Source organism: Ochotona princeps, chromosome X (genome assembly GCF_030435755.1).
Source record: "Ochotona princeps isolate mOchPri1 chromosome X, mOchPri1.hap1, whole genome shotgun sequence".
In the NCBI taxonomy this organism is placed as follows: Eukaryota; Metazoa; Chordata; class Mammalia; order Lagomorpha; family Ochotonidae; genus Ochotona; species Ochotona princeps.
This window is the reverse complement of record NC_080865.1, coordinates 43,187,626-43,475,983: the sequence shown is the minus strand read 5'-3', so window position 1 is coordinate 43,475,983 and position 288,358 is coordinate 43,187,626. Positions and strand designations below refer to the sequence as shown.

General features: G+C 43.5%; 3 protein-coding genes and 1 long non-coding RNA gene across 7 annotated transcripts; 2 read left to right on the top strand and 2 right to left on the bottom strand.

The window, feature by feature from the left end:
- Positions 1-456: 456 nt before the first annotated feature.
- On the bottom strand, positions 457-11,216 carry LOC131478569 (synaptonemal complex protein 3-like). The gene is made up of 8 exons (XM_058658842.1): positions 11,072-11,216; positions 10,453-10,519; positions 10,237-10,271; positions 8,681-8,798; positions 5,737-5,836; positions 3,974-4,072; positions 723-824; positions 457-595 (listed from the first exon to the last, which is right to left on the bottom strand). Exons 1-8 carry the CDS (start codon positions 11,163-11,165, stop codon positions 470-472), a joined length of 741 nt encoding a protein of 246 aa, XP_058514825.1. The 5' UTR covers positions 11,166-11,216; the 3' UTR covers positions 457-469.
- Positions 11,217-26,586: 15,370 nt separating this feature from the next.
- Positions 26,587-37,326, top strand: LOC105942213 (synaptonemal complex protein 3-like). Its single transcript, XM_058658833.1, has 8 exons — positions 26,587-26,731; positions 27,284-27,350; positions 27,532-27,566; positions 29,003-29,120; positions 31,949-32,048; positions 33,707-33,805; positions 36,959-37,060; positions 37,188-37,326. Exons 1-8 carry the CDS (start codon positions 26,638-26,640, stop codon positions 37,311-37,313), a joined length of 741 nt encoding a protein of 246 aa, XP_058514816.1. The 5' UTR covers positions 26,587-26,637; the 3' UTR covers positions 37,314-37,326.
- Positions 37,327-106,022: 68,696 nt separating this feature from the next.
- On the top strand, positions 106,023-123,405 carry LOC105942218 (uncharacterized). 4 transcript variants are annotated; one of them, XR_009244589.1, is made up of 7 exons: positions 106,023-107,815; positions 111,402-111,493; positions 113,627-113,771; positions 114,042-114,213; positions 115,160-115,321; positions 116,290-117,552; positions 123,101-123,405. It is a non-coding gene; the product is annotated as an uncharacterized LOC105942218 (long non-coding RNA). The 4 variants fall into 4 exon arrangements; XR_009244587.1 differs by having other exon boundaries at positions 113,560-113,771; XR_009244588.1 differs by having other exon boundaries at positions 111,402-111,540.
- On the bottom strand, positions 123,158-250,929 carry LOC131478620 (uncharacterized). The gene is made up of 9 exons (XM_058659073.1): positions 250,802-250,929; positions 249,822-249,936; positions 248,409-248,448; positions 245,989-246,070; positions 221,115-221,218; positions 219,184-219,242; positions 177,367-177,500; positions 169,391-169,503; positions 123,158-123,928 (listed from the first exon to the last, which is right to left on the bottom strand). The coding sequence occupies exons 2-9, from the start codon at positions 249,916-249,918 to the stop codon at positions 123,838-123,840; spliced, it is 720 nt and encodes a 239-aa protein (XP_058515056.1). The 5' UTR covers positions 249,919-249,936; positions 250,802-250,929; the 3' UTR covers positions 123,158-123,837.
- Positions 250,930-288,358: the final 37,429 nt, after the last annotated feature.

Below are 288,358 nucleotides of genomic sequence, written 5' to 3'. Positions count from 1 at the left end.
TCTTATACCATTGTCACCATGACACTTCTGCAGTTTATTTGGGGACAGAATCTTATTTTAATCAATTCTCTCAGGCCACAGAATGCTTTGTATTACCCTGGAAATCTTATTTTCATTGGAACAGATTCTCTAATAGTTCAAATAAAAGTACTACCCAAAGTGAAATCTGTCCTCTTGAGTTCTTTTCCTCAAAGAAGGAGAATGTAGCTTTCAAACCTCCTGTTGCCTACATGTTGGAACTGTCACAGCGCCACTGAGGCCAAACTTCAACGTAATCACCTTTATTGCGGAAAGCTAGCTGACAGGGTCAAGGAGCCACAGTCACTACAAACACAGACCTGGAATCCTGACACACAGACCTCGGGAACTGCTGCTAGCCTCATCACTCTTTACGTTTCTAAAATGTTTTTTAACAGAATGGAGATTGCACACTTAACAAACAAGCAAACTGAACAAGGAAGGTGGCATTTTAAAGTCTTGTTGACTCCGTGTGCTGGTCGTGCAACTCTGCTATGCCACCGCAGTTGGGCTTCTTCTTCAAAACGACACCAAGGCGGGGTTGGAAACGCTTCAGAATCGAGGCTAAATCTTGATGCTGTTATGAGGAAAGAAATGTTAAACACATGTTCAGTGTTTAGGTGACTCTTACAGACATTTCAGCAAATACAACACTGTCACATTGAAGCCCACTCCTATGCTCATGTTTAAACTGTGCAACTTACAGCTTGCTTCATGCTTTCTTGCTGTAGCATGGCCATTTCTTTCGTAAATCCACCTTGTTCCTCGGCCAGCTTTCTTTGTTCCTCCTTTAGGGAACTCATACTCTGAAACAAAAACCCAGGCCAGTTGCAAACCACCTCTATTCATCTCACATCACAAGTGTGTGCAAACTACATTCACAAAGCAGTAAGCTTTAACATGAAAATCCTGCCCAAATACAGAGTACTCATAAGCATTAAGAGGAGGCACAAAAACTCACTGAAGAAAAACAGAAATGTGCAATTGCGCAGGAGCCAAAACATTTTCCTGGAAATAATAAGACAATGAACGTACAAGGTCAAGATGGATAAAACACACACACACACACACACACACACACACACACAAAATCCCAGGTAATGTGTGTCCACCTGCAATAAAAGCCATTTTGGAACACACTGATAAGCCTGCAAAATAATAGGATTTTGTGTGATTCCGGGCTCTCCACAACTTCCTCTGCAGGCATGTGCTCTGACAACTGCTGGCCCTCTTCATATGCCACGTTTGCAAACTTCCAAAACAGTCAAAACAGTATTATTAGTTTCCTTCATGACAGCAGAAGCTGGGCACGCACTGTGGTGTTCCAGGTTAACCCAATGCCAACATTCCCAGATGGGCACCAGTCTGAATCCTGCATACTCCACATCCTATCCAGCTCCCTGCTAAAGCACCTGGGAGAACAGTGGAGGACCACCCCAGTGCTTGGGCCTCTGCACCCATGCGGGAGACCCGGGAGAAACTCTGGGCTCCTGGCTCCTGGCTTTGGCCTAGCCCAGCCCCAGCCTTTGCAGTCAGTTGGGGTGTCCCACCCCCTTCTCCATAGGTAACTTTCAGATAATCAAACCTTTAAAACAAAAGGATAAAAGCTAAGACAGCATTCACACACACACAAAAACAAGCACAAATCTGATATCATGCTCAGTGATGAAAGAATGTATGCACACTAAGATTAGGAACTAGACACCTGCTTAATACCATTGCTATTTAACACAGCACAGCAACTTCTGCCTGCAGTCATTAGTAAAGAAAAAAATACAAAAAGGTTGAAAAAAGAAATCACAGTTACCAACCCATTTAAAAGAAATCACATGGGCTCGGCAGCGTGGCCTAGTGGGTAAGGTCCTCGCCTTGATCCCATATGGCCGCTGGTTCTAATCCCGGCAGCTCCACTTCCTCTCTATCTCTCCTCCTCTCAGTATATCTGACTCTGTAATAAAAATAAAATAAATCTTTAAAAAAAATCACAATTGACAAGCCATTTATTAGTATTAATCAAAGAACATGAGCTCCTAGAGGGAATATAAGGATCTGTGATGTAACATCTGTGAGGTATGAAAAACTATTGTGATCTAAAGCGTCAGCATTTCTCCAGCAAACAAGAAAGCTGTGCGTGCTGTGTAAATATTGTTGTATAAAGTGCTATGGAGGGACAGCAAATGAATGCAGTGTGTGTCCCATATTACCAGGACATGAGCAAACGTAAGGAGAGATAACACAGAACACGTACTGTAGGAATGGAGGACAACTTGTGGGGTATGGAGCCGAAAACGCAGATTAATGCCTATTTCGCCTGCAAAACTAGGTTTCAGTAGGTAAAATGAGGAACAGCTGAAAGGATTCTAGGGGCGAGCATAACAAAGCATGGAGAGGGTGGAAGCAAAGAATGCACGCCACAAAGGAAGTCCGCAGGGCCACTGGGCTGCACTGACGACGGCAGAAACTTTAAGTATCCAAAATTTTAGAGGGGTTGGCTGACAATCTTAGAACAGTGAAGGGTAATGCGTGAGGACAATAATACTGCAGACATATACGATGCTTGGAAATCAGAGAAAATAAGGAACACTGAAACAACATAGGGAAAATACGGTGAGAGCCTAAGGGCAGCAGCAAGGGAAACTGGAACGAAAGTACCATGGCTGAGGTTAAAAAAAAAAAATTGGAATCTCTAATTAAAAGCATCCAGACAGTAAACGAAACGCCAGAAGCAAATCAGTAGCAGAGTTCCTACTCCAAGCAGTCCCATTTAGCAATAGGTGTTTAGCAGAACTACAACCACGTCAATTAGTGAGGGGCACGTTAGAGCAACATGTTTTCTATTAAGAAACACATAAAGCAAGACAGTCTAGGTCCAGTTCCTCTGCTTCTGATCCCACTTCCTGTTAGTTCGACTGGCAAGACAGCAGAAGGTGGCCCCAGTACTTGGGCCGCAGCCTTCCCATGGAAACCAGCAGGTCCTGCCTCCTGCCTTCAGCTTGGAACACTCCTGACTGCTGAGGCCATCAGGGGAGCGAGCAAGCCTTTGGGGAGCTCTCTTTGTCTCTCTCACTCTCTCCACATCCCCATCTGTGTATGTGTCCTGCCCCGCACACTGCCTCTCAATAAGAAATCTTCAAAAGGAATGTGTTGTGCATAAACGTAAATTCTTTTAGGGCTATTTAGAGATGGACTTTAAACAGTTTTTACCTGAGAGCACTCCTATCCACCAGTTCACTCTCCAAAATCCCAGAACAGAATGAATACTTGAAACTGCTTTTTGTGCCTCCTACTTATCCCAGTTAGTTTCAAAGAGTGAAATTGTAAGTCATTGGAAGAAGACTGCTTTAGAACACACCCAGCAAAACAAACAAGTGGGGCCGGCATTGTGGCATAGCAAGTTAAGCTGGCATTACGTATCAGCACCCTGGAAAGCAGCAGGAGACAGTTCCTGCAGGACAGGGCCCTTTACAGCAGCTTGGGACACCAGGAAGAAGCTCCTGGCTCCAGGCTCCGGCCTCACCCAGTTCTGCCAATACACCAGGAACCACTCAGAAATCTGACGATGAAAGAAATCCCCATAAAGAACCTTCTCTTTGGAATCACTGACATTAGAAAGCAAGGTGATTCAACCTGCATAAGTGATGACAGACTTGCTACTTTCATCACCAATAACCCAAGATGCTGAGGTAGGCAAATCGTTACTTGTCACAAAGTGTTGGTGTCACAGGAATATTGCCACTTGATATTTTCCTGCTGTCAACAGCACCCATAACCACATGTGAATCCTCAAAGTCATAACACATTTAGCACTAATGTCTTAGAAGGACCAATGATACCAAAATAGAAACGGCATCAGGACCTGAAAGACAGATTTATTTTAACAGAAGTCTTGAGATAAAAACGGGATCTTCATCTCCCAATCACATATTGAAATGGACAGATACCAAATACCACAGACCTTTAAGAAAGCCTCATACAATGTTCGTAGTTGTTTCATTTTCTCAGTCCTCAGCATCTCCACATACTGACCAAGCTGCTTTTGCATTTGGGACAGTGTCTGAAAACAGAAAAACAAAAGTGCTGTGAGAATATCAGCACAACATTTTCAATTTAGCACCAAGTCATGTACACTCAAAGGGCCTTCTTTGAAAGTAAATATGGAAGAGTATTTTCTCCCTTAACACACACTCTGGGGAACCGTGCAAGGGCTCAGCAACTAAACCCTCGCCTTGTCCCAGGATCCCATATGGGCACTGGTTCTTGTCCCAGCCGCTCCACTTCCCATCCAGCTAGCTCCCTGTTTCTGGCCTGGGAAAGCAGGAGAGAATGGCCCAAAGCCTAGGGACCCTGCAGCCGCATGGGAGACCTGGAAGAGGCTCCTGGCTTCAGATCAGCTCAGCTCTGGCCTTTGTGGCCACTTGCGGAGTGAATTAGCGGATGAAAGATCTTCCTCTCTGTCTCTCTGTCTCTCCTCCTCCGTATATCTCATATTCCAATAGAAATCAATCAATCTTTCAAAACAAAACAACACAACACAACAGGAGCCAGGATCAGAAACCCACCCATGGAACACTTCTCACTGCCCAGCATTCCCACTCACATCCATACTTTCTTCGAAAAACGTTTCATTTCCATCATCATTCATCATACTTCCACCATGGCTAAATGCCCGGCCTCTTTTCCTGTCCACGTGCTTTGTGAAACCCCAGTCCTGGAAAATCCAGCTCTCCAGCTTCCCTGCCACAACCAGGCTCACTAGTCTCACGGAAGTCCACAATGGCTATGTCACAGACCTACACTCGGCCCCAGCGTGCTGCTTGGCATTCAGAGTCCCTCGTCTTTTACTGTCTCACTCTCAGTAAGGAATCCACTGCCAACAGACAACCAAGCTTCTCTGCATACTTATTCCTACCTTTGGCCCCGTCTTGCTCACTAAGGAAACGGGAGCAATCCAAGGAGGACATCCAGTCTCCCACTGCTGCCTCTACGCTTGCCTTTATCCGTCTCGACTCATGCACTCTACCTCTTCTCTTCTGATGCACTAACTGTTGCGGATCCCTACTCTCTCAACGTGTGCCCTACCTACCGGCTATCCTCAGCAACACTGTTCCACGCTTTCCTCCCTTTCCCCACATCCAGCTTTTGCTTTGACATTTTCAAGTCAACTCAGACGCAGGCTGGCAATCTCCTACTCTAAATCCACATTCACACACAGGCCACACACACACACACACACACACACACTACTGCAAGCATTCCTTTTCCTTTCACACCACTCCTCTTTCGTTACTGCCTACTGACCCATGGACTCATCCCAAAGTCTGGTGAATGTGCCATTCCGCCGAGCCGCACTTCCTGAGGACGCAAATGGCCTCGGATGCCAAATCATCCTTGCTGTGGCCATCCTTACCAACAGGCAGCAGAACTGGCCCTCTTTCCTTGTAAAAGCCGTTCACTGCTTGCTTTCACCTGGGTTTCCTTCGCCCTATTTTGCCACCCACTCTCAGGTTCCTTAATTCATCCCCTAACTCTGCAGGAGCTCAATGGACCCTGTGTGCCTTACTCCTGGTGGAGATAGTCGTCAGGCCCAAACCGGACACCACTGATGGCAACACAAGTGAGATCCATTGTCAAGGCTATGTACGACACGTGATCAGGCACTCCCCGCCTGCTCAAGACCTGACTGCATCAATTCCCGCTAGAGCCAAACAAGATACCAACAGCAATAGTCTTTTCACATTTCTTCAGTTTCTGTAAATGATGCTCCCACTTCTGAAACACAACCAGAGACTTCTGATAATAATTGAGATAGAATGCCTGCCTGTAAAACAGAAGAATAAACATCATTACATGTCACAGCAATAACACAAGCTAAACATTCTCAAGCAAAACTGAGTTGTTGTGATTGATACTACCAAAAGGAAGACAGGATAGTAGCAGCTACAATCTTCTCACAGGAAACAGAAAAGTAAAACGATGATTCATTCTCAGTCTAAGCATATCTGTTGCTCTTTGAAAAAGATTTTTATTAGAAAAGCAGAGTTGGGCCCGGCACAATAGCATAGTGGTTAAAGTCCTTGCCTTGAATGCACGAGGATCCCAAATGGGCGCCGGCAGCCCTGCCTCCCATCCAGCTCCCTGCTTGTGGCCTGGGAAAACAGTCTAGGATGGCCCAAAGCCTTGGGACTCTGCACCCATGTGGGAGACCTGGAGGAGGTTCCTGGCTCCTGGCTTCAAATTGACTCAGCTCCAGCCATTGCGGCCCCTTGGGGAGTGAATCATTGGACACATGATCTTCCTCTCTGTCTCTCCTCCTCTCTGTATATCTGCCTTTCCAATAAAAATACATAAATCTTTTTAAAAAATCGAAAAGTAGAGTTGAGAAAGAGAAGAAATATTTTTCCTACTTGGCTGAGAGAAGCTATCACACATGCATTAGCACTTGAAAGAAAAAAGAACCACAAAACAGTCAAAGATTCATCAATGGGAAAACTTTATCTGCAAAAAGATTTGATTCTTTAAAATTTATGAGTGAGTGCAGTATTGTATAGGATTTAATTGCTAAGTTTTGCAATAGGATATTATATCCACTCATCATCTAAGACTACCAAACAGGAATACTTGAAACTTCTTTTCCCTTGGCACATGCACGCGCACACACACACACATGCGTGTTAAAGAATGGAACTCCAACCCCCCCACACACAGGCTGCAGCTCCTGCTGGTGAGCACAAGAACCAGGGCTGGGGCAGACCACGCTGGACAAGGCAGCAGCAGCACCTCTCTGCCTCTGTGTAGGCCGTGTCAGGGGCAGGTCAGGATGAGCTAAGCTTCAGCACCATGCGTGCACACAAGAGCCAGATGCGATGAGGACTGGGCCAGTCTAGGCCACAACAAAGGCTGCTGTGCACGAGGGCCAGGCCTGTGGCGGGCTGGGCAGGACTAAGCCACAATACCTGTCACTTTGCAAGAGATATATGTGGCTAAGGGCACAACTACCAGGCCATCGCACCCACGGGTATGTGCGCTGGCTGATGCAGTTGATGGACCAAAGCTGACACTGTACTAGCTGATGCATGCAAAAGTCTGAGGTCACCAGGTGAGGTTTCTTGGGGGACTGCTCAACAAGATCACTGGACTCAAACCCTGGCAACAGGGAAAATAACAAGATACATGGTCCGATTTGGGGGTGCATGTGTCAGCACCGGGCCTCCTCAGTTGCTGAGGTCTGTGCAATGGAGAGTACCCCCAGATGTTTAAGGGGCACACGCCCAGCTCATCTGGGCCAGCAGAGGACCTCCAGTGTCTCCTTAGAGGGTGGAAAGCAAAACAGGTTAGACAGGTCTCCTGGCAAGGCCCAGCAGCAGGTTCCTGGGTCTGTGAATACCCTAAGCTGGACTTGGTCCGCTAACAGACCTTGGAAAGATTTTCTCAGTCCTCGTGCAACGAAGCTGACAATATCTTAGACCTATCAAAACCCCTTAAGTAACACCCTCGGAACATTCTTCCCATCGGGGTCTCAGAGGCATCGCCAATTCACTGTCGCTGGTCCCATCCTCGCGTGCTGATGCAGTCTGACATCAAGGAGCAACCTCCTCCTCTTTCCCCCACTGAGGACACAGGAGAAACAAACAAACAAACAAAACTGAAACACTTGTCCCACCCACCTCTTCCCACTCCTCGACCCTCCCTCCACCCTAATCAGAGGCCTACATGGGATAGCATCCCTTTCAGCTACGTCAACGTTCTTAAAAATAAAATGTAAAACATTTAACAGGGAATGGTGAGACGTAGTCAAGTAAATATACAGATCCTTTTCAATACGAATGTCATGTTTTCTATGCAACTGAATGCAGGTAGCTACCAGAAGTCTAACACCTTAAAACATTCATCTTTGAGGCTGGCATGGTGGCCTAGGACTTAAGCCTCTGCCTGCGATGCCAGCATCCCATACCGACACCAGTTCGAGATCTGGCTGCTCCATCTTCCAGTCCAGCTCCCTGTCCACCAGCCAGGGAGAGCGGGACAAGACAGACCAAGTACCTGGGACCCTGCCACCATGTCTGAGAACTGGAAGCTACTCCGGGCTCCTGGCTTTGACCTGCCACTGCCCTAGCTGTCACCGCCACATGGGGAGTGAACCAACACATGAAAAATCGGTCTCTCTTCCCAAATAAATTAAGAGATCTTGAAAAGGAAATACATCCAAAAGTAACAAGAGAACAGAAAAGGTCATCTTGAATGACCTCTAGGAAATGTGTGTCTACTCATTTACAGTCTCTGGCTGCAGGATTAAAGGAAGTGTGGGATTATTTTGAGAAGTTCATGGAAAATGGAATTAAAATCTGTTTATTCTGCTACAGAAACTTTTACAAATATGTGCACCGCTTTTTCCGAGTGGGCATTTACCAGGAACATGTAGAAGCCTCCTTGCGCACACAGATTTGGAGCTTTTCCACCAGAAGATATTGATCTTTAGAATTTCATTGTCCAGTAACTTTTCAAAGCCCCGTGCATATTTATTTCCTTGGAGGAAAATCAAGCCAAATTGCTTTTCCATTCTACCTCCAATAAACACACGACTGTTTCTTCTGCGGTGATTTGTAGCCGCGAGCATTAACAAAATGACACAAAGGACCAGGGTTCGAAATATCCACGTGCTTACCTTTGCTCTCTCCCGGTTTTCAGAGATTTTTCAATAATCTGCTGCATGGCTTTGAAAGAAGCCATGACACTCTTCTTGAAACTCAGTTTCTTCTTATGAATTAGCATGTTAATTCTCCCTAGAGTGAAACCATAGCTCATTACAATTGATCATTAAAGATTACTGTGTTCCAACGTGATTCAAGAGCACTGGAAAGACACTGGGCATGAACAAGGAGGTATCATTGTAAAAATCAAGTTCCTGTGCTTGGTTGGTTGGTTTGCTTTTTTCCTGTGAAAACTCTCAGTCACCAGTACTTCACTTCAAAATTTCCCATCTACACAGCATTTCTTCATGGAGGAGGAAAACACGCCTGGAAACTAACGTTTCCATTTTCCGAATAACATATGAAAGCTGTCAAAAGCAACCTTTAATTTCCTCATGAGGACACAGCTACAAAAGCCACTTTCCAATCAATTTGTACACTAATCCCTAACTGAAAGGACACCTTTAGAGGGATTGCCGCTAGCAACAGAACTCATCTGCGTGCAAAACGGGAATTTCTTCCTTTCTTTAGCGTCCAAAAGACAGGAATGCTTTTGTCAAAGATGGAACAATTTTCAACGCAGTCCGTGAGCTTTTCAAAAGGTGAAGACCACAGGTACATTGTGAAAATAAGTGAATTCACCCAGGGACACCTCTACAGATACACGTGTGGCCGACTGTAGGCTCGTATCATTTTCACCAAAAGGATGCCTTTGATCAGGTTTGGAGCATCCTAAATAACGCTGGGATGAGGATAAGATTCTACAGGCATTTTCCAATCACCACGAGGCAGCTGCTGCACTATTTATTGTATTGACAGATGTTTTGCAAATCCACTTCACTAGAATAATGCATTTCTAAGACAGCTCAGCAATCAAGCACAGTGTCACCACCAAACAGAGCAAAGCTGCCAAAACATAGCTGCCTGTATGAACTTTAGAGAAATCCCACCCCCGTCTGGTGAGAGTTTACCCCTTAACAAAGTTCACTTTACTGAGGCCTGACCTACCCATCCCCGTCTCCCGTACGCCAGCAAGGCTGTGTTTAGTGCTCCACTACAGTTTGTCAATTTAACCAGATGACTAAGAAGGGGCGGTGTTAGAGGCTTCAATTTGCACTACCCACTTGAAATACGACAAATAGCAAAGTCAAAGGAAGTGATGAAACTGCTGAAAGAGAAAAGTGACATGACAAGCCGATCTGATACTCGGGGACCCTGGAGCAGCTACTCCTACTAGCTGACTGCTGCCCACTCCTAATACACCGTGGTCTCTGGAATGCACACAAGGATAAAATGAAAGCACCATCCTTATCCCACCGCTGCTAGTGCCGTGCCCAAGCCACAAGTCTAGCAATTGCACTAGCAAGAAACATGAAGCAAACACGTGCCGCACACTTACATTCCATCCTGTGTGTTAGAACAAAGCACAGATTACTGCACCATGGCCCGGTGATGAACGGTCCTTGTTAGAAAAGTTACACAGTTGAAAAGGTCGCCCGTGGACTACAGCTATCTCCCAAAACATACATACCTTGACATCTTTCCAACCTATTGTAGAACGTGTTCCTGGGAAGAAATTGCAGTACAATTTAGTAAAATGTGCAATAAAAAAGCATCACACTTGTGTTTTCAAGAAACACATCTCGGGCTCAGTGCCTAAAGCACCTAAAATGCACGTCACGCGAGCCCAATTCTGTTTTTGAGCACTCTGCCCATCCACCAAACAGCACTCCTTTACAAACAATACCTCGTGTCCTCATCAAAGAGTCCCGCAAAGGGGTGATGCGCAGGATTATACAGTCTTGGGTTGTCTTCTGCATTGAAAACAAAAATGGAAAAGGTGGCTTACAAGGGAAACTTCTGATCATTTCTCCTGAAGAAACAGCTTTGGCATGGACTTACTCAGGCTCTTGGAAAATAAGCTTGTTTTGTTTTGTTTTGTTTTTTTTCAAGGCTGTATTTCACCGGTTTGAAAGGCAGAGTCAGCGAGAGGGAGACACACAGAGAGACGTCTTCCACCTGCCGCCTCCCTCCCCAAATGACCACAAGTGCTGCTGCTGGGCCAAGCCGAAGCCAAGGAGCCCAGAGCCTCCGGGTGCAGCGATTCAGCACTTGGGCCATCTTCCACGGCTTCCCAACCACACTAGAAGGTAGCGAGGAAGAACGAAAGAAGGAAGGAAGGGAAGAGAGAAGGCAAGGCAGACAGACAGACAGACGAGTACTTTCGTCATCCGCAGCATCACAAACCCGAAGCAGTAAAGCAAAGACTGACGCTGCCCAGGTGCTCCAGCTGCCCAGACCTGAGCCAGCCCTTCCTTCCCCAGGGCAGACACAGCCGGCCACACCCCACCGACCAGCCCGGTTACCTGGGCGGCCCAGGTCAGGGGGCGCTTCCATTTCCTGACTCTCTGGCGGGACCTTGGCGCCCGTCTTCACGCGCCTCGCCTTCGCAGGCGCCATGTTCTCCCTCGCCGCGGCCTACTCCTGAACCGAGGAGCACAAGGACGCTCTGCCAGAAAGGAGGCGTGTTGGGGAAGAGCTGCCGGGCCCGGCCCTGCCACGCGTGCAAGATGGCGGCCCGCGAGCCCGCCCGCAGCAGGAGACACGGCGGCCCGGGCGGGTGTCCCGCGCTCCACCCCCGCCGCCCGGCCCCGCGCAGGCCCCACACTCCCCGCACTCCTGCCCTTGCTCGGCTCCGCCCGCGGCCTGCGCCCCTGGGCGGCAAGGCTCGGCCGTGCCCTCACCGCCCTCCCCCACGCCCCCAAATGGCGGCCCGCCGCTCCGGCGGATCCCGCTGCAGATCCACGCGAGAACTTCGCAGACAACTTCATGGCGAACCACAAGCCCGTGCCCGGCCTGCGCAGTCTAGTCAGGGCGCCGGCCCCCACCGTCCTGCACGCTCCCAAGCACCTCAGGGGGCTGACCGGAGGGATGCTCGCGGACAGCCCCCGACGCCCCCGGAGCCCTCCCAGGCCCTGGGTACCCCCACACCTGCTTCCCACTACCCGCAGGCCCCGGCTTCACGGCTCTCCCCTCAACTCGGCGTCTCCTCTGTCCCGCTCCTCACTCGACGCCTCACAAGCTTTACCTCCCACGTGGCTCCGACCCTCCCCGCCTTCTCCGCCCGCACAGCAAACCAAAGGCTGCCCCGGCCTCGAGGGACAGCGAGCCCCGCTTCGGCACTCCGGGCGCCTCACCCGAGGAGCCCCTCACGCCGACCCGCCTCAGGCCTTCTGCGCCCCGGCACCAGCAGGGCCTGGGAGGCCTCGCGCGTGCCCGCCAACAGCTCCGGGAGCGGGAGGAGCTCTTTGCTGATTGGCTCACACGCTGCACGTGTGTGGGTGGGGCGCACGGGGACGTGGCTCGGCACCCACCTTGCTAGGATTCCCCCGGCTGCTACCAGTGGTGCCGTGACCGAGGCTTAATAGTTCCACCTCCAGGAGGACGACGACAGGGTACCTGCCTCAGGGCAGAAGCAGCTGAGAACCCGGCGCCTAATGGGTGAAGGACAAGTTGCCGGCCCTCGCACCGGAACTTCCAGATTCCTGCCATGCGCCCTTCTCCCAGCACAGGACTGATCTCTCCCGACGTGCCGTCTCCTTCTCCTCGTCCTTTCTGTGCGCTGGCAGCACGGGTCCTGTGTGCTTGCAACATGGCTCCTGAGCACTTCCCGAGGTTACCTGGTGCCGCCGCGTGACTCCAGGAGTCACGACAATTGCCAACATACCCTACATACCATTGTAGCACCTCCACTGTAGGTCAGCATGGTTTCACCAACAGATGACCTACACCGCTTGCATCAACCCGGTCCTCGCCTCTGTATGCTAACGTGGCGCCACTCCACCGCGCGTTCGTCTAATTTCTCCTCCAAGAACCCCTGGGCCGGGCTCTTCTTGCACAGCAGCGGCCATGCTTGTTGACACTGAAGTTTCAGGGACACTCTGAACGGCTCACCTGAGAAGCCCAGCCTTCAGCTCCTCCTCCAGGGAGAAGGCCCGAGTCAGCTACCCCTTGAGCTGAGTGCTCCAGGAGGAGCACCTGCACGCAGAAGGGGAGCAGGAGAAACCCACTCGCCCAAAGACACCAGGCTTAGAGCAGGAAGAGAGGGCAAAATCAAGCGGCCCCTGTACTCCCGACCCCATGGCCAAGGTCGTGCCCTGCTGCTAAGATAGCTCCCCTAGAGCTCACGTGCAGGAATGCCTTGTGCCACATGCACTCCCCACAGAGGCCTCCGGCTACCACAAAGCAGAGGCTCAGGGAAGAGAGAACGTCCTGGAAAAGCATCAGTGTTCTGCTTCAGAAACGCATGGGCGGCATCCCCTCCTCCCCACCCTCCCCCCTCAGCGCACAGGCCCCAGCTGTGGGGCACCGCCCTGACAGAGTTGGCCCTGTCAGGAGCCATACTGCACTAGCTGAAAGCAAGCACTGCCTTTCTGCTTTCCAGCAGCAGCCCCACGGAAGGTCCTGCCCCACCAGCAGGGACGGCCCAGGCCTAGAGCTTCACGGGGGCGCGGGGGAGGGGGGCAGCAGAGCAAAGGCACCCATAGCCCAGCACCAAAGCCCGCGCCCGCATAGCTCTCTGCACCTTGGGGGGCAGTGGGAGCAGGTCAGCTGGGATATCAGACCCCCAGGAGCACAGGCGTAGGGATGCCTGCCTGCCTGCCTGCTTCCTGGCCCTTGGGGAATCGTCCTCCTCCGGGTCGGGAAGGGGTTCCCTCATCCACTCCGAACAGCCATGGCTGCAGCTGGAACCCGTGTGCGTCCCTGCGATGCCACCCTGTGCGCCCACCGAGGCTCACAGTCCCCTGCACACCCTCGCAGTAGGCTCTGAGCGCGCAACACCGAGTTCGTCCACGCTCTGCGCCAGGGAACGCACTGCTGAGGGTGAATGTGCTGGGCACGTGGGCTCAGTCTCAGCAGTGACTCACTGCTGCTTTCCTAGCCCACAAGCAGGGAGCTGGTGTGGATGTGGAGCAGCTGGGACACGAACCGGTTTCCATACGCGATGCTGGTACTTGCACGTGGAACCATCGCCCCTCCCAGGACTCCCCTCCCACACTAACCCCTCCCCCTCGCCTCCCCCACCTGCTTTTTTTTTATGCTTAATGGTTTGCAGATGTTTGGGGAGGCAGTGGAAGACTCCGGAGAAGCAGAGGCTGGGTGGGCCAGGCATAAATTGCTCTAGACTTTGCTCCCTCGGGGGCAAGGTAGTTTGAAAGAAATGTACAAGGTGAAGAGGTGAGGTGGGAGGTGGTACAACGCAACAGTTAGACCTATCTCTTGGATGCAGAAGAAAATCGTGGCACAGAATTCAAAGGTCCTGTAGTTGAAGCCTGCGTTAGGCCACTTCAGTAAGCCCCCAGACCAACTGGAGCCCTACTTCTTGCCTATCGCTTCTGAGTCAGTGCCTCTCAGAGAAGGAGGCAGGGTGGCTCTCCTAGACAATCCCGACAGTCCTGGAATGGCCATGGGTGGTGCCTCTCCAGAACAACCCAGATGAGTTGAGAACCACCTTGGTCTCTCACCTCCTCACCCTTCCACTTTTTCACTCTGTGACGAATTCAAAGCCAGAGCCTTTGCCAGATGTCATTGCTGCATGCAATACCAGACTGGTTTCCAACCCACTGAATCATTCAGGCAAGTCACGTTGCCCAAGAATGCTGAGGCCAAAGCTCCGCGAACAGTTCACCTCCCCCACGTCGGGTTTGGGGGCTTTCAGGCGGACTGCTTCACCTCCCTTTGCTGACGCCTGTAGGGTTCAGTACATCTCCCTACTTTCCCTCTTTTCTGTTCTTTTTTCTTTTAAGATGTATTCATTTTACTGGAAAGTCGGATTTACAGAGAGAAGGAGAGACAGAAAAATCTTCCGTCCACTGACCCACCCCCTAAGCAGCCGCAACGGCCGGGGCTGAGCTAATAATACCAAGCCAGGAGCACAGAAGCTCTTCCGGGTCTCCCACATGGGTGTGTGAGGCTGTGAAACTGAAGTAGGAGCTGAGCAGTGCTGAAGTGTGCTGAGTGACAGGTGAACCCAGGGAGTAGTGTGTTAAGGAATAGATAAGCAGCACTAGGATAATAGTAATAAGGAATAGTATTAGGGAGTAGTACTAAGAATTAGCTCAATAGTAAGTGAATGTCTAGCTGCAAAGAAAATAAAGCTAGTGACAAAATATATGTAAATATTAAGATTAGGTGATTATAGAGATTGAGGTCAGGGGGTAGCATTAAATGAGGAACTAGTAATAAGGTAATTACAACAAACATATAGGTGTTAAGGGAGCAATTAGTAGAGAGTTGTATAAGTAATGGTAATGAGGATATAGGATAAATGGTGCTAGAGCGATGCTGATTGCTCAATTGCTAAGCTGACCGCTAAGTTTGGCTTCTGTAATGAGTGCTTCGCTTGCTGCAAAGGGAACCAAGGTAAAGCCATGACAGGCCTCGGACAGGCCTCAGACAGACTAAGCCTAAGTTTCAGGCCCAAGAATTGAGGCACTCACTTCCCCGAAGTGGGCCGCCACACACCCTAGGGCAGAGCCGACCAATCAGAGGAGTCTTGAAATGTCCCCAGTCTTCAGATGGTCATGGTGATAGAGGCTGACCACCGGGGTGGTCGCAGATAACAGAGACCGACCACCACAGTGGTCATGAGCAATAGAAACTGACCAATCACAACCTTACCTGTGTTTGTTCATGGAATCGAAGGCCCCTTCCTGGAATTGTAGCCAAAATCCTATATGAGCTATGCGCATTGCATGGTCGGGGTCCTTGTCAAGACTCCACTGCACTGGATGAGACTTGGACCCTAGCGCGCTAGCAATAAACTTCCTTTGCTTTTGCATTATCTTGTGTGGAACACCTCTGTACTAGGCAGTGGGATAAATTCCAGACCCAACAGGCGCAGGGTCCCAAGGCCCTAGGCCGTCCTCGACCGCTTTCCCAGGCCACAAGCAGAGAGCTGGATGGGAAGCAGGGTCACTGGGACACAAGCTGGTGCTCATATGGGATCCTGACACAGGAATTTAGCCACTAGGCTACCATGCCAGGTCCCATTTCCCCACTTTGTTACCTACCCGAGGTGTGGGAAACTCTCCTCTGCCATGAGTTAAAACTGAGATGCTGGTGCCCGGCAGCGTGGCCTAGCGGCTAAAGTCCTCACCTTGAACGCCCCGGGATCCCATTTGGGCACCAGCTCTAATCCTGGCAGCTCCACTTCCCACTCAGCCCCCTGCTTGTGGCCTGGGAAAGCAGTCGAGGACGGCCCAAAGCCTTGGACCCTGCACCCGTGTGGGAGACCTGGAAGAGGTTCCTGGCTCCTGGCTTCGGATCGGCGCAGCACCGGCCGTTGGGCTCACTTGGGGAGTGAATCATCAGATGGAAGATCTTCCTCTCTGTCTCTCCTCCTCTCTGTATATCTGACTTTGTAATAAAAATTTAAAAAAATGAAAAATAAATCTTTAGAAAAAAACTGAGATGCTGGTCTCAGCACAGCGATGCTATCTGTCCTGTTTTTAGAGCTTAGCTTTCTGACTCTTGAGGTGACTCTTGGGGTGACTCTTTCTCAAGAGACCTCTGGGAAAGGAGCCCTCATTCCTCAGGCCACATTTTCATTAATCCACAGGTTCAACATCTTACATTTCACCCGACTCTCCTCTGACCTGTCACAGAAAAATTGGGCAAGTTGAGCCTCAGTGGAGATATGAAGACACAGCAATTGATAATTTTTTAAAAAGATATATATTTATTTATTTTTAACTTAGGTGTTTTAAAAAAGATTTATTTATTTTTCTTCGAAAGTTACCTATACAGGAGGAGAAGGACACACACACACACACACACACACACGGGAGCTATGGAGGGGCCATGGGAGATAGAGAGGGGTTTCATTTGCTGGTTCACTCCCCAATGGCCACAATGGCCAAGGTCCAAAGCCAGCAGATAGGAGTTTCTTTGGAGTCTCCAGCCGAATAGAGCAGACCAAGTACCTGGCCATCTTCGGCTGCCTTCCCACGCACACCAGCTAAATCCAAAGTGGAACTGCCCTGACATTGATCCACGCTCGCACCGCCCCCCCCCCACTTTTTAAGAGTCTTATTATTTATTTTTATTGGAAAGTCAGATACAGAGAGGAGGAGAGACCCAGAGGCAGATCCTCCATCTGCAGTCAGTCCCCAAGTGGTCTCAAAGGCCAGATTTGAGCCGATCTGAAGCCAGGAGCCTCTTCTGGGTCTCTCGTGCAGGTGCAGGGTCCCAAGGCCTTGGGCCGTCCTCCACTGCCTTCCCAGGCCACAGGCAGGGAGCTAGGTGGGAAGCGGGGCTACCGGGATTAGAACAGGCACCCATTATGGAATCCCGGGGTGTGTAGGTCCAGGACTCTAGCCACTAGGCTACTGCACCGGGCCCACATTGATCCCTTTTAAATTTATTTTTCTTAGGATGCGGTTTCTACCTTCCTTGAACCACCCAGATGGCCTTTCTAAGGAAAACCTGTTTCCCTACCCGGCTGGTGGGGGGCGGGTACTGCTTGATGGTTGTTAAGTTCAGAGGTGACTGAGGGAGAGTAAACAGACTTTCAGTTCAGGCAAAGAGTGCTCCCTGGCGAGAGATGGCCCAGGACCACTTCCACATGGCAGGGTGACCTTGTGAGGCATTTGGCTTTCAAGTGTTTTAGGCATGGGCGGGGCAGGGTGGGGGAAGGTGGAAGCTGCTGCGTGTGGGCATGCGCGTGTCCTATAGCGTTGGGTACTCATCATGGCGCTTGCTGACCTTCTGGGCAGACAAGGTCAGGGTGATTTGGCATTCCAAACATTCCTGGGTGGGAGTGTCGGCTTGTCGGCTTGACTTCAGTAGGATGTTGGAGTCGCTTCTGCACTGCCCAACCTAACAAGGGCAATACTGTGCTGTTACATCACTGGGTGTGCAGTGCCTGAGGCAGGATCTAGTTCAGGGGAGATTCTCAATAAATAGTTGTTCAAGAGTAAGAACACCAGTTTGGGCCAGCCTGATGCCCCCTGGATAATAAAGAGAGACTCTCCTACCAGGGAGCCTTGCAATTGCATTTCAAAAGACCAGTCTAACCTGTCCCTACATTTTCTTGCCCCCAGGGATCAAGACCTACCAAGGTTGAACTCCCCTCCAAAAAACTGGTTCTGGTCCCCCACCCACTTCTCCATCTTCTTGGAATTCCCCCACCCCTAGGAACACCACCCAAGACCCCAAAGGTAAAGGGCCCAGCCTGCTGAAGGACTGGGCCTGTGCCATGAAGTCACTCCATCTGTGCCCGGGCAGGTGGCCAGCTCTTTGTATTTATTCTTGGAACTTATCGCTAATAAATGCAACTTGTCCGTGAGTTTGCTCCCCGTTTCTTCTCTCTGTTTGTGCTCCTTTCCCCTAACATCTGGTGCCCTGCTTTCTGTGCCATTTCCCTAACACCTAGGAACCGCGAGGGCACAGAGGCCCAAGAGAAGGGCAAATACTTTGCTTCCCTTCACAGTCTAAAACACTGATGGCTCCACTGGCACCGTTACCGCTCCTGTTGCTGTGCTACTCATGCTCTTGGTGTAGCTAGGCGTGATTTGCCTTCTCTAGGATCACACGATTTTATTTTTGTGCCCTTCTTATCATCCTTAATTCTACAGATTTGTCTGTGAGCCGCAGAAGTTGACTTGTATCTAAAGTGAGCAATTTTGCTGTAATCACTTGCTGAGTCATTTGCTGGGCATGGTGCTCTCTGCCTCAACAGTGACTCATCTCCCGCAGTGAAGGCCTGCAGGCCAGGCTCCGCCCCACCAGCCTCCACAGAAAACAGGATTTTGACCAAAGCCAACCCAGAAGTGTGTATTTTCTCCACTGAATTGCCTTTCCAAGTTTGCCGAAAGTCAGTTGGTCATTTCTCTTTGGACGTTTTATGGTGTTTCAGTGGTCCACGTTTGCATAGCTGCAGCATTTCTGCACTACTTTCAGTAGAGTTAGTTTTGTAGTTAAATCTCCAGTTCACGCAATCTGTGTCCTCTAAGTTGGGTCTTGTGTTTGAACATTGGTTTTGATTGTTTTCACTCGCCTGCCCAATCATCGGAGCTGGACGGTTCCATATGATGAATACACAGTGTAAGCAAGCAGGAGCGCGACTAACAGACATAGTGAAACAGGGCAGTGAAAAGTCTTGAAATGTTTCACCACACACCACACCACACCACACCACACCACACCACATCTAGGTAGAGATGGCTACCTAGAGTTCTACAGAAAACTTGGGTCAGCAGCCTTTCCTGCACTTGGACTCTAGTGAGACAATTTAAAAGTGCAGGTCTCTTCCCATTTCCATTTAATGCTGGCTTTGAGTAGAGCCATTCAGAGAAATATGCCTGGAATCTCAGTCACAACGCCTCTGGCCGAGAGGGCTGCAGCGGTGGGGGTGGGGCGGTGGCAATAAGCCTGCCTGCTGCCTGGGCCAGTGACACCCGCCTGCTGTGGCACTGGCTTTGCCCTTGTGACCGATGCCCGCTGGCATTGCCTAGCACCCTGCACCTAACCGTGGTCGCTGCTCTGCTCTCTCCTGGACCGATGACCGCTCGCACACAGCTCACCCCGCCACGTCTCCGGTGGCAACTTGCTGCGTGGCCCGCCTGAACATGCAGCCCAGCCAGAGGCCCGAAGGAGCGACGGAGTTAGACTGCGTCCCTGGCCTTCCACGGGATTGCGTAGTTCCCTCTACTTCAGGAGACCACCTCGACACACGAGTCTTCCATTTCCAGCTTCTACGATATCCAAGTATTTACTGTTGTATCACGATGCTGTTTAATCTGTGCCATTCTCGGGCATCGACGTGCAACAGGTTTTTTGTTCACGGACACTTTTCTTCTGCCATTTTGTCAAATTCTTTAATTTTCATGCGTGATTCAAATGCGCTGCTTGGGAACCTTCACCGTCATTGAGTCAGCTAGGCAATGCCAGTTCCCTGGCAATAAGGGAAATCCAAATTAAAACAGTAAGACTGGCCCACATGAATAAAAGCACCAACAACACTTGTTGGCGAGGTTGTGGGGAAAAGGGAACCCTACGCCACTGCTGGTGGGGCTGCAGGCTGGTACAGCCTCTATGGAAATCAGTATGGAGAATATTCAAACAACTCAAATTCAACATACCGTATTATCCAGGAATAGCACTCCTAGGAATATATTCAAAACACCTGTTACACTAGAAACCAACATGCACTCCTATGTTCATAGCAGCACAATCAGTAATTGCAAAAACATGGAAGCAGCCAAAATGCCCATCAGCAGAGGATTAGATAAGAAAGTTATGATTCATCTACTCCATGGAATACTACTCAGCTATTAAAAAAAACAAAATGCAGTTCTTTGTGGCCAAATGGGCCAAACTGGAAACCATAATGATAAGGGAAATGAGCCAATCCCAAAAGGTTAAATATCACATGTTTGCCTTAATTTAAGATGATATGATGTTATGTATAACATGTTATGTTATATGTTGTGTATAAACTAAAATTGAAATGTCAATGAGGTGGTCACAGAAGGTGGCTGGGAACTCGCATTTATTTTTAACATGTTGGTTACTCATTACTATGTCAATTAATTCCATAATGATGTAAATTTTTGCTGATGGTATGTTGGAGCTTTTAATTGATCGGGATGATACTCTACTGGCTCTGTCTTCAGACCAGAGAGGGTATACCTAAGAAGGCGTTGAACTTGGCTGGACAATAAGATGATGGACTCTATGTTTGGTATATGCTTGCAATGGGGGAATCTCAACTGAACTTGAACTGTGGTTATGCAACAAGGTGGAGGAATCCACCATGGTGGGAGGGTTTGGGGAGGGGTGGGGAGAATCCAAGTACCTATGAAACTGTGTCACATAATACAATGCAATTAATTAATTAAAAATAATAAATTAATAAATTAAAAAAAATAAGAAAAATAAATTTAAAAGGGATCAATGTGGGCCCGGTGCAGTAGCCTAGTGGCTAGAGTCCTGGACCTACACACCCGGGGATTCCATAATGGGTGCCTGTTCTAATCCCGGTAGTCCCGTTTCCCACCTAGCTCCCTGCCTGTGGCCTGGGAAGGCAGTGGAGGACGGCCCAAGGCCTTGGGACCCTGCACCTGCACGAGAGACTCAGTAGAAGCTCCTGGCTTCAGATCGGCTCAAATCTGGCCTTTGAGACCACTTGGGGACTGACTGCAGATGGAGGATCTGCCTCTGGGTCTCTCCTCCTCTCTGTATCTGACTTTCCAATAAAAATAAATAATAAGACTCTTAAAAAGTGGGGGGGGGGGCGGTGCGAGCGTGGATCAATGTCAGGGCAGTTCCACTTTGGATTTAGCTGGTGTGCGTGGGAAGGCAGCCGAAGATGGCCAGGTACTTGGTCTGCTCTATTCGGCTGGAGACTCCAAAGAAACTCCTATCTGCTGGCTTTGGACCTTGGCCATTGTGGCCATTGGGGAGTGAACCAGCAAATGAAACCCCTCTCTATCTCCCATGGCCCCTCCATAGCTCCCGTGTGTGTGTGTGTGTGTGTGTGTGTGTGTCCTTCTCCTCCTGTATAGGTAACTTTCGAAGAAAAATAAATAAATCTTTTTTAAAACACCTAAGTTAAAAATAAATAAATATATATCTTTTTAAAAAATTATCAATTGCTGTGTCTTCATATCTCCACTGAGGCTCAACTTGCCCAATTTTTCTGTGACAGGTCAGAGGAGAGTCGGGTGAAATGTAAGATGTTGAACCTGTGGATTAATGAAAATGTGGCCTGAGGAATGAGGGCTCCTTTCCCAGAGGTCTCTTGAGAAAGAGTCACCCCAAGAGTCACCTCAAGAGTCAGAAAGCTAAGCTCTAAAAACAGGACAGATAGCATCGCTGTGCTGAGACCAGCATCTCAGTTTTTTTCTAAAGATTTATTTTTCATTTTTTTAAATTTTTATTACAAAGTCAGATATACAGAGAGGAGGAGAGACAGAGAGGAAGATCTTCCATCTGATGATTCACTCCCCAAGTGAGCCGCAATGGGCCGGTGCTGCGCCGATCCGAAGCCAGGAGCCAGGAACCTCTTCCAGGTCTCCCACGCGGGTGCAGGGTCCAAGGCTTTGGGCCGTCCTCCACTGCTTTCCCAGGCCACAAGCAGGGGGCTGAATGGGAAGTGGAGCTGCCAGGATTAGAGCTGGTGCCCAAATGGGATCCCGGGGCGTTCAAGGTGAGGACTTTAGCCGCTAGGCCACGCTGCCGGGCACCAGCATCTCAGTTTTAACTCATGGCAGAGGAGAGTTTCCCACACCTCGGGTAGGTAACAAAGTGGGGAAATGGGACCTGGCATGGTAGCCTAGTGGCTAAATTCCTGTGTCAGGATCCCATATGAGCACCAGCTTGTGTCCCAGTGACCCTGCTTCCCATCCAGCTCTCTGCTTGTGGCCTGGGAAAGCGGTCGAGGACGGCCTAGGGCCTTGGGACCCTCCCTGCGCCTGTTGGGTCCGGAATTTATCCCACTGCCTAGTACAGAGGTGTTCCACACAAGATAATGCAAAAGCAAAGGAAGTTTATTGCTAGCGCGCTAGGGTCCAAGTCTCATCCAGTGCAGTGGAGTCTTGACAAGGACCCCGACCATGCAATGCGCATAGCTCATATAGGATTTTGGCTACAATTCCAGGAAGGGGCCTTCGATTCCATGAACAAACACAGGTAAGGTTGTGATTGGTCAGTTTCTATTGCTCATGACCACTGTGGTGGTCGGTCTCTGTTATCTGCGACCACCCCGGTGGTCAGCCTCTATCACCATGACCATCTGAAGACTGGGGACATTTCAAGACTCCTCTGATTGGTCGGCTCTGCCCTAGGGTGCGTGGCGGCCCACTTCGGGGAAGTGAGTGCCTCAATTCTTGGGCCTGAAACTTAGGCTTAGTCTGTCTGAGGCCTGTCCGAGGCCTGTCATGGCTTTACCTTGGTTCCCTTTGCAGCAAGCGAAGCACTCATTACAGAAGCCAAACTTAGCGGTCAGCTTAGCAAGTGAGCAATCAGCATCGCTCTAGCACCATTTATCCTATATCCTCATTACCATTACTTATACAACTCTCTACTAATTGCTCCCTTAACACCTATATGTTTGTTGTAATTACCTTATTACTAGTTCCTCATTTAATGCTACCCCCTGACCTCAATCTCTATAATCACCTAATCTTAATATTTACATATATTTTGTCATTAGCTTTATTTTCTTTGCAGCTAGACATTCACTTACTATTGAGCTAATTCTTAGTACTACTCCCTAATACTATTCCTTATTACTATTATCCTAGTGCTGCTTATCTATTCCTTAACACACTACTCCCTGGGTTCACCTGTCACTCAGCACACTTCAGCACTGCTCAGCTCCTACTTCAGTTTCACAGCCTCACACACCCATGTGGGAGACCCGGAAGAGCTTCTGTGCTCCTGGCTTGGTATTATTAGCTCAGCCCCGGCCGTTGCGGCTGCTTAGGGGGTGGGTCAGTGGACGGAAGATTTTTCTGTCTCTCCTTCTCTCTGTAAATCCGACTTTCCAGTAAAATGAATACATCTTAAAAGAAAAAAGAACAGAAAAGAGGGAAAGTAGGGAGATGTACTGAACCCTACAGGCGCCAGCAAAGGGAGGTGAAGCAGTCCGCCTGAAAGCCCCCAAACCCGACGTGGGGGAGGTGAACTGTTCGCGGAGCTTTGGCCTCAGCATTCTTGGGCAACGTGACTTGCCTGAATGATTCAGTGGGTTGGAAACCAGTCTGGTATTGCATGCAGCAATGACATCTGGCAAAGGCTCTGGCTTTGAATTCGTCACAGAGTGAAAAAGTGGAAGGGTGAGGAGGTGAGAGACCAAGGTGGTTCTCAACTCATCTGGGTTGTTCTGGAGAGGCGCCACCCATGGCCATTCCAGGACTGTCGGGATTGTCTAGGAGAGCCACCCTGCCTCCTTCTCTGAGAGGCACTGACTCAGAAGCGATAGGCAAGAAGTAGGGCTCCAGTTGGTCTGGGGGCTTACTGAAGTGGCCTAACGCAGGCTTCAACTACAGGACCTTTGAATTCTGTGCCACGATTTTCTTCTGCATCCAAAAGAGATAGGTCTAACTGTTGCGTTGTACCACCTCCCACCTCACCTCTTCACCTTGTACATTTCTTTCAAACTACCTTGCCCCCGAGGGAGCAAAGTCTAGAGCAATTTATGCCTGGCCCACCCAGCCTCTGCTTCTCCGGAGTCTTCCACTGCCTCCCCAAACATCTGCAAACCATTAAGCATAAAAAAAAAAGCAGGTGGGGGAGGCGAGGGGAGGGGTTAGTGTGGGAGGGGAGTCCTGGGAGGGGTGATGGTTCCACGTGCAAGTACCAGCATCGCGTATGGAAACCGGTTCGTGTCCCAGCTGCTCCACATCCACACCAGCTCCCTGCTTGTGGGCTAGGAAAGCAGCAGTGAGTCACTGCTGAGACTGAGCCCACGTGCCCAGCACATTCACCCTCAGCAGTGCGTTCCCTGGCGCAGAGCGTGGACGAACTCGGTGTTGCGCGCTCAGAGCCTACTGCGAGGGTGTGCAGGGGACTGTGAGCCTCGGTGGGCGCACAGGGTGGCATCGCAGGGACGCACACGGGTTCCAGCTGCAGCCATGGCTGTTCGGAGTGGATGAGGGAACCCCTTCCCGACCCGGAGGAGGACGATTCCCCAAGGGCCAGGAAGCAGGCAGGCAGGCAGGCATCCCTACGCCTGTGCTCCTGGGGGTCTGATATCCCAGCTGACCTGCTCCCACTGCCCCCCAAGGTGCAGAGAGCTATGCGGGCGCGGGCTTTGGTGCTGGGCTATGGGTGCCTTTGCTCTGCTGCCCCCCTCCCCCGCGCCCCCGTGAAGCTCTAGGCCTGGGCCGTCCCTGCTGGTGGGGCAGGACCTTCCGTGGGGCTGCTGCTGGAAAGCAGAAAGGCAGTGCTTGCTTTCAGCTAGTGCAGTATGGCTCCTGACAGGGCCAACTCTGTCAGGGCGGTGCCCCACAGCTGGGGCCTGTGCGCTGAGGGGGGAGGGTGGGGAGGAGGGGATGCCGCCCATGCGTTTCTGAAGCAGAACACTGATGCTTTTCCAGGACGTTCTCTCTTCCCTGAGCCTCTGCTTTGTGGTAGCCGGAGGCCTCTGTGGGGAGTGCATGTGGCACAAGGCATTCCTGCACGTGAGCTCTAGGGGAGCTATCTTAGCAGCCTCTCCTCTGCAGTAGGGCACGACCTTGGCCATGGGGTCGGGAGTACAGGGGCCGCTTGATTTTGCCCTCTCTTCCTGCTCTAAGCCTGGTGTCTTTGGGCGAGTGGGTTTCTCCTGCTCCCCTTCTACGTGCAGGTGCTCCTCCTGGAGCACTCAGCTCAAGGGGTAGCTGACTCGGGCCTTCTCCCTGGAGGAGGAGCTGAAGGCTGGGCTTCTCAGGTGAGCCGTTCAGAGTGTCCCTGAAACTTCAGTGTCAACAAGCATGGCCGCTGCTGTGCAAGAAGAGCCCGGCCCAGGGGTTCTTGGAGGAGAAATTAGACGAACGCGCGGTGGAGTGGCGCCACGTTAGCATACAGAGGCGAGGACCGGGTTGATGCAAGCGGTGTAGGTCATCTGTTGATGAAACCATGCTGACCTACAGTGGAGGTGCTACAATGGTATGCAGGGTATGTTGGCAATTGTCGTGACTCCTGGAGTCACGCGGCGGCACCAGGTAACCTCGGGAAGTGCTCAGGAGCCATGTTGCAAGCACACAGGACCCGTGCTGCCAGCGCACAGAAAGGACGAGGAGAAGGAGACGGCACGTCGGGAGAGATCAGTCCTGTGCTGGGAGAAGGGCGCATGGCAGGAATCTGGAAGTTCCGGTGCGAGGGCCGGCAACTTGTCCTTCACCCATTAGGCGCCGGGTTCTCAGCTGCTTCTGCCCTGAGGCAGGTACCCTGTCGTCGTCCTCCTGGAGGTGGAACTATTAAGCCTCGGTCACGGCACCACTGGTAGCAGCCGGGGGAATCCTAGCAAGGTGGGTGCCGAGCCACGTCCCCGTGCGCCCCACCCACACACGTGCAGCGTGTGAGCCAATCAGCAAAGAGCTCCTCCCGCTCCCGGAGCTGTTGGCGGGCACGCGCGAGGCCTCCCAGGCCCTGCTGGTGCCGGGGCGCAGAAGGCCTGAGGCGGGTCGGCGTGAGGGGCTCCTCGGGTGAGGCGCCCGGAGTGCCGAAGCGGGGCTCGCTGTCCCTCGAGGCCGGGGCAGCCTTTGGTTTGCTGTGCGGGCGGAGAAGGCGGGGAGGGTCGGAGCCACGTGGGAGGTAAAGCTTGTGAGGCGTCGAGTGAGGAGCGGGACAGAGGAGACGCCGAGTTGAGGGGAGAGCCGTGAAGCCGGGGCCTGCGGGTAGTGGGAAGCAGGTGTGGGGGTACCCAGGGCCTGGGAGGGCTCCGGGGGCGTCGGGGGCTGTCCGCGAGCATCCCTCCGGTCAGCCCCCTGAGGTGCTTGGGAGCGTGCAGGACGGTGGGGGCCGGCGCCCTGACTAGACTGCGCAGGCCGGGCACGGGCTTGTGGTTCGCCATGAAGTTGTCTGCGAAGTTCTCGCGTGGATCTGCAGCGGGATCCGCCGGAGCGGCGGGCCGCCATTTGGGGGCGTGGGGGAGGGCGGTGAGGGCACGGCCGAGCCTTGCCGCCCAGGGGCGCAGGCCGCGGGCGGAGCCGAGCAAGGGCAGGAGTGCGGGGAGTGTGGGGCCTGCGCGGGGCCGGGCGGCGGGGGTGGAGCGCGGGACACCCGCCCGGGCCGCCGTGTCTCCTGCTGCGGGCGGGCTCGCGGGCCGCCATCTTGCACGCGTGGCAGGGCCGGGCCCGGCAGCTCTTCCCCAACACGCCTCCTTTCTGGCAGAGCGTCCTTGTGCTCCTCGGTTCAGGAGTAGGCCGCGGCGAGGGAGAACATGGCGCCTGCGAAGGCGAGGCGCGTGAAGACGGGCGCCAAGGTCCCGCCAGAGAGTCAGGAAATGGAAGCGCCCCCTGACCTGGGCCGCCCAGGTAACCGGGCTGGTCGGTGGGGTGTGGCCGGCTGTGTCTGCCCTGGGGAAGGAAGGGCTGGCTCAGGTCTGGGCAGCTGGAGCACCTGGGCAGCGTCAGTCTTTGCTTTACTGCTTCGGGTTTGTGATGCTGCGGATGACGAAAGTACTCGTCTGTCTGTCTGTCTGCCTTGCCTTCTCTCTTCCCTTCCTTCCTTCTTTCGTTCTTCCTCGCTACCTTCTAGTGTGGTTGGGAAGCCGTGGAAGATGGCCCAAGTGCTGAATCGCTGCACCCGGAGGCTCTGGGCTCCTTGGCTTCGGCTTGGCCCAGCAGCAGCACTTGTGGTCATTTGGGGAGGGAGGCGGCAGGTGGAAGACGTCTCTCTGTGTGTCTCCCTCTCGCTGACTCTGCCTTTCAAACCGGTGAAATACAGCCTTGAAAAAAAACAAAACAAAACAAAACAAGCTTATTTTCCAAGAGCCTGAGTAAGTCCATGCCAAAGCTGTTTCTTCAGGAGAAATGATCAGAAGTTTCCCTTGTAAGCCACCTTTTCCATTTTTGTTTTCAATGCAGAAGACAACCCAAGACTGTATAATCCTGCGCATCACCCCTTTGCGGGACTCTTTGATGAGGACACGAGGTATTGTTTGTAAAGGAGTGCTGTTTGGTGGATGGGCAGAGTGCTCAAAAACAGAATTGGGCTCGCGTGACGTGCATTTTAGGTGCTTTAGGCACTGAGCCCGAGATGTGTTTCTTGAAAACACAAGTGTGATGCTTTTTTATTGCACATTTTACTAAATTGTACTGCAATTTCTTCCCAGGAACACGTTCTACAATAGGTTGGAAAGATGTCAAGGTATGTATGTTTTGGGAGATAGCTGTAGTCCACGGGCGACCTTTTCAACTGTGTAACTTTTCTAACAAGGACCGTTCATCACCGGGCCATGGTGCAGTAATCTGTGCTTTGTTCTAACACACAGGATGGAATGTAAGTGTGCGGCACGTGTTTGCTTCATGTTTCTTGCTAGTTCAATTGCTAGACTTGTGGCTTGGGCACGGCACTAGCAGCGGTGGGATAAGGATGGTGCTTTCATTTTATCCTTGTGTGCATTCCAGAGACCACGGTGTATTAGGAGTGGGCAGCAGTCAGCTAGTAGGAGTAGCTGCTCCAGGGTCCCCGAGTATCAGATCGGCTTGTCATGTCACTTTTCTCTTTCAGCAGTTTCATCACTTCCTTTGACTTTGCTATTTGTCGTATTTCAAGTGGGTAGTGCAAATTGAAGCCTCTAACACCGCCCCTTCTTAGTCATCTGGTTAAATTGACAAACTGTAGTGGAGCACTAAACACAGCCTTGCTGGCGTACGGGAGACGGGGATGGGTAGGTCAGGCCTCAGTAAAGTGAACTTTGTTAAGGGGTGAACTCTCACCAGACGGGGGTGGGGTTTCTCTAAAGTTCATACAGGCAGCTATGTTTTGGCAGCTTTGCTCTGTTTGGTGGTGACACTGCTTGATTGCTGAGCTGTCTTAGAAATGCATTATTCTAGTGAAGTGGATTTGCAAAACATCTGTCAATACAATAAATAGTGCAGCAGCTGCCTCGTGGTGATTGGAAAATGCCTGTAGAATCTTATCCTCATCCCAGCGTTATTTAGGATGCTCCAAGCCTGATCAAAGGCATCCTTTTGGTGAAAATGATACGAGCCTACAGTCGGCCACACGTGTATCTGTAGAGGTGTCCCTGGGTGAATTCACTTATTTTCACAATGTACCTGTGGTCTTCACCTTTTGAAAAGCTCACGGACTGCGTTGAAAATTGTTCCATCTTTGACAAAAGCATTCCTGTCTTTTGGACGCTAAAGAAAGGAAGAAATTCCCGTTTTGCACGCAGATGAGTTCTGTTGCTAGCGGCAATCCCTCTGAAGGTGTCCTTTCAGTTAGGGATTAGTGTACAAATTGATTGGAAAGTGGCTTTTGTAGCTGTGTCCTCATGAGGAAATTAAAGGTTGCTTTTGACAGCTTTCGTATGTTATTCGGAAAATGGAAACGTTAGTTTCCAGGCGTGTTTTCCTCCTCCATGAAGAAATGCTGTGTAGATGGGAAATTTTGAAGTGAAGTACTGGTAACTGAGAGTTTTCACAGGAAAAAAGCAAACCAACCAACCAAGCATAGGAACTTGATTTTTACAATGATACCTCCTTGTTCATGCCCAGTGTCTTTCCAGTGCTCTTGAATCACGTTGGAACACAGTAATCTTTAATGATCAATTGTAATGAGCTATGGTTTCACTCTAGGGAGAATTAACATGCTAATTCATAAGAAGAAACTGAGTTTCAAGAAGAGTGTCATGGCTTCTTTCAAAGCCATGCAGCAGATTATTGAAAAATCTCTGAAAACCGGGAGAGAGCAAAGGTAAGCACGTGGGTATTTCGAACCCTGGTCCTTTGTGTCATTTTGTTAATGCTCGCGGCTACAAATCACCGCAGAAGAAACAGTCGTGTGTTTATTGGAGGTAGAATGGAAAAGCAATTTGGCTTGATTTTCCTCCAAGGAAATAAATATGCACGGGGCTTTGAAAAGTTACTGGACAATGAAATTCTAAAGATCAATATCTTCTGGTGGAAAAGCTCCAAATCTGTGTGCGCAAGGAGGCTTCTACATGTTCCTGGTAAATGCCCACTCGGAAAAAGCAGTGCACATATTTGTAAAAGTTTCTGTAGCAGAATAAACAGATTTTAATTCCATTTTCCATGAACTTCTCAAAATAATCCCACACTTCCTTTAATCCTGCAGCCAGAGACTGTAAATGAGTAGACACACATTTCCTAGAGGTCATTCAAGATGACCCTTTCTGTTCTCTTGTTACCTTTGGATGTTTTTCCTTTTCAAAATCTCTTAATTTATTTGGGAAGAGAGACCGATTTTTCATGTGTCGGTTCCTCCCCATGTGGCGGTGACAGCTAGGGCAGTGGCAGGTCAAAGCCAGGAGCCCGGAGTAGCTTCCAGTTCTCAGACATGGTGGCAGGGTCCCAGGTACTTGGTCTGTCTTGTCCCGCTCTCCCTGGCTGATGGACAGGGAGCTGGACTGGAAGATGGAGCAGCCAGATCTCGAACTGGTGTTGGTATGGGATGCTGGCATCGCAGGCAGAGGCTTAAGTCCTAGGCCACCATGCCAGCCTCAAAGATGAATGTTTTAAGGTGTTAGGCTTCTGGTAGCTACCTGCATTCAGTTGCATAGAAAACATGACATTCGTATTGTAAAGGATCTGTATATTTACTTGACTATGTCTCACCATTCCCTGTTAAATGTTTTACATTTTATTTTTAAGAACGTTGACGTAGCTGAAAGGGATGCTATCCCATGTAGGCCTCTGATTAGGGCAGGGGGAGGGTCGAGGAGTGGGAAGAGGTGGGTGGGACAAGTGTTTCAGTTTTGTTTGTTTGTTTCTCCTGTGTCCTCAGTGGGGGAAAGAGGAGGAGGTTGCTCCTTGATGTCAGACTGCATCAGCACGCGAGGATGGGACCAGCGACAGTGAATTGGCGATGCCTCTGAGACCCCGATGGGAAGAATGTTCCGAGGGTGTTACTTAAGGGGTTTTGATAGGTCTAAGATATTGTCAGCTTCATTGCACGAGGACTGAGAAAATCTTTCCAAGGTCTGTTAGCGGACCAAGTCCAGCTTAGGGTATTCACAGACCCAGGAACCTGCTGCTGGGCCTTGCCAGGAGACCTGTCTAACCTGTTTTGCTTTCCACCCTCTAAGGAGACACTGGAGGTCCTCTGCTGGCCCAGATGAGCTGGGCGTGTGCCCCTTAAACATCTGGGGGTACTCTCCATTGCACAGACCTCAGCAACTGAGGAGGCCCGGTGCTGACACATGCACCCCCAAATCGGACCATGTATCTTGTTATTTTCCCTGTTGCCAGGGTTTGAGTCCAGTGGTCTTGTTGAGCAGTCCCCCAAGAAACCTCACCTGGTGACCTCAGACTTTTGCATGCATCAGCTAGTACAGTGTCAGCTTTGGTCCATCAACTGCATCAGCCAGCGCACATACCCGTGGGGTCAGTTGTGCCCTTAGCCACATATCTCTCTTGCAAAGTGACAGGTATTGTGGCTTAGTCCTGCCCAGCCCGCCACAGGCCTGGCCCTCGTGCACAGCAGCCTTTGTTGTGGCCTAGACTGGCCCAGTCCTCATCGCATCTGGCTCTTGTGTGCACGCATGGTGCTGAAGCATAGCTCGTCCTGACCTGCCCCTGACACGGCCTACACAGAGGCAGAGAGGTGCTGCTGCCTTGTCCAGCCTGGTCTGCCCCAGCCCTGGCTCTTGTGCTCACCAGCAGGAGCTGCAGCCTGTGTGTGGGGGGGTTGGAGTTCCATTCTTTAACACGCGTGTGTGTGTGTGCGCGTGCATGTGCCAAGGGAAAAGAAGTTTCAAGTATTCCTGTTTGGTAGTCTTAGATGATGAGTGGATATAATATCCTATTGCAAAACTTAGCAATTAAATCCTATACAATACTGCACTCACTCATAAATTTTAAAGAATCAAATCTTTTTGCAGATAAAGTTTTCCCATTGATGAATCTTTGACTGTTTTGTGGTTCTTTTTTCTTTCAAGTGCTAATGCATGTGTGATAGCTTCTCTCAGCCAAGTAGGAAAAATATTTCTTCTCTTTCTCAACTCTACTTTTCGATTTTTTTAAAAGATTTATGTATTTTTATTGGAAATGCAGATATACAGAGAGGAGGAGAGACAGAGAGGAAGATCATGTGTCCAATGATTCACTCCCCAAGGGGCCGCAATGGCTGGAGCTGAGTCAATTTGAATCCAGGAGCCAGGAACCTCCTCCAGGTCTCCCACATGGGTGCAGAGTCCCAAGGCTTTGGGCCATCCTAGACTGTTTTCCCAGGCCACAAGCAGTGAGCTGGATGGGAAGCAGGGCTGCCGGCGCCCATTTGGGATCCTCGTGCGTTCAAGGCAAGGACTTTAACCACTATGCTATCGTGCCGGGCCCAACTCTGCTTTTCTAATAAAAAAAAAATCTTTTTCAAAGAGCAACAGATATGCTTAGACTGAGAATGAATCATCGTTTTACTTTTCTGTTTCCTGTGAGAAGATTGTAGCTGCTACTATCCTGTCTTCCTTTTGGTAGTATCAATCACAACAACTCAGTTTTGCTTGAGAATGTTTAGCTTGTGTTATTGCTGTGACATGTAATGATGTTTATTCTTCTGTTTTACAGGCAGGCATTCTATCTCAATTATTATCAGAAGTCTCTGGTTGTGTTTCAGAAGTGGGAGCATCATTTACAGAAACTGAAGAAATGTGAAAAGACTATTGCTGTTGGTATCTTGTTTGGCTCTAGCGGGAATTGATGCAGTCAGGTCTTGAGCAGGCGGGGAGTGCCTGATCACGTGTCGTACATAGCCTTGACAATGGATCTCACTTGTGTTGCCATCAGTGGTGTCCGGTTTGGGCCTGACGACTATCTCCACCAGGAGTAAGGCACACAGGGTCCATTGAGCTCCTGCAGAGTTAGGGGATGAATTAAGGAACCTGAGAGTGGGTGGCAAAATAGGGCGAAGGAAACCCAGGTGAAAGCAAGCAGTGAACGGCTTTTACAAGGAAAGAGGGCCAGTTCTGCTGCCTGTTGGTAAGGATGGCCACAGCAAGGATGATTTGGCATCCGAGGCCATTTGCGTCCTCAGGAAGTGCGGCTCGGCGGAATGGCACATTCACCAGACTTTGGAATGAGTCCATGGGTCAGTAGGCAGTAACGAAAGAGGAGTGGTGTGAAGGGAAAAGGAATGCTTGCAGTAGTGTGTGTGTGTGTGTGTGTGGCCTGTGTGTGAATGTGGATTTAGAGTAGGAGATTGCCAGCCTGCGTCTGAGTTGACTTGAAAATGTCAAAGCAAAAGCTGGATGTGGGGAAAGGGAGGAAAGCGTGGAACAGTGTTGCTGAGGATAGCCGGTAGGTAGGGCACACGTTGAGAGAGTAGGGATCCGCAACAGTTAGTGCATCAGAAGAGAAGAGGTAGAGTGCATGAGTCGAGATGGATAAAGGCAAGTGTAGAGGCAGCAGTGGGAGACTGGATGTCCTCCTTGGATTGCTCCCGTTTCCTTAGTGAGCAAGACGGGGCCAAAGGTAGGAATAAGTGTGCAGAGAAGCTTGGTTGTCTGTTGGCAGTGGACTCCTTACTGAGAGTGAGACAGTAAAAGACGAGGGACTCTGAATGCCAAGCAGCACGCTGGGGCCGAGTGTAGGTCTGTGACATAGCCATTGTGGACTTCCGTGAGACTAGTGAGCCTGGTTGTGGCAGGGAAGCTGGAGAGCTGGATTTTCCAGGACTGGGGTTTCACAAAGCACGTGGACAGGAAAAGAGGCCGGGCATTTAGCCATGGTGGAAGTATGATGAATGATGATGGAAATGAAACGTTTTTCGAAGAAAGTATGGATGTGAGTGGGAATGCTGGGCAGTGAGAAGTGTTCCATGGGTGGGTTTCTGATCCTGGCTCCTGTTGTGTTGTGTTGTTTTGTTTTGAAAGATTGATTGATTTCTATTGGAATATGAGATATACGGAGGAGGAGAGACAGAGAGACAGAGAGGAAGATCTTTCATCCGCTAATTCACTCCGCAAGTGGCCACAAAGGCCAGAGCTGAGCTGATCTGAAGCCAGGAGCCTCTTCCAGGTCTCCCATGCGGCTGCAGGGTCCCTAGGCTTTGGGCCATTCTCTCCTGCTTTCCCAGGCCAGAAACAGGGAGCTAGCTGGATGGGAAGTGGAGCGGCTGGGACAAGAACTAGTGCCCATATGGGATCCCGGGACAAGGCGAGGGTTTAGTTGCTGAGCCCTTGCATGGTTCCCCAGAGTGTGTGTTAAGGGAGAAAATATTCTTCCATATTTACTTTCAAAGAAGGCCCTTTGAGTGTACATGACTTGGTGCTAAATTGAAAATGTTGTGCTGATATTCTCACAGCACTTTTGTTTTTCTGTTTTCAGACACTGTCCCAAATGCAAAAGCAGCTTGGTCAGTATGTGGAGATGCTGAGGACTGAGAAAATGAAACAACTACGAACATTGTATGAGGCTTTCTTAAAGGTCTGTGGTATTTGGTATCTGTCCATTTCAATATGTGATTGGGAGATGAAGATCCCGTTTTTATCTCCAAGACTTCTGTTAAAATAAATCTGTCTTTCAGGTCCTGATGCCGTTTCTATTTTGGTATCATTGGTCCTTCTAAGACATTAGTGCTAAATGTGTTATGACTTTGAGGATTCACATGTGGTTATGGGTGCTGTTGACAGCAGGAAAATATCAAGTGGCAATATTCCTGTGACACCAACACTTTGTGACAAGTAACGATTTGCCTACCTCAGCATCTTGGGTTATTGGTGATGAAAGTAGAAAGTCTGTCATCACTTATGCAGGTTGAATCACCTTGCTTTCTAATGTCAGTGGTTCCAAAGAGAAGGTTCTTTATGGGGATTTCTTTCATCGTCAGATTTCTGAGTGGTTCCTGGTGTATTGGCAGAACTGGGTGAGGCTGGAGCCTGGAGCCAGGAGCTTCTTCCTGGTGTCCCAAGCTGCTGTAAAGGGCCCTGTCCTGCAGAACTGTCTCCTGCTGCTTTCCAGGGTGCTGATACATAATGCCAGCTTAACTTGCTATGCCACAATGCCGGTCCCACTTGTTTGTTTTGCTGGGTGTGTTCTAAAGCAGTCTTCTTCCAATGACTTACAATTTCACTCTTTGAAACTAACTGGGATAAGTAGGAGGCACAAAAAGCAGTTTCAAGTATTCATTCTGTTCTGGGATTTTGGAGAGTGAACTGGTGGATAGGAGTGCTCTCAGGTAAAAACTGTTTAAAGTCCATCTCTAAATAGCCCTAAAAGAATTTACGTTTATGCACAACACATTCCTTTTGAAGATTTCTTATTGAGAGGCAGTGTGCGGGGCAGGACACATACACAGATGGGGATGTGGAGAGAGTGAGAGAGACAAAGAGAGAGCTCCCCAAAGGCTTGCTCGCTCCCCTGATGGCCTCAGCAGCCAGGAGTGTTCCAAGCTGAAGGCAGGAGGCAGGACCTGCTGGTTTCCATGGGAAGGCTGCGGCCCAAGTACTGGGGCCACCTTCTGCTGCCTTGCCAGGCGAACTAACAGGAAGTGGGATCAGAAGCAGAGGAACTGGACCTAGACTGTCTTGCTTTATGTGTTTCTTAATAGAAAACATGTTGCTCTAACGTGCCCCTCACTAATTGACGTGGTTGTAGTTCTGCTAAACACCTATTGCTAAATGGGACTGCTTGGAGTAGGAACTCTGCTACTGATTTGCTTCTGGCGTTTCGTTTACTGTCTGGATGCTTTTAATTAGAGATTCCAATTTTTTTTTTTTAACCTCAGCCATGGTACTTTCGTTCCAGTTTCCCTTGCTGCTGCCCTTAGGCTCTCACCGTATTTTCCCTATGTTGTTTCAGTGTTCCTTATTTTCTCTGATTTCCAAGCATCGTATATGTCTGCAGTATTATTGTCCTCACGCATTACCCTTCACTGTTCTAAGATTGTCAGCCAACCCCTCTAAAATTTTGGATACTTAAAGTTTCTGCCGTCGTCAGTGCAGCCCAGTGGCCCTGCGGACTTCCTTTGTGGCGTGCATTCTTTGCTTCCACCCTCTCCATGCTTTGTTATGCTCGCCCCTAGAATCCTTTCAGCTGTTCCTCATTTTACCTACTGAAACCTAGTTTTGCAGGCGAAATAGGCATTAATCTGCGTTTTCGGCTCCATACCCCACAAGTTGTCCTCCATTCCTACAGTACGTGTTCTGTGTTATCTCTCCTTACGTTTGCTCATGTCCTGGTAATATGGGACACACACTGCATTCATTTGCTCTCCCTCCATAGCACTTTATACAACAGTATTTACACAGCACGCACAGCTTTCTTGTTTGCTGGAGAAATGCTGACGCTTTAGATCACAATAGTTTTTCATACCTCACAGATGTTACATCACAGATCCTTATATTCCCTCTAGGAGCTCATGTTCTTTGATTAATACTAATAAATGGCTTGTCAATTGTGATTTTTTTTAAAGATTTATTTTATTTTTATTACAGAGTCAGATATACTGAGAGGAGGAGAGATAGAGAGGAAGTGGAGCTGCCGGGATTAGAACCAGCGGCCATATGGGATCAAGGCGAGGACCTTACCCACTAGGCCACGCTGCCGAGCCCATGTGATTTCTTTTAAATGGGTTGGTAACTGTGATTTCTTTTTTCAACCTTTTTGTATTTTTTTCTTTACTAATGACTGCAGGCAGAAGTTGCTGTGCTGTGTTAAATAGCAATGGTATTAAGCAGGTGTCTAGTTCCTAATCTTAGTGTGCATACATTCTTTCATCACTGAGCATGATATCAGATTTGTGCTTGTTTTTGTGTGTGTGTGAATGCTGTCTTAGCTTTTATCCTTTTGTTTTAAAGGTTTGATTATCTGAAAGTTACCTATGGAGAAGGGGGTGGGACACCCCAACTGACTGCAAAGGCTGGGGCTGGGCTAGGCCAAAGCCAGGAGCCAGGAGCCCAGAGTTTCTCCCGGGTCTCCCGCATGGGTGCAGAGGCCCAAGCACTGGGGTGGTCCTCCACTGTTCTCCCAGGTGCTTTAGCAGGGAGCTGGATAGGATGTGGAGTATGCAGGATTCAAACTGGTGCCCATCTGGGAATGTTGGCATTGGGTTAACCTGGAACACCACAGTGCGTGCCCAGCTTCTGCTGTCATGAAGGAAACTGATAATACTGTTTTGACTGTTTTGGAAGTTTGCAAACGTGGCATATGAAGAGGGCCAGCAGTTGTCAGAGCACATGCCTGCAGAGGAAGTTGTGGAGAGCCCGGAATCACACAAAATCCTATTATTTTGCAGGCTTATCAGTGTGTTCCAAAATGGCTTTTATTGCAGGTGGACACACATTACCTGGGATTTTGTGTGTGTGTGTGTGTGTGTGTGTGTGTGTGTGTGTTTTATCCATCTTGACCTTGTACGTTCATTGTCTTATTATTTCCAGGAAAATGTTTTGGCTCCTGCGCAATTGCACATTTCTGTTTTTCTGCAGTGAGTTTTTGTGCCTCCTCTTAATGCTTATGAGTACTCTGTATTTGGGCAGGATTTTCATGTTAAAGCTTACTGCTTTGTGAATGTAGTTTGCACACACTTGTGATGTGAGATGAATAGAGGTGGTTTGCAACTGGCCTGGGTTTTTGTTTCAGAGTATGAGTTCCCTAAAGGAGGAACAAAGAAAGCTGGCCGAGGAACAAGGTGGATTTACGAAAGAAATGGCCATGCTACAGCAAGAAAGCATGAAGCAAGCTGTAAGTTGCACAGTTTAAACATGAGCATAGGAGTGGGCTTCAATGTGACAGTGTTGTATTTGCTGAAATGTCTGTAAGAGTCACCTAAACACTGAACATGTGTTTAACATTTCTTTCCTCATAACAGCATCAAGATTTAGCCTCGATTCTGAAGCGTTTCCAACCCCGCCTTGGTGTCGTTTTGAAGAAGAAGCCCAACTGCGGTGGCATAGCAGAGTTGCACGACCAGCACACGGAGTCAACAAGACTTTAAAATGCCACCTTCCTTGTTCAGTTTGCTTGTTTGTTAAGTGTGCAATCTCCATTCTGTTAAAAAACATTTTAGAAACGTAAAGAGTGATGAGGCTAGCAGCAGTTCCCGAGGTCTGTGTGTCAGGATTCCAGGTCTGTGTTTGTAGTGACTGTGGCTCCTTGACCCTGTCAGCTAGCTTTCCGCAATAAAGGTGATTACGTTGAAGTTTGGCCTCAGTGGCGCTGTGACAGTTCCAACATGTAGGCAACAGGAGGTTTGAAAGCTACATTCTCCTTCTTTGAGGAAAAGAACTCAAGAGGACAGATTTCACTTTGGGTAGTACTTTTATTTGAACTATTAGAGAATCTGTTCCAATGAAAATAAGATTTCCAGGGTAATACAAAGCATTCTGTGGCCTGAGAGAATTGATTAAAATAAGATTCTGTCCCCAAATAAACTGCAGAAGTGTCATGGTGACAATGGTATAAGATACGGACGTCTGTCGTGACAATGGGATGCTAGACAGTGGCATTGTCTGTACCAGCAGTGTCAGGATACACTTAAACAACAGGCTGATGTACTTATGACTGTTTATGAAGGACTGTACTATTGCAGGATTACAGGGAAAATCAGGTGGTGGAAATTTGGGAATGGTGTAGGGAAATCCCAGACCCTATGATCTACCCTATGGTAGCATAAAATTCAACATAAAATTATATATATATATATAAACAAAAATATCCAGGTGTAAGTTGTAAAGCATCAGTTTTTTCATGTGCTGCTTTTAGACACAAATGTCAGCTAATTGATTTTTAATCACTTTAAGCAACACCTGCTGTTAGTGTGCATTAAAAGCATCTTAACACATTTGATTTAAACATTTGCCGTGTTTATGTGAATTCCCTACAAAGTTATTTCTACAGAGACAGTGTCAAGGCATAGCTGCTTTCAGCTGTGCCAGTAGTGCCAGTCACTGCTGGTGTGAGTCCAGGTTGTTCTGCTTCCAATTCATCTCTGTTAGATCAGCCTGAGAAGACAAATGAGGATGGTCCCTGTCAGCTATGTGGGAGATGAGGACACCTTCCTAGATCCTGGCTTTAGACTGGCCTTGCTCCAAATGTTTTGGCCATTTGAGAATCTCTGGATGGAAGCGCTCTGTGCGCATGTGTGTGTGTCACTCTGCTTTTTAAATAAATAAACATTTAAGAAGTTAAAGCTGTGATCCATGCTGTGGCAACTCCATTGCCTGCTCAACATTTCTCCCATTCTTCGTTCAAGCAGTGCACTAGGTTGTTAGTGCTAGTCTTGCTGTAACCTGTTGACATGTATGGGGCCACTCAGATACCAAGGTGGTACTCTTTTCCATGTGGGACCAGTGCAATGCATTGAGCCAATACCAAGTTAACCCCTGGCTTAGTGTGTCTACAGCTGTTTTCCGTTCAGCCCCACAGCCTTTTCCTCAGTACACAAAATATGTCCTGCTGTGGCACTGGTGCTGGTGGTTGGGTTCATGGCCGTGAAAATCCTCCCTGTTGCTGCAGCTGACTGCTTGAGCTCTGGCATTCTGCTACTGTTTGTAGTTAGATTAAACAAAGCAGCAGGATTAGCAATTCTATGTTTAAGTTCCCTTACCGAGTTTGTGGTGAACCTCCTTCCCATGTGGCTGCTTGTGGAGCTCAGATCACTAGTCATCGCTGGTTTATCTAGTCACTATAATGCCGCTATGCTGCGACTGGGTTTCATTTCAAATTCCTGCCTGTCCTAAATTGAAATAGGATCAGCATTCAACTATTGCACAGCTCTGCTTGATTTCAACTAATTTGTCACTTACCTACTTGTATTTGAAAGGAAATTCTCATGTTTGAAATTGCTACAGGTAACACCCACACTGAGGCTTGGAGCCATGAACTTGCACATGGTGTGCCGCGTGGACTCAGAGGCTCAAGCACTTAAGCACTTTCCCTGGCTCATTAGCTGGGGGGCGGGGGCGGGAGAGGAAGTTGATACGAAGCGGAACAGACAATACGGAGCGGAGACCATATAGTATTGCTGATATAAGCATCTTTGCAATACTATAATGCCAGCCTGCTCAACCAAATTTTTATCATTTACTAATGTCAAAACATGAATGAGTATGAAAATGATTTCCTCAAGCTTGAAAGGTGTTTCTTAACAAACTTTGTTGTTTACTGAATAGAAGCTTTGGTGTTTTTTTACCAAAAACCCCATACTGAACAAGTTCTGCACATAAGTTGATAAATTTATGAGTTTAATATTTCCTACCCTGACCTCCCTCCCTTTTGTCCTTTTATCGTCCATGCTTTTAATTTGTCAGAGAAAACCTTCATTGCCTACAAGCATTTCTTTAAATATTTCCACTGTTTGCTTCCATAAGTTTCAGCCTTGGTGAAAGGCAAAAGTTTAGTTTCATTATATTGCTTATGTATATCAAATTTTCCAAGCACTACTTTCCCCCAATAGTGCTTCCACGTTCTGCAACTTTACTCAATTCATTAACTCATACTTTCTTCGTGGAGTTAGTAGTTTCCAAAAGCTTACATTGCTTTAGAAAATGGGTAAATTTGACTTTCTAAATTTGAATGTTGAATAAATATAACAAAAGTTGGGATTTCTGTTTTCTTCTAAGTCTTAGAAAAATCTTCTGTGTATATTTGGTAGCTATGTGTAAGTTTAACTTGTGAGTTCACAGGGAGGAAATGTGACAGAAAAGAAATGGGGGCCAACTGCCAACGTTTATTTCCAGGGTTACAGTTCTTATACACTTAGTAAAGCAATAGTTCAAACACAACTTAGCTCATGTCCGGGAGCAGAGAGTTCAAGGAGGTTAATAAGACACCTGGTCAAAGCATTATTGAAGTTGGGAAGAGGTAAAGAATACTGTCTGCTCTTGGTTAACTGAGTGGACAGAGCACTCATGTTCCTCTATCATCAAGGAGAGCACCGAAGCACATCCCAGGACTCACTGGGGACAAGAGTGCACTCTGCGTGAGAGGCCCTCTGCCTCTTCTTTCCTGGAGTATCTTCTCAACAGGATCCCATAGGCCTCTGCTCTCCCAGCTATCCTGATGGGTGTATTCTGAAAGCTATGTAACTGTTAATGTACATTTTTTCCTACATTGAGGATTTTTTAGCTTTTGGGGGCATTCTGTTTATATGGTGTTTTTCCCCCCAAACCTTCAACTATATGTATAGCCTTGAGATGAACTCTGCTTGACAACAGTAGTCTTTTTTTTGGGTGTATGTAAACTGTTTCCAAAGAAGGGTCAGCATAAGAATTTCAAGGAACTCCATAGCAAACATAGATAAATAATACTTTTGAAAAGTGTGGAAAGCTAGCAAACACATAACAAGGTGCTAAACATCACTCATCACTGTATACAAAGATACAGTCGTGGAGACAAGAAAATCCTGTGTGTTTTCACATGAAGACAGCCATATCTCCCTCAGAAAAGAAATAAGACACATTCCCAAAATGAAAATAAAACCACCATAAGGTTCTGTACCGTTATGTGTCCACACCTACACAGGAAATTATATAGAAAATGCATCTGTAGTAATCAAGCACAGCCTTTTGGCTGGTCAACAATCCTTAGGGAAAAGAGTAAGAAAAATTTACATAGAATTTTCACTGTATTAAGTATGATAGGTAACATAAAGATGCAATCATCACATCATTGTATTTAAAGTACGTCATATCCAGACTTGAATATTTGTGTAGATTTCAATGGACTAATCCAAGGGGGTACTAAGGAATGGCCATTAATGATCAAGTTCCCCTGATTAAATTTTCTGTTACATTGTCTTGAATTTCACCTGCTTATTTGCATGTTACCTGGCAGATATTAATATATATTCAGTTTTTCATACACTACCTTTCATACATTTAAGTGTACTCAGAGATAGAAATCCACTAAAGATGGAGAAAAATAACGCTATGCCTTACCTTATTTCCTCTCATATCCTATGAAAACAGGAAGTCTCCATGCATAAGAACTCACAGCATTTTCAGAAGGATATATACATGAAATTGCGCTGTATGGGACAGTTTGAAATTGGTTTTAGGTCAGCATATAATAATAATCATAATCATGTAATATTGCATATGGAGTAAGAACACATAGCTTTCATTACTCGGTAATATTTTCTGTGTTTTGTTTCCAGATATTACCTATTACAAATTAAATTCATATCCAACATTTGAATACAGGTTTCTGAATAAATCCATATTTCATTTCTTTAACATCCCATAATTTTCTCATGTTGCTACAAATGTGCAGTGATGAAACAGCTGAATTGCTTTCCAGTGTGATATTTATTGCCATTAGCAAAAGATAGAAGCTCAATTGATTTTCTCAACTTTATCAGTATTTGCAATGGTAAATATCATTTAACAGCTGTTAAGTATGTTCTGGTAGCTTGTTATGCTATAAATTCTTCAAGTGCTATTGATGTTAAACATCATTTCATACCTGTAACCAGCATTTCTATATCCTCTTCAGTGAAAAGCTACTTTGCAAATTCTGTTCATCTTCTGATGGTTTGTACCACTGATGTTGAAGACTTTTTAAAAATTTATTTAATGTACTATTTGTGTGGCTTTTAAAAAATTTTTAGTTATCTTTTATTATACAGTTCCATAGGCTCAGGGATTACCCTTTCTGTCCTCCTCATTTTCCCCATACCCCATTGTTGATGTTGAAAATTTTTATGTTCTAGACACGACTGTCTAAATATGGGGTTTCCAAATATTTTCAGTGTGTAGTTTGTTTTGTCTTTCATGATATACAGAGTAGATGTGTAACATGTAATGTTATTTAATCTCAATATATTTATGTTAATACTTTTTGCTGATGTTATATTGAGCAGTCTACAATTTTCTTCATTTTTCCTTTCAGTCCATTATTTCCTGTTGGTTTATTTGTGAAATGTGATATTTATTCCAATAGGCATGCTAATTATTGGTTGCAAGTTGACTCAGAAGCATGTCTTAAAATCTCTGCCCACTGTCTGCGTTCACAAATAAACTCAAAGAAATTTTAGTTGGAATTGCATGAAATGTATGTTGTGATTTGGAGATGCTTGTGTCATTTAAACAACATATCTCAATGCATTTCTGTGTATTCCAATTTTCCTCATTTATGTGACAGTATTATATAACGCGCAGTATAGCATCCAATTATACATAATTAGTAGGTTTTCATCTTTTGACTATTGTACATGATACTGAGTGTAAGCATTCTTACACATAATAAGTAGAATTGTAGATTATGGGATAATTTTATATTAATGAGTGTAAGCATTCTTACACATAATAAGAATTGTGGATTGTGGAATAATTTTGTTTTAAATTTTGCAAACCATTCTCATGCTGTTATGTTTCCCATAGGTGTGTCATTTTACATTCCCAGACATATGCAAAAATGAACATGCTAATTTTCCCATTATTCTTCAATACTCACTAACATTTTTTCCATGTATGTTTTTAGAATAAAACCCTTAGTAAACTGTATGGTTTGTTACTTCATGGAGGAATTGTCATGATTTGCATTTTACTTCATGCAGGTTGAGCATCATTTCACATGTTCATTGGTCATTTGTATATTTGGGCTGGGGAAATGTTTACAGAAACCTTTTACCCACTGATACAATTATTCCCATGTTTGAACATTGAAAATTAGATTGCTATGAATATTTGTATATACACATGGTGTGAAAGTAAAATTCTAATTCACTTAGATAATACCATGGGATACAATTGCTGGATTTTGAAAAGGGTATTTGTTGTTATGAAGAAACTTCTTTTATATTGCTTTACAATGTTACTGTATCAAATTGGGTTGTAATACATTTATTGACAATGTGTTCTTAGTTTCAGGCTTAACAGTTGTTTACTAATGTAAGGTAGGACTGAAATTTGCAATACTTAGCTTTGAAGACACCAACTGTGTTATAATTACTTCCAGGATATTTAATCAGTTCTTAAGGGAATATCAATGTGTCATTTGTGATGAAGTTTTGATTTCTCTCTGCTTCAATCTTTTGTTTTGTTGCAATAATTAGGATTTTTAGGAACTGAAAAGCAGAATTTGTCCTAGACTGTTTCCTGCACTTACAAATTTCATGTGTCCCAACATTAGGCAGGCTGGGCCTGGCGGCGTGGCCTAGCGGCTAAAAGTCCTCGCCTTGAAAGCCCCGGGATCCCATATGGGCGCCGGTTCTAATCCCGGCAGCTCCACTTCCCATCCAGCTCCCTGCTTGTGGCCTGGGAAAGCAGTCGAGGACGGCCCAAAGCTTTGGGACCCTGCACCCAACATTAGGCAGGCTGCAAGTAGTAGTGGTTCACCAAAGCTCCCCTGAGTTTGTCAAGACTGTCATAATCAAGTTTCTGATTTTGTTAAAGGTTTTTTAAAGTGTTGATTTCTTATTATTCATTTGGTTAATTTGTTATGTATGTTTTGTTTTTTTTAGTCTGTGGATATGAGGTAATAGATTGCATGATTTTTTAATCACTTTTGAAATACTGTGATAATCATTACTTGGTCATGACATATAATTTTGCTGAATTCAATTTGGTGTTATCTGGTTGAGGATTTTGAGAATATATTGACAATACAGTGATCTGCAGTTACATTGTAATGTGTTTATGTTCTATTGCTGTGTTAGAACAATGCATAACTTGTGTTAATTTCTTAAAGTTGAAGAATACCTCATGAAATAATTAAATTATGAATGTGATTTCCTTAATATGTGTCTAGTTATTCAACTTACCTCTTTCAGTTTCATTAATGTACTTGGGTTTCTTTGAGGAACTAATCCATTTCATTTGGCATGCTTAATATATAATGTCAAGCTGTTCATTGACTTCAGGGTCTCATTAAAAACTGTTAACCCATTTCACATGCATTGCTGATTTGTAGATTCTCTAAAGTTTTTCCGTGTCACTATGGAAATACTTATTTATTAATATGTAACGATGCAGAGAGAAACAGAAGCAGAGATCGTTTTTTGGCTCTGTTTGCAATATAAGGTAAACATTTGGGGTTTTTCTTCATTTCTGACATAAATTCCTTCTCATACTAATTCAAAGTGTGTCACACAAATATTTATCACACTTTTCTATAATTTATTTTTATGTTAAAACATTTTAATAAACCTTTGCATTAATTGTAAGTATTATACTTTGTTCCTGAGGATTTGGAAAACTTACCTGATATTTTGTATTATGTATTTCTTTTATAGTGAAAAACACACTGTGTATGACTAGAAATATTTCAAATATGTTGAGGTTTATGATACAGAAGATGGCCTGTGAGCATTTGACAGTTCATTTGGTGTCAGATGGAATTTTCAGTGTATTTCAATTACATCCATGTGGTGGATTGTTTTGTTACTTTTATTTGTAATTTCCCATGGTTGAAAAAGGGGTGTTTTCTCCAAGTATCTTGATGTTTTTATTTTTCAACACTTATTCATATATTTTTGGCAGCTTTCATACTCCTCAGTTCATTGAATGTTATGTTTTGTCCCTCATTGTCTCCTTGATACGAAATCTACTCTATTGGATCTCCTAATTAGTCTGAATTAATATTTGAGAAATTTATACTTTTCTGCTTTCTTACATTCAATGTGATTTTATTAACAATTTGAAGGCAATTTGCTTATGCATATTTTTGTTCATGTGTACCAGCTCTGCTAATCACTGTCATATTTGGTACATATAGAACACATACATTTAAAATAATTGATGTGGGCCCGGCGGCGTGGCCTAGCGGCTAAAGTCCTCGCCTTGAAAGCCCCGGGATCCCATATGGGTGCCGGTTCTAATCCCGGCATCTCCACTTCCCATCCAGCTCCCTGCTTGTGGCCTGGGAAAGCAGTCGAGGACGGCCCAAAGCCTTGGGACTCTGCACCCGTGTGGGAGACCTGGAGGAAGTTCCTGGCTCCTGGCTTCGGATCGGCGCAGCACCGGCCGTTGCGGTCACTTGGGGAGTGAATCATCGGACGGAAGATATTCCTCTCTGTCTCTTCTCCTCTCTGTATATCTGACTTTGTAATAAAAATAAATAAATCTTTATAAAAAAATAAAATAATTGATGTTATCAGTTAAATGTTTGGTTTATATGTTACTCTCTGCTGCTTCTGTTTAACAGAATATTTTTAGTTGCTCCTGACATTACATGCACACATATACTATTGTTCTATTTTACCAATTTCAATGAAAGCATGATTGTCTTTTTCACCACCTCTATGTACCACATTTTAGTTTTCACTATGTATATTCAGTATCAAATTACACTGTACTTTTTTGACTTAACATTGGAAATAAAGTCAAGAAACATGTACTTACCTTCTACTATAATCATTTTCTAAAATTATTTATTTCAAAAACAGAGTGAGGAAGTTTGTAGGGGAGGAAGAGAGGGAGAAAGAAAAAGATAATGCGTAGGCTGGTTCACTCACCTAGTGGCCATGACAGCCAGGGCTGAGCCAGGTCAAAACAGAAGTTTCTTCAGGGTCTCCTCCATGGCTGCAGGGGCCCAAGTCACTTGGGCTAACTGCACAGCCATGTTCATCAGCTGGGAGCTTGATCATAAGTGAAGCAGATGGGACTCAAACCTGGGCCCATATGGGATGCCAGCCCCTCAGGCAGTGGCTTCCTTCACCATGCGACAACACCCTTCCAACAACTGTAGCATGAAAATGTACTAACTCTTGATCTCCTGCAGTGATTAACATTGTTTTTCCACACTCTTCAATTTTACCTTTGGTTGTATTAAAAGTGTTTGCAATTTCTCATTTAAGCTTTTCTATAACTGCTGTAAAATTCTCCTTCATCTGTGTCATCTCAATGTTACCTCAATGTTGATACATGTTGTCATTTTAAATTGAAATATACACACTTTTCAGAATGATGAATGATTTTTTTTTGTTTTATGTTATACATTTTTGTGTACAACTATGGGTCCCACAGAAACTTTTGTTTATCACTAGGGAGAATTTCACTACCATAAAGTCAGTAAGGTGTAAAATTACAAATTCTGTCTGCTTTGCCTTCTTTGAAACTCCAGGAGTGACGATAAGTTTCATTACCACTGGTTCTATGTGAGTAGGAGGAAATGACATACTGTAATAATGCTTCTCAATGCATATACATGGCCTCAAATATCAGCAGGACACAGAACTCTAACAGAAATCTTTATTACTGGAAGATGGCAAAAGTTCCAAATTCTCACTTGTGTATTTCTGACACTGTCTGCAGAGACAGGGAAAAATCCCTTTCTTTAACATAAAACCTGTTCTAGTATGTTGGAGGTTCTTATAAACATGCAGTGGTTAATTTTGGCTCTAAAATAGGCTTTGTATCTGATTTCTCGTATGCGTTTGTAGAAAGTGAAGAGAGTCAACTTCTAGCTATGTAAATGTTACGTCTGTGATCTCCTATGGATGATTTTATCCTATTGTTTGGTCACAGCAGGGCAGTATTGTCTTAATAACTGCCAATGTTGATGTGTTAATAGGTTGGTTCAAGATAAAAAGAATCTTCTTTTTCTTCTCCCTCATGCCTCCATATTTTTGGTCTGTAACTGTCACAGTACATAACTTGAAATTTGGGGATGAAGGAGCAGGCCTGGAGACTCGTGCACGTGCTTGAATCCCAGGCATGCAGGGGGAAGGAGTAAGGTCCCAGGCTGGCATGTTGGCATGGTGTGCTGGTGGATGAAGCCTGGAGACTTGCACATGTGCTGAATCCTGGGTGTTCCCAGACTAGCACGTGTGCCAGAGAAAAGGGACTGGGGACTCATGAATGTGCTGAGGTCTGGGGTGGATGGACAGGGCTCCAGGCCAGTGCGCCACCATGCCGGAGGAAGACCGGACTGGGGAACCCATGTGGTCATTGGTACAGGGGTGTAGATTAATCAGGAAGGGGGCATGAGGACGTGTGGGAGGGGAGACCACAGAGGGAGTATGTTCCAGGTGAGGAGTGTTTTCTCGGGGACCTCCACTGACCAGGCCACTATACTTGCAGGTAAGGAAGGGTGTTGAAACACAGTGGTTTCAAGGAGGGAAACCGACAGACCTTCTCGGGGCAGAATAATGGAGCCACCCATGTAGGACACCTGAGCTGGGCTAGTTAACGTTGCTTACCACCTATTGGTGCACATTAAAGGTAGGGCTGGGGAACCTACCTGACAGACTAGGCCACAGTACCTGCCAGTGTCAGAACAGGGTATGGGAAATGTTAGGCTGAGCAATGAAACTCTGTGGGGAATATGTGGGCTCACACCTATGGGACTGCAATATCTGCTGGTTTCCTCAAGAGCTGGGAGGTGGTGATGGGCCAAAATAGGCATGACCATGGAACTTACCGACACTAATGGATATTGAGTTTGATAGGTCAGGCTAGTCCAGGCTACAGCACCTGCAGATGCATCCAAGAATAGGGTGTAGGATGAGATGGGCCACAAAATCTATCAGCACACACAAAGGCCGAGACTGGGGTTGGGGTATCTGACTATGCAAAATAGGGATCTAGCAGCTGTTGGCACACGTGAGGTCTGGGTGTGGGAACAGGCCTGGAGGAGGAACTTGGGGAACTCTCCTGGTGGACTGTAGCTTCTGCTAGTGAGCACTGGAGTTAGGACTGGGTGTAGATCAGGCTGGGCAAGACTGCTCCACTTGTTGACAGGCGTATGCATTAGCTTTGGAGAGGCTGACTGGGCAGGGCAAGGCCAAACCATAGCACACTCACATGTGTAGGAGCCTGGATAGAGTACAGGTCATGCTAGGCTAGGCTATTACACCTGTAAGTTTTCATGAAAGCCAAGGATGGGGGAAAGCTGGACAGGGCTAGACTGCAGCATCCACCAGTCACAGGTGGGATGGGGATAGGCCAGGCCAGGCTAGGCTCCAGCATCTGATAGCAAAGGCCAAGCTGGGTGATGGATATGCCATTCGGAGTCGGGGTAAGTGCAAGATCTGTAGCTGGGTGGGAGTGGACCCTACTGGGGAGCTAAGAGGATGCCCCAGCTGGGCTGCAGTTCCCACTGGTAAGCACGCGAGCTGGATGGGGGCAACAAACACGGCAGGACATAGCTGCAGAATTTTTTGGCTTGGGTGTGGACTGGGTCTGGCTCTAGACTGGGCTAGGCTCCAGCACCCATTGGTGCTTGCAAGAGCCAGGGTGGGTATAGAACAGGCTGGGCTACATCTTGGCACCTGCAGAACCACATGAGAACCAGAACTTTGGGTGGGTTGGAAAGGGCTGGGTTGTAGCACCCAATGGTAAGAGCTGGAATCTGTGTGTGCCAGTTGGTCAAGGCCACTGTACCTCCTGGGACAGGAAATGGGCAAAGGCAGGCTGGGCCAAGAACCTACTGGTGTGTGCAAGATCTGGATCTGTGACTGGGAGGTGACATGATAGAGGAGCCTGGGGAACTCTTTTACCAGGACTCAATCCCTGCTGGTGAGTGTAAGAACCAAGACAGCACGCCAGTGCAGGCCAGGTTAAAGTACCCTCCGAGATACATATGGGTCAGGTCTGGGAATGGGCTGGCTTTTGCCAGTTCAGTGTCCACTGCCAGATGTGAGAATCTGCACGGGGTGTCAGAACTGAGCCTCCTCAGTTGCTGAAGCATGTGCATTAGATGGCATGTCCAGATGCACACACAGGGCATAACAGGTCATTGAGGCTTGCAAAGGATGTCTAGTACCATGGGTGGCAGAACAAATTGAGCAACTCTTCTGGCCAAGCTTTGACAGCAAGTATCTGAACAAGTTGAGACTCTAAAATGGACTATGGCAGCCAGTGGACCTTGGAAGGATTTCCTCAATGTTAGAGCAACTAAATCAACAAGCATCTCAAAACTATTTAAACCACTTAAACAGTATCCTTAGAACACGTTCCACATAGGGGACCACGGATGACATTGGGTGGCCATCCCACATCTCTGGGTACTGATGCCATCAGGCTGCTGGGAGCAGCTCTCTCCCCTTTTCTCTCCCCTTCCTCCTGATAAAGGAAGAAAAACAAATTGGAAGCAATTGTCTCATCCACTTTTCCCCAGTCCTCAACCCTTGCTATCCTAGTCCATGATCCACATGGGCATACATCCTTCTCAACATCATCGAAAACAAACCAAATTTGTTAAAACAATAACAAAGACAAAACAGCAAAATAAACCCAAGAATATAATTGGTCCCTAGTGGTTTCAGTCCAATTTATCTATTGTTCTTCTATCTCTTGGGATTATTTTGGATTTGGTATTTTTTAATTTCAATTTAATTATTTTTCATTATACCTCCTTATAGTATTTTTAGATTATTTAAAGTATTACTACATGTATGATATTATCCACTAAACATTGATACAACTACTTCAACTTCAACTAAAACCTATAAAATCCCATAGCCATTATGCTATAATTGTATAATATCTGCGATTTTTTTCTTATTTATAAGCTGTTAAGCCAGGCAAAATTTTTATAATTCTTACAGAACTTGTGAGAATCACAGGCCAGTGAGAAAACTCTGTATTTCCTAACACACTGAGTAATTGAGCAAATTCACAGTGAGTTTATTAAGTTTGTGTTGATTCCTTGAGGCCCTTCATATGCCAAGTATGCAATCAGAAATGGCCTCTGAAGATGCCACTTCCACTTGTACAGTGAATTTTACAGTAAGTTATCTGAAACATAGGAAACAAGAATGAGAAGTAGGCAAATCTGATGAACCTTTCATCCAGAAGGAAACAGTATATATTTTATTAGTTGGACAGAAAGCATATATACTTCCTGTTCTAGATGGATATATTCACTGGTTCAAGTCCTGGCCACTCCACTTCTGTTCTAACTCCCTGCTAACGTGACTGGGAAAACCAGGAGAAGATGGCTCTAGGCCTTGAGACCCTGCGACCTGTGTGGGAGCTCTGGATGAAACTCCAGGCTCACGGCTTAGGTCCAGCTTAACTCTAACCATTTTAGCAATTTGGGTAGTAAATTGGCAGATGGAAGTAAGCTCTTGCTCTCCCTCTCTCTGAAACTGCCTTTCAGATATTAAGGATTCCACAAACTCAAATGCATACTCAAACACAACACAATTCAATGGATGAAAGCCAAAGATAAAAAGATTCTTGAAAGCCCCTATCTAATGTAACCAGTTGTGCTGGGAAATAGTAGTTGGAATGGCTTTTTTTTTTTTCCTCATGGAAACAAGTGGCTGGAAGATGCCACAATATATTTAAACTGCTAGAGGCCAGAATTGAGCCCCTGCATTACAAGATAAAATATTATTTGAAATTAATTCAAGATAAAGTTATTTTCACGTTTGTGATGCTTTCCAAATACTGATACATTTGCCTCATCCTGTAGATCTTGCCATTAATGAGGATTCAGCCCTTGTTCCTGGCAATATTACAAAATCAGAACAAATTCCCCATTTTGCAGGCCACATGTAATGTCTTCCTACTATTGACTGTTTAAAACATTTTGCAAATTCAGGTCACACCATTGTAGCCCTTGAAATTGATTTGTGTGAACTTTTAAATTTTCCAGTGTGATTTTCCTGTGATATTCACACACCTTATCTGAAACATGTTGCTTGACTGTAGCCAATAATGCAATCTGTACACTTCACTTCTTAAGGGGTTCTTCTAGTCCCTTCTTAAGGCAGTTAGGTAAATGACTGAGACTCTCCTAAAATAGGTCATCTTCGCTCGACTACTTTCTGATTAACAATCAAGATAACACCTCAGAATTCATACTCTCACATACCCATTTTGAAAATTAAGGATTTTCCCCTGTGCCTCTATATAATAGCTCAGGAAACTTCAGTTAGCAGTGATTACCAATCACCCTGTTTTGTAGGCTGCCTGTGTTATAGCTCTATTAACTGCTGTAATAGGGGATTCAAGTTTGATTCAGCCAAATACTGTGTGAGTTTGGATCATCAGGATGTTTAATATTTGACAGAGTACATTGGCTTTTGCTGCCTGTAACAGCCATCCCCAAATTGGGAGACATAAGAGGAATTTTGGTAAATTTCTTACATAAATTTTTGGAGATTGTTCAAAGATTTTTATATATTTGAATGGCAGAGTTACAGAAAGAAGAAAAGACAGCGAGAAATCTTCCTTCTGCTCCCATTCCTTCCCCAAACGGCCAGAGCTGGGCAAAGCTGAGACCAGGAGCTTACTCTAGATCTCCCATGTAGGTTCAGGAGCCCAAAGACCACTGCTTAACCAGACATGTAAACAGTGAGCTGAATCAGAAGTGAGGCAGCCATGGGCCCGGCGGCGTGGCCTAGCGGCTAAAGTCCTCGCCTTGCACGCGCCAGGATCCCATATGGGTGCCGGTTCTAATCCCGGCAGCTCCACTTCCCATCCAGCTCCCTGCTTGTGGCCTGGGAAAGCAGTCGAGGACAGCCCAAAGCTTTGGGACCCTGCACCCGTGTGGGAGACCTGGAAGAGGTTCCTGGTTCCCGGCTTCGGATCAGCACAGAACCGGCCGTTGTGGTCACTTGGGGAGTGAATCATCGGAGGGAAGATCTTCCTCTCTGTCTCTCCTCCCCTCTGTATATATCTGACTTTGTAATAAAAATAAATAAATCTTAAAAAAAAAAAAAGAAGTGGGGCAGCCAGTACATAAACTGATGCCCATAAGGGCACACTGCACCACAACACCAGTCCCTAGGAAAGAGCTTTTGAAACAATATTTCTGAGCTAATCTCTTACTCCAACCCATTTATAACTCCAAGGCATGCATATTTCACATTTTTATATTGGTGATCCTTGAAACACATAATGTTTCTACAATGCGCTTCTCTCTGATAAACACATTTATTTACTCAATTTCAAAATCATTTATCCAGTGTCACTTCAGTTTCTTTTTGAACCAATTTACTTTATTTGCAATCTTTTTTTTTATGATTTATTTTATTTTCATTGCAAAGTCAGATATACAGAAAGAAGGAAAGACAGCAAGGAAGCTCTTCCAGGCTTTGGGCCATCCTCGACTGCTTTCCCAGGCCACAAGCAGGGAGCTGGATGGGAAGTGGAGCTGCCGGGATTAGAACCGGCGCCCATATGGGATCCCGGGTGCGTTCAAGGCGAGGACTTTAGCTGCTAGGCCAGTGCGCTGGACCCTTTATTTGCAATCTTACAAGCTGTATTCTTCAGCTCAGTAAATTCCACTGGATAATTTCTTAACAGTTTCTATTGTGTCAACTGGAAGTTTCCACTTCATTATTTACTTTGAGCAACAGAGTGGTTTCTTGTGGACTATCCAGTTAATGAGCAGCTTGGGAATAAGTTTAGCATTAGATTCCATCATAAAACAAATAGGAGGCTTCTTGTTAAGCTTTGTTGCTCTGAGATTACATCAATCTCCAAATTCTAGGAACTTCTTATATTACTCATCATATGTTAGACTACATACAAAATGCTCCCCAATATTATATCAACTGCCCAACCACTCGGATATAAATTAAGATAACCATCAGTGTAGAGTATCATCGAGTATAGCAGCAGGCCACAGGGTAGGGTCAGTGTAATGCAGTGGGTTAAGCTGCCATTTGTAACACTAGCATCCCATATCCCAGAAGTTCCTGGTTCCTGGCCCAAACTTGGCTGCTAAAGCCATTTGTGGATCTCTCTCTTTTCCTCCCCACTCCTGATCACTTGCTTTGCTATTCAAGTAAAATAAAATCTTTATTTAAAAAAGTATTATCGGGCCCGGCGGCGTGGCGTAGCGACTAAAGTCCTCGCCTTGAACGCGCCAGGATCCCATATGGGCGCCGGTTCTAATCCCGGCAGCTCCACTTCCCATCCAGCTCCCTGCTTGTGGCCTGGGAAGGCAGTGGAGGATGGCCCAAAGTCTTAGGACCCTGCACCCGCGTGAGCGACCCGGTAGAGGTTCCTGGTTCCCGGCTTCGGATCGGCGCAGCACTGGCCGTTGTAGTCACTTGGGGAGTGAATCATCGGACGGAAGATCTTCTTCTCTGTCTCTCCTCCTCTATGTTTATCTGACTTTGTAATAAAAATAAATAAATCTTTAAAAAAAGTATTATCAGGGATAAATACACCTTTCTGTCTACATTCTCTTACATTTGCATGTCATATTCATACATTTGCATCTTCCTTTAAAAAATGATAGCTTTAAAAAAATGATAGCTTTTAAGGCCTTTGATGCAGCACTGTAGGTTAAGCCTCAGTCTGCAGTGCCAGCATCCCATGGGGTGCCAGCTTGAGACCCAGCTGCTCTGCTTCTAGTTCAACATCCCACTTACAGAATGGGAAAGCAGCAGAAAAGGGTGCAACTCCTTGGGCCCCTACACCCACATGGGAGGCAGACAGGAAGCTCCAGGTTCCTGGCTTCAGACTGGCCCATCTCTAGCCATTGCAATCATTTGGGGAGTGAACCGGTGGATGGACGAACTCTGTCTCTCCTTCTCTGTAACTCTGATTTTTTTTTTTTTTTTTAATAAAAATGGAGGGCCCGGCGGCGTGGCCTAGCAGCTAAAGTCCTCGCCTTGAACTCCCTGGGATCCCATATGGGCACCGGTTCTAATCCCGGCAGCTCCACTTCCCATCCAGCTCCCTGCTTGTGGCCTGGGAAGGCAGTCGAGGACGGCCCAATGCATTGGGACACTGTACCTGTGTGGGAGACCCGGAAGAGGTTCCTGGTGCCCGGCTTCGGATCGGCGCGCACCGGCCCGTTGCGACTCACTTGGGGAGTGAATCATCAGATGGAAGATCTTCCTCTCTGTCTCTCCTCCTCTCTGTATATCTGACTTTGTAATAAAATAAATAAATCTTTAAAAAATAAAAAATAAAAAATAAATAAAAATGAATAAGTCTTTAAAAAGATGATCGCTTGTACTCTTGTGGGCTTCCATGCTTGTGCCAACACTACCACATAATGCCACAACTGCAGCTACACGTAAGGAAAAGCCAGCAGTGAAAACCTCTACCCTAAAATGTTCAGTTCATACATAGCTCTATTTTGATCAACTGAACAGGAACACAGGGTAACCTCCTAAGAGATTTTCATATCCAAACTCTCAACAGTATGGATGCCTCCAGATCCAGACCAGAAAATAAAGGAAAAATATTTGATAAACAACCTCCACATACATCCTACTTCACAGTATGATTTTCCATCCCAAATCTGCATGCTACAAATTTTAAAAATCTCAACTTTTATTTGCATCTGGTGCAGCATGATCACATGTAACGCCTAAGATGTTATATGCCTTAGTTCTTTTATTATATAAATTCATTTATCTGAAAGGCAAACACAGAGCGCTCCCATTTGCTGGCTCACTCCGGAAATGACTGTTAACAATCAGGACTGGGAACTCAATCAAGGTAGCCCAAGTTGGACTAAGTACTTGAGTCTATACCTTCTGCCTCCTAAGGATACAGAAGGACGCTTAAATGGAAAGAACAGCTGGGCCTTGAACAGGCATCCCAAGACGTAATTTAAGCACTGTGCCAAATGCCCACTCCCTGAAATTTTTAAACACTGACATTATAATATGAAATTATATTCAGACGTGCTGTGATAAAATTTATACTATACGCATGCATCTGTAAACTTGATAATAAATGGTGCACTAGTGTATGTACCAGTTTTTGACTAAACAAGTACTTCAAACTTAAACAATGTACATAAAAATAATCCCTCAAAAATTTTTCAAGCACCCCTGCTAAATTGTATTTTTTAAAACTTGTAAATATTCTAATGAATATACAAGATTTTCTATGTGACAAAACATACGACTCCCATGTTATAATAAACTGGGTATATATTTACCTAGACATTGAAAAATTATTCCAGAAACTGATTATACAAATTTAGGCATATCAAAACATTCTGTTGTTGCTGAATTTAATTTATACTCCAATAGTATTGTATTGACATTGGACATATTTTCATGAATATCACCCACTACTTTTGTCATGTCTTAACTAATGATTTGAAATCAACCATGTTTCTACTCAAATCTCCATTTCTTATTGCTGAACATATTAAGAAAATAATTCAACACTTCATTTCTCACGAAAGGCAAGCACATTGTCTCAATTTTTCTATTAGTCTTACATTGTTAAAATCCTCTCTATTCAGCATTAAGCTTTTTCATATTCAAATGTATTAAGATATTAAATATAGCTTATGGTTTTAAAATGTGTTACTAAATTGCCTACATGCCATAGCAATTTCATCTAAAGTTTCATAAGCTTATTAATAGTTTAATAAAATTTAAAAGTACAACAAAATTTTATGAGTTAATGAATTTACTTTAATTCACTTCCCACATATTTGTAGCAGTACCATTTGTCTATTAGCTGTATAATGCGATCTGTCATACAAACAATATCCAGAAATTTATTCAGTATTCTATATCACCAGTAAACTTTTTTCTATAGGAACAAGATAGTGCATAAATACATAATACATGACAACATAGTAGAACAAGTATAAATATATGTTGTTCTTTAAAATTATGTTGTAGCTTATCATTTTTTATTTTCTTATGGAAATCTGTCACTTTGCACTTTGGTCTAATTATTATTAATAATGACATGCAAAATTTGAAGAGTATAGGAAAACCGTAACTGCAGTGGCACGGAATGTATAGGTGAAATGTGCTGCATTTGGTAACATATTGATATGATGTTTATGAATACATTAATTTTCTCAATCAAAACATTACAGAGAGGAATAGTAACACCTTTTACTTAGGAGGTTACTATGCGACAAGTACTATACTAAATACATTATATGCGATTAATAATTTAATGCTTATGTCAACAAAACTTGAGTTCACTGTAAAAGATTTATAGACATGATTTTTATAAAAATATACTTGACCTGTTTTTATCATACTATTCAGTGGTTTTAAGCAAATTCAACTAAGTTAGAAAAAGCACAATTTTTAAAACATTTTGCCACTACACAAAGAAGCCAGGAATCCTTTAAAAGTCAGCACATATAGAAAGAAGCAATCCAGCATTAAAGAATCAATTTTCTAAGGATCTCCACATATTTACTGGTTCTAGTCATCTTACATAAGTGATATTATACAATATTACATTTTTTTCAATCATTTTTCACTAAAGATAGTGCTTACAAGGTTCATCTATCTCCCTCTCTGTTACTTTACCTGTCAAAGAAATAAATCTTTTAAAAAATGTTTTTGTGTCATCTTAAATTATTTTGGATTTATGCCTAAAAGTAGAATTGCAAGACCATATGGTTTAAATGTTTGGAACTACCACTGTTTTCCATAGCAGTTTTACCATCTGAGACTCCCATCAGGAGTGTACCAGTGGGTACAGCTGGGTCTTCAAATGGCATGAATCATATGGGATGCCAGCATAGTAAGTGATGGCTTTACCAACTATGCCACAATGAGTACCCCATAGCTATCTTTCTGATTTGCATTTATAGACAGTTAATGATGCATTTTTTTTCATGGTCTAATTGGTTATGTCTGTCTACATTTTATTTGATGAAATATCAGTTTGGATGCATTATCTATTTCATAACTGGGTTTTATCTATGTTTTAACATGTGAATATATACACCTGTATCATAACTTCTAGACAAAGTCCTTTTGTCCTCATATGAACAGCACATATGCAATAACACAACATTCTACCTTCTCAATGAATCACATTATTTTTGATTTTATATTCCATATTTAATTCTATACTAATCATTATTATATCCTTCCACTTGAATAAGTTTAATTTCCTCTTTTACTCTAAGGCAAAAATTGAGGATTAAGTTGTTAATTTGAGATCTCGCCAAAGTTGATGTAAATGTTAATACCAATTCATTTTGCCAAAAGCTGTTTGTAGGTACCACATGCTGTCTCTGTAATTTCATTCAACTCAAAGTATTAGCTAATATCCTTGGGAATTCGTCTAACTATATGTGAGGATTGAAAGTTACAAAGTTCCTGAATTGTCCTGTTAAAATTCCTAATATCATTCAACTTTCATTGAAAAAGATACATTCTATGATTTCAATCCTTTTATAATATCTTGGTTTGTTTTAAAGTTTATTTTGTGTGACTTCGCTGCATATACTCTAGCTTTTTTTTAATTCAACTTTCAATATTTCCATGTCTACTCTTTCAATTTCAATTTCTCTGTTACTTGGAATCTGAACTGTCTCTTGAAGACAGCTTATATTTTCACATTATTTTGTAAAATACATTCAAATCTTAGACACAGATTCAGATGAACAAATCCATTGATACAACCCAACTTAAATCTCCATTATAATTTTTATATTCTATGTTTAATGCATTTTCCTGTTTTCCTCCTATAATACTTCTTACTGTGTACTCTTCATTATACTCTTAATATCTTTAACAATTTTTCCCCCCATGTTTTCTGGCAATATTTTCCTGCCAGTTGCATAAAGGCATTTTAAAATTCACAAGCATGCTTACAGGTTTTGTGCACATTGTGCAATAATTAATATAACACTTTTACATATGTATTACTGGTGGTTACAATGTTTAATATTTATAGATATTTTGAAATTTAGCATAAATTTTAATTACATTTGTCCTTATGCTATGGAAAAGATCTCTTGAATGGATTCTTTTTTAAAAGATTTTCTTTCCTCCAAATTCAAAGTTTCAGAGTTAGCAGGGAGAGAGAGCTAACATCTGCCCATGCACTCACCAGGTAATCACAATGACCAGGACTGACTGAGGCCTAAGCCAGGAGCTTCTTCTGAGTCTCCCCGCATGGGTGCAGGGGCTCAAACACGTGGGTCATAGGGGAACTGGATCAAAATGGAGCATCCGGATTAGGAATTAACACCTGTATGGATTGCCTGCATTGTAGCATGTGGCAGCCCCTATAAAATTTATTCTAACAATATACTCTTTTAGCATTTAGGGGACCTACTTAGGAAATCATAATATACAATATCACACAGATGCCCCATTTTATACTACCAGTTTACAATTTCTGGTAGTAGATTTTTTTACTCCATTTTATATTTATGTACAGTGTGATATTATGGTCAAATTTCGCTCCTGTGCATGTGGATAGCAGTTGTCCCAACATGTAGCAGAGACCATTCTTTCCCTATTTTTCTCTTGGTACATTTGTTAAAAGTAAATTGGACTAAAATATGTGGTTTATTTCTTGGAAAACGGACATTTAAAATGATATGTGGTAGTAAATCTGGCTATTTAATGCCTATTATCATTCCAAAACAAGGTGTTACTGCTTGCTGTAATAATCTAGATAATTTATTGCCCTTGGAAACGTGCACAGTTAATCAGGGTTGAAAATGATTTGATTGCATCTCACTTATCATACTAAGGTGCTAGCATACAGTAATTCCTAGCTGACCTGTTTACAGAAATGCCCTGAGAGCGATAATTGCTACATAGACTCAGCTAATTTCATGGACATCCCAGTGTTACTTCCTGGAGGCAAGCGTTTTGCCTACCTCAAAAAGCTCCTTTCACAGTTTTCTGTGGCAATTTAGTGGGCCTGTGTTTTAGCAGAGTGTTTTCATAAAACCACCAGCATTGTAACTTCTTAGCATTAATATAGCTACCAATGGTTAGAGTTGTCGTTAGACTTGATCTTGCCCAATCTTTCTTTCTTTATTTATATTAATTTTTGTTGTAGTTGCTGTTATTGAAAGGCAGCGTTACACCGAGACAGAAGTATAGACACAGCAGATTTTAAACCGCGGGCTCAAGGCTGCGATGGCTGGAGCCGTTTTTGGTCCAAAATCAAAAGCTTGAAGCCTCCTCCGGGTCTCCCGTGAGGGTGCAGGAGCCCAGAGACTTGGGCCACCCTCCACTGCTTTCTAAGGTCATAAACAGGGACCTGTATCAGAAGTGAAGCAGCCGGGACGTCGCGGTGACCTAGCAGCAAAAATCCTTGCCTTGCACGCCCTGGATCCCATATGGGCACCGGTTCGTGCTCTGGTGGCCCGCTTCCCATCCAGCACCCAGCTTGTGGCCTGGGAAAGCCCTGAGACCTTGCACCCACATGGGAGAACTGGAAGAAGCTCTTGCCTCCTGGCTTTAAATCGGCTCAGCTCGGGCCTTTGCGGCCCCATGGAGAGCAAACCAGCAGACAGAAGATCTTCTCTGTACCTCGTCCTCTCTGTATATTTGCCTTTCCAATAAAAATAAATAAATCTTAAAAAAAAAAATTTTTTTTTTTTTTTAATGAAGCAGCCGAAACACAAACCCACAACCATGTGGGACACCGGTTATGCAAGGAAGAGGATTAGCGTGCTGTATCCTGGTGCCGGATACCCTTTTCTCCCAATCTTGGCTTTTTTTTTTTTTTCTCCTTTTTAGCATTTTTTTAAAAGACTGCTTTCCCAGGCCACAAGCAGGGAGCTGGATGGGGAAACGGGGCCACCGGGGCACGAACCAGAGCGCATATAGGATCCCGGCAGCGCGTGCAAGGTGAGGACTTTGGCCCCTAGATCACCGCGCCGGGTCCCCAATCTTGTTCTAAATAATCTGATTGGCGGGGGCTTCAGAGCTCTGCTCCTATGTTCATGTCTGCTCTACCTGGCAAAATATCTCAGTCACATATGTTGAATTATGCTTTCCACCCCTCAAAGAAACAAACTTTACAAACAAGAAATGAGAAACTGGATATTTTCAACTTACCACCACAACTTGCCTGTGGTAAGGAGGGCCCGGTACTCTTCTAGGTACGCCGGGTCCGAAGAAGCGCTTCTTCTGTACGTTGAGAGGTAATTCAAGGACCGTAACTGCCTTTTTCAACCCTTCCTGCGGCAGTGAGGCTGAGAATATAAAAAATGAAGGCACCATGCCAACCTGGACACCAGACTTCAGCTAAACAGAGGCAGATACAGCACGCATGAGAGCAGTGTCAAGAGACCTGCACCCTTGGCTGAAGCAAAATAAAGTGGAGTCTTAATTCTGGCAGAGTGAATTGCAGAGAAAGGGCGGATGCTGAGTTTGTGGGCTAGTCCATTAATTTGCAAAGTTTTCCATTTTCTTAAGTAAGGCTTCACTTACTTTGTACCCACAGGAGACATTCCAGAGCTGAATGGTTAAGGATTTTCTACCCTTCATCACTTCCATTTCACTGGAGGGTGGAGTCAGACCTTTCACATTACCTTTTCAAACTTCTAAGGAACTCAATTGCCCAAGACCTGTTATCGGCCTCTCACTGTCGATTTTCGGTACATTACATTTTCACTGCAACTTTTCTCTTTAGCCAAGCCATGGGTCAAACTGGAATTTATAAGTTTTGGGGAAATCATTAAATAGATATTTTAGATTCCAAAAGCAAATAAGCGGTTTTCCTTCCTCCAGGTGACCAAGCACCCAGTGCTCCATCCAACCCACCCCCTCACAGCCTTCTTTGTTTTGTTTGCTACAAATTACCCTATTGCCAAGATTCATTTTACAAACTACTGAATTCCAGTATATTGTCTTCCTAACATTTGATTTTCCCTTGCTGCTTAGTAGAGAGGGTCAATTCAACGAACGATCTGGATTATTTTACCACTTTGAAAAGAAAATAATTCCTTTATTTTAAGCTGAATAATCAAGTTATTAAAGGAATTTTTAGCAATTACAAAATACAAAGCCATGGATTTAGACCAAATTTGATGCTCTGTATTTTTTTTTCATGAAAATTAGTAACAAAGGTTTAATGATTTGCATGATTCACTGTAAGTCAATTTCAATTTCAATTTTTATTATTTATATAACATATCATATATATTTTAGTGACATTATTATCTTTAATTCACGTTTGAATCCTTTATGTAAATCTGTAGTAAGATAATATACTGACATCCATGAACTGCTTCTAAAAAAGAAAATATAAAGAATATGTCAAATAGGTAAAATACGTTTCTACCACAAAAATCATCCTAATAATACATGAATGATTGAGTGTGACTATGTTTAATAATACTTTATTTACAATAATACACACCAGTGATTATTTAAAACCATATTGTTGAATTGGTCCATTAAAAATACGACTATATATAACATTTGAGTTAAATTGAGTTATGTTGAATCTCTAAATATTTGCTGTTGTCCTTATTTTTTCTAATTTAATTTCATCGTGGTTAGAGAACATACTCTGTATGATCTCATACTTGTAGCTATACCATGATTATTTTATGGTTCAGAATATTGTACATTTGCGCGTTCCCAGGCACATTAGCAGGGAGCTGGACTAGAAGTAGAAAATTCAGAACCAGAAATGGCACCCATATGGGATGTTAACATTTCAAGTGACAGCTGTTTGAGGAGACAATGAATCCTGCTTAAATTTGATTAAAATACATTTACTCTTTATTATATCTATTTTAGCAGGTAGTCACCTAGCTTTAGTTAAATGTATAGATTCTAGCCTCTAGTGGTAGCACATGATTCTAGCAATCATTTAACTTTCAGATCCTTTGCAATTCTGTTTCTGCCTGTCTTTTTTTTTTTTTTTTAGATTCATTTTTTTTTTATTGGAAAGGCAGATATACAGAGAGGAGGAGAGACAGAGAGGAAGATCTTCCATCCAATGATTCACTCCCCAAGTGAGCACAACGGCCGGTGCTGTGCCAGTCTGGAGCCAGGATCCAGGAACCTCTTCCAGCTCTCCCACCCGGTTGCAGAGTCCCAATGCATTGGGCCGTCCTCAACTGCTCTCCCAGGCCACAAGCAGGGAGCTGGATGGGAAGTGGAGCTGCTGGGATTAGAACCGGCGCCCATATGGGATCCTGGCGCGTGCAAGGCGAGGACTTTAGCCGCTAGGCCACGCCGCCGGGCCTGCCTGTTTGTTTTCAATGTGATGCTATTGGGGTCTCCATTAACACGAACTAGTATTATCTAAACTGGAGCTAGGGAGGGCTTCTCTAGGCCAGGTTACCTGACTCATCTTAGTGGGCTTCACGTTCCACAGAGCCACACATTTTGGGACAACTGTTTATTGTGTTTATTGCGGCAAGAGCTCCCTTTGCATTGTCACCAAGAAACCTGGTGGCTCACTGTATGGGAGATGGAAATCTCAGGCCCAGTCTCAGGCCCAGTGAGGCAGGTAGCAAGCATTTCAGGTCATAGCTTATTTTTAGTAGGTCTCCTAACGGATTCCTCAGGTCAGAGCTCCTGGATTGTCTGCTTTTATTGGAGGAACTCTTGTTGGATCTAAAGGAAAACTGAGCCTCTCTGGGAAGCTCCCATGTCTCTGAGCAGTGTGTGTGTGTATGTGTGTGTATGCGCCTGGTGTGTTTGTATGTGTGTGTTGAGGGGTGAGGGAGAGGGGAAAAGGAAAGTTATAAAATACCATGTTACATTATTGCTACTCTAGATCTTGGGTCTCAATTTGCTGCCTTCCTTTTTCACTTTTGAGAGTTTTCCTTGGCTTTCCTGTTATTTCCAGGAGTGACAGAATATTGAGAGAGATGGAAAAGGGAGAAGCCTCTCTAGGCTAATTTGTCTGAAGTGAAAGTTCTGATGCCTATTATTGTAAATAAATTATTATTAAACATAGTCACAATCATTCATGTATTACTAGGATGATGTCTGTGGTACAGTGGCAGAAAGAAGTAAAATGATAAAACCCAGGACCTGAAATGCTTAAAATATTCACTATTTGATTCTTACATAAGACATAATAATAAAACCTCAAATATAGTAGCAACAAAAATAAAAGTATTAAGAATAAGCAGAATTGGGCTTGGTGCGATAGTCTAATGGCTAAATCCTCACCTGGCATGTGCCAGGATCTCATATGGGTGCCGGTTCATAGTCTTGTTGCTCCGTTTCCCATCCAGCTCCCCGCTTGTGGCCTGGGAAAGCAGTCAAGGATGACCCAAAGCCTTGGGACCCTGCACCCGTGTGGGAGACCCAGAAGAGTCTCCTGGCTCCTGGCTTCAGATCAGCTCTGGCCATCCATTAAGGGTACTTGGAGAGTGAACCAACAGATGGAAGATCATCCTCTCTGTCTCTCCTCTCTGTATATCTGTATTTCCAATAAAGATAAATAAATTTTTATATTAAAAAAGAATAAGTAGAAAAAGAAATGTTCAAAATACATATAAAATAAATGCAGAAAGGAAGGACCAGCATTGTAGTGCATGCCGGAGTCCAGCTCCAGCTGAGTTCGGAGCTCGAGAAGGTTGCGTGTAGTTGGCGATAAAAAAAGACACAGACACTGTCACTTGGTGCCTTCTTGCTACAGCTCAAGAAGAAGCTGTCCTTTTTATTTACTCAGACACATCACAGGCCTCTGCACAATCGTTTGATTGTTCTATTTTTACTTCATGACTAAGTGGGTATGCACAGATGTTTGATTATTTTATTTTTTACTTCATGATCAACCAGGTGCTCTTGAAGATAATTCTATGTTACTATGATCAGTTTCTTTAAAGCAAGCTGTTATTCATTCTTCAGAAGTAACCATTAAGTGACAGCCAGAACTCCAAGGCCAAGGCACAGATGGTTGCCTACTAATCAGTAAAACATTCCTACTACATTTTATTTTCACAACTTATCTATCACTTAGTGGAAGAAATACATCAAAAGGGAAAAAAACATAACGATCTAGGACAAAAGTTTCAAACACTAAATCCCCCTACAACTTCAGGCTCTACAACCTCATAAACAATCAAATAATAATTCAAAGTATATCTCTATGATATTAATATAATCACCCTATAATTCCTCTAGTTAAAAAATTATAGAAGTGGCTAAAACAGCTATATTTTCTATGCTCTAAAGAGTTGCCAGGACAGGCTAACCTTTAGGGTCACAGTAACTATATTTTTTGCCATAGCAGTTTCAGTTCATACTCCCATCACTTCCATTAGTTTGTAAAATTCTTATCAAGCCATTCCCCAGAAGGCATGCTATGTATCTGGGACAGATTACATGGCAATGGGTAGGCACACAATAAAGTGTCCAGAAACGGCATGGGCTTAAGTGTATTCCTGTGTGCAGTTAGAGGCCTACCCACCAAGACATTATCAATAACATTAATTCCCAAATTCATATCAATTACAAAAACCATCTCACAGGAGCAAACAGCAATGCCTCAATCGATTATAGAATTCTTAGTGGGGTGCTTGAGTGTCCATGTAAAAAGGTGGAGAGACTGTGTCAAGGTGGTCAGAAAGACAACCGCTGGGCCCTGCTAAACAGCTGGAAGCTCCCCTGGGCCCTGCCAAGCAGGGGAGCTGTTCTCTTCACACCTTCGTGTCATCCACACCTACTGTACGGACCCCAGCAAGTGCAGCTGGTTAAGCTGCCACTTGCCAAGCTAGCATCCCAAATGGGAATGGTTCAAGTCCACTTTGATCCAGCTCCCTGCTAATACTCTTAGGAAAGTACCTGGACCCCTGCAAGGATGGACATAAATAAACGTATAGAGTTCTGGCTTTGATCAGGCCCTAATCCTGGCCAATGCAGCCATTCAGTGAGTGACCCAGCTGGTGGAAAAATCTGTGTCTGCCTCTTTGTTATTCTGCCTTTCAAATAATAAATCCTGCAAAAATATTCAAAAGGAGTCTTGAAAGAATGAAAGAATGAAAAGATATTCTTTACTATTCAGTTGACATATCCTGCCATTATCCAGAGGCTATTTAAAAATTCACAGATTTTGAGAACTTTGTATTTTATCATTTTAGTGAATTTTTTGAAACAAAGTACACAAGTGGATCTTAAAATTCTTGTGGAATAATGCTCAGAAGGCTCTCTAGGAAGACACTGAAAATAACGAACTCCTGAGGTTGAGTAACCTGGCCAAATATGTATTACAAAATTCTATAAGTCTGTATAAGTGAGAGTATAACAGTGGTACCTGAAAAAAAATAGTGGTTGATGGGAAGCAGAGAAGTCCAGAATTAAAAGTAATTATATATAAATGTCTAGTACACTGCAATCTAATTGCAAATGGCAATGTTTTGCTTTGTTACCTCTTACAATCATAAACTCGTAATTCCCTTGTCTTTATTTTTTTTTAAAGATGTATTTCATTTTTATTACAAAGTCAGATATACTGAGAGGAGGAGAGATAGAGAGGAAGTGGAGCTGCCGGGATTAGAACCAGCGGCCATATGGGATCAAGACGAGGACCTTAGCCACTAGGCCACGCTGCCGAGCCCCCTTGTCTTTATTTTATTGTTCCTATCCATGATACATGTATATGCTACAGATATCATAAGGCAATGTTACAACTTTAGTTTCTTAAAAAAAAAATATATATATATATATGTATATATATATATATATAATTATATGGTAAAAGCTTATTAGGAAGGAAAAGGGGACCAGCATTGTGGTAGAGCAGGTAAAGCTGCAACCTGCAATGCCTGTATCCCATACGAATGCTGGTTCATATCCTGGCTGCTTCACTTTCAATGCAGCTCCCTACTAATGTTCTGGGACAGCAGTAGAAGATAGCGCACGGGATTAGGCTGGAGGAAGTACCCGGCTGCTGGCTTCTGCCTAGCCCAGCCAGGAAGCTCTTTCTATCTTTCCCTTTCTCCGTCCATAACTCTGACCTTCAAATAAATCTTTTTTTTTTTTTTTTTTTTGAAAGATTTATTCGTTTTATTACAGCCAGATATACACAGAGGAGGAGAGACAGAGAGGAAGATCTTCCGTCTGATGATTCACTCCCCAAGTGAGCCACAACAGGCCTGGTGCGCGCCGATCCGATGCCGGGAACCAGGAACCTCTTCCAGGTCTCCCATGCGGGTGCAGGGTCCCAATGCATTGGGCCGTCCTCTCCTGCTTTCCCAGGCCACAAGCAGGGAGCTGGATGGGAAGTGGAGCTGCCGGGATTAGAACCGGCGCCCATATGGGATCCCGGGGCTTTCAAGGCGAGGACTTTAGCCGCTAGGCCACGGCCGCCGGGCCCCAAATAAATCTTTTTAAAATAAGGAAAAGGTAACAATAATCTCTTATATTAATCCACATGTTTTTCAATGACTTCTATTGCCCTTCATTCTTTTATAAGTATTCTAGTTTCCAAGAAGTTTCATTTTCATCAATTTGAAGAATTTCCTTTATTTTTTAAAATATAGGTCCACTGGCATAAAACATTCTAAGCAACAGAAATGTGAGCCCTCATACATTGCTCGTGGGAATTTAAACCACTGCAAAACAAATTTCAAAACATTTTTTTAAGGACAAGCACTATATAATCCAGCCATTCTGGTCCAAGGAAATCTATACAACAGAAATGAAAACTTACTAGGGAACATATGTGAATGTTCATAGCAGCACTTATTCATAATGACAATTTTTTTTTAAAAAAGGAAGCAAACCAAAGTCAAGTGCTAAAGGGAAAAAAATGTACTATATCTCTAAAACTGAATAATTTTCAGCTTTAGAAAAATGAAATACTGATACATGCTACCAGATAGATAAACATCAAAAATACATTAGTAAAGACAAGGAGTTCAGACTCAGTGGAATAAATATTGTATGATTATATTTCCACTTAATATCCCAAAGACGGAAAGTTATGAACAGAGGAGTTCAGTAGTATAGTCTAGTTTGGGAATGGGAGCTGTGCTGACTGCCAATGAGTTGAGAAAACTTTTGAATATACTGGAATGACAGTTTCATGCTATAATTTTACTAAAATTACTGAATTATGCACAACTATGGACAATTTATATTATATGATATTATTCCTTAGTAACACTTATAAGAAACACATAGAGACAATTTTATGAATAAAACATACAACATCTACAATTAAGAAAAATCACCGAGATTCCAAAAATAGATGAGATACAAGGAAAAGTTGTAAAATCATCGTTAGAAATTCTCCAGACTTGGTAGAAGAGAAAACAAATAACTTGAAAAGAAACAAATAGGTCTCAGGACCTGACAATATCAAAATCTCTAGCATGTCATCAGAGTCCCAGGATGAATAATAATAATAAAAAAAAAAAAGTGTGCAGAAAAAATTGCTTATAAGAACAGCCAAAACCTTTCCAAATTTGATATATTCAAATTCTAAGAACCAGACCCATTCCAGGAGAGGCAAAACAAAGTGTCCAAATCCTATTTGTATCTGCAGAACGGAGTTCTTACTGAAGGGAAGAAGGAGGGGTCGCAAACTTCAGGACAGTTGTAAAGCCTCAGACCCAGGGCGAATGGAATGGAGGATGGGGTGGGGGTGGGGTAGACGTGGGGGGCGGGTAGAAAGAACATTTGCCCTAGGGAAAAGGCAGAATTCTTACTTGGCTCCAACTTCCAGCAGCGGGGAGGAAAAGGAGTACTGAATAGGACATGACCAGGATCCCAAAAGACATGATGCCTTAGACTAAGCCTTGATAAATAAAACCACAAATAAGGCACATTTGCATCCCAGTCGCCACTAGATGAAAGAAGTCATTATAGCACTAGCAAGTTAAAAAAAAAAAAAAAAAAAGGAGAGGAGCAACAATGTTGGAAAGAGATCTCTGAAACACGGGGAAAGATAACTACAGAGTGACATAGTCATTTAGCAAAACCATTTGGGTTCCGATTCCTTCCAGATATCCTGTTCCTGAGGTGGTCTGTCACTTTGAAAAATAAGTCACCTTCCCTGCCTAGAGTGCCAGCACCACAGCAATGCAGAGGTTTCCCCCCCGGGGGAAGGTGGATTGGACAGGCTGCAGGATGCAATGAAAAGAAAACTCTGAACCAAGTGACTTAATTTGGAACACAATGGGGGAAAGCAGGAGCTACCAATAACAATAGACATCCTGGCAGTAAGTAATTAAGAAGTAACTGGTAACTCCCAGAGGGCAACAAGCTGAAGGAACACCAGGTAGAAGTTTATCAGAGAGAGCCAGGAGAGTTAAAAAGAGCTCCCTTGGGGTGAAAAAATGATGTAAGGGGTGAAGGAAAAAAAATTTCCCTTGGCTCTCTTGAAGTTTTATTACCTGACAAAAGAAAGTTCAAATAGCCTCACAAAATGTAGTTAATTAATGATTCAGAAGCTTACACAAGAGCACTTCAAAAAGTTCATAGAAATGTATGAACTTAAAAAAAAAAAAACTGGGCAGGATGCTGAAAAAAGCTCCCTAAAGTCGGAAAAAAAAAAAAGTATGAACTTATTACTTTTCACAATCTGTGGGAAATGTGTGTTATGAAAACATCAAGCATGGATTTCCCAACAAATTGTTCCAAAAGAAACACATGCTTACAACTGATTTTTTTTTTCTATGCAACTAAGGGATATCATTCTCTATGGCAAGGAACAGAATGGAGAATGTAGATAAGTTTTAGGGAAGTAATAAATATTTAGGGGAGTTTAAGGGGCTTTGAAGACCATACAATGATCTGGGACACTGTCTTGTAGAACAACGGGTTCTAAATGCTTTTCTCTGAATCAGACAGAGGCAGGCCTGTCCAGGTGCCATGACAGACTTCAGTCTCAGTAAAGCCTCCTTCAGCATCCGTTACTCTCTAAATTCTTTCAGTTTAAATGATCAGCATACCAGGGTAGCATATTTGGGAGTGGCAAACCCTGGATGCCTTCACTGGCTTCAAATACTACCTTTCAAAGGGGCCCAGTTTTGTTTGGATCATACTGTGAAGCAATGTTATGATTAGGACATGGTCAAAAACAATGGAGCAGGGCTTGGCAGCGTGGCCTAGTGGCTAAGGTCCTCGCCTTGATCCCATATGGCCGCTGGTTCTAATCCCGGCAGCTCCACTTCCTCTCTATCTCTCCTCCTCTCAGTATATCTGACTTTGTAATAAAAATAAAATACATCTTAAAAAAAAAAAAAACAATGGAGCAATCAGTCTGAAATTAGTGCAAGTGAGTACACTTAGCGAATCACTTGCCCTTGTGACTCCAACAAAAGGGTGCAAATCTCAAACATATCAAATACATACAGAAAACCAACATGTACCAAAAAATGAAGAAAATGATATGTAAGGGAGTAAGACATTATGACTTATCTAATAAGACAGCTTCAGAAATGTTAAATTAAAAAGTGATACAATTATAAAACCCAACAATCCTTTCTAATTAACAGGATAAGTATAACGAGGTTAGTAAGAATGTAGTCACCTCAACAACAATATGAATGAATTTGATCTGATTCACACTATACTTTTCTACCCAAAAACAGAATGCATATTCTTTGCAAATACATAAGGAATGTTCACAAAGAAACCTACATTCTGGGCCAAATACCAATTTTAACAAATTGAGAAGAATTCGAATTATATAAACTATGTTCTCGGGGGGGAGGGTTTGGGGAGGGGTGGGGAGAATCCCAGTACCTAAGAAACTGTGTCACGTAATACAATGTAATTAATGAATAAATAAAAAAAGTGGACTCCAATTAAACTATTCAATGTATTTTGACAACAAGATTTTGGACTCCGTGCCATAGTCCATATGCAGAATATTAGGATACACTTGGAGTAATGATGGACTTATGACTGTTTATGAAAAACCATACTATTGTAATACTACAATAATAATTAGGGTGGGGTGGTGATTTGGGTAGGGGTAAGGAAAATCCCAGAACCTATGGAACTGTATCATAAAACAGCTTCCAAAAAATTAATAAAGAAGAAATTACAAAGAAAAAAAAACTGTGTTCTCTAAATTTGACAAATTAAAAATTAATAAAAGTATATCTGAAAAATCTCCAAGTATTAAACAATTATACAATATATGCATAAATGACCTATTGAACATGGAGCAAGTGTCAAAAGAAATTTAAAATAATATTTCAACTTGAATAAAAACACAATTTATCAAAGGTGGATATTCAGCATAGCAGTTAACACACCCACAACCTAAATCTGAGTACCTGGGTTCAACATCCGGCTCTGCACTTGACTGCTAATGCAGTCTTAGGAGGAAGCTGTGATGTCTCAAGTGATTAGATTCCTGTTAACCTTGTGGAATACTCTGGAGTGTTAACTGAGGTGTTACCTCCTGCGCTTATGAACATTTGGAGACTCGACCAGCAGAAAACTCTGTTTCTGCTGAACAGCTTCTCAAATTACTTTTTCAAAACACAACTTATCAAAATTTAAAGGGTAAATATAAAGCAGTTGTAAGGACATTTCAGACATTAAATAATCTAGGCTTCTAATTTAAGAAGTTAGGAAAAAAATCAAACTAAATCCAAAGCATCAGAAGAAAGGAAATATCACTGGATCAGAAATGGCAAAACTACAAAAGTTAATGAGAAATGTATATAACGAGAAAATTATGTCTGAATCTCAAACATTTCTGAACAAAAACTTTTCTTTTAATGCCATAGCCTGTAAACTTTTGGAAGTAAAATAAAGCTAGAAGCAAGTTTGCTGAAAAAGATTTAAATCAATAAAACTGATCATCTATTAGCATAATTAGTGACTATACAAAGAGAAAATAATTTATGAATGTCAACAGTGAAGAGTAGATGTTACTATATAACTCACACACATTGAAAGCGTAACAAAGGTGGGGCAGGCATTTGGCAGAGAGTTTAAGATGCCACACGAAACATCAACACACATACTGGAATGCCTGAGCTTGCTGCTAATGTGCACCCTGGGAGGCAGAAGGTGAGGATGCTTCAAAAAGAATGGTTTCGGCCTTCTACATGTGAGACCTGGATGAATTCTCAGCTCCTATCTTTGACTTGATCAAGTCCAAGTGGTTAGAGGCATCAGGTGAATGATCAAGGAGATGGGAGAGTTCAATGTATGTCTGTCCTTCTCTTTGCCTTTCATATAAATCAAATGCTTAAAAGTGTAGCAAAGGTGGGTCCGGCACAGTATCTAGCAGTTAGAGTCCTTGCCTTGAACGCGCTGGAATCCCATATGGGCTCCGGTTCGTACTCCAGCACTTGCTTCCCATCCAGCTCCCTACTTGTGGCCTGGGAAAACAATTGAGGACTGCCCAAAGCTTTGGAATGCAGCACCCACGTGGGAGACCCGGAAGATCTCCTGGCTCTTTGGCTTCAGATCAGTACAGCACTGGCCATTGCAGTCACTTGGGGAGTGAATCTTCTCTCCTCTCTCTATATATCTGCCTTTCCAATAAAAATAAATAATTAAAAAAATAAATAAATAAGTGGAGAATATGGCGACCATGGGTTGGGACACATCACCCCAGCCCCCAAGTTGTGGGAGGCTGCAGATTGCCCGGGGGAGAGGTCTGGGGACATAATGGAGTGGGAAAGGCTGAGGGCATGTTTGACAGAGAAAGAATGATTTATGCTGTCTTCCACATTTCAGGCCACCGTGCTCACAGGTAGGCAGAGGCGTTAGGATGGAGTGGTTTAGAGGAGGGAAGCCAGAGGGCATGTCTGGATCAGGCCAAGACACCCACCCAGGTGGGAGACCTGGGCTGGGCTAAGTAGTATCATCTGCTGCCTGCTTGCAATTGCACAAGCTGGGGCTGGAAGGCACGCCTGGCTAGGCTAGGCCACAGTACCCTATGAGTGTCAGAACAGGGGTAGGGCATGTCAGGCTGGGTCACAGCACCCACCAGAACGTGAGAGAACAGGATTTGGGAGCAGATTCTGTAGAGGATTTGTGGGTTCACCTCTTTAAGACCACAGCACCCACCAGTTTAAATGGAGAGTTGGGACAGTGTCAGGCTGAGCCAGGCTGGACCACAGAATTCATCTGTCAGGAACCCACCTGATACTTGCAGGGGCTAGGGCAGGAAAAACGCCATGTTGGGCTAGGCTGTAGCACCCACCAGCATATGCAAGGGCTGGGACTGACGACAGACCATGTCAGGCAAGGACATTGACCCCACAAACATTCATGAGATCTAGGGGTGGCAGCAGGCCTGATAGGGCCTCGTGGAACTCCCTTACTAGTCTGTAGCTCTGAGAAGCACAGGAGCAAGGGTTGGGAGTGGAGTGGCCAGGTCACATAAAGGCCAGGTCACATTTATCAGTGTTTGTGTACGCTGGGTCTGGGGACAGACTGAGTTGGGCCAGGATTTAGCACCTACTGGTACATAAGAGAACCAGGACAGGCGTGTGGGCCTCACCTAACTGTGCTAGACTGCAATAGCCACCAGTGATAACAGAGATTGGTGGTGGGCCATGCCAGGCTGGGTTGAAGCACCTGCCAGCACATGCAGGACCTGGGGCTGGTAATGGGCTTGGTAGGGGCAATTCGGGGAGTCCCTCGCTGGTCTGTTGCTTCCACTGGTGAGCAGAGAGCTGAGACTGGAGGTGGGCCTTCACCCATGAAGCCAGAGCCACTAGTAGCTTCACTCTTCTGTGGGCTGTGGGGTTTGGTACTGTCAGGGTGGGCCTGGGTAATCATGCACATGTTTGGGTCCCATGGGTGGGTGGAGTGGGGGAGGGAAAGGTCCCATGCTGGCATGGTGTGTTGGTGGGCTGGGTCTGGAGACTTGCACATGTGTTTAGATGCCATGTATGGGTGGGTAGGGGGAGGGAAAGACTCAATGATGGCATGAAGTGAGTGCTGGAGGGCTGGGCCTGGGGACTCACACAAATGCTTGGGTCCCAGGTAGGTGGAGGAGTAAGGTCCCAGGCCAGCACTCATGCAAAGGGATCAGGTCTGGGGATCCTGTATGAGCTTGGGTCCCTGGTGGGTGGGTGGAGCTCCAGGCCAGCACACCACAACTCTGGAAGACTGGGCCTAGGAAGATAGGACTGGGGAAACCATGTGTTCTGAGACGTGGGGACTGTTGATTGCTCAGAGAAGGGGGTATGGGGATGTGTGGGAGGAATGGGCCAATTCATAACACTCACTGGCAGATGTGAAAACCGTGATGGTGTGCAGGACAGTCTGGGTAGGCCCCAACACCAGCCAGTTCACATTAGGGCAGGGATGGGGGATTATCTGGGTTGGGTTAGGCTGCAGCACACGCTAGCAAATGCCAAGGTGTGGTGGGCCATGCCAAACTGTGCCACGGCACCCACCAGCCCATGCAAGTACCTAGGGAGGGGGCAAGCACAATAGGTTGGTTGCAGGGGCACCCATACTGGGCCACTGCTCCTACTGGTGAGTGTGGGAACTGGGACCAGGTTGGACCAGGCTGGGCAGGGCTACAACACTCACTGGCCTGCATGTGAGCAGGGTTAGGAGGAGAGCCAGGCTGGACTAAGCAACCATATCCACTGGTGTACGCAATGAGCCTGAGTTAATGCAGGCTGGATGGGCTTTGCTACAGTGCTGGGATCGTTGGGAAGGTTTTGTCAGGCTGAACTGCAGGACTACCTGGAAAGTGCAAGATCCAGGGTGGGAACGGGCCTAGTAGGGAAACCCCTGTGATGGGCTGTACCTCCCAACAGTGAGCATGAGAACTAGGGCTGGGGGTGGGCCTGGCTGGACAGGTGGTAGTATTCACTGGCATAAGTGTTGGCTAGAAAATGGGATCATCTGGGCTAAGATAGGCTGCAGCATCCATTGATGTGTACGGCAGCTGAATGGGATGTGAGACAGATCGCATCAGTACGCACAGGAACCAGGGCTGGGGATGGGGCTGCTGGGGGTTGCTTGGGGTCTCTCTGATTAGGCTGCAGTTCCCTCTGGTGAGCATGAGCACCAAGTGTCTAGTGGGCAGGTTTGGGCTGGGATGCAGCATCCATTGGTTTGCGTATGAAATGGGGCTGGGAACAGAACTGACTAAGCATCATAGAGTGACTGTCCTACCTCCTCAGTACCGTGTGCTTAGGCTCCTGGGAGCGGCCCTTCCCTCTTTCTCTCCGGTTCCCCCAGAAACAGGAAGAGCAGAAGGGAAGATTGGAAGCAGTTGTCTCATCCACTTTCCCCTGTGCCAAGGAATGGAAGCAACGTAAGGATCTATCTGCTCTGAACTGGTAAGTAAAACGTGGTACATAGCGCAGTATCATCCAGCCCAAAGAAGGGATGAGCTTTCATCATTTGTGGCAACACTGATGGCCCTAAGGTCATTATATTGAATGGAATAAGCCAAGCAAAAAGGAAAACTTCACATTGATGGAATTCAAATTTGGAAGTGAAGAAACTTGATCTCATAGAAATTAAGAGTAGAATAGTGGCTACAAGAGGCTATAGGGAATGGAGATAGGTAAAAGGTGGAAAGAATTCTGTCAATGGCTACTAAGTGACAGCTAGGAGAGTTAAATTGTCTCTGTGACACTGGAGAGTGACTATAGATAATGATAATAATCACACATTTCAAAAAATGCCAGAAGAAAAGACTAAGAATGGTTCTGACACAAAGCAACAATAACTTCCTGAAGAGATACAAATGCTTGCTCTGATTTGAACATTGCACAATGTTTACATGCATTAGAATACCACGTGATATCTCATAAATGGGTATAATTTTCAACATGTCACTTTAAGTAAAACTTGTCTCCAGATTCTCTTTCCTTACCTTTATATTTAGAAGATTAAAAAAAAAAAATGAAAAGGTAAAATGTGTGCCTTCTGGGCCCTCTTAGTGTAGGTGAGTAGGTTTTAAATAACAAATCCATTTAAGTATTATAATCTCCCTAAGACTTCAAATGGATTGTTTTGCATTCAGTCTAGGCAAGCCCAACATTTCCACTTTTTTCACTGTAGCAGTTAGTTTTTCATTGCTAAAATGAAGTATCTAAGATCAGCTACTTGTGAAATAATGAGGCTTATATTTGGTCACAGTTTTGAAGGATCAAAGTTGGGTGATCTCTATTGGTTCAACCATCTGGTGAGGTCAGAGGACAGCAATAATGGAGAGTCTGGAAGAACAGTCAAATACTTAGCCAGGAAGTAGAGAAAAAGCAACTAGGCCCAACTCTGGATTTATAATCAACTGTTTTTTAAAAAAAACATTTTTTAAGATGTGTTTATTTTTATCAGAAAGGCAAACATACAGAAAGGAGAAAAGACAGAGAGGAAGATCTTCCATCTGATGATTTACTCCCCAAGTGGCCGCAAAGGCTGGAGCTGAGTTGATCTGAAGCCAGGAGCCCAGAGCCTCTTCTGGGTCTCCCATGTGGGTGTAAGGTCTCAAGGATTTGGGCCGTCCTCAGTTGCTTTCCCAGGCCACAAGAAGGGAGCTAAATGGGAAGTAGGCTGCCGGGATTAGAACCGATGCCCATAATGGATCCTGGCACATGCAAGGCGAGGACCTTAACCACTAGGCTACTGTGCCGGGCCCATAATCAAGTGTTTTGAAAGAAGTAACCTGTAAGAGCATGCCCCAGTGACCTAAGAATCGCCCACTAAGATCTCTTAGACATCGTAATTATATCAAGGGTCCACACTTTATATAGCATGGTTGTGCAGCATGTGAAGCCGCAGACCACAATGCCAACATGCTGTATGGGGTGGGTTCATGTTTTGTTAGCTCTGTTTCCAATCCAGCTCCATGCTACTGCATCTTAAAAAGTAGTAGAGGATGGCTGAACTACGTTGGCCCTAGGCCCACATGGAAGACCTAGATGGGGGTCCTGGCTTCTGGTTTTGTCTTGGACCAGCCCCAGCTATTGCAGCCATTTAGGAATGAATCACCAAATGGTAGATCTCTCTCTGTGTTTCCTCTTCTCTTTGTAACTCTGCCTTTTAAATAAATAGATAAATCTTTATTTTAAAAATAAGCTTCACCCTTTTAGTACTATCAATGCTTGACTTTGGAATCTAACTGTATGAGTTTGGGACTTACATCCTATTCAAACCCTTGTCTTTCTCACAACAGTAATCATTCAATTCTCAATATTTTCAAGGTCTTAACTCAATCTAGTGTAATGCGAAACTCCAAAGTTCAGAACCTCATTAACAACTCAAGACCCACTCACTTAGCTCTGAGTTGCTGTAAAGCCAGGAACAAGTTGCATACTTCCAAGACACAATAGTGGAACCGGTACCACTACATTCCAATACATTCTACTAGTAATTTGGGGCTTTCAGCAGTCTCTGTGCCGTACACTGCCATGGATTTCTGTCTGGTTCCACACACTAAGACCGCCTTTGAAATATAGGGGGAAGGTGACCGGTGCAATGGCTCATGGCTAAATCCTTGCCTTGTGTGCGCTAGGATCCCATATGGGTTCCAATTCATGTCCCAGCTGCTTCACCTCCGATCCGGCTTCCTGCTGGATTTATTTGTTTATTTATTTATTTATTTATTTATATTGGAAAGGCAGATTTAGAGAGAAGAGGAGATACAGAAAGAAAGATTTTCCACGTGCTGGTTCACTTCCCAAACGGCTGCAACAGCCAGGAATGAGGAGATCCAAAGCTAGGAGTCAGCAACTTCTTCCAGGTCTCCAATGTGGGTGCAAGGTCCCAAGGCTTTGGGTCATCCTGTACTGCTTTCCCAGGCCACAAACAGGGAGCTGGAAGGGAGATGGAGCATCCAAGACGTGAACTGGTGCCCATATGGGATCCCTTTGCACTTGCAGAGGGAGGGCTAGCCAGTCGAGCCATTGCACTGGACCCTCTCTGTAGCTTTCTAAGGCTTGCACTGCATGTTGTTCGAAGCTTTCACTGGCAGGCATTTCACATTACTGGCACCTCAACCCTTCTGGGATCTCCACTCTGTGTTCTCTCCCATAACTTCGATAGGCACCATCCTAGTCTCCAGACAAAGGCTCCAACTCCATGGTGGAACTGTCTGGCCTTGTAGGCTTTCCTTTGAAAGCTTGTATAAGCCACCACACTCCATAACTCTTGAATTCACTGTGACAGCAGAAGCACCATCACCGGGGCTAATGCCAAAGTCTACAGCCAGCAAAAGCTGTGCCTGAACCCTCTTGAAATTAGATTTGTAGATGACTCAGAGCAATTTGTCAACAAGCCAGGAATAACTGGTCCAGAGATTTCATGAAACAATTCTGCTCTTTCAGGTCTCTGGGCCAGCTATGGGAGGGGCTGAGGTGTGAAGGCCAGCCTTGAAAACTGAAATGCCTGTGAGTTCTTTTGTCCCATTGTCTTGCACATGGTATCCTTTTATGTGCACTGATCATTTTAGCAAGCTGTTTCTTCATCTTATCGTTCTGTCCTGAACAAGCCTTTTCTTCCTTTCTTTTCCAGCCGGGCTGCAAATTTTTAAATCTTTGTTATGCTCGTCTTGACTCCGTATTGCCACCTTAAAACTAACAGTATCCAAAAACACCCAAGCTGTGGCCTGAATGCTTTGGTGAAATTGTGACCAAACAACTAGTCCCTTGTCTTTAAGCTCAGCTTCCCCAAAGTGCATGTCCTAATGTAACAGGTGGCAGTCTGGTGATAGCTAACACCCCTTAGAAGTCCGTTTGCTGGGTTAATGGAAGTTAATTGCATAGGAATAGGCTCCAGAGGTTCTGCATGCCCCACCCCTCCTGCCTCCTCCTACACCATTCAAATTAATTGAATGCACCCCTTGCCACTCCTTTCCTGCCTCCTCCCACTTAAGTTAATTGGCAGTTTTGTACTGCAGGCAGAAACTTTGTACTACACACCTCTCAAGATGATTGGAGGATGTGAACTTCAAAATCCCTGACTTTGTGTGGCACAGTGGCTCCTGGATTGTAGTGGGAGCTGTTGTTGCCCAGCTTGGACAATCCTACTTTTGTAAGGTGTGCTCTCTCTCTCCCTCTCTGCAACATTTTGGAGGCCCCAGCAAGACTGATCAGAGGGCAGTGACTGCTCTGTGCTCCAGAACCTGGCTCAGTAATCTGGGAAAGACAGTGTGAAGACTTAACATGGCCCCAGCAGCTGATCCAAGCTCCCTGGCTGAAGGAACTCGCACCGACCTTTAGGAGAAGTAGTATGACTGACTGGTCACAGGTGAGTTTACCCATAATCATGTTTCTCACCATCTGTTTCTGTTTTGAGTACTCATTTGGAACTCGAAGAAGGCTGCACGCAGCATAGCATCTTGAATCAGGGTCCATACATGACATCCTTTCTGGCTCATCAGGTTTGTGTTCCTTGAGTTTTGGGTTCCAGTCATGTTTCCGGATTGTGAGAGTGTGCTGACCACTTGTCTGTCCTATGTCTGTCTGTATTGCTAAAACTGTTTGGTTCAACAGGTGCCAAGATTACAACTGGCAATCAGAGCTCTATTCTAACAGTCCTCTGGGTGTATTTTGCAAAATTAAGATGCTGTTTTATAGTAACACTGCTTGGCTTTAGTGCTCCTTGAGAGTGAACGCGGAATGGCTTCGTAACAGAACTTGTTTGTTTGGTTGTTTTCAGCATCCAATGCGGAATTTATTATTTTAAGCAGACTGAAGAAGATTTGGAAGTTTTTTAATTTTTAAAATTTATTTATTTTTTAAAATTATTTTTTAATCATCTTACTTAGTTGATTAGGGAATAAAGGGTCAAGGGCTACAGGGTGAAAGTGGGTAATACCATTGTTTCCACACCAATATCATTTTTCCCTGTATCTGGGGTCAGGGGAGAAGCAAAGGGAAAAGCCCCACCCAACCTCCCACCCATCCCAGATCCCCAACGGGAGGCGCGCTCCGAGGGTCCTGCTCATACAGTTTTGATAGTTCATCAGTTCTGGATTGCTGCCAATCTCTCAGTTCCAATCGCAATGAACCCTATTCAGAGTCCACTGCTGACAGTCTCTTCATTGTTGGGGTTCTAAGATCAGCAGTTCAGTTGGAGGGATCTCAAAAGAAGGGCACCTGCCAGTAGGTGTGTGGGCTGGATAGTAGGTTGGTTGGGTTGAGCTGGGCTTCAATGCCCATCGACATGTGCAAGAGCTAAACGCGATGTGGGACAGACTTGACAAGCCTGCGGTACATACTGGCAAGCATGGGAACCAGGGTAGGGGGCAGAACTGGTGGAGGTTATGGGGAGTCGCCCCAACTAGGCTGCAGCTCCAACCGGTTTGCTTGAGGATTGAGTATGAAGCGGGCAGGATCGAACTGGACTACAACACCCGCTGGTTCATGAGGAAGACAGGACTGGAAACAGAACGAACCCAGCAATCCCAACGAACAGCATGTGCATAAGCTGATTGGTGTGACGGACGGTGTCAGACTCTGTACTAGCAAACTCGCGCAAGAATCAGGCCTGGGATCGTCTCAGATGAAGTTTCTTTCTTTTTTTTTTTTTTTAAAGATTTATTTCTTTTCATTACAAAGTCAGATATACAGAGAGGAGGAGAGACAGAGAGGAAGCTCTTCCATCTGATAATTCACTCCCCAAGTGAGCCACAATGGGCCAGAGCTGAGCTGATCTGAAGCCAGGAGCGCCCATGTGGGTGCAGGGTCCCAAGGCTTTGGGCCTTCCTCTGCTGTCCCAGGCCACAAGCAGGGAGCTGGATGGGAAGTGGAGCTGCCGAGATTAGAACCGGCGCCCATATGGGATCCCGGGTGCGTTCAAGGCCAGGACTTTAGCCGCTAGGCCACCACGCCGGGCCCAACAGAACCTAATTTTAATGCCAATCTTTTGCAGCTAGAGTTGCTTTAGGAAAATTTCAAATGTATTCATTACTGCCTGTGTTTGGTGGTCAGGAACAGCTATACCCTTTGCTTATTGCAAACTAACCTTTAGAATTTTCTGTAACAGAAATATTATTTAAAAGAGTATATATGCTTTTCTGATGCGTGTTTCCTAAGTTATCTTGGTACAGCTAAATACTATGTTATATTTGGCATACTCTATTATTTACAAGGATTGTTTCAAAATGCAAAGCAAGTACATTGGTAGATGGAATATGGTTGCAAGCCTGAAGGTGTGTCCTCAGTGAAAAAAAGGTTTGGAAAGTAGGAGAATTTTTGGATCGCTTGAACAATATTTTTCCTGAAGGAGAATGACTACATTTTCCTGCAATGGAAAAGATGGAGAAGTCACAGAAGATTTGAGAAGAATGAGTCTTATTGATATGCCAATATCTGAGTTAGTTAATGTCTGATTTTGAAATATGTTCACAAAAAAGTTTTTGAAATAGAAATATGTACGTATGCTAGTAAACATATGAACTAAAATGTCTCCTTTTGGTAGTTCCTGTAAGCTGTAAGCTGTATTCTTGTCCCTACTTTTAAATTTGTTAAATTATTATAAGTAATAAGATAGTTCTGATTGTGAAGAGCTGAGTTTTAAGAGTAAAGATTGCTTTGGGGTATATATTTACTTGAAATATTTGAGTGATTATAAGTGTGAAAATCTGATCTGTAGCTATTTAAATCACCCTGACTAAATGGGTGGATAATATTTTGTGATAATGAGGAATCTTATTTTGATTAGATTTTTTGTAATTATTTTATTTTGATAATCTACATAGTTGATTATTGCACAAAGGGTCAAGGGCTACAGAAAACTGGGTAAGACCATTGTGTCATTATTATTATTATTATTATTGTTGTTATTATTATTTTCTGTATCTGGGGTAAGGGAAGAGATAAAGAGAGAAGCCCCACCCAGCCTCCCACCCATCCCAGGTCCCCGATGTGGGGCATGCTCCGAGGGTCCTGCTCAAGTGGTTTTGATAGTTCAACAGTTCTGAATTGCTGCCAATCTTGCCGTTCCAAGAGCAATGAAATCTCTCCAGAATCCACTGGCTGACATAGTCCACCTTATAGTCTTTGTTTACCCAGATTTTCACTGCCAGAACATGGCTGGGGTAGATGATCGATTTATTATGTTCTCCGTCCTCTGTTGTGGTACCAGGTGTCCTCTGCAGGTTCCTATGGTCTGCCGTATCCTCCACGTGTATCTGGATATGTTGTCACTGCTTTGTCTGAGCCTCTGAGGCATGCATTCGGTGGTCACACCAAAGAACCTGCTCTTCTCTGCATGGTTGGGGCTCTGAGTTGATCAGATATTTTCTTTTTTTTTTTTATTTATTATTTTTAATTCATTAATTACATTGTATTATGTAACACAGTTTCATAGGTACTTGGATTCTCCCCACCCCTTCCCAAACCCTCCCGCCATGGTGGATTCCTCCACCTTGTTGTATAACCACAGTTCAAGTTCAGTTGAGATTCCCCCATTGCAAGCATATACCAAACATAGAGTCCAGCATCTTATTGTCCAGTCAAGTTCAACGGCTTCTTAGGTATATCCTCCTGGTCTGAAGACAGAGCCAGTAGAGTATCATCCCGATCAATTAAAAGCTCCAACATACCATCAGCAAAAATTTAGAGCAGCTATTTTCAAACCTAATGCTAAAATCAGCATGTAGCACTGTCAGTGAAGTGCTAAGGAAGCTCTTTGATCTCTTTAATTTTAGAAATAAGGATTAGAGCTAGGCATACTGATTCAAAATTTTGCTGTAAGATCTGGACATTGTCACCTAAGACTGGCTGATATAGCTGCGAACGGCTGTTCATTTGAAAATGAAAAATAGTTCATTTTTAGGCAGTCAATCACTGTACAGTGCTACTTCTGAATTAAAAGGCAGATAACTGGTTTGCTTCTATCTACTTGGGAGCTACTAATTCAGCCATTTTGCCCACAGATCCCTCTGGGGAAACTTCAGCAGTATGTGACTGCTTAAGTCAGCCCAGGCTAAGGCAATCACTGCACTGATGAAGCAGCCAAGGAGGCAGGCCTAGTACAGGTGGGGCCTCCCAAAGTACTAGCTACAGCCTTTCCTGGCCCAGTCCTGTCTGACAGACTGGATAGCACCAAAGGTGGATAAAATTACAACAGGGTACTCAGGACCCAACAGATCTCTTCAGGCCATAGAGCAGAGCCCCAGCTCTGACTCTCCCAGCCTGCAGTGGGCACTATGGAGCCCTCACCTCTATACCAGCTTAGAGATGTCATGTGGGTTGAAAAGACATAACCCAGAGAAGCTAGGACCTTGCTGGAAAGGAAGTGCTCACCATGGGACACATTTTTCTTCATGTTTCCACTAAACCAAATAAACAGAGCCAATCCTAACTCCCCAAACTGCGGCATTAAATATAGAATATTGCTAATGCACCTTTCACCACTATGTCACACCTTTATCATCAATTCCCAAGCAAATCCTCTGCATTAGAAAACTCAAATAGTTCTTTTGGAGAGGATTGTATCTCTTCTTGGGTCACATGTGGTCCCTGATCATTTAGAGACTGATGGGATGTAATTGTAATTATCAGTGTAAGTCTGATTATCAGCCTAAAAGCAAAGAGGGATAGCAGAGGCAGTTCTGAGGAAAATCAGCATTGCCTTACATGGCTATCCCTCAGAAAAAGCATAAATCATTAAATCATTGGATGATAGATATCTCCTCTCTCTCTTTAACTCTGTCTTTCAAATAAATATATAAAACTTTTTTTTCATTGTTCAAAAGCTACCCAGTTTGTGTTACTCTATTATATCAGCCTAACAGACTAAATATTTTACTCCTGGAAACAGCCATTTGCATGTTTAAATCTAATTACACTGCAATGGGCTGACACCCATTTTCCACATCAGTCAGAATATGCAGGAGCCGTTGGAGGAGGTTTAATTCACTATACCATGGTACCAGCTCTGAGAGCGAAGTATTTTTAAAAAGTAAGTTTATTGGGCCCGGCGGCGTGGCCTAGCGGCTAAAGTCCTCGCCTTGAAAGCCCCGGGATCCCATATGGGCGCCGGTTCTAATCCCGGCAGCTCCACTTCCCATCCAGCCCCCTGCTTGTGGCCTGGGAAAAGCAGGAGAGGACGGCCCAAAGCTTTGGGATCCTGCACCCGCGTGGGAGACCTGGAAGAGGTTCCAGGTTCCCGGCATCGGATTGGCGCAGTACCGGCCCGTTGCAGCTCACTTGGGGAGTGAAACATCGGATGGAAGATCTTCCTCTCTGTCTCTCCTCCTCTCTGTATATCTGGCTTTCCAATAACAATAAAATATTAAAAAAAAAAAAAAAAGTAAGTTTATTTTTTGTAGCCCCTTGCTTTACCGAGCCCCTCTCTCTTGACCTTCGTGTGCCAATGCCCTGAGGTTCATCCAAGTGGATCGCATTTTCACTAGTTTGTTTCTGTTGTCACTTGTAAAGTGTGCTTAGAGGATGAGGAAAGCAAAGACAAACATGAGCCACATTCAGGGACAGAGTGGGCAGCAAGGGAGAGGTGGGGCGGAGATGTCTGTCTGCATGCCAATTCCATGTCTGTAGAAGGTAGAGAGTGTCCCTCCCCACTGCCCAGCCTTTTGTGAGCCTAAAAAGGGGAGCAGCCATACCACAACACCCCAAAGTCCTGGGTAAGCAGGAGTACACCCTGGATCACTTGAAAGGTAGGAAGACAGCATTGCAAAGGGTTGAGGACGCATAGCTTCCAATTAGGGACTCTAAGCTAGCTACCTGGCTGTTCCACATCATTATCCTCACAGAGATTTCTGACCCCCATTCTCAGTGGTTGATGAGGGATGTAGACATCCTTCTGTAGCCTCTTCTCATCCTCATCTCATCCTCTACAGCCACTTCTTGCTGATTAGGGGCATAAGCTTTGCATGTCCTGGGTTCAGAAGTCTTTTTCCTATCTCATCTAATGGGCCCATTACTGGAGCCGGGGAAATTTCAGTCAATACCAATGGCTGTGTCCTCCACATCATTGTCACCACCACTCTTGTCTTTTTTTTTTTTTTTTTTTAAGATTTATTTATTTTTATTGCAAAGTCAGATATATATGTATATAGACAGGAGAGGAAGATCTTCCATCTGATGATGCATTCCCCAGGTGACCGCAATGGCCGGAGCTGCGCTGATCCAAAGCCAGGAACCAGGAACCTGCTCCAGGTCTCCCACACGGGTGCAGGCTTCCAAGGCCTTGGGCCGTCCTCGACTGCTTTCCCAGGCCACAAGCAGGGAGCTGGATGGGAAGTGGAGCTGCCAGGATTAGAACGGGCACGCATGTGGGATCCTAGCACGTTCAAGGCGAGGACTTTAGCTGCTAGGCCACTGTGCCAGGCACAACTCTATACTTTTTAAAAAAAGATTTATTTTATCTATATTTTAAAAATATTAAAATATGCTGATTAACATGTGATAGCTGTACATCTTTACGGGGTACAATGCAGTATTTCAACATATGTGTATAAGCAGTCCTGTAATTATATTTTTCAACTGCACAATTTCTGTTCCTTTTTTATGTTTTAATTTCTCTAGTTTCACATTTAGTTCCTATATTATTTTCCTGATATCATTAAATTTTTATCTGTGTTCTTTCATAATTACCTGGGTTAGCCACCTGGAGAATGCAAACTGATCAGCAACAGCAGGAATAGAGAAGGGGAAAAGACAAGTGTGGTCGCTCAATCATTTGGTGGTTGCCCAGGTTGTTGGGTTGGGTCCCCAGGCCGAGGACCAATGGTTATGGATGATTTCTAGAAATGGGGACATGGGATAACCCAGATAACTGGAAACTAAAATATAAAGAAAACAGAAACAGAAGTAGAAAGCTCTTGGTGGTGACTGCAGCTGTGCAGGCAATTTGTGTCCCAGTTGCAAATGCTCACTGGAATCCTCTGAAGAAGAAGCTACTGGACTCTGATTGTGAACAATGAGTATTTCCCAGCAGTTATGGCTGTAGGGACTTCGTAACAAAAGGTGCTAGTTCTATGCTGTGCAGGTTCCAGGGGATTCCATTGACTTCTGCATAATGACTGAGACTCAAAAATCCCATCCTTCTTTGTTGCCCACTGTTTCCAGGTGTCTTAGCTATGCTAGTTTTCCTAGTATCTGGTTGGAGTAAAACTGAAACTGGTTATCAGTCCAGAAACTTGGAATAGCTACAATGGCTGGGCACTGGGCTAACCCAAAGACAAGCGCCTGGACTTTCTTCTGGCTCTCCCACATGGATGCAGGTAACCAAGTACTTGAGCCATCTTCCACTGCTTTCTCAGGTACATAGGTAGAGATCTGGAGCAGAAGTGGAGCAGCCAGGATCCAAACCAATGTTCATATGGCATACCAGCATTGCAAAAGGCAATTAACTACCCTTTCTCCTCTGGAAATTTCTACCTGGATATCTTGCTGTTGTGGTAGTGACAGCCAAAGGATGAAGCTGTAATAGGAGACATAATGTTTGAAACATAATATGTGAAAGGCATTGACTTATGTCAAAACTTACGGGGACCTTAAGACCAAGGTAAAAACTGAAGCCAACAAAGTCACGTGGGCCAGAATTGCTACTCAGTCTGGCAGAGAGAAGGCCCAGGGCCTGAACCATGTGAGCCAGGGTGGTTGCTTATCCCCACTGGAACAGGGCCTACAGCCTTTGTCACTCTGTATAGACTGGGGTCCCTGGAGATATGGCAAGATTGGAGTTAGGTGGGCCTTGGTGGTCGCCCTGTCTTGCTGTGAGAAGACCTAAGGCCTCTACCATTGTTGTGCTATTTTGTTGCTCCTGGAGGGAGGCTGAGGCTGATGTCACATGGGCCACGGTGTTCGCCCATTGAGGCAAGGAGAAGGCTCATGGCTAGAGCCACACCATGTGCGGCTTATTGTCTCTAAGACAAGAAGGAATTAGAAATGTGTGGTTACTCAGCCTGGCACAGTGAAAGCCTAGGGCTGGATTTGTGCTGTTCACATTAGTATACCTGGGGGCGCTAAGACCAGAGTCGCTCAGGTCAGGCTGGTTAATTGGTCTGACAGGCTGATGCTCTCGGCCCTGAGCCAGTTGGGCCAAGGTGGTTGCCCTGCCCAGCTGAGAGAGCATAGGGCCCAAGTCATACTACACAGGCCATGGTCCCTAGAGGGAGGCCGAGATTGGAGTCACAAGCACCTGGGTGACAGTCCAGTCTGGCAGGAGAAGGTTTATGACTGGGGCTGCACTGCATTAGCCATGGTTTCTTAAGGGGGTCTAAAGCTAGACTGCACAGGCCAGAGTCGTTACTCGGCGAGGCAGGGAGAAGACCTAGGACCTGAGCCACACTGTAGAAGCCAGTTCCCGGCAGGGAGGTCGAAACTGGAGTCATGTGGGCCAGAGTGATCTTTGGTCCAGAAGGAAGAAATCTTATGGCTGGAGCTCTATCCAGAGGACTAGGATCTGGAATGGGGCCTGAAGCTAGACTGTGCAGCCCGTGGTGGTTACTCAGCCTGGCTGGGAGAAGGCCTAGTGCTTGAGTTGTACCGCACACACTGGGATCCCTGATGGAGGTCTGAGGCTAGAGCCACATGGTCTGGAGTAGTTGCCTGGCCTGTTCTGGAGAAGGCCTAGGGCTGGGGCTGTGCTGTGCAGGCTTGGGTCCCTGAAAGGAACCTAATTCCAGAACTACCCAAGCTGGTGTGATTATTCAGCCAAGCAGGGATAAGACCTAGGGCCTTAGCCACACTCAAGGGCCAGGGTCCATGGAGAGAGACCAAGGCTACAGATAACATGGGCCAGGAGTTTGACCATGCTGGTTGGGAGATGGCCTTGGTCTTAAGTTATACAACATGCACTGGGATCACTGGATGAGGCCTGAGGCTACAGCCCCATGGACACAAGTGGTCCCAGACCTGTCACGGAGAAGGTCCAGGGCTAAAAGCATGAGTTGTTCAGGCTGGGGTCTCTGGAGGGTGCCTGAGGCCAGAGTCGCCTGCACCAAGCTGCTTGCTTGTCTGGCAGGAAGAAGGTCTAGCACCTGAGACATTCAGTCTACCTGGGAGAGGATCTATGGACTAAGACACACGGTATGAACCAGGGTCCCTATAGGGAGCCTGAGGCTAAAGTCACATGAGCCTGGCTGGTCATCTTGCCCAGTTGAGAAAAGACCTAGGGCCTGAGCCATGATGCACAGACCAGGGTTCCTGAAGGGAAGCTGAGGCTGGAGTGAATATGGGTTGGTGTGGTGGCCAGGTCTGGTAGGGTGGCTTATATCTGGAGCCATGTTGCTAAGGCCAAGGTCCCTGGAATGAAGCCAAGGCCAGAATTACACAGGCTGGGGTGTTTACTGACATGGCTGGGAAATGGCCTAAGTCTTAAGTTGTACCACATGGACTGGATCCCTGGAGGGGCCTGAGTCACACAGGACAGATTTGTTGCTTGGTGTGACAGGGAGAAGGCCTATATCCTGACATGTGTTAGCCAGTTTGGTCGGTCCCTCGTACAGCCTGAAACACTGTGGGGACCAGGATCACTGGAGGGGGACTGAAGCTGGAGCCACGTGGACTGGAGTAGTTAGTCTGGCAAGAAGAGCTGGGGCCTGAGCCATGCCCACCAGGGTGGTCACTGGGCGCAGCTGAGAGAGGATCTATGGCCTGAACCACACTGCACAGGCCAAGATTCCTGGAGAAAGACCGAGGTTAGAACTACAGGGCATGTATGGTTACCTAATCTAGCAGGGAGAAGGTTTATGGCTGCAGCCACAGCACATGGGCCAGGGTTTTGAAGGGAGCTTGAGGCCAAAACTGCCCAGGTTGGGATGGTTACCTGGCCTAGTCAGAAGACCTAGGGTCTTGTGTGAATTAGGATCCTTGGAGTGAGGCAAAGGCTGGAACTGCATGGGCTGGAGTGGTTGCCTGGCCTGGCAGGTAGAAGACCTACGCCTAGAGCTATACCTTGTAGGTTAGGGACACTGGAGAGGGCCTGAGGCCATAGTTGCGCAGGCCAGACTTGCTGGTCTGACAGGGAGAAGGTCTAAGACCTGAGCCATACTCGCTGGGGTGGTTGTTCAGCCTAGCTAAGAGAAGATCTAGGGACTTAGCCACACTGCATGGACCGGAGTCCCTAGAGAAAGAGCAAAGCTGCAGTCACATGAGCTGGGGTGTTTGCCCGGTCTGGCAAGGCAAAGGCTTATCACTAGAGCCTCAGTGCAAGGGCCAGAGTCCCTGAAGGGGGCCTAAGGCCCAAACCATGCAGTCTGAGGTGGGAGATGGCCTGGGGCTGGAGTTAAACCTTATGGACCAGGTCCCTGGAGGGGGCCTGAGGCTGGAGCCATGTGAGTGGGCACCTGGCCTGGCGGGGAGAAAGCTTAGGGTTAGAGCCATGCTGTGCAAGCCAGGGTCCCTGTAAGGGGCCTAAAGCTAGAAGCATGCACTCTGGGATCATTACTTGGTCTGGTAGGGAAAAGGCCTAGGGCCTGAGCCACACTGTGCAGGCTGGGGGTCCCTGGAGAAAGGCTGAGGCTGGAGATTGAGGGAGTGGCCAGGTCTGGCTAAGAGATGGCCTGGGGCTTGAGTTGTACCACCTGAGTTGGAATTCCTGGAGAGGGCCTGAGGGCTGGAGTGCTTTGCCGGGTCTAGCAAGGAGTAGGCCTAGAGCTGGAGATATGCTGGAGGGTGGGGGGAGGGGGCAGGGCCTGGATCCCTAGAGGGAACCTGAGGCCAGAGTCATGCGGTCAGACTTGTTGCTTAGTCTGTTAGGGAGAAAACATAGTACCTGAGTTGTGCAGGCCAGGGTGGTCACTCAGTCCAGGTGGGAGAAGGGCCTACAGCCTTAGACACGCTGTGGGGACCAGTGACCTTGGAGGGAGGCTAAGGCTGGAGTCACATGCACCTGGGTGATGGCCCAGTCTGTCAGGGCAGGGGCTTATGGCTGGAGTCATACCACGCAGGCCAGGGTCCCTGAAGGGAGCTTGAGTCCAGAACTGCACAGGACGGAATAGTTACTGAACCAGGCTGGGAGAAGGCCCAGGGTCTGAGCCGTGTGAGCTGGGGTAATCACCAGGCCTGGCTGGGAGAGGCCCTAAGGCTTGAGCTGTGCCATGTGGGCTGGGGTTTTTAGAGGGGGACAGGGCCTGAGGCCTGAGCTATGAGAGCTGGGTGGTTACCTCACCTAGTATGGAAAAGGCCTCAGACATGAGCCACATGGCCTGGGGTGGTCACCTGCCCCATGACTTTCCTGGCTGGGAAAGTTCGTGAATCAGGGTGTTGCTGCCTGTGCCCCTTCTACATCCTGGAAACCAGTCACATGAAGCTACCAGGAACGCCAATTATCAGAATTGTTCTTGATCCCACTGATGGACATTGGCATGTGCTTTCATGCCCTGTTGACTTTGGACATCTCCAGATCCCTGATCTCAGGGACCAGAGCCCATGAATGTGTGCCCTGACTTAGCACACACATTGCATGCTGGGCAACCTCCTTTGCTGACTCTTGTGCAAAGCAGAGGAACATACCTAGGCACACAAGAAAGATAGGTCTGGCTACTCCAGTACCCCAAAGACCTCAAACACCTCTTCAAAAGGCAAAGACAGGGCCCGGCGCAGTAGCCTAGCAGCTAAAGTAATTTGCCTTGCACATGCCAGGATCCCATATGGGCACCAGTTTTTTTTTTTTTTTTTTTTTGGAAGACACAGAGATTTTTAATGCACTAGTTCACTCTCCAGATGGCCAAAATGGTTTGAACTGAGCCAGTCTCAAGTCAGAAGTCAGGAAGTTCCTACTGATGGGCACCAGTTCTAATCCCAGTGGTCCCACAGAGTTAAATTCAGAGTACTCTACTGCTGCAGTAGTCATTTACAAATCACTTAAATATTTGATATGCAGTTTAAGAGACAAAACTCCCCAAAATAACAATAGCTATTAAAGTGTACTAAAGCATACAATAGGGAAAAAAATGTAAATGTGACAGTGAAAGAGGAAATGTGAAGGTGGGGTAATAAAAGCATAGTTTTTAATGCAACAAAAAAGACATTTATTATCTGCTTAAGATGTTCAGTTTTAAGCCTAAGATGTTCTGTGTAAGCCACATGAGAACAAAAGTAACTTATGGGCTTGGCGGCGTGGCCTGGTGGCTAAGGTCCTCGCCTTGATCCCATGTGGCTGCTGGTTCTAATCCCGGCAGCTCCACTTCCTCTCTATCTCTCCTCCTCTCAGTATGTCTGACTTTGTAATTAAAATAAAATAAATCTAAAAAAAAAAAAAAGTAACTTATACTAATTACATAAGACATAAAAAGGAAGGAATCAAAACATACTACTAGGAAAACTCAAGACGAAGGGAGCTAACAGGAGAAGAAGAAAGGATCCCAACAGGAAACAATGAAAAAATGAGAATAGTAAGATTCTGGTATCAAAAATTACCTGGACTAAATGGATTAAATGATCTGATCCTGGAGTGGCTGAGTGTACAGACATTGGATGAGCAGCTATATGGTGTTTGTAAGAAATTCGCTTCGTGTTTACTGACAAAGTGAAAGTGAAGTGATAAAAAATATTCTAGGCAAACAAAAACAGAAGTGTGTTGGGGATATTTGACAAACACACATTAAGTTAGAAATGATTTGTTTCTATTTTTTCCTGTGCATGTTTCACAAATTTCATTGTGAAAACTGTGCCTATGTAATATATTGTTCTTTAAAAGACTTGTTTATGCAAGTTATTTGAAAGGCAGAGAAAAAAAAAAAAAAGAAAGGCAGAGTAATAGGGAAGGACACACACACATACAAAGAGTATCTTTCATTTGCTAATTCATTCTCTAATTGCCTGCAACAGGTGGAGCTGGGCTATGCCCAAGCCAGGAGTCAGGAACTCCATCCAGATATTTATGTGGGAGGCAGGGCCCAATCAAGCTCTTAGGCCAGCGTCAGTCACCTTCCTAGACACAGCTACAGGAAGTTGGATGGGAGCAGAGTATCCAAGAATCAAATTGGCACTTCAAAGTCAGATGCTGAGCCAAAATGTAGGTCTTTACTATGCTATTTAATGTAGATTTGTGATAACTAAATGTTATATGATTACTCTTGACATACAATTCCTCTCCCAAGCACTTGTTGCAGGTCCTTTATGTAAGTTACAGTTATTTTTCTTTGCAGATTGGCTCTGTTCTGTGATATTCCTTCAAGCCTTAGCTAAGATACTCAGAATTTTGCCTTTTGCTTACATGAGCTCAAAGATCAGTAGATCTTTAAGTGAATGACTCTTAAGTGAATGTTTAGATTCTGTTCAGGCCTTTTCGGGACATATGTATAACCTGGTCCTGCCCATGGTCTGCTTGACTCTCCACAGCTAATGCAGGTTTCCAACACCTTTATTACCTCAAAATACCTTTGTGTCCTCCTCTGCCTGGGCTTTTCAATCCCTGTGCTACTGCCCCTGACCCTTGGTCTTTCCCCGTTTATCTATGAATAGTATATCTTTAAATGCTCAAAATGGGTACCACTTTGGAAGCTGAGAGAATTCTGAGGTGTGTGCAAAAAAAGGAAGTGAGCCCTCAAATCCAAACGGAAAATCTTTGAGAACAAGATCCACATTGATCCTTCTGGCACTAGCAAGCAACTTAAAGAAACACAGGCGAATAGTTTCACAGTAGCTGCCACACTGTAAAATGCAGAATACACAGTATGAAACAACATACTGCCCTCTTTATAAATTTGAGCAGCCTTTCTTCATTAACTATTTTTTCAGTTGCTCTGTTTTTTTTTAGGGGGGGGGGATGCAGACTTCCAAAAATGTTGATTCTGATGGTTTCTTTCAGATTTAACAGCTGTTGCAATAAATGGACCCATTTCTGGTATTTTCGGGATATTGCTTCCTATTCAACAATTCATTTGTATTTATGAAATGTTTAAGCCACGCAGCAAAGATGAAAGAATACTGCATTGGGCTCTACCATTAACATGCTATTACACATGTTTTTATCATAAAGCTACTTAACTAACCCTCTATTCACACATTAATTCATGTGTGTGTATTTTTTTTTTTCCAAAGATCCATTCAGTTTATTACAAAGTCAGATATACAGAGAGGAGGAGAGACAGAGAAGAAGATCTTCCGTCCGATGATTCACTCCCCAAGTGAGCCGCAACGGGCCGGTGCGCGCTGATCCGAAGCCGGGAACCTGGAACCCCTTCCAGGTCTCCCACACGGGTGCAGTGTCCCAATGCATTGGGCCGTCCTCAACTGCTTTCCCAGGCCACAAGCAGGGAGCTGGATGGGAAGTGGAGCTGCCGGGATTAGAACCGGCGCCCATATGGGATCCCGGGGCTTTCAAGGCGAGGACTTTAGCCGCTAGGCCACGCCGCCGGGCCCATGTGTGTTTTAAGGATTTATTTATTTTTATTTGGGAGGCAGATTTTACAGAGTGTGAAGGAGGGACAGAGAGAAGTCTTACATCCTCAAGTTCACTCTCCAAATGACTGAAATGATCAGAGCTGAGCCAATCTGAAACCAGGAACCAGGAGCTTCCTCTGGGTCTCCTATGTGGTTGTCAGGCCCAAGGATTTGGGCCATCTTCTGTTGCCTTTTCAGGCCATAGACAGGGAGCTGTATTGGAAATGGAACAGCCAGGACTTGAACTGATGCCCACATGGCATGCCAACTCTGCAGGCAGAGGATTGCCTAGCTACACCACTGTGCCTGCCTCTGATGTGCTGTTTTGATGTGTTTCAAAGTAAATTTATATTTCTACATGCCTGTTAGTTAGTTTTCAATATTTCTTTACACCATATTTTTAATGTTCATATAAAGTATATGTATACAATGAATTGCATAATTGTTATATGTATGTTCACTGACCTTTGACACCTCTTTTTAGTAGCTAAACAATTTTGTTTGAAGATGGGAGATTCTGAGAGACACACACACACACACACACACACACACACACACACACACAGATCTCCCATCTACTGATCAACTCCTGCAAATGCTTGCAACAGCCAGGGTTGGGCTAGGCCAAAGCCAGGAGCTGAGAACTCAAGCCAGATTGCCCACATGGGTGGCAACGGTCTAAGCACTTGAAGCATCACCCGCTGCTTCTTAACAAGATGCTGGAATCAGGAGCGGATTTTGGACTTGGTCCCAGGCATTCCAATATGAGATGGAGACGTCCCAAACAGCACCTTTACCACTGTACCAAAGGCTCACTCTATGTTGCTTTTTGATAAGCTATAAAATCTCCCAAAATGCCAATATTCCCAAGAAGGACGAGACTGCTCCAATTATTCTGATGAGGTTGTATTGAGGCTATCTAAAGAACAATAACAGGGCATGTGGCTATATATCGATATATAAAAAAAATTTAAAAAATATATAAATAATACGATCTTACATTTTATGTCATGCTTTCTTGTGCATCACAAAGTATTTAAATTACGAGATGCAGAAACCTCTAAGTTCAAAACAATTTGATTACAGGTGCCTTGAACGCCAGCTGAATGAGAAAATGTTGGGAAAAGCTCTTGTTCCACGATTCCTTTGTCTTGTAAGCACAGGGCTCTGCTAACACAGGCACATGGTAAGTGAACATGATTTCTATGTAAGTGCCCAAGTGTTTCCCTGACAGAAAAGAGCAGTGAATACTAATTGACCTCTTACACAGCATACTTCGTATTCATATACAGGATAGGAAAAACGTATATGTAATGTGCTAGATATTCGTACAAGGATTCATTCTAAAACACTTCCAGGTAGGTAGTTAAAATTTTTCTAGTTTTAATTGATATTAACAAAACTGGACATATTTTCTTCATGTGAAACAACTGTGAATATCAAAGAAGTGGCTATGCCTAACAAAAAACTAGGTGTCAGGTAAGGTACTCTTGTACCTTACCATTTTTACCCAATTATTTATAAATACCCTTGGGTTTAAAGACTAATTAAAATCTGATTTCGACATTTTGTTGCAGATTTCAAGCCAGCACCTCCAGAATGCTGTAGTAGACTGATGACCTTATCAGAGTTTTCAGTGTTTCAGCCTCCCAGTGTTCTATTAATTTTCTTCTCATTTTCAAGAGCACAGCCAGCTACTATGCATGGAAACTTGTAATCAACTGGTGCCTGTGGTACCTCAGATGATCCCGGACTTTAAAATGACATTAAATTGTTACAGGGAATTCGTTACGAGGAAACGAACTGGTTCTTGGCTCACTTGAAACAGTTTTTATTACCAAGGAGCAAAAAGCAGGACCGATTAAATCAGAAGGACCTCTTGCATCAGTAACCTAGATGTTTTTTTTTTTTTTTAAAAGACCGGAGAACTTCGTAGAAGTGTTGTTTTTTTTTTTTTTTAACACTCCAGTGTGCAGCTAACAATGAACAAAGGGGGGTGGAAAGCCATCAGAACGCTAGAATTGTAATCCTGTCTATCCAGTTCAAAATAAAAAGCCATCAGAAGAATGTGATCAGTAAGTTCTTTCCATTCTCATGATAAGTTAAAAGCTCAGAAGGGTGGGGTCACTGCTTCTTTGTCATTCTCATGATAAAACTAGAAACTCATTTGTGGGGCTGGAATGTTGCCCTACCAAACGCAGCTTTTGGGGAGAATCTTGGCATTTCCCAAATCATCCAGAAGCGTTTCCATCATCCTGTGGTGTGCTTCAGGGATTCTTGCTGCTGAAACTTTAACACTGTCCTCTCAAGCAGTTTGTAGTCAGATTTACTTCTCTTTTTTTCCATCACTGAGGTGCCTCAGGTCTTGGCTATTAGGTACTGTGGATCTTTACCAGAGAGTCTTGTCCTTCTTTTTAAAACAACTTCTTTATTTATAGAAAGCCAACAAATTTCTCGTATTTTGCAATATGAATGCAGGAGCACAGTGATACTTTCCATTTTGCCCCCCACCCCCCGCCCCAGGTTCCCCCTCGCCGTCTTCCAAGAACGGTTTATTTCTCTTGTTCAACAGAACTGGCCTCTGCCAAAGCTTCAGCTGCTACAGACCCTGCAGCGATCGGTCATGGAAAAAGCGAGGCAGAAGAGCCCCTCGCGGGTTTTTGTCTGAGCCGAGCTTCTGAGGCCAGGCCGGGAGGCCGAAAGGTCACCAGTTCCTTCCCCAGCGACCGCGAGTGAAACGCTCTGGTACAACGTGTGTGGGGCGCTCTCCGGCGCGGCCAGTGGAGCGTTCCCCGCACTGCGTGTAAGCATGCTCCCTGAGCCGCGAGTGGAGCGCTCCCGGGCGCTTGCTGGTGGCGCGCTCTTTGGAGCGGCGGCAAATGGAGCGCTCCCCGGCACTGCGTGTGGCGGGCTCTCCAGAGCGCGCGGCGGCAAATGGAGCGCTTCCGGGCGCTTGCTGGTGGCGCGCTCTTTGGAGCGGCGGCAAATGGAGCGCTCCCCGGCACTGCGTGTGGTGCGTTCTCCCGAGCGGCGAGTGGAACGAAACCTGGGCCCTTGGCGAAAGCGGCGTGACCTACCTGTTGTTTAAATGTGGAATTTTCTCTGTAGCACCCCTGTAAATCTGTCGTTTAGTTCGCACACCTTCAGGGAAAAACGTGTCCGCTGCTCTGGAAGCAGATTTCATCTCTGTACGGCTCGGAGTGTTAAAATATCCTTATTTTTACAGTGCTACACGCCACAAGATGAGCAGCTGCCTCCTCTCAGAGCAAACAGCTCTTCTGAGTTGTGAAAAGTCCTTCCTTTGCCTTTTTTACTTTTCCACAGAATACGTCTTTGTCATTTTAATTGGAGGGTCCCACCCAGCTATTAATACGACCTTGCCCCCCTTCCTGCTCTGAAGCAAGGACAAATTTCTACTCTGGTGGACTCGTAAAAATAAAGAAGTTTGAGTATTTTTCCTAAACTTTTCCCTCCGAAATGGACTGCGTGATATAAAATCATTAGATCCTATCCAGGCTTGTCTCCTTCCGCAGCAAATCTGGCTCGGTGTTGCTTTGGCAATTTCATGCTGCCATCTGGTGACCAAAGCAGGCAACACTGTCCTTTTTCGTCTCAATCTGCTGGGGGTTGGGAATCGGTATCATCTGAATCTTTAATCAAGAGACCTTGGTTTCTTCCTGTTGTGTGGGTTTGAAATCCGAAAAATTGCAGGATTCCTATACAGCTCTCCTTAGCCACAAAACGTGCCTGGAGCATTTCCATTTCGATCTAAGTCTGAATTTGAGCGAGTTACATGTTCCGTTTCTATATCGGTTTCTACATTAGTGGTCCTAAGGGGTTTCTGTAATGGTGCCCAGGAGCTTTGAAGGTGAAGACAGGTAGGGGAGGCAGTGAAGTGGAGGACTGAAGGCTGGTGGGAGATGGAGGATCAAACTTTAAGATGAGAAATGTGAGAAGAGGTTGGGGCTGCCTCAGAATATGGAAGGCCCCAGACAAATATTTTTACAGATTATTTTTTCTATATAAACACTTTGAATATCAAAGATACATTGTAAATATAAATAAAATACAGCGATGATTGTTTGGATCTAAACAATATACATTTCTTTTTACTTCAAAAAAGTTTATTTGAAAGGCAGAGTGACACACACAGAGGAATGGTCAGGCTGGGGCAGGCTGAAGGCAGTATTTCGCCATTTCTTTAGGTTAAATGTCAACAAGCATTCCTTGGTGGCCCCACAGGTTTTAACACGGATGACTATTTCAAGAAAATACAACCAGTTATCTAAGTGAGCCTGTGGTCCTCCTCTGAGATCCTCTCATGTAACTCTTAAGGGAGAAGGTTTTGCATAGTTTGTCATTAGTACTAGGCTTGATAACAGTCTCTCTCCCCTCTAATGCTTTATATGACATTTATTTCTAAGGAAATCTTCAGGTTTCTGGGGATGTGGAGCACTTTTGCATTTATATGAACTTGATTTTCTACCAATTACTTTAATTAGCAGTCTGAAGGTAAAGTTCAGGACTGGGCAGAATCAGTTACCCAATTCAAGGAGAAAGCAGAAAAGTACGGAGGCAAAGTTTAGGGAATCTCAGTTTAAAATTCAGACTGCTCACAAACAACTTATTTAGGGACCAAGTAGCCACTGTGTGGCTGTGTGAAATCTTTTGCTTTTTTTTTTCTCTTTCTTTCTTTCTTTCTTTCTTTCTCTCTCTCTCTCTCTTTCTTTCTTTCTTTCTTTCTTTCTTTCTTTCTTTCTTTCTTTCTTTCTTTTTCACCGAATTGATTCAGAAAGCACTTTCAGTCTCACATGGCCCAGGGCTATCTGAGACAAAGTGTTAGAATAATAAACTAGATTAATAATCCTCCACTATCGGATAAGGGAGGGACAGTCTCTGGAAGAGGATTCTAACCTTAGAGTATTAATTTTTCACCCTCTTTGTTTCAAAAGTTTGTTAGGGGGAATTATATATTCTGGTTCATTTAGGCACTCAGATACTTCATCAACATTTCAAAGTGCACCTTCCTTCCCCCTCAATTTCAAAGTCAAACTAAAGCAACACCTTCATATTTACGGTGCAGTTTGTGGACAATTTCATCAGTTACGTGATTTGATTCATTCGCCGTTTCTGCTTCGCGGATGAAAACTTGAAAACCCATTCAAGTCATAGCTCTTGAACTGGAAATTATTTTTTTCTCCTCCTCAGTTTACAAATTTTTCTGAATTATAGTTATTTTCAAACTGCGGGTTTAAGTTTCTTTTGGTTAAATGAAAGAAAATGCCGGGCCTCCGGAAGCTGGGGCCACGCCCCTCTGTTTTCTCCGCCCCCACCCCCCCTCATTTCTTAAAGCCTGCACTTTGCAGCTGCAGCCATATTTCTGCCTCTCCCGGGGATGGTAGCTAGCTGGTTCTTTCTGGAACATTTTCCAGTACCCCCCCATCCCCCAACGCTTATGGCGCATTTCTTTTTGCAAAGAAATTCATCAAAATTACAAAAGATGCAAGAATTCTGCACTTTTTCCTGATATTTTTTCTTGACATCTCCACCCTTTTTTGCAAGAATTTTGAATATCGATAGACAAAATTCCATTTTAAAGGATTTTCCCACCCTTTCGAATCATTTTCGGTTGATGCCTATGATTTGGAGGGCTTAATTTTCTTTTCCCCCACTTCTGCATATATGCCCATCGGGGCTGCGGATACCTGATTTTCTTATTTTTTCTTTGCCCAACGGGGTCAAGGATACCTGTCCTACCTCTTTTTTTTTGCCCATCGGGGCATCGGATACCTGCCTTTTCTTTTTCCCTCCCATAGCCCATCGGGGCCTCGGATACCTTCAGTGGTTTACCCCGTGCCTCAAATTTGGTCCATCGGTGGAAGGGATACATTTTTTAAAACGATTCGTTTTTGGTCCATCGGGGCCTCGGATACCTGCTCGTATTTTTTTTTTTCCTTTGCCCATCGGGGCCTCGGATACCTGCTCTGATTTTTTTTTTCTTGGCCCATCGGGGCTGCGGATACCTGCTTTCATTCTTGTTTTTCATCACCCATCAGGACTTTCATGGCTGCAAATATGTTGGTTCTGTGGGTTGTTGCATTATCTGCAATATCTGCACAATTCTTGCTGCTGATCGCTTGGTGGTGTGTGAGTGATTCTTCTGCTTGCCAAGGGGAATGACTTGCAGTTCGGCTAAGTGGGTGCTTAGGCCATGGTGGAAAAGTGCCCGCCATGTTAGAGTTGCTGCAAACTCAGCTGGTGGTAGTTGGCTGTGCTAAGTTTAAATTAGGAAAGCACGACGGACAGCTGGCGAGGCAGAAGTCGTCATGTGGATTGAATGAGTTAAAGCGTTTGGATCGGATGGTTTGTGAAATTGGTAGCACCTTTGCATGTTTTGTGCCATCGGGAGGCCTGGAAGCAATACTGTGTCCTGTGGCTATGTGAGAGGCTAGGGTGAAAATGATAGAGACGGGGGTTAGGTGCAGGGCTCAAAATGGCGCTTTTTAAATTTCACAGCCTTGCCTAGCATGGCTGCAAGTGCTTTGTTAATTTCTATAAGATGGCGGACCCAAGTTTGGTTGCGACGTTTGTGTGGCGGGAAGGCCACCTCGTGATTGGTGGATCATTACTGTAACTCGTAGCATGGCGGGTGAAGGATATTTCGGTCACAGAGCATAAGATGGCGGCTGAAGCCCTTGCCGCAGTGTCAAATATGGCGGGCGTCTTTGTCTTTGCTGTGTCCATTTTGTAGCGAATTCTGTGCCAGGCCTAACATGGCTGCTGATATGTGGCTAACATGGCGATTTATCACGTGGAAGTTGTGGCGCGTTTTTTGCTCGGGATAATCTTGGCGGGCTTTGCACAGGGTGGATCTGCCGCATTGTTAAAGATGGCGGGCGTTGCCGCCCTGTGCAGTTCTGAGCGGGAGAACAGAGCGACGGGGCGGGGGCGGGGGGAGGGGGGCGCTGGAGTGCAGAATGAATCAACCAATTAAAAGTGAGAGTGGATTAGGCACAGCCTATTAGCGCGAAGCAAGGCATTTAACTGTTGAAGTCCTGTGCAGTCTCTGAACAAGACGTGGGTGAGCTAGCATGGCTCCTCAGAGCTCTTTAATCAAACAATCAGAAGAAAGAAGTGGAAAGACCACGTTGTGTGTCCCTTCCGGTGGATGGATTTCAATGTCTTTTTAAGGACATTTGACCTTTCCACTTCCATTTTCTCTTGTTCATTCTCAGCAGCCATGGTTTCTTGCTGTGCTGGATAATATGGCCACGTGCGATAACCCTCACCCCCACATTACTGTATTGTACTTGTAGCCTATGGCTAATCTAGTCTCGCCTCTGATCTTCCCTGCACCGTGGCCATGGGTAGTGCTTCAGGCCTGCCTGGTGTGGACCTGGTGGTAAGCCTGCGAGGACTAGAATGGATCACAGATGATCGGTGGCAGAAGAGTAACACCTACCCCATGGCTAATGCTGGGGTTGAATTTTGATTTATTGTTACTGTTTGACTAATCGCCACGTAGTCTTTGTGGTTTGCTGTAATTCAAATTTAAGTCTTAAGTGACTTGTATTTTGGGCTTTTTCCTTACTTGTGGAATTCAGTTGAATCACATTTAATGACTTTTCATTTTACATTCCTTGGAAATCCATAAAGTTTTCAGTCTCTCCATAAATTTGTGAACCATGTTTGGTGGTAGATATTCAAAGTCAAAATCGTCTGACATAAAAACTTTCATTTCTGAAGATGTTCTTTGAAATTGACTTAATTTTTAAATGAGTTGTGTGGTGCAGAAACATTTAATTAAAAAAATTAGCTTAATGATCAAGCATAAAGAAGTGTTTGAAGGTCTTCACACCTACCCAGGCCTTGCTATGTTCCTAACTTTGCTGCACTAATTGATTAATGGCCTACTATTTGGCAGGAAACTTAAGCTGCTATGATAGTTCTCTCTAGTCACACTCATTGTATTGGGATGTTAATGCCCACATTTGAATTTTGCATGGTTTCCTGCTTCCCTAGCCGTGTTCACAGCAACCTCCAAGCCAAGCCCTAGCCCCTGCCCCAGCCCCAGCCCCTGCCCCAGCCCCTGCCCCAGCCCCTGCCCCAGCCCCTGCCCCAGCCCCTGCCCCAGCCCCTGCCCCTGCCCCAGCCCCTGCCCCAGCCCCAGTCCCAGCCCCAGTGCCCCAGTGCCCCAGTGCCAAAGCCCCATCCCTAACCCCAGTCTGTTTCTCAGCCCACTCTAATTTTCACTGATTGAGCACTCAAGTTGTCTGTTGCTCATCTTATTAAATGGACATTGATTGATTTAAGTGCCGACCATCCCAATCACCACTGCCAGTTTATTGCGTGCAATTCCCTTTGCCCATGGTCCCATGTTCAAAGAAAGACTTCCTGAATCCTATGTTAATGTTAGGATATTATAACTGAGAGCTTCATATTAGAGAATTATTGCTCACAGTTTTAAGTTACTCATCAACTGCGCAACCCCCTGCCTTTAAGGAGGGAGAAACCATTCCTGTGCCATGCTGCTGTAGTCAAAGTCCCAATTCTCCAAACACCACTCAGTGGTCTTCTCATGTACTGTGTTGACCACTTAAAAGTTTGTACTGAGTGAAATTCTAATGGTTCATAATCCTACTCATTAATTAGATGCTGGTCCAAAACCCACTAGCCTTCAGCATTGGAGCAAATAGCCTACGTTTATGGAACAATTAATGTCCTCAGTCACAGGTGCTTTGATAATCTTGTCCCTTAAACAAAGGTACTGTACTACCCCTTTTTGCCTGGCATTTTGGAAGTCCTGCTGTTCTTGAACAATTGCCCATTAGTCATGAGGACTTCCAATGCCATTTATATTTGCTTTGAGGCAGTGTTAAACACCCGAGACCCGGGTTTTATTTATTTAAAGTACCAACGTGGTTCTCTATTCCTGCTCATTACAATACGGCATTTGTAACTTCTGCAATACAGCAGAGGTGGGTCCTTTTAAAGACCCTACTTTTGGAATATGAATGGAAACACAGAAGAGACCCACCTAACTTTTCATTGCTCCTGGGTGGGGCTAATTACCGAACCTGACTCCCTTTCATTCATATGTAAAACCCTCGTTGTCCGCAGCCCCACCCATTAGTACAGGGTGTTCTCTAGCTCTATACGTTTGTGCTGAGGAATTTTGAGTACTCTAGGACCCTTCTCTTAATTGATATGCATAATTGCTTGTATCTGATGTTATACTATAAAAATGTATTCTCACCCCATCTTACCTGCTGGGGTTGTTACTAGGGAGTTTATTCAAGAACCCAGCTCTTGGACAGTTAACTTGCAGTTGCAATTGTCCAGAGACCTGGCCACTGGGAAAAGGGCCACTATATCCTGTGTGCGCTGGTCACCCAAGGTCACTTCTGTTGAATTAATCATGTCCATAATTGTATTTGTCCATGATGTGCATTGGTCCTATCATTGCAGACCTTTACTACTTAAGAGCTCTGCTCTGGGGCGGTTGATGTGCACAATGTTAATCTAGTAGAACTGAGAGTCTAAAATTAGAATCCCTGCCACTTTCTTTGCTTTACATCGAGAGGGTGCTAGATTACTTGAAGCCCCTTGTCTTGATATTATTGAAGTGCAAATTTTCAATGGTCTCTGTCCTTGTCTCCTGGTAGTCCAGGATTCTCTGCCCCACCCACCATGCTTCCTTTGCATTGCCTCAGAGCATACTTGGGCCTGGAAATGTATATAATTGGAGTTGTGGTCCCTTGTACTTTTAATGTGCAAAATTGGGCAAGGATCTTCTATGCCTAACAGCAGGAATGGTGACTAGCTAAAGCTGCCTCTCCTAAACTGCTGAAATGTGCCTGACGAATTGGGGTCTATACACCTTTATATACGAGGAGGAAAGCATTTTATTGCCTCATTTGTATTATTGCAGGAGCTTTAAACAGATTTACTCTTGTTGGAATGTTAATGTGCGTAGTTTTATTCCTGAGCCTGCAGACCAGGTAAGGACTCTACCCATTCTAGCTTGCATTACAACAGGCGGTGCTTAAAGCAGGCCTGCACAACCTTAACTCCTCTGAACACACACTCAGCTGTCCAGAACTGTGTCTTAAGTCAGGACTCCTGTAGTTACTAAAGCAAAGAATGCTAAACAACATTAGACCTTTTCTTTGGACTGCAGCTGTATATAACTGCAGTTGTCAGTGATCCTTCAAATTAGACTTGGGACTCTGACATTTCTCATCCTCTTTGCTTTACTGCACGGGACAATGTTCACTTAAAGTTCCTTTATTAAGCTGCTAACGTGCATAATGTCAGCTACGTTGGGAGTCTTCCCATCAACATTTCCAAAAAAAAAAAAAATGCTGTAAGAATGCTAGCCTCTGAGAGCTTAATTTGTGGCCTATTAATATGAGCCGTATCTGTCCTCATGTGTTCCAATGCACTGGAGTACGAAGCCCATCCCCCACATCAATTTTATTTTCCCTTCCAGCAGGGATGCTGATTTAATAATGTTTTTATGTTTGTAAAGAAATGGGGATAAAACCGTAACGTGAGCACAGCCAAGCACTTTGAACATTAACTAACTGTACTTGGCTCATCCATTTGATTTATACTCAGTTCTTGGGCTCCCTCTACAGTACAAAAGAGGTACTGATCATTAAAGCCCTTACTGTTCTCTTTCAGTTTCATGTGTACTAGAGGAGGAAGCCTCCTTCACCTTCCCCGCTTCCAACTCTCCCCATCTTTCGTTCCTTTCCAGCACAGTTTCCTAGTCTATAAGACTGACATTGGGACAACCAGGTGCGAAACAGTAAGGAAGCACAACCACGCACCTTGGACATTAATGTGTGCTAACTGCACATGACTCATCCCATTTGAGTGAGATTCCACTTAACTTCCTCTTACAGTACAAAGGGGTGCTGATCACCAAAGATGAGTTGGCCCATTACATGAATGATTATATTTGTCAAGTTTCCTGCTTTCTACACAAGAAAGCTTCCCCTGCCCCATCCCTAACCCCCTTTCAGCAGAGGTATCCACAGCATATGGCCATTACTCTTAAGGTGCATAATTATAAGTGACCAAAGCCATGCACCTCAGACATTAATGTGCCTTAAGTGCCCAAGGGCTCATCCTCTTTTGTGGTATCATAAGAATGTTGATTACCAAGGTCCGTGTTCTTGACCTGTTATGTGGCTGATTATATTTGTCCAGTGTCCTATGTGCCAGACAAGGTAATTCCTTCTGCTTTGCCTGGTCCTTTATCTTCCCCTTCCAGCGCTGATGCCCACTTTGTAAGACATGTGGGCGTTAAGGTGAACAATTGTGACTACAACCATGTACCTCAGACATTAATATGCATAGTTACATGTGGCTTGCACCATTTGATTTAGATCCTTTCAGGCCCCCTTTACAGTACTGCAGGGGTGCTGATCACTAAAGGCCATGGTTGTGATCTGTTGTATGGCTGATTATATTTGTCCAATTTCCTGTGCACTAGTTTGTACAGTCAAGGTGCACAATTATGGCCATGGCAATGCACCTTGGATATTAATGCGCATCACCACATCAAGCTTGTCCCATTTGGATGAGCTCCTACTTCCAGACTGCTTGTACAGTATCAGTGGGCATTGATCGCCCAAGTCCATATTATTATCCTGATACATGGGCAACTATATTTGTTTAACTCATCCTATCTGAATGAGAGCCTACGCTTAGACCCTATACAGATCAGACCCCTATACAGTAGGGGTACTGATCACTAAGGCTCATATTTTAAATCTGTTATGTGGTGATTATGACTCTTCAGTTTCCTGTGTGCTTGACAAGGAAGGCTTTCCTGTCCTACTCCCAGCCCAGTCTTCCTTTTGCTTTCAGCAAAGATGCACGCTTCATAGGACCATTAAATTTGGACAGTGAAGGTGTACAATTTGAAGTGGCCACAACAATGCACTTTGGACATGGGTGTATATGACTGCAGGTGGTTCATCCCATTCTGCTGAGATACCACTTAGACCCCTTTTGCAGTATAGCAGGGGTGTTGATCACCAAGGCCCATCTTCTTGGCCTGTTATGTGGCTGATTATATTTGTTTAGTTTCCTATGCACTGCACAAGGAGCCCTCCATCCAGTCTTGCATTCCCTTCTTAAAGAGATGCCCACTCCATAAAATCATTTTGTGGACAGTCAAGATGCACAGTTTTAAAAGACCACAATCCTGCATCTTGGATAGCAATGTGCTTCACTGCACATGGATTGCCCCATTTGGATGAACTCCTCTCAAGCCCTTTTTCTGTGCCGATCATCCAGGCCCATAGTTTTGGTTCATTATGTGGGTGATTATATTTGTCTGAATTCCCATGCATTAGATAAGGAGCTTCCCGTACTCAGCACCTACACCCAGCCCGGGTTCCTTCGGCTCCATAGGACTATTATATGAGGACAGTCAACATATACAATAAGTGCCACAACCATGCACCTTGAATATTAATGTACATAACTGTACATGGCTCATCCCGTTAATTAAGATCCTATTCTTAGACCCCAAATGCAGTACAGCAGGGGTGCTTGCCACCCAGGTCCGTTTGTCCTGTTATGTGGGTGACTATATCTATCCAAGTTCCTGTGCATTAGATAAGGAAATCTTCCCTGCCCCAGCCCAATGCCATTTTCCTTTCCGATTCAACAGATATGTCCACTCCATAAGACCGTTATGTGGACAAAGTGCATAATTGTAACTGACTACAACTATGGCCTTTGGATATTTATGTGCGTAACTGCATGTGGCTTGTCCCATGTGAATAAGACTAGGCTCGCAGACTCCTGTTGCTGTACGGCAAGAGTGCCAATCATTAAAATCTCTTGGCTTGTCCATGTTCCTATACAGCAGATAATGCTAATTGCCTACTACTTTAATTTCTTATTATTTGTACAAAATACATGGTTTTACTTGATCACAGCTGGATCCCTTTGGCATTAATGTGCATAATCATGACATGGTTCAACTATTGAACCAAAATCCTGCCCTCTTTGTCTCTTACGATGCACAAGGGTTGTTGACCACTAAACTCCATTTTCTTGATTTGTTAATGCCCACAATACATTTGTCTGGGTTCTTGTTTATTAAACAGGGATATGTTCATTAAACATGGATATCCCACTTCGGAGTTCCTATGCCATCCAGTAGGCTGCTTAAGACCTATGCATTGGGACATAATTTCAGGTGTCCACGTCCTTGTCACTTCCAGGACCATGGTCCCTCCTTTGTATTACTTCAGGGGATACTCTTCCCCTACCAAGGTACATAATTGAAATTTTCTTTTGCCTTTATTAGGCACCTAGTCTTGTCCCCCTCACCTTTCCTTTGCAGTACAGTAAGGTGTACTGCTCAACCAAATCCCTCTTTCCTTGGGAGTATCAATAAGCGCACTTAATAAGGGTCCTACCAATTTCCCCAGCATTGTCAGCAGATGGAACTCACTACTCAAGACTCTGCTCAGAATGTTGACATGCATTACAGTTTCCTGAGTGTATCCTGTACCGGAACTGCTTTAGAGCAGTGTGAAGCTATTGCAATTGTGCTTCTCTTTAGGTTTAGGATTTCACTTCCTTACTCCCCTCCCCCCTTCCGATCAGGGGCATGATAACTTTGGATTGGTCCCTTTCTCATGAAAATTAATGGCATAGCTGGACTGTGGACATGGGAAATAGATAAGAACCCTGTACTCCTACCACTGCCTTTTGACTGTTGCTGAGGAGTGCTAACCATAAGCCTCAGCTCTTGGGTAGTTAATTGGGTAATAACACATATTGAGAGTACAACTCATTTAGATGGAACCCTGCATGCTCTTCATGTGCATTATGGGCACTGGTCAACTTTGACCCCTTGAAATATTACTCTGAATATTTCCGTTAGACATCACCTGTGCATTACTTAAAAGTCTGTTGACCACTCAAAACCTTACCTTCTGGGACTGTTAGTAGGCACAGTAGAAATTATCAATGGTTCCCTCCCTCTCATATTGTTAAGAAAACTCTTTCCCCACCCCCATTTCCCATTTGCCCATCAAACAATGACCTATACTTCCCTTCCCAAGTAGCCATAGTCTCACCATCTATGCAAGATTTTCCCTCTCCATGGCCCCTTGTGCGCCCTTGGACCCTTCTTATGGATTATTAATATTCACAGTCCTACCATTGGGTAAGGTTATGCTCCTTCCACCTGCCCCATGCCCAGTCCCTTTTGTCTCCTTTGCTGTGTAATGTTGACTGAGCAAGATCCTCTCTCTAGGACTAAATCCCATATGTCACTGGTTTACCCACCTTATATTGCTCTAATGGCTCAGTTGCACTTGCCTTGGTCCCACCCATCAAGCCTCAACCTCTCCACTTACCTTGCATATGCTTTTCAGCAGTGCTGACCACCCAAAGCCCTTTCTATGTTACTAATGAATACAATATTGATTGTCCCACTTTACAACCCATCACTTTAAGAACTCTCTACCACTGTGATGTGTCTGTGCGGCACTGATGAACAAAGGCAGGCCTAGAACTATGTGAATGAACCTTCATTATTTTCTTCAGTTTCCAATGATCCCAATTCTAATTATTGTCACATTCTGGGAACAGGAGTCATTCCTTCCCAGCTCTATTATTGCTTTATTGTGTAAAATAGCCACAGCACAGCAGACTCCATGAGCTGGAATGTCCCCCTTTATCTTGCGTTTTTAATTGTACAATGATTAATTGATTGGAGGAGAGTTTGGACGTTTTATCTGCATTCTTCTTCCAGAGAAGATTGCCTGGTTAAAGATCTCTGTGTATTGTTGTGGTTCAGTGCTGACTGCTAGGACGCAATGAGTAAAGTTGTCAGTTGCTTGGTTTCTGAAGAAAGATACATGGTTTGCAAGGTGGTATTGATAACCTGGTCGTAATTGTTTTTGAAGCCAGCCCATTTATGTTATGCACTTAATGACCGGTGTTTCATTTTATTGAGGATGGTGGGTCTGTGGATAGACCGCTGCTACTTTTGTGTTGTAATTATGATATTACCAAAGGGGCTCTAGAGCGGACATCTTAAGATCAGTATCTTTGTTTGGCTATATTATCATTTTAAAACCGTTTCCTGTTGGCCTTTTATCACCAATTGCTTTTAGAAAAATGATCAAAATGTTCTAATCCATCAATTTCTTCATATGAAGCCTCAGCCTCTACTTGCTTCAAGAAGGTGGCTATAAAAATGATTAAATGAGATAACATACGCTGAGATGTTTCTGAAAACCATAGGTCACCTTGTTTGATTATTCCTTTATATAAAATGGATCACTTAGTTCTGCTAATAATTTGAGTTAGATTGAAGCAAGCATCACACTGAGGTGAATTAACTATACAAATGATGGAATCAGTTTCTCCATTTGATTAAAAGAAATTAGCCGATGATTCTTAATGTAGATCTCAGCAGTGGGATAACTGCCCTGTAAGAAGGAATAATATCCTAGCATCTAGCGTACAGCGTTGCTGTGGTAAAGGTGTGTTTAACGTGGAACTGCTGAAGTTCATAGCTGGCTAGTCATCACAGCAGCCGCTCTTTAATCACTGACAAAGGATGCTATGACTCTAAGAAGGATGTCAAAAGGTTGACCCAGCTCAGCTTGCAGTTTGTACAGCTAACTCCTTGGACAACGTTAAGAAGAGTCTTTGGCCCTTAAGGATTCTGTAAGTACTATTTTGTGGCTATTAACTCATCTGTTCCCCATTCTATTCTCTCTCTTATACTCATAGAGAAGTGAGAGGGTCCTGCAAAGTCTGGTCTCTTCCCACTTTATCTGTATATGTGTGTATGTGTGTGTGTGTATATATATATATATATATGTATATATATATATATATATATATATATATAAATTAATTGAGCAGAACTATAGAATTAATACGGTGTACCCAGCCCTATGTTGGGTCACACTGAAGTGAGGGGTGACAAGTGTTATTGTGCTGCATAGTTTCACCCCTGAGATGGTTGTATTATCAATACAAACACACTGGAAACAACTATAAAAATGATAGTCAAGTTTTGTATGAATTATGAGTTTATAAAAGTGTTTTGAAGATGATAGGATAAACTTGAAGGAGATGGATTTATTTTTTCTCTGAGCCAGGATATGATGTGCAGCCATCTGTAATCTAGTTTGTATACCTAAAGATCATTTATATTTTATTTCTTGGAGCTATGGAAATAAATTAAAAGAGATAGGGTCCAGTCATCATGTTTGGCTACTTGGCAAGCCTGAACAAGTGGGATTAACAATTTCATGAACTGGAACTTTTCAAGATTCACAGTTGGGAGTCACAGGTTTAAAAACTTAGGTTCTTTGCACTATTTTACCGTATTTCTGCCTCAGATGCACTTTATTTTGGAATTCCATTGCCAAGAGCAGTGGAAAAACAAAAATTAAAAAAAACCCGATATTTGATCCTGCTCACTTTATGCTGCAGTCTATATAATCTTTTCTCTAAGCCTTTTTCAACAGATGCCTTGGTTAGCTAAAAGAAGCTTATCCTTCTTAATGTAAAGCAAACACAAAAATTGAAAAATCAGTCTGTAACAAAATTTGAGTCTTTTTCCTGCATAGCCGTGCATTTTAATTCAATAGGAGCAATCAGAACATGAATATGATCTGGGCTTCTCTTATGCATATTTCCCCACAGCTTGTTTTCCCTTCATGCCTAATGGCACTGTCTGGCTAAGTGAGGCTCTGTATGCATGATGGTACATGCCATGCTCCTGAAACAGATCTGTGACATTGTTTCTCAAACTCAAGTAATACTTCAGGATGGAACACCTTTTAAAGGAATAAAATATTCTGAAATCTTGAAAACTGTTTTGTGAAACACTGACTTAAGATTATTAGAGATGTAAGCATATTTTCTAATTTTAAGTTATTTTTGACAAACATGTGCTATACATCTCAGATCTGCAAGATTCACGAGAATATATCCACAAACCTCCAGCCTTCTTATCACTCAAATTTGAGAAACATTGGTGTGTGCTTTTAAATTCTTTTATTGCTGCTCTATCAAATCATCAATCAATAGCCACAAAACCCTGTCATAATTATTGGTGCTTGTTTTAAAGGGATGAATTTAGAATGATTTTTTTTAAAGATTTATTTATTTTATTACAAAGTCAGATATACAGAGAGGAGGAGAGACAGAGGAAGATCTTCCATCCGATGTTTCACTCCCCAAGTGAGCCGCAACGGGCCGGTGCGCGCCGATCCAAAGCCGGGAACCAGGAACCTCTTCCGGGTCTCCCACGCGGGTGCAGGGTCCCAAGGCTTTGGGCCGTCCTCGACTGCTTTCCCAGGCCACAGGCAGGGAGCTGGATGGGAAGTGGAGCTGCCGGGATTAGAACTGGCGCCCATATGGGATCCCGGTGCGTTCAAGGCGAGGACTTTAGCCACTAGGCCACGCCGCCGGGCCCGTAGAATGATTCTTGTACTCTGACTCAAGAGGATGGATTGGCATATATTTAGATAACATCCCATGGTAAATCCAGGAGTCTTAATTGATTTCTTCAGATAATCTTTGCCCTTAAGAAAAATGTGGTAATTGTAAAAAGAGATGCTCTGGAAATGTGGTTACCTTAAAAATTGAGAATCCTTTTGTTACTTCAAATGTTTGTTGTGCCCTGCACTGGAATAAATAGCAAAATCCACTGTTGACATACTGCATTTTATGGTATGCTTGGTAGTATGATTGTCATTGCTCCACAAACTATACATCATTCAATTTTTTCAACCTTACAGGTCTCCCTTGACTGAAAACTAGTTATAAATCACTGATTTCATTTTATAACAGACTGACTAGTCTTTCCAGGAAATTTGTTGATGCCTAAGAACAAAGTTTAATTTGTTCTTTTATTCTAGTGTCCTTTGAACAAAAACTCCCCCAGTGTGGCAATGAAGTCCTTCATTATGAGCTGATCCTTAGAATCTTGACAAAGAAATGAAAAGGTGGTGAAAAGTTTCATAGAAATCTCCCATACCCTTTGTGAATCCATGCACATAACCAAGGTCCAAAGACCTCTGGGATGGGAGACTGTGTGGGTTTAAGTACCACGTGGTTGACTATTAATTAGTATAATATTGAGATGATCTCATGCTCTGGGCTCCTGGTTTTGCCAAGCAATGAAAATGCTGGATAACATGGTCATTAAGAATTCTTGCTGTGATGAATATGGTCCTGGAGTTGTTCAGTCCAGCTGGCTGGCTATGTTACTTTGTTATTACACCCAAAATATGTTGATGGTTTGTTGTGTTGCAAGTCTCAAAATTCTTTCAATGAATATTGAACCTCAGTGAAATGCATGGTCTAGTTAATGTAGTCACTCTCTGGCCTTTAACTGAATTCCCTTTAACTAAAAGGGAGTATTTTATTTCATTACCATAGTTGATATAACTTAATGCTAAAGCAGACATTCTTTTCAACTATGATTCAGAAGATATGGGGAGAATAAAATAGATGTTTCCCTTAAGTAGACAGTGAAATTGAGCTTGGATCCATTAATTTAAGAATTCTTTATATAAATGTGCTTGCATAGAGTGTTATTCCCCCCCTCCATTAATAGAACTTCATGAAGGGGTAAATATATACATATACACACATACAGGCAGTGATTTTTAACTAGAAGCCTGCATTTTGGGTGAAGTATCTAATCTTAAGTAAGGATGATGATGAAGGTTGTTGCCAAGAGAATTTTTAAGCTCATTCTGCTCATTTGGGGCATTGTAGAACATTGGCTCTACTGGGTATGTTCCTTGAGGGCTTACTGTACCATACCATACCAAATCATACAAAAGGTGCTCTCCGGGTTGCAAACATGGCTTAGATTTGCTTCAGTGAGCTCTTACTATATGGTAAAAGCAGGGACCCAATTATTAAAAATGGCCAAGACAGTTGCAACCCTAGACATTAGTAGCAACTGCTTACTCTGCTGCCTTGTATGTTTACGCCTTCTCAGCAACAAGACCTTTAGCCACAAATTGACCCAGCCCTTAAGGTTTGAACCATATTTTAATGGAGTTCTTTTTGTTCATGGGCTTAATTCTCCTGTGATATTGCCGGTGTTTGTCATACCAGGACTTTAGGGAGAACGCACTGGCTGGACATCTCGAGACACCTATGTCCAATGCTTCAGGTTTTACTTCCTAGTTCCTATTGGACAGGGGGAGGGTTGGGATTTTCGGAGCAGTTTTGGTATCTACTGGTGCTTTGGTTGATTGAAGAGCTTTGTTTTTTCAAGGCCTTTCCCAACCATGTGAGACCTGAGGACGGCAAGCAGCTGCAAAAAGATTTCAAGCTCCGCAGATCTTTCCTTTTGATACTCTGGACAGGGTCCAATTATTCTACGTGCCTAACTTGCAGGCTGCCTGGAGAAGAAGGTAGTTTGGGGAATTTATCCTTGTGGGGCCTTTGTCTTTGTCTTTAAATTTCTGTTGCTCTACTTGTTTTTTTTTTTTTAAAGATTTATTTATTTTTATTACAAAGTCAGATATACAGAGAGGAGGAGAGACAGAGAGGAAGATCTTCCATCCGATGATTCACTCCCCAAGTGACCACAACGGCCGGTGCTGTGCCGATCCAAAGCCAGGAACCAGGAACCTCTTCCAGGTCTCCCACGCAGGTGCAGGGTCCCAAGGCATTGGGCCATCCTCGACTGCTTTCCCAGGCCACAAGCAAGGAGCTGGATGGGAAGTGGAGCTGCTGAGATTAGAACCGGTGTCCAGATGGGATCCGGGGTGCGTTCAAGGCGAGGACTTTAGCTGCTAGGCCACGCCGGCAGGCCCCTGCTCTACTTTTTTTTTTAAAAAAAGATTTATATGTTTGTATTGAAAAGGCAGATATGCAGAGAGGAGGAGAGACAGAGAGGAAGATCCTCCATCCGATGGTTCACTCCTCAGATGACCACAAAGGCTGGAGCTGAGCCAATCCAAAGGCAGGAGCCAGGATTTCCTCCGGGTTTCCCAGGCAGGTGCAGGGTCCCAAGGCTTTGGGCTGTGCTTGACTGCTTTCCCAGGCCACAAGCAGGGAGCTGGATGGGAAGCAGAGCCGCAGGGATTAGAACCGGTGCCCATATGGTATCCGGGGTGCGTTCAAGGCGAGGGCTTTAACCAGTTCGCTATCATGCTGGGCCCTGCTCTACTTTTAAAAGGAGAATATGAACCTGTGTTTTGGTTCAACATACACATGCATTTTAACTTGCAAGTTTGGCTTATTTCACGTGTCCCTCATTGCTAGTATCCTGAGAGGTTCTGAAAATCAGGCATACTTGATCCTCATTTCATGAATGAAAAATGAAGACAAGCAAAGCAATAATTTGTTTTTTGTCAAATAACCAGTTAGAAAGGTAGATTGCAACTAAGCCTTTAGGTTACTAGGTCTCTAAATTATTCTCCTTAATTGATATTGTTGCAGTTCTTGGATTTTTTTTTATGATTAGGACCAATTTAAGTCTGTGTCAGGTCTATTAATGACTGACCTAACTGTATTGTCACCACCATTCCCTGTATTAAGTTGAAAGTTTTCATTTGCAAAATGATGATGAAATTTTGCAATAAGAGACATAAGAGAATAAGAGAAACCTGAGGTTCTCTGTAAGCTATTTCCTGGATGCCTAGCCTTTTGTATCTAATTTTCCTCTTGCCTAGTTGTTCGCTATTGTCATGGCTGGGGTTCTATATGTTCCTGATCATTATTGGGGTTTTTTGAATATCCTAGAACTCTGAAGGCTGATGAAGCCCTATCATACAAGTCATTCAAGAAATGAATCCTAAGAATTTAGTTAGAAAACAGTTCTAGGTATTTACCTTTGCAGTGTTCCAAGATAGCACCACATAAAGTAAAAATTACAGGAGGACAGTGCTGCAAAAACTAGGTGACAGACATTTTAAAATAGTGCATTATAAAGCAAAGAAGCTTGTAATGATGTGAATTCTTAATGAGCTCATAAAGCATAAGGGAGGTTTTTTTAAAATAGCTTCATGGTCTCTTGGTTGAAAAAGCTTTACCTTCTGTTTCAATCCCTTGATTTCTTGTCTTCCACTGTATTTTCTGAAGCGAACACAAGTGTGTTAATAGTCTATAGTTTAATGGATTGCTCATTCATAGAGATGAGACGATAAAGAGCAATATGGGAATTTTGCTCATTATTCAGCTCTAAGTTGTTCTTGAACACGGAAAACTTACATGGAATGTAACTGGAATGAAGATTTGAATTCTCCTGTTGCTAGGCTGATAGCCAGAATACAGAGCTCCAGACAGCTGGACGCCCCTTAGTCCAAGTCCCCTCACTCCCCCAAAGGTAAACATGGTTTAATCAATCACTGATGATCTATTGAGATAGACTTTGCCAGGATATTTCATTTCAATAACGTGTCTTTTTCCTTTTATCTCCTCTTCAGATCTCCTTGGAAGAATGGGCTTGTTGCTTTACAGTGCTAGTGATCCATTCCCTTTGACGATCCTTAGGTGGAGCTGGGGCATGAGGATCCTCCCGGGGAAAAGCTCATTATCACTGGGCAACAACCCTAGGTGATGAGGTTCTACCAAGATGCTTTCCTGGGCCTAGAGAAGAAGATGAAACCCAAAAGACAATCACCGCTGTGAAGGTTAGGTAAGTTGTTTCTGAAAGCGTACTAAATAGTCTTGATTTTGATCTTGTTTTCTGGTATGTGTTTCATCAAGTTTTCCACTGAGAGTGCGCTCATCATCATCCTGAATGTGCTTTGGTAAAAAGACCTTCCTGACTAACCTGGGCAGCAACTTAGTGTGATTGGTGAAAGTGATGATTTGACAAATACAGCAGGCTTCATGAGTTAGGGTATTTTCAGGTGGTACCGTAAGATGTGGTGCAGGCTTATAAACCAATTATTATTTCTTTTAGGAGAACAGAGACAATAGCTGCCTCACCTTTGGATGTTGCTGTTTGAGAAGATAAACTGGGGTTGCATTGTTTTGTGCTGTGCCTGCTGATTCATAGATATCATATACCCACAAAAGAAAACCTGGATCTATGTTTGGGCAAGATTAAGCAACAATGTCCCTGAGTCCTCCAGGTAAGTAAGGGGTGAGGCTGATTAGAAGGATGAGGGTTGGAAGATAAAGGTGACCATTCCGTGCAGGAAATCCTGACCATATAGGCAGTGTCCAGCTTTGTTTATAAAGTGTGGATACTCTCTAAGTTCCATGCGATATTTTCAGAAGTAGGAATCCTTGAAATGTTATATGTTTGAAATGTTTCCTAGAAAGCTACATAGATTTAGAAACAGATTTACCAACATAGCTTGTTAGAAAGCTCAGGTGAATATTATCTAAGAAGATTTATTATAAGCAGATTCTCAGGCTAGTACTCTGTGTGGATTTTCTGATTGTGAAAATGACTTCCTCCCAGAGTGACTCACATATATCTCAGAGAGCAGCAGTATCTGGTTTGGAAATGGTGCTGTGTTTTGGTAGTCCTGAACCTGGACACTTAATGAAAGCTAACTTGGGGTAGTTGTATTCTTATACCTTTTCTTTTCCTTCACATTCATTATTTGCTTTTGTGATTTTTGTTATTATTTAACTAAGGTAGGGGTGGGAGACATCTAGCCTATGGGCAAAACCATTTAATCTGGCCCCATTAAGGTAACCATAGGTGGTACTCAAAATTCAGTAGATATTTTAAAGTTGACAATTCAGTTAATTTTTAAGCTGACAATTTTGTATGATGTGCAGATGACATGGATAGCCAGCCAAATGGCCCTTGGGATAGAAAATAGTTCCCCAACTCTGAACTAAATTTATAAGGTAGTATCTCCAGTGACCTATCCAGGTTACATTGGGCAAAACAGTTTTTCATATAAATACGTAGTTTACTGAGGACTCAGAAACTTTGATTTTATAGGTTTATAAGCTCTGTGGAAACATCTTCTATTGCTCATTACTTTGAATCGTCTGTTATATTAGCACAGCAGTCAACACTTCCTATTATTTATGTAGTTTGTTTTGTGATCTTTGTAGCTCTTGAGTGTTACTTTCATGGCTGTCAAGTCATCTATTCCAAAATCAGTGCAGAGAACTGGGGCTTCAGCTGGATCAAGAAAGTTGGACATCCTGGAAGAAGCCTTCTGACCTGAAGATCAACATGCTTGGCAATCCAATATTTTAGAGTAGCCAAATGAAGTAAGTTGTTGGTGTTAGATTGTGAAGATTGTCCAGAACTGGTAAATGTGGGAATGATGTGAAATGAATGGGGAGATTATCAGTTTTCCATATTACCAACTGGATTCACTGAATAGCTCAAAGACATAACAGTCTGCTTACCAGTCGAGTTAGGGGAATTTAGCCTTTACTTGTCTCTTTGCTGTGTACTGTCATTGCATAGTTGTGTATCAAAATTTAGGGCCCGAAACATTAAGAATCCTATAACACCTACAAGAGTTTTTGCTTTCTCCTGAAAGCCTGGGCTCTTTGCATCTCCATTTGTGAGACAATCTGAGATTAAGATTTAGTATGGAGAGAATCCTAGACTGAGGCAGTCATTTATAATTGTGAAGGATGGGAGAAAGGTGAAGCTATAAAATATGGGGACTGACTTAAATGCTAGATATATCCTTTCCTAAAATATTCATTTGTGATAGCTCATTTGACTCTTTTGGGAATTTTAGTAAATACTTGTAGTTCTGTCAAGAAGCATGCATTCTATGTTTAAATCCTCTCTGTTAGTATGTGGCCTCTGAACATTGCAGTCTCTTATGATTAGAAATGACTGCTTATTGAGGAATAAATGAAATCATGTATGTAAAATGCTTAGCACGGTGCTTGGCACATGACAGACCAAAGGTATCCCAACAAGTTTTAGAGGCTCCTTTGGCACAATAAAAGTGACCACTACTGTTATCTGAAAGCACACATAGTTTGGTTCTGCTTGGGAAAGCCCTAGTTAAAAATCTGCAAATAGGACAAGCATCTATGCTGCTTATGGTAGTTATTATTATTATTATTCTTGGTAGTAGTATAAATAGTATCAGTAGTAACAACAGTTTGTTGTAATTACTAATGACACTTTTTTTTGTTGTTGTCTTTCTGTGATGTTTGTGCCTTTTGTGCCCCTTGTTTGTCATTTCTTATGCTTCTCACCCTCTTCTCAGAATGTCTTTGCTTATTTCTGACTTCTAAGTGTGCGTGTCTTTTCATCTCTTTTCCTTCTTGAGCATCTTCGTTGTTCTCGAAAGTGTGTGTCACCCATTTCTGTGTGTCTCTTGTTAATTTCTTCTATGTGTGCTTTCGCTTCACTCTCTCTCTCTTGTCCTTCAGTGTGGAGTCGGCTTTGTCTGTGTTGTATCTCTAATGTTTTCCTTGTTGTTGCTACTACTCTGTGCTCTACTATATGTGATTCTTATTTCATCATGTCTTTGCTTTGCTTCTCTACTCTGAGTCACGTGTTGTGTGCTTTTCCATGCCACTTTCTCCTTCTGCCTACCTACCTTTGTCTTTGTCATCTCTTGTTTGTCACTCCTTTCGCTTCTTGTTGACCTGATGTTGTGCTTCATGTTTCTCTGATTCTGAGCCCTTTTCTGATGCTTCTAATCTTGCATTTCTCTTTTCTGCATTTCCTTTTGGCCGCTCTCTGGCGGTTTTCTCTCTTTTTCTTCCTTTGTGTGCCTCAGTGTCTCTTTGTAAGTTTCTACCTGAGCATCCATCTTTCTGCTTCTTTGTGTTTCTTCTCTGCCTTTCCCTCTCTGCTGACCTTTGTTTCAGCCTCTTTGTCTTTGTCTGCTCCTCTGATTGCGTGTACTCTTCTTTCTTTGGATCTTTCTTTGCCTATGTGCCATATGTGTGTGTCGTATGTGACTGAGGGTGTTCCTAGCCCTTCCTAATAGGTGCAGAATGCTAACTGCCAAAAGAAACAGTGCAGAAGCTCTTCCTTATGTCAAGCTGCCTTATGAGATAATTGATACCAAAACACGACGTGGAGGTCAGAACTGAGGTAAAACCTGAGACCTGAGATGGACAAAGACTGAAAGCACAGAATGCATAGAAGGCCCAAGTGGAAGACAGATGCTTTGACCCTTGAGGACTAAGGTGGAAAAGTCATGTCTGAAAGAGACAGAAGCCTCAGGCCTGAAACCAAATAGAACCCTTGAGAACTAACATGTATAGGAAGTAGTCTTAGTTGGACACATGGCCAAAGTCCTAGGATGGAGGCTAAAGGACTAAGAGCTGGGATGGACACATGGTAAACCTAAAAACTGAGATGTGTGATACAAAGTGCAAGACCCCAGATGAGCTCAAGGTTATAATTTGAAAATATCTACGACCCCAGGATGGAAGGCTGCAGGCACACCTCAACCAGGACTCAAGCCTCAGCAGATGGATGGAAGACTCAAGAGAAACTGATCTGCAGACCAAAGGTTGGAAGCTGGAGGCCCCTAACCAGAGCCTAGGAGGGGAGAAACCCTAATGCCAGGGGAAATCCCAAGATGAGAGCCCCAAACCCATGCTCTTTTTTATTGTTATGTACTTTATTCTTAGATATCTCAAATTTTCCTCCCAATTATCACTTTGCCATTAAGCCTGCTTCTTTTGTGGTGTTTATAAAAAAAAAGGAACATGTCTAAAGATTAGTAATATGTGTGGGCTGGTCTTGAGCCAGTTTGTAGCCATTCATTAAATGTCTACTCCTTTTGAGAGATATGAAAATTTAATCACTAGCTGGTCTGGCTTTTGTTACCACACTCAGGAGCAAGCATCCATATATACTATATTGTATTTCTGTCCTCCTTTTGAGTCTCAGAAGCTTTAGGCTGATGAGAAGAAGGAAGCTGTTGTGGAAAAAAAAGTTACAGGTTATCTAGAGAAACTCTGAGAAGAATTAGCCAAGAAATAAATAATTGTGCATTAACCTTCTGAGAAACGCCAGCCCAACAGCACCTTCCTTCTTACGTGAGCTTATGTGAGCAGGATTCCTGGGGGCTTAGAATTTCTAGTGATGGTTACAGAAAGCATGACTGGGCCTGGCTGGAGTGAGGCCTAAAATCCCTGCTTGTTGTGGAGGTCAAGTAGGTTGGTGAACCATACAAGCCTCTTTCTGGGTTTAATACCCACTTGTAGGCTTAAAGATGAGACAACATCCTCTGCTTCTGAGGGAAGGTGATTTAAATGATTGATAATATATTAGAAAATACCGTAAAATATAAGAGAACAAAGCCTGACACCCTCACTAATAGCATATTGGCAGTCACAGATCACAGACAACTAACATTTGAAAGTACAGTGTATCTTGTGAAGCATTATATAAATGCTCATCATGTGTTTTCTCGGAGAGGTCAGATCTCAAATACTTTAGACTTGTAAGCCACAAGGTCTCAGCATGTTCTGCTTTTAAGCAACCTTTTCAAGAGGTAAGAACAATTCCGGTCTTGTGAACCAAGTGGATCTGACCTGCAGTACAAAGTTTGCCAACCTCGGGTGTAAATGCGAGAGGATACTTCTGAATATTGTTTCCTTTCTGAATGTATCCTTGTGCCAGGTTCTAAGGATGTGTGGTCCTATCCAGGTGACTCGAAGAAAAACACACAAATGTTCTTTGTAAATGTGAACTTGGAAAACAATTTTAAAAACCTTAAGAGCTTCAGTGTTGAACAAATGTAGATCACCTATTCTATGCTTTCTGCGTGCTACAAAGCTTAAAAGCAGCACCAATAAAATGTGTTTTGTCAAGAATAGAGTACTATGTAGTAGTATGCAGGCATAAGAAATTAAGTTTTGGATATATGACTAATTTGTACATTTGTGTTTCTGCTGCTCTTCTGATTTTGAGCAAAGCTACGGTATTCTAAGTAGCAGAAAACACATGGATATGGCTTTTAAACTATGAAATATAAACACAAGGATTTGGTGATCAATCACAAATAACATGATGGTGGAGTATTCTCAGAACTAAAAGTTTCAGAAAGAAAGTGCCTAGTAAACTGCTTTGAAAAGTAAAGCACTAGGCACACATCAGTAAGCTTCATGCTTGTGAATGAATGAGCATTAATTACCTCTTTTCACAAATTGTTTTGGGGAATGTGACACCCAATGTAAGTTGACCCAAGTGATTCTCACATGTAGCAAAAGTTTAGGAATGAGGAATCACTTGATTTATTCAGTCAATCTGGTGAGATCAAGTTAAATAATTACTGATAATATTTTCTTTTTTTTTTTTTTAAAGATTTATTTTATTACAGAGTCAGATATACAGAGAGGAGGAGAGACAGAGAGGAATATCTTCCGTCCTATGATTCACTCCCCAAGTGAGCCGAAATGGCCGGTGCCCGCCGATCCGATGCCGGGAACCTGGAACCTCCTCCGGGTCTCTCACGCGGGTGCAGGGTCCAAAGCTTTGGGCCGTCCTCGACTGCTTTCCCAGGCCACAAGCAGGGAGCTGGATGGGAAGTGGAGCTGCCGGGATTAGAACCGGCGCCCATATGGGATCCCGGGGCTTTCAAGGCGAGGACTTTAGCCATTAGGCCACGCCGCCGGGCCCACTGATAATATTTTCTAGCCTAACAATGTAATGGCTGTGAATGTAATTTCTAAACTCCAAAGTGCTCTTTAAATGTAAGACTTCAACCTGTATGAATAAAATTTTCTGTAAGATAGGCACTATTTATACAAAATTCTCATCGTGCATGAACCACAAAAATGATGATGACATAAACTAAGGATTTAGTCACTTGTTAAAGTATTAACTTTCTATCAATGAATATCATTTGTCTACCATGTGAACTCACTGTTAACAGGCATTGAAGAGATACATAGTTGTATATCTCATTGTGCCCACAGCTGAAAATAAGACAATATATATACTAGCATATGCTAGCATATGATGCTCTAAAGCATCATAAAATGTTAACTGTAGAGTTTATTTCTCATCTAATGAGTACTAGGTTTACAAAATTAAAGCACAGTTTTTATGCTATGCAGATGAAGCAAAAAATCAGGTAACAATTGTTAACTATTGGATACACTGAATATAATATGCAAGGCACTCGATGTGTGATAAATGCAGAGTAGACAGTAATTACATACTAGTCTCCTTTGCAAGGCATTGGGATGCAAAGATAAATCACCTTTTAAAAAGGGATTTATTTATTGGAAAAATAGAGAACTAGAGATCTTCCACCCACTGGATTACTCCCCGAAATGGCCACAGTGGCTGGGGTTGGGCCCAGGCCAGGCTAAGTCCAGGAGCCAAGAACTCCATCTGGGTCTCCTATATGGGTGGTAAGGATCAAAGTTATTGAAAAATTTTCTGCTGCTTTCCCAGGTACATTAGCAGGGAGTCAAATCGGAAGTGGTACAATCTGGACTTGAACTGGCAATCATGGGATGTCTGTATTGCAGGTGGCAGCCTAACCATCTGTGCCACGATGCCAGCCCAAAAGATAACTCATCTTTATGTATCCTGGGTAGTGAAGGAAAATCTGTGTGAAACAAATTTGTAATTTATAAATGGTCATATGCATATTAGCAATATCTGCTAAATAAACATTGATTATTTATTGTTATCCCCATAGTAACTGGGGGTATATTCATTTTTATTGAACCTGTAGTGGGCATTTCTATAATCTACAAAGCCTATAGTTCTATACAGATAGGAATTAACTGTTGACTTTGTCAGTACCGATTACTTTATATGTGGTTCAGAATTGCACATCTTATTATATAACAATCAACTTATCATTGTGAGGTCTCACAGGAGCAAATAAAATAGTTGTGAGCTCCAGACCAAAAGTTATTTAACCACTAATAAACTTAATTGATGATGATGGAAACATGGGGCAAATGGATTTGTGTAAGATAAAGTACTCAATACTGAACTATGAAATGATAAAATCCTGTTTATTAGAACATTTGCTCCCTATTGAAGTTATGGAAATTAGAACAACAACAAAACAAAAAAACATGGTGATGTTTCCATGTAGTTTGAGTGCTCAGTGCTGCCAACAACGATGAATTAGATTCACCTTGGCATGGTTTAGAGACAATGAAGGAGAAAAATAAAAAGGCTTAAGTTTGCTTTCTGATGAACCTGATAAACACTGTTTATGTGGAATATACCATATCAGATTTTGAGCCTAAGACATGAGGTGAAATGTGCCTTGTTGAATTGACTTAGATCATTGGTCACAGCCATAGATAGAAAAAAATCTTTGGTTATTAAGTAAATAATACCTGAGTGTCTGTTGCATGCAACGTTACATAACTCTGGTTCAGAAACCCATTGACTTGCCTTGAATGTCTAAAGGAAAATGAAAAAGGCAAAATTCACCCAGCTGCTGTAACATGTGAAGGAATGATTAAATAACTAGATCTTCTCTTCAGCATTCTTTGTAGAGTGGGAATAAGAGAAACCTTTTTACTTTTGCATTTACACAAATATCCGTGAGCATGATGCTAAATGTCAAATGAAACAGATTTGTTTAATAGGCACTTAGCCTGATTTAGAAATGCAATAATAAAACAATGGAGTGATACTCTTTATCATACGGAAGAACTTACTATGTGAAGCTATGGTAAATCCTAGATTAAAAAAAGAAGATCTTGCCAGAAGGCACTTGATATTAATTACCTTATTGACTAGAATCTAGGAGGGAGGTTAATGCTCATTCATTTTTTTTTTCATTTACTCATTCATCGTACAAGTATATTTGGGTGTCTCATGGATAAAGGATTATCTGGCAGTCTGTCAATTGGCCGTGGAGATGTGAAAGCCTGCATGCCTTCACAGAGAATTTCTAAAACTTTGTTTTTGACTTGTTTCCTGGTTATAGGCATGAATTTGTTTCTAAACAGCATTTTGTGGTTCACTTCCTGCCCCATATCTTTTGCACCAGTCTGGCCACTACAATAAGCAGGTTGATGGGTTTTGTAGCAAACCTGCCCCTTTAGTTGCAAGAACTTTCCTTGTAATGGACAGCTCATCGTCCAAGAAAAGTGATTGTGATAACTGGCTGACAGAAGGAGGCATGTCAACTGACTAATTTCCAAACTGCAGTCTGATTGGTAGCAGCCTTGGGCTACCACCTGTCACCGAGCCACAGTTAGTAGTGAAAAATCATTTACGAGTGTGGTGTATTTTCAATCCTTTGATCCTTTACGCTCTGACACATAGACAGCTCTCTTGGCAGAAATAATCCTGACAGGTAATAGCACAGAGATGGAGACATGGTTTCTTTTGCAACAGCTTCACAATTTATACCTTAGAAATGTTGTTACCATCAAAATAGTGTCAATGGATGACAGTGGCTTACAATTTTAGGATGCTTGCTTAATTTTTCAATACAACGAAACACAAATTGGAACATTGGACAAAAATCCGTGGTAAAGCAACAGTAAACTTATGCCAGACAAGGCTTTGACCTTTTCTATTTTGAAATCACTCACAAGAGGGTGGGACAGGAGGAAGAGTGAAGCAAAGGTCAAAGCTGTTCTGGATTTTAAAAAAAAAAAGTTTAACGCGGTTCCAATAATTGATTATTGTTGATCTGAGGTCCTACGTTGCTGTATGCTTTTGGAAAAAAAAACTTTTGTCTGAATGGCTATCAACTAAGTCCTGGGTCAGAAAAGAGTGGCATCCATTAATCAATATTACCCACTTTGAAGAGCTGAAGTTAACACTTACTGGATTTACAGCATTGCATTTTGTACGTACTTTCAAATGAACTGATGGTTTTCATGGCAAAGCAACAATGACATCCATAAATGGAGAAGGAAATAAATGGCCAAGTATAATTGGTGAGTGGAAAATGTAAAAGGATTTTGGGTGATATTTTACAGTTCTCACTTTGTATGCTTTTATTAATATTGGATTTTATAATGTATCAGCCAAATGTACCCTTGCTTCAGGAGGGGTTGGGGGTCATATTTTTGGAAAGTGGTGAGGAAAAATAACTGAAAGCCTTCCTTTCACAGTTTCTGGCATCCCTGTCACTGCTGATTAAACCAGCGTAAAAGAACATGCTATCTGCGTTAGTTGCGCAAATGAAGTTATAAAGGAAATGCCTTCATCTCTTCCCTTCTGCTTCTAAGAAATCTTGCCCAAAGGCTAATATAAATACAAAAACCTAGACTTGTGAAGTCATGTAAAAAACAGACTATTTTGAAGATCCCAAAATCTTGCTCTGTGGGTGACCAACAAAAAGCAATTTGGAGCCATCACACATCATGGCAAAAACTGGGGAGTTGCATACTGTAAAATAAAAAGTGCTGCTTTGAGATTTTCTGTGTGACAGTGTCTCAATTCACTACCTTTTTCTAATCACATCGGTCATTTTTTTTTCTTTTCTACCTTAGTCATCAGCTGTCAGGTCTCAATGTTTATGGCTTCTATTGCCAAGGACACTGAGAAGCCCAAATCCAATAAGATGTAAAAAGTGAACAACTTCAAAAATCAGATGATAAGAGTATGATATGAACCGTAAGGCTTTGGGAGTTACGCCTTCGGGAAGGAATCACTAATTGAAGGAATGAAGGGTCCTGGCCCCTGAGTGGATGAGGGATATATAGACTTGTCTAATGTTTAAAGCATTTCTAGACTTTTTATTACTTGTTTGCATTTCTGTGCAATGCAAACTGGAACGGGTTCAGTGCAGGATGGGAGCAATCGGTAGAGACTTTTCCAGAAGGCATTCTTGAGTGTAATCAGTGCTTTAATTTGCCTTGGAGCTGACATCAGGATCCTGCTCATATTTGCTGTGCTTGCTGCTTTGGCTGTCCTGGTCCTCTCTTTTTTCCTGTAACCTAATGGAGAGAAAATGAATGGACAGGTGTAGGTTTCTTTTTCCAAATGGAGGCGTCAGAGCTAGGAAATGTTAACATTTGGTAGTATTTCTCAGGGTATGTATTAATGTGATCACTCAGCATGTGTAATTCTATTTCGTACCAAGGCACATCCACAAAACTTGTACCTCCTGTCAGGATTCTGTTGCACCTTTCGTCATGAAGTTATTTTTCTTCCCTTTGTGTTTCTTTTCAAGAATTAATGGCGTTTTTAAAAAAGATTTATTTATTTTTATTGCAAAGTCAGATATACAGAGAGGAGGAGAGCCAGAGAACAAGATTTTCTGTCCGTTGATTCACTCCCTAAGTGGCTGCAACAGTTGAAGCTACACTGATCTGAAGCCAGAAACCCCGAGCCTCTTCCGGGTCTCCCATGCTGGTGCAGAGTCATAAGGCGATGCCATCCTGAACTGCTTTCCCAGACCACCAGCTGGGAGCTGGATGGGAAGTTGGGCCACTCAGACCAGACCGGTGTCCATATAGGATCCTGGTGCATGCAAGGCTAGGACTTAAGCCACTAGGCTACTGCATGGGCCCAAAAAGTATTGTTACTGGGAATAATAGACATAGTAAGCTTCTATCATTTCTATTTAAAAGTTATAGTATCTGGTGGCTGGCATTTTGTCATGGCTTACTTCACCACCTGTCCCTCTGGCATCCCATACGTGCAGCAGTGTGAGTGCTAACTGCTGCACTTTGGGTCAAGCTCCCAGCTAACTTGCCTGTGAAAGCAGTGGTGGATTCACAAGTGTTAGGACCCTTGTACCCTTCTCCTGGCTCCTGGTTTCCGACTTTGGCTTGGCTCAGTGCCAGCCTTTGCAGCCAGCCTCAACTGCTTTCCCAGGCCACAAGCAGGGAGCTGGATGGGAAGTGGGGCTGCCGGGATTAGTACCGATGGGATCCCAGCACGTTTAAGGCGAGGACTTTAGCCGCTAGGCCATGCTGCCGGGCCCCACCCCTGCCTTTTAAACTAAATTTTTAAAAAGTTGTATTACTTAAATGGAGTCTAAATTGAACCAGTTACTCTGTTCATTGGGAATGGGTAAGCAGGATAAGTGCTAGGAACAGGTGTAACTTCTTTAAGAAGGTATAGGTGAGCAAAACCAACTGAATGGCCTTGAGACCATTCTTAAGGGATTATACCAAATGGAGCACCAAGACAGTTACATGGTGATTTGGGAGTTTACGTAAACAGGTCTCAAAGCTTTGACCTCACTCAGTTACATTGTTTTTTTACTCAGTAAAGGTGAACTTTTGAGGGATTCTGAATCCAGCATCTCCTGAACGTAGCACAATGTATCTTGCAGTAACAGGATTTCTGATAGAGACAGGAGACAATTTTAGTGTTTCTGTATCTAGTGATGGAAGCAGGACATCAGCAGCAGCCATTGTAATTCCCAACATAAATGCAAACTCAATTCTTCCAGAGACTCTTCTGTGTATTCCCCAAATCAGTCTAACCCAGGCCCTGCATTGTTCTCCAGTCCACCCTCTGCGTTCCTTTTCAACCACCTAGCACCTAGGGGAGAAAGGTCCACTGCACTTGGAAAGCCCAGGAAAGGCACCTTGAACCCTCCCAAGCCCATAAGTCCCCCTAAGCTATATAAGAGCTGGGCTATTGGAGGACCAGGCCTTTGTTACGGGCTTCTTCCATATGCATGGTGACAGTTGGCCACGTTTGAGAAACTAGTTTTAATAAATTCACTCTGGGGCCCGGTGCGGTGGCCTGGTGGATAAAGTCCTCACCTCGAATGTGCCAGGATCCCATATGGGCGCCGGTTCTGGAAGGATGCTGAGTGTGTGTGACAGGGGCTAATCTGCTGAGGGATTGCAAACACCTGGCCAAAGCTATTCTTTGGTTACACTCAAAACTCTCTGGGTGAATACCAGCACTGACCACCTGACAGGGTATTCAAATGTCACCTTCCCCCCTTTACTATTGTTTCTGACCAAGTAGGTCTACTCAGGGCAGGGAAGCTGAAACTACTGGGTAACTTCTGAAAGCGCTGGGTTGGACCTAGGAGATGCCTCTTCAAAAATCCTTAGATGACCTGAGATGTGCCTTGGCCTCTTAGTCTTTACTACTTAGTCTGTGGGTTCATAGTCAGAGACCGTCAGACTTCTGCTCTGTATGCAATACCGGATCAGATTGCTCAGCCTGTTGGATGGCTAAGAAGAGGGTGGCCCTGTCTCCCCTGCAGCATGCTGGGGCTGGTTAGCTATTACCCACTGCCTCTGGGAAGCCTAGGGTAGTCTTTGGCTCTGCACCTCCTTCCCTTCTGTTCCAGGAACAGGAGATCTCTGGGAGGTCAAATGTTGGGAGGTGTGTCTTGTCTTATTTTCTGGGCCTGTCTCAAAATGTTGGGATCACTTTTATTCTCTGGGAGTTGTGCGAGGCTTCTTGGTGTCTCTCACCTCTGTGTCCCTTTCTACCAGGCCCGTGCACTACAAAATTTCTCACATCCTGCCTCACTCCCTCTGGCCTAGTAAAAAAAAAAAAAAAAACCACACAAAAAAACCTGTGCTAGTTGGGCCTAAAGGAGAAAGGTAAGGCCAAGACAATTTTCTTAACTCCTGGCCTAACTAAATGTACACTGGGCAATAATTTCAAGCAGTCAAGAATATAGCATGTTTGACCTTCAAATTGTTTTTGATGTTCATAGTTTTATAGGGAGACAAATGGTAAGAGGTCCCTTATATCCAGGCTTTTTGCCTTTTCTTCTACAAGGCCCACTTTCTTTAGTTTAGGTCCTTCTAGGACCTCAGGAATCTAAGCCTCTAGAAGAGCCAGATAGGGGCTTCCCTACAACTCAGCAGAGGCCCTAACTTCCCCTCCGCCCTCTTCTCCGTCTCCCTGCAATCCTGACTCCTCATCCTGTGGTTTGCCTCCCTCTTCCCCTTTGTCCTGTATTTTATCCTGTTCTCTCCAGGGACAAAAAATTTCTGGTAAGCCCTCTGCCCCAACACTTCCTCCCCAAATCATCGTCTGTGTTATCCTAACCCAGCCTATAACCCTTCACTCTAGCCAACTCAGGGCCTTTTCTTGCCTCTATCCACACAGCAGCTGCTAAACTCCTAAGCACTAATTAAAGACACATTAAATTGAAAAGAAAAAAGATTAGTGAGGGGAAGAGCTGACAGAATGCGAACTTGGGTGACCAGGAAGACAGGCTGGCAGCAGAGATATTGTTGGGGCCCTGTGGACCATGAGAAACAGCAGAGACAGCTGAGCAGTGCAGCAGTGGCCAGTTTTCCCACAGGCAACTGGAATTCCAGGAGAAAGCCCATAACAGCAGCAAAATAACAATGACCAAAGGCACAGAGAGGCAGTTGAGCACCCTCAGTGGCAGAGACACCACCTTAATATGTGGAAACAACCTAGTAGCACATGTGTTCTAGCTAATATTACACAGCCGTAAAAAAAGATTTTCTACCTTCGCCTAGACCTACAACGATATGATACATTTAAACAGCACAGTTAAACTTGTTAATCTTACTAAGGGACCATAGTACTGTAATAATTTGGGGGGAAACAGCAGAAGGGGGAAACAGGAAAGGAGGAATCAGACAGGCAAGGAAGAATCTCTATACGTATAAAACTGTATAATGGAAAATAATACAAAATAAATAAAAGATAATTAACAAAAAGACTCAAACCCTCACCAGAGACTCTTGCCCTACATTCCAAAAAAAAAAAAAAAATGCCCAAACTCATACCCTCATTCTACCCTCTGCATTCATTTACAAGTGCCTGCCCCCCACCCCCAGAGAGAAAGGTCTACTGAGTTTGAAAAACCCACAAAAAGATATCTCATCTCTGTCCACTGCCCTCCCCTTTAAACCTCTAAACTTCCTTAACCTATCTAAGAGTTGACCTGCTGGAGGACCAGCCCTCTGCCACATCCTTGCTCCAAATGTATAGTGGCAGTTGGTCACCTCTGTGAACTTGTTTTTAATTAATTCATTCTAGCTGTGACTTTGTATCATGTATCATCTCTGTTCTATGCTTCTTTTTCTTTTTTTTTTTAAGGTTTATTTATTTTATTACAAAGTCAGATATACAGAGAGGAGGAGAGACAGAGAGGAAGATCTTCTGTCCGATGTTTCACTCCCCAAGTGAGCCGCAACAGCTGGTGCACGCCGATCCAAAGCCGGGAACCTGGAACCTCTTCCGGGTCTCCCACATGGATGCAGGGTCCCAAGGCTTTGGGCCGTCCTCGACTGCTTTCCCAGGCCACAAGCAGGGAGCTGGACGGGAAGTGGAGCTGCCGGGATTAGAACCGGCACCCATATGGGATCCCGGGGCGTTCAAGGCGAGGACTTTAGCCGCTAGGCCACACCGCCGGGCCCTGTTCTATGCTTCTTTATCAACAAATACAAAGTAGGGTGTTACAGAAAGTTGGGTTTGAGTAGCATTGCCTATAGTTAACTCACTGGTTTTGAACCCCAGTGGTGATGAGAAAAGTAATACGCAAACTTTATAAGTAATATGAAAAAGCCTGTTTTTCTGAAGGAATATGTGGAAGAAGCATGTAGAAGGACAGTGTGAGTTAGAAGGGGTTACCTATGCATGGATAATAATAATAACTTTAATAATCTCCAAGAAATCCCATATGCATTCCATATCAGAATGACAGAGTCTCAGTTATTCTGTTTTCTAATACAGCTTTTTGCTAATGTGCAGAGAAAGTCAGTGGACAATGGTCTTAAGTACTTAGGATTTATGTTACAGGTGTTAATATTATTTGGGGAGTGAAGCAGTAGATGGTACAGTTCCTTCTCTACTTAGCTCTTGACTCCGCATTTTAAATATAAAAATCAGTATTTAAGTAAATAAATAGCACAAATCTTTTTTTAAAAAAAGATTTATTATTATTGGAAAGCCGGATATACAGAGAGGAGGAGAGACAGAGAGGAAGATCCTCCATCCGATGTTTCACTCCCCAAGTGAGCCGCAACGGGCTGGTGAGCGCCGATCCAAAGCCGGGAACCTGGAACCTCCTCCGGGTCTCCCACGCGAGTGCAGGGTCCCAAGGCTTTGGGCCGTCCTCGACTGCTTTCCCAGGCCACAAGCAGGGAGCCGGATGGGAAGTGGAGCTGCCAGGATTAGAACCGGCGCCCATATGGGATCCCGGGGCGTTCAAGGCGAGGACTTTAGCTGCTAGGCCACGACGCTGGGCCCGCACAAATCTTTTTTAAAAACAGCTGGTATGAGCTTAGTTTGAGGTCAGTTGACTTTTAAAGTTTTTTAATCAATGTAGCTTGTTTTACAGAAAAAAGCAGTAAATTCTCATGAAGAAAGCGTTAAGATTATGAGTGGTTACAGTTATAAATACCTCTTCTGAATTTCCTATCCTCCAGTGAAGTAACTACTTGATTCTTTATTCTTACTAGTGAAATGAAGTGTTGAGCTACATACAAAGAGAAGGTTAAATTGGTTAAATCCTTATCTTGCAAGTGCTATAATTATATACGGCGATGATTCATGCCCTGGCTGTTCCATTTCCCTTCCAGCTCCCTGCTTGTAGCATGGGAAAGCAGTAGAGGATGATGGTTCAAGTCCTCGGGACCCTGCACCCACATGGGAGACCTGGAAGAAGCTCCTGGCTCCTGGCTTCAGATAGGCTCAGCTCTAGCCATTGTGGCCACTTGAAGAATTGATCAGAGGATGAAAATCTTTCTCTCTGTAAATCTGACTTTCCAGTAAGAATAAATAAACCTTAAAAAAGAGAAGATTCTGAACCTAAGGGCTTGGGTGCACAGACTTCCTATTTGTGTGGCAGCTGTTGCGAAGATCCGGGCCGGGTCAGGCTCAATGCTTGGGGTTCTAGCCCCAGCCACCATTGCCAGGAGGTAGGAAAATCCTGGGCTTGTCTAGGCCTGAGAAATTTCTCCCCACCCCCACAGTAATTACACTGTGACGGGATCTTGGGCAGCTCTGAGCAGGAGTGGGTCCCTGGCTCTGCCCACCATCACCATCTTGGTAGGAGGAGTCCAGGTAAGTTCAACCTAGGGGTTTGGGTGCACAGATCTCCCAGTCGCATGGCAGTGCGGGACGCCCAGCAGTGTGATCTGGGATCTTGGGGGTGTGAGTTTACAGGGAGTTTGAGAGATGGCACAGGTGGTCATTACTACGGATCTTAGGGTCAGGTCCAGGTGAGAAATGACTTCTCTGGAACTTCCATGGACAAAGCCACTTTACTTCAAGGGCTATAGCATAAAATCCAGCAGAGAGTGTTCAAAAAGGGAGCAGGTTCTATGAGGCTAGGCCATGAAATAGACAAACAACATGAGTGAATCAGGTCTAGGGGTAGAAGATGCAGGGTATTATGTGGGCTCACCCATGTGGAACAGCAATTTCCGTTGGCATGCACAAAAACTATGGCTGGGAAAAGGAGGATGCCCCAGCAGGGCTGGAATTCCCATCGGTGAACATGAGTGCCAGAATTGGTATGATCTCCTGGGCTGAACATGGCTGTAATCTCCCTCAGCATGAGTGGAGCCTAGGTCTGGGGAGTGACAGGCTGGGCTAGACTCCAGCACCTACTGGTATTCATGAGAGTCACAGTGGGTGTAGAATGGGTTTGGCTAGGTCTCGGCTCTGGCTGAACCATGTGAGAGCTGTGTCTTGCTACGGACTAGGTGTGGATGGGCTGTATCACCCAACAGTAAGAACTGGAAAAGGTATGGGTTGATTGGGCAAAGACATCATTCCTGCCAAGACAACAGGTGGACAAAGTAAACCTGGGCCAGGGACCCACTGGTGTGCGCAAGATCTGCCACTGGGAGGAGACTGGATAGAGGAGTTTGATGAACTCCTTTGTCAGGTTGCAGTCCCTGTAGGTAAGCATAGGAACCAAGGCAAGGAGCAACTCAATCCAGACCAGGTTACAGTATCCACCAGCATACATGTGGGTCAGGTCAGGGGGTGGCCATGCCAGGCCAGTCCATAATATTTACTGGCAGATCCTAGAACCAGGAGGGGTGCTGGCCTGTTCATACTCGAGCTGGGACTGAGGACTGCCTGGGCAAGGCTAGGCTGCAGCACCATCCAGCACAAGCTGGAACTGGAGGCAGGTTGGATTGAACTAGTACCCACTAGTAGATGCCAAGGAAGATGAGCCATGTCAGTCTGGAGGTGGAGGGTGCCAGCTCCGTGAGCTCCAGGGGTGGAGGGCCTGGGGTGGTCTGGGTCTCCTGGCCCAGGCCACAGAGACTGCTTGCGTGGAGTGAGTTGATCGGCAAAGGGGGGTTCAGCAGGTCCTGGATCGCATGGCTTGGAACCTTGGGCCTGCCTGCACGGTGGGTGCTAAACCTGTGAGCTTCAGGGGTTGGGGGTCTGGCCTAGCGCTGGGTCTCCTGGCCAACGTCCTAAGGACCACCTACATAGTGGATATCAGGTCCGTGAGCCCCTGGATGGAGGATCCAGTGGAACCTGGTTCTCCTGGTCCAGGTCCTTGGGTTCACCTGTATGGTGGGTGCTGGACCCAGAGCCCCAGGGGTGCAGAGCCCAGAGAGGTCTGGGTTTCCAGCTCCAGGTCGTTGAGCTGCCGGTGTGGTGGGGACCAGGTCCGTGAACTCTGGGGGCAGGGTTCTAGTGGGTCTTGGGTCACATGTCCCGGAGCCATGTGCCCACCTGCTAGGTGGCTGCTGGATCTGTGAGCCCTGGGGTGGGGGGTCCAGCATGGCCCAGGTCATCTGACTCAGGTCCATGAGCACACCTAGGAGAACTGGTCCTCCCATAGTGTAGATGATGGAGTACTGAATGGCAGACCATGGTGCACAATGGAGGACATAGTAACTCATTGGGGCCTGCAGAAGATATCTGGTACCATAGCAGAGAATGGAGAACAGAACATATGGACAACTACTCCAGCCAAATGATGACAGCAAATATCTGGGTGATTGGAGAGTATATGGTCGATGGTGTTAACCAATGGGCATTGGAAGGGATTCCTCACTCATAGGGGGAGATCAACAGCATTTTGAAACTATCATATACACCTGGGCAGAACCTTTGGAACTTGTGCCATTGTTACCTTGGGTTGATATCGGCTGGCCTTTCCCTATCTTTAGGTACTGGGATGGTAGGGAGGCTGGATATGGCCCATTCCCTTATCTCTCTCATCCCCACAAGAAATGAAAAGAAGAAATAGGAAGCTTGGAAACATTGATCACACCCACTTCTCCTTAACCCTAGATCCTTTGCACCCTGATTGACTATGTAATATCACCTAAATTAAAAATTTAAAAAAAAGAGGGGCCCGGCGGCGTGGCCTAGTGGCTAAAGTCCTCGCCTTGAACGCACCGGGATCCCATATGGGCGCCGGTTCTAATCCCGGAAGCTCCACTTCCCATCCGGCTACCTGCTTGTGGCCTGGGAAAGCAGTCGAGGACGGCCCAAGGCTTTGGGACCCTGCACCCATGTGGGAGACCTGGAAGAGGTTCCTGGTTCCCGGCTTTGGATCGGCGCGCACCGGCCGTTGCGGCTCACTTGGGGAGTGAAACATCGGATGGAAGATCTTCCTCTCTGTCTCTCCTCCTCTCTGTATATCCGGCTTTCCAATAATAATACATCTTTTAAAAAAATTAAAAAAGAGAAAACTCCAATAATTGGGATAGCAGGTTCAAGTGGTTATCTTGTCTCTATACTTTGTTGCCACTTACTGAATATAAAACTGAACACATTACTAAACCATTTTGCTTTTGTTAGTTCATCAGTAGAACAGGGACAGTGCCAGTACCCATCTGGTAGAACTGCACTGAAGTTTAAATTTCAAAATATACGTAAACACTATAATGTTTTTCACATATTATGCAAATGAATGCCAGGTGTTCTAATCATTTACTGTATGTGTAGTATATGGTTTAAATGGGTAGTACCACTTTTTATTCAAAATAGGGCAAGAACAGTTGAGGTAGGCAAAATTTGGAGGAATGGGAAGCAATCTCAGATGAAACTTTACCTGTAGTTGCTCTTGTCTGGGTTCCAGTCACCGGACTCACAGTTATTTCTGCCTGAAGAACTGGGGGCCTCAGTTGGCATAAAAGTCCATGGCTCCTCGCTAGTGGATGAAGCAGTATTGTGACTCACATTTGATTCTGCAGGCAGGGAGGCAGTAAGAGCCACAGGAGAGAGAAGTATTACAGTAGGTTGGATTATATTCTAGAACTTCAAAGCTGTTCTCTGTTCCCACTTCCTTGCTTGAATAATCATTGGAAAGACCAAGTCTTTAGTAAGGAATAAAACTACTCTTGAAAAAAGTTTTTCAAGTAAAATAAAATACTACCAAGTGAAAAAAAAAAAAACTATTCTTGAGCTACACGAAGTGGTGAAAATAAATCAATGGATTTCAGCTGTCTTCACTGTACAAAGTTGATGCCTCAAAAAGAGAGACAACAAACCAAGAACACAGCTACCACTACCTCAATCAGATTCTGACAGAAGGGACTGTCTACAAAGGTTAGCACTTAGTTGTTGATACAGCAATTGGACATGTGGTTTTGGGTTCTGTGATGGGGATTTTGGTTATAGGCAGTAGAGGACTGAGAAGAAAGATAGGATGCACTGGAATTATATGAACTATACTCCACTGGATATGACTGATGATTGCTGTCAATGACATGTGAACCTTGGAGAGAATCTGGAATGAAAAACAAGTTCACTGAAAAATGCTGATTTCAGTGGAGTGTCTGCTGGAATTCCAGCAATGTCACAGAAAACATCTCTAGTAACAAACAGCTGCAATAGGCATTAGATTTGTTACCACTTCACAAACATGTATCAGTGATTAATATTAGCTGTTCTGTAAAGGTTACGTAACAGCCAAAGATGTCCCAATTAATCATGATTTTCCTTGCAGAAGTCCCCTTTATTCATTCCTTTCCATTGCTTGCCTTTCCTTGTATCTATAAATAAGGAATTTAATGTCTAGAAGAAAGAGTGGATACTCTATCAGGAGTCCCCACGTCGAATAGTGAGTATCAGAAAATGCTCACAGGAAAAAAAAAGCATAATAGCCCCTTTTATTCACTAGCATGGTTATATTGACATGGACTTGTTCCATTATTCTTAACTAAAGCAAAAAAGAAGTGCTCAGTTCCCTCTCTCCTATGCCAATCCCCACTCATTTTTTTTTTTTGTATCTGTCCATATTTGGAATAAGAAATGCTGGAGGGATGGTCAATATTGGAGGAAATAAGCCTGGACAGGAAGTTCCATGCATATGGCAGCAGGTTTTAAAATAACAAGATACAGAAGAGGCCTTGAATTTTTAAGCCACAAGGCCCATATCTTAGAAGACTAGAACAGATGTTCATCAGTAGGGAGCAAAGTGAGAAGATTTTCTGGACAAGGTAGCTAGATGCAAATGCCACTCAGTTCCTTTTACAATCCGTGCTTAGATATTCTGATCCTCATCTTACTCTTCACAGCTTTTGATCTTTTCAACTGATATCTCTTTCAATTTTTTAAACAACATCTCTGATACAACTAAGTAACATTTTTGCAGTTTGACATAAATATAGAGTGGTCCAGTGGCTGTGTTCTCTGATTGCCAAGGTACAGGAAAGCTGTTTTTTTCTAAAGAAGAAAGCTATTTTTCCAAGCTTCTATTTGCCTAGATTGTTAGTAGATACACGAAATGCCATCATCTGGAGATGAATCTGAACTCTACAACAAATGATAAAGCAAAGAATAGCTTATTTTTGTATCTGCACAGAAAAAATGGGTACTTTTCTATAATGCTCAACAAAGGTCTTCTGAATTAGTTGTTTAAAATGATTTAAACTCCAGAACACTGGAAGATTGAACATGACCGTCACATCACGCTTAAGACAAACTCGGCATATCTATATACCTGTATCTATACCTATATACTTATAGAGATGCCAGTTTCTTTTTCTCAACCAATGGAAGACATTTTTAATCAATTGTGGCACTTTCTCCTGCCAAGCTTAATGAGGGGGAGACTGTTAGTTGTTCACCAAGATAATTCTCTGTGTTTGATGTGTGGCTCCCAAATTTGACTACATTACCCATCCACATTTGCAATTGGGTATAGCTAAGCAATTGTGACAACAAAAATGAGTGGAAACAATAAATGTCATTTCTGGAACTGGGTCTTAAGACATTGGATGTGTACTTCTTTTTACTCTTTCTGTATCACATACATTGAAACTCATCTACATTGGCTATCTGGCTTTAGTCTTACGGATGACAGTCATTCCCTATGAGATGGAAGTTCAATGACTTGCAAAGAAACCAGTTTCTGAATGGCTCCATAAAAAAGTTTCTCTTCTGATCTTAACTTGTTATATTGCGACTGTCATATAAGAAAAAAACACTATTTTTCTCTTAGTTCTTTGAATTGTTGATTCTTGTTTTTCTTCCAATGACTGATTCAACTGGATGCAGACCCACAAATCTTTATAAATCATTTTGCATACCTACTCTTAATGATTTAGAATTGGAATGCAAGAGAGAAGTTATTTACCATCCAAGCCCTAAGGAATACATTTTTGGAAGGTGACTATTTTGAAAGCAGATTTGAACAACCTGGAGAGCAAAAGGCTTCAGTCTTAAAAGAAAGGCTGTCACTGCAAATGGAACAGGGATGAAAAGAAACCTGAGCAATACAGACCAACCTTACCTTCTTTATAATCTTCCCCTAGTCCTGATATATGGTTATAACACAAATAAGAAAGATGAAATCAGAGAAAATAGAGCCTTCAGCTCCAAATTAGTGGCAAGAGGACAAAGACTATCTTACTTGTGTGGATTTCCTTGGTGGAAATTCTAAGAGATGATGGTTAATGAAGAGATAAACAAAAACAGCAATTACAACAAAAAGCATCATCCAGCGCCAGTGTAGAAAGAAAACTTAGAGAGGTCATGCAGGCAGGTCAAGTTGAGGCCTAAAGAATGCTATGTTAATCTTTTAGAATCTTTGAAAATTATGTCAATGTACTCCAATTATTTATGGAAATGATAATGTCAATATGTACAATATCAGTGAGAGGAATCTTATGATAACAAATGGTTTAAAAGAAAAAAGTCAGGATGGCCCATCAGGGCAGGAAGATGTAGCCAGGAATAGAGAGCAGGGTGAGAAAAACAGGTGCAAGGAGAAGGAAAATCAGTGTACTAGGTGAGTGAAGCTCACTGGAGGCCATGGGAGAGAAGCAGGAGCTGTGCAGACAAGGAAAAACTATTCAAAGTGCCCAGGATTGCAGCCTGTTAGGCCAACAGGAAGGTGCGCATAGATAAGCTACTAGAATGCACTCCAACCCACAAAGTGGATTTAAGAGCCAGCATAAAAGGAACAGGTGCAGGTGGACTTCCAGTGGGAGGCTCCCCAAAGAGATAGTGTGAGGCAAAAAGAAAAAAAAAAAAGAAGCCATAGGACAAAACACCAGTGAAGGGAGGTAACGCTGAATGGAATCTCATGTGCTGCTGATCAATCGCCCCAGAACAGGGAAGTCATGCCATTGGGGAGTGAGCCACTGGGGAGTGAGCCTCTGGGGATTGAACCAGACGAAATGAAAGCAGAGGATCCACACCCTAAACCATCAGAGAGATACTAGCACCACCTGAGAAGGGGATGCTGCATCCTTGAAGGGCAGAAACTGGATTGGAATAAGCAGCATGGATTTTTTTGGTAAGATTTATTTATTTTTATTACAAAGTCAGATATACAGAGAGGAGGAGAGACAGAGAGGAAGATCTTCCATCTGATGGTTTATTCCCCAAGTGACCGCAACGACTGGTACTGTGCTGATCTGGAGCCAGGAGCCAGGAACCTCCTCCAGGTCTCCCACGCAGGTGCAGAGTCCCAAGGCTTTGGTCCATCCTCGACTGCTTTCCCAGGCTACAAGCAGGGAGCTGGATGGGAAGTGGAGCTGCCGGGATTAGAACCGGCGCCCATATGGGATCGCGGCGCGTTCAAGGCGAGGACTTTTAGCCGCTAGGCCACGCCGCTGGGCCCAGCTGCATGGATCTTGGAGTAAACCACAGTGAAAGCCCAGGCACTAAGGCCTGGAGGTTTGGTTTCCAATACCTGAAGCATGAGCAAAACAGGAGAGGAGAGTGAAGAACACAAGGATGTGCACATATATGGCGGGAACTGTGCAGAGGTGCACTTGGGCAATCCTGGGAATCAGCAAAGTGTGAGGAGCTGGTGGGTGACATTTGGTGCAACCCTGCCAGGAAGGATCAAATTCACTAATCCTTTAGCTTCACAGGCTGCAAGTGTGGTAAGACAGAGAGGGGTATCACCCAACTGGGCATGCAGCTTTGTGATTCTGCACTGCAGTAACCTCCCAGACCCCAGATACCTCTGAAACCATGAGGGAGAGAGAGACTACACGGATTCAGATGAAAGCCTGGCTGTGATCTGGGAATCCACAGGGCTAAGAGATGCAGCTAGGGTGGCACTGTCTGCAGAGATTGAGGCTGTCTCCCCTGGAGTGACCAGTGTGCACGCACACACTTCAGATATCATCCCAGAACAAGAAAAAGCAGGAAACTGTTAGCACACAAGGGGAGCAGAAAAATCTACCAACAAATTTGTGAGCAACAGACACAAGGAAAGAACATAAATCTGCTTGAACAGAAAACCCATAGATCTGAAAGGAAATGGGAAAGAATAGAAAAACAGCAAGCAACATACATGAGGGAATCAATGTTTCCCTCGAAAATGAGCAAAAGGCCATCTCAATCTTTGAGTTACAGGATGAGTATATTGAGTATCTCCCAGACAAGGAATATAAAATGTCATGATAAAATTCTTTGGAGAAAGCAAGAAACAAAGGCAAGAATTCAAGATATTTAAGGGATGCATTACAATGGAGATACAAATTATAAAACAGAATCAAGTTGAAATACTTGAACTGAAGGGTACTATAGAGCAAACTAAAAAGCAACAGAAAGCCGCATGACAGAATGAGCGAGATGGAATAAAGAATTTCTGAATCAGACAGTAACTTATTCAAGGACACACAATCAGAAATATGGATGAGGAATGGAATAAAGCTAAGAACACTAGTCAAGAACTGAATGGCACCGCGAAAAACCATATATAAGAAGAATATGGGAAAGATGGAAAGATAGCCCACCGTGGTGGACTGAAGTGACTGGAGGTGCAGAAAGAAGGGAGTCAACCTAGGAAGAGCCTCTCTGGGAAAGCTGTGGTAAACCCCTGGGTGTCGTCAGGACTGAGGAAGGCAGCACGCAGCGATGAAATAGAAAGACTGTGAACTACACCCCGAGAGGGTAAAGGAGAGCTCCAGGGAAGATTCCAAAGGTGCCTGCCCATAGCAGGGGGAGACGAGGGGCAGGTGGATCCTTGGGGCAAAACACAGACGAAGGGTGGCTGAACTGAGGAAAGTGCAACAGATGCAGAGCTAGGCAACCCTGCTGGAGGAGGGAGTGCCATTGTGGAGAAGGCACAGAGAGAGTGAAACAAGGATCCAGGAGAACCTGGGGACTGAAATCCTCCCACACCCAAAAAATCCCAGGGCTACGCCACTACTTGGGCCACAAGAACTACACGAAAGGGAGACCTAATAGCTCCTGGGACAGAGGTTCCCCTTGGCTCACAGAACTGCGGTAGTAAGAAGAGGGAAAGTGAGTGAGTGGGTCTCTGAGGCATTGCCGGGCAGGACCATGCACCGGGTGTGAGGAAGTTACAAAACCAGTTCCTCAGATCCTCCTACGTCTGGGAGGGAATTAGAACATCAAGAAAAGCAATAACTCGGGTCAGCCACAGGGTGGCAGCAGAGGTCATGAAGTTCCAAGGTTAGAAGAAAATTTCCCCAGGCTAAAAATGACAACTAAATTGAAATAATAATAATTAATATAAACAATATAAATGTAATATAAATTATAAATTAATAATTACAATAATAAATTAATAAATTAAATGAATTATATAACTTTATAAATTATAAATTTATATTATAAATTTATATAATATAAATATCCAGTTGGAATCAAGATGGCGGAATAGGGTAAGGACACATTTAAACAGACAGAGAAACATTTAATCAGGATGAAGCAGAGAGGACACATTCAGGAAGTAGGAGAGGACAGAACAACAGCAGAGGGGTACCTGGAGATTGACCGACACAGGAAAGCAGCAGACACAAGGGTATGGTGATGCACTGACTGATACTCCAGCAGCATTCAGCTAACAGCGATCTGAACTCCATCAGCAGCCAGAACTCCACCAGCAACCAGGTGGGAAGGGACTTTCACTGGGAGCTTGGGAGGTGAACCCCGACAAAGAACTGTCCGTCTTGCTGGTCCGTTTGATTTGACCAGGAGCAGAGACTGAGCGGCAGATCCCAGACGGGCAGTGCAAGAACAGGGTGGATTTCACAGCCCAGTCATCCCCCTAGAGCTGAATTGGGTGCCATTTTGCCAAAGGAGGCAAAGGCAAGGGAAAGGACTGAGCACAAACTGAGCTCGGAGTGAACTCATTTTTGACTCAGTGAACTGCAGCAATGTGGCATTCTACAGGTTCCACCCAAGACAGGTCTGGGTAGCCCTCAGACCTGACAGCCAGCAGATCAAGAACTCTAGTAGGGGCATGTCAGGCGCCATTTTGTACAGTGTGGCAAAAGTTTTAGGACTGCAGGGGACAACAGTGAACTGCGCATGTGCTGAGCTCGCGAGAACTCACTGAGTTCAGTGGATTGCACTGGTCCCGTGGGAAAATAATACCGACTGTGGCATCATATGGGTCAAAATAGGTCTGTGTGGCACCCAGACCTAACGTCCAACAGGTTCTGGCCAGATCAGCACCACCAACAACCTAGCTATATAGGACACCTGGTGTCTCCCTAATCCTGGGACCTGCTCCAACCAGAAGTGGGAGAAAGGTTGTACAGACAAGAATGCAACCTCAGCACGATAGCACAGGAGGTGGAGAGTGGTGAGCCAAGAGCTGGTGGGGCTATGGAGACTATGGTGGAAATCTAACATAAGAACGCAGACCTGGAACTCGCTGGAGGGAGTGGCACAAGTGACTGCAAACAAACAGCCATGTCTCAACGGCAATAAGTAAGATCGAACTGTAGACCTGTGGGAGACACAGCTTAGAGACCTGCCCCAAGGAGAAGACTCTGCTAACTAGACGTACAATGATCAAGAGCAAAAGTAGACACAAAGGCAAAATGAATATTACTGAAAACTCCCCTGCAAAGGAGCAAAACCCTATGCCACTCTCAGAGTTAACTAAGGAAGACTTCGAGAAAATGGAGGACACAAAATTCAAAAAACTCATTATAAGCTTCTAATCAACAATGAGAAGCACATACAAGAGTTCAAAGAATTTAAGGAATCTGTTACACAAGCAATAGCAGCAATAAAGCAAATCAAAGCTGATATATCAGAAATTCAGAACACAGCAGAGCAAATTAAAAGCATATTATTTAACTTCATGGCATTGTAAATTTCTATTTTTCTTCCTATTGTTGATTTGGTACTGTGACTTTTCATTTAAGGGGATGTACAGCAACTGTGAAATGGAGACTAACATATCCAGATGTGAGGATACAATGTAGTATGCATCTCTACTTTCAGACAAAGGTGGACTTACAATGAAACTGTTTACTATATCTTGACAATATCTGCCATTGTCCATGCCCGCAATGACGGACATATGATTGTAATGATAGAGAGGAACTTGGTGGTGGTGGTGGTGGGGTAATTGGGGAGGGGATAAGGGAAATCCCAGGAGCCTATGGAACTGTATCACAAAATGATAATAAAAAAGAAAACGAATAAATATCCAAAAAACTCTGACACCCACCAGCTAGGATGGTCACAGCATGAGCAACTCTACCTGAGTACCTCCCAAGACATTGATCAACCCCAAGTACCCCCCAGAAAATCCCCAACAATGCATCAGAGACCAATACCACAAGGCGACAAGACAACAGAAAGGCATAGGGATAGGTAACAGGAAAAGAAATGTGTCAGACGAAGCAATCAGTGCCTCCCCGTAAAGTGACCAAAAGATCAGGTCATTCACAGAGATGCAAGATGAAGATATTCATGAGCTACCAGACAAGGAATTAAAAAAAATTATGAAACTCTTCCAAGACAATGGAAAACGATGGGAGGAGCTCAAGGAATTAAAAGATCACATCGTCACAGAAATAAAACAAGTTCAAAATGAAATCCTTGGCTTGCAGCACAAAGTTCAGAGTCTGACTAAAAGAATGAATACAGCAGAAGACAGAATCTCAGAAATGGAAGACAACCAGAACAAAAACATGGAATTCATCAAGCAGCTGGAGAAAATTTGAACAAAGCCAAGAAGACCATACAGGAAATGAATGACACCCTCAAAAAGTCAAATATATTAGAATTATAGGCCTTCTGGAACGAGTGGAAAGAGAGACAAGTTTGCAACAGGTACTCAATGAAATACAGGAGAACTTCCAAAATACTGGGAGCATAAAGCCAGCCCCAATCCAGGAAGGACAAAGCACCCCCAGCGGATTTGACCCAAAGAGATCTTTCCAGACATGTTGTTCTCAAGTTCCCCTCCCACGAATACAAGGAAAGAACTCTGAGACAAGCATGAAGAAAGTACAGGACTACATTTAGAGGAAAACCAAGCAGAATCACTGCTGACTTCTCAGAAGTGACCCTCCAAGCAAGGAGAGAATGGAGTAAAATCTTTCAAACTCTGAAACAAAACAATTGTCAACCAAGAATAATGTACCCAGTGAAGATCTCATTTCTATTTGAGAATGAAATTAAATACTTCTATAGCAAAGAGAAATGAAAAGAATACACCAGCATGAAGCCAGCTTTAGAAAATCTCCTTAGAAATGTGCTAAATCCAGAAAGAAAGGATGCAAATCATAATCAAAGATGACAAAGGGGAAGACCTCCCCTCTAAAGTCACATAAGGAAAGGAAATTAAACAGAGATACCCACACACACACATGCACACACACAGATGTCATGTCAAGATCGCAACCTCTCAATATTAACTCTTAACATAAATGACCTAAGCTCATCATTCAAAAGACATAGATTAACAGAATGGATGAACAAACAGCCCAATTATCTGTTGCCTACAAGAGATACATTTAACCAAAAAAGATGCTGAGGAACCGAAAGTGAAGGGATGGAAAAAGATATTTCACGCCAATGGATGAGAAAAAGGGCTGGTGTAGCTGTTCTAATTTCAGATGACATAGACTTCAACGTGACAAATATCAAAAAAGACAAAGATGGTCACTTCATAATGATAAAGGGGACCATCCACCAGGAAGAAATAACTACAATAAATGTGTATGTTCCAAACACAAGTGCACTCAGCTATGTAAAACAATTACTGACAGACTTAAGGGGAGATATAGATGCAAATACAATCATCCTAGGAGACTTTACACCCCATTAACATGAATAGACAGATCAACAAAACAGAAACTCAACAGAGAAACAATAGAGCTCAACAGACAATAGAACAAATGGACTTAGTAGACATTTACAGAACCTTCCTTCCCACGGACACAGAATATACATTTTTTTTCCTCAGCAATACATGGCACCTTTTCCAGGATCAACCACATGATAGGACACAAAGAAAGTCTCACAAAGTTCACAAAAATTGGAATCATACCATGCACCTTGTCAGACCACCATGGCGTGAAACTGGAAATCAATAGATCAAAATGTCCCAGGAAACTTGTAAATTCTTGGAGGATGAACAATATACTGGTTTTTTTTAAAGGTTTATTTATTTTTATTACAAAGTCAGATATACAGAGAGGAGGAGAGACAGAGAGGAAGATCTTCCATCTGATGATTCACTCCCCAAGTGAGCCGCAATGGCCGGTGCTGTGCCTATCCAAAGCTGGGAACCAGGAACCTCTTCCAGGTCTCCCACGCAGGCGCAGGGTCCCAAAGCCTTGGGCTGTCCTCGACTACTTTCCCAGGCCACAAGCAGGGAGCTGGATGGGAAGTGGAGTTGCCTGGATTAGAACTGGCACCCATATGGGATGCCGGTGCATTCAAGGCGAGGACTTTAGCCGCTAGGCCATGCTGCCAGGCCCACAATATACTGTTAAATGAACAATTGGTCAGAGAAGAAATTAAGGATGAGATAAAAAAATTCTGGAAACCAACGAAAACTCAAATACAACTGACCAAAACTTGTGGGACACCACCAAAGCAGTGCTACGTGGTAAGTTCGTTACAATTGGTGCTTATGTCAGGGCTCAAGAAAGACACTAAATAAAGGAATTAAGCATACACCTCCAGAAATTGGAAAAACAGCAGCAAAATTACGCCACAAACAATAGGAAACAAGAAATCATCAAAACAAGGGAAGAGATGAACCAAATAGAAATAAAAAAAATACATAAAATCAATGAATCAAACAGTTGGCTCTTTGAGAAGATAAACAAAATAGACACCCCACTGGCCCAACTGACAAAGAAAAACAAGAGAAAACAAGAATGAATAGCATCAAAGATGAAAAAGGCAACATAATGACAGACACTGCAACCATTAAGAGAATAATTAAAAATTACTACAAACAACTGTACTCTAACAAATCAGAAGACCTCCAGGAGATGGAAAGGTTTTTGGATTCCCATCACCTACCAAAACTTAGTCAAGAGGCAACAGAACACCTAAATAAACCTATAACCGAGGCAGAGATTGAATCAGTGATTAAAGATCTCCCAACAAAGAAAAGCCCAGGCCCATACGATTTCACTGCTGAATTCTACAAAACATTCCGAGCAGAGCTAACCACAATCCTCTAGAAACTCTTCAAAACAATAGAAAAGGATGCAACCCTTCCAAACTCATTCTTAACATTACCTTAATCCCCAAACTGAATAGAGAATTAACAGGGAAGGAAAACTACAGACCAATATCCCTGATGAATATAGATGCTAAGATTCTCAACAAAATCCTAGCTGATAGAATTAAAAAAAAAAAATCAGACAGATCATTCATCCAGATCAAGTAGGATTCATCCCGGGAATAAAGGTATGGTTCAACATTCATAAACCCATAAATGTAATACACCACATCCAAAAATTGAAGAACAAAAATCATATGATAGTCTCAATAGATGCAGAAAAAGCTTTTGACAAAATCCAACACCACTTCATGCTAAAAACCCTAACCAAGGTAGGCATAGAAGGAACAATCCACAACATAATCAAAGCAATATATGAAAAACCCAATGCCAGCATCACACTGAATGGAGAAAAACTGAAACCCTTCCCACTGAGATCTGGAACAAGACAAGGATGTCCACCATCACCACTGTTATTCAACACAGAATTGGAAGTACTCACAAAGGCTATAAGACAAGAAAAAGAAATCAAAGGAATTCAAATGGGAAATGAAGCAGTCAAGCTAACACTATTTGCAGATGGCATGATCCTAAACATAGAAGAACCAAGAAACTCAATACAGACACTGCTAGAACTTATACGAGAGTTTGGTAGAGTGGCAGGGTATAAAATAAATGAACAAAATCAACAGCCATAGTGTATGCAAACTGCCCCAAGATAGAAAAAGAACCAATCAGCATGATAACATTCAAAATAACAGAGAAGAAAATTTAAGTATCTTGGAATAAACCTAACTAAAAATGTAGAAGACCCCTATGAAGAAAACTACAAAAAAACTTGAAAAAGAAATTGAAGATGACTTCAAAAACTGTAGAAATACACCATGTTCCTGGATGGGTGAAATCAGTATCATCAAAATGTCCATAATACCAAAAGCAATATATACATTCAATGCAATCCCAATCAAACTACCCAAAACATTCTTGATAGAGCTGGAAAAAATGCTACAAGGGTTCATCTAGAAACACAAAAAATCATGAATAGCTAGAACCATCCTGAAGAATAGGAATTTAACAGGGCATTACAATCCCAGACCTCTGGATATACTAAAGGGCGGTGGTTTTAAAACAGCCTGGTACTGGCACAAAGAGAGGAGGATCAATGGAGCAGAACAGAAGCAGCAGAAGGGCACCTAGACAGGTTCAGCCAAATAATCTTCAACCCAAAAAGAAACCAGATGATAATCCAGGGAAAAAGGAAGGTCTCGTCAAGAAATACTGTTGGAGGAACTGCTTGATAGCTTGAAGAAACAAAAAGCTAGACCCACATCTTTCACCATACACTAAGATCAAATAAATGGATAAAAGACCTAAATCTACATCCAGAAACCTTCAAACGTTTAGAAGAAAAAGTTGGAAACACTCTACAAGAGTTAGGTGTAGGCCCTGACTTCCTAAAAAAATCACCAAAAGCAATAGCAATCAAGACCAGAATAAACAACTGGGACTACATCAAACTAAGAAGCTTCTGCACAGCAAAAGAAACAATCAACAAAGTAAGAAAACAACCCACAGAATGGGAGAAGATCTTTGCACACCTTACAGGAGACAAGGAGCTAATCTCCAGAATATACAAAGATCTCCAGAACAACCAAAACAACAAAACAAACAAATCAGTCAAGAAATGGGCACGGGAAATGGGTAGACACTTTACAAAGGAACAAATCCAAATGGGCAACACACATATGAAAAAATGCTTAAGTTCCCTGGCAATAAGGGAAATCCAAATTAAGACATCACTGAGGTACCAACTAATGCCAGTAAGTATGGCTCACATACGAAAAACCACCAACACTTGCTGGAGGGGATGTGGGGAAAAGGGAACCCTACTCCACTGCTGGTGGGGCTGCAGGTTGGTGCAACCTCCATGGAAATCAGTATGGAGAACACTCAAACAGCTGAAAATCTGCATACCATATGATCCAGCAATAGCACTCCTAGGAATATATCCAAAACATCTGTTATACAAGAAGCCAACATGCACCCCTATGTTCATAGCAGCACAATCAATAATTGCAAAAACTTGGAAGCAACCGAAATGCCATCCACAGAAGACTGGATAAGGAAACTATGGTTCATCTACTCTATGGAATACTGCTCAGCTATTGAAAAAAATGAAATGTATTTCTTCGTGGCCAAATGGGCCCAACTGGAAACCATAATGCTAAGGGAAATGAGCCAATCTGAAAAGGTCAGATAGCTTATGTTTACCTTAATATAAGATAAAATGATGTCAATCCTAAAAATAGTACGTGTAAATTGTAATATTAGTACACCCTCAAATAGTCTGTATCACACACAATAAGTTATTATGATGTAACCAATGAATCACTAATCAATGAGAGACAGACTGCATATGATGACACTGTCAAAAATTTGTCTTTTAACAACTAATTTTAAAATTGGACACAAGGAGACTCGAACACCCCTGCTGATAAACATTTTCCTGCATTCGCTGACAAGACCTTAGAACACTAATAACCCATGGCAAAAGTTACGTAGTTGTCGATAGTCTTTTATGAGGGATTCCCCTAAAAAACTGGGTTTCCCTATGACTCCTCTGACCACAGAGTTGCAACAAACACCTCAAATACAATGCTGCCCCTGGAGAAGATCGAATCTTCAGAGAATCTACCTCAAAGAACTGAAAAGCCTGATATGCTTTTAATACCCTTTGTCGTTTTGCAATTGGCAGGGAGAGCAGAGAAATCTTCCACCTTCTTACAGTGTGTGAGGAAGATATTAGGTATAATCTATCAAGACTGTAACAGGTAACTTATAGATAACAGACTCGAAACTGCATTAGACATTAGCAAAAACTACAGAGACATACAGTGGGACCCAAGAGAGATCCTGACAGCCTCTTGACAGGAGTTCATATGCACAGAGCAGGGGACCCCAGGGGGATAAGAGGAGGTCTGTATCCTAGTCCCAGAGACCCCTGGAAATTTCCCAAATGCTTTCACTACAGAAGCAGTGGATACCGCATCAAGGACTGTCAGTACGGGCACCAGGGACCACATCCCAACTGCCAAGGAGAGCACAGGGAGTTTGAGTGTCCTCGTAGGCCGAGAACTCTGAGGTCAACTATTCCCTATCGGATCTCCCACATGGGATGGAAGCAGCTCAGAACCCTCCTCACAGGGTCTAATGACATCGGAACAATAGCCAGGAGCTCTGGGGGGTGGTTCTCAGAGGCAGAAGAATAGTAAACTTCCTTCTGGACTCAGGAGAGGAGTTTTCTCTCATCCTTATTTAGTTCCAACTTTGGCTCCCCATCCTCTCTTGCACTGATCACCAGGGTCACTCTGGAGCCCCCAAAATTAGATCAGATAGACAGAGAGAGAGACTAATATGGAAATCTTAGAACAGACAAGAAAAACTCAGCTTGTATTATCATATACCTCACGAAGTAGAACGCAAAGATCAGTTATTCCTCATTAAGTAAGTTATGGGAGATTTCTCTACACATCCTCCTAAAACTGTTCTACTGCTCAATTGTTAATATATGGCTTGTTAGAGTTATAAGCCTGTTTGGATTATCCAAAAATTCACAAAGTTCAGTAAAATCTTGCTTGAATTCAATAAACTGTTAATTATGTATATATCTATATATCTGTATATCTATATCTATTTATCTTGAGACAGTCAAATAGTACCCTACAACTATTTTAAGGTTTACAGCAGTTGGTTATGTAGAAACTAAAACTGAGATGTCAATGAAGTAGTTACAGGACTCGGTTAAGAACTTGCACTTTCTGGGCCCAGTGCGATAGCGTAGTGGTTAAAGTCCTTGCCTTGCATGCGCCAGCATCCCATATGGGCATCGGTTCTAATCTGGCCGGTCCCACTTCCCATCCAGCTCCCTGCTTGTGGCCTGGGAAAACAGTCAAAGATGGTCCAAAACCTTGGGACCCTGCACCTGCGTGGGAGACCCGGAAGAGCTCCTGGCTCCTGGCTTCGGATTGGCTCAGTTCCAGCTGTTGCAGTCGCTTGGGGAGTGAACCATTGGACGGAAGATCTTCCTCTCTGTCTCTCCTCCTGTCTATATATATCTGCCTTTCCAATAAAAATAAAAAAATAAATCTTTGAAAAAAAGAACTTGCACTTTCTAATACATTGGTCATTCAGTAGTATGTTATTTAACTTCATGATATTATAAATTTCCATTTTTTTCTTCTTGTTGTTGACTTTGTATTGTGGCTTTTCATTTAAGGGGATGTATAATAAGTGTTTATTGGAGACTATCATATCTAGATGTGAGGATATTCTGCCATCTCTAATTCAGATCAAAGATGGACTCCCAATGAAACTATTAAACTTATCTTGACAATAGGATGCTGGACTCTCTGTGTGGTCCATGGCCGCAATGATGGAATTATGACTGTTTATGAACTTACTATTTTAATAATGTAGAGGAAATCAATATGGGGCGAAGGGCTTGGAGAGGGGTTTAGGGAAACCTCAGAGCCTATGGAACTGTGTCATTAAAAAAAAATTATACGGAGGTAGGGAGAGCCAGGACACTGTTTGCCTGTGGGGCTGGGGTGAAAGGAGCTTTCTACAGCATGGTGAATGCAGGGGGTGCCTGAGCCCGGCTGGACTCAATGCGTGGGACTCACTCCGTGGTCATTGCTGCCACATGATGAGTGAGTCCTAGGCATTCCCAGGCCTGAGAGATTTCTTCCCTCAGGGTAAGTACACCATGAGGGAATCTCGGGAACTGGATTAGGAACCTGGCTCCACTCTGCCGCCACCATCTTGTGGCAGGAAGAACCAGGGCAGTGTTTGGCCATGAGGCTGGGGTGAAAGGAGCCTTCTACAGCATGGCAGCTGCGGGGGGTGCCCAAGCCAGGCTGGACCCAATGCATGGGACTAAGGCCATGGCCACTACTGCCATGCGGTGAGCAAGTCCTAGGTTTTGGGCTAGGCTCTGCCTGCTGGCTGCCTGGTGGTGAGTTCTAGGGTATTTAGGGTATGTAATTGCTGTGTAGGGACATCCATTGGTAAGTCCAATGTGAATATAGGTGAGGGATGAATCCTGTGTGACTGCCAGCGATGTAGCCATGGAACTTGCTGGCAAGTGTGGGGACTGAGACCCGGTGGTTTTGAGGGGATAGACTGATGCACCAGCCCCCGTGGGAGTCCTGAGATGGACTGTTAGCATAGAGCATCGCTGACTGCCACATGCCAGTCCACACAAAACCTATGGCTGGGGCCCTGTCTGGCAGGGCTAGGCATCAGTACCTGACTGAGTATTGGAACAGGGGATGGGTCATATTAGGCAGGGTCATGACACTAACAAGCACGGGACAGAACCTGATCCGGGGGTAGATTGTGAGGGGGATGTGTGGGCCAAACCCTGTGGAAATACAAGTCCCACTGGTTAGCTCAAGAGTTGGGGTGGTGATGGGTTGAGCTAGGTGTGACCATGGAACCCTCCAGCACTCACAGGTAAAGGAACTGACAACAGTCTGGGCAGGTCAACGCAGCAGCACCCGAATGTGCCTCCTAAAATAGGGTGTAGGGTGGGCCAGGCTGCAACGTTCACCAGCTCATACAAGGCCAATATAGACTGGCAGACAATGCTGGGCACTGGCCTAACACCCACTGCCATGTGTGAGATCTGGGTCTGGGAGTGGGTCCACTGGGAGAACTTGGGAAACTCCCCTGGTGGGTCACAACTCTCACTGATGATCACATAGTCCAGGCATGGGAGTTGGGCAAGCTGAGAAAAGTAGCTCCAATGGCTGGCTAATGTGTGGATTGGTTGTGGAAGGGGGCAGACTGGGCAGGGCTGAGCAAACCTTAGTTCACAAGCAAGAACAGAAATCAGGCTGGAGCACAGGCCATGCCAAGCTAGGCTCTTACACTGGCTGGTTTGTATGAGCCAGGGATGCCAGGCCACAGCATCGAAGGCAAAGGCCAAGACAGGTGAGGGGCTATGCCAAGCTGCGTTAGAACAATCACTGGCATGCACGTGATCTATGGCTGGGAACAAACCTGGTTGGGGAGCTAAGAGAACACCCTGGCTGGGTTGGGGTTCCCACTGGTGAGTGTGGGGGCTGGAGTCAGGGCTGTGTTCTGGTCTGCATATGGCTGCAGTGTCCCTTGACACAAGTGTGGACTGGGGTTGGGCGTACCAAGCCGGCACAGACTCCAGCACAATCTGGGGCTCTGGAGGACCAGGGTAGATGTAGGATGAACTAGGCTAGGTCTCTGCCCCTACTGAGCTATGTGTGAGCTGTGTCTGGGTATGGATGAGCCTTGGCTAGACTAAAACATCCAGTAGTAATAACTGGAATGGGTTGAAGGCCAGTCAGGAAAGGCCCCTGTTCCTGCCAAGACAGGAGGTGGACTAAGTAGGGCTGGCCCATGGGCCCACTGGTATGCCCGAGATCTGGCACTGGGAAAGGTTCTGATGGAGGACCTTGGGAAACTCCTCTGGCAGGTCACAGTCCCTGCAGATGAGTGTAAGAACCATGATAGGGAGCAGCCCAGACCAGGCCAGGGAAAGGTATCCACTGGCATACATTTGGCATAGGTCAAGGAGGACCAGGCTGAACCAGTTCACACCAGCTGCTGGTGAATCCAGAATGGAGTGTGGGTTGGGCCAGTTTTGGTCGCAACACATACCATTACATAGTATGGCTGGGACTGGGTGCCTGCTGGGCTGGGCTAGACAGTAACCGTCACCAGCATCAGCTGGAATTGGGAATGGGCTGGGCCCGGCCAGGCTATAGCACCCACTGGCAAATGCCGAGGTGAGGGGGCTGTGCCAGACTGGGCCGCAGCACCCAACCAGCACACGTGGGAAGCAGGGAGGAAGGGGGCAAAGCTGGTGGGGGAATGTGGAGAGCTCCCCTGCTGGACAGCCATTCCTACTGGAAAGCGTGAGTTGGGATGGGGGCAGACCAGAGCAGGCAAGGCTACAACACCTGTGGGCCTCATGTGAGCTAGATCACGGAAAAGCCAGGCTGGGCTGACTGTTCCTACTGGTGCAAGCACAAATTAGAGTGGGTGAGGGCTGGTTGAGCTCAGCCACAGCATTAGCTTGCAGATGTGGCACTGGGAGCTAATTCTGCCAAGTTAAACTGCAGAATCACCTGGAGAGTGCATGTTCCGGGAGTGGGAGTGGCCCAGTAGGGAAATAGTGGGCACCTCCCTCTTGGGTTATCAAACCCACTGCAGAGCATGAAAACCAGGACTGGCCAGTATGTGTGTGGGCTGGATGGGGGGCGGTGGCAGTTGGGTTGAACTAGGCTTCAATGCTGATTGACATGTATGAGAGCTGAATGGGATGTGGGACAGACTGGACCAGTCTGCTGTACATACTGGCAAGCACAGAAACCAGGGCAGGTGTCAGGCCTGGTGGGGGTTACTGTAGGTTGCTCTGACTAGGCTGCAGCTCCCACTGGTTTGCGTGAGGGCCAAGTACGTACTGGGCAGAAGAAACAGGCTGGACTGCAACACCCGTTGGTTCATGTGGAAGACAGGGCTGGAAACAGAACTGACCTAGCAATTGTAAACACCAGCATGTACATAAGCTGATTGAGGCAACGGACTGTGCTGTGCCCTGTACAGGGAAGCACACACAAGAATCAGGTCTGGGGTAACTTCAGCTGAAGATTCTTTGGAGATCCCTCCAATTGAACCGCTGGACTTAGAACCCCACCCATGAGGAGAAGTGCAGGTTCCATGGTCTGACCATGGAGTGCTTGTGTCAAAGCTGAGCCTCCTCAGAGGCTCAGACAGAGCAGTGGACAGCATATATATCCAGGTGTACATGCGGGATATGGCAATCCATCGGAACCTGTAGAGGACACCTGGTACCACAACAGAAGACAGAACAGAACAAATCAACTACCCCAATCATGTGTTGGCAGGGAAAACCTGGGCAAACAGAAATTCTAAGGTGGACTATGTCAGCCAGTGGATTCTGGAGAGATTTCATTGTACTTGGAATGGTGAGATTGGCAGCAATTCATAACTGTTGAACTATCAAAACCACTTGAGCAGGACCCTCGGAGCATGCCCCACATCGGGGACCTGGGATTGGTGGGAGGCTGGGTGGGGCTTCTCCATTTATCTTTCCCCTTATCCTAAATACAGAAAAAAATAACAATGACAATAACGTGGAAACAAAGGTCTTACCCACTTTCCTGTAGCCCTTGACCCTTTGTGCCCTAATCCATTTGTAAAGACTATCAAAATAAAATAATTAGAAGAAAAAAAGAATTATACAAGTTTCTGAAGGTGTGTAAAGTGAGACAGGGCTTCAGGAAGCATTCAATGAAATAATGAAAGAGAACTTCTCAAATATTGGGAACATAAGGGGAAGCCAGATACAAGAAGGGTTGTCAACCCCAAACAAATTTTATCTGTAAATATACTCATCCAGACACATCACTGCAAAGCTCCCCTCAGATGAACACAAAGAAAGGATATTGAAACAGGCACAAAACAAGGATCAAATATAGGAGAACACTAATCAGAATCAGACTTACTGCTGGCTTCTCAGAGGATATCTTACAAGCAAGAAGAGAATGGAGTGACATTTTCCAGATTTTCAAAGAGAAAAATTGTCAACCCAGAATAATATATCCAGCAAAGCTCTCATTTATATTTGAAAATGAAATAAAATATTTCCACAGTAAAATGTTGGAAGACTTTGCCAACATTAGACCTGCTTTACAAACACCACTGAAAAGTGTGCTGAAGACAGAAGAAAGGAAGTTAGCCACTCAAATGATGGCAAAAGGGAAGGTCTTCCCATCAAAATCACAAAAGAAACCAAAGTTAATAAAAAGAAGTTCAACACAAAAATGACAGGACCAATGATCAATATTAACCCTGAGCATAAATGGCTTAAATTCATTTGTCAAAAGACAAAGTAGAATGAATCAAAAAATCAGTCCCACGTAGCTATTGCCAACAAGAGACACATCTCACCAATAAAGATACATGGAAGCTGAAAACGAAAGAATGGAAAAGGATATTTTATGCAAATGGAAAGTAAAAAGAGCTGGTGTAGCCATTCTAGTATCAAGTGACATAGCCTTCACCATGCAAAACATTAAAAGAGACAAAGAGGGTCACTACACAATGATAAAGAGATCCATTAAGCAAGAAGAAATAACTATAATAAATGTATGCACACCAAATACAAGAGCATCTAGCTACATGAAACAACTATTGACAGACCATGCTAATACAATAATAGCGGGGGAACCTTAAAACCCCACTGATATCAAGGAATAGATTGATAACACAGACACTCAGCAAGGAAGCATTAGATTTCACCCAGACAATAGAACAAAAGGAGTTAACTGATATCTACAAAATCTTTCATCCCATGGACACTAAACATACCTTTTTCTTATCTGTACATGGATCTTCCCCAGCATTAGTCATATTATGGGTCAGAAAATAAGTCTCAGCAATTTTTAAAATATAAAAATCATACCATACATCTTGTCAGACTACCATGAAGTGAAACTGGAGGCCAATAAGTCAAAATACCTCAGAAAAGTTGCAAATTCTTGGATTCTAAACAACTTGCTACCAAACAAGCAATGGATCAAAGAAGAAATTAAAGAGAAAATTAAAAAAAAAATCCTTGAAACCAATGAAGACTTCAACACAACATACCAAAATCTGTGGGATGCTGTCAAGGCATTATTATTTTAATTAGTGCCTACATTAGGAAACATGAAAGGCACCAGGTAAATAGGTAACCATACACATGAAGGAGTTAGAAAAATAACAGCAGGGCCTGGTGCAGTGGCCTAGCAGCTAAAGTCCTCATCTTGCATATGCTGGGATCCCATATGGGCGCTGGTTCTAATCCCAGCAGTCCTGCTTCCCATCCAGCTCCCTGCTTGTGTCCTCGAAAACCATCGAGGATGACCCAAAGCCTTGGGACCCTGTACCCTTGTGTGAGACCTAGAGGAAGCTCCTGGATCCTGGCTTCAGATCGGCACAGCACCAGTCGTTGCAGTCACTTTGGGGAGTGAATCATCGGGCGGAAGATCTTCCTCTCTGTCTCTCCTCCTGTCTGTATATCTGACTTTGCAATAAAAATAAATCAATCTTAAAAAAAGAATAGATACCCCACTAGCTTAACTGATAAAAAAAAAAGTTGGAGAGAAGAATCAATAGAAGCAGAGACACAAAAGGGAACAATAGATACCTCAAACATACAGAGACTAACCAGAGACTACTACAAGCAATATATACCGACAATTCAGAAGACTTTCAAGAAATCAAGATATTCCTGGACAAATACCATCTACCAAAACAGAGTCATGAGGTAATAAAAAAATGTAAATAAAACAATAATTAAATCCTACCCCAAAAGCCATAGAGTGGATGACTTCACTGCTGCATTCTCTCAAACATTCCAAGAACTGACCCCCAATTCTTCACAAACTATCCAAAACAATAGAAAGGGAGGCAATCCTTCCAAGCTTTTTATATGGAACCAACAGTGCCTTAATACCAAAACCAGACAGAGCTACAACAGGGAATGAAAACTGTAGACCGATATCCCTGATGAACAGACACAAAAATCTTTAATAGTAGCCAACAGAATGCAACAATACATCAGACAGCTCATTTACGCGTACCAGGTGGGATTATCCCTGGCATGCAGGGATGGCTTAACATACACAAATCTATAAACGTGACACACCAAATAATGAATAGAAGAATAAAAAATATGATTGTCTCAATAGATGCAAAGAAAGCAGTTGATAAGCTCCAACTGCACTCATGCTAAAAACCCTAAGCAAGATAGGCATAGAAGGAACATTCTCCAATATAATCAAAGCAATTTATGAAAAACCCAATGTGAGCATCATAGTGAAGGGGGAACAATTTGAAGCTTTTCCACTAAGATCTGGAACCAGCAAGGATGTCCGCTATCTCCACTGCTATTTGACATAGTACTAGAAGCCCCTTGGCCAGCCACGGACTTAGAGCTGGGTGGGTTGGATTGGTCTTGGGTGTGGCTTGTGTCTGGTGGGAGACCTGGGCGCATTGGCTTGCCATGTGCTCAGAACCAGGTGGGTCAGTTTTCCCCAGGGACGGGGCTTGGGTCAGGTGGGAGGCCTGGGTCAATTTGCCTGCCAACTGCTGAGAGCTGGAGGGGGTTTGCTAGCCCCAGCTCTGAGCTCCCAGGCAGCAGGCCTTGGGTTGCGAGGCCCATGAGTTTTGCCCAGTGCCTTTGGTGCCCATGATGATTCAGTGGTGGGATTTTGAGGGGGAATGCATGGACCTTTGGTTCCAGATCAACACAGCAGCCCTGGAGGGGTAGCAGATCTGGGGTGGTTGGTAAAGACCAATGCCACAGACCACTCACTGGGACACACTAAAGTCAGAGCTGGGGGCCTAACATGGCAGGGCTAGATCACAGTACTCACCAACAAGAGTTGAAACAGGGGATGGGAGATGCTAGGCTAGGCCATGACACAAAGCAGCATTCAGGAGAGCTAGGTCTGGAGACAGAATCTGTGGGGGATGTGTGGGCCCACCCCTTTGACCTGCAATTTCAGCTGGTTTGCTTGGAGCTGGGGGTGGTAACAGACTGAGTCAGGCATGATGGAAACACCAACTCTCACGGGTACTGGGGTTGGGTACAGGCTGGATTGGTCAGATGCAGATGCAGAGGTGGACTGTGACAGCCAATCAATCTCAGATTTCCTCATCTGTGGAGTGGTGATATCTGCAGCATCTCAGAACTATCAAAAACACATGAACAGAACCCTCAGAAAATGCTCCACAATAGGGACCTTGGATGACATGGAGTGGCAATTCCATGCAGTGGTTGGGAGTCTGGGCGTTGTTTCTCCTGTATCTCCCTCGCCCCCATATACAGGAAGAAGAAGAAAATATGTAAACAAGGGTTTCACCCACTAGCCCCTGATCCTTTTCCTTCCCTCCCTGAGCAACTCTGTAAGCATCATCACTAATAAAATAAAATAAAAAATAGAAAAAACATAGAGAAGACCGTTACATACCTTGGAATAAATCTAACTAAAGATGTGGAAGACCTCTGTGAGGAAAATTACAAAACACTGAAAAAAGAAATAGGAGACAACTTCAAAAATGGAAAAAATACCATATTCTTGGGTAAGCAGTGTCACTGTCACTGAAATGTCTAATATTACCAAAAGCAATATATAGATGTAATGTGATCCCAATCAAAATCCTAACAACATTCTTCATAGGGCTGAAAAGAAAAGATACAAAAATTCAGCTAGAAACACAAGAGACCACGAATAGCCAGAACTATCTTGAAGAGTAAGAATCTAGCTGGAGCAATCCAATTCCAGATCTTAAGACACATTACAGGACAGTAGTCATAAAAACGACCTGATATTGGTACAGAAAGAAAGGAAGATCAATGGAGCAGAATAGAAACCCCAGAAGCGATCCCACACATGTATAGTTAACTAATCTTTGACAAAAGAACAGAAAACAACCTAGGGAAAAACGTTAGTCCCTTCAACAAATGCTGTTGGGACAACTGGAGAGCAGCCTGCAGAAGTAAGAAACAAGACCCCCACATTTCACCATAAAAACAAAGATCAAAATTTAAATCGTCAAAGGACCTAAATCTATACCCAGAAACCACTACACTATAGAACATAGGAAGCACTCTATAAGGCGAAGCCAAGACTTCCCAGAAAAGTCATCCAAAGCCCAAGCAGTCAAGATCAAAACACACAAATGGAACTACACTGAACTGAGAAGTTTCTGTAGAGCAAAGGAAACAGCCAACGAAGTGAAGAAGAACCAACAGAATGGGAGAAAAATCTTTTCATACTACACAACTGATAGGTGGCTAATATCCAAGATAATCCAAGAGCTCCAGAACCACACAAAAATAAACAAATCAGGTGAGAAATGGGAGAAGGAAATGAGCAGACATTTCTCAAAGGAACAAATTCAAATGGTAAACAGACATATGAAAAAATTCTCAAGTTCGCTAACAATAAGGGAAATACAAATAAAAATTACATTAAAGTTTTTCCACTTAACCACAGTGAGAATGGCCTACATACAGAAAACAAGCTACGTTAATACACTGCTGGTGCAATTGTAGACTGGTGTAGCTACATGGAAGTCAGTACCTGAAAGTCAAGCACCCGAAAATTCACCTACCCTATGACCCAGAAATCCCACTCCTGGGAATACATACAAAAGAACTCTGATACGTACATATGACAAAGCAACCTGCAGCAAATCAATAATAGCAAAAACATGGAAGCAACCTAAATATCTGTTGAAATCACACTGGATAAAGAAATTGTGGTACATCTACTCTATGTAATACTACTTGGCCATTTAAAAAACTGAAATTCTACAAGTTGCTATCTGAGTCTTTCTTATGTTGCTATTCAATAGTGCTCACTATCTTCAAAGTATCCACTGAGTGCCTTGAACCTCACATATCATTATTTGTTTTACCTATTTGACTAATCATACCTCCTTGAGAAAGCCAAGAATTGTCAAGACATCACATCTTTGGGGAACCTGGGCAGGCTTTACTTCTGTCAACCTTTCCAAAAAATTAAATTTGAATTACCTTGACAATCGAAGATGGAGGGCTTTGATGAAAGTGTAAATGATGAATGAGGCAAATACGGCAGTGAAGGATCATTAGCTGGATAAATCAGTGATCCCAGTGACATTTCAGAGGATGGTCGCTGCTGAAAAGATTTTTGTGGAGAAAAAAGTGAATGGAGAAGTAAAGGTGATGGTGCTGGTATCGGCTCAGGAGGTTGCTGCTTGCTTTCCTCGTCCTCAGGACCCTTTGATGAAAGAGAGTGAGAAAATGCTTAGGAGTGGGTGGAGGTGGGGGGAGAAGAGAATGTGAGATGCAACACCGGAAGGAAAAGTGAAGAAGAAAACAGATGAACAGAAGCAAATGACAAAAATTAACTTTTTTCTGATGTTGATAATCTCATACTAAGTTATGTAGAAAATACACACTTGTTTCAACTTCTGAGCAGTAAAGTCTATACTGAATTATTATAATCACTATGATATCTGTTTTAAAGTTACTTTAAGGTCATAATGTCAGTAATGAGTTCATTCCTTTTTTTTTTTTTAAAGATTTATTCATTTTACTACAGCCAGATATACAGAGAGGAGGAGAGACAGAGAGGAAGATCTTCCGTCCAGTGTTTCACTCTCCAAGTGAGCCGCAATGGCTGGTGTGCGCCGACCGATGCCGGGAACCTGGAACCTCTTCCGGGTCTCCCATGCGGGTGCAGGGTCCCAAAGCTTTGGGCTGTCCTCGACTGCTTTCCCAGGCCACAAGCAGGGAGCTGGATGGGAAGCGGAGCTGCCGGGATTAGAACTGGCGCCCATATGGGATCCCGGCATGTTCAAGGCGAGGACCTTAGCCGCTAGGCCACGCCGCTGGGCCCAATGAGTTCATTTCTGAGTGGTGATTCTGATTGAGTTGGGCTGCTGGGGAAACATGTCTTATGACTCCAGTTTACTACCTTCTAGTACTCTCAAAAACCAAGTGATTGGAATCTCCTGAACTCCTGACATGCTACATAGCAATCAAATCACTCCTTATAGACAATGTTTTTTGCCCATCTGTAACCAACAGATTTTTATCTAAAATTTAAATTCTATTCTTCAGTTGGTTTTCATCCCTGTGAACAAAAAACCCAATTGTAGTACCAAAAAAAAGTATTTTACAGTAAGCAAATGAGTGATTGAACAAGTTGGTCTTTCCAAGACTAAAGGGTAAATGAGTTCAGAGTCCAGGTAAGTTGGAGCAGTGGCAGAGGTGTCTGGGTCCTCCAGCCATGTGGCTGTGGTTGGGGTTACCTGCACTGGCCCAGACTTCTTGCTGGGATCCTGGCTCCCCATCCTCTGCTGCTAGACGTGGGCGGGGAGTCCTGAGCTTGTGGGCTGGCCACCTGGCAGCAAACTCTAGGGTCTTGGGGGTATGGAATTCCTGCCTAGTGGAAAAGGTCACAGTACATGTAGGTGAGGAATGAATCCTGAAGGACACTCAATGACAGGGCCACTGTACTTGCAGGTAAGCAAGGGGACTGAGACCTGGTGGTTTGGAGGGGAGAGACTTGAAGATCTTTTTGGGTCAGACTGATGCACCAACCCACATGGAAGTACTGGGTTGAGCTTGTTAGCATGGAACATGGCTGACTATCACATGCCAGCACACTCGCAAGCTATTTCTGGGGGCCTGTCTGAAAGGGTTAGAACCCAGTACCTGACATTGAGTGTCAGGTCAGGGAATGGGTCACATTAGACTTGGACATGACACCAAGCAGCATGTAAGAGAACCAGGTCCGGAGTTGGATTCTGTGGGGGATATGTGGGCCCAACCCTATGGAACTACAAGTCCCGCTGGTTATCTTGAGAGTTGGGATGGTGACGGGCTGAGCTAGGCATGACCATGGAACTTACTGATGCTCACCGGTACTGTGGCTGGGAACAAGTGGGGCAGGTCCAGGCTGCAGTAACCCCATAAACACCCTGAAAAAGGGTGTGGCGTGGGTTGGGCCGCACCAGCTCATACAAAGGCCAGGACAGATAAGGCAGGCCATGTTGGGTAAGGGCCAAGCACCATGCGTGAGATCTGGGTCTGGGAGTGGCCCGAGTGGGGGAACCTGGGAAACTCCTCTAGTGGGTCATAGTTCCCGTTGATGAGCATGTGGTCCAGGCTGAGTGTTGGGCAGGCTGGGCAGGATAGCTTCATCCATCGGCAAGAGTGTGAGTTGGTTTTGGAAGGAGGTGTACTGGGTGGGGCTGAGCAAACCATAGCCCACTGGCAAGTGCAAAAACCAGGATGGAGTGCAGGTCATGCTGGGCTAGGCTGCTACACCTACTGGTTTTCTTTTTCTTTTTTTTTTTTTTAAAGATTTATTTTTTTTTTTTTTTAATTACAAAGTCAGATATACTGAGAGGAGGAGAGACAGAGAGGAAGTGGAGCTGCCAGGACTAGAACCAGCGGCCATATGGGATCAAGGCGAGGACCTTAGCCACCAGGCCACGCCGCCAAGCCCTACACCTACTGGTTTTCAAGAGCCAGGGATGAGAGCAGACTAAGCAGGGCCAGGTGGCAGCACCTGCCAATGAGAGTTGGGACTGGGGGCTGGCTGGGCCAGGCCAGGCAGCAGCATCTGAAGGTAAAGGCTAAGATAGGGAAGGGGCTATGCCAAGTTGGGTCAGAGCAACCACTGGCATGCACCAAATCTGTGGCTGGGATCAGATCTGGTTGAGGAGCAAAGGGGATATCCTGGCTTGGTTGTGGTTCCCATTGGTGAACACGGGGGCTAGAGTAGGGGATGTTGTCTGATCTGGATATGGATGCAGTCTCCCTAGGCACTGGTGTGGACTGGGACTGGAGAGTGCAAGACTGGGCTAGACTCCATCACCCATTGGAGCTCGTGAGAACTAGGATAGGTATACAATGAGCTGGGCTAGGTCTCTGTCCCTGCTGAGCTCTGTAGGAGCCGTGTCTGGGTGTAGAACAGGTTTGGCTGGGCTGTAGTACCCAACAATAAGAACCAGAATGGGTGAGGGCCAGTCAGGAAAGGCCACTGTTCTGGCTAGGACAGGAAGTAGACTAAGTAGGGCTGACCCATGGACCCACTGATGGGTACAAGATCTGACATTGGGAGAGGTTCTGATGGAGGAACATGACTCCCTCTGTCAGGACACAGTCCCCGCAGGTGAGTGCAGGAACCAAGAATGGGAGCAGCCTAGACCTGGCCAGGTAACAGTATCCATGGGCTTACCTTTGGCTCAGGTTTGGAGCAAGCCAGGCTGGACCAGTTCATATCACCCACTGGCAAATTCGAGAGCCAGTGAGACAGGTGAGGGGAACACCTGTGGGCCTCATATAAGCTAGATCGGGGAAGGGCCTGATTGGGCTGACTGTTCCGAACATGCAAGCAAAATTAGAGTGGGCAAGGGTTGGTAGGGCTTTGCCACATCATCAGATGGCAGAGACTGGCACCGGGGGAAAATTCTGTTAAGTTAAATGCCAGAACCACCTGAAGAGTGCACAATCCAGAAGTTGGAGTGGCCTAGTAGGGAGATAGTGGGCACCTCCCTCGTGGGTAACCACTCCCACTGGAGAGCACGAAAACCAGGACAGGGGCAGGGACTGCTAAACAAAAAGGCACCTGCCAGTATGTATGTTGGCTGGATAGTAGGCTGGTTGGGTCGAACTAGGCTTCAATGTCCATTGACAAATACCAGAGCTTAATGGGAGGCAGGACATACTGAACAAGCCTTTGGTACATACTCACATGCATGGGAGTTAAGGAAGGGAGCTGCAGCTCCCACTGGTTTGTGTGAGGACTGAGTATGAAGTGGGTAGGATCGAGCTGGACCATAATACCCATTAATCCAAGTGGATGACAGGGCTGGAAACAGAACTGACCCAGCGGAGACCAGTCACATTAAGTAGGGCCATGACATTAACAAACACACTAGAGAACCATATCCAGGGGAAGATTATGTGGAGGATGTGTGGGCCAAACCCTATGGAAATTCTAGTCCCACAGATTACTTCAAGAGATGGAGTAGTGGTGGACTAAGCTAGGTGTGACTGGGGAGCCTGCCGTCGATCACAGATTGGAGAACTCACGGCAATCTGGACTGGTCGGGGCAGCAGCGCTCAAGTGTGCATCCTGAGTGGGTTGTGGGGTGGGCTGGGTTGCAACATTCACCAGCTCATGCAAGACCAACGGGAGGGCTGGACTGCGCTGGGCACTGGCCTAAAGCCTAGTGGCATGTATGAGGACTGGGTCTGGGAGGGGATCAGGGGGAGAAACTTGGGAAGCTCCCCTGGCGAGTCATAGCTCCCACTGGTGAACAGGTGGTCTGGACCTGGGGGTCGGACAGTCTGGGCAAAGTAGCTCCAATGGCTCACCAATGTATGGAAAGGCGATGGAACGGGTGCACCGGGCAGTACTGAGCAAACCTTAGCCCACAAGTAAGATTGGAAACCAGGATGGAGCATAGGACATGCCCAGCTAGGTTCTTGCACCAACTGGTCTGCGTGAGCCACGGACGCCGAGCCACAGTATCTAAGGCAGGGGTCGCGACAGGTGATGGGCTGTGCCAAGCTGAGTCAGAGCAACCACTGGCATGCTGAACACTGGCTGGGAACAGGCCTGGTTGGGGAGCTAAGGGGACACCCTAGCTGGGTGGAGGTTCCCACTAAGGGGGCGCACGAGCTGGAATGGGGCTGCGTTCTGGTCAGGATATTGTTGTAGTATCCCTTGGCACAAGTGTGGACTGGGACATGACGCACCAGGCCGGGCCAGACTGCAAAACGTTCTGGACCAGGGTAGATGTGGGGCGGACTAGGTTAGGTCTCGACCCCTACTGAGCCATGTATGAGCTATATGTGGGTATGGACGAGCCATGGCTGGGCTGAAACATCCAACAGCAAGAACCAGAATGGGTTGAAGGCCAGCCAAGAAAAGCCAGTGTTCCTGCTAGGACAGGAGGTGAACTGAGTAGGGCTGGCTCATGGACCCACTGGTATGCGCGAAATCTGGCATTGGGAGGGGTTCTGATGGAGGAGCCTGGGCAACTCCTCTGGCAGGACACAGACCCTGCAGGTAAGCGCAAGAAGCATGGCGGGAAACAGCCCAGAAGAGGTCTTGGAAAGTGTCCCACTGTCATACCTTTGGCATAGGTCAGGGGCAGACCAGGCTGAATCAGTCCACGTCATTCACTGGCAAATCCGAACGTCGGTACAGAGTGTGTGGGTCGAGCCAGGTTCGGTCATGACAAAAGCAGTGCACAACACGGAATGCCAAGGTGAGGTTGCCTGTGACAGATGTGATCGCAGCACCCAACCAGCACACGTGAGAACCAGGAAGGGAGAGGGCAGAGTCGACAGGGGAATAAGGAGTAGTTCCCTTGCTGGACAGCTACTCCCATTGGAGAGCGTGAGCTGGGATGGGGGTAGACTAGACTAGGCAGGGCCACAACACCTGTGGGCCTCATGTGGCCTAGATCAGGGAAAAACCAGGTTGGGCTGATTATTCCTACTGGTGCAATCTACAATTAGAGTGGGTGAGGGTTGTTTGGGCTTAGCCACAGCATCAGCTGGCAGAAGGTGGCACCGGGGGCTAGTTCTGTCAAGTTAAACCACAGAACCACCTGGAGAGTGCATAATCTGGGAGTAGGAGTGGCCCAGCAGGGAAATAGTGGGCTCCTCCCTCTTGGGTTTCGTGCCCACGGGAGGGCACGAAAACTGGGACAGGGGCTGGGGTGGCTAGAGAGACACCCAACAATATCCGTGAAGGCTGGATAGTTGAGCTGGTTAGATGGAACAAGGTTTTAATACCCATTGACATGTATGAGAGCAGAATGGGATGTGGGACAGACTGGACTAGTCTGCCACACATACTGGCACCTGGTGGGGGTTACTGTGGGTCGCTTCGACTAGGCTGCAGCTCCCAGTGGTTTATGTGAGGGCCGAGTATGTGCTGGGCAGAACCAGGCTGGGCTGCAAACACCCATTGGTTCCAGTGGAAGACAGGGATGGAAACAGAACCAACCCAGCAATTGCAACCACCAGCTGATCAGGGCAATGGACTGTGCCGGGCTCTGTGCTTGCTAGTACATACAAGAATCTGGTCTGGGAACACCTCAGACAGTTTCTTTGGGGATCCCCCAATCGAGCTTCTGGACTCAGAACCCTAACCAAGAAAAGACAGAAGACAGAACAAGTCAATCAACCACCTCAGTATATGTTGGCAATGAAAATACTGGGCAAACGGAGACTCTAGGATGGACTGTGTCAATCAGTGGATTCTCCAACGACCTCATTGTGCTTGGAGTGGTGAGAGTGGCAGCAATTCAGAACTGTTGAACTATCAAAATCGCTTGAGCAAGACCCTCGGAGCATGCCCCACATCTGAGGCCTGGGGTGGGTGGGAGACTGGGTGAGGCTTCTTCCTTAAAATCCCCCTTTACATCAGATATATTAAGGAAACAATACGGAACTAATTGTTTTGCCCATAAAAAAAAAAATAACACATTTCACAGCAAGCTCTGTGATTCTCAAAGAAAAAAAAAATTTGAGAGCCAGAATGGTGCGTGGGTTGTGCCAAGCCAGGTTGCAATACCAGTCACACTAGGGCTGGGGCTTGGAGCTGGCTGGGCTGGCTGGGCTAGCTGGGCTGGCTGGGCTGCAGTCTTCACCAGCGCAAACTGGAACTAGGAGGCAAGCCAGGCCGGGCCAGGCTACAGCACCCACTGGCAAATGCTGAGGTGAGGCAGGCCATGCCAGACTGGGCCGTGGCACCCAACCAGCACATGTGAGATCTGGGGAGAGTGGGTGAACCCGGTAGGGGGGCTACATGGAGCTCCACTGCTGGGCCACTATTCTCACTGGTGAACACGAGAGCTGGGATTGGGGGCAGATTAGGCTGGGCAGGGATACAACACATGTAGGCCTGCATATAAGCTGACTGGGAACAAGCCAGGCTGGAGGGCTGTACCTACTGGTGCATATGTAAGCCAGAGGTGGTGAGGGTTGGTTGGGCTTTGCCACAGCATCAGGTAGTAGAGGCTGGCACGGGGGCGGGGAGGAAACTCTGTCAAGCTAAACTGCAGTACCATCCGGAGAATGCAAGATCCGGGGCTGGGAATGGACCAACCAGGGAAACAGTGGACTCCTCCTTCTTGGGTTGCCACTCCAACTGGTCAGAATAAGAACCAGGACTGAGGCAGGTATGGCTAGACAGAGAGTGGCACCCACCAGCACATGTGTGGGCTGGATAGTGGGGCTTGGGTTGAACGAGGCTTCAATGCCCATTGACACGTATGAGAACTGAATGGGATGTGGGACAGACTGGATCAGCCTGCTGTACATACTGGCAAGCATGGGAGCCAGGGCAGGAGGCAGGCCTGGTGGAGGTTATTGTAGGTCGCTCTGACTAGCCTGCAACTCTCACTGGTTTGTGCAGGGGCCAAGTGTGCAGTGGGCAGGATTGGGCTGGACTTCAACACCCATTAGTTTGCGTAAAAGACAGGGCTGGAGACAACTGACCCAGCAATTGCAACTAACAGTATGCGCGTAGGCTGATTTGGGCAACGGACTGTGCTGCACCCTGTATCGGCAAGCACACACAAGAATCAGATTTGGGATCACCTCTAATGACGTTTCTTTGGAAATCCCTCCAGATGAATTGCTGCACTCAGAATTGCAACTGTGGAGGAAACTGCAGGTTTCATGGTCTAACTGTGGAGTGCATGTGTCAGAGCTGGGCATCCTCAGTGGCTTAGTGGACAGCACATGTAGATGCACATGGAGGATATGGCAGTCCACTGGAGCCTGCAGAGGACACCTGGTACCACAACAGAAGACAGAGGACAGACAATCGATAAACTGCCTCAGCCAAGACTCTAAGGTGGACTATGTCAGCCGGCAGAGTCCGGAGAAATTTCATCATGATTGGAGTGGCAAGATCGGCACCAGTACAGAACTGTTGAACTAGCAAAACCACTTCAGCAGAACCCTCAGAGCACCACACCGAGGACCCTGGGATGGTTGGAAGGTTGGGTGTGGCTTATCCCCTTTCTTCTCCCCTCCCCGCAGATACAGGAAGGAAAGAAGAGAATGCCAAAACAATGGTCCCACCCACTTTCCTAAAGCCTTTGATCCTTCACACCCTAATTAAATATGTAAAAAGTATCAAAAATAAAATTTATATAATAAAAATACCATAAACTAGATATTAAAAGGGCACTTAAAAGTTTATAGAAAAGGTCCCAGTGCAGTGCCATATGGGCTCTCGTTCATATCCCCCCAGCCCTGCTTCCTATCCAGCTCCCTGTTTGTGGCCTGGGAAACCATCGAGGATGACCCAAAGCCTTGGGACCCTGCACCTTTGTGTGAGACCCAGAGGAAGAAGTTCCTGGCTCCTGGCTCCTGGCTTTGGATAGGCGCAGCTCTGGCCATTGCAACCACCTGGGGAGTGAATCAGCAGACAGAAGATCCTTCTCTCTGTATCTCATCCTTTCTCTCTCTCTCTGACTTTCCAATAAAAATAAACCAATGTTTAAAAAAAAGAGTAAATGAGTTCTAAATCATTCAATTCCTACAAGTGTTAAAGTTTACTTTTACGTCAGTCTCGTGTGACTGAGTCCTTGTTTATAAAAATCTATGCTTTTGGAGGCAAGTTTTGCGGTGCAGTGAGTTAAGCCACAGTCTTTGATGCTGGCATCCCAGATCGTAGAGCACTGTTTGAGTCTCTGCTGCTCCTTTTTCTGTATGGCTTCCTGCTAGCACTGCTACTCTTGTAGGAGACCTAAAGGGAGTTCTGGCTTCTGATTTCAGCTCGGCCTTACCTCACCCACTGCAGTCCTTTGGAGAGTGAATCAGTGGGTGGAAGATCTATCTATCTATCTTTTCCTCTCTCTGTCTCTGGAATTGCCTTTTAAAAGAATAATAAATCTTAAAAATAATCTAGGCTTTTTAAAAGGTAATAACTTCCGGGCCCGGCGGCGTGGACTAGCGGCTAAAGTCCTCACCTTGAAAGCCCCGGGATCCCATATGGGCGCTGGTTCTAATCCCGGCAGCTCTACTTCCCATCCAGCTCCCTGCTTGTGGCCTGGGAAAGCAGTCGAGGACGGCCCAAAGCCTTGGGACCCTGCACCCGCGTGGGAGACTTGGAAGAGGTTCCAGGTTCCCGGCATCGGATCGGTGTGCATCGGCCATTGTGGCTCACTTGGGGAGTGAATAATCAGATGGAAGATCTTCTCTGTCTCTCCTCCTCTCTCTGTATATCTGACTTTGTACTAAAAAGAAATAAATCTTTTTTTAAAAAAAAGGTAATAACTTCCATATAGTCACGTAGGTGCTATAAATTTTTTCAGCAACATAATAATCACTCCCATTCTCTGCAACATTTAAAACATTTCCCTGTTGTAAATGACCCTATTGTGCCTCTATCTCTAGAGCCCAAAATGTCTTTTATACAATATATTAGAAGGCCTAGAGAAAGAAGAGTCTGAGCAGTATAGCAGTATTATACATAAATATTTTGTTGGATGCTACTTGTCAATAACAATGAGATGCTATAGAGGGAGTGGGAGAGCAGTCCGACTGTATGATTAATAAGTGTTGTGTATGCCAGTGTTTAAACAATCAATGCATGGTACTGTCTCATGGCCCATTTCAGGGCCAGCATTGTGGTGCAGCAACCTTAAGACACTGCTTGACATCCCATAAGGGTTACAATTTGAGTCTTAGCTGCTCTACTTTGATCTGGCTCCCTGCTAATAATGTACCTGGGAAAATGATACATAAGTACTTGGGCCCTTATCACCTACAGAGGAGATCTGGCTGGAGTACCTGACTCCTGGTTCCAGGTTGGTCCAGCTCTGACTGTTGTAGTTGTTTGGGGGAGTGAACATGTGGATGGAAAATCTCTCTGTTTCTTTCTTTCTGTAACTTTGCCTTGCAAAGAAATAAAATAGTTCTTAAAAAATAAAGTGGCAACTTTGTGATAAATAGATCATCAAAGAATATGCTATACTTTTCTGTACAGTGTTCTAGTAACAGGACAGGATGTTAGCTACTAGGGACAACATGGAATCAATGTAATTTTTGTTTTTATAGTTTAGCAAGGGAAAAGCCTTAAGATATTTGGAAACACATAGTCAGGAAATTCCAACTTTGAAAATTAGTTGACACCATTAATTTTCATTTTTAAAAAGATCCATCTATTCTTTTTATTGGAAGGGCAGATTTACAGAAAAAAGGAGAGACAGATCTTCCATCCGCTGGTTCACTCTCCAAGTGGCTGCAATAGCTGATCTGAAGCCAGGAGCAAGGAGTATCTTTTTGGTCTCCCATGTGGGTGCAGGGCCCCAAGGCCTTGGGCTCTCTTCCACTGCTTTCCCAGGCCACAAACAGGGAGCTGGATGGGAAGTGGAGCAGCTGGGACACGGACTGGTGCCCATATGGGATCCCAGCAAATGCAAAGTGAGAATTTAGACATTAAGCTATCGTGCCATGCCTGACACTCTATTTTAAAGAATAGTGTCCTGGGGTCGGAAATTTTGCCTAACTCAAAATAGTAGATAATTCTTAAACAGCTAAAACTGGTAATTGGTATTCAGTAGAATACCATTCCAAGTCACATACTGCCATTCTTTTCTCTCGTCTTTCTCATTATAACTCCTAGAAATAAAATTGAAAGCCTGAAAAAAAAATCAAGGATTTTTAGTTTTGGAGTTCTTATACATGAAGATAATCATAAATGTTAAAAACAGACATTTGAGCTTTATAAAAGAAGTTCATCAGATTGTCAAAACTATGAAATGAAAACAATATAGGAAACAAAATAAAAGAGTGAAGGGAAATACTTGAAGATTGCTTTGGAGTGGACAGGAGCAAAAAAAGTATTTAAATGACACGGGTAATGTCACATGTAAAGGTCAGTCTTAGGCCCTTACCTTACTGGGGCTCTCTGTAGCTTGTTTGAGGTGATGTACTTCTCCCACTGTCTCCATAACTTCAGCTTGATCACATACCACATGCATTTTTACCTTGGATTTCCTGATGCCAAAGTAGATGGGGTTCTCAGTATGTTTGTATGATTATTTGATTACTATATGTCTTCCTCCCTCTCCAGACTTGAGGCTTTCTGAAGACAGCAGTCAAGGCCAGTTTAATGACCTTCATGTCTTCATTACCTAGCACATTCAGGCTCTCAACAAGTATTCGTAGCCTGAATGAATGCATAAGCCATTAGCTGAGCCCAATGTGATATCTCTGTTTCCACTTTAATTCATCACTATTCATAACCCACCTATTTTCCCCAATGCTTCCATCCTTAGACTAAAGCTCCCTTTTGTCAGTACCAAAGAGGCGCTCAAAGAAAGTTCTTCAGATTCCTATCTTCACTTCTTTATCACTAATTAATGCATCAATCTACCATAATTAGCCAATCACGCCTCCAACTGGCGAAAGTCACCAATAATTTCCCTTCCAATGCTTATCTGAATTGGCTTACCAGTTTCTGTTGACATACTATTCTCCCAACTGTTGTTCTATCTTTCTCCCTTGTTCCTTGTTGTGCTCCCTAAACCACTAAATTTACCCTCAGCTGCCTTGGTTATGCCTTTTGAATCTCCTTGCTTGATTTCCCAGATTAAATGTTTCAACTAAATAATCATTAAATTATTAACCTTATAATAATAGTTTTGCTTATCCTGTATTAGCAAGGATCCACATTAGCAATGAAAAATAACTTCCTCACATGTACAGAAGTTAAGACACATTGCCACAAAACTACCCAGATAAAGGTAAGTATATTTTCCTGATATAAATAAAATGCTTTTTTAGGGGGGGTGATGGTTAGATAGAGTTTTGCTTAGAAGCCTGAACTCTGAAGAAAATAATCTTTATAACGTTATTTCTGTACCTAACATTCTACCACCTATATTACATTTGATATTTAAAAAAAATTGTACAGTAGCCACTCACTTCACTTACAGTTTGGGTAAGGGTTCTGCCTTCAATTGTTCAACCAGAAAAGGACTAGAATCTGTGTTTAGCTCTGTCTCAGAGACATTTTGACATTCCTTCTTCACATTGTCTGCATGACTCTAGAAATGAACACAAGCAGAGTAGTAAAGCCATCCAATGTGGTGTATTTTGTTTTCACACTGCATGCTGACTAAATACGTCATTAGGTGATGCTGCTTTATAAAGAAGATACAGTAGATATCTTTCATAACTACAATGATTATCATATCCATGTCATTTCTAGCTGTGCTCAGAGTCTTCTTAAATAACTGCAAGAAGATATAAGAAAAAGCGCTGGAATCATAGGTGTATTATATATCTATAGCTTTCTCCTCCTGCTGTAACACATTATCACAAATCTGAGATAATGAAAACAATAAAGATCTTTTATTTTACAATTCTGGATGTCAGAAGTGTTAAGTGGGTCTCACGGTGTTAAAATAAAAATGTTGGCATGGCAGTGTTCCTTCTGGAAGATCTCAAGGATAATTAATTTCCTTGATTTTTTTCAGCATCTGGAGGCCATCCACTTCCCATGGCTCATGGTCCCCTTTCTCTGTTTTCAAAGCCAGACAGTCTTTTCCATGCTCTATAACCTGACACTGAATCCTCTGATTCTTTCAGTTATGAGGATCCTCGTGATGTCACTGGGCCCACTCACAGAATCTAGGAGAATCTCCCCTTCTCAAGGTTAATTGATAAACATAATTTTCTGTTGCAATGTACAGATTTCAGAGAATTACAATATGGACATCTTTGTGGGGCCACTATTCTGATTACAACCCAGGTTATTTATCCAAATTAATACAAGTACAAATATGTACAAGTTTTATAAAATTGATGATTCCCAAATCCTTTCTGTCTCCCACATTTAAACTAAACTTTCCTTACAAGCTGGTTCGCTTCTAAAGTTAGTCTTATTGGTGATCCATGGATCATGTGGGCATTCTGGGTATGGCAATGGAAAGCATGTGGAGTCCATCATGGACTATTAATTTGGATATAAAGCCTAATAAAATTTGGGAGGGGGAGTGGATGGAAAAGATTTGATACAAGTGGCTTTAAAAATTTATATTTCTTGGACATAGCGCAATAGCCTAGTGGCCTTGCATCTACTGGGATTCCTTATGGTCACCGGTTCATGTCCCGGCTGCTCCACTTTCTATTCAGCTCCCTATTTGTGATCTGGGAAAGCAGTACAGGATGGTCCAAAGACTTGGGACCCTGCACCTGTGTGGGAAATCCGGACAAAAACTTCTGGCTCCTGGCTTTGGATTGGCTTAGCTCTGGACATTGCAGCCACTTGGGGAGTAAATCAGTGGACACAAGATCTTTCTCTCTGTATCTCCTTCTCTCTGTATATCTGTCTTTCCCACAAAAATGAAATAAATCCTAAAAAAGAAAAATTCTATTTCCTGTGAATTTCCATTATGCCACAGTAATGTCCATCCTGTCCCTCAGAAACAAAGCACATAGAACCAAACTAGATTTAAACTTCAAGTGTCTCTTTTATGCAAATACAACCTTAGTTGTAAGACTCTGTCTGTGATTTCAAATGTTGGTAGTGCCTTTTCCTTTTAGTAAACTGTAGCTTGGTTTGGCTAATCAAGCAGCTATGCTTGAAAATCTGGGGTTGACGGCTCCCTGGCAATGGCTTGGGCAAAGCAGCAGAAGATACCCCAATTGGTTGGCATTCTGCTACCCACGTGGGAGACCTGAATGAAATTTTGGACCCTGGTTTTGGGGACTGAATCAGGGAACGAAAGATCTCTCTGTCCCTCCCTCTCTCTTTCTGTAACCCTCACTTTCAAATATATATAAAAAAGTGTTAATGAAAGGAAATTGGGAATTGAATATTTTGATGGTGGTAATTTTGAAGCTACCCCCTTGTGTGCTTGTTGTTGCTGATCCTGCCTTTTGTGGCTTTATTTTATTTGCTTAGTGACTTTTATAAATGCTATTTTGTAAAGACTACTGTTTAGTTTGTTGTCATCTGGTAATGTGGCACAGATTATCTTAAATAATGGAGCTGAAAATAAAAATTCCTCCTAGTTTTTTTTTAAAAAAAAAAAAAAGAAAATCTGGGGTTGGCAGTGTGGTATAGTGCATTAAACCTCCACCTGAAGTGTCAACCTCCTAATGGTCACCAGTTTGAGTATTGGCTGCTTCACTTCTGATCAAGTTCCCTGCTTAAGAAAGCAGTAGATGATCACCCAAGTCCTTGGGCTCCTTCACCCATGTGGGAGACCCAGAAGAAACTCTAATCTACTGGCTTTTGAGCTGTAGCCATTGTAGCTATTTAGGGAGTGAAGAAGCAGATGGAAGAGCTCTCTCTCCTATTTCACTGAGCATAATGGTCTCCCCAAAGTTAGAGAAACTGTAATTTTAAACTGTAATAATGTATGTATCTGGAGGGAAGGAAAGATGGCCAACAGTGGAGGGTTGGTGCAGTTAAGTGCGTGGAGAGATAGGGATGGAAAAATTTGGAGGAGTTCAGAACAGGAAGAGGAGAATAGCTGAAAAAGGCATCTGAAACTCCCTGGAGTTGGCGGGATCAAGGCAAGGGCTGAACAGACAAAGAGGACTGCAGGAAAACTCACGAGATAGCAAGTGGCAACTTGAACCGGTAGAAACGTGTGACATTCAGGGTAAACAGGGATGTGGACAAAAAAAAAAAAAAAAAAGAGGGAGAAACTAGTGAGTCACTATTCGGAGGCCCGTGGGCTGGGATTTAACCAAATCCCCAACTGAAAAGCTCTGGGTTCCAGGCCACCCAGAGAAACAGCGAAATATCCCATAACAGAGACTTGAGGTCTATCTCTGGGACAAAGTCTTATCTTGGTGACTCAGAGATGGGAGGGTGGACTCCAAGTAGAAATAGTAATGGTGTTGACGCAAAGACATAAGCCCAGCGGGTTGCAGCTGAATGAAGTGGCTGGAATGTGAGCGAGAACAAAAGCACGCAACCCTGCCCTCACTAGCCCCTCGCGGTTGAGAGTGGACGTGGTGCTCTGGCAGTGCAGAAAGTCTAGCTGTTGACTGCACACTGTGTGGTGACAGCTGGATCACTTTCGGTCAGGATGCCAGTACATCAGGCAGAGGCTGTGAAAGCACCAGGCGGTGGGGGAACTTCGTCAGCTGGAACACTTTGGCCCGGGTTAGCAACTCTATGGTCAGAACTAACACCAGTCCCATACCAGCCCGACTGCAAGAAAGAGTACAGAGGAGAGTGAAAGCACTGGCCAGCTACAAGGTGGCAGCAGCCAACAAACTGAGTACCTGGCTGACTGGCAGGCAAATTATGCTTGGATGACAGTAAAACTCAAGGGACAGATTACAGGAAAAGATAAGGGTCAGGCAGTTGGAAGGGGAGGACCTGGAGACCCTATTGACACAGAGAAGTGGAAGCAACAGCAGAGTGGTGTTTCAGAGAACAGAAAACCTGCCAGTGACTGGTGAGTGGTGATCCAGACCCCAGCAACAGCCAAGGATCCAGTGGCAGCCAGGGCTTAAGTCTAGTGGCAGCCAGGTCATTCATTTTAGAACTCTACACTAAGGAGAAGAATCCGCCAACCAGAATTGCAATGTCAAAAGGTAAAAGAAGAAATAGAGGTACTATGAATGTTACTGATGACTCCCCAGCAGTGCAGCAAAAGCCCTGACCACCCTCCGAGTTAACTGAGGGAGACATTGAAAAAATGGGAGACACAGAATTCAGAAAACGCATTATAAAGTTTCTGAACAACAATGAGAAGCACATAGATGAGTTCAAGGAATTCAAGGAATATGCTACACAGGAAATAGCAGCAATGAATCAAATGAAAGATGATAAATCAAAAATTAAGAACACAGTGGAGCAAATTGAAAGTTCAGTGGAGAGTCTCAAAAATAGAATGAATTAAGCAGAAGAAAGAATTTCAGAATTGGAAGATATTTCCTGTCACCAGGGCGAAGCAAACAAAAAGCTGGAAGCACAGCTGGGTCAAGCTAAAAAAAAAAAAAAAGTATTTAAGAATTAAAAGATACAATTAAGAGGCCAAATATAAGAGTTATGGGAGACCCAGAAGGTGCAGAAAGAGAAGCTGGGATAAAAGGAGTAACTAAAGAAATAATAAACCAAAACTTCCCTAGTCTGGAGAAAAAAATTGGAAAAAAATATACAGGAGGGTCACAGAACTCCCAACAGAGTTGATCAAAAGCAAACTTCACAACGACACATGATAATTAAACTCTCTTCAATTGAACAAGAGGAAAAAAAATCCTTAAATGTGCACCTGAGAAAAATCAAGTGACCTATAGAGGAATCAATCAATCAAACTCACAGCTAACCCCTCAGAAGAAACACTCACAGGCCAGAAGAGAATGGAGTGGCATATTCCAGATTGTAAAAGGGAAAGATTTTTAATCCTGAATAACATATCCTGCAAAGCTCTCCTTTGTCTTTGAAAACAAACTAAAATTCTTCCACAAAGTATCCTGGTGAGGCGTCCAGGAGCTCCTTAGCTTGTACGGAGGTGCAATGGCCCATAGCCAGGTCTCAGGGATTAAGATGTCCGTGCACCCCGACTGCCTGTGGATCTGGGACAACCACACTTACTTAGACGAGAACAGGCACACCTGGGTACCCATCATCATTAAGACAGAGGGCAAATGCCAGGTGGTCCCTGGGGGAAGCCATGACACCCTCCCAGCTGACTTCTCTTTTGAGCTGCCACTCCTGTGGCAGCTCTACCCCAGGAACAGATACCGAACATCAGACTCCAGTGTCTGGCGCATAGTGCATTATACCAAGTTCAGTGACGGAGGACATGCTCCTTGAACAGTTGCTGGATCCAGACTCTCGGTAACCCGGTCCTGCAGTCCCTGTCTCTCTGCGTTCCCCGAGGCCTGAATCTGGCTGCCTGCCAAGGGGACGACCGTGTTTGCCCTCGTCCCTGTTTCCTATCCTCACTTGTCCTCCATCAGAGAGAGCCCTCCCCAGGGCTGCCGGACCTGCCTGCAGCCTTCAGCTCCCCTCCGTCCTCAACACTGCCCCCTGCTGGAAGGAGGACACTGCGGAGGCCCCACCTGCATGGTTTCCTTCGGATGCTGCGGCTCTTTGTGCGCCTTGGATTTCCTCCGCTAGTGGGTGGCTTTTGGCATCACTCCCTCCACCCCTCACAGTGACTGGTGTTCATGCCACAGCTCCTGTCCTGGTCCCTTCATTCCGAGCACATCGGAGGACGGGGCCTCTCCATGAGCCTGGGCCAAGCCTCTGAGACCCTAGACCAGCTCTTATGAGGTGCTGAGTCTACCTGGACAGGTTCCGGCACAGCACGAGAGAAGGCCTGAAGGAACCATATCAAAAGCGTGCTGGTCAGAGATGTGGCCTGCACCCCCGGAGGACAATCCCTCAGGCTGCCCTTCCCTCTCCCCGCCCCCATAGCAGGGACAGAGGTGGGGTCTTTCCTCTGAGTGTTTATGCAATTGTATATATAATATGAGCATTTTGTAATATTGATTAAATTAAACATAAGACTATTCATTGAAAAAAAATTCTTCCACAGTAAAGAAAAACTCCAAGAATTTGCTTTCTCCAAACTTGCCATACAAATGATACTCAAAGATGTTCTTGTGAAAGAAAAAAGGAATAGCAACTACCAAAACCAAATGCAAACGTGGAGAACATCCCACTAAAAGACTAGCAGAAAACTATATCAAAGAACAACACATTGCTAAAATGACAGGTCCCAACTGCCACCTATCCATATTAACATTGAATGTACATGGCTTAAACACATCAGTCAAATGCCACAGACAAGAGGACTGGATCAAAAAACAAAATCCATCTATTTGTTGCTTACAGGAGACACATCATACAAACAAAGATCAGAGGAAACTAAAAGTGAAAGGATGGAAAAAGATATTCCAAGCAAATGGAAAGGAAAAATGTGTGGGTGTAGCTATTCTTATATCAGATGATAGAGATTTTGATGTGAAAAACATCAAAGGAGATGAAGAAGGACACCGCATAATGATCAAAGGATGCATTCAGCAAGAAGAGATCCCCATAATAAATGTATATGCACCAAATGGAAAAGCATCTAGCTATGGGAAACAAATATTAACGGACTTAAAGGGAGGAATAGATTACAATACACTCATAGTGAGTGACCTTAATATTTTATTAACATCAATGGACTGATCAAAGAGATAGAAACTCAGCAAAAAAAACAACAGAACTCACCCAAATTCTAGAACAAATAGATTTAGTGTTTAGTTGATATCAACCAAACCTTTCATTCTACAGAGAATGCACTTCTTTTTCATTAGTATGTGGAACCTTCTACAAAATTGACCATGTTATAGGCCATAAAACAAGCCTCAGCAAATTTTTAAAAAATTGAAATCATACCGTGCATCTTCTCAGACCATCATGGAGTGAAGCTAGAGACCAAGAAGTCAAAACACCAAGGAAGACTTGCAAACACATGGAGATTGAATAACATGTTACTAAATGAGCAGTGGGCTAGAAAGAAAATCAAAGGGGAAATTAAAAAATTGCTTGAGGGCCCTGTGCAATGGCCTAGTGGCTAAAGTCCTCACCTTGCACATGCCAGGATGCCATATGCTTCTAATCCCAGCGGCCCCATTTTCCATCCAGCTCCCTGCTTATGGCCTGGGAAGGCAGTCAAGGATGTCTCAAGGCCTTGGGACCCTGCATGCATGTGGGAGACCCAGAAGATGCTCTGGGCTCCTGGCTTCAGACAGGCTCAGCTCCAGCCATTGCAGCCACTTGGGGAGTGAACCATTGAATGGAAAATCTTCCTCTCTGTCTCTCCTTCTCTCAGTACATCTGCCTTTCCAAATAAAATAAATCTTAAAGAAAATTGCTTGAAACAAATGAAGGCATCAACACAACATACCAAAACTTATGGGACACAATCAAGGCAGTGCTAAGAGGAAAGTTCATCTCAACCAATGCTTATGTCAAGAAACTAGAAAAGCATTGAGTAAATCAGCTAACCTTACAATTAAAGGATCTAGAAAAGTAGCAGTAAAGCAATTCCAAGATTAGTAGGAAAAAAGAAATAATCAAAATAAGGGAGGAAATTAACCAAATAGAAACCAAAAGAACTATACATAAAATCAATACATCAAAGAGCTGATTATTTGAGAAAATCAACAAAATAGACTTCCAACTAACTCAACTAATTGAAAAAGGAGGGAGAAGATATGCAACAATGGCATCAGAGATGAGAAAGGAAATGTAAGAACAGATACCTCAGACATACAGAGAATTATTAGGAATTATTACAAGGAACTATATGTGAACAAATCGTAATACCCAGAAGAGATGGATAGATTTTTGGACACATACAATCCGCTAAAATTGAATCAAGAAGCAATTAACCTAAATATACCTATAAAATTCAAATTAGGTTTTTGTGTTTTCTTTTTGTCACCCAAGCATTGGATATTCAGTGGCACATTTTTTGACTCTGTGGTGATGTGCTTTTTTTTCCTTTTTATGTTTTGTCTTTGTTTTAACTTCATAACTGTTGTTCCCCTTATTTTGTGGCTTCTCACTTAAGGGAATGTATAGTGATGGAGTAATAGAGACTATCATATCCAGATGTGAAGATACAATGCAATATGCATAACTACTTCCAAATCAAAGATGGGCTCCCAATGAAACTGTTGGACATGTCTAGACAATGGGATGTGGGACTGTCTGACATTGTCTATAACAGCAATGCGAGGGCACACTTAAATAACATTCTCATGGAATCATGACTGCTTATGAAAGACTATATTATTGTAACAACATGGGGGAAATCAGTCTGGAGGAGGGAATTTTTGGGGGGATCTCAGACCCTACATAATTGTACCATAAAATTCAAAATAAAAAGGGAAAAATTTAAATAAATGTTTAAAAAATAATGTAAGTATCTCAGACTTACCATCAAGTTGTTATCCTTTGTTTGGACAGGAGGAGATAGAATCATGTTTGTCACACGAGAGGCATCATACTGATTGTCACAATAAGCCCTCCAGGCATCTTCAGTTAATATATAACAATCAGATGGATCAGTACCTTCAAATAAACAGAACCCACAGGGAAGAAGTAGGTCAGTCACTCTTAATCCAATGTATATGTTTAAATGCTTATTGAACACATAGTAAATGTTGGTGTTAGAAAAAAAAAACCATGTAATTGTATATCATGATCAGATCATTAAAGGGAAAGAATAGAATGCAGTGATAAAAAGTGGAGAAGTGTATACTTATGTTATGAAGGGTGGATAGAGAAGGCACATATGAAAATGTGACCTTTAAAAAGCCAGGCATGAAGGATTAAAAGAAGCTGCCATGAAGGGGATGGTTGCATTCTCTATGAATGTAAGTAACTAAACTATTGAGGCTAGATAAAAGCACACATTGTCATGGTCTAGATTAGATACGGTGAATCTTTTTAAATGTCATATAAGTTAAGTATGGTTTTTGCACTTTTAAATAATTGGAAAAAATCCATAGAAAAATATTTGATGATCAGTCAAAATTACGTGAAATTAATTTCGGTTTTCATAAATAAAACTTTCCTGGAATACAATCAAATTAATTAACTTCTGTTTTGTTGACAGCTGTCGATGGAACAAGGCCATAAGCTTCAGACATTTTAGCTCTCTGCCTGAAAGCAGATCCAGTCCCCAAGGGATCTTACTCCCACATTCTTTTTTTTTTTTAAAGATTTATTTATTTTTATTGGAAAGCCGGATATACAGAGAGGAGGAGAGACAGAGAGGAAGATCTTCCATCGACGATTCACTCCCCAAGTGACCGCAACGGCCGGTGCTGCGCCGATCCGAAGCCTGGAACCAGGAACCTCTTCCAGGTCTCCCACGCAGGTGCAGGGTCCCAATGCATTGGGCTGTCCTCAACTGCTTTCCCAGGCCACAAGCAGGGAGCTGGATGGGAAGTGGAGCTGCTGGGACTAGAACCGGCGCCCATATGGGATCCTGGGGCGTTCAAGGTGAGGACTTTAGCCGCTAGGCCACGCCGGCGGGCCCATCCCACATTCTTAAAAAAAAAAAAAAAAAGCCAAACCCCCCACAGCTGTATACCATATCTCGCATTATTTCACACACCACCCTCTGCGTTATTTTCCAAGTTTGAAAGCCTACAAAAAAATCTGTATGATCCATTCAGCTCCTCCTAAGATGCATCAGACCCAGCCTGCCAGAGGGCTGTGTTCACTGACACGTGCTCATTTTACTTGCATGCCAGCAGTTAGCCACTTGTATGAATTTGTTTCCTTTGAATAAATTCAGTTTAGCTGTGAGTTCACATCCCATATCCTCTCTGTTCTGTTCCCCTTTTTCTTACAGCTACTTTGTGTTACAATAGAGTTGAGTAGCTGCAACAGAGACCTTATGTCTGAAAGGCATAGAATAGTTATGATCTATCATTTTTCATATATTTGCAATCCCCTTGCCCAGACCATAGGTAATTAGGACAATGGCATGAGATGAGGTTGGAGGGCTAAGAAATAACAAGATCTTTCAGGGTTTTAAAAACACCAATTAAAGATATTTTTGAATTTCGATACTTCTTAAAAGCTGATACGCAATGGGAAATCACTGAAAGGTGGGAATCAAAGAAATGTCATGATCAAAATATGTCTTAAGAATTTCAATATGACATTTGTTTTTTTTAAATATTTATTCAGTTTATTACAAAGTCAGATATACAGAGAGGAGGAGAGACAGAGAGGAAGATCCTCCGTCCTACGATTCACTTCCCAAGTGAGCCTCAATGGGCCATATGGGATCCCGGGGCGTTCAAGGCGAGGACTTTAGCCGCTAGGCCACGCCGCCGGGCCTGACATTTGTTTTTAAATCATGATGTTGAAAACAGTGAAAGGATTGTTATTTTCACTGAAGCAACTAGAAAAAGACAAGTAAAATGCAAAATGGGCATCGGGGATTTCTGGTTTCTATGTAGGACATAGAAAATTGGGAAAGGTATGCTGAACCCGTAATTATAGGAAAGAATGAGGGAAACAAAAAATTATAACTTGAATTTAGTAGAATGCTGAAGGTACGGAGCAACTAGCTAACACTCTAAGAAAAGGTGGAATTTCTGAGAAAAGACAATATAAGTGTTGGCTCCCTTGTGCAATGGGAAGAACATGCATTCTCCATATAATCAGGTATGTAAAATTCAAATAAAAGTTAAAACAACTTTTTAAAATAACTGTTCATTTGAAAGTCAGAGTTACACACACACACACACACACACACACACAGGGAGTTTTTCAACTGGATTTCCACTCCACCGATGGCCCAGTGACTAGGGTTGGGCCAGAACTGAAGTCAGGAGCTAGAAGCTTCATCAGGGTCTCCCATGAAGGTGGTAGGGACCCATGTATTTGGGTCATTTGCTGCCTTTCCCAGGCCCTGAGTGGGGCATCAGTAACATGTTTTGAAGAGCTGAGCTGCTGCATGTTGGGCTAGTCTTTGATGCAGACTGGCAGGATGTGATCTGGACCTAAAAAGGAACTGGGATGCCTGGTTTGTTATGCCGGCATATTCAGTGTTTGATTTCATGCTCCATAGATAGTAGAAACCTTTTGTCTTGTGTCCACAGAAAGAGAGAGAGCATCCCTTTCCATTTCCAGGTTTCTTATGAGTCTGGAAAGGGAGTGGTTACGTGACTCCATCCCCCATCCCAGATGAGGGGAAGAACATCTTGTGGAAGGGGTCCTTCCCTTTGACAGGTAAGTGGATAGGAATACCTATGGTAGGGGTGTGTGGCTTCTGACTTGTAACCCTGTATTTTCTACCTACCTGTCCCATTTTATTTCCCCCTCTTAGATTCATACCATTTTCTGTAACTACTTCCTGCTGTTTAGGGATGTAGACTTTGTCTATCTTAGGTTTGGATATCTCTCCCTATCTCATCTATCCCTCTTACAGGCCAGAAAATTTCTAGTCAGCGTCAATGGCTGAGTATCCCTCATGGATTTCATTACTATCAGAAACTAGGATTCTTTTTATCTTTCGACAAAGTATTAGAAGTCCTCAATTGGTTCACTGAAGTAGGTAGACTTTTGTGTGCTCCTCACCTTCGCACAAAAGTCTGCGCAGGAGTTGGCTCAACATACGACATGTGTGGTGAGGTTAGGGCACATCCACAAGGACTCTGTTCTCTGAGATTTGAGATACCAAGGTGTCCTAAGCTACCCAGACATAGAAGCAAAAACCATCCACAGATGCCAAAGGACATCAGTGGGATCTAGACTGAATCTGATGAAGGCAGGTATTCCTGGAAGACATAAAGGGGACATAGGCAGCAACACTCCTGGACCAGCTGCTTGTTCCCACTGGGTCAGTGGCATGCCAGGATGCCCTCTACATGGTGGAGCTGTTGTTGCTGCAACAGTTCTTGGAGGCACTTGTTGCCACAGTTGTTACAGTTAAATAGTCCAGGTCCTAAAAGAGAGAAACTGCCAACCGAGAATACCATACCAAGCAGAGCTCTCATTTTTATATGAGGAAAAATGAAGACTTTCCAAAACATTCAGTAATTGAAAGATTTGCCACCACCCTCCCATCCTTGCAAATAATGCTTGAAGCTGTGCTATACACAGAAATAGAGAATGCCAATCACCATAAATGAAAGAATGCAAAGGTAGAAAATCTTCTAGTAAAGGCACAAAGGAATCTCAAACAAATAATGAGAACATGTATGAGAAAATGGTGGGATCTTCTTGTTAGCATTCAGCAACAACCCTGAATGCAAATGGCCTAAACTCCCCAATTAAAAGGTAAAGGCTGATTGAATGGACCAAAAAACAAGACATCTATTTGTTGCCTACAAGAAACATACCTCACCTATATAAATACACACAGACTGAAAGTGAAAGGATGAAAAAAGATATCTCATCCCAATGGAAAGGAAAAATAAGACTTTAACATGAAAACTAAAGAGACGAAGAAGGGCATTACGTATTGATCTAGGGAGCAATTCAACAATAAATTACTACAGTGAATATACGTATATGCACCTAAAGCCAGGGCACTTGACTATTTTTTTAATTGGAAAGTCAGAGGCAGAGAGGAAGATCTTCCATCCATTGATTCACTCCCCAAGCAACCACAATGGCTGGAACTGAGCCTATCTGAAGCTAGGAGCCTGAAGCCTCTTCCAGGTCTCCCATGTGGGTGCAGGGTCCCAAAGCTTTGGGTCATCCTCAACTGATTTCCCAGGCCAGAAGCAGGGAGTTGGATCAGAAGTGGGACCACCAGGATTAGAACTGGCACACATATGGGATCCCAGGACATGCAAAGTGAGGACTTTAGCCACTAGGCTACCACGCTGGGCCAGCACTTGGCTATTTAAACAATTGTTAATGGATCTAAATGGAGACAGACTCCGGCACAATAATAACAGGGGATTTCAAGACTACACTTTCATTAAAGAACAGATAAACCAGCAAAAACAAAAGACAAACAAGCAAAAACAATGGTGCTAATCAATACTATGGACCAAATGGATCTAACTGATATCTAGAAAACATTTAATCCTGTTTATACTCATTTTGGAATCTGATTTTCACAACTGAAACATGATACAGTTGTATTTTAATCTGTGCTATTTTGAAGCAATTTGTTTCCACAACAAAAAATGTTTAATGCCATATGATTGTAAGAAAACAGATTTTTCAAGTATTATTAGTATGCATTACTCTCCAGAGTATATGGGTTAAATTTATTATACTAGGAAGATCCCTTTAGCCAATCTCTGGCACTGTCAAAATCACGTAAAAGATAAGTAAAAGACTTTTGGTTTTGGTAATATGGTTATTTTGCTAATGTTCATCCTGTCGATCCAGGAACATGGCAAGGTTCTCCAATTCTCAAGGTCTTCAATTTCCTTTTTAAATAATTTATAGTTTTCATCATAGAGGTCTTTCACATACTTAGTTAGCTTAATTCCTAGCTATTTAAGATTCCTCTCCACTATTTTAAAGGGGACTGTACTTACAATTTCATTCTCATCCGTGGAATTATTTGCGTACACTAGTGCCATTGATTTGTATTCATTAATTTTGTATCCTGCTACTCTGCCAAAGTTCTTACGAGTTCCAATAGCCTCTTGACTGAGTCTTTTGGTTCTCCTATGTAGAGAATCATGTCATCTGCAAATAGTGATAATTTCAATTCCTCATTTCCAATTTGGATTCCTTTAATTGCTTTTTCTTGCCTAATAGCTCTGGCAAGGACTTCCAAAACTATATTGAAGAGTAGTGGTGAGAGTGGACATCCCTGTCTAGTTCCAGATTTTAGTGGGAAGGCTTCCAATCTTTCCCCATTTAGTATGATGCTGGCATTGGGTTTTTTGTAAGTTGCCTTGATTGTGTTGTAGAATGTTCCTTCTACACCTATCTTGTTTAGGTTTTTCAGCATGAAGTGGTGTTGGATTTTATCAAATGCCTTCTCTGCATCTATTGAGAGGATCATATGGTTTTTATTTTTCAATTTGTTGATGTGATGAATCACTTTTATTACCAAAAGCAATATACAGATTCAACGCAATTCCAATCAAAATCCCAACAACATTCATCTCAGAAATAGAAAAGATGATACAAAAGTTCATCTGGAATCACAAAAGACCATGAATAGCTAAAGCTATCCTGAAAAACAGAACTCAAGCTGGAGCAATCACAGTTCTAGACCTCAAGACTTACTACAGAGCAGTGGTTATCAAAACAGTCTGGTACTGGTACAAAAGCAGAGAAGAAGATCAGTGGAACAGAATAAAAACACCAGAAGGGAGCCCACACATGTATAGTCAACTAATCTTTGACAAGAAAACTGAAAACAATCCAGGCAAAAATCCGGGTCTATTCAACAAATGCTTTTGGGACAAGTGGATAGCAGCATGCAGAATTAAGAAGCAAGACCCACACCTGTCACATTATAAGAACCTTAGCTCTAAATGGATCAAGGACCTAAATCTACACCCAGAAACCATCAAACTATTAAAGGAAAACATAGGAAATACACTCTAAGATATAGGAACAGGGAAAGACTTCTTAGAAAAGATGCCAAAAGCACAGGCAGTCAAAAACAAAATGACCAAATAGGACTACATCAAACTACATGGGACTACATCAAAGCTTCTGTACAGCAAAGGAAACAATTAACAAAGTGAAGAAGCAACGAACAGAATAGGAGAAAATTTTTGCAACACAAGTGACAGGGGACTAATATTCAGGATTTACAAAGAACTTCAGAAACCCAGGGACAGAAAACAAACAAGCAAAAAACAACAAAAACAAAAAAACCCCATAACAAAATGGGCAAAAGAAATGAACAGACATTTCTCAGAAGAACAGATTCAAATGGCTAACAGACATATGAAAAGATGTTCAGGCTCCCTAACCATAAGAGAGATACAAATGAAAACCACCTTGAGGTACCACCTAACTCCAGTGAGACTGTCCTACATTCAGAACTCAACTAACAACACCTCCTGGCGTGGATGTGGGGAGAAAGGCACCCTCCTACATTGCTGGTGGGAGTGTAGGCTAGTACAACCACTGTGGAAATCAATATGGAGAGTGCTTGGAAAATTGCAAATAAACCTGCCATATGACCCAGCTATCTCGCCCCTAGGAATATACCCAATAGAGGTGAAATCTACATGTGAGAAGGGGATCTGTAATCCTATATTTGCAGCAGCACAATCTACAATAGCAAAGACATGGAAACAATCCAGATGTGCGTCCAAGGAAAAGTGGTTAAAGAAATGGTGGTACATTGAGGGAATCTCAACTGTACCTGATCAGTGGATATGCAACAAGGTGGAATATTCCACATGGGGGGAGGGCGGGGGGGAGGGGTGGGATGATTCCCAGTTCCAACGAAACAGTATCACATAATACAATGTAATCAATGAATAAAAAAAAAAAAAAGAAATGGTGGTACATCTACTCCATGGAATATTATTCAGCTATTAAGAAGAATGAGATTATTCTATTTACAACCAGGTGGTCCCAACTAGAGACCATTATGCTCAGTGAAATGAGTCAATCACAAAAGAACAAATACCATATATTCTCTCTTATATAAGGAAACCAACATGGAAAATGTAACTCCAATAGTCCAATCCATACTGTTTTTTTGGTTGTTTGCTTTTTTGTCTGTATCCCATGTGTTTTGATGTTTTTTTTTTTTTTATTTCAGTTTGGTTCATTCCAAATGATCTCCTTTCTCTAGTCGAATTCATCACGGGCTCATAATTATATGGTGGCATCATTTCTCCCAAGAGACTTTTGTGCTCCCTTTTTGTCACTCATGTGTTGGTTGCTGAGTGGCACTTTTTGTTTGTTTGTTTTTCATGGTACTGTAATTTGTTGTTGGTGTTGTTGTGGCTGTTCTAACTCATGCCAGTTGTTGACCTTGTTTCATGGCTTCTTACTTATGGAAATGTATAGTGATGGAGTCCTGGGGTCTATCGTATACAGACATGGTGGTATAACAGAACATGCATCCCTGCATCCAGACGAAAGACAGAATCCCAATGAAACTGTTGGAGATGTATTGACAATGGAATGCTGGACTGTCTGACATTGTCTGTGCCAACAATGTTGGGGTACACTTAAATGAGAGACTGATAGAATTATGATTCCTTATGAAGGACTACACTATTGTAACAAAATGGAAAAAACATGACGGGGGGTGGGAGTTTGGGATGGGAATCCCAGCCTACACAAAATTGTACCTCACAATTCAAAATAAAAATATATTAAAAAAAAGACTTTTGGAACATTGTAACAGCTCACAAAGCAATCTATAACAAAACCATAGCCAGCATCTTATTGAATGTGGAAATGTTGCAAGCACTTCTACTGAGATCTGAAATCGGACAAGGATCCCCACTTTCATTTCTGCTATTAATATATTCATAGAAGTTTTAGCTGGAGCCATTAGGCAGGAATAGGTCATCAAAGCGATACAAATTAGACAGGAGTGTGTCAAGCTGTCCTTGTTTGCAGATGACTTGTTTCCTTTCATAGGGGGACTAAAAGACTCTGCCAAGAGGCTATTAGAACTCATATGAGTTTGGTAAGTTGCAGGATATAAAATCAACAACAAAACAAATGATGTTTGCATACATAAACAGTCCCATGACTGAGAAAGAATTTGTAACACCAGTCTCATGAACAATAGCTGCATAAATTTTAAATACCTTGGAATAAAATTTCACCCAAGATTTGAGGGATCTCTATGATTAAAATTATGAAGCATTAAGGAAAAAATTGATGCAAATAACCAAAATTGGAAATACCTTCTATGTTCATGGATTGGTTGAATTAATATGAAAACGTCTATACTATCTAAAACAATTTATAGACTTAATGTGATCCCAATTAAAATATCTACAGCATTTTTCTCAGATCTAGAAAAAAAATGATGCAAAAATTCATACAGAAACACAGGAGGCTCCAAATAACTAAAGCAATCTTAAACAACAAAACAAGGGATGGGAAGAATCCCAGTACCTATGAAACTGTGTCACATAATACAATGTAATTAATGAATAAATTAAAAAGAAAAAGAAAAGAAATTTCAAAAAAAATTCTTAAGAACTAAATAAAACACTCAAACAGGAAAAAAAAAAAAAGCAACAAAACAATTCTGCAGGCATCACAATACTTGATTTCAAGATAGACTACAGAGCAATTGTCACCAAAACAGTCAGGTACTGACACAAAAGCAGACATGTAGATCAATGGAAAAGAAAAGAAATACTAGAAATCAACCCACATACATACCAATTAATATTTGAAAAATGAACTGAAATAAATGCACATAAAAAGAGCACTATATCTTCATCAAATGTTTCTGGGATAATTGGACCAACGTGTGCAAAAAATTAAACAAGATGTGTACCTTACACCTTATACAAAAATCAAGTTACAATGAATCATTGATCTAAATCTACAACCTATTATTATCAAATTGCTAGAAGAAACACTAGGACTACTCTGAGACATAGACAGAGGCAAGAACTTCTTGGAAAAAACTCCAGGAGCAGACAATTAAAGCAAAATTAAACAAATGGGATTACATCAAGCTAAGAAGCTTCTGCATCACAAAGTATGCTGCATCATCAACATACTGACAAGGCAACCCACAGAGTAGTAGAAAATATTTGCTAATTTTGCAACTGCATATTGATTAATATCTAGGATCTATATAAAGCTCCAGAGACACAAAAACAACAAATACTCCATTTAACGCATGGAGAAAGTATACGAATAGGTACTTTTCAAAGGATGAAATGCAAGTGACCAAGCAACACATGGAGAAGTGCTCAGGATCATTACCTATTGAGGAAATGCAAATAAAAACTATAATGAGATTTCAACTCATCCCCTTTAGAATTGTTATCATACAGAAGTCAGAAAAACAGTAAATGCTAGCAATGATATGGGAAGAAACGTATCTTAATCCATTCTTTGTTAGAATGTAAACTAGTACAACCATTATGGATAACAATTTGGAGAGCCTTCATAGATTTCAGTATATATCCGTCACATGACCCAGCCCTTCCACTCTTAGGAATTTATGGAAATGATGTGCAATTGGCATATGAGAATGTTTTTTTTTTTTTTTAAAGATTTTATTATTATTATTGGAAAGCCGGATATACAGAGAGGAGGAGAGACAGAGAGGAAGATCTTCCATCCGATGTTTCACTCCCCAAGTGAGCCACAACGGGCCGGTACGCGCCAATCCGATGCCGGGACCAGGAACCTCTTCTGGGTCTCCCACGCGGGTGCAGGGTCCCAAAGCTTTGGGCCGTCCTCAACTGCTTTCCCAGGCCACAAGCAGGGAGCTGGATGGGAAGTGGAGCTGCCGGGATTAGAACCGGCGTCCATATGGGATCCCGGGGCTTTCAAGGCGAGGACTTTAGCCGCTAGGCCACGCCGCCGGGCCCGGCATATGAGAATGTTATTTGTATTATAAAATATATGAAAACTGTTCACTGCATATATGTTAAAAATTTAAAATAATTGCATTTACAAATCACATTTAATGTTAAGTAATACTTGTAATTGATTCAATTATAAAAAAGAAAAGGCTTGGCAGGGGACAGACTGAACCACTTCGCAGGGTGGCAGCTGCAGGGAGGCGTCTCTGCTAAACGGAATCCAGCTAAGGGTTCAGGCCAAAACCACCCCACAAGGAGGTGGATGAGCCCTCGGTCTTCTCCACGCCCAGGAGCAACGATCCCTCCGGTAAGCGAACCCCCATTCGCAAGCAGGAGGGCAATTTGGGGGGTGGACTAATCTGGCTCCGTCCTGCCACCATGGAGGCGGGACAAGTTAGGGCGGATTCCATTCTTGGGGCAGGGGATGGACTGAACCACTTCGCAGGGTGGCAGCTGTGGGGAGGTGTCTCTGCTAAACGGAATCCAGCTAAGGGTTCAGGCCAAAACCACCCTGCAAGGAGGTGGATGAGCCCTTGCTTTGGGCGGCCAGTGCACCAATTGGTGCCAGGCTCTGCCTGCTGGCTGCCCAGCGGCGAGCTCTAAGGGCTTTTATGATTTGTAATAGCTGCTCAGGGACACTCATGAATTAGGCCAACTTTAGTATAGGTGAAACATGAGTTCCTGGCAATTGCCAGTGATAGGGACATGTAACTTTGCGCTTGCACCTGCAGGTCTACTTTAGTCAGGGATGCTGGGCCACGGTATCTGGGGCAGAGGCCAGGACAGGAGAGGGCCTGAGACAAGCTGAGTCAGAACAGCCACTGTCGGGTGTGTGATCTGCAGCTAGGAGCAGGCCAAGTTAGACAGCTGGGGTGACACTCTAGCTGGGTTGAGGTTCCCACCAAGGGGCACGTGTGCTGGAATGGGGGCTGCGTTCTAAGTAGGAAACAGTTGTAGTCTCCCATGGCACGAGTATGGCTGGGATTGGATACACCGGGCCGGGCCAGACCCCAGCACCACCTGGTGTCCTGGGGAACCAGGGTAGATGTGGGACTGACTAGGCTAGGTCTCAATCCCCTACTTAGCCATGTGTGAGCTGTACATGGGTATGAACAAACCATGGCTGGGCTGAAACATCCAACAACAAGAACCAGAATGGGGTAAAAGCCAGCCATGAAAAGCCACTGTTCCTGCTAGGACAGAAAGTGAACTGAGAAGGGCTGGCTCATGGACCCCCTGATATGCGCAAAATAAGCGCAAGAAGTATGATAGGAAACAGCCCAGAATAGGCCATGGAAAGTTTCCCACTGGCATACATTTGGCATGGATCAGGGGCGGGCCAGGTTGAATCAGTTCATGTCATCCAGTGGCAAACCAGAACACCAGAGGAGAGTGTGGGTCGGGCCAGGTTTGGTCGCGACAAAAACTAGTGCACAATATGGAATGCCAGGGTGAGATTACGTGTACTGGATTTGAATGCAGCACCCAACCAGCACGCGTGAGAACCAGGAAGGGAGAGGGCAGAGCCAGCAGGGGGATTAAGGGGCTGGTTCCCTTGCCGGACAGCTACTCTCACTGGATAGTGTGGGCTGGGATGGGGACGGACCAGACCGGGCAGGGCTGCAACACCTGAGTGCCGCATGTGGACTAGATCAGGGAAAAGCCAGGTTGGGCTGATTATTCCTGCCGGTTCTAGCATAAGTTGGAGCGGGTGAAAGGTGTTTGGGCATAGCCACAGACAGCTGCAGAAGCTGGCACTGGGGACTAATTCTGTCAAGTTAAACCACAGAACTACCCAAAGAGTGCATAAACCGGGACTGAGAGAGACCCAGGAGGGAAGTGGTGGGGTTCCCCCCTCTTGGGTCACTACTCCCGCAGGAGGGCATGAAAACTAGGACGGGGGCTGGGGTGGCTAGAAGGAGAGGCACTCAGCAACATCCCTGAGGGCTGGATAGTTGAGTTGACTGGAGGGAACTAGGCTTCAATGCCCATTGACAGGTACGGGAGCCAAATGGGAAGCGTGACAGACTGGACTACTCTGCTATGCATAGTGGCAGGCCAGGGTGGGGGGGTGGGCCTGGTGGGGGTTATTGTGGGTCGCCCCGACAGGGCTGCAGCCCCCACTGGTTGATGAAAGAGTCGAGTGCGTGCTGGGCAGAACCAGGCTGGACTGCAACACCCTTGGTTCCAGTGCAAGTCGGGACTGAGAGCAGAGCCAGCCCAGCGATTGCGCCGGGCCCGATGCTTACTGGAACATGCGGGAATCTGATCTGGGAATATCTCAAAGTTTCTTTGGTGATCTCCCCAATCGAACTGCTGGACTCAGAGCCCTGGCCAGGAGAGGACGGAGGACGGAACAGGTCAATCAACCACCTCAGCCAAATGTTGGGCAACTAAATACTGGGCAAATGAAGACTCTATGATGGACTGTGACAATCAGTGGATTCTTCAATGACCTAATCGAGCTGGGAGTGGTGAGATTGGCAGCGATCCATAACTGGAGGACTATTAAGACCACTTGAGCAAGTATCTCAGAGCATGCCCCACATCCGGGACTTTGGGTGGGTGGGAGACTGGGTGGGGATTTTCCCTCAATATCCCCCTTCACCTCAGATACATAAATAGTATAATAAAAAAAATTAAAAAATAAATAAATAAAATGAAGTCTGAAGGATGTTAAAAAAAGAAGTAAAAAAAAAGAAAAGGCTTATATTAAAATCATCTGTCAATTTAATGTGTAACTACAGAATTTTAGGAGTTGATTACTAATTGTAATGAATGGTTAATGCTGTATTTCATTGTTTTTCCATGTTCTTATTCCTTATTCAAAGTTAAAATTTATTGTTAGCCTTTAACCAATATGTTTCATCAAATCTAATTGTCAAGATGTGTTAATTTAATGGATTCATTTTAACTTCAAATTATAGTCAGTTCTCTGTATATGCAGGCTATGCACTCATATCTTCACTAACTGCAGATCTAAAATATTTAAAAAAATTTTGGGGCTGCTGTTGTGGCATATCAAGTTAAACTGATGCCTGCAAGGAACATTTTATATCAGAGGACTGTTTCAAGTTTTTGCTGCTCTTCTTCCAACTCAGTACTCTGATAATGTGCGTGAGAAAGCAGCAGAAGATGGTCCAAGGTCTTGGGCCTCTGCTACTTCCATGGATGATCAAAATGGAGTTCCTGGTTTCAAACTGGTTCCACCCTGGATGTTGCCATTTGAGGAGTAAAGTAACACTTGGAACTTGTTACTCTGTATCTGTCTCTATGTGTCTCTCTCTATGTATTTTCATCATTCTTCCTTTCAAGTAATAAGTAAATGTTAAAAAGTTCTGTACTATGAGCCAGACTGCACAATACGATAGTGGATGCTGAAGTGAGGCAAGCCATGTCAGCCTGGAATCAGTGGATACTGGATTCATGGGATCAGAGAATCCGGTGGGGCTCAGATCACCTGGCCTGGGTCCCGCCTGCAAGGTGGTTGCTGGGTTCATGAGCCCTGGGGATGGGGGTCCAATGGGGTTCAGGTCACCTGGCTTGGGTCCTGGAACCCACCTATGAAGGGTGTGCCAGATTGATGAGCCCCAGGGGCAGGTGATCTGGCAGGGCTTGGGTTGCTTGGTCTGTGTCCTGGGCTCCCCCTGCTGCTTGGTGGATGCTGGGTTCATGATCTCTGGGGCTGGGGGATCCAGTGGGACTCGGTTGCCTGACTCAGGTCTTTGGGTCCACCTGTGAGGGAGGCACTGGATTCGTGAGCCCTGGGCATGGGTGATCTGGCAGGTGGCTCGGTTTGCCTGGCTTGGATCCTTGGGCCAACCTGCTAGGGAGTGCTGGATTTGTGAATCCTGGGGGTAGGGAATTCAGCAGGGCTTGGGTCGCCTGACCTAGATCTTTTGGCCTGCCTGCAAAGTGGGTGTCGGGTTTGTGAACCTGGGGTTGGGGGATCAAGCGGGGTTCGGGTTGCCTGGCTTGGGTTTCTTGGGCTGCCTATAAGGTGGGTGCTGACCTCATGAGCCCTGGGGGTAGGGGATCTGGTGGGGCTCAGGTCACCTGGCTCTGGTCCTTGGTCCATCTGTGACAAGGGTGCCAGGTTGGTGAGCTCTAGGAATGGGGGATCTGGTGGGGCTTGGGTCACCTGTCCTGGGTCCTTGTACTCGCCTGCAAGAATATGCCTTCCTCAGTGAAAAAGGTGGAACAGTGGACATAGACTGTGACGCACATGGAGAACGTGGCAGCCCATTCAGTACCATAGCAGAAGGAGAACAGAGAAAACTGGACAACTACCCCAGCCAAAAAATGACAGCAAAAATCTGGCTGAATGGAGACTTGAGGTTGACCATATCAGCCAATGGACATTGGAGGGGGGGCTGCATCATCCTTAGATTGGTGAAATTGACAGCATTTCAGAACTATCCAAACCACTTGGGCACAACCCTCGGAACATGCACACACCAGGACACTGGGTTGATATCAGGCAGCGGTTCCACATCCCTGGGTATTGGGACATTTGGGAAGTCAGGTGTGGCTTCTCCCTTTATCTCTCCCCTTCCCCCCAAAACAAGAAGAAATTGCAAATTTGGAAATAATGATTTCACCCATTTATCCCTAACCCTAGCTCTTTCCCACCTTGATCAACCATGTACTTATCATGAAAAAAATTTCTGTACTGAAACGTACACTTTTCCTTGTCATTATAACATATGTAACAGGTTGTGACTAATACTTATTTATATAAATTTACATTCCACTAAGTATTAAAAGTAATCTAGAGATAATTTAATGTATGCAGAGATCACACTCGATTACTATTCTATATTATATAATGACATTCAGTATTCATGAATTGTATTCATCAGGGATCTAATCTAATAGATTAGTTCTACAGAACTAATCTACTATGGATGCCAAAGGAGGGAAAAAGAGAGTGAGGGGGAAGGAGAGCAAGCCAGAGGGAACCTATTTGGTTCTCTCCCTTTTCAAAAGCCTATAGTAGTCAGAAAGTTGATGCTGAGGGTCTGGCACTCAATCCAAGTCTCCCATGTTAGTGTTAGGAGTCTAATTAATTGGGTTTTCATTGCTGTCTCCCAGGATTTATTCTAACAGGAAAATGGGATCTGGAACAGGACCCAAGTGCTGAACCCAGGGAATTCAATGTAGAGCACAAACATCCTAGCCAGCATCTTAAGTGTTACACCAAACACCTGCTCCATCACTACTTTGTAGATGTGAGAACAGATACTGAAAATCTGTATGACATTGTGTTTGATTGACTTGTAGATTCAACAAATAATGATACATGAAGAAAATAATTTGTAATTCAAACTTGATTAAAATTAAATACTTCTCTTCAAAATGCACTGTTAAGAGAATAAGAAGTTAATTCACACACTGGGAAAAACAGGAATAAACTGTCATATATCTAGAGATTGAACTATTATTTAGCATTAAAAATAAATTATTAAGCCATGTAAATACATGAAAGAAACTGAAATACATGTTATTAAATAAAATAAATCAATCTGAAACCAGAGCACCGTATGACTAAAATTTTATGACATTCTGGAAAGATAATATAGGAGACAGTAAAAAGACAACTAGGGGGACTCAATATGGCTTAATATGATAGAAATACACCAATTTTGTCTTGCATGGGTTACTGAAAAGGAAGCGACATGTGGTGCAGATATTTGATGGCAGAGAAACTTCAGACACACAAAAAAGTGTGGGGCATGGGGACAAGGTGACAGTGAGCATGGTAGGTAGCACAGATGTGACTGCTGACTGGCTCTCTCCAGCAGAAAGGTGGGAAGAGCAACTCCCCCGTGGTATGAGATGTTCCCTGACTTGTAAAATTTCATGGATCAGTTGATCCCGGAGTCAAAAGCGAGCAAAATAAAGTATATTTCCTGATCCCCACTGCCCCCTGAAGAATAGCTAGATGAATGGGTGGTGGGGCACCATTTTGGCAGAGGTGCAGCAGGAGTAGCAGAGACTCTACACTGGCACCCCAAGGAGCCCTAAGACAACAAACTCTTAGAAGTGGACCTGGTGCAGCCTGAGAGCAGATCTGGTTCTTCATGGGACATAAGTTCATGACATCCAATGACTAAGCAGTCATTGACCTAGCAGTCTGCTGAAACCAGCAACAAAGAAGTCTGTGTTACTTATGAACCTACAGTCTCACTGATTTCATCAAGAAAATAGAAAATATGTCCATATTCTTCAAACTTAGAGACTAGATCACAGAATGAGCAGGGAGCTTTAAGCACCTCAGAAATGGAGAGGCCTACTCTCAGTCCTGTGAAATAAAGTGTCAAAATGGAGAACTTACAATCAGCAGGTCCAAGAACAAGTCTACTCTGCACAGCCAAAGCTGCCAAGTACCTGATCACTGTGTGTGTGTGTGTGTGGGGGGCGTGCATACAAATCTGTGGGAATTCTGTGACTACACAACTAAGTGTAGTGGTGGGCTGCATTCAGGGAATGCACAGATCTTATGTGTGGCACATGTGTTGGCATGGGAGGGTGTTACACCTACACTAGCATACCTTTGGGCACTAATCACATTGAAACATTTGAGGGGAGTTTGTGTTAACACTGACAGCCATGATCAATACACCTCCATAGGGTAGACATGAGACGTGATACATCACACTCAAGCTGGATATCACCCTGGACTAAAATCTCACACTTGAGTGACCAGAGTACACAGCCCGCTCACAGTACACACTAATAAATCCTCACTAAAATGAGTTACACACTTAGAATCACAGTGACAGAGCTCAAGGATAAATTATATCTGAGGAGAAAATCTGCAAATCTGTGTTGAAATGCCCAAGGGTAAAACAGATAAGCAGCAAGAGTGAGGAAGAAAATATGGTGCCCTCAAAGGAACATAAAAACGCTTCAGTCTTAGAATGTGAAGCTGAAGAGATCCAGGAATTGTCTGATAAAGAATTTCAAAAAGTCGGTTCGGGCCTTGGGATTCGGGGGCAACTGCCGCTCCTCACAGTGTGGCGGCTGTGGGGGGTGCCCCTGCCGGGTCGGACCCAATGCTGGGGGCTCACGCCAAAGACACTGCCGCAAGGCAGTGAACGAGTCCTCGGCCTCATCCAGGGCGGCCAGTGCACCATGTGGTGCCAGGCTTTGCCTGCTGGCCGCCCGGCTGGGAAGCTCTGGGGTAACGGATGTCCGAATTGCTGCTTAGATAGCTCTAGGGTGACCCCACTGTTTCTGGGTTCTGAGTCAATCCTAAAGATTCCCAACGCCAGTGGCTCTTCTTTTGGAGAACTTCTAATCACTCAATAATGCTGAGCTTTGAACACCTATAATGCAGAAGATAACCCCCAGATTGTCTAGCAGGATATTTTTTTGCCTGACATGATGTTGGTTCAGGAGACTGGTCACATTAGGCAGGTCCATAATTTTAACTAGCACTCTAGAACCTTATCCTGGGGTGGACTCTGTGCAGGATGTGTGGGCCACACCCTGTAGAAAGTTTGGCCCCACTGGTAAACCTAAATTTTAGGTGGTTATGGACTAAGCTAGGTGTGACCAAGGAGCCTGCCATCAATCACAGGTAAAGGGATCCGCCATAGACTGGACTGGGCAAGGCAGCAGCACCCAAATGTGCATCCTGAATAGGTTGTGGGGTGGGCCGGGCTGCAACATTCACCAGCTCATACAAGGCCAAATGGGAGGCCAGAGTACACCGGGTACTGGCCTAAAAACCAATGGCATGTATGTAAACTGGGTTTGGGAGTGGATCAAGTGGAGGTACTTGGGAAGCTCCCCTGGCGAGTCATAGCTATCGCTGGTGAACACGCCGTCCAGATCTGGGGGTCGGACAAGCAGGGCATAGTAGCTCCAAAATGTGTAAATTGGTAATGGAACGTAATGTACTGGGCAGGACTGAGCAAACCTTTGTTTACAAGCAAAACTAGAAACCAGCATGGAACACAGGTCATACCGAGCTAGGCTCTTGCACCTACTGGTCCTCAGAGCAACCACGGGCAGGTGCATGATTTACAGCTAGGAACAAGCCCAATCGGGGAGGTAACGGGACACCCTAAATAGGTTGAGGTTCCCACCAAGGGGCGTATGTGCTAGAATTGGGGCTGCGTTCTATCTAGGAAACAGTTGCAGTCACCCGAGGCACTAGTGTGGGCTGGGATTGGATGCACCAGGCCAGTTCAGACCCCAACACCATCTGGTGGCATGGAGAACCAGGGGGTAGATGTGGGACTGACTAGGCTGGGTCTCAACCCCCTACTGAGCCATGCGTGAGCTGTATGTGGGTATGGACGAGCCATGGCCGGGCTAAAACATCCAACAACAAGAACCAGAATGGGGTGAAAGCCAGCCAGGAAAAGCCACCGTCCCTGCTAGGACAGGAAGTGAACTGAGTTGGGTTGGCTCAAGGACCCCCTGGCATGCGCAAAACCTGCCATTGGGAGGGGTTCTGATGGAGGAGCCTGGGCAACTCCTCTGGCAGGACACAGTCCCTGCAGGTAAGCGCAAGAAGCATGATAGGAAACAGTCCAGAATAGGCCATGGAAAGTTTCCCACTGGCACACATTCAGCATGAGTCAGGAGCAGACCAGGCTCAATCAGTCCATATCACCCACTGGCAAATCCGATCACCAGATCAGAGTGTGGGATGAGCTGGGTTTGGTCGCGACAAAACCAGTACACATTATGGAATGCCAGGGCGTGGTTGCCTGTACTGGATATGAATGCAGCACCCAACCAGCACACGTGAGATCCAGGAAGGAAGGGAGGGGCAGAACTGGCAGGGGGATTAAGGGGCTGGTTCCCTCGCCGGACAGCTACTCCCACCGGAGAGCGTGGGCTGGGATAGAGACAGACTAGACTATGCAAGGCTACAACACCTGTGCGCTGCATGTGGAATAGATCAGGGAAAAGCCAGGCTGGGCTGATTATTCCTGCTGGTGCAAGCATAAACTAGAGTGGGTGAGGGATGTTTGGGCATAGCCGCAGAAGCTGGCACTGGGGACTAATTCTGTCAAGTCAAATCACAGAACCACCTAAAGAGTGCATAAACCGGGACAGAGAGACCTGGGAGGGAAAAAGTGGGTTCCCCCTTCTTGGGTCACTAGTCCCGTGGGAGGGCATGAAAACTAGGACGGGGGCTGGGATGGCTAGATAGACAGGCACTCAACAACACCCGTGAGGGCTGGATGGTTGAGTTGGTTAGATAGAACTAAGCTTTAATACCCATTGACAAGTGCCAGAGCCAAATGGGATGGGGGACAGACTGGTCTTCTGCTACACATACTGGCAAACCAGGGGCGGGCCGGGTGAGGGTTATCGTGGGTCGCCCCAACTAGGCTGCAGCTCCCACTGGTTAGTGTGAGGGCCGAGTACGTGCTGGGCAGAACCAGACTGGACTGCAACACCCATTGGATCCAGTGCAACTCGGGACTGAAAACAGAACCAACCCAGCAATTGCAACCACCAGCTGATTGGGGCGATGGACTGTGCCGGGCCCTGTGCTTGCTAGAACATGCAAGAAACTAGTCTGGGAATACCTCAAAGTTTCTTTGGAGATCTCCCTAATCGAACTGCTGGACTCAGAACTCTAATCAAGAAAAGACAGAAGACAGAGCAGATCAATCATTCATCTTAGCTACATGTTAGCAGCGATATATGGGGCAAACGGAGACTTTATGATGGACCATATCAATCAGTGGACGACCTCATCGAGCGAAACTGGCAGCGATTCACAACTGGAGAACTATTAACACCACTCGAGCACATATCTCAGAGCATGCCCCACATCCGGGACTCGGGGTGGGCGGGAAACTGGGTGGGGCTTCTCCCTCAATATCCTCCTTTACCTCAGATACAAGATGGAAACAATATGGACATAATAGTATTGCCCACTTCCCTATCCCCCTGAACCTTTTTTTTTTCTTTTTCTTTCTTTAACTGTAATTAACTATGAAAAGATTGTCAACAACAACGCAATAAAATAGATTATAAAAAAAAAAAGAATTTCAAAAAGTCATAAAGTTAATCAGAAACAGTGATAAGTAGATGCAGGAATCAAGACAATCCATACAAGAAAAAAAACCAAAAGTTCTCACATGAAATTGAAATATAGAAGTAAAAACAAACTGTAATATTAGAAACAAAGAATTTTATATACAAAAAAAAATGCAGCAGAGAGCCTTGCTAACACATTTGCTGAGAGAGAAGAAAGAATCCCTGAGCTAGAAGATAATAATTGGGAAAAAGAAAAGTCGAACAAAAAACTAGACTTGAGTAAAACCAAAAACACCATTCAAGAACTATGTAATATCGTTAAACAACCATAATTCTTGTCTTAGGAGTTACTGAATGTTTGCAAAGACAGAATGGATTGGAAGGTATATTCGATGAAATAATAATCAAAACTGCCCTAATATGGAGAAAGTTGTAACCATGTAAAGGAAAACAGAGAATCCCAAAAAGACATGACCAGAAATGATCCTTACCATGACACATTATAGTTAAGCTTTCCACAGTTAAACACAAAGAAAAGATTCTTAAATTTGCATCTGGGGCCTGGCACTGTGACCTAGCAGCTAAAGGCCTCGCCTTGAAAGTGCCAGGATCCCATATGGGCACTGGTTCTAATTCCAGTGGTCCCACTTCCCATCCAGCTCCCTGCTTGTGACCTGGGAAAGCAGTCGAGTATGGCCCAAAGCCTTGGGATCGTGCACCTGCATGGGAGACCCGGAAGAGGATCTGGGCTCCTGGCTTCAGATCGGCAGGCACATCACCAGCCATTGTGGTCACTTGGGGAGTGAATCATCAGACAGAAGATATTTCTCTCTGTCTCTCCTCCCCTCTGTATATCTGACTTTGTAATAAAAATAAATAAATCTTTAAAAAATTTGCATGTGAAAAATGAAATTATAACATATAGGTCATCTTCAATTAGACTCAGTAAATTTTCCATCAGAAACTCTATGGACTAGAAAGGAATAGGGAGATAGAATGCTGATTACTAAAAGAAAGAAACTTCTAATACAGGATTCTATATCCAGTCACGATTTTATTTTTTATGTAATGATAAAATAAGGTTTCAAAATGAACCAATTGAAAGAATTCACTTCCACTCTACAAATGGTGCTCAAAAATGTTACATACTGAAAATGAGAATAACCACCACCATAATCACAAGACAAATTTTAATGTTTTCCCAGTATAGTCACAAAGGAATACTAAAGAGTGATAAATTCTATAGTAAAGTGATTTGACGAAATAGCTACATCAATAATAACTCTGAATGAAGATGGTCAAAACTCTCCTACCAAAAGACAGCAACTAGTGGACTGATTGAAAAACTAGGATCTGACCAAGGAAAAAAGATGGCCGACCATGGAAGGTTGGTGTAGCTGAGAGTACAAAGAGAGAGGGACAGAATTAAGCAGGGGAGAGAGCAGGAATGCAGAATTGCAGGGAAAGGTGTCCGACGCTCCTTGGATTCAGCGTGACCAAAATGATTCACACAGGCAGAACAGCAACTCGGAAAAAAATCCTCAAGACAGCAACCTGCACTCAGAGCTGGTGGAGCTGGATACCATCCAGACCATACAGACTCAGTCAAAACCTGGTGAGTCACAAATCCATACAGGGAAGAAGCTGGCAGGAGCCTTAGCTGACTCATAAGGGACGGAGGAAAGCAGAAAGATCTTAGATCATGACACTGGTGGGATTAAAAAAAAAAAAACCTGCCCTAGAACTGTGGGTGCAGTTCCAAGCAACTTCTCCCAGAGGAGGGAATGCCTTTGGGGAAAGGGTAGTTGGGAAGTGAAGTGCGCAGGTCAGAGGCACTGGGAGTGAGCCCCAAGCCTACTCCTAACCAAGGGTACTCAGGCCTGACCCACCCGTAGAGATGCCTGAATCTCCCTGAAACAGAGACACAAGTGTTTTCAGGGTCAGAAGTTTGTCTCAGTGACCCAGACTCTGAAGGTGCACTTAGGTTTGGGCCATAGCAATACCTGGCAGACCACGGGGTAACCCAGTGTCACAGGTACAAATTCCGGGGCAAATAAAACCACCCAACCCTCCACCATCACTTGCCTCTTGGAGACTAGAGAAGGTGTGGTGCCCCATAGAGCACGGAGAACCACATTGCTGTCTGTACACCGTGTGGCAGTGGCTAGACCACATCCATTCTAGACAACTGCACAGCGAGCAGAAGCTGTGGAGGCACAAGGCTGACACAGAGAACCTGTGCAAAGCGCTGCACCTGCCTGAGGCTGTGACACACCAGAGACACCAACACACACACACACACACACACACACACACACACACACACACAATCATGACAGGGCTAAATCACAATCTATCAATACTGTGCTCGCTTCGGCAGCACATATACACAATCTATCAATACTAACTCTGAACACAAATGGCCTGAATTCCTCAATCAAAAGACATAGATAAGCAGAATGGATCAAAAAGCATGACCCAACTATGTGCTGCCTACATGCGACACACCTAATCAACAAAGATGCAAAGAAGCTGAAAGTGAGACATTTCACTCAAATGGAAAGGTAAAAAGAACAAGTGTAGCTGTGCTAATTTCAGATGATATAGACTTCACCATGAGACATATCAAGAGAGATAAAAACGGACACTTCATAATGATTAAGGGGACCATCCACCAAGAAGGAATAACAATAATAAATTTTTTTTAAAGATTTATTTATTTCTATTGCAAAGTCAGATATACAGAGGAGAGATAGATGGTTCACTCCCCAAGCGGCCGCAACGGCTGGAGCTAAGCCAACCCGAAGCCAGGAGCCAGGAGCTTGTTCTGGGTCTCCCATGTGGGTGCAGGGTTCCAAAGCTTTAGACCATTCTTGACTGCTTTCCCAGGCCACAAGCAGGGAGCTGGATGGGAAGTGGAGCAGCCGGGATTAGAACCGGCGCCCACATGGGATCCCGGGCATGCAAGGCGAGGACCTTAACCACTACACTGTCACACTGAGCCCCAAATAACAATGTAAATGTTTACACACCAAACAGGAGAGTATTTTATTGAGGATCTTAGCATTGAAGTTCATCGGGGATATTGGTCTGATGTTTTCTTTCTGTGTTGGATCTCTATCCAGTTTTGGTATTAAGGTAATGTTGTCTTCATAGAATGAGTTTGGAAGAATTGCTTCCCTTTCTATTGATCTGAAGAGTTTATGGAGTGTTGGGGTCAGTTCTGCTTGGAATGCTTTGTAGAATTTAGCAGTGAAACTGTCTGGGCCTGGACTTTTCTTTGTTGGTAAGGCTTTAATTACTGATTCAATCTCTGCCTCTGTTATAGGTTAGTTTGGGTTTTCCATTGCTTCATGGCTAAGTTTTGGTAGCTGGTGGGAGTCCAGGAACCTCTCCATTTCATGGAGGTCTTCTGATTTGTTGGCATATGGTTGTGTGTAGTAATTTCTAATTATTCTCTGTATGTCTGCAGTGTCCGTTGTTATGTGCCCTTTTTCATCTTTGATGCTATTAATTCTTGTTTTCTCCAGCTTTTTTTTGTCAATTGGGCCAGTGGGGTGTCTATTTTGTTTATTTTTTCATAGAACCAACTTTTTGATCCATTGACTTTTGTGTATGGATTTCTTGATCAATATTTGGTTATTTTCTTTTCTTATTTTGATAATTTCAAGTTTTGTGTGGTTTTGGGGATTGTTTTGTTGTTGAATTCCTAACTCCTTCAGCTATATACTGAGCTCAGATATCTGTTGTTGCTCCTGTTTCTTGACATGGACTCCAATTGCAATAAATTTACCTCTTAATACTGCCTTGACAGTATTCCACAAGTTTTGGTATGTTGTGCTTGAGTCTTCATTGGTTTCAAGGAATTTTTTGAATTCTTCATTAATTTCTTCTCTGACCCATTGTTTGTTTAGTAGCATGTTGTTTCAAGAGTTTACATATTTTCTGGGGTGTTTTGATTTGTTGATTTTCAGTTTTCACTCCATGATGGTCTGAAAAGATGCATGGCATGATTTTTATTTTCTTGAATTCAGTAAGACTTGTTTTGTGCCCTATCATGTGATCGATCCTGGAGAAGGTGCCATGTACAGCTAAAAAAAATGTATATTCTGTGTCCATGGAATGGAAGGCTTTATATATATAGTCCATTTGTTTTATTGTCTGTGTGAGTTCTGTTGTTTCTTTGTTGAGTTTCTGTTGTGTTGCTCTATCTAGCAGTGTTAATGGGCTGTTAAAGTCTCCTGCAATGGATGTGTTGGCATCAATATCTCTTCTTAAGTCAATCAATAATTGTTTCATATAGCTAGGTACTCTCGTGCTTGGGATTCATCCCAGGCATGCAGGGATGGTTCAACATACGTAAAGCCATAAATGTGATATGTTGCATCAAAAAACTCAAGAACAAGAATCATATGATAGTCTCAATAAATGCAGAAAAAGTTTTTGACAAAATCCAACACCACTTCATACTAAAAACACCTAAATAAGGTAGGCATAGAAGGAACAATCCATGACCCAATGCCAACATCATACTGAATGGGAAAAGGTTATAAGTCTTCCCGCTAAGATCTGGAACCAGACAAGGATATCCACTATCACCACTGCTATTTAATACAGTACTGGAAGTACTCACAAATGCTATTAGACAAGAAAAAGGAATCAAAGGAATTCAAATGGGAAAGGAGGAAATCAAATTATCTGTTTGCAAATTACATGATCCTATACATAGGAGAACCAGGAGACTCAATAAAGAGACTACTACAACTAATATGAGAGTTTGGCAAAGTGGCAGGGTATAAGATAAATGAAAAGAAATAAACAGCCATAGTATATGCAAACAATCCCAAGGCTGAAGAAGAACTAACAAGCATGGTGCCCTTCAAAATATCAGAGCAGAAAATGAAGTACCTAAGAATAAACAAAACAAAGGATGTGAAACATCTACACGAGGAAAACATTAAGACAAGAAACAGAAAAAGATTTCAAAAAGTGGAGAAATATACCATGTTCCTGGATGAGCAGAGTATACATCATCAAAATGGTCATACTACCAAAAGCAATATATACATTCAAACTACCAAGAACATACTTTACAGAGCCTGAAAAAATGATGCAAAGGTTCATCTGAAAACACAAAGACCACCAATAGTCAGAACTATCCTGAAGAATAAGAACCTAGCAGGAGAGATCACAATCCCAGATCTCTGGACATATTATAGGGCAGTGGTGATCAAAACAGCCTGGTACTGGTACAGAAACAGGGAGGTAGGCCAATAAAGTAAAATAGAAAATCCAGAATGGAACCCAGAAATGGATAACTATTTATTCTTTGACAAGAAAACAGAAAACAATCCAGGTAAAAAGGAAGGTCTCTTCAATAGATGCTGTTGGGACAATTGGCTGATAGTGTGTAGAAATAAGAAGCAAGACCCACACCTTTCACCATACATTAAGATCAAATCTAAATTGATAGAAGATCTAAACCTACACCTAGAAACCATCAAATTTTTGGAACAAAACATTGGAATACTCTGCAAGATATAGGCATGGGTGTAAATTTCCTAGAAAAAAATCACCAAAAGCAAAAGAAGACCAAAATAAGCAAATGGGACTACATTAAGCTAAGAAGTTTCTGGACAGCAAAGGAAACAATCAACAAAGTAAAAAAAAAAAAAAAACCAACAGAATGGGAGAAGATCTTTGCACACTACACAGGAGACAAAGGGGTGATTTCCAGAACATATAAGGAATTCCAGAACAACAATAACATAAAAACAAGCAAACCAGTCAAGAAATGGGCACAGGAAGTGGGCAGACACTTTACAAAGGAACAAATTCAAATGGCTAACAGACACATGAAAAAAATGCTCAAGATCTCTGGCAATAAGCGAAATTCATATAAAAACAACCCTGAAGTTCCACTTAGTGCCAGAAAGAATCGCCCATATACAGAAAACTACCAACCACACCTGCTTGCAAGGTTGTGGAGAAAATGGAACCATACTCTACTGTTGGTGGGATTGCAGGCTTGTGCAGCCACTATAGAGGTCTGTATGGAGAAAACTTAGACAATTGAAAATTAACCTACCATATGACCCAACAATACCATTCCTAGGAATATATCCAGAAGATTCGTTACACGAGAAAGCAACATGCACCCCAATGTTAATTGCAACACAATAAACAATCACCAAGAACATGAAAGCAACCTAAATACCCACCAACAGAGGACTGGAAAAAGAAACTGTGGCTCACCTGCACTATGAAATACTACTCGGCAATTTAAAAAATGAAATACGTTACTTTCTGGTCAAATGGGCCCAACTAGAGACCATTATGCTAAGGGAAATGAGCCAATCCCAAAAGGTCAGATATCACATGTTTGCTCTAACATAATATGATGTCAAATCTAGAGATGTTATATGTGAATCTTTCTCTATGTCATTTCATACTTACCTGTACCTTATGTAACAAGAACTTGTGGTGTAATTCATTAATCAACCATCCATAAGAGGCTGATTGTTTATAATCACCTGAGATGGTCAATGTTCCCTTTATCACTGTTATTGGTACTGCCCATAAATAATGAAGACCTAATCCTCATTGTACCTACATTAGGGCCCCAGGATACAAGAATGAATCCACAATGAAATGATAGTCTCCTACATGGTTGGGAGACACTCCAGTGGTAACATGATGGACTTGGGAAAATTCACGAAAGACACACATTATGAATCTAGAGTGGAGAACAGTGGGGAGGAAACTTGGGGGAGGGGGAGAAGAGAGCCCAGTGCCAACTAAAGTGTATCAAAAAACAATAAAAACTGACATCTAAACAAAACAAAAACAAAAACAAAAAAATAAAAACTAGGAACCATCTGTGCTTCCTACAAGAATCACAGCTCACCAACAAAGATAAATACAGACTGAAAGTAAAAGGATGGAAAAAGATAATCCATGTTATTTGAAAAGAAAAATGACATGTAACGATTCTAACATTTGAAAAGATAGACTTTGAGACAAAAACATTAAAAGAGACACAGAAATGCATTACATAGTGATCAAGGGATCCAGGCAATAAATAATAAATGAATCTATATGTATAAAGATTTATTTTTATTTTAAAGACAGATTCACACAAAGAAGAGAGACAGAGAAGGAAAGATCTTCCATCTATGATGTGGCCAAAGGGCCATAATAGCCAGAGTTGAGCTAATCCTAAGTCAGAAGCCAGGAGTTTCTTCTGGGTCTCCCACATGGGTGTTGGGGCTCAAGGACTCAGGCCATACTCTGCTGCTTTCTCAGGCCATAAGCAGGGAGCTGAATCATACGGGGAGCAGCCAGAACACAAACTGGCACCCATATGGAATGTCAGCACTTGAAGGTGGAGGATTATCCTATTGAACCATAGCACAAGCTCTGAAATAACTATACTACATGTATACACACCCAATGCCAAAGCAACTGGCTATTTCAAGCAATTAATGGTTCTTAAGGGAGATTTGGATTCTAGTACATTAATACTGAGGAATCTCAACACTCCACTATCATCAATGGACAGATCAACACATCAGAAATTCAACAACAAAACAAGAGAGCTAACTTATAGCATAGATCACATGAATTTAATAGACATCTACAAAACATTTAATTCTACAGACACAAAATACACATATTTTTCATCAGTGCATGGAACATTATCCAGATAGATCATATGCTATGCCATAAAATAGGCCTCAGAAAATTCAAAAGACTCAAAATCATACCATGTATATTTTCACACCATCAGGGAATGAAACTGGAAAGCAGCAAGTCAAAAAGCTCCAGAAACTATGCAAGCACATGGAAATTAAATAATACGATTCCTAATTAACAACTGGTCATAGACTAAATCAAAAAGGGAATTAAAATTTCCTTGATATGAATGACAGTATCAACACAACATATAAAACTTAGGGGATACTGTAAAGGCAGTGCTAAGAGGGAAGTTTATTAAAATTAGTGTCTATATCAAGAAACTAGAGAGGTACTAAGTAAATACGTTAGCAATACCTCTTAGGGATCTAGAAAAATGACAGCAAACCAAACCCAAAATTAGCAGAAATGAATAAATACATTAATTAGAGGAAAAAATAAATTTGAAAAATAGATAAATGAATTGAAGAGCTGGTTCTCTGAAAAAATAAACAAAATTGCTATGCCATTGGCCCCACTAACAAAAAAAGAGGAAGAAGATCCAAATCAACAAAATCAGAAATGAAAAGGGAAATATAACAACAGATATCATGGATACACAAAAAAATCAGATGAAAAGGGAAATACAACAACAGATATCATGGATACACAAAAAAATCATTAGGAATTACTACAGTTAACTGCCAATAAATTGGAAAATCTAGTAAAAATGAAAAGATTTCTAGACATATACAATCTACCAAAACTGAATCATGAGGCCATCAAAACCTTAATAGACCAATAACTAGGACAGAGATTAAATCAGTAATACATACTCTCTCAACAAAGAAACATCCGGAAACATCCGGGCCCCAACAGCTTCACTGTTGAATTCTACCAAACCTCTCAAGACCTAATTTCAATTCTTCACAATCTATTCATAACAATACAAAGGGAAGCAATTCTCCCAAATTCTTTCTCTGAAGTCAGCATCAACTTAAATCGTAAATCAGAAAACGAAGCAACAGAGAAAGAGAGCTATTGACCAATATTCCTGATGAATATACACATAGAAATCCTGAACAAAATACTAACTAAATGAACCCAGCAGCATGTCAAAGAGATTATTCAGCTGGACCAGGTGGGATTTATCCCTGGTACACAGAGATGGTTCAACATACCCAAATTAATACATGTGATACACTATACAAACAAAATGAAGAATAAAATCCATATGATTAACTAAATAGATGCAAAGTACTCAATAAAATCTAACATCCCTTCAGGCCAAAACCTTAAGCAAGTTAGGCAAATAATTATAATTTCTCAGCATAATCAGACAAGTGAAAAATCCAATGCCAGCATCATATTGAACAGGGAAAAACTACGATCATTTCCACTAAGACCAGGACCCAGACAAGGATGCCCACTCTTACCACTGCTATTCAAGATAGTACTGGAAGTGCAGGAGATTGCCCCTAGATCTCTGCCTGCTAGCTGGTGAACGTGACCTGCTGCCTACCTGCCTGTGACTTGAGGTACTGCTTCCAGCTGTGCATGAGGAACATGGACTGTGACATGACTGGAGGGTCTAAAGGGATACGTGTGCCTTCTAGCCAACTACAATGCCATTGTTGGGTAGGAGGACTGTCAGGGACCACCTTTTTGCCTAGTCTATATAAGCTTTTTACTCACTTTACAATAAACAGACATGCTCCATCAGACTGTCCCTGGTGGTTCTGCAGCAGAAAGGACATTGTCACCTTATCCCATTGGTGGTGTCAGGGTCTGCTGGTTGGAATTGCCCCTGAGAACTGGTACCTGAACAGGGACCTGAAATCTTCAGGTAGGCATGAGTGATGCTCCTTTCTACCTGGTGAGAGGAAAAAGTCGCCCCTTCATTGGGCCCCACATGGGACTTCCCTATCATGAATCCCACTCTTGGGAACCTAGCAGGTGGTTCCCCTCTCCAGCACCTGGTAGGTGGCTGTCTCTCCCAACACTCTTTCTGCCCCTGTGTGGAAAGAAATATCACCCTTCAAATGGGCCTCTATGTCAGATGAATATTTTCCCCTTTTGTTGGTGTTTTTCAAAGAGAATGAGGCACTCTTCTTTGCTTGTAAATAAATTATTTCACTGTGGCTCTGGGTCAAACAGATTCAAGGGATTTAAAGTCCAAGACACAGACTCCAAACACTTTGGAGATAGATTTCTCAGAAGGAAGTAAAGCAGAATCCCATTCTCAATTTGAATGGGAAGGACCCACCTGCCTAAAATTCAGCCACAGTTCAGCATATCACTCTGCTGTTCTCAGCCTATAATTTTTATTGACTTGGCTGTTGGGGAAGTTAGGGGCACTGATTACTTCCAGCTGCTGGCTGCTTCTGGTGTCCTAAGCTCCTGCCTTCATTATATTCCTATATCTTCTGCTTTAGCTATTGCACAGGCTCTCTCTTTTCTGGCACTTCTTTTGAAAAAAAAAAAAGAAGAAAATTTACTTACTAAACTTTTTTATATGTTGATCTAAATTCTCAGAGTCCTAAAAACTTGTAAAAAAATTTTTTTAAGTGGAAGGTCTTTTGTTGTGATAAATGTGAGCTACAGGACACCTGTAATTAGCAGGCTGCCATCATCTGCATATCAATGGCAACCTACTCTGGGAATGTGGAGGTCAAAGAAAATACTCTGGCTTTTTTGTAACTTTTAAGATAGTGCTTGCAACATCCTCTAAAAAATGTAACATTTATATAAAAAATAATTTGGTGTAAACTTGAGCTTGAATCCATTGTTAAATTGTCTCAAGCTATGAATTAAATCTATGTGCTACGTATTATCTAAAAGTATTTTTACATATTAAGGTAATTATTTTGCTTTCAGCCACTTATTAAGTTCTCACTGCTTTGAATCAGCAAGGGTTATGGTCTTATTTTAAAGGTATTTGAGTGATGATTTTATGTAAATAACTAAATCTAATCTATATTGTGTTATGTTAAGAAAAAAGAAAAATTCTTGTTTCTATCAGATACTTTACATCCTACCTGGTAGGCATGACCCACAGCCTACCTGCCCATGACTTGAGGCACTGCTTCTAGCTGTGCATGAGGAATGTGGACTGTGACATGACTGGAGAGTCTAAAGGGATAGACGTGCCTTCTAGCCAATTACAGTATCATTATTGGGTAGGAGGGCTGTTGGGGACCACTCCTTTCCCTATTCTACATAAGTGAAGTCCTAGCCAGAGCTGCTAGGCACAAAAAAGAAATTATAGCGTACAGATTGGAAGCAGGATGTGAAATTATTCCTGTTGCAGATGACATGATTCTCTCTCCAGGGAAACCAAAAGAGAGAACAAAGAGACTATTGGAACTCAGAGTTTGGTATTGCAGGATACAAAATGAACACACATAAACCAATGACCTTAGTGTATACAAGTAATTTCATGAGTGAGAAAGAACTGGTAAGATCAATCCCTCTCATTGACAGTAGTGGGAAAAAAGGGAGGGGGGAAGATTCAAGATTGCCAATTGGGGAATGTCTAGTGACAGTATCCAGAGGAGTGTAGAGCTGGAAGAACAGAAATTCTGTGTGAGGTGGTTAAAACTCCCTGTAGTTCACCAGAGGGAGGCAGGTGCCACACAGGTAAGGAAGAGCTGCTGAAAATGCTCCAAATCGCAGCCAGCAGCCCACAAAGATAAATACAGGCTGCAACCAAGGAGGCAGACAAAGCTTGATGAGTTTGGAACTAGTAGAGGGAGACTCCCAGTGGGGATTTGTCTTTCCCAAGGAGACAGTGGGACGCAGAGGAGCTCATAGGACAAAACACTGGTGAAGAAAGGCAAACTTGAGGACAAACCCACAGACAATGGATCAGGCAACCCCTGACTGAGGAGGGACACCATTTGGTAGGGAGCAGCTGGGGAGTGAACTATTTGAGACAAGGACATGTGAAGCAAGAATTGAGTCTGCCCACACCCAAGGAATCTTTGTCCTATGCCTCAGGTCATGGACAGGTAGGCTGTTGGTCATGGCCACCAGGTAGCAAGCAGAGATACAAGGGCAATCTCCCACACCCCCACCCTGGCTCTTGGAGCAAATTGCACCACCAAGACTTCTGTCAAAAGGGCAACCTTTCGTGCTGTGATCCTAAGATGTTGGAACAGGCATTAGAGGGCAAAATTTAACACAAGAACATCACCTTTTAATACATCACACTGCAGGCAGAATGCCTGCTACAACAATGATGACTGTGCTTGATGTAAAGTCCAATTTCTGTAGGAAAGCTATGATGGTGGGTCTGTAAGTGACTGGTTTAATTTTGAGTCCCTGTGGCATAGGTGGTTATCATGGTTATGAGAGATACCAGGATCACATGAGAGGGAGTCACAGGATCCCTGGGGGACAAAGTGTGTACTCAGATGCCAAGTCACAGGAAAATGCAGATCCCCCTGGTCACGCAGTTGTTGCTGTTGGTGCTCATTCCCACTGCTTGTGCAGCCACAGCTGTTGGCCTGCTTGACCCGCATTGGTCCGTGAGTGCTATCTGCTTCCTGAAGAAGGAGAGTCAGAGAGAAACTTGCCCCTCCCACAAGCAGTTGGAAAGGCCTTACCAACTTCCCACATCTTAGTCAGGGGTACTAGAAAACGTCAACAAAACCCTAGAGACCAAAAGCATGTATAAGATCCAAAAGGCCAAGGGAAAAGGCAGACAAACTGGAAGTAACACAAATGAGGGAGCTAGCATTTCCCTCAGAAAGGAACAAAAGATGACATGAACCTTACAGCTGCAGGATGAAGACATTGAGGAGCTCCCAGACAGGGAATACACAAAAATCATTATGAAACTCTTCAGAGACAATGAGAAATGATGGTAGAAATGCAAGGAATTTAAAGAATATATCACCGCAGAGAGATGTAATAAAACAGGTCGAAACTGAAATACTTGGGCTAAAGAACACAATAGAAACCCTAAACAACAGAATGAATGCTGCAGAAGAAAGAATATCAGAATTTGAAGATAATCGATCCAAGAACACACAATTAATCATATATTTGGAAGAAAATCTGAATAAAACCTAGAAATTTATTCAAGAAATGAATGGCACCACTAAAACATCAAATACCAGAATTATAGGAATTCCTGGAGGCATGGAAAGAGAGCCAGGATTGCAGAAGGTATTCAATGAAATTATAAAAGAGAACTTCCCAAACAATCAGAACATAAGGGGAAGCCAAACTCAGGAACCCCAAACATAGTAGATCCAAAATACCCTCATCCAGACACATTGTTGTTAAGCTCCCCACAACTGAAGATAAAGAAAGAATACTGAACCAAGCACAAAAAAGGATCAGATGGACTTTAGGGGAAAACCAATCAGAATGGCTGCCAACTTCTCAGAACAGACTCTTCAAGCAAGAAGAGAATGGAGTAACATTTTTCAGATTCTAAAACAGAAAAACTGTCAATCTACGATAATCTATCCAGCAAAGCTCTCATCTGTATTTAATAATGAAATAAAATATTTCCATAGTAAAGAGAAGCTAGAAGAATATGCCAATATTAAGCCAACCCTAGAAACACTGCTCAGAAAGAAAGGAAGTAATCATAATCAACAATGGCAAAGGGGAAGATCTTTCCATTAAAGTCCAGAAAAGATACCAAAGTTAAACAAAGACCCCAGCATGCACCTGTGCATGTGTGCACGTACACACACACACACACACACACACACACACACACACACACACGACAGGACTAATTCCCAACCTCTCAATATTAACTCTGAATACAAATGACCTAAACTCATTAATCAAAAGACAGACTAGCAGAATGCATCAAAAAGCAGGACCCATCTATCTGTTGCCTACAAGAGACACAGCTAATCAACAAAGATACAAGGAAGCTGAGAATGAAAAGATGGAAAAGGACATTTCATACCAATGGAAAGGAAAAAAGAGCTGGTGGAGCCATTCTACTATCAGATGATATAAACTTCCCCGTGAAAAATATTAAAAGAGAAAGAGGGACATTACATAATGATAAAGAAGCCATCCACCAAGAAGAAAAAACAATAGTAAGTGTATACACAACAAATGCAAGAGCACCTAGCTACATGAGGCAATTATTGACAGACCTGAGAGGAGAGACAGGTGTCAATACAATAATAGTGGGGGACCATAACACCCAATTAACATCTATAGACTGATCAACGAGACAGAAACTTAGTGAAGAAGCAACAGGTCTCACATCAACAATAGAATAAATGGATTTAATTAATATCTACACAACCTTCCATCCCACAGACACTAAATATACATTTTTTTCCAGCTGTGCATGAAACCTTCTCCAGGACTGACCATATGATAGGTCAAAAGATAAGCCTCACTAGCATTTAAAAAAAATTGAAATCATACCATGCATCTTCTTAAACCACCATGGAGTGAAACCAGAGATCAATAAATCAAAATATCCCAGTAAATCTGTAAACTCTTGGAAGATGAGCAACATGCTGGTAAACAAAGAAGAAGAAATTAAAAATTCCTTGAAACCAATGAAAACACAAACACAGCATACCAAAACCTGTGGGATACAGCCAAGGAAGTGTTAAGTGGTAAATTTACACAATTGGTGCCTACATTAGGAAACAAGAAAGACACCATGTAAATGAACTAAATATACACCTGAAAGAGATAGAAAAACAACAGCAAAAAACCCCTAAGAACAACAGAAACAAGAGATAATTAAAATAAGAGAATAAATAAACCAAATGGAGACAGGAAGAACAAAACATGAAAATTAATGAATCAAAAAGTTGGTTCTTTGAGAAAATAAACAGAATGGACATCTCACTAGCCCAACTGACAAAAACTTGGAGAAGACAAAAATTAATAGTATTAAAGATGAAAAAGGGAACACAATAACAGCCATACAGAGAATAATCAGAAATTACTACAAACAACTGTACAGAAACAAATCAGAAATCTCCAAGAAATGGATAGATTTCTGAACTCTTACCATCTACTGAGACTTAGTCAGGAGGCAACAGAAAATCTAATCAAACCAAAAATGGAGGCAGAAATCAAATCAGTAATTAAAATCCTCTAAACAAAGAAATACCACAGACCCAGATGGTTTCACTGCTGATTTCTACGAAGTATTACAAATAGAACTGACCCCAATTCTCAATTAACTAGTCAAAATAGTGGTAGGTGAGGCAATCCTTCCAAACACATTCTATGAGGCAACATCACCTTAATATCAAAACCAGATAGAAACACGATAGAAACACATGAGAAACAAGAAACTGATAGACTGATATCCTTGATGAATATCAACGCTAAAATCTTCAACAAAATATTAGCCAACAGAATACAAAAATGCATCATACAGATCATTCACCTGGACTGGGTGGGATTTATCTCCGGCATGCAGGGATGGCTTAGTATATGCAAATCTATAAATGTGATACACCACATCAAGAAACTGAAGGACAAAAACCATACAGTAGTTTCAATAAATGGAGAGAAAGCATTTGATAAAATCTGACATTCCTTAATGCCAAAAATTCTAAGCAAGGTAGACATAGAAGGAACATTCCACAACATAATCAAAGCAATTTATGAAAAACCCAATGTCAGCATCATATTGACTATGGAAATATTGGAAGCTTTCTCACTAAGATCTGGAGCTAGACAAGGATGTCCATTATTGCCACTGCTATTTAACATAGTACTGGAAGTATTCACAAGTGCTATTAGACAAGAAAAAGCAATTAAGAGAATTCAAATTAGAAAAGAGGAAGTCAATCTATCTATGATTCTATATATAGGAGAACAAAAGAAACTTCTAGAACTCATTCAAGAATTTGGTAATGTAGCAGGGTACAAAATAAATGAGCAGAATTTAATGGCCCTAGTATATACAAGTGACCCCAAGGCTGAAAAAGAACTAGTCAGTATAGTACACTTCAAAATAACAGAGATACTGAAATACCCTGCAATAAACCTAACTAAAGACATGGAAGATCTCTATGAGGAAAATTACAAAACACTGAAAAAAAGAAATAGAATAAGACTTTAAAAAGTGGAGAAATACATCATGTTCCTTGATGGGTAGAGTCAATATCATCAAAATGTCCATATTGCCAAAAGCAAATTCAATGAGATTCCAATCAAAATACCAAGAACATTCTTCACAGAGTTGGAGAAAATTGTACAGAAGTTCACATGGAAGCACAAAAGGTCACAATAGCCAGAACTATCCTGAAGAATAAGAACGTAGCTAGAAGGATCACAGTCCCAGACCTTAGGATATATTATAGGGTGTCAGTAATCAAGAGAGCCTGTTGTTGGTATAGGAACAGAGAGGAAGACCAATGGAGCAGAATAGAAACATCAAAAGGGAACCCACACATGTAAAGCCATCTGATCTTCAACAAGAGAGCAGAAAACAACCCAGGGAAGAAAGAAGGTCTCTTCAATAAATGCTGTTGGGCCAATTTGATAGTAGCCTGCAGAACTAAGAAACAAGACCCCCCACTTTTCACCATAAACAAAGATCAAACCTAAATGGATAAAAAATCTAAACCTACACCCAGAAACCATCAAACTTTTGGAACAAAAAGTTGGAATACTCTGCAAGATATAGGTGTGGGCGTAAACTTCCTAGAAAAATCACCAAAAGAAAAAAAAACACCAAAATAAGCATATGGGACTACATCAAGCATAGAAGTTTCTGGAGAGCAAAGGAAACAATCAACAAAGTGAAAAAGTAACCAACAGAATGGGAGAAAAATCTTTGCACACTACATAGGAGATATGGGATAATATCCAGAATATAAGAATTCCAGAATAATCATAACGATAAAACACACAAACCAGTCCAGAATTGGGTGAAGGAAATGGACAAACCTTTATCGAAGGAAAAATTCAAATGGTTAGGGCCCGGTGGCGTGGCCTAGCAGCTAAAGTCCTCACCTTGAACGTGCCGGGATCCCCAATGGGCGCCGGTTCTAATCCTGGAATCTCCACTTCCCATCCAGCTCCCTGCTTGTGGCCTGGGAAAGCAGTCGAGGACAGCCCAAAGCCTTGGGACTCTGCACCCGTGTAGGAGACCTGGAGGATGTTCCTGGATCCTGGCTTCGGATCGGCACAGCACCAGCCATTGCGGAAGATCTTTCTCTCTCTCTCCCCTCCTCTCTGTATATCTGACTTTCCAATAAAAATAAAATAAATCTTTAAAAAAATTCAAATGGTTAACAAGCATATGAAAAAATGCTCAAGCTCCCCAGAAATAAGGGAAAGTCAAATAAAAACAACACTGAGGTTCCACTTAATTCCAGTGAGAATGGCCCACATACAGAAAACTACTAACACCTGCTGGTGAGGATGTTGGGAAAATGGACCCTACTCCACTGCTGGTGGGATTGCAGGCTTGTGTAGCCACCATGGAAGTCAGGATGGAGAATACTCAGACAACTGAAAATCCACCTGTGATATGACACAGCAATCCCACTTTTTGGAATATATTCAAACTTCTTGATACATGAGAAAGCAACGTGCACCCGTATATTAATTGCAGTGCAATCAACAATTGCAAAAAAAAAAAAAAAAAGGAAACAACCTAGATGCCCATTGAGAGAGGACTAGATAAAGAAACTGGTTCATCTACTCTGTGGAATACTACTCAGCTATTAAAAAGAATGAAACTCTATCATTTGCATCCAAATTGGCCCAACTGAAGACCATTATGCTAAGGGAAATGAGCCAATCCCAAAAGGTCAGACATCATATGTTCACTCTAATATAATTCCCATAAAAATACACAATAAAAAAGGAGAACAAGCACACATATGTAACACCACAAACAAAGGACACAATGAAGATCCGAATACCAGGAATCAAGGAAAATAAATAGAAGTCATCTCTACTAAGGAATGAAACTTCTAAGTATACCTAGACAACAAAAAAGTTACAATACCTATTACTGACCATGCCAATAATATCATTACCCATGTAAGGAGCAAAAAGTTGGAACCATTTCTCTTTCATCACTGATTTTAAGTGATTGTCCCCTGTCGATGCTCAATGCTAATATGGCTAGGGGTTTTGTGCTCATCCTCTTAAGAAAATGTCCCTTTCTTGTTTGAATTTGTAGTTTTGTGGTGTCAAATCTAATTATTTTTACTGTGAATTTCACCTTTTCACACTTCGTAGTTATTTGTCTTTTTCAATAAGTTCTTCTGATTCATTAATTGATCATCCATAAGAGACAGTTTGATTGCTTGTAAACACCTGAGATTGTAAATATTCTGTTCAACACTGTTTTTGCTCCATCTCAGGGGTAATGATGTTCTAGGTTTAATTGTAATTTATTCAGCACCACAAGAAGATTTTTCATTTTCTTTTTCACAACTCTAGCAATGCATTGGTATTTTCGTAGCACATTTGTTAACTTCAAGTTGATGAACATTTACTCTTTTTTTCCCTGTTGTAGACTGTGTTCACTGACTCTGTATTTATGGGGATGTAAAATAGAAGTGTAGCAAAGACTGATGTGTTCAGATGTGGAACAAAGTGAAGTATGTCTCTATGCATCCAGACCAAAGACAGACTCCCAGTGAAACAGTTGAAAACATCCTAACAGTAGGATGCTGGACTCTCCAACATTGTCCATGCCCACAATGATGGGAAACACCTCAATAACAGCATGATGGACTTATGACTGTTCATGAAGGACCACCCATTGTAATACTAGAGGGAAAATCATTGGGTGGGGAGGAAAGGTACTTGGGGAGGGGGATGGGAAATCCCAGAGCCTATGGAACTGTATCATTATACAATAGTAAAAAATAATTTAAAAACCGTTAAATATCTTGGAAAATTTCAATTAATATGAAGGAACCTCCATGATGAAAAGTGCTAAGGATTAAAGAAATCGAAGACACCAAAACATGGAAAAATCGGGCATGTTTGTGAATTGGCTAATTCAATATCATCAAAATGTTCATATCACTGAAAGTAATCTATAGAGTTAATGCAATTACAATAAAAACTGCAACCAAAATGACATTCTTCTGAGATTTACAAAAAATGATGCAAAAATTATTGTGAAAACCCAAGAGACCCCGAATAGCTAAAGCATTTCCAAGAAATAAAAACAACACCAGAGGCTTCACATCAGATTTCTAAATGTACTACAGGGGAACTGTAATCCAAACAGTCTGGTTCTGGCATAAATGCAGACATTTTGTAACAAAATGAAATGGAATAGAAATTCCTTAAGTAAATCCATAATCTGTAACCAATTAATTTTTGTCAAACAAATTGATACCAGCCTGGAGAGATAGGACAGTGTCTTTTACAAAATATTCTGGGAAAATTAGATATATGCTTGCAGAAATAAGAAATAAAACCCCATCTTTTTATACAAAAATAAACTCCAGATGTGTCAAGATTCTAAGCCTGTGATCTGTCACCAAAAAAATTACTGAGGAAAATTCCAGGAACACTCTATAAGATATACTCATGGGCAAAGGCTTCTTGGAAACGACTCTAGAAGCAAAGGTAATTAAAGTAAAAATTAACAAGTGGGGTTGCATCAAACTATGAAGCTTCTGCACTGCAAGCAATTGTGCAATAAAGTGAAGAGAAAATCAACAGAATGGGAGAAAATGTTTACGAGCTATACAACAAATAGAGGACTAATATCCAGGATCTACAAAGAGCTCCAGAAACTCAATAAAAGCAAAATAAATAACTCCGTTAAGAAATGGACAAAAGACACGAACACATAATCCTCACTAGATGAAAGTCAAATGGCTAGTAGACACATAAAAAATGTTTGGGTTCTCTAGATATCAAGGAAACATTAATAAAAGCCACAATGAGGCTCCATCTAACCCCAGTGAGAATAACCAACATACAGAAATCAACAAACAATAATTACTGGCAGGTTGCAGGGGAAAAGGTACCCTAATCCACTGTTGATGGGAATGTAAGCTAGTGCAACCACTGAGGAAAATCAGTATGAAGATTCCTCAGATAACTGAAACTAGATCTAGCCTATGACCCAGCTATCCCATTCCTGGGTATAAAACCAAATAAAATGAAATTTGCATTAAAGAGGGTTACTTGCAACCCTATGTTTATAGTAGTGCAATTCACAATAGCTAAGGCATGGAACCAACTGAAATGCCCATCAACAGATGAATGTTTAAAGAAAATATGGTACATTTATACTATTGAACACTACTCAAACACAACAAAATAAATTTTACTGTTTTTACAGCAAGATGAAGCCAGCTGTAAGCCATTATACTTAGTGAAATAAGCAAGTCCCCAAAAGACAAATATATATTCTCTCTGGTCTATGACAACTAAAACACAAACACAAAATACATAAGGGCCCAGTATAGTAGCTGAGCTGCTGGGGTCCTAGCCTTGCACGCCCCGGGATCCCATATGGGCGCCAGTTCTAGTCCCGGAAGCTCCACTTCCCATCCAGCTCCCTGCTTGTGGCCTGGGAAAGCAGTTGAGGACGGCCCAATGCATTGGGACGCTGCACCTGCACCTGCACCTGCGTGGGGGACCTGGAGGAGGCTCTGGGCTCCTGGCTTTTGATTAGTGCGGCTCTGGCTGTTTCGGCCACTTGGGGAGTGAATCATTGGATGGAGGTCTTTCTCTCTGTCTCTCCTCCTCTCTGTATACTTGACTTTCCAATAAAAATAAAAGAAAAATAAATCTTTTTCAAAAAAACCCAAAACAACAACAACCAAAAAACCCTATAAACTCTATAACTGAAATTATCCTGCTAGTAATTCGCTGCTGTAAAGAGCATGCATCTTTGCTGCCTAGTAATTTTAGGATTTCCTATTATATTTTGGTGTATTTTTCCCTCTACTTGCCACGTCATGATACATTTATAGATCACAATTTTAAACTTGTAACTGTGAGATGCTATTGTAATAACATGAAGAAAGTGATAAGAGTGGGTGTAGTCTGTATCATGAAAAATAAGAAACCTACTCATTTTATATAACAAAATATAAATAGAAATTTGCTGAATGGTCACAAGAGAAGAATTGGGGACAGTAAGAGTATTCACTGTGAGATGGTATATGGAAGTATAGATTTTTTTTTCAAAATGGAATAAAATCTGGTATGGCTTGAGGGAGAATGAGATGATTTATCCTAGCTAAAACTCAGAAACAGGAGAAATAGGAAAAGTTTAGATGTTTCAGGGCCTTACAAGATTGATCTTTGAATTTATATGTTTATATACTATGTATTGTATATCATACATATTCATTTTATAACCTAGAAAAGTACACATTAATTTGTATTTGTCTTTATAGTTTGAGGTTTATACTATGCTATAGGTGTGAATTTTTGTGCTCCCCCAAAATTGGTATGTGAATCCCTGACCCACAGTGTGATATTTGAAAACAGGACCTTTGGGAAGTAACTAAAGTTAAATAAAATCATGCAGATGAAGAGCTGATGATAGAATTAGTGGCCTTCTCATGAAAGAAAGAGGGAGAGTTCTTTTGCTCTTTCCCTGTGTTTACACACTGAAGGAAAATATAGGACACAGTGGTATATACTGCCAATATGCAAATCAAGAAGAGAACAGTTTTTCCAGAAACTGAACTGGCCATTATCTTGATCTTAGACTTCTAAACTCCAGAACTATGAGAAAATAAATCTCTGTAGCTTAACCATCCTCCTAAGAGACAAAACATATCACTATGATGTTATGACAGATACAAAACTTTCTACATTGGTCCAAATTCATAGAATGTGTGTCAAGAATGAACTTTAATATAATAATGGACTTTGGGTGATAATGATGTGTCAGTGTAGGCTCACTGATTGTAACAAATGTCACTCTGGTTTGGGCTACTGCTAGTAGAGGAATCTGGTCATGAGAGGGTTTGGAGGACAAATCAATTTTATTATGAAGCTAATTCTCTAAAAATTGTTTCTTAGCTGAAAACATCACTTAAAAGCTTCAAACATTTCAGGACATGATCAAGATACAAGAATGCAATATACATCTTCAATAACAATACAAAGGAGGAAGATACCTTTTTCAGATGTTCCAAAGGTTTGGCTGCCTTGTGCATTCAGATTAGCCAGCATTGCTCTAGGATACAGAAATAAATTAGAGTTGTCTGAGAATACGCTGACAACAACAATTTAAAAAGTCAGAGCAAGTAAAATTTTCATCCACAGGGTGCAAAAATTGCCTATTTGTGCTGGAAAAGAGGAAGTTAATTGAGGATATTGATGTTATGCTTTTAACTTCATAATGGTATATATTCCAATTTTGAAATGTTGGCAGAGATGTGACATTTATTATTTAATTTACATGAATATATATGTGACAGAAAAGATCATGGAATTGGTGGTTCTGAGAAATAAAGTTTAAATGGAACTACTTTTTTTTAAAAAATTGAACTTCCTAAACAAAAGCAATCTTTAACAAAAAAGAGCATTTAAGTTGCACAAAGTAGGCCATTTTCTTTCTTTTTTAAAAAACAATAAAACAGACTCAAGAGAGTTCCAAATACTGACTTTTTAAAGATTTATTTAATTTTAATGGAAAGTCAGATATACAGAGAGGAGGAGAGACAGAGAGAAAGATCTTCCATCAGATGGTTCACTCCCCAAGTGGCCAAAGCAGCCAGAGCCACACCATTCAAAAGCCAGGAGCCCAGAGCCTCCTCCAGGTCCCCCACGCAGGTACAGGTGCAGGTGCAGGTGCAGGGTCCCAAGGCTTTGGGCCGTCCTTGACTGCTTTCCCAGGCCACAAGCAGGGAGCTGGATGGGAAGTGGAGCTTCCGGGATTAGAACCGGCGCCCATATGGGATCCCGGGTATGTGCAAGGTGAGGACTTTAGCCGCTAGGCCACTGTGCTGGGTCCTAAATACTGACTTTTTAAAGAACACTGTTTGTTTTGCTGTTAGGAGAAGCTGTTTTTGTCAGAAATAGATTCACCACCTCTCTCATCTTTAAACTCCTCAATTCTTAACCAAAATTAGGGGTCATGCCTTTAAAAAGAACATAAAAATTCTGAAGAAGACAACACTCAAAAGTACCCTGGAAAAAGGCTAAAATACAATAAAACAAATTGGGATTGGCATTGTGGGGTAGCTGTTTAAGCTGCTGCCTGTGACAACACATAGGTGCCGTATGAGCAGCAGCTCAAGTCCTGGTGGCTGCCTTTTTGATCCAGATCCCTGCTAATGCATTTGGGAAAGCAGTGCAAGATGACCCAAGTGCTGAGTTCCTGCCGACCACGTAGCACCGGATGTAGTCCTAGACTCCTGGCTTTGTCCTGTCCCAGCTTAGACTTTTGAAGCCATTTGAGAGAGTGAACGAGAGGCTGGAAGCCCTCTCTCTTTCCTCTTCTCTCTCTGTAACTTTGCTTCTTTTTTTTCTTGAGATTTACTTACAGTTTTCTTTGAAAGGTAGAGTTAGGAGGAGAAATAAAGAGGAGAGAGAAACCTTCCATTCCCCTTCTTCACTCCCTAAATGACGGTAACAGCCAGAGCTGGCTGGTCTGAAACCAGGAGCCAGGAGCCAGGAGCTTCCTCCGGGTCTCTTACATGGGTATAAGGGGTCCAAGGATTTGGATTACCCTCTTTTGCCTTTCCAGGTCATTAGCAGGGATTTGGATTGAAAGTGTAGCTGTCGGGACTCAAACAGGCACTTATGGGATGCTGGCACTGCAGGTGGAGGCTTAGCCCAAAACGCCACAGGGCTATCCTCTGTAAGTTGGCCTTTCAAATGAATAAATAAGTGCTAAAAAACAAAACAGTGCCCACAATTCAGCAATATAATATCACAGTTTTTTGGTGATAGGATTATTATTAGTAATCTAATGACCTTGCAATAATCCTTCCATCCGATACCTAGAGCAATATTTCAAGCTCAAAGGACAGGAAAGTCTTAAACGCCTGTATTTTCTCCTCCCTGGATGTATCCCAACCCAAGTAAGTTTAATGTCACATACCTATACAATGAGAGATTTGTGTTTATGTTGCCAATCGTGATCCGCACATTATCATCAGTGTCACTGTCATTGTCACTGTTCTCGTCTTCTTCCTTGATGGGCACCTATAAAGTGATTAAGACACAAGGGAAAGTCAAAATGGAAACAGGGTAACAGAATACTTGACAGAACTTTCAGAAAGCAAAGATTTATTTTTTGATGCAATGAGTTGACTGTATGCTTTATTGTAAAAGAAAGTTTTATTGGGCCCGGCGGCGTGGCCTAGCAGCTAAAGTCCTCACCTTGAAAGCCCGGGATCCCATATGGGCGCCGGTTCTAATCCCGGCAGCTCCACTTCCCATCCAGCTCCCTGCTTGTGGCCTGGGAAAGCAGTCGAGGATGGCCCAATGCATTGGGACCCTGCACCCGCGTGGGAGACCTGGAAGAGGTTCCTGGTTCCCGGCTTCGGATTGGCGCGCATCAGCCCGTTGCAGCTCACTTGGGGAGTGAATCATCGGACGGAAGATCTTCCTCTCTGTCTCTCCTCCTCTGTGTATATCTGGCTGTAATAAAATAAATAAATCTTTAAAAAAAAAAAAAGAAAGTTTTATTTATTTGAGAAAGAGAAAGAGAGAGATCTTCCATTCACTGATTCACTCCTCCAATAGCTAAAACTCCTCCTATGCTAAAACTAGGAGCTTCACCTCAGTCTCCCAAGTGGCAGGGGTCCAGATGGTAGATACATCTTCCGTTGCTTTGATAGGTGCATTAGCAGAGAGCTTGATTGTAAGTAGAGTGTCCTGGACTGAAACTGAAGCACATATGGAATGCGAGCATTGCAGGTGGCAGCTTAGGCTACTGTGTCATAGCAACAAATTCAGATTTATGTCTTAATGTTAACATTTCATGTGATTTGGTAGCTTATTTATAGTTTATTAAAGTGTAGTTGACAAATAGGGATATCATACAATTAATGCCAATAGTTTAATGTATTTGTGAAATGATTACTGCAGCCAAATTTATCAGCATAATCATCATCAAACGGAAGAAAGGCAAAGTTTGGGGAGATCAGTGTTGGGGTGCAGCCAATACTGCCTGCAATGTGGGCATCCTAGAAGAGTGCCAGTTTGTGTCCACATCCTTTTCAGCTTCCTGCTAAGGTACCTGGGAAAGCAATTTAGGATTTGTTAAGTGTTTGAGTCTCTGACATCCTTGTGAAGCTCCAGATGGAATTCCCAACTCCTGGCTTTGGCATGGCCCTGCCCAGGTCATTGCAACCATTTGAGGAGGATGGAAGATCAAAGATAAAGCACTTTCTCTCTTTCTGTATTCCTCCCTCCCTCTCTTTCTCTTCTTTTTTCTCTTTGTCTTGCAACTGCATTTTAAGTAAATAAATGTCATTAAAAAATAATGTTTGGACAAAGCTTAGCAACCAGCTCTACAATTTCTTACCCTTACAAATCAAGATTTTTTTAGGCAAATATTTAATAACTTTTTGGAAATGGACCTTCAGAACAGTATTCTTGTGACAGCAGGTTACACAATTTAACAGTATCAGAAAACCTGATGTGATTGAACAGTTGGTTCTAGAACACTTCAGCAGTCTCATTTGATGATATAATTCTTAATTTTATTATTATTATTGATACTTATTTCTTTCTTTCAAACTCTCAAAAAGATTATATCCACCAGTCTCACACATTCAAGCTCTTCAGTGTTATAATTTCAGGGTAGGTATACTGAAGTTACTTGAGGAATTGTTACTTGCATATTTGATATTCTGTACATATAAGTAAACCGCTCACTAATACTTAGTTATAGCCCCAAATCAATACTTGCAGTGCCTTTTCAATCACTTGCAGATATGCCCAGAGTCATGAAAAAGTTGCTGATTCACCTGACTTACACATTCTTAGGTAGACCTGTCTACTTATTTCAGCTCTCATGCAGTAAACAAAATACCATTTGTGTTATGCATTCAGTGTAACATATTCCACATTTCTGTTGATGATTTTACTGTTTAAAATGTTCCCAAACATAGTGTGGAAGCTTGATCTAGAGTGGCTACAGGAAAGCTGTGGTGTCCCTTATGGCCAAAATATATAGATTAGATAATCTTTACTGAGGCTTGAAATAGAGGGTTTTTGATCATATGTTTATTGTTAATGGATCAACGATATATTTAAACAAGGTAACTTTAAATATAAACACATACAAAATAATGTGATATGTTGACTGGCTGACAAAAGAGTGACCATAGCAATAACCTAGCTGCTTATATCTCCTAGGAATAAGGATTCAGTATTTGCTAACTTGATGTGACAAGGGTTCTGTTAATGTTTTGTGACACTGTTCTAAAACTTATTCTTCTAATCCATGTCCCTTCCAGAATTTTTGTTAGTGAGTTTCATAGGTAGTAAGCATGTTTAACAGATTTCAATGTGTTAAGAAGCTATGAGGGGCAAGGGCAGTGGAGCCCACCATGGCTGTGCATCAATGAGGAGAGAGGTTGGGGTGGGGCCATTGAAGACTATTCAAGGTGTATATGATGGCTGCTAAGGTCTTCCATATAACAGGCCACTGTACCTGCATGTGAGCAACAGAACTGGGACAGATATGGAGCAGATAGCAGGGCTCAGAAGGTCTCCTAAGGCTGAGCCTCTACACCTGTCAGCATGCAGGAGAACTAGACCTGGGACCAGCCAGATGAGGGTGCTTGGAGGCTCTCCTGGGGCTGAGCTGTTGCATCTGCTGGTGCCCATAAGGTCAGGAGATGGAGGTGGGAGGACAGGCCAGGTTTAAGCACCTACCAGCACACATGAGTGCCAGATCAGGAGACCAGCTTGGTAGGGACTCTGTAATGTTGCCTTGATTAAAACAAGGTACTTGCTGGTAAGCGCAATAGCTGGGTCTGGGGGCAGACCAAGCCAAGCTGCTGCGACTATTGGTATCATGAAGGCAGGGACAGGGAGGCAGGCTGAGTCACTGCTGCAACTCCATTCACATGGGATCCAGATTTAGGGACAGGACTGATATGAGTCTGGAAGGATCCCCTAACTAGTAGCTGTACCTATTGGTACACATGAGAGTTGGGGCTGGGGTATGGCAGGATCAGGCTGCAGTACCCATTGGAGTGCATGGAAGCTGGGTCAGGGGTATGGCCTTTTTGGGGGAGGATTGAACGGGTCTCCCAACTGGGTCACTACACCTGTTGGCACCCATGAGAGTCAGGTAAGGGGCAGGCCATGCTAACTTGCAGCACCCACCAGCACACTCATGTGCCAGGTCTGAAGGCAGGCTGGGTTGGGCTACTACACCTGCTGGTACATATAAGGGCAATGGCTGCGGGTTGGCTGGGCCAAGCCACTACACTCACTGGCACACTCAAGAGCTGGGTCTGGGGAAGGAACTAGTAGGTGCTCAAGGGATCTCCCCAGCTGGGCCTCTGTATCCACTGGTGCATGTGAGAACTGGGGCTTGGGAATGTCTGGGATAGATCATTGCACCCAGTGGTGCATGTGGGTGGTAGGCCAGCCTGGTAGGTAACCCCTCCACCCCCACACCATATACATACCCACAGATACATACAGGAGATAAACAAGCAGCAGTCCAGATTAGGCTGCAATAACCACTGGGAAGCATGAGTGTTAGGGCGGGGAGTGCACTGGGTAGGGTGACCTGGTCAGAAGTGAACCCTCAGATTCATCGGAGTAACTTAGGTTAACAGGATCTCTGATCTCAGAGATGTCCCATAGACATGTGGCCTGACCTCAGAGCACATGTTGTGAGACAGCCACCTGCATTACTGACTTCAGAAAAAGACACACATGAAAGATGCCAGGGACACATGAAAGACAACTGAGTCCTCTAATCCAACAGTAGACCTCAAGTAACTCATCAAAGGATGGAAAGAAAAGCAATTGGCACAAAATTTCAGAGAAAGTTCACAGAAAGCACTCAGGTCTGTGGACACTCTGAGGTAGCCATGGATAACCAAAAGGCCTCAGATCTTACATAGACAGAGCAATGAAGAGCTCCTGTGAGACGGAATATGTCACCTTTTATACCGAGAAGCCAACAACATCTTAAAGCAATCAAGATCCAGGGGAAACAGTCACAATCACTGAAGAGAAAGCATCTTGCCAGCAATAAAAATTGTGTATATTAGGGTCAGAACCTGAATTACTAAACAGCAAGCTTAGGGCCACAGGCCAGAGGTTGCATTTCCTCAGTTCTATGTCAGTCTTACCCATCAGTCACTCAAGTAACACCCTCAGGACATTTTGTTTTACCCCATTGAGGCCCTTGAGGTGGCATCAAGAGACCAATTCTGTCACCCAACACTAGTGTAGTCTCACACAACAAGGAATGATGCACTCTCCCAAAACCCTACACCAAAGAGAATTCTTTCATCCCTTCTTCTCCACCACCCTCTTCATCCCTACCAATGGCCCACATGTATCTGCAATCCCCATCCCTTCATCACTGTAATGAACACTGAAATGTTAACTTAAAAAATCAAAATAAATTACATTTTCTAAGTGTTAAAAGAAGTTATGTGAGAACAAGAGGGCATGATAGAAAGCACCTCTGTTGTATGCTCCCATAGCAGCAATAATTTAGCAGCCATCCACAGACAAAAGTACTTTTTGGGGGAGCTTTGGGACTGAGGTAGGAGACTGGGAAACCCTGTGGAGTTCAAGACCAAAGAGGGAAAGCTGTGAGCAGACATGTCTACATCCAGGTGATGGACTTGCTAAACTGGTCCTGGCTACAGCCTGTGCGTGATAAATTTGGCTATCTACAGTTGAATCTGATCCTGTCAGCAGCTACATCTGCCAGGAGACCCAAGAGGAACCATGTCCATTTAAGCCTTTGGTAACAAGCCTGCAGACCTCAGGCCCTGAAGGAACCTGTCACTTGGCTCCAGCTTCTTTGAATTGTGATCTAGGGCATGCACAAGAACATACCTGGGAACATGCTTGGGAGCATGCCTACCCACACTCCTAAAAGCAGGTCTGCAGAAATCCGTCCCACATAAAATTATTAAAGGAACCTGCATTGTGGCAGTTGGTTAAACCACTGTCTGCTATGCTGGCATCCCATATGAATGATAATTCCAGTTCCAGTTGTTCTTTTCTGATTCAATTTCCTGATAATGAGCCTACAAAAGCAGTGGAAGAGGCTCAGTATGGTAGCCTACTGGCTAAAGCTCTCACCTTGAACATGCCAGGATCCCACCTGTGTGCCGGTTCATATCCCGGCTGCTCCACTTCCCTTCCAGCTCTTTACTTGTGGCCTGGGAAAGCCAAAGCTGTGGGGCTCTGCACCCATATGGGAGACCAGGAAGAAGCTCCTGGCTCCTGATTTCAGCTAGTTTCAGCTCTGGCTATTGCGGCCACCTGGGAAATGAACCAGTAGATGGAAGATCTTTCTGTCTCTATTCTTTTCTCTGGAAATCTGACTTTCTAATAAAAAAGCAGTGAAAGACTGTCCAGGTGCTTAACTCTGTGCCACTCATGTGGGAGATCCCGAAGCAGTTCCAGATTCCTAGTCATTGTAGCCATCTGGAGAGTGAAATAGGAGATGATTTTCTCTTTCCCTATTACTCTGCCTTTCAACAAAAATGAGTCTTTAAAATAAAAATAAAAACTGTTTAAGGGGCTGGCACCAGCCACCCAAATGGGATGGCCCATAACTGGCTGCAAGCCACCATCTTATCATGTCAGCTGAGAGCAAATTCCACAGTTATTCACTGACTTCAGCCTGGAGAACTGATGGGATCTGTGCAACTGTGAAGCTTGGAGCATGGAAGCTACATTGCTTTATCTCCTTTCTGACCCAAGCAGGGCACCATTTTTGGCAGCAAAATCATGAACTGCATTTCTGCTCTGCTCCTACCAGCATCAGAGTCAAAGCAATTATGTTTTGCAAAAGACAAATCCCTATATCCTGTAACTGGGAGTTTTGGGGAATTAACTGCAGAACTATGCTCATGCTCTCTATGTGAGCTGGGGGATGAACCTTAGCTTCTTGGGGCTAACACCAGAAGCAGTCTGTAAAATATCCTCTGCCATCATTTGTTTCCTTCAGCACCAAGAACGAGACCCTGGTTATCCTATTCACTAGGAAGACTGACACCAAACTCTGTGTGAGTTGAAGACACACATCCAAAGAAACCATAATTCACCTCAAAGCCACACTTCTATCCCTACAGTCTATAGTAGACTAGACCACTGTGCCTCTTACAGACATAGCTGACAATGATTAAGACAAAAAAAATCACTCAGAAACTGCACACCTTGGATCACCTAGAACTAAATTCAAATCAACAACACAAGTAATACCTGCATTCCAAAAACTGTTTTCCAATAAAACTTACCCCATAAAGAAAAAATGACAAGTACAACAGATGGGCAGATAACATTGGAACATAGGAGACATGAAGATCAAGGTAGCATGACATGTTCAAAAGAACACAATAACCTTCCAGATCTTGAACCAAAGGCAATCTACAAAATGACAGAATTCAAAATAATGATTGCAAGGAAACTGAACCAGATGCAAGAGGATTCAGATAGATTAAAGAAAAGAAGAAATCCAAGAGGCACATGAATACGAATATTACTGAGATAAAATTTATTAAGAAGAACCAAATAGAAATTTTGGAAGATACAGAAAGATCTTTCATCCACTGGTTCACTCCCCAAGTGGCCATAATGGCCAGAATTAAGCTGAAGCCAGGATCCAGGAGCTTCTCTGAGTCTCCCATGGAGAGAGAGAAGCTTTTTCTTGGTCTTCCAAGTGTGTGCAGGGTCCCCAGGCTTTGGGCCAGCCTCCACTGCCCTCCCAGACCACAAGCAGGGAACTGGAAGGGAAGTGGAGCAGCTGGGACATGAACCGGCACCCACATGGGATCTGAGTGCCTGCAAGGAGAGGTTCAAGAGCTAGATCATTGTGCTCGGCCTGGAGATGAAATCTTTATTTAAGGGATTCAAAGATGGCTGAATAGGGAAATGATATGCTGATTTTTTTTATCAGGGAAATCCAGTGGAAGAGAGGCACAGAAGTGCATTCCCAGGGAAATGCTAGAAAGAAGTTTACAGGGGAAATACTAGTTTGCAGAATAGTGGGGGAAATACCATAGAAAAGTGTGAGTCATATGATTGTACATTCACTAGCAGGGGTATCCTGTGGTCTAGCTGGAGGAGTTTGTAGGGACAGTGGAGAGACACCATGGAACAGTGTGGACAGTGTGACTGCACACTAGTTAGCAGGGATACCACTGGAGTCCCCTGTGGCCCATCTGGAGGAGACTGCAGACTGTTGAGAGCAAGGTGGTGGCAGGCCTTCACAGTCAGGGTCACTGGTGATATTGTCTGACACAGAATCTTGCAGATAACACTGACTTTGGGTTTTGAGAGAAATCTAGAATATTTCAGAGGATCTCCATTTACACTAAAAGCTGATTTTTCATCAGAAACCCTGTAGGTTAGGAGAGAATGAAGAGACATAACCCAGGTCCTAAAATAAGGATACTTCCAACCAAGAGTACTGTGCCCAGTAAAGCTCTCATTTATAAATGAGGGAGAAATAAAGACTTTCCAGAAGAAAGAGAAATCAAAGGAATTTGCCACCACCCATTCAGTGAGACAAAACACAGAAAAGGAGAACAATAGCCATCCTAAATAAAAAATGTGAAAGTAGAAAATCTCTTAGTTAAATTATAAAGAAATTCCAAGGCAAGCAATAGGTATATTTATGTGAAAATGGTAGAAGCAGCCTGGGTTGCTTTCAATGACAACCTTGCATGTAAATGGGCTAAACTCCTCAATCAAAAGATAACAACTGGCTGAAGTGATACGAAAACAGCACTCATCTATTTGCTATCTATGGGAAACATACCTTACTGACAAAGATACACACAGACTTAAAGTGGAAAGGATAGGGAAACATATCCCATGCCAATGGACAGGTAAGACAAGTTGGTATAGCCATCCTATCATTAGACAAAATAGATTTGAATACAAAAATTATTAAAAAGGAAAAAGTAGGATATTACATAATGATTAAGGAATAAATTCAACAAGAAGATGTGACTTCAGTAAATATATATGCACCCAATGCAATGGAATCAGACTGGTTAAAACTAATGTTAGTGAATCTAAAGGGATACACAAACTCTAATACAATAACAGTGAGGGTTTCAACACTCTACTAATAGATTAACTAAACAGGAAATCAATGAAGAAACAACAGTATTAAGCTACACTATGGACCAAATGGACCTAAATTGGTACCCATTAACATTTCACACCACAGTTGCAGAATACACATTCTTTTCATCACTGCCTGCAACTTACTCTAGCATAGAAAACATGCTAGGTATAAAGCAAGTCTCAGAAAGTTAAAAAAAATAACTCTGAAATCATATCATGTATCTTTTCTGACAACCATGGATGAAGTTGGAAACAACACATTAACAAAGTCCAGAAAATATGCAAATGGATGGAAACTGAATAGCATGCTACTGAATGAAAAGGATCATAGGAGAAATCGAAAGCTAAATTAAAAAGTTCCTGGAAATGAATGAAGCTGACAGCATAAAATATCAAAACCTATGAGATAAAAAAACACGGGTAAGAGAGAAGGTCATAGCATTTTGTATCTATAGCAGGAAATCAGAAAGGCATCAAACAAATGACTTACCAATCCATACCAAGGACGTAGAAAAACAAGTAACAATACCCAAGGTTAGTAGGAAGAAAGAAATAATCAGAATTAGAAAATAATCAAAATCAAAACAAAAGACAATAGAAAATATTAGTACATTGGAGAGTTGATCTTTTGAAAAAGAAAGAAAATAGATGTACTATTGGAGTGACTAACTATATAAAAGATGGAAAAGACCCAAATTAATAAAATCAGATACGAAAAAGGAGAATTAACAATGGACACCACGGACATAAAAAGATCCATCACAGATTATGACAGTTACATGCCAAATTGCAAGATCTAGAAGAAATAAACAGATTTCAGAACATACACTAAGTTGAATCATGAGTACATAGAAAATAATCAAGATAGAGATTGAGTCAGTAATGAAGACTCTTGGAACAAAGAAAAGCCCAGGACCAGATGGCTTCACTGCTTAATTATATCAAACTTTTAAAGAAAATTTGGTTCCAATTACTCTCAAACTATTCAAAACTGACTGAAAAGAAGGCAATCTTGGAATTGTGTGATGGTATGCCTGTGAAATCCTCTGCCTGAGTGTACCAGCATCCCGTATAGGCACCAGTTCATGTCCTGGCTGGTATACTTTCCATACAGCTCCCTGCTAATGGACTGAAAGAGTGGTGGAAGACAGCCCAGACCCTTAGGACTCTGCATCTGCATGGGAGACCTGGAAGAAGCTCCTGGCTCCTGGCTTCGGATTGGCTCAGCTCTGGCCACTGTGGCCACTTGGGGAGTGAATCAACGGATCGAAGCTCTTCCTCTCTGTCTCTCCTCCTCTCTGTATATCTGCCTTTCCAATAAACACACAGACAGACAAAATCTTTTAAAACAGAAAATCAGGCAATCTTACAAACTTCCATTATATAATGGCCAGCTCCAATTATTCTCAAAATGAGGGAACTGTAGACCAATATTCCTGATGAACAAAGAAACAAAAATCCTATCAAAATACTAGTTGATGGACTCCAACAACCAGATGGAAAGGTCATATACCCAAATCAAGTGGGATTCCTCCCTGGTGTGCAAGAAAAGTTCATCACAAAGAATCGATAAATATCACGTTGACCAGCTAATACAGAAAAACAAGTGATTATCTCAACAGAAGCACAGAAATAATTTGATTAAATACAACTTTCTTTCATGATAATAAAATTAGGAATATTGGGTATAGTGGGAACATATCTCAACACAATCAGGAATAATATATGACAAACCCATAGCTAGCATCATACTGAATGGATATTTGCTTGATTCTACCATGGGCAAAAGCAGAGTGGCAGAGCCCAGGCAATTGGGTGTAGTAACAGGGTAGATTTCAGGGCCCAGATTTCCACCAATGCCATATCAGGTACCACTTTGTGAAATGGAGCAAAAAGCTCTGGGGGATGGACAATAGCAAGCTGTGCAGGTGCTAAGTCAAGAAACAACTCACTTCTGGCACAACACATTGCACAGCTTCCACTAGGAAAACAATACCAACGAAGCATCCCATGGATTCCACCCAAAATATGTCCAGGTTGCACAAAGACCTAATTGCCAACAGGTTCTGGCAAGAAGAGGAAAGGAAAAAAAATCCATGCAATAGGTAACACTGATAACCCTGTGATCTAGGACAGCTGGTGTCTCCCTAATCCTGGCTGCTGTTGGAACCTGGAGCAGGAGAAAGACAGAGCAGGCAACAGTGTGGTTACAGCATGGAATCACGGGAATGGGTCGGGGAGAGGAGGAGAGTGGTGAGCTGGGAGTCTAGCATGGGAGCTCAGGACTGAATCTTGTGGGAAGGCCTGGCACAAGCAACAGAATGAAGAACTGGATACTAAAAGGGATCAGTAAAGTCAACCTGTAGAACTGTGGACAACACAGTCTAAAAAAACAGTCCCAAGGAGAAGAATTCACTAATCAGAGTTGCAATGACAAAAGGCAGAAGAGAAAAAGGTACAATAAATATGGTTATTGACATTTCCTCTGCAAAGGAGCAAAAATACTATGTCCACCTTAGAGTTAACTGAGGAACACATGGAGAAACTGCTGGAAAAGATTTTTTTAATTGTTATAAAGCTTCTTAAAGACAATGAGAAGCACATACAGGAATTCAAAGAATATGTTGCACAGGAAATAGCAATACTGAAACAAAATAAAGCTGAAGTATTAGAAATGAAGCACACAGTGCAGCAAATTAATAACTCACTGAACTCCTCAATTTTAGAATGAAGCAGAAGAATCTCAGAATTGAAAGACACTTTCTGCAATAACTCCAAAATAGTTAAAAATACCTGGAAGAGTATAGGAATCAAGCTAAGAAAAGCATCCAAGAGTTAAAGGTCACTATTTAAAGGCCAAATGCAAGAGTTATAGAGGTGCCTGAAGATGCAGAAAGAGAAGCTGGGTTCAAAGACACATTCAATGAAATAATAAATAAGAACTTCCCTGATATGGAGAAAAAATAGGGAAACAAAATACAGTAAGGCCACAGAAGTCCCAATGAACCCACCAAAAACTATTTTCACCACATCATAATCAAGCTCTCCTGGGTCCTAACATAATGAGAAAAATCCTTAAATGCACATTAAAAAAAAAAAAAAAAAAAAAACCAGTAACTTACTGAGGAACCACAATCAGACTCACAGTTGATCTCTCAGAAGAAACTCAATAGGCCAGAAAAGAACGGAATTACATATTCTAGATCCTGAAAGAAAATTGTCAGCACAAAATAACTTACCGAAAAATCTGCAGTTGGTCTTCGAAAATGAAAGAAAATTCTATATGGCAATCAAAATCTCAAAGACTTTGCCTCTACTAGACTTGCCCTACAAATGTTAAAGATGTCCTACTGACAGAGAGAAGAAATAGCACCTACCAAAACCAAAGGCAAAGGTAGATAACATTCCAATAAGTTGACAACAGAAGATTAAATCAAACAATTAGCAACCCGTTGCTAAAATGGCAAGACCAAATCATTGTCTATCAATATTAACCCTGAAGGTAAATGACTTAAACTCATCAATCAAACCTCACAGATTAGCAGACTGGATTAAAAAAGCAAAATCCATTTATTTGTTGCCTTCAGGAGACACAACTCACCAACAAAGATACGTGGAAACTAAAAGTTAAAGGATGGAAAAGGATATGCTAGGCTAATGGATAGAAAAAACAAACTGGTGCAGCTGTTGTTGCATCAGACATTATAGACTTTGACATGAAAAGCATTAAAAGAGATGAAGAAGGACACCACATAATGATCAAAGGATCCGTCCAGCAAGAAGAAATCACCATAGTAAATGACAGGGAACCTATATATGTGAGGCAAATATTAATGGATTTAAAAGGAGAAACAGACTGCAATACAATAGTAGTGTGGTCATTAATACCTCATTAACCTCGATGGACAGATCAATAAGGCCAAGACAGGAACTCAGCAAGGAAACAGAGATCACTCAGACAATAGAAAAATGGACTTAATTGATATCTACAGAACCTTCCATCCTATAGACTCAGAGTACACTTTTTATCAGTACATGGAGCCTTCCCCAGAATTGATCATATTATAGGCTAGAAAAAATCCCTCAGCAAATTAAAAAAAAATCAAAACCATACCATGCATTTTCTCAGACAATCATGACGTGAAACTGGAGACCAACAAGTCGAAATACCCCAGAAGATATGCAGATACTTGGAGATGGAACAATATGCTGCTAAATGAACAATGGGTTACAGAGGAAATTCAAAACTGTCTGAAATGAATAAAGGCATCAAGACAACAAATCAAAACTTATGGGACATTATCAAGGTAGTGCTAAGAAAAAAAATCATTTTAATTAATGCTTATGCCAAAAAATTAGAAAAGCATCAACTAAATAGGCTAACCATACATCTGAAAGAGCTAGAAAAACAACAGCAAAACAATTCCACGATTAACAGAAGAAAAGAATCAAAATACAGTAAGAAATAAACCAAATAGAGGCCAAAAGAACTATATATAAGGCCAATGAATCAAGGAGCTGGTTCTCTGAACAAAACCAGTAAAATAAATTCCCCACCAGCCCGACTAATAAAAAAGAAAAAATGAGGGAGAGGATGCAAATCACAAGAATGAGAAATGAAAAAGGAAATATAACAACAGATATCTCAGGCACACACAGAATAATCAAGAAGTATTACAAGCATCTATATGCCAACAAATCAGAAAACCTAGTAGAAATGGATAAATTTTTGGAAACATAAAATCTATCAAAACTGAATCATGAAGCAATTAATAATCTAACTAGAGCTATGACCAGGATGGAGATTGAACCGGTAATCAAATCCATCCCAACAACAACAACAAAAGCCCTGGACCGCATGGATTCACTGCTGAATTCTACCAAAGGAGGCAGTCTTTCCAAATGCTATGTTATATTGTTACTCTCTCTCAACATCATCTTAATACCAAAGCCAGAGACACAACAGAGAAACAGAACTACAGACCGATGAATACAGATGCAAAAATCCTCAAAAAAATACTAGCCATCAGAATGAAACAATACATCAGACAGATGAGTCACATGCACCAGGTGGGATTAGTCCCTGGCATGGTTTAACATACACAAATCAATAAATATGATACAACACATCAACAAATTGAAAAATAAAAACCATATGATCATCTCAAAAGATGCAAGACAACATGATTCTACACACAGGAGAACCAAAGGACTCAAGAGAGTACTGTAACTCATAAGAGAGAGTTTGGCAGGGTAGCAGGATACAGAATTAATGAACATAAATCAATGGTCCTAGTATGCACAAATAATTCCGTGACTGAGGAGTAAATACAATCCCCTTTGAAATAGCAGAGAACAATCTTAAATTCCTTGGAATCAACCTAACCAATGATGTGGAAGACCTCTATAATGAAAATTACAAAACATTGAAAAAAGAAATAGAAGACATTTAAAGATGGAGAAATTCACCATGTTCCTGAATCAGCAAGATCAACAGCATCAAAATGTCCATATTGCCAACAGTAATCTATAGATTCATTGCAATTACAGTCAGAATTCCAACAACATGCTTCTCAGAAACAGAAATGATGATCAGAAAAATTCATCTGGGATCACAAGACCACAAATAGCCAAAGTGATCCTGAAGAATAAAAATAAACCTGGAGGAATCACAATTACAGACCTCAAGACATACACAGGCAGTGCTTATTAAAACAGTCCGATACTGGTACAGAAACAGAGAAGTTCAATGGACCAAAACAGAAATCACAGAAGGAAGCTTACATGTGTATAGCCAACTAATTTTTGACAAGGAAACTGAAAATAATCCAGGGGAAAATCCTGGTCTCCTAAACAAATGCTGTTGGGACAATTGGATATCAGCCTGCAGAGATAAGAAACAATACCCTCATTTGTCACCTTATAAAAAAAAATCAGCTCTAAATGTATCAAGGGCTTAAATCTGCACTCAGAAGTCATCAAACTATTAGAGGAAAACATAGCAAGAACTCTACAAGATGTAGGCATTGTCCTATATCTTGCCAATGTCATAAAAAACACAGGCAGTGAAACTGAAACAAGCAAATGGGACTACATAAAACTAAGAAGTTTTTATACAGCAAAAGAAATAATCACTAAAGTGAAGAAGCAACCAACAGAATGGCAAAAAATCCTTGCAAACTACACAATGAATAGGGGACCAACATACAGGATTACAAAGAGCTTCAGAAGCTCAAGGACAGCTAAGACAACTCTGTGAAGAAATGGGCTATGGAAATGACATTTTTCAAAACAACAAATTGAAATGGCCAATAGACATATGAAAAAATGCTCAGGTTCCCTGGCTATCAGGGAAATACAAATGAAAACCACATGAAGGTTTCACCTAAATCCAGTGAGACTGGCCTACATTCAGAACTCCACTAACAACCTGCTGGCATGGATGTGGGGAGAAGGTATCCTCCTTCACTCTTGGTGGGAATGTAGGCTACCACCATAGAAGTCAGCATGGAGAGTGCTAAGATAACTGAAAAATCATCTTGTGGATGATCTAGCTATCCCACTCCTGGGAATACATCCAAAGGAAATGAAGTCTGCATATGAATGACCTGTAATCCTATACTTACAGTAGCACAGTCTACAATAGTGAAGACATGAAAAACAACCCAGATGCCTGTCAAGAGGAATGAATAAAGAAGCTGTGGTACATCTACTCTATGGAATACTAATCAGTCATTAAAGAGAATGAAATTCTATCACTTTCTACAAAAAGATTCCAACTAGAGACCATCATGCTCAGTGAAATAAGCCAATCCCAAAAGTACAATCATATGATTTTATGATTTCTCTGATACAAGGCAAACTTCTTTCAAAATACAAGATCAATAGATATATCTACATGTGTGTGTATATATATGTGTGTGTGTGTGTATATATGTAATACACACATATATAGCAAGAGAGAATGAGGAACTGTATAATGGATGCATGTATACCATGAGTGAAGATACATTGCAGTGTGCATCCCTACTTCTTTTTTAAACTTCATTTCAGTTTTATGAAACAGTTTCATAGGCTCTGGGATTCCCCCCACCCCTCCCCATACCCTCCCCCATGGTGGATTCCTCCACCTTGTTGCAGTATTACAGTTCAAATCCAGTCATGATTCTTTCATTGCAAGCATGTACCATGCATAGAGTCCAGCATCTTATTGTCCAGATAAATTCAACAGTTTCTTGGGGAGACCTACTCTGGTCTGAAAGCAGAGCTGGCAAAATATCATCTCCTCCAATGAAAAGCCAGTGTGCATCTCTACTTCTGAATAAAAGATAGACTCCTAATGAAACTGCTAAATATATCTTGACAATTGGATGCTGGACTTTCTATGATTGTCTATATCTACAATGTCATGATACACTTAAATAAAAGAATGATGTATTGCTGATTGTTGTTGAAGGATTATTACTATTATAATAATACTGGGGAAAACAGGGGGGGTAGGAGAGATTGGGAAAATGAAACAGGAAATCCCAGAGCCTAAGGAAATGTATCATGAAAAATAAAAAATAAAAAAACCCTTAACAACAACAAAGAAAACACCATGTTAAAATGGGCAAAGAACTTGAACAGATGGTTTTGAAAGAATGAAATACTAATAGCCATCAGACACATGCAAGAAATGCTCAAGTTCACTAACCATTAGGGGAATATTGATAAAAAAAAACCACCACGAAATTTTTCCTCACCCCAGTTAGAATGGCTATGTTCCAAAAATAAAAAACTATAAATGCTCCTAAGGATATGGAGAAAAGGTGCCCTAATCCACTGCTGATGGGAATGTAAACTGGTACAACTATTATGAGAGACAGTATGGGGATTCTTCAGCAATTTGAAAATATATCTACCATAAAACCCAGCCATCCCATTCCTAGAAATCTAACCTAAAGAATTACAATTAGCATACAGGAGTTTTATTTGTCCTGTCACTCACTGACCAGAACTACAGCCCTGCCTGGATGGCCTGCACCTATTCCAGCTCTTACTGGTGGGTGCAACAGCCCAGTTCCACCTGGATTACCTCAAGACCTGGCTCTCATGTGGATCAGTGGGGGCCATGACCTAGCCCAGCCTGTTCTATATCCAGTCTGGCTTTCGCGAGCACTAGCCCATGCTGGGGCCTAGTCCAGTGTGGCTCACGCCTGGACCCAGCCCACATGCATGCTGAGGCAGTACTGTAAGTATGTTAGTCTGGTCCACCTCCTGTCCTGGCTCTCACATTCACCAGAAACCTTGCCTGGCATGGCCTGATGCCAGTCTTGTCAATTGCCAGCAGACATTGCAGCCTGGCCTGCCTCTAGTCCCAACTCTAACTGGGGTTCTATAGCCCAGCCAAGCCTGGTCTATCTACAGTTCAAGCTCTCATGTGAACTGGTGGGTGTGGCTGCCTAGCCCAGCATAGTTCATGCCCTATTCTGGCTCCCAGTTGAGCCAGTGGGTTCTTTTTTTTTAATAAGATTTATTTATTTTTTTATTACAAAGTCAGATATACAGAGAGGAGGAGAGACAGAGAGGAAGATCTTCTGTCCAATGATTCACTCCCCAAGTGAGCGCAATGGCTGGTGCTGTGCCAATCTGAAGCCAGGAGGCAGGAACTTCCTCTTCCAGGTCTCCCACATTGGTGCAGGATCCCAAAGCATTGGACTGTCCTCAATTGCTTTCCTAGCCCACAAGCAGGGAGCTGGATGGGAAGTGGAGCTGCCGGGATTAGAACCAGCGCCCATATGGGATCCTGGCGCGTTCAAGGTGAGGACTTTAGCCACTAGGCCATGCCACCGGGCCCGAGCCAGTGGGTTCTAATGCCTGGCCTAGTCTGGCTTACTCCCAGACCCAGCCCACATACATTCTGACTAGGACTGTAACCCTTTCTGGCCTGGCTCATCACAAATCCCAGCTCTTCTGCTCACTTGCAGGAACTGCAGCCTAGTATGGGAAGCTGCCCAAGGTTTCTCACCAGTTCAGCTCCCCACCCCAGATCTTACATGAATTGGTAAATCCTCACATGTGTTGGATGGGCCCCTGCCAACCACAGTCTGACCCCAGTCCTGGCCTTAACATGGGCTGGCAGGTACAATAGTCCAGTCCAGCCTGCTTCTGAACTCAGTTCTCAGGGTCACCAGCAGGTGCTGCAGCCTTGGCCAGCTTGGCCTGCCCCCAATCCCAGCTCCTATGACTGCCAGTTAGTTTGGTGATAGTACCTGGCTCAGCTCATCACTACCTCCAGCTCTCACACAAACTGGCAGTTACTGCAGTCCCACAGGCATAATTCCACAAATCCCGTACACAATCTGTCTCCAGATCCAATTCCTTCATGAGCTGGTTGGTTTCATGGTGAAGCTCCATGTGGTTAGGCCCGTGTGGCACACCCCATGCCAAGACACTTGCTGTTAGGTACTGCAGTCTAGGCCTGCCAGGCATGCCTTCCAGCAGTGTGCTAGTTTTCCATGTGCTGGTAGGCTGCAAGTGATGCCACTTAGCTCAGCCCAGGTCTCCCATGTGGGTGGGTCCCTTGGTCTAATTCAGACATGTCCTCCAACTTCCCCTTTCTAAATCACTCCATCTTAGCTTCCTCATTTACCTGCAAGTGTAGTAAGTAGACTGCTCCGTGGACTGCCCCCAGCAGTCATTCCTCAACTGTGAGTGCAGTGGCTTGGTTCTTGGAGTCCCCTAAGGGACTCCACACGTGTCAAATGTACTCGTTGTGGTCCCAATCCCACACATCCCCAAATATCTTTCCCTAGGAAATCTATAACCTCTGCTGCCAGCAGGCTCCAGGGGTGACTTCTGGCATCCAGGAGGTGTGACGCCACTCAGGGTCACGCCATGCTGGAACACAGAGGCATACCATGCCTGGTCAGCAAAGCTTTTAAACAAGTAAATCACTATGTGTGTGTGTGTGTGTGTGTGTGTGTGTGTGTGTGTGTGTACATAGATATATATACACGAAGATCAATGAAACAAAAGGCTGAGTTGTTTGTTTTTGAAAAGATAAACAAAGTAGATAAATCTCTAGTCAGACTAAAAGAGAAAAAAAGAGGAAAGAAAGTCAAGCAGAATTGGAGATGGAAAAAGAGACAATATAACCAACACCACTAGAATACAAAGGATCATCAAGAAACTTCTATGAAGAACTAAAGGCTAATAACCTGCACAACCTTGAAGAAACTGATATATTCCTGGATTAATATAACCTATCAAGATTAAATCAAGAAGACACAGACAACCTGAAACAGATTCATACCAAGCAATGAGATGGAGGTAGTTATCAAATGTTTTTCATCAAGGAAACATCCAGGACCGGAGGGCGTTACTATTGATTTCTAAAAAAGATTCAGTAAGAAAGTAATTTAATACATTATGAATGATTTCAAACTACTAAACAGGATGGAACTCTGTCAAACTTTTTCTCAGGCCAGCATACTATGATGCTAAAATCATGACATGAAAAGAAAATTACGGATCTATATCCTTAATGAACACAGATGTCAAGCCTTTTTAAAGATCTATTTATTTATGTTTAAAGATTTACTTATTTTTACTGCAAAGTCAGATGTATATAGAGAGGAGGAGAGACTGATAGGAAGATTTTCTGTTCGGTGATTTACTCCCCAAGTGACCGCAATGGACAGAGCTGCGCCAATCCAAAGCCAGGAACCAGGAGCTTCCTCTGGGTCTCCCACGTGGGTACAGGGTCCCAAGGCTTCAGGCCATCCTCGACTGCTTTCCCAGGCCACAAGCAGAGAGCTGGATGGGAAGTGGAGCAGCCGGGATTAGAACCGGCGCCCATATGGGATCCCGGGGTGTTCAAGGTGAGGACTTTAGCCACTAGGCCACGCCGCCGGGCCCTAGATTTATTTTTATTGGAAATGGAGATTTACAGAGAGAAGAGACACAGATGGAATTGATTTTCAGTTCTAACAGCTTCCATTGACTGGGTCACTTTCCAAATGACCACAATGGCTGGATCTGAGCCTATCTGAAGCCAGGAGCTAGGAACATCCTCCTGGTCACCCATGAGGTGCAAGGTCCCAATGCCTTAGGCCATCTCCGCTGCTTTCCAAGGCCACTAGCAGAGAACTGAATCAGAAGTGAGAAGCCCGGACATGAGCTGGCACTCATATTGGACGCTGGTGCTTGTAGGCAGAGGATTACCCAGTTGAACCTTCGCACTGGACTGAGATGCCAACATTCTTGACAGAATATTAGCAAATAGAATCCAACAGCACATCAATAAGATCAGACATCATGATCAAGCAGAATTTATCCCAGAGATGTAAGGATTATTCAACATTCACAAATCATTGAACACCATAAATCACATTAGTAGAATGAAATAAAAATCATATGGGCATATCAATTGATGCTGAGAACACATATTATAACATTCAACAGGGCCCGGCGGTGTGGCCTAGTGGCTAAAGTCCTTGCCTTGAATGCCCCGGGATCCCATATGGCCGCCGGTTCTAATCCCAGCAGCTCCACTTCCCATCCAGCTCCCTGCTTGTGGCCTGGGAAAGCAGTCGAGGACGGCCCAAAGCTTTGGGACCCTGCACCCGCATGGGAGACCCAGAGGAGGTTCCTGGTTCCCGGCTTCAGATTGGCACGCACCGGCCGCTGAGGCTCACTTGGGGAGTGAATCATCGGACAGAGAATCTTCTTCTCTGTCTCTCCTCCTCTCTGTATATCCGACTTTGTAATGAAATAAATAAATCCTTAAAAAAAGATTCAACACCTCTATATTATAAAAACTCCACATAAATTAGGCATAGAAGGAATATTTCTCAGTTATGAAGCCTATATTTGAGATACCACAGCTAGTTTCATATTGAATGGGGAGAGGCTAAGTGCATTTCTCAGGAGATGAGAAAGGATACCCACTTTCACCACTTTTATTCAGTATAGTACTGGACATTTTATCTAGAACAATCAGGGAGGAGAAAGAAACAAAGGGAATCAAAATTGGAAAGAACGAAGTCAGTTTACCCATGTTTTTAGATGACATGGTGTTATACATGGTAAAACCTAAATATTGCAATGAGAAGGTGTTAGAACTGAAAACCAATGCAGTAAAGCTGCAGGTTAAAAAATAAACATATAAAAACAGCATCTTTTGGTATTTTAACGATGAGCTCACAGAAAGTAATAGCAAGAAAGAAATTGATTCACGATAACTACAAAAATTAAATGTATTTTAACCAATGAATTGAAAGATCTCTACAATGAAAATTGTCAAACATTTATGAAAGAAATAATCAAGGACACAAAAAAGTGGAAATATATTCCTCGCTGATAGATCACAAGAATTGGTGTCATTAAAACATCTATACTGGGCCTGGCGTGGTGGCCTAGCGGCTAAAGTCCTCACCTTGAATGTGTCAAGGATTCATATGGGTGCCAGTTCTAATCCAGACAGCCCTGCTTCCCATCCAGCTCCCTGCTTTGTAGTGTGGGAAAGCAGTTAAGAATGGCCCAAAGCCTTGGGACCCTGCACCCGCATGGGAGACCCGGAGGAAGCTCCTGGCTCCTGGCTCCTGGCTTTGGATCGGCATAGCTCTGGCCATTGTGGCCTTTTGGGGGATGAAATCAGTGGGAAAGATCTTTCTCTCTGTCTCTCCTCTCTCTCTATATATCTGACTTTGCAATAAAAATAGAATAAATCTTTTTAAAAAATAAAAAATAAAATGTCTAAACTAGCAAAAGCGATCTATAGATTCAGTGCAATCTCTGTCAAAATACAAATGGCATTCTTTACCAAATCAGAAAAGGCAATTCTAAAATTCATTACAAAAGACTGTAAATACCCAAAGTTACTCCATACAAGAAAAATTAAATAGTAGGCATTATAATGCCTGACTTCAAAGAATAACATAAAGCTATAGTAATTAAGACATTGTCATACGGGCATAAAAACTGATACACAGACCAGTGGAACAGAATAGAGAGCCCAGAAATTAATCCACATAAGTATAGTCAATTGATTTTCAGCAAAAGTGCTGAGAACACACAGTGGAGCAAAGATAACCTCTTCAATAATGGTGCTGGCAAAACTGGATATGTATATGTAGAGGAATGAAATGAGATCCATACCTCTCACCATATAGAAAAATAAACTCCAGATAGATTAAAGACCTAAATTTCAGACCTGAGACTATAAAGTTGCTGGAAGAAAATGTAGCGGAAACACAACAAGACATTGGTGTAGGGTATGATTTCTTGGACAGGAACCCCAAAGCTCAGACAGCAAAAGCAAAACACTAAACAAATGGGACTACATTAAACTAAGAAGCTTTTGCACAGCAAAGAAAATGATCAATAGAGTGAAGAGACATTCAATAAAACGGGAAAATATTTTTAAAGCATCAATCAAACAGGATTAATATGTACTATATTTCAGCAACTTAAAATATTTCAACAGCAGCAACAACAACAACAACAAAACCCACAAGCAATCCAGCTGGGAAATAGAGAAAGGACTTCGACAGTTTTAAGAACGGAAATACAAATGGCCAACGAATATATGAGAATATGTGCAACATCCATTAGCCATCAGGCAAATGTGAATCAAAAGCATAATCAGATACCCCCTTACCACATAAAAATACTTAAAATCCAAAAGACAGAGAGTAGAAAATGCTTGTGAGCATGTGTATACATGAGGATACTTCTACACTGTTGGTGGAAAAGTAAATTAGCTCAGCCAGTGAGGAAAGTAGTGCAGTGATATTTTAAAGCTGTGAAAAGATTTGCCATGGAACACAGCAATTTCGCTACTAGGAATAGACACAACAGGCTTGAACACAATGTATCAAACTGATACCTGCACCACCATGTCTATGCAACATTGTTCAAAACAGCGCAAAATTTGAAATTAAATAAGTTGTCTATCAGCAAATGAATCGATAAAGAATAAGTGGTATGGGCCTGGCACAGTAGCATAATACCTCAAGTCCTTGCCTTGCATGCACGCGGGATCCCATATGGGAACCAGTTCATGTCCCGGCAGCTCCACTCCCCATCCGGCTCCCTGCTTGTGGCCTGGGAATGCAGCTTTGGAGCTTGCACCAGTGTCGGAGACCTGGAAGAAGGTCCTGGCTCCTGGCTTTGGATCGGCTCAGCTCTGGCCATTGAGGTCACTTGGGGAGTGAATCAGCAGATCTTTCTCCATCTCTCCTTCTCTCTATAAATCTGACTTTCCAATAAAAATAAATCTCAAAAAAGAATAGGTGGTGTATATATACTATGGAATATTAGCTATATAAAAAAGAAATTATACCATTTGTAGCAAAATGTATTCAACTGGAGAACATCATGTTGAGTGAAATAAGCTGGCTCTGGACAGACATATGTTGTGTGTTCCCCCTTATATGTGGGAGCTAGAATTTGAAAAACCACCAGAAACAAAACAGAAGCCCGAAAAAGTAACAAATGTCTATGTGTATCAGTGTTGCTGCACAGTGTTATACGACTTTTTTTTTTTACCTTTGTCAATCTAGTGATTTAGAATGTTTTACTACTACAGTTTTAATGAGAGGTGATTTCTTTAAAAAATATTTTGTTTATTTTTATTAGTAAGGCATATATACAGAGAGGAGGAGCAATAGAGAGGAAGATCTTCCATCTACTGGTTCATTCCCCAAGTGGTCACAACGGCTGGAGCTGTGCTGATCTGAAGCCAGAAGCCAGGAACCTCCTGTGGGTCTCCCACATGAGTGTAGGGTCCCAAGGCTTTGGGCCATCCTTGACTGCTTTCCCAGGCCACAGGCAGGGGGATGGGAAGTGGGGCCGCAGGGATTAGATCCAGCACTTATATGGGATCCTGGTGCATTCAAAATGAGGACTTTAGCCACTAGGGTATGTGATTACTTTAACCTTTAATGTTTATAGAGGTGAAATTGTCATTTTTCTATTTAATCACTGTTTTTAGTTATCGTCTATATATATATCCTCACTAAATTAGGGTCATTTTGTTTAAATTTTTAAGAGAACCATCGTAGAATCCAGCAATCTCACTTATGGGCAAACAAAGGAGCTTCAGAATTTACTGGAAAATTTACATTATATTTTAATTCCATTATGCATTAAAAAATAAGCATACATATGTTTACATATATATATATATATATATATATATATATATATATATATATATATATAGAGAGAGAGAGAGAGAGAGAGAGAGAGAGAGAGAGAGAGAGAGAGAGAGAGAAACAGCAAGTGAGCATTCCCATTTCTTTTCCTGGGTTTACTCTTTCAAAAAAGCCTGTAATTGCCTGGTCCACGACTGAGGACTAGAGCTAGGAACCAGGAACTCAAATTAAGTCTCCCATGTGCGTGGCAGGAATCCAATTTCTTAAGTTACCACTGTTGCCTCCCAAGGCCCATGTTACAAAGAAATAAAGGTGGGTATGGAAACTGAGTGCTGCAATAGGGATAGGATGTCTTAACTACCAAGCCAAATGCCCACTCTCTATGAACTTTTTGAAGACCCCTCATATACCCAAAAAGCAATGAATTAAATCTTCAAGAGCTAGCTGAAACCCTATGTTCATAGGGACATTATTCACAAGAGTCACAACACGGCATGATCTAAATGGCAGTTGATGAATGTATAAACAAAATGTGGTATGTATATGTATGATGGAATAATACTCTTCGTTAATACATACATGAATCTCAGAAGTCAGTGTGCCCAGTAATATGTTAGGAACAGAAAGACAAATAGTGTATGATTTCATGTATATGTGAATCTAAAACTCAAAGTCACAGAAGTGGTGTAGAATGTTGGTTTTCAAGAAATGGAAAGGTGGGTAGGGAGATGGGCGTGTTGCTCAAAGATAAAAGAAGCTGTAAAATGAGTAGGTTCTAGGGATGTAATTAACAGCGTAATGGCCATAGTTAATATTATATCAGATGCTTGAAAGCTATTAACAGAGCAGATCTTCAGTGTTTTTTCCTATTAATATGATAGCCATGAGAAATGATATATGTATTAACTTCATTAGGGTAATGTGTATCTTTTAAAAAAGATTTAATTATTTTTATTAGAAAGTCAGATATATATAGAGAAGGAGAGACAGAAAGATCTTCCATCTGCTGGTTCATCCCCCAAGAGGCCACAACGGCCGGAGCTGAGCTGATCCAAAGCCAAGAGCCAGGACCCTCTTCCAGGTCTCCCATGCAGGTGCAGGGTCCCAAGGCTTTGGGCCGTCCTCAACTGCTTTCCCAGGCCACAAGCAGGGAGCTGGATGGGGAGTGGAGCAGCTGGAACATGAACCAGTGTCTATATGGGATCCCAGACACATGCAAGGTGAGGACTTTAGCCACTAGGTCACTGTCCTAAGCCCAGAATGTGTATCTAATAATCACATTTATGTATCTAATCATTATGTGTCACCTATACCGCATTAAAGCTATGTAATCAATACAGTATGTCAAAACATTTCTTATACCTGGTGAATTTGTACAATTGTTATGTATTATTAATTTCAAAAATCAAAAGATACACAGATTCATGCAAGAGAAGTGTAAGCCCTGTAATAAACAGTATACGTGGCCCCTTTGTCATTTTCCATGATCTTCAGTTCCTCACATCTCATTTGCCTCCCCTTCACTCCACTTACATTCTGCAAGTCTTTATCATTAGGATTGCTGACATTGTTCTCTTGAGGAACACCATGCTGATGAAGAAATGACTTTGTATAGCTAGAAAAAGAAGACATATCAATAATATTTTGGAAGAGCTTCTTGATATAATGTCATACTGTGGTTCAAAACAGAAACACGAGTATTTTTAAGTGCAAGCCAGGAAATACAACCAAGTGAACTATCAGTTAAGATTCATTTGTAGAATACATAGGAGAAAAGGATAAATTTGAAAGGCGTAGGGGTAACAAGGAAACGGACGCCCTAAGGTGAACTTGTTTTTTCATTCTTTTTTAGCCTGCTGCTTCAATTTGTTACCGTTTAATTGCCTCAAAATATCTATAATAGCTACAACTGATTCATTTGTTTTTTAAGATTCATGTTTACCTTCAAAGGCATGAAAGAGAGAGAGGGAGAAATAGAGAGAGAGAGAGAGAGAGAGAGAGAGAGAGAGAGAGCAAGAGAGCGAGAGCTTCCACTTGCTGGTTCACTCCTCAAATTCTCAAGTGTATGCAACAGTTGAGCCCTGGAACATGCTGAAAGCAGAAGCCTGGAACTCTATCTAGGTTCTCTACATGGATGCCGGACTCTCAAGTATTTGAGCCAACCCAAGGTACACATTAGCAGGAAATTGAATCAGAATTGTACATGAGCAAAACTCACATTTTGAGATTTGATTATTATTCATAATCCTTGTCTTTACACCAAAAGCATGGTGGGATTTTTGTATTTGTTGAATTATTTATTTACTCAAGGATTAAGCTTGTGATTATAAAGTAAACTGAATGCAAAACAAAGCAAAGCAAAACAAAGCAGAGGAGCTCTCTTTGAACCAGGTTCTCTCATAAGAATTATGGCCAAGGGCCTGGCATGGTTGTCTAGTGGTTAAAGTCCTTGCCTCACATGTGCTGGGATTCCCATATGGGTGCTAGTTCTAATCCTGACAGCTCCGCTTCCCACCTCACAGCCCTGCTTCCCATCCAGCTCCCTGCTTGTGGCTTGGGAAAGCAGTCAAGGATGGCCCAACGCTTTGGGACCCTGCACCCGCATGGGAGTCCTGGAAGAAGAAGCTCCTGGCTCCTAGCTTTGGATTGGAGCAGCTCTGGCCATTGCAGCCACTTGGGGGATGAAATCAGCACATAGAAAAATCTTTTTCTTTATCTCTCCTCATGTCTGTATATCTGACTTTCCAATAAAAATAAATACATCTTTTAAACTAAAGAATTATGGCCAAAGATCACCTCTTGATTTAGGAAAGTATTCATCTGAGGAGTAGAGATAAACACACACACAGAGGCAGAGATAGAGATAGAGAGAGAGAACTGATTCACCCCTCAATGCCCATAGTTGCCCCCCTGGCAGGGTTGGTCATAGACCCCAGGAACATAATACAGGTCTTTTTCTTTCTCCTTCTTCATTCATTCCCTCCTCCTCCTTCACTATTTGTTTTGGTTTTGGACAGCAGTCCTAAAAACAAAAAAATTCAGTTTGGTATTTTCACCCAGTTTATTCTTGGTTCAAGCTATACCTACTAATGTAATTTTGATTTCTATAATTTGAAACAAGAACAGGTTCACCAGTGACAAAGTTGCTTTCTTTCTAACCGCTTGTTCTGGTTTATGACAACATTTTAAACTTAAGTTTCAATTTAGAATTTCCACCCAATTTGTTTTTGCTTTTGTTTCAAGCTACAGCTACTAACATAATTTTGGTTTCTATCTTTTGGATTGGAAGCAGGTTTACCAGTGATAATAAATTGTTTGAACTATGTTAACATACTGCTGCTGAACCACCAATAGAAAATATGTGCTTTTCTAGGAAACCTAGGCTGTGGTTCTGCAAGAGAGAATGGTGGCACTCAGAGTATCTCATTATTAAATAAAGAAGTTTTGTAAGAAATCTAAATGTTAACTATGATTTTTCTCCCAGAGTTTCCCTGGGAAGTCAGTCTATCAGCTCTCTAAGGCAGGATACATTATTCTTCAGAGTCATTAGCAACTATGTTCCATTTAGTTTCAAGGGAATCCCAGGATGATACCGAGCATAAAGTGGAAGTTGACACTTACCACTCCTCCATGACAAGGACTACAGAACAACATGAGAAATCAAGATACCAAAGATACCTATTGAGGGAATTATTTCCAACGGCACTCTTTTGAGACAAAGTTACCAATTTGAATCAGTGGGGTGACTAAAGTTTCCTTTCTGTTGGAAAAAAAAGTGTGATAAATTTATAGCTAATGCTCCAACTTGTCCCATAGATGAGTCTGTCTACATTATATCTTACTCACCAAAGTACATAATAAGATAGTCTGCACTCTAGTTCATTTTTATTGGATATAGCTGTCACCTCGAAGAGGGAACTTGTTACTGTGAATAAAGAATTTCATAAACTTACTTCAATAGTGGGTTGTCTTCGGGCTTACAGGTGTTGTCATCTGTAAATATGGAGAAAAAGTTCACATGACATCTCAAATCAAAGGGAGTGAGGTAAGGAAAGGGAAGAGACTGGAATACACACTCAACTTGAAATGCTGGTAGAAGAAGAACCTTAATCTTGCAAGTGGTAGAAGAGCCATTTCCTATCATCAGATCCTTTTACTGTTCCTTTTATTCCAAAAGAATTTAGGCTCACTAATACTGAGCCTAAGGTTTACGGATCCTAAATGTAACCAATATTTTGTTAACTTTAAGTTAACCTACAAGTAAGTTGGAGAATAGAGACAGTAGCTGTTCAAATTTGAAACTGAAACCTTTAAAAATGGCTTTAAACCACTGAGTGGTTTTAATGGCTTAAAAACTTTTAAACCTTGGCTCCTTTAAATATGAGGACAATGCGGGGAAGTATTGAAATTATTCAATATGTTTTTCTAAATCAACACTCTCTAAAAGCACTGAATTATTAAAACATAACTAAGAATGTAAAATTTATTTTCTCCTAAAATTTTTAAAAGTAATACTTTCAAAGGTCTAGGTTCAAAATGACAGTGAATGGAAATAAAATATATGCATTTGACATTAGAAGTCAAAATACTTTGAAGACACACCCACACATATTGAATGTTTGAGGAGGCAAAGAAACAGGAGTGTACATTGATCTTGATTGTGTAGGAGACTATGATATGAGAAAGTTACACCACCACCCTAAAGCAGGAAAAATAACCAAAAGTGTATAATGCTTCCATTTATATGCCTTATTTGTCACAGATCCTTAAATACAGTTTCAGATAGCTTACATAGGAGGAGAAAAATAGGAGAATCTATTAGTTTGTCCTGGAAAAATGTGATTTCCTCTACTCCCCTTCTTTTCAAAGTGAATTCACTTTTTTAAAAAAATTTATTTATTAATTTCATTGCATTATGTGATACATTTTTTTTATGTACTGGAAAGTGAATTCACTTTTAAACTAACATTCGGCTAAAATGTCAGAGGAGAAATTTCAGCTTTCAGGCTTGGAATCCATGCTTTAGTTACCTCAGCTCTCCCCTCCAGAAGAAGGTGTCCACCTGCAGTCCCAGGGGGATTATTACAGAATCCCCATAAATATTTACAAGACTGCATTGTTAGTTATTCTGACTGCCTTCGGTTACAGGGGATCTCTGATTTAATTCTATGGTTTTTGTGACCCTAGGAAGTCTAGCCTGCCAGGAGGAAAAATCAGTGGGGTGGTGGTATAAAAAGCAAAACCTATTAAGACGGGAGCAGTTTTCCCTTTGCTTAATCCTAGTTTCAGGGTCAATGTGAGTATCTCTGAACCCATGGCCAGGGTCTCCCTTTCCCTAGTGCAGGGATAAGCAAACAGATTCTTACCACCATGAAGTCCGGGGCTAACTTCTTCCAACTGCAGGCAGCCTGGCACACTGCCCTCTGTTTCAGGCAAAGCTGCTTCCTGCTTTCTTCTAGACATAGCTCCAGGATTAGGCTTCTGTGTTTGGGATGGAATAGGGTTAACAATGAAGGAACCTGGTCATTGAAGGTAACTGCTGCTGTAACAACCACAACTAGCCTGGATGTAGGGAAGCAGAGAAGCACTCAGAGAGGGGTGCTGTGGTCTAGGGGTAGAGATGAATAGGAGCAGGGCAGTGGTTCAGGTTGCGGGTGGGGGTAGGAGTAGAGGGAAAGGAGTAAAAAATGAATAAATTAGGCACTTCAGTGTCTCAGTGCTTTCCCGAGACACCTGTGTGCCCATCAGGCATACTTCTTTTCACTGAACTTTGTTTTGTTGTTCACTTGCCCTTCTGTGACCGTGCCTTCGTAACCTCGTTCTCGTCATGAGCCAACAAACTGTCACGACTAGGAACGGCTACCCACTCCTGCTTTATTTTGGATGTCTCACTGAACTTGTCAGAAGGAAAGTGAAGACCGACTTCTATTTCTTCTTTTCCCGGAGATTACTGTTCTCCTCTGCTATGACCCTCTATCCACTAAAAACACTGAGGCCCTTCAGTCAGTAATTTAGGCAGCTGGGCAGACAGGTCCTGACTGACAAACTAGTGGAGACTTGGGCTAAATAATCAAACATTTCTCACCACCCCTTTTCCCCAGCCTTTCCCCAAAGTTGTGTAGATGTGACCAAAAACTGGAGGGGGAGTCTGTCTCTCATGGTAGTGGGGAGAGAAACGGAGGATGCGAATAGGATATATAATCTTTAGGTTTGGGGGTCCTGGAACACAACAGCACCCAGGTTTTCTGCTAGGATGGACACAGGGAATACAAGGTTGGGCAGAGGAGGTAGTTGGCGCTATCCCTTCCTTTCATTTAGCTTTATGGGGCGTGTCGGATCTTCTTACCTTAGAAAGCCGCTCGTCTTGAAGCTGACTGTTCTTCCCACTCGGCGGCGTGACGGTTAAAAAGATCGTTAGCCGCTACGCGATTTCCCAGAACGTGGGCAGCACGTTCGGTATTATTTAAATGGTCCAATGAGGAGGCTCCGGTGACTTGTGCAAGAAGCCGTGTGCAAAGGACATAATCCTATTGACCACGCCCTGACAAATCACAAATGTGGCCCTCGGCACTCCCAGCTGACACCTGTAGTTCTCTGCCAGCCCGTAGAGAATCTGGGCAGTCGTTCTTAGTCGCGGCAGTTTGTTGGTTCGTGATACGACAAAGTATGAGGCACAGACACAGAAGGGCAAGTGAACATCGAAACAAAATTCAATGATGGACCAGACAGGTGTCTCAGGAAAGCATAACGATTCTAACAGATCTGCTTCACCTCTCCAGCCTCTCCCCCCTTCCACTGCCATTTCCTGACAACAGCGACTTTGGTCTGATTGCCCTCTCAGCTGTTGTTGAAGTAGCACTAGCCAATGCCCTGCCCTTCAATGGACAGAAAATCACAAGCAGTCCTATTTTGTTTCCATTCAATACCCTGTATGTGAACCACCACAGTAAAGTCTGTCGCTCAGCCTCCTGACACTACACCAGCTTTTCTTTTAGCTTTTGCCCGGGGAAGAATGCCCTTTTCTTATAAATAACCCTAGGCCTGTAAACTTCTTTGGGGAATCCTCATATAGGAAACCTGGCCACTGAAAGTGGAAAGGGTCCGTGAGATCAAAGGAAGAAGCAGGCAGGTCTCCAATAAAGTAAGGTCTTAGAGAGGCAGCTGGAACCACAAGAGCAGAAACATGATTTTTTAGAATGAGGTGGACTTTGGCTAAGTGGAATGCACATAGAGTTTTTCAAGAAATAGGAACATTTGTAAGAGGTGTTCCTGTCCGCTAATAGAAAGTGGGGATTATTGTAACAACTTCCCTCATTGGTAAGGTTTCTGGTAACTTGTCAGTGTCATCTAAAGGGCAAGGTGGCGGTTTGGACAATAGCTAGAGGCACATCGAGGAGGATCCCTACAATGCTGGTTTTGTACCATGCACACTTCTATTTTGGAAGACAGGGACCAGTGAGAGAAGGCTGTGACCTGAACACTCCAGAGCCATCTGGCTCTTTTAAATTCTTCCTCATGAGTGAAAAGAAATAAAGGTGAAAAGAAACATCAAAATGTTAAAAATGTCACTTCTTACAGCTAAGGATGAACATTGCTTTCCTACTGATTTTTTTCCACAGTAAATGTTAATTTTAAAATTTGCGTTACAGGGCCAGCATTGTGACACAGTGTATTAAGCTGCCTGAGTCTCCTACATCACATACCAGTCCATATGAGAGAGAGAGTCCCAGTTCATATTTGGGCCCCTGCCACTCACTGGGGAGATTAGGATGGAGTTGCTGGCTCCCGGTTTTGGCTCGATCATTGCAGGCATTTGGAAAATGAAGCAGCAAATTAGAGAACTCTAATGTTTCTCTTCCTTTTCCTTTTCCTTTCCCTTTCCCTTTCCCTCTCCCCACAGTTGTCATTCTGACTTTCAAATAAATAAATAAATAAATAAACAAATAAATCTTCAAAAATTAGCACTAAAGGGCCTGGTGTGACAGCCTAATGGCTAAAGTCCTCGCCTTGAAAGTGCCAGGATCTGATATGGGCACTGGTTCTAATCCTGGTGGCCCCACCTCCCATCCAGTTCCCGGCTTGTGGCTTGGGAAAGCAGTCAAGGATGGCCCAAAGCCTTGGGACCCTGCATCCGCAAGACCCAGAAGAAGCTCCTGGCTCCTGGATTTGGATCGGTGCAGCTCTGACCATTGCGGACACGTGGGGAGTGAATCAGTGGACAAAAGATCTGTCTCTCCTCATCTCTGTACATCTGACTTTCCAATAAAAATAGCTAACTAATTAACTAAATAAATCTTTAAAAATTAATACTAAAAAGGAACAGAGAAATGAGTACCAAACAGACAATGCCAGAGTAATTCTAGAATATTTTTCAGATTTTTTAGAGAATAGCTGTACATTTGTAAAAATATAGCAAAATCCTTGAAGTGCAAGTCTGCATTGTTACAACATTTATTAGCATTATTTTGTCATACATAGTTTTATCTCACTTTCTTTTCCAGTTCAGAATTGTTGATTAACATGCAACATACATATACCCTTATTGGGCGTAATGCATATGTCAACAATTGCATATACTGTACACTGATCAAAGTAGACAACCAGCATGTCCCTCTCCCCACTCTTCCTCTGTGTTTGAAACCTACTAGTTCTTTTTTCCTTCAGTTCATCATTGTGATTAGTCGTCACAATACTGTGCTGATCAAAACAACATGGTATACATACACAGTGGAATATTATTCAAGCATAAAAGAATGAAATCCTGGAACTGAATAACATTATTCTAATGAAATAAGGCAGATAAAGGAAGGCAAAGAAATACTCGTCCCCTGACAGTGCTTTGGTGCCTATTTGCCAGCTGCCCTCTATCCCACCTCAAATCTACCCTTCCACATTTTTGGTAATCACAATTTTAACTTCAGATCAATTTTTTTTCTTTAAGCTTCCGTGTGTATGTGTGTGTGTGTGTGTGTGTGTGTGTGCGTGTGTGAGAGAGAGAGAGAGAGAGAGAGAGAGAGAGAGAGAGAGAGAGAGAGAGGGAGAGAGAGAATAAGCGACAGAGAAAAAAAAAACACCTTCCATTATTTCCTAAATAGCTATAATGGCTGGGACTGAGCCAGGAGCCAGGAGCTTCATCGGAGTCTCCGATATGTGCCCAGGGTCACAAGCACTTGAGTCATCTCCTCTGCTTCCCCAGGCACATTAACACGGAGCTGATCAGAAGAGGAAGAGCCAGACTCAAACCTACAGCTGCATGGGATGCTGGCAGTGTAGGTGGTGGCTTAACATGATGTTCTACAAGACTGATTCATAATCCTGCCTTTCAGATAAAATTAATAAGTCTTTAAAAAACATAGAAGTAAGAGGTTTCAAGGTTTTTTTTTTAATTCAGCCCAACTTTTACCTAGAGATAGCAACAGATACCTAAGTCAATGTAAGTGGCTAAGTGGTTAAGTGGTTTCTACAAGGATTTTTTTTTAATTTAAATATCTTTAATAAGGAATTCTCCCTGGCATAAGTCAAGGATTTGTCTCTTATGTCTCCTCATCCCAGTAAAAACAGTATTTTTGTTTAAAAAATATCTAAACACTGTCTCCTTTTATAGTTCCTTCCCTTTAGCTTGTTCTGATGAGCTTTTTCTGACCTTGGTGGTTTCTTTGTGTCCCCCTGATCAGTGCATGGCGTAGGAGTTTTTGAACATGTTATCAACATGACCAGTCACAATGGTGAGGGGAGGTTTGAAAGCTTTAGCTTATACCATACCCACAATAGACATCAGGGCAGTAGAACTGATCAATTGTAAGAATCAGAAATGTAGAACCCATCAGACTCTTTGATACTGTCTTATTTCATCTTCATGTCTGACTTACGAGAGGAAGATAACATAAAATTCTGCTGGATCAGTAATCTTCTCATATTATTACTTACAAAATGTATCAAATATACATATGACAAGCATCTGGTCACCATTTTGAGTAGGACAACTAATCTTTGGTGACACTGTACCAAAAGGTTCTGACAGCTTGTGCTACATTTTAAACTTTTCATTTTCTCTATATCACTTGTTACTACGTCTTTCCTTTGGGTCCAACTCTTCAGAGTTTTGTGTACTACTTTACAAGGTGACAGAAGTTATGTTAATAGCCAATTGTCTTCTTATTTATCTCTATATAATCTATTTCTAGCAACAACAACATAGCCTAGAAAAATGAGTGATAGAAAGGCACTATAGGAGATAAGCAAGAATAAATGTTTTCATTTATGAATTTTTAAGGAAAGAGGGAGGGAAGAGAGAGTGAGGGAGAGAGGGAGAAAGATTTTACAGCCAGGTTTAGAACTTACAATGTTGGAAGAAAGGTAAAAGGAACTTTAAAGTTGATAGAGACAATTCTGAGACTTCACCAGCCCTTTTCTCTTATAATTCTGGAGGTATGTGAAAAATAAAAGGTGATGGAGGTGGTATAGCAGATCTGGATTTAAAATTCAGTCATTTGGGCCCGGCGGCGTGGCCTAGCGGCTAAAAGTCTTCGCCTTGAAAGCCCCGGGATCCCATATGGGCGCCGGTTCTAATCCCGGCAGCTCCACTTCCCATCCAGCTCCCTGCTTGTGGCCTGGGAAAGCAGTCGAGGACGGCCCAATCCATTGGGACCCTGCACCCGCGTGGGAGACCCGGAAGAGGTTCCTGGTTCCCGGCTTTGGATAGGCACAGCACCGGCCTGTTGCGGCTCACTTGGGGAGTGAATCATCGGATGGAAGATCTTCCTCTCTGTCTCTCCTCCTCTCTGTATATCTGGCTGTAATAAAATGAATAAATCTTTAAAAAAAAATTTCAGTCATTTGATCTCACTTACCTTGTTTTTTTTTTTTTTCTTTAACATAGTCTAATGGAAAGTGTGATAGAGAAAGCAGGAAACTTGGATGCTACGATATGAATGAGCCCCCTAAAGTTTACATATTGAAAGCTTAATCCTTGAAGCAATAGCATGGAGAGGAGGGACTTTTGAGGGTGGTTATGTTACAAAGGGAGGGCCCTCACGAGTGGATTAGGAGTGTTTTATTGAAGTTATTGTAAGAGTATGGTTCTGATAAAAGTATGAATTGATTCCTGCTTTGTCAGTCTATGTTTCTCTCTGTCTCTCACACTCATGATATGCATGTGTTGTCTTGTTCTTATACAATCCATCATGGGATGACATAGCAAGAAAGTAGTGATCAGATATGGTTCCTCAGTATTGGTTTTTCCAGCTCCAGAGCCAAATACTTTTCTTATAACTTACTAGACCTCTGATATTCTATTTAACATCTGAGACCAGTTGTTAATTAATTAATGCCATCACTCCGGTCTTGAGTGCTACCTCAGTTTACCCCTAAATAATGAAGAGATTTTGATAGTATCAGTGATTATCAACCTTCTGTGGAGGCAGGGAATAAGATGGAGGTTGAGCAAGATGCTTCGGTGACGACCTCCCTACTGAGACACCAGTGTCAACACCATGAATCACCTTCACAAGAGCTGTGGTAGCTAAACGAGAAGCCACAGTGTCTTTCTTTTTTTGCAATAATCATTAAAAAGTCTCACATTGAAGAAACCAAGAATGAAAGAGTGGCTGTGTTACCTGTCCCCCACCTCCAAGGAGTGTGGTGTAGGCATCTCCAAGGAGATGCCTCCTGCCAGTGGCAGGAGTAGGGAAATGAGCCCCAATACTTGGCCCACTTCAAAAGAATTCAGTCAGACTCAGCCCTCTGTCACGGCCTCTAACCCCAAGCCTGTGCCTGCAGGGGAGGTAACCACCTCCCCCCCCCATTTTTTAAATCTCTGCCAAGGGTCATTCTATTATCTGTAACATCATTTGCAGGCTGTGCAAAATGATTAACTTAAAAATTAACTTGTTAAATTAGAAGTGCCCACACATAAAAATACTTGAGATCAAGATTATCTTTAGTGACTATCATCTGCATATCTCTGTAAATTTAATTGTGTTTCTTACAATCCCTGTCTTCTTACCAACAGAGGCAATAAAAGTTTCAGTGAAAAAAAATTGACTTGTTATAGATTTGTTGAATTTTGAGTCCCTTCTGTGGACGCCTTGGCAGAGCCAGTCCAAATGATTTCATGGGTCTGATAGTGTCTGCGGGTTGGACATTCCCCAACTGCGTGATTATTTGGAGCCTCCCCAACCAGGCAGTCTCTGCCACCCTTTCCATAACTGCCAGAAAGAAGCAAAATTCCAGGGCCCGGTTTGCAGCATAGTTGGTGCAGACACTGCCTACTATGCTGGCATAAAAAATGAGCACCAGCATGTGTTCTGGCCACTCGACTTTTCTTTCAGCTCCCTGCTAATAAGAGGCCTGGGAAAAGCATTGGAAAATGGCCCAAGAGTTTGGGCGACCAGGATGAGGCTCCTGGCTTCAGTTCTAGCATGGTCCTGGATGTTTCAGTAACCTGGGGAGGGAGTCAGCAGATGGAAGATCTTTCTCTTTGTAATTCTAACTTTTAAATAAACATATAAATTTTAAAAAGCAAAACTTTAGCTGCACAGAGAGGCCACAAGAGGGAGCCTCAGAGCTAAGCTCAAGGCCTGAATGTCAAGACTAGGCATGTGCTAAAACTAAAAGACCTCTACTTTCCAGCCAGTGCTCACAGACCAAGACTCTTTCTTTCTTTCTTTCTTTCTTTCTTTTTTAAGATTTATTTATCCTCAGCTGTGGGCAACGGCTTAGGTTGCATTGCACCTAAGCAAGTCTTACACTGCTGGGAGAAAAGCAGCTAATAACTGGCAGGCATTCAGGGGCTGGTTAACATAAAATCTGTTAATCAGACCAGTGTGCCAGCATAGTTGTCTAGCCTATTCTATCTTTTTTTTCTACAGATATATGGGGGTGGGGCTGTCAGGTCTCTGAACCCCAGGGATAGGCGTTCTGGTGGGGCCAGCATCGCCTGGCCTGGGTCCTTAGGCCCACCTGTGCAGTGAGTGCCAGGTCTGTGAACACCGGGCAGGGAGTTCCAGTGAGCCCCGGTCACCTGGTCTTGGACCTTAGGCATGTCTGTGCAGTGAGTGCCGGGTCCCTGAGTCTTAGAGGGAGGGGAGGGCAGGGCCTGGTCTCCTCATCTGGGTCCTTATGCCTACCTGTGCAGTGGGTGCTGGGTCCATGAGCCCAGGGACAGGGTTCCAGAGGGGCCTGGGTCCTTAGGTATGCCTACATGGTGGGTTGCAGGTCCATGAGCCCTGGGGGCGGGGTGGTCCAGCAAGCCAGGGTCACCTTGCCTGGATACTTATGCCCACCTGAGTGGTGAGTGCTGGGTTAGTGAGCCCTGTGGGCAAGAGGTACAGCGGGGCCCAGGTAGCTTGGCCTGGGTCCTTAGGCCTGCCTGCATGGTGGGTGCCAGGTTTGTGAGCCCCGGGGTCAGGGAGTCTAGCAGGGCCTGGGTTCTTAGGCCTGCCTGTGTGGTGGGTGCCAGATTCATGAGCACCGAGAGTGTGGGGTCTGTCAGGGCTCAGGTGGCTTGGTCTGGGTCCTTAGGCTCACCTGTGTGGTGGGTACTGGGTCCATGAGCCAGAGTGGGGGCCCAGTGGGCCTGGATTGGGTGGCCCAGGACACCAACTCACTGGGCAAAATCTACTGGCTGCTTGACGGTGTGCCTGTGGAGTCTTAGTGTGTGGAGTTGCAGGGTTTTGGGGGATAGCACAGGTGGGGGTGTGCTGGTACGTGAGGGCTCATGTCCAGGATTGGTGGCCTGATCATGGAATGCATGTGTCAGAACTGGGCTTCCTCAATGCAAAAGACTGAGCAGTGGATTGTGGGCCCAGATGCACATGAAGGTTATGGCAGTCCATTGGGACCTGCAGAGGACATCTGCTACCATTTCAGAGGAAGGAAAGCAGAACAAACTGGACAAATACCTCGACCAAGTGATGACAGCAAATATCTGGACAAGTGGAGATTCTAGGGTTGAATACATCAGCCAGTGGACATTGTAAAGATTTCCTCATCCTTGGATCAGGAGATTGACAGCATTTCAGAACTAAAACCACTTAAACTCCACATCGGGGACCCTGGGTTGAAATGGGATGGCCATTCCCCATCCCTGGGTACTGGGGTGGTTGGGAGGTGGGTGTGGCTTCCCCCCTTATCTCCGTTTCCCCCCAGATACAGGAAGAAGAGAAAGAATAGTTGGAAAAAATGGTCTCACTCACTTTCCCCTAACCCTCGACCCTTCCCACCCTGATCAACAATATAAACATAATCAAAAATAAAAATTAAATTAAAAAATAATAAATAATAAATTTTCTAGTAGAAAGGCAAATCATGTTTACAAAGAAAAGGAGAGAGAATGATCTTCCATTGTGTAACTGTGAGACCCAGTCGGGATCAGCCTGGGGCTAGTCTGGGTTTCCAAGGGGCTGCCCTCATCACCATCCTCCAAATTGGAGTAGGCAGCAAGGGACCACAGGAATGTGTCCTGGAACTCAGGCTGTGTTGGTAAAGCATAGTACTAGGCAGGTTGTTACAGTTTCAGTTCCAAGAAAGTGCCTGTAGACAGTTTGTGTACTTTGTCCCAGTATCAGGCAGAGACCAGCCCCTTGATGAGACAAACCTATTTTGTAATGTAGAACCACCACCAACTGAATGGCAAGTTTTGCTTGTTAAATGAATGGCTAACAGATAAGTGGTTGCCTGACTTTTTGACCCCAAGCAAGTTGATTTCCTCTAAGTTTCAGTTTTCCTGTTTATGGAGTGAGAGTGGCACTAGGATATCTTCATGGATCCCCCTCACCCAGCTCAGATATTGTAATTGCTTCATAAGGATAAACCAGAACCTTTCTGCTTTGTAGATATCAAAGCTTCAGGGTAGATTAGGTGGCAAGAATTGGGAGAAGGCATTTCAAAATGAGCACACCAAGATGTGCAGCTAATTAAGAGTCAGAGTATGGCAAAAATTAGTGGTAAGATTATGAACTTGGATAAGTCACTTTTCCTTTCAGGGCTGGTATCCTTATCTTTCAGATGGAGTTATATCTGCTCTATCCAGATTTCTTTTTAATGAGTTAAAATGCTGTTGAAGTGTTAAAAAGCCCTCAGATCAACAACGTATGATTATGTAAGTAACGTCCCAGTTAGGTTAGGGTTACAAAAAGATTTTCTTGTTATATTATGTATCTATTATTCACAAATTATAGACATTGACAGAATAGCTTTTATAGACTCAAGGACCTAGGTCACATCTGTGGCATTGATGTGAGTCCTACTCGTTTCCAGAAAATCTGTACATTAAGTGGCCTACACTTAACACAGCTGCTGATTAATCTGCCTTGATAATGTCTACTGTGTTCTCAAATGCTGTACTAGTATTCCTTTCCAGGAGACAGAGGAATCTAAAACATGTTCTGCTCCTCCTGTCTCCCCCACTCCATGCCAGGAATAAGATGTTTTAGTTATGGGAACAAGGCTTCAAGACTGCAGTGCTCCTACCTTATGAATTAAAAATTGGGATTTGTGGCCTGACAAGTACACATGTTCTGTTGGGCATATTTCAGTGACAAAGACTATACTGTAAGAAAATATAAGGATGGTTACAGTAGGAAGTGCACACTTGCAGAAAAGGCCTATACTGCATATTGTTACTAATCAGGTGTTAACTGAAAGATTATTTCAGGGACAATTTCTTTCACATGATAGGGTCATACCTGTGATGTAAGGTGGAAAATGTCTATTGTACAAGCGTATAGAACAGAGGTGGAGAAATTTATAAGCATGAACATAATGGAAGTCAGAATAACAACTCCAATAGAATATTGGAGGGAATCCAATATTAGGCAGCTGTTGATGTCATAACTTACAAAGCTTCGAGTGTGGCCTAAGTAATGAACTCAAGTCCAGAATTTGGTGTTACATTACCTTGAGGAGACTGACCTCCTTTGTGCCTTACTTACATGTCTTCAGATTAACTTGTTCGTGTGGTTGTTTAGATGGACTGAAGAAAAGCCCTAGCTAATTAAGAGGACATAATGCCAAACGTTAATTACCAGGGTAACATCAAATCATAGAGGTGCCAAAATGTCAGGATTTGCCAGATTACAGCCTCCTAAGATGATAAATGCTTCACCCTTCAACTTGGTTCCTTATGAAACCCCAAGCAGTTTATTCAGTGTTAACAGATATCTGTTTTCTTTCATAGAAATGACATCCATGTGCTTTGTAACTGCCGTAACATGTCAAGTATTTTTAAAATTGTTTTGTAATTATTTTATTTTGATAATCTTTACATAGTTGATTAGGGAACAAAGGGTCAGGGGCTATAGGAAAGTGGGTAAGACCATTGTTTCAACAATATTATTTTTTTTTCTAGATCTGGGGTAAGAGGAAAGATAAGGGGAGAAACCCCACCCAGCCACACACCCATCCCAGGTCCCCGACGTAGGGCATGCTCTGAGGGTCCTGCTCAAGTGGTTTTGATAGTTCAGCAGTTATGAATTGCTGCCAATCTTGCCATTCCAAGCACGATGAAATCTCTACAGAATCCACTGGCTGACATAGTTCACCTTAGAGTCTTCGTTTGCCCAGATTTTCACTGCCAACACATGGCTGGGGTAGTTGATGGAACTGTTCTGTCCTCTGTCCTCTGCTGTGGTGCCAGGTCTCCTCAGTAGGTTCCGATGGGCTGCCATATCCCCCATGTGCACCTGGATATGCTGTCCACTACTCCATCTGAGCCTCTGAGGAGGCTGTTTTGACACTTGCACTCCATGGTCAGACCATGGAACCTGCACTTCTCTTCATGGTTGGGGTTCTGAGATCAGCAATTCAGTTGGAGGGATCCCCAAGGAAACTTCGTCTGATGTGATCCCAGACCAGATTCTTGTGTGTGCTTGCCAGTACAGGGTCTGGCACTGTCCGTCACCCCAATCAGCTTATGCGCGTGCTGGTTTTTTTTTTTTTTTACATTTTTAAAATACTTTACTCACCTAATAGGATGAATGACAGCTGTTAGATTTACCTGTCTCCTGAAAAGAGAAAATATCCGCCTAGTACAAGCAAGTCCTTATTAAGTAACGGGAAGTCCTCTCCGGGCCTTTCCTCAGCACAATGCAGAGGTAGAGAGAAAAGCAGGAGCCACCGGGGTGAATAGGCCCGGATGAAAAAGGAACCCAAAGAAGCAGGTGAGCAAAGAAGCATGCAGGAGCCATATATATATATATATATATATATATATATATATATATATATACATACAATTTAACTGACACTGGGCTCTCCCCTCCCCCTCCCCCAAGTTCCCTCCCCCCCCAGGTTCATAATCTGTGTCCTTCTTGAATTTTCCCAAGTCTATCATGCTTTCCACTGTTGTGTCTCCCAACCATGCAGGAGACTGTCATTTTATTGTGGGTTCATTCTTATCCTGGAGCGCTAATGTAGGTACAGTGAGGATTAGGTCTTCATTGTTCATGGGCAGTACCAATAACAGTGATAAAGGGGACATTGACCATCTCAGGTGATTATAAATAATCAGCCTCTTATGGATGGCTGATTAGTGAATTACATGCCACAAGTTCTTGTTACATAAGGTACAGGTTAAGTATGAAGTGACAAAGTAACATAGAGTAAGATTCACATATCGTATCTCTAGATTTGACAGCATAATATCTTATATGAGAACAAACGTATTATATCTGACCTTTTGGAATTGGCTCATTTCCCTTAGCATAATGGTCTCTAGTTTGGCCCATTTGGCCACAAAGTAATACATTTCATTTTTTTTAATCGCCGAGTAGTATTCCATAGTGTAGATGCACCACAGTTTCTTTATCCAGTCCTCTGTCGATGGGCATTTAGGTTGCTTCCATGCTCCTGCGACTGTTGATTGTGCTGCAATGAACATTGGGGTGCATGTTGCTTTGTAGTGTAGCAAGTCTTCTGGATATATTCCTAGAAGTGGTATTGCTGGGTCATATGGCAGGTGAATGTTTAATTGCCTAAGTCTTCTCCATATTGCCTTCCACAGTGGCTGCACTAGCCTGCATTCCCACCAGCAGTGCAGCAGGCTTCCTTTTTCTCCGCAACCTCGCCAGCAGGTGTTGTTGGTAGTTTTCTGTATATGGGCAATTCTTTCTGGCATCAAGTGGAACCTTAGTGTTGTTTTTATTTGAATTTTCCTTATTGCAAGAGAGCTTGAACATTTTTTCATGTGCTTGTTAGCCATTTGAATTTGTTCCTTGGTAAAGTGTCTGCCCATTTCCTGTGCCCATTTCTTGACTGGTTTGTTTGTTTTGATGTCATTGTTTCTCTGGAGTTCTTTGTATTTTCTGGAAATTATCCCTTTTTCCTCATATTCGTTTGTGGGGAGCTTGATTACAATGTATCTGGGTGAAGGTCTTTTGGGGTCCAATCTGCTTGGTGTTCTCTGTCCTTGAATTTGGCTTGCTTTTGTGTGCTCCGAGTTTGGGAAGTTCTCCTTTACAATTTCATTGAACACCTCCTGAAATCCTGTTTCTCTTTCCACACCTTCCGGAACTCCTAGAATCCTGATATTTGACTTTGTGATGGTGTCATTTATTTCTTGTCCAGATTTCTTGGTTTTGATCAGATTTTCTTCCAGGTACTTTCGTTGCTGTGTGTTCTCAATTTGGTTACCTTCTACGTCTGAAATTCTTTCTTCTGCAGCGTTCATTCCGTTGGTCAAGCTTTGCTACCGTGTTTTCCCGTTGTGAAATACTGTGTTGGACCTGCTTAGTTTCTTTGATAAAGTCATTTTTGAATTGCATGAACTCTTCCCAGTGCTTCTCAGAGTCTCTGACGAATTTAAGGAGTATTCTTTTAAATTCCATATCCAATAGCTCCTCAATGTCTTCATCTCGCAACTCCGAGACTGAGATTATTTTTCGGTCATTTTGGGGAGGAATGCTGGCTCTTTCCTCTGGATAATAACTTTTTCTGATACTTCTCCCCATTGCGTTGTGTTTTCTTGTCGTTTTGAAATTTCAGCCTCTGGTGTGCTTTTGGGGGTTTCTGGTACCAATGTGTCTGTTGCTCTGTGGGTTGTTGGGGCCCGTCAGTCTGCCCGGTTACCAGGGTGTTTGTCAGCTGCTGCCACCTTGTGGACCACCGGTGCTTTCTCACTCCTCAGCAGTCACGTTTCCCAGCCTCAGGCGGGTGTGGGGCTTTGCACAGGTTCTCTTGGTGCCTCCACAGCCACTGCTTGCTGTGCAGTTGCCTAGAGCAGGTATGGTGCTGCCACTGCCACTCGGTGTGCAGACAGCAACGTGGTTCTCCGTGCTCTGTGGGGCACCGCGCCTTCTCGAGCCAGGTTTCGAGTCTGTATGGTCCGGGTGGTATCCGCCTCCGGCAGCTCTGGGTGCACGTTGCCAGCCGTTGCCGTCTGGAGCGTCTTGAGTTGCTGTTCTGCCTGTGTGAATCGTTTTGGTCCCGCTGAATCCAGGGAGCTTCGGACACCTTTCCCTGCAATTCTACACTTCTTGCTCTCTCCTCTGCTTAATTCTGTCCCTCTCTCTTTGCACTCTCAGCTATACCAACCTTGTGCGGGTGGCCATCTTGTTCCAAATCCACAGGCGACTTTTGTCCCCCTCCTGACGCACGCATGCTGGTCTTTGCAATTGGTCAGTTCTGTCTCCAGCCCTGTCTTCCACATGAGCCAATGGATGTTGCAGTCCAGCCTGATTCTGCCCACCACACACTCAGCTCTCATGTTAACCAGTGGGAGCTGCAGTCTAGTGGGAGCGACCCACAATAACCCCACCAGGCCCGCCTCCTGCCCTGGTTCCTGTGCTTGCCAGGATATACAGCAGACTGGTCCAGTCTGTCCCACATCCCATTCAGCTCTCGTACATGTCAATGGGCATTGAAGCCTAGTTCAACCCAACCAGCCCCACTATCCAGCCCACACACATGCTGGTGGGTGCAGTTCTGTCTAGCCATGCTACTCCAATCCTGGTTCTCATGCTCTGCAGTGGGAGTGGCAACCCCAGAGGGAGGTGCCCACTATTTCCCTACTGGACCACTGCCACTCCCACATCATACACTTTTCAGGTAGATGGCAAGTTTTATTCTGGGAGAGGCCAAAGGTTTTTCTGTTTCATGGACTGGTTAAGTTATTAATGGTAAGCAGCAGAGATGTTTTCCCTCTGATGTGCAAAAAGAACTCACAAAGATGCATAGGGTGAGAGTGGAGCAGGTGGACAGGAGGAGGCTTGTATCCCAACCCTGAAGACTCCCAGATCCTCACCAAGGACTATTGGGCACCAAGGACTACATCCCAACTGTCAAGGAGACCACGGGGAATTGGGGTGCCTCCAGAGGCCGAGAACTCTGAGGTCACTCACCCCCATCTGGATCTACCACATGGGATGGAAGAAGTCCAAATCCTTCCTCACAGGATCCAAGGTCATCGGAACGACAGCCAGGAGCCCTGAGCGGTCTGCAGAAACAGAAGAATAGTAAACTTCCTTCGGGACTAGGGAGAGGAGCTTTCTCGGGTCCTTGCTTGGTTCCAACTTTGGGTCCCCACCCTCTGTTGCAATGACCATCAGGATCGCTCCAGAAACCCCTCAAACCAAACAAACAAACAAAAACTAAAATAGATAGAGAACAATGGGAAAAGCTTAGAATCAGACAGGAAATGGTCAGCGTGGACTCACATATACCTTACTAGGCAGGACACAAAGATTAGTTACTCCTCACTAGGGTATTGAAGATTTCTCTGCACACCCCTCCTAAAACTGTTCTGCACCTCAACTGTTGACATATGCCTTGTTAGAGTTATAAGCCAGTTTAGACTACCCTAAAAACTGCCAGGTTCAGCAAAATTATACTTCAACACTATAAACTGCTAAATACTAAAATGAAAATAGACACAAGACAGCTGAATAGTACCCTATTGCAATTTAAAGGTGTATAGAAGCTGGTTGTATATAAACTAATATTGAAATGTCAATGAAGTAGTCACAGGATGTGGTTAAGAACTTGCATGGTTTTAACATATTGGTTACTCAATACCATGTCAATTAATTCCATAATGTTGTAAATTGTTGTTGATGTTATGTTGTGGCTTTTAATTGAACAGAATGATATTCTGCCAGCTCTACCTTCAGACCAGAGATGGTCTCCCCAAGAAACTGATGAATGTATCTGGACAATAAGATGCTGGACTCTATGCTTGGCATATGCTTGTAATGAAAGTCTTGACTGAATTTGGACTACAATACTGCAACAAGGTGGAGGAATCTACCATGGGGGAAGGGCACGGGGAGGGGATGGGGGAATCCCAGAGCCTATAAAACTGCCACATAATGCAATGTAATTAATTTTAAAAATTTTTATAAAGATGCATAGGGTGATCCCCAATGTTAAATGTCTAAAATTTTAAATTGGAAAAATCATTAACGATCCTTCAAGTTACCCATTTTATAGCCCAGAAACTGAAACCCATACTAAAATTTTATGGTTAATAAACAGAATAGGCAGGACTAGTATCCCTGCTTAAAAAAATACCTAGTTCTTGGGCCCGGCGGCGTGGCCTAGTGGCTTAAGTCCTTGCCTTGAAAGCCCCGGGATCCCATATGGGCGCCGGTTCTAATCCCGGCAGCTCCACTTCCCATCCAGCTCCCTGCCTGTGACCTGGGAAAGCAGTCGAGGACGGCCCAAAGCTTTGGGACCCTGCACCCGCGTGGGAGACCTGGAGAAGGTTCCTGGTTCCCGGCTTTGGATCGGCGCAGCACCGGCCCGTTGCGGCTCACTTGGGGAGTGAACCATCGGACGGAAGATCTTCCTCTCTGTCTCTCCTCTCTGTATATCTGACTTTGTAATAAAATAAATAAATCTTAAAAAAAAATACCTAGTCCAATTTTCTCCCTGTTCTACTATGCTGTCACTCACAGATCATGTTAGAATCTCTAACACTTACTGAGTTCTTGTTTTATGCCAGAGTCTTTACATATAACACCTCATTCAATCTCACAAGAACCCTAATAATGTGGTACCCTTAATGTGGTGATATTAAAAAGGAAGCTGAAGATTACAGAGGTTAGTTATTCTGGGTCAAAGACCAATTAAGTGAGTTAATTTGGGCATTTCAAAATATTCGTGAAAAATGGAATTGAAAAGTAAGTTTAGGGCCCGGCGGTGTGGCCTGGCAGCTAAAGTCCTCGCCTTGAAAGCCCCGGGATCCCATATGGGCGCCGGTTCTAATCCCGGCTGCCCCGCTTCCTGTCTAAATCTCTGCTTGTGGCCTGGGAAAGCAGTTGAGGACGGCCCAAAGCTTTGGGACCCTGCACCCGCGTGGGAGACCCGGAAGAGGTTTCTGGTTCCTGGCTTTGGATCAACGCGCACTGGCCCGTTGCAGCTCACTTGGGGAATGAAACATCGGACGGAAGATCTTCCTCTCTGTCTCTCCTCCTCTCTGTATATCTGGCTTTCCAATAATAATAAAATCTTTAAAAAAAAAAAAAGAAAAGAAAAGTAAGTTTATTTTGATGCAAAATTTTGAAATGCATGCATAGTTTTCTGCAATAAGCATTTCCTATTAACTCTTTAAATACTCTTTGAATCCAACACCTTTAAATCCCATTATCTTCATAATTCTGTATATTTTCTAAAAATGTTAGGTCATATATAAAGAATATTTAACCTCACCAGAAATAAGTACAAACTGAATTAATTATGAAATTCATTTACATTCTTCTTAATAATAAAGAAGCCTCATATGTCAGGAAATAGAAGCACTTATGCATTGTTAATAATGATAAAACTAGGTGGAATACATCTTTACACAGCAGATTCGGTATTACACATCAGATAAATAAAAAACCCATCTACACTTTAACCCAACAATCCCCCTGCTTAAATGCATTCTAATGAAACAATTATGAATAATTTAAAAACACTTGTCCTGGGACAAGGGCAGGTGTGGCTAGACAGAAAGGCACCTGCCAGTATGTGCATGGGCTGGATCTTCCATCCACTGATTCACTCCCCAAGTGGCTGCAATGGCCAGAGCTGAGCTGATCTGAAGCCAGGAGCCAGGAGTTTCTTCTTGGTCTCCCTTGCAGGTGCAGGGTCCCAAGGCTTTGGGCTGTCCTCTGCTGCCTTCCCAGACCACAAGCAGGGAGCTGGATGAGAAGTGGGGCGACCGGGGTTAGAACCGGTGCCCATATGGGATCCCGACGCATACAAGGTGAGGACTTTAGCCGCTAGGCTATCACACCAGGCCTAGTTTGTTTTTTTAAATATATTTAGTATTTAGCATGGTACAGCTTTGTATACGAAGGTTCTCCCACCACTGCCTTTTGCCCTCCGTTTTCCCCTCCCACTATTATTCCCTGAACCATTACAATGGAATAGCCCTTTAGTAACAGTTACAAGATGAACTTTCTGCTGTTTGTTTCATGGCATTGTAAGTATAGGCAAAGCTAGAACATCTAGTATCATACTGCTAAGGTACATTTTAATGTTTCATTGCCAGTTGTCCTTTTATTCAGGAGTAGTGACACGTACTGTAAGGTATCTTCTCTTTCCAGTGTGCTAATCTCCATTATACAGCTCTTCTATGAGAATATTTGTATGTGCTTGATTAGCTATATATGTATTTCACACTTTGCATGAAGGCTGTTATATCAGAGAGAAAATATGGTGTTTGTCCTTTTGGGACTGGCTTATTTCACTAAGTATAATGATCTCCAGTTCGAACTTTCTTTTTTTTTCAAACAGTATGATTTCTTTGTAATGGCTGAGTAATATTCCACAGAGTAAATGCGCTGGCTTTATCCTTTAATCTATTTATAGGCATTTAAGTTGTTTCCATATCTAGCGAAGACCTGAATACACCTTTCAATACATTCTCTCTCTTTACACCTTTAGGAATTACAAAGATGTGTCTGTTAGGTCATTTGGTGGCATCAGATAATTCTTAGGAAGTTTTTTTTTTTTTTAAGTTTTACTCAGGTCTTCTAGTTTTTTTCTCTGAGTTTTCCCCCAAGAATTGTCTTCTAGCTCAGAGACTCTTCCACCTTGCTCACTCTTTTGTTAATATTTTCCATTGTATTTTTTGTAATATTGAATTCCTCATTTCCAGTAATTCAAATTGATTTCATTTCAAAATTTCAATCTCTTGTGAAAAGGATTTTTTTATTTCTTTGTAGGAGTTTCTTAATTCCTGCATCTGCTTCTAATTTTATTTGAAAAGTTTTATAACAATTTATTTGAATTGTTTGTTTGGTACTTCCTCTACGTCTTCATCTTCCAATTCTAAAATTGAAACAACCTGATGTTCCTTTGGGGTGCCACATTAGTTTCCCCGTTAATGATGCTTATGAATCTTCCTTTACCATTGCCTGTTGCAATATGAGTTTTCAGGTTTTTTCATCAGGCAGATTTAATCTTTAAGCTCTGTCATTAACAAGTTTTAAGCAGTCTTTAGTGTTCCCATTCAGTGCCTGGTTCCCTATTTATTCTCTTATGTAGACAAGTTCAGTGTGGAACATGGACCTATTTTTTGCCGGATCTTGTGAGAAGTTAGGCTAGGGGTCAACCAACCAGACCTAATTTTAAATGGAACCCATGAGATGCTAAGCCAGTTGTATTTTCCTATTGGGAAGAGCAAAATGCATTTGTCATATTAGATTACTTAAAAGTCCCTTAAGGAGCTGGATATGAGTCCTTCTTGAGCTTGGCTTATGCTCAGTTAATTGTTTCTCCAGATGCTTTGATATTCTCCTATGAGATCTGACCTAAATGGAGCACAAATGCCACCCATTGGGATAAAGAGTTTGGGGTACATGCTCCACTCTGCTCCAACACCTATCAGCAGGTGTTGCCTGCTTTGTCTCAGTTTGCATTGCAACAAAGGATTGGCCAAATCCAGGATTCTATGACATAAATAGTCTCTTGCCTCTCTAGTGGCTTCCCCTTCCCACCTGTCTTCAGATGGACTTCTCATCATCAGCGGGTGATTGCCAATGCTGCACCACACTGCTTCCCAGTGTCCTCTGATCCCTCATCTCTGCCATCAACCTGTATACAACTGCTGTGTCTCTTCCCCATTAATCCCTCCCTGGCCAATTTGACAACTCTTTACCCTATTCCGCCATCTTGGATGTCTACCACAGGTGAAGGATTAGCCTTCAACACTATTGTACTGGCCCCAATAAATATTGAAAAATGGCCTGTAAAATAATAAGTCTTTAGGCCCATTCTCTAATAGCATACTGACATAAAATCAACAAACAATTGTAATCATTTTGTTTCTAACATTTGCCTGATTCAGAAACCATTTATCCCAGGCTACAAACCAAGGCATTTTTTTTCCCTGTGAAACAACCAGACAGTAGGAACATAAATTATTTTGTGTCAACCTTTACTGGTCTGAGGAAGAAATATAAGATGGTCTTTGGGAAATACTCAGATTTATTCAGATCCATATATCCCTTTGCTTGTTCTAATCTTTTGGTAATTTTTGACTCATTCTTCCCTTCATCGTGATTTCTAGCAACAGTGTGAGTTTGCTCTGAGTCATCAAACCATTCTTCATCTCACAGTATGTCATTCTGATATCCTTTAACTAAGCAATGGTTCTTTCCACTGAGACTTAATTCTGACTTGGTATTCCGGAGCTCATTTGTCTTAGATGCCATGCCAACAATAACATGATTCAGATCAACACAGTAGGGCGACCAAAAGTTCCTGTTCCCATCTGTCAGCACAGATTTATTTGTTGACTGTTTCTAGGATTTGAATAAACAGAGTTGAAGAAAGCCAAGGTGAAGACAGAGACAAAAGTAAAGCAGAAAGAAAAATAAAAGTAAAGATGTTATAATACAGTGTTATAACAAAGATTACTCATAAACTTCAAGAGAGTATCAGACTAACATCATCAATATGGAAAATCAGTGTCAAGGTCCATATGTGTGTCCTTCCAAACACGGACATAAAGAGTACACAGTTAAAAGCTTATTTTATTTGAGATTTTTCTCTTTTCTAGCCACAATAATAATCAGTTGTAGGAAAAGGGCTCCTGAAAATCTCTCAGTACTCAAAGTCATAGAGTGCTTTTTTTTGGAAAAAAAATTATTTTTATTTGGAGGGCAGATTTATATAGAGAAGAAGAGACAGAAAGAAAGATCTTCATCTGCTGGTTCACCCCCAAAACAGCTTTAAGGGTTGGTAAGTTGAGCCAATGTGATGGCAGAATCCAGGAGCCTTTTCTGGGTCTCCCACATAGGTGCAAGAACCCAAGGTTTTAGGCTATCCTCCACTGCTTTCCTAGGCCATAAGCAGGGAGCTGGATGGGAAGTGGAGCAACCAGGAGACATACCAGCACCCACATGGGATCCCAGCACTTGTATGGTGGATTAGCCAATCAAGTCATTGTGCCGGGCCCTCACTTTTTCCATTATGAATTATTGCCTTTTTGTTTTCTTTATTTTTATAATAAATGTATTTTCATGATGTTTACTTCATTAAGAAAGATGCCTGTCCATGTGAGCCATAAATCATGGTGGGAAGAGGTGAGGAATGGAGGAAAGTGGATAAGAAAATTGCTTCCAATTTTTTTCTTCCTGTATTTGGGGGAAGAGGGGAAGTGAAAGGGAGAGGGCCACTCCTAGCATATCACCCCCATTAGAACCGGTGAATATGAGATGGCCAGCCAATGTCATCCCATGGTCCCCAATGTGGGGTGTGTTCTGAGGTTTGCTTAAGTGGTTTCAGTAATTCTGAGATGCTGTTGATTTCGTTGCTCCAAGGTTGAGGAATTCCTTCCAAGGTCCATTGGCTGGCATAGTTCACCTTTGAGTCTCAATTTGTCCAGGTACTTGCTGTCAAAGTTTGGCTGGATTTGTCGTCCAATTTTTTTCTGTTATCTACAGTGCTCAACATCCTCATCAAACTTCAATGAACTGGTTGTCATGTCCCCCCACATACATCTGGGCATGCTGTCTGCTGCACAGGCTTCAACAACCAAGGAGTCCCAGTTCTGACACATGCATTCCACTGTCAGACTACAGATCCTGCAATTTGCCTTGTGGTTGGAGTTCTGAGTCCAGTCCAGTGGAGGAGGGTCCCCAAAGAAACTTCACCAGAGGTGACCCCAACGCTGACTCTTGTGTGTGCCAGCCAGTGCAGGGTCCAGCTCAATCCATCACCCATATCAGCCTACACATTGGTGACTGCAGTCACCTGGCCAGTTCTGTCCCCAGCCTCATTACATATGCAAAGCAATGGACGCTGCGGCCCAGCCTAACCTTGCCCACCACACACATACCATCATGCACACCAACAGGAACTGCAGCTTAGTCGGAGTAACTTCCAGCAACCCCCCAAAGGCCTATCCCCAACCTTGGTTCCTGTGCATGCCAGTGTGTGCAGCAGGCTGATCCTGTCCATCCCACATCCCATTTGGATCTCATACACATCAATGGGTGTTGGAATCTAGCTCAGCCTGACTAACCCTACTATCCAGCCCACACTCATCCTGGTGAGTTCCACCTACTGTCCAACCAGACCTGTTCCCAGCCCTGGGTCTCATGCTCACCAGTGGGAACTGAGGCCCATCAGAGGGGTACCCACAATTTTCCTACTAGGCCCACTCCTAACCCCAGATCCTATACCTTCCAGGTGATACTGTGGTCTAGCTTTACAGGATTGCACCCATCCCAACTTCTGCTAGCTGATGGTGTGGCAAATCGCAACCAGCCTGCACTTACTCTACCAAGTCTTTGTAATTCATCACTAACTAGACTTCTTTGTTCCACATTATGTACATTCTATCTTAGTTCATCAGAACACTAACATGGGAGACTTACCTTTTTAAAGCATTTAGCAGTCTCCTTGGAGCTTTCTCTCTGTCTTCAAATCTATGCCACCCTAAACCCTTGCATTACCGTCTACATTGTTTCTGTGAAGACTTCTTACCAAACCGTGAGTAATTTAGGATGCTTTCTCAGAAAAGAAAAATGAGAAGTGGTTTCTGTTGCCTCAGAGGTCTCCTTTTTGATTAGATTAACTCTTGTCCTCCACTATGCTCCAAAATGTTTAAAGCATGTGTGTGTGTGTGTGTGTGTGTGTGTGTTTTAAAAAAGAAATCACGGGCCCAGCATGATGGCATAGTGGTTAAGGTCCTCGCCTTGAGCACGCCTGGGATCCCATATGGGCGCCAGTTCTAATCCCGGCAGCTCCACTTCCCATCCAGCTCCCTGCTTGTGGCCTGGGAAGGCAGTAGAGAACAGCCCAATGCACTGGGACACTGCACCCGTGTGGGAGACCCGGAAGAAGCTCCTGGCTCCTGGCTTTGGATTGGCTCTGCTCTGGCAGTTGCAGCTGCTTGGGGAGTGAACCATCAGGTGGAGGATCTTCCTCTCTGTCTCTCCTCCTCTCTGTATATCTGCCTTACCAATAAAAATAAATAAATCTTTTTTTTAAAAAGAAATTACAAAAGACCAGGTGCCTAATCCTCTCTTTGCACACACCAGGATCCCTTATAAGCACCGGTTCATATCCCAGCTGCAAGGCCCAAAGCCTTGCAACCTTGCACCCACATGGAAGACCCAAAAGAAGCTCCTGGCTCCTGGTTTCAGATCAGCTTAGCTCCAGTTGTTGCAGCCATTTCGGGAGTGAACTAGTGAATGGAAGATCTTTCTCTCCGTATGTTTTTCTCTGTGTAATTCTGCCTTTCTAATAAAAATAAATTTTTTTAAAAAGCAAAAAAAAAAAAAAAAATCACACACCTAAGCATAAGACATAAAATGGATCTCACAAAACAATGTTTGACATTTTCTCTAATGACTTGTTTTGTGTCTATATGAAATACACAAATGTATACATGTGTATATTTGTGGCAGCATTTGTTGTTAGATTAGCATAGTACATAGTCTCTGGAGAAATAAAACAGTGTAGGAAGAATGCTAATGTTGTGCTCGGCACATATTAACTGCTCATTAAGTATTGGCTGAATAAGGGAATGAAGGAATTAGCGAACTGTGCTACTGAAATAACAGGCCTGACATGAACTGGACTCCATCTTAGGTGTGGTACTCTCCAAACCTGTGAGACTGTAATCAGGTCAAGAAAATCATATACTGCTTAACAAGAATACATGAATTCTTGGCTAGATCGTTCAAGCATGATTTGGAGAAAATGAGTTTCACCTGATACAGCAACAAGAGCTTCAAAGTCAATGATTTTTTTTTTTTAATCCCTAAGGAGTTCTGCATTAGCTCACTCTCCCTGAATCCTTCCCAGTTTATGGTTTTTTTTTTTTTTTTTTTTGCCTTTATAAATCCTTCTCTTCTACAGTTCCAGGTTCAGAGATCTTTGGGGCATGAGTCCACTCCTGATTGCCAGCAATAAAGGACATATCAAATCTTATCAGTGAGTGGGGCTCCTCTGTATCAGATCACTTGAGTAAAACATTTGGAGCCACACGTAAGATCAGGAGCCCAACCTCGGAAAGATCTTGCTTCAGTCCTCCCTGGATTGGTACTCTGGCTGAGATGTTCCAGGGCTGCATATCATGGAGACTGGCCAAAGAAGAGTTCCAGTTCAACTTCTTTACTGATCAATTGGCTGGGTTTTTTTGTTGTTGTTGAGTAGTCCCTGGGAGTTTGAAGGCCTGACAAGGTGCCAACACAATCCTCTCTCTGCCTGAACATAATTGTGTTAGGACAGGAAACACTGGTTTGGTTAAGGGAGAGTCTTTTGACCCTCCTCCCTACTAGGACGTGGGCCCATATTTGGTTATGGAAAAAAAAAAAATCTCTTGATTTTTCTCAGTCTTGTTAAGTCTTTGTAAATTGCTGTCTCTTTTGTCATTTGCTGTCTGTGTTGGTCTGTTTCCAGTCTTCATGTTGGAGTCTAAATATTAGAAGGAGTGAGTTTCCATACTTTAATCCCCTTCAATATATGTTAACATTTCCTCTAGAACCCCCTACTGCTGCAGTTACTCAACAACGCCCCCTTTCAGCTTGAAGAAGCTAGAGCGGTCGTCGTCCCTTTATCCCTATGATAGGCAGTCAGGGTCTGGTTCGTGGTGAAGCTACCCTGTCTATACTGACCATTCAGGAGTAATGAAGAATCAAGTACAAGAAGGCCTGGCTAAGAAAAAATGAACTCAAGCCAGCTTTTCAAAAGGACTCTTAATAACCCTTCCCTCCATTCCCATCCACTGAAATGTAAAATTTTTTTTAATCAAACCATTAACCAGTTTCTTTTGCAGGACTAAAAGCATCCCTCCATCTCCCATTCCTCCCACCAGGCTGCAACCACTGCCAAGAGAAAACAGCTCCTAGAAGCCATAGAGAACAATGCCCCTCTTCCTTTATATATAACAAAAGGGAGGAATGTAAAGAGTTATTTGAATATCCCTCCCTGGACCCGGCACCATTTCTTCTTCCTCACAGCTCATGAAGTTCGCGCCAGTCCAGCCATTCACCAATCAGATGTAACCTAGCATTCCACCTGAGAATCCCACCCCCAATCTTCCAGCCCTTTCCCCAACTCTGCCCACTCACCAATCATCCCTAGGCATTCACCTGAAGGCACCAATCCCCTGGGGGCCTGCCTTCAAGCCCTCCCAATCCCCGCCCCCCACACCCTGCGGGCCTACCTGCATAAAAAGGCCCCAGGTGCTTCCTTCCCTCCTCCCTTCTTTCCTGATCTTCGCCACCTCCACCCTGTTCCTGCCCCGCTACAATAAACCTCCTAAGATACCTCAAAAAAAAAAAATATATATATGTTAACATTTCAAAAAAGGATTTAATGGAGATTATGAAGTGCACACCTAAAACTCACTGAAATTTTTGTGAATTAGAATTTTACATCATTATGGAATTAATTGACATAGTAATGAGTAGCCAATATGTAAAAAATAAATGCTAGTTCTTAACCACCTTCTGTGACCACCTCATTGACATTTCAATTTTAGTTTATACACAACATATAACATACATAACATAACATGCTATACATAACATCATATCATCTTAAATTAAGGCGAACATGTGGTATTTAACCTTTTGGGATTGGCTCATTTCCCTTAGCATTATGGTTTCCAGTTTGGCCCATTTGGCCACAAAGAACTGCATTTTGTTTTTTTTAATAGCTGAGTAGTATTCCATGGAGTAGATGAACCATAGCTTTCTTATCCAATCGTCTGCTGATGGGCATTTTGGTTGCTTCCATGTTTTTGCAATTACTGATTGTGCTGCTATGAGCATAGGAGTGCATGTTGGTTTCTCATAAAACAATTGTTCTGGATATATTCCTAGGAGTGCTATTGCCGGGTCATACGGTATGTTGTATTTGAGTTGTTTAAATATTCTCCATACTGATTTCCATAGAGGCTGTACCAGCCTGCAGCCCCACCAGCAGTGGAGTAGGGTTCCCTTTTCCCTGCAACCTCGCCAACAAGTGTTGTTGGTGCTTTTATTCATGTGGGCCAGTCTTACTGGTGTTAGATGGTACCTCATTGATGTTTTAATTTGGATTTCCCTTATTGCCAGGGAACTTAAGCATTTTTTCATATGTTTATTTGCCATTTGGATTTGTTCCTTTGTGAAGTGTCTGCCCATTTCCCGTGCCCATTTCTTGAGTGGCTTGTTTGTTTTGACATTTTGGTTGTTTTGTAGTTCTTCGTATATTCTGGAGATTAGCCCTCTATCACCTACGTAGTGCGCGAAGATCTTCTCCCATTCTGTGGGTTGCTTTTTTACTTTGTTGATTATTTCCCTTGCTGTACAGAAGCTTCTTAGTTTAACGAGGTCCCATTTGTTTATTCTGGTCTTGATTGCTATTGCTTTTGGAGTCCTTTTTAGGAAGTAGGGACCTACCCCTAGATCTTGCAGAGTATTTCCAACATTTTCTTCCAAAAGTTTGAAGGTTTCTGGATGTAGGTTTAGATCTGTTATCCATTTAGATTTGATCTTAGTGTATGGTGAGAGATGTGGGTCTATCTTTTTGTTTCTGTAGGCTAGTAACCAGTTGTCCCAACAGCATTTATTGAACAGACCTTCCCATTTGCCTGGATTGTCGTTTGTCTTTTTGTCAAAGATTATTTGGCTGTACCTGTTTGGGTTCCCTTCTGGTGTTTCTATTCTGCTCCATTGATCTTTCTCTCTATCTTTGTGCCAGTACTAGGCTGTTTTGATAACCACTGCCCTATAGTATGTCCAGAGGTCTGGGACTGTGATTCCCCCTGCTAACTTCCTGTTCTTCAAGATGGTTCTAGCTATCCGTGGTTTTTTGCGTTCCCAGATGAACTTTTGAATCATTGTTTCCAGTTCCATGAAGAATGTTTTGGGCAATTTGATTGGGATTGTGTTGAATGTATATATTGCTTTTGGCAGTATAGACATTTTAATGATATTGATTTTACCTATCCAGGAGCATGGGATATTACTCCATCTTTTGAGGTCTTGTTCAGTTTCTTTTTTAAGTCGTTTGTAATTTTCTTCAAATAGGTCTCCTACATTTTTGGTTAGATTTATTCCCAGATACTTCATACTTTTCTCTGTTATTTTGAATGATCAATCTTGGGATCTTGTATGTCCAGGATCCCCCTCTTGTCTGTAATATTTGGAAAAAGTTGGCCATACCAGGTCCTCATGACCATCCAGATTAGTTCTAAAACATTGACCTATGGTTAAATCTTGTCTTGAAACCTATGTGGCCTTTTTAGTCATGAGATCTAGACTCTCTGCTTCTGCAAAAATAATAAGAGAAAAATTACAAAAACTTTACATTCTATATCCTGGCGCTGAAGACCCTTTCCTGCCTCCACCTCACTCAGTTTTGGTGCCCATACCAGTCCCTCATTATCCCCTGCTGTTTCCCACCAGGGACTCTTATACTGCCTTAAGCCAGGTGAAAATTTCCTCCTTGGCAAGGGTCAAAACATCCCACTTACACAGTCTGAGAAAAGGTACGTACTGTATTTTTTGTCTACTAATCGATCTCCATGTACCTTCAGTAACCTGATGCCCCAAGGGTTAAATTGCATCCTCTTCCTGCAGCTGCAATTTTCCAAAAGGCAGTTTAAATTATTTTTATTTGTGTACCCCCTAGCCACGTGGTATGGGAGTGGTGTGGGAATTGGGTGTAGGAGGTAGACCAGTTAAGATCACTGCTTTGAGCTATCTTGAAAATTAAAAATAAAGTGGAGGAATCACAATGCCAGATTTCAAGACATACTATAAGGCAGTAGTAATGAAAACAGTCTGGTACTGCTAAAACAAACAAACAAACACAAAGAGATCAGTGGAATGGAATAGAAACTTCAGAAGTGAGCCTGCACATGTACAGTCGTCCAAAAGAGAACTGAAAATAACCCAGAGAGAAGGGTTGGTCTCTTCAACATTTTTTGTTGGGATAATTGGATACCTGTTTGCAGACGTAAGAAACAAGATGGGTGAGAATTGATCTACCACAAGACACAGTTATCCCACTCCTGGGAATATATCCAAATGAAGTGAAATCTGCATATAAGAAAGCAACCTATAATCCTTTATTGATAGCAGCATGATTCACAATGGTGAAGAAATGAACACAAGCTAGATGCCTAATAACAGATGAATAGATAAAGAAAATGTGGTATATCAACTCTATGTAATACTACACAGCCATAAAAAATAATGAAATTATACTGTTTACAGCAAAACGGCCCCAACTGGAGATCATTATACTTAGTGAAATAAACCAGTCCCAAAAGGACAAACACCATACTTTCTCTCTGATATAACAGCCTTCATGCAAAGTGTGAAATACATATATAGCTAATCAAGCACATACAAATATTCTCATAGAAGAGCTGTATAATGGAGATTAGCACACTGGAAAGAGAAGATACCTTACAGTACGTGTCACTACTCCTGAATAAAAGGACATCTGGCAATGAAACATTAAAATGTACCTTAGCAGTATGATACTAGATGTTCTAGCTTTGCCTATACTTACAATGCCATGAAACAAACAACAGAAAGTTCATCTTGTAACTGTTACTAAAGGGCTATACTACTGTGATAATATTAGGAAAATGCTGGGAGGAGAGAGCTGGGAGGGAGAAAGGAAAAAGAAGTAGGAGTCCCTATACCCACATAACTGTACCATGGAAAAATAATAAGAAAGAAAATTTTTTAAAAGATCACTTCATGAAAAAAAGAAAAATGCATTATATTTTGTTAAACTTGTTTTTGTAATTTTCTGCTGAAAGGCAATAGTAATTCATCAGCTCCATTGCCATAGACACACTAGGATAGATTCTGCAAGGTTTAAGATTTTGGCTTAAATTAACAAACCGTTTCTAAATATAAACTTAAATATTCTTAGCTCTTAAATTATGTATTTGGGTTTCTTAACAAATGTTTCCATAAATTGTGCATATATAAAAACTAATTCAAGACTATTAAAAGAAACAATTGTTGGGCCCGGCGCAGTACCCTAGCTGCTAAACTTCTCGTTTTGGGCCTGGCGCGGTAGTGTAGTGGTTAAGGGCCTCACCTTTCACGCCTGGGATCCCATAGGGGCACTGGTTCTAATCCTGGTGGCCCCGCTTCCCATCCAGCTCCCTGTTTGTGACCTGGGAAAGCAGTCTAGGATGGTCCAAAGCTTTGGAACCCTGCACCCACGTGAGAGACCCAGAAGAAACTCCTGGCCCCTGGTTTCGGATTGGCTCAGCTCTAGCCGTTGCGGCTGCTTGGGGAGCGAATCATCAGACGGAAGATCTTCCTCTCTGTCTCTCCTCCTCTGTATATCTGACTTTCCAATAAAAATAAATAAATCTTTAAAAAAATAAAGTTCTCACCTTGCACACGCCAGGATCCCATATGCGCGCCAGTTCTAATCCCGGCAGCTCCACTTCCCATCCTGCTCCCTACCTGTGGCTTGAGAAAGCAGTTGAGGACGGCCCAAAGCTTTGAGACCCTGCATCCAGTGGGAGACCTGCAAAAGGCTCCTGACTGCTGGCTTCGGATTGGTGCAGCCTCTGGCAGTTGCGACCGCTTGGGGAGTGAACCAGTGGATGGAAGAGCTTCCTCTCTGTCTCTTTCCTCTCTATATATCTAATTTTCCAATAAAAAATAAATATTTTTTTTAAAGTAACAAGAGTTACAATTTAACATACTCTTTTTTTTTAAACACTCTTTCATTTAGAAAATAATTTGGACCCAGCGTGGTGGCCTAGTTGAGAAGTTCTTGGCTTGTACACACCAGGATCCCATATGGGCACTGGTTCATGTTCCTGCTGCAACACTTCCCATCCAGCTCCCTGCTTGTGGCCTGGGAAAGTAGTAGAGGATGGCCCAAAACCTTGGAAATCTGCATCTGTGTGGGAGACTCAGAAGAAACTTCTGAGTCCTGGCTTTGGATCGGCTCAGCTACAACCGTTGCTGCCACTTGGGGAGATAAGTAGTAAACGGAAGGTCTTTCTCTCTGTCTCTCCTTCGCTCTGTATATCTGCCTTTCCAATAAAAATAAATAAATCTTTTTTTTTAAAGAAGAAAGTGTCTCAATTTAGATAGCTTTAAAAAGGTATCTCAAAATAAGTCAAGCAAAAATTGAATAAATATTATAAGCCTGGATCCCTTGCTCCGCTCACCGCTGCCATCTTGCGGTTGGCCGCATGAGTTCAACCTCCCGGCTTGGATGGATGGACCTCCTGGCAGTCTGGTGGATGCTGAGGTTATATGAACCAGGTTCGACGCAATGCTTGGGCCCTAGCCCTAGCCACTGCTGTCAAATGGTGGGTCTATCCGGGCATTACCTTGGCCTGAGAGTTTTCTCGCTTCATAACAAATACACTTTGAGGGGTTACACTGCAGCCTGGATCCCTTGCTCCATTTACCACAGCCATCTTATGGTGAGCCTGATGATTTCATCTTTGGGACTCAGATGGACGGACCTCCTGGCAGAGCGGCAGCTTCTGGGGGCATCTGAGCCAGGTTGGACCCAGTACTTGGGGCCCTAGGCCAGTCACCACTGCACAGAGAATTCATGACTTGCCTGGACTGGAGAGTTTTCTCCCTTCACAGCAAATACACCGTGAGGAGAACTTGGCAACCTGCTTCCCTGCTCCTCCCACCACTGCCATCTTGGGGCAGGGGCAAGGAGAGTTTGACATCGGGGCTTGGATGGATGAAGCTTCCGGCAGCCTGTCGGCTACTGGAGGCATTTGAGTCAGGTTGGACTCAATGCTTGCGGCACTAGCCCCACCCACTGATGCCAAGGTGTGGGTGAATTCAGAGCTTGCCTGGGCCCAAGAGGATTCTCCCTTCACAGCAAGTACACTGTGAGGGGAACTTGACAGGCTGCATGTAAGCGAGGGGACTGAAACCTGGTGATTTGGAGGGGAGAGACCTGAAGATCTGTATGGTTCAGACTGATACAGCAGTCGACATGAGAATCCTGAATTGGGCTTGAAATCATGGAACTTGGCTGACCATGTGAAAGCTAGGGCTGGAGGCCTGTCTAGCAGGACTAGATCCCAGTACCAGTTGGAACATGGGAAGGGTCACATTAGACAGAATTATTTTTACCAAGTATCACGTAAGAGAATCATGTCCAGGGGTAGATTCTGTGGAGGATACGTGGACAAAATCCTGTGGAAATAAGTTCCATTGGTTTGCTCAACAGTTGTAGTGGTGGTGGGCTGAGTTAGGTGTTTCCATGGAACCTGCCATACTGATGGGTACAGGTACCAAGAATAACCTTGGCAGGTCCAGGCTGCAAGCACCCACATGTGCATCATAAAACAGGGTGTAGGCAGGGCTGGGCTGCAACGTTCACTAGCTCATACTAAGGCTGGGACAGATGGGGCAGGCTATTATGCTGGGCAAGGGTCTAGCATGCATGAGATCTGGGTCTGGAAGTGGGCCAAGTGGGGGAATGTGGGAAACTCCTCTAGTGCGTCATAGATCCTGTTGGTGAGCATTTGGTTCAGCCCTTGGGGTCAGGCAAACTGGGCAAGATAGCTCAAACTGATGACAAATGTGTGAGTTGGTTTTGGAAGGGGACGGACTAGGCAGGGCCGAGCAAACCTTAGTTCACTGGCAAGTGCAGAAACCAGGTTGGAGCACAGATCATGCCGGGCTGTCACACATGGGGCAATGGGGCAGGGATTGGAGCAAACTTAGCACGGCCAGGTTCCAGCACCCACCAGCGAGAGTTGGGACTGGGGGCAGGCTGGGTCAGGCCAGGCTACAGCATCCAAAGGCAAAGACCAAGACAGTTGAGGGACTACACCAAGCTGGGTCAGAGCAACCACTGACATGTGTGAGATCTGTGGCTGGGAACAGGCCTGGTTGGGGAGCAAAGGGGACACCCTGGCTGGGTTGTGGTTCCCGATGGTGAGTGTGAAGGCCAGAGTGGGGGCTGCTATCTGGTCTAGACATGGCTGCAGTATCCCTCGACACAAGTGCGGGCCTGGGGCGTGCAAGACTGGGCTAGACTCCAGCACCATCTGGTGATCTTGAGAACCAGGGTAGGTATATGAAGGGTTGGGCTAGATCTCTGCCCTGCTGAGCCATGTGTGAGCTGTGTCTAGCGGTGACTGGGCTATAATACCCAATGGTAAAAACCAGATTGGGTGAGGGTCTGTCAAGAAAGGCCAGTGTTCCTGCTTGGACAGGAGGTGGCTAAGTAGGGCTGACCCAGCACCGATGTGCGCGAGATCTGGCATTGGGAAAGGTTCTGAAGGAGGAGCTTGGGCAGCTCCTTTGTCAGGACATAATTCCTGCAGTTGAGCACAAGAACTACAATGGGGGCAGCCCAGACCAGGTCAAGGAATGGTATCCACTGGGATACATTTGGTGCAGGCCAGGGGCGCACCAGGCTGGGCCATTTTATATAACCCACTGGTGAATCCGAGCACTGGAATAGAGTGTGGGTCGGGCAGGGTTGGTTCACAACACAACCTAGTTCACATGAGGGTCAAGACTATGGCTCAATTGGGCTAGACTAGGCTGTAACCCCCACCAGTGTGAGTTGGAATTGGGGGTGGGCTGGGCCTAGCCAGGCTACAGCACCCACTAGCAAGTGCCAAGGAGAGACAGGTCATGTCAGACTGGGCTGCAGCACCCAACCAGCATATGTGAGACCAAGGTGGGTGGCAAAGCCGGTAGTGGGGTTATGAGGGACTCACTTGCTGGACCACCACTCCCAATGGAGAGTGTGAGTTGGGATACAGGCAGACCAGACCAGGCAGGACTAGAGCACCTGTTGGCCTCATGTGATCTGGATTAGGTAAATGCCAGGCTGGGTTGATAGTTCCTTCTGGTGCGTGCATAAGTCAGAGTGAATGTGAGTTGGTTGGGTTTTGCCACAGCATCAGCTGGCAGATGCTGGCAAGAGGAGCAAAGTCTGTCAAGTTAAACTGCAGAACCACCTGGAGAGTGCAAAATCCAGCAGTGGGAGTGGGCCCAGGAGGGAAACAGTGGGCACCTCCCTCTTGGGTTGCCACTCTCACTGCAGAGCATGAGAACCAGAACTGGGGCGGGCATGGCTAGACAGAACTGCACCCACCAGCATGTGTGTGGGCTGGATAATGGAGTTGGTTGGGTTGAACTAGGCTTCAATGCCCACTGACATGTATGAGAGCTGAATGGGATGTGGGACAGACTGGGCCAATCTGTTGCACATACTGGCAAGCATGGGAATCAGTGTAGGAGGCAGGCCTAGCGGGAGTTATTGTGGGTTGCTCTGAACAGATTGTAGCTCCCACTGGTGTACGTAAAGGCCAAGTGTATGGTGGGTAGGATTGGGCTGAGCTGCAACACCCGTTGATTTGTGTAGATGACAGGGCTGGAGGCAGAACTCAGCCAGAAATTGGAACCACCAGCGTGTGCATAACCTGATTAGGATGACAGACTGTTGCACCCTGTATTGGCAGGCACACACAAGAATCAGTTCTGGGATCACAGAACCACAATCATGGAGAGAATTGCACGTTCCATGATCTGATCTTGGAGAGAATGTGTCAAAGCTGGGTCTCCTTGGTGGCTTAGCTGGAGTAGTGGACAGCATATGCAGAAACATATGGAGGACACGGCAGTACATTTGGAGTCTGCAGAGAGCATCTAGTACCACAGCAGAAGATGGAGCACAGAGCAAACTGATCAACTACCTCCAGCCAAGTGTTGGCAGTGAATATCTGGGCAAATGGAGATGCTAAGGTGGACTATGTCAACCAGTGGATTCTGGAGAGATTTCATCATGCTTGAAGTGGCAAAATTGGTAATAATTCAGAACTGTTGAAATATTGAAACCTCTTGAGCAGAACCCTCAGAGCATGCCCCACATCAGGGACCCTGGGGTGGTGTTGGGTGGCTGGACCTAGGGTACAGAGGCATTTGGGAGGCTGGGTGTGGCTTCTCTCCTTATCTTCACCCTCCCCCAGATACAGGAAGGAAAAAAAGAATGTTTAAATGGTAATCTCACCCACCTTCCCATAGCTCTTGACCCTTATCACCCTAATCAACTACGTAAAAATCATCAAAAAATAAAATTAAAAAAATCTGTAGAAGACATTTGACATTTTGGTAATCGTTTTCTGAGTTTGCTCATATTGGACAGTTAAAATTGCTAAGTTTTCACTTGATAAAAGCACTGAGAATAAAATCTACAGATCCTTTATTCTCTCTAAGGTGACAAACTAATTCTACTCTCTAAAAAAAACCCCCTTTTTTAAATTGGGAAGTCAGATATACAGAGAGGAGGAGAGACAGAAAGATCTTCCGTTTGATGATTCACTCCCCATTGGCCGCAATGGCCTGAGCTGCAGCAATCTGAAGCCTGGAGTCCAGAGCCTCTTCCGGGTCTCCCACATGGGTGCAGGGTCCCAAGGCTTTGGGCCGTCCTCAACTGCTTTCCCAGGTCACAGGCAGGGAGCTGGATGGGAAGCAGGGCCGCCATGATTAGAACCAATGTTAGTTATTTAAAACAGTTAAAGTTCTAGCTTTTACATTATTACGTGCTGCTTATTCCCACAGTCTGGTTCTTTTACTGTGAACTGAAAACACCAGACACAAGGAGGCACTTTAGGAAGTTTATTTCAGCGGGGCAGGAACAGGACAAGTGCTGTGGTCTGTGCAGTGGATGTGGGGGACACGAAGGTGTGAAGAGTATTGTTCCGTTGCAGGCAGGGCTGCAAGGAATTTCCTACTGTATGGCAGGGCCCTGCGGATGTCTACAACCACCTGAATGCAGTTCCACCTTCCTTTGCCTGGACACCGGACCACCCTGCCTAAGAATTCTGTAATCCATTCAGGCATTGTTTGCGTCTGTGGAGTTGGTTTTTTACCTTCAATGTGAACTTGGAGGTTAATGTCGCTAATAGCAAGTCTTGCAAAAGGGACATTTAGTATTCATGCTGTCTCGGCTGTCCCCATTGACCTTATGCTAATCAAAGGATCTATATTTAGGGTTTCATTCTTTCCTTGATCTTTAGGTTCTCCTTTTCTTTGTGATACATTTCTTCCTTTAACTGATTCAAGATTGAGTTGTAGAATAAGAATTGTAATAGGAACTTCTATTGAGGGTTTTTAGGTGAAACAAATGGCAGAATTATTCTTGGATACACCCACTTGACCATGACGTCAAAAGTTTGTGCCAGAGCTTGTGAGGGTTTCTGTATAAATAAAGGGGACAGCTTTCTTGCATTTGTCTATTATGATCACGAAATTGTAGTGGTTCTTTTATTTTCTTTTCTATGCCTACTCCAAGGATCCTTCTTGCGTTCCAAACTCGGCTGGGAGCTGGACTCTGGCAACGAGGGTGGTGGGAAGAGCAGTGAGGAAAAGGGAACACGGAGGCACCTCCAGCAGGGCAGGAACAGGACTGAGGTGGTGGAAGGACAGCGAGGAGAAGGGCAGATGGAGGCACCTGGGGCTCCTTATGTTCAGGTGAGCCCACAAGGCATGGGGGTGCGGAATTGGGAGGGATTGAGGAATTGGAGGGATTGAGGGGATTGGTACCTGCAAGTGAATGCCTAAGGATGATTGGTAAGTGGGCGGGGTTGGGAAAGGGGCTGAGAGAGAGGGGTAAGAGTCGCAGGTGAAATGCCAGATTGTCTGATTAGTGAACAGGTGGACTGGCGAGAATTTCATGCGCTGTGAGAAAATGGCACCGGGTCCAGGGTGGCAGGGTCTCAGTCTCCATGATGACCTTCAAATTGCTCCTCACATTCCTCCCTTTGGTTATATATAAAGGAAAGGGGGTGCTGTTTTCTTCTATAGCTTCTTTTCTCTAATCAGTGGTCTCCTGGTGGTTGAGGGAGGAATGGGAGACTGGGAGAGGCTCGTAACTCTGCAAAAGAAGCTGGTTGGCAATTTTGTTAATGATTTTTTTTTCCATTTGAGTGATGATAAAATTTTGAGGAAAATTGATGAGGCAAGGGGCCATGGTGAACCCTGTAACAAATATTATCAGAGGGGTTGAGAAGAGGGGCAAGCGTAGACATCAGAGCAGACTGAGCTCAGGCAAACCAGGAGTTACTAGTAGTTCTAGACTGTTGAAGGCGATCTCTGATGTCTAACAGGTGTTTAACATTTTGCTCGAATACCCCAGATTCATTCATGTAAAAACAACATTCCTCGTGGAGGAACATGCAAGTGTCTCCCTTTTCTGCTGTGAGAAGGTGCAGGGCCCTTCTGCTCTGTAGAGTTACCTGAACCAAGGAGGTAAGTTGGTGTTGGAGAGAGGCTAGGGAAAGAGTGGTGCTATCTAGGGCTGATTTGAGCTCCTCTGACAGCTGCTGAATTGAGGTGACTAGGCTCGCTGCTGCTAATCCAAGAGAAGACAGGGAAGTAACTATGGATGTCCCCACAAGTACTGGGAGGAAAACTGTGCTTTGAATGTTCTGATGAAGAAAGCATCAATGAGCGTTCTCCCTCGCTAAGTAAAGATAGTTGGGAAAAAAATTACTACTGGGAGGCAGGGGTAAGGGGAGGTGGAATCGATAGTGAGTAGCACATTCCAAGTCAACTGGGTGGAAAAATGGGAATCTGAGTCTGTCCACATAGAGGCAAAGAGGTCTTGGGTTTGAGGCTGTAGTAGTATGGTAAAGAAGGCGTCCTGAGGTCTAGGACTGAGAAATGGGTAGTGGTTGAGGGGATGGTAGACAATAGAGTATACAGGTTGGGGACAACAGGATGTAAGGGAACAATAGCTGAGTTAATAATCCGAAAATCCTAAACTAGTCTGTAAGTTCCATTAGGTTTTTTTTACAGCCGGGACAGGAGTGTTGTAGGGAGAGTTAGCAGTGTGTAGAAGGCCCTTTCTTAACGGTCAGAAATGATAGGCTTAAGGCCTCTGAGGTTTTGTAGTGAAAGAGGGTATTGGGACTGAACTGGGAAATGGATAGGATCTTTAAGCTTTATTAGGACTGGTGGGTGATGGAATGCAATGGAAGGGTTTTCTGTTTCCCAAACTGCAGGGTCCACCAAAGAAGAGGGTAATGGCCATAGGGAGCTTACCTCAGCAGTTGGGCGATTGTGTAAACTGAGGATGAAGTGGAGCGAAGGTGAGCCGGAAGTGAGGCGAGTGTGAGAAGCAAATGAGCTGGATGCTCCTAACTTACCTAGGAGGTCTCTTAGAAGGGGAACCAGGCAGTGGGGAATGATCAAAAATTTATGGGATGGGCCTGGCGCGGTAGCATAGTGGTTAAAGTCCTCGCCTTGAACGTGCCAGAATTCCATATGGGCACCGGTTCTAATCCCGGCGGCCCCACTTCCCATCCAGCTCCCTGCTTGTGGCCTGGGAAAGCAGTCGAGGATGGCCCAAAGCTTTGGGACCCTGCACCCATGTGGGAGACCCGGAAGAGGTTCCTGGTTCCCGGCTTTGGATTGGCTCAGCTCCAGCCGTTGTGGCTGCTTGGGGAGTGAATCATTGGATGGAGGATCTTCCTCTCTGTCTCTCTTCCTCTCTGTATATCTGCTTTTCTAATAAAATAAATAAATAAATAAATCTTTTAAAAAAAAACTTACGGGAGAAGGTTACTGAAGGGGTCTGAAAAGGTTGTTGGGGAATTCCCTCCACTCTGACTATAGAGATAGAGGAGTGGAGGCTGGGTCTCCAAAACTCCCTTAACACCAAGTATGTGCGGGCTCGGCAGCGTGGCCTAGTGGCTAAGGTCCTTGCCTTGATCCCATATGGCCGCTGGTTCTAATCCCGGCAGCTCCACTTCCTCTCTCTGTCTCTCCTCCTCTCAGTATATCTGACTTTGTAATGAAAATAAAATAAATCTTTAAAAAAAAACACCAAGTATGTGGCTCCAGTATCTAATAAGAAAGACACAGGTCTACCAGCCACTGACATGGTGACCCCGGGCTCCTCTGGCATGGTGAGTGTGATCAGTGGCAAGGTCCCTGAGCCTCCTCAGTCCTCTGTCGCCATGCCCAGTAGTTCAGGGTGTGAAGGGGTACCAGTTTACAGCCAGTGCCACTATGTACCTGAGTTCAATTGGCTCCTCAACGTCCCATCTGGTGACATTTAGGACATGGTTTATGAGGCTCCTGGGGGTGTGGGCAAGTATTGCCCCAGTGCCCCTTCTGGCCACACCAGTAGCACGGACCAGGTAGAGACCTCGAGGTCTCTACCTGCCACCTGTAGCACAAGTTGGGAGGAGACCTTATGGATCTCATCACTGGCCTGGAGCCCCTTTGGACGGCCTCAGTCAACATCTGTCCCTTCTTCTCTGTAAATTTGTCTTTCCAATAAAAAGAAATACATCTTTTTAAAAAAAATCCCATCACCTTGCCAAGCTTCCAAAACAACCATCACTATGGAGGGGATGACCTAGGGCCAGTGGCACTGCAAATAAAACTCTCTCCCCTAAGAAGCTTCACACCTCTTCTCTCCAGATTAAGGGATCAGAACCCAGATAGAATGACTAATAAATCCATTTTAAAATATCTTC

Bases quoted from the DNA above. Each gene is read 5' to 3' on its own strand.
- LOC131478569 (XM_058658842.1), bottom strand. From the start codon at position 11,165: ATGGCGCCTGCGAAGGCGAGGCGCGTGAAGACGGGCGCCAAGGTCCCG. The intron at 10,520-11,071 runs GTAACCGGGCTG...TTTTCAATGCAG, and splicing joins CCCTGACCTGGGCCGCCCAG to AAGACAACCCAAGACTGTAT. The intron at 4,073-5,736 runs GTTGGTATCTTG...TTCTGTTTTCAG, and splicing joins AATGTGAAAAGACTATTGCT to ACACTGTCCCAAATGCAAAA.
- LOC131478620 (XM_058659073.1), bottom strand. From the start codon at position 249,918: ATGTCTAGAAGAAAGCAGGAAGCAGCTTTGCCTGAAACAGAGGGCAGT. The intron at 248,449-249,821 runs GTAAGAATCTGT...CCATATTTACAG, and splicing joins TAGCCCCGGACTTCATGGTG to ATGACAACACCTGTAAGCCC. The intron at 219,243-221,114 runs GTATGTGACATT...TCTGTATCCTAG, and splicing joins ACAAATCTCTCATTGTATAG to AGCAATGCTGGCTAATCTGA.
- LOC105942213 (XM_058658833.1), top strand. From the start codon at position 26,638: ATGGCGCCTGCGAAGGCGAGGCGCGTGAAGACGGGCGCCAAGGTCCCG. The intron at 33,806-36,958 runs GTCTGTGGTATT...TTTTTGTTTCAG, and splicing joins TGTATGAGGCTTTCTTAAAG to AGTATGAGTTCCCTAAAGGA. The intron at 37,061-37,187 runs GTAAGTTGCACA...TCCTCATAACAG, and splicing joins AAGAAAGCATGAAGCAAGCT to CATCAAGATTTAGCCTCGAT.